The 243,793-nt window shown below is 38.3% G+C and overlaps 3 protein-coding genes and 2 long non-coding RNA genes across 7 annotated transcripts; 3 read left to right on the top strand and 2 right to left on the bottom strand.

The window, feature by feature from the left end:
* The first annotated feature begins 19,312 nt into the window (after nucleotides 1-19,312).
* Nucleotides 19,313-197,856, top strand: thsd7ba (thrombospondin, type I, domain containing 7Ba). Its single transcript, XM_068330228.1, has 29 exons — nucleotides 19,313-19,431; nucleotides 69,628-69,963; nucleotides 73,477-73,653; nucleotides 102,819-103,686; nucleotides 105,464-105,712; nucleotides 106,592-106,761; nucleotides 110,545-110,697; nucleotides 117,748-117,948; nucleotides 131,622-131,813; nucleotides 135,011-135,242; nucleotides 140,586-140,701; nucleotides 142,482-142,614; nucleotides 143,296-143,399; nucleotides 152,342-152,533; nucleotides 162,830-163,096; nucleotides 164,273-164,451; nucleotides 176,782-176,915; nucleotides 177,991-178,147; nucleotides 181,905-182,049; nucleotides 182,276-182,391; nucleotides 183,284-183,401; nucleotides 184,901-185,046; nucleotides 186,355-186,523; nucleotides 190,952-191,125; nucleotides 192,301-192,396; nucleotides 193,846-193,928; nucleotides 195,010-195,205; nucleotides 195,478-195,565; nucleotides 195,867-197,856. The coding sequence occupies exons 3-29, from the start codon at nucleotides 73,494-73,496 to the stop codon at nucleotides 195,946-195,948; spliced, it is 4,920 nt and encodes a 1,639-aa protein (XP_068186329.1). The 5' UTR covers nucleotides 19,313-19,431; nucleotides 69,628-69,963; nucleotides 73,477-73,493; the 3' UTR covers nucleotides 195,949-197,856.
* LOC137605508 (uncharacterized) lies at nucleotides 189,898-192,447 on the bottom strand. Its single transcript, XR_011037752.1, has 3 exons — nucleotides 192,321-192,447; nucleotides 191,904-192,017; nucleotides 189,898-191,117 (listed from the first exon to the last, which is right to left on the bottom strand). It is a non-coding gene; the product is annotated as an uncharacterized lncRNA (long non-coding RNA).
* Nucleotides 197,857-205,396: 7,540 nt separating the features above from the next.
* Nucleotides 205,397-208,339, bottom strand: LOC137605022 (uncharacterized). The gene is made up of 3 exons (XR_011037685.1): nucleotides 207,870-208,339; nucleotides 207,187-207,291; nucleotides 205,397-205,452 (listed from the first exon to the last, which is right to left on the bottom strand). It is a non-coding gene; the product is annotated as an uncharacterized lncRNA (long non-coding RNA).
* On the top strand, nucleotides 207,860-213,241 carry LOC137605020 (histamine N-methyltransferase-like). Of its 3 annotated transcripts, none has more exons than XM_068329341.1 (7): nucleotides 207,896-207,957; nucleotides 208,527-208,673; nucleotides 210,299-210,351; nucleotides 211,323-211,430; nucleotides 211,607-211,737; nucleotides 211,909-212,002; nucleotides 212,321-213,240. In XM_068329341.1, the coding sequence occupies exons 2-7, from the start codon at nucleotides 208,537-208,539 to the stop codon at nucleotides 212,680-212,682; spliced, it is 885 nt and encodes a 294-aa protein (XP_068185442.1). In that variant the 5' UTR covers nucleotides 207,896-207,957; nucleotides 208,527-208,536; the 3' UTR covers nucleotides 212,683-213,240. The 3 variants fall into 3 exon arrangements, with proteins under 3 accessions (XP_068185444.1, XP_068185442.1, XP_068185443.1); XM_068329342.1 differs by lacking the exon at nucleotides 207,896-207,957 and adding an exon at nucleotides 208,427-208,445; XM_068329343.1 differs by lacking the exon at nucleotides 208,527-208,673 and having other exon boundaries at nucleotides 207,860-207,957; nucleotides 212,321-213,241.
* A 2,236-nt stretch (nucleotides 213,242-215,477) lies between these two features.
* LOC137605446 (histamine N-methyltransferase-like) lies at nucleotides 215,478-219,118 on the top strand. Its single transcript, XM_068330149.1, has 6 exons — nucleotides 215,478-215,688; nucleotides 216,262-216,314; nucleotides 216,853-216,960; nucleotides 217,667-217,797; nucleotides 217,948-218,041; nucleotides 218,223-219,118. Exons 1-6 carry the CDS (start codon nucleotides 215,558-215,560, stop codon nucleotides 218,573-218,575), a joined length of 870 nt encoding a protein of 289 aa, XP_068186250.1. The 5' UTR covers nucleotides 215,478-215,557; the 3' UTR covers nucleotides 218,576-219,118.
* The last annotated feature ends 24,675 nt before the right edge of the window (nucleotides 219,119-243,793 follow it).

Below are 243,793 nucleotides of genomic sequence, written 5' to 3'. Positions count from 1 at the left end.
TGTGTGTGTGTGTGTGTGGCTATGCGTGTGTGCATATGTGCATGTCCAAGCATGTCTCCATACAGCAGCTGGCTTCTGGAAATGAACAGGCCATAAAAAATATTCCTTTGCTGTAATTACTCTGTCCTTCATGGTCAAATTGTGCAAAGAGTCATATCTGACACAATCAGATATTGGTTCCATCTTCAGATGTTATTTTACATTTGATGTGTTTACAGGACGCTTGGTTCTTTCTCACTCTTATATGATCGTACCTTGTGAGTTGATTATGTTTCCCTTCAATGGGGGGCTCTCTCCTCACATGGAATCACAAAGCAGTCCACATTTGTCTGGCCCAGCACCACTTTAAATGTGAAATTGACTGTCATGTGACTGTTTTCCTGGCATAGGAGGAGATGAAGAGACGACATAGTGGGACAGTCACCCAGAAACTGCCAGAGGAAAGAGAGAACAAGAATTGGCTGATCTGACCAAATTTCTTTTGGGAAATTGAATTTTTTTTTTTTCGTCAGATGGAGAATTGCTGAGAGTACGATAAAATATATTCAATGGAGATATCCCAAATATGGGAAAATCTTGCTCTCAACTCTACTCACCTCACCATTTCTGAGTTTTCATGAGAGAAAAATTACCTGATACCTGGGGCTCTTTTTCTTCTATTCCCTCTATTGCAGAACCACACTATGCTTCCAGACCACTGATTGGTCAGAAAGAATAGTGTCTGCATCATTGCATCACCAATGCTTGGCACACGTAAAATATCCTGCACAGCACAAATCAATAATGCTTGCCACACATACTGGTACTGGTATCATTAATAAATACATATAAGCATTGCTTAAAATTATTTTAGCAGACTGCCATTCTTTTTTTGCAGTTGATTGTTTTTATGTACTGTAGAGAATGAAAGTTCCTGAATGAATTTCATGTGCTATTTACCTGTCAAAGGTCTACTTTTTAACTTACTTAGCTAATAAGCAAATATTGTGGACTGATTCAGCTAGCTAACCACTTATATTGAGGAGATGCAGAAATGTTTCTGATGCCAACCTGAGCTGAGGAGAGCTGGTACTACAGTATGTATTGGAAATGCAGATAGTATCTTCCAGTAGAAAATAAACATTGCTGTACTTTTTCCTGTGATGGTCTTTATCCATTTAATTTTCCGTATATCAGCTTTAAAAATGTCTTTATTCTCTTTGAAAATACTGGTACTTACTGTCTGTCCTCAAAGTGCCCAAACACTCTGAAACAGAAGAAGTCCTGTGGATTATATTGACTAACTGGGTCATGATTTCAGGAAGGACATGTTGCTGTTGAATTTTTTTTTCAAATGTATTTTTGTGCTTTGAACCAAACAGTAAAATGCCTTTCTATTACAGTATATCTGAGAGAAGGTAGAAAGGTAATATCTCCCAAACCGAGGAAATGCTCACCAAAACATTTGAAAAGGATAAGCTGCAGGTGAGAGGAAATATATATTTTTGATTTTGGGGTGAACTTTTCCCTTCAATTGTTAATAAAGGTTCTGATATTGCAGAGTGAGACATGTTGTATCATTTCGATCAAAGTTCATCCATCCTGTAACGTTCTCCCACAGACCGCTCTGGCACCATGGTAGGAAAGAAAGCTGTGTGGCCCTTCCTTAGTAACAATCTGATGACCCGCATCCTCAATTTACTTTTAAGAGCAACACACATGATACATCACTTTGAATATACAGGCAGGTTTTGATGTTTCTACATTATGAATAAAACAGTGGTTGAATAGGATGTTCATGCAGAAATATGATTTCAATTTATTTTAGCTTCAATCATTTTTAGACATTCTTTCAAACCTAATTTTTATCTGTAGATTTTATCTTTCTTTGATACTCTTAGATATTTCATACATTATTTTGGTGTGTGACCCTGTATGACTGTTATTGTGGTTAAATTGCTGCAAAAAAACACAACAGCGGTAATTAACAATAATGTCTCCCTTTTTGTTTTTACAGATTTCTTTTTATACAGTTGTCTCTTTGTTTCAAACTAATGATTCTCGAGAAAATAAAACAAACAGAATGTGGAAAGACAGAATGACAGAATTTATACTCAGCATTATTATCATGCATACTCAGAGTAAAAATTAGTATTCAATTAGCGCTGTCGCCTCACAACACGGCGGGTCCGGGTTCAAGTCCCGCTGTGTGCGGAGTTTGCATGCTCTCCCCGTGTCTGCATGGGTTCTCTCCGGGTTCTCAGGCTTCCTCCCACCTCCAAAAGCATGTGCTTCAGGTTGATTGGCCGGTCCCAGATTGCCCGTAGGAATGAGTGTGTGTGTGTGTACGTGTTTGTATGTCTTTGTATGTGGCTCCGCGGTGCACTGGAGTCGTGCCCGGAGTGTCCCCCGCCTCACGCCCTATGCTAGCTGGGATAGGCTCCAGCTCCCCGTGACCCACTACAGCGGATACAGCGGCGGTACATAACAATGAATGAATGAATGGAAGTTCAATGCTGTTTTGTCTTTGGCTGTTTCAGTGTGAAGTTTTGAATAATGCCTCACAGACACAAAGACTTGTATATTTTGGTTTTTCAACCCATGATTCCTTGAGATTGAACACTTTAATCACTACACCCGTAGGTTCTGAGAGACCCAGACCTCAGTGTACAAAAGGAATACCAATGCTCCGCAGAACAAACAAGATGAGTTTCTGATTCAGGAGCATCCAGGGATAGAAGACAGTGCAGTTGTTTAATAAAAGTCACTTTCTGGTACATTGAAGTACAGTAATTGGAATGGCTACAGTACATTTCCTGTAAATGCATTCATATGCATGCTGTGGTCATTCATGAAATGAATTGGTGGTCGATGTGTTTTACTAATTACAGCTCACTGACACAGAGCTTAGATCCAAGTTATTCTCCAATAACCAACTGCAAAAATATTTTAAATAAGAAAATACATCAAGGATGATACTTGGATTTCAATCTCTATCTGTATCGCAACCCCCCCCCCCCACAATTGAGCATTTGCATCTCTAAGGATGCATGGACGAACAGACTGACAGGCGGAGAGATTGTTGGTGGGTGGGTAGGTATGAGATATACAATATCCTTTTTATGCATATGTGTGCCGCTATAGAAAGGTTGAAGTTGGAAAAACGACTTCAACCACACATAAATCAGCTCTCCCACCAGTCATTGTATTCATGTCTTAGATACATGATGAGTCACAAATGGCTTTAGAGAATAAGATAATTTGTGAATGCTTCCCCTCAATTTAATGGATTAGGCAATAGGTACAATTCAAGTAAAATTGCAGTCATTATGTTCAATTCCTTAAACTCTAAATGTATACAGACGGACAGTATAATTGCTTTTCTTTAAATGACCTTTCAGAATCAGAGCTAATAATTATATACTGAAGTCTTCAATGTTCAAAGAGTGCAAACCTGCACAAAGGCAGCTCAGTTTCCCATTATGTCATTATACATAAAAAACATTGTTTCAACAATGGTTGTTTTTATCAGGATTTCTACAAAGTTGTATCTATCAGTTTATATCCACTTACATGATAATCCATCAAGAATTATATGTAGGCAGAACTGGAAAAACCATACCTAATAAGAAAGAAAGAAGAAAAATATTTCTGACTCCACCTCTATGTTTAGATCCACTTTTCCATGTTGTGGATTCATGTCATATGCCCAGCTATGATAATATCCTCTGCACTGTCTGCTTGTGTGTCGCCTGCATTGGAGGTGGGTGTGTCAGCGGGTCCTGAGTAAGGTGGCAACACCTGGGTTAATCAGCAGCGCTCGCAACACCTGGGACCTGATTTCCAGAGGTCCTCTAACTAACCCCTCTCTCCATCCATCCATCCATCCATCCATCCATCCATTTTCTTGTCGATGACTCTATCGCAGTCATCTTGCTTACAGTCGCTTATCCACCTTGCGGGTCATAGGTACCATCCAACCAAGTTTCGTTAATATCCATGTGGTGGTATTTGTGCGAACCTGTTAAAAGAGAGATGAATGGGCACAAACAGAAGCTAAGACAGATGTTTCATGACTGCATATTTAAATTTGAGACAGCTACCTACTGCTAGATGGAAACAACATTATGAGAGTGAACCCAACCTTTGAAACTCTTGAAAATCAAAAAGATAAAACATTGAGAGGACACACCTCATTATGCTGAAGTGTTCTGGTCTCAAATAACAAAAGAGGCAAAAGTCAGTATAATTAGTGAGGAAACAGAGTAATAAAATTACTGCGATTCATTTAAATAGGCTGGGAATGGAGTAGTTTTGTTAGCATAGCAGTGGAAAACATGCATTTTTGAAATACATCTTTCTGTTAGAGCTGGTAACAGAGAAAAGCCCTCTAGAGCAACAGTATCAAGTCATTCTTCCTACTGTGTTGTGGTACTCTTTGTCCTATATGTATGTGACAAATATGAACTTAAAGTGCAATGTACTGTAAATGTACTGTTAATCCAATACACTGTATTTACACTGTTAGTTCTTTCACATAAAATCAAAGAAAGGAAAACCTAGTAAACAGCTCTTATAGGCTTAAATAAGCTTACAGTCACTTCAAATGGAAACACAATCATGCAGCGGCACTGTCGCATGATTAAATTTCCATCAATTTCTGTTGTGAATTCTTGAAAGAGGTGATGCTGATGAGATGAGGATTTGTTAAATGCTGTCAATAAGCTTCATGGTCTCTTATGATCCTCTGTCATCCATTTCATTAGAAAAGACAAGGACAAGGGCAAGGTCATTAATGACAAATGCAAAGAAACGTGTACCATTTTTATTATATCTTGGAGCCAGAGCAAGTTATTCAAAATATATAATTGTAGGTCACCCTGACTTTACAGGAATTTAGGATGTTTGCACATACTTTTTGAAATCAGAATATAATACACACTTTTTAACAGAAGAAGCCATCTCAAAACAGGTATGATGTGAATGTTCTGGTATTAGAGTAATGAAAAAATGGTTCAATCCATAGGAACAAATTAGACTGATTACAGAATTAAACGATATTTAAATTTAAAGCAGGCAACAGAATGGCTGCTGGGAGCTGGTTATGAAAGGTTATTCTAAGTGTTCACTAAGTGTTCAAATTTAAGTCCAAATGTAGCTCTCCTTTGTTGCACATAATCTTGACTCATGTATGCCATTTGTCTGCTATTCGTTTATTCATCAAAACTAAATTATTGAAATTCTTCCATCCATTTTCGTAGCAATCTACCAAATATTTTGAGAATGCCGTCTTGCAATCCTGTATCCAAGCAGATAAAGTATTGGAACAGGTCACTTAACCCCCGTAATGGAGATGGAGAGATGCTTTATCATCCAGTCAAAAGTGTTTGCCCTTTGTATTTTCCACTAAATATAAAACTGGCAAAGGAGCATCATAATGAAACCTGAGGCACAATAGCGAAAAGGAAGCATGCTGCTGGAGTTACAGAATAATCTGATCGCTCATATGTCTGCTAAGTGGAATTTATCTTGATTTGATTAAAATTCTAATTATTATTATGGATGACCTGATAAAAAGGGTAAGTTATAATAATGAATTACGTTCAATATCACAACATTCTAACACACCAAGCTGCTTAAAATACACTTGTATTTATAGGTAATAAGAGAAACCAGTAATGTGCAGGAGTTTTTTGCTCCCACTGACACCACTGCCAACATGTACTGTCCTGAACATTGGCTCATCGGTTACATGACTTTACCCGTCAGCAACGGATTAAAGGAGTGTTAACCCTGTCATGAGGTAAAGGGGTTTGGCAAGTAAGAGGGACTTGTCTTAATGTACAGTAAATAGGAACAACACTCCTGGATGAGTTTACGCACCTCCTAGTCCACTCATCTGTAATTGTAACTCCACTAAGCCTGAAATTACTCACCGTCTCTCACAGGCTATGCTTTCATTACGTCTTTTAGAATGAGTACCATTAAAAGAGAAAAAAAATAGATAAAAAATAGAATGACTTCTGCTTACCGCAATGTTTTGATGACCCTGATGAATATCTCAGCTACATCCTTGACTTTAACCCAGTGGTTGATTGATACCTCTGGTATGCTGGATTAATTAATGTTAAAAAGATAATTTATTTATTAAATCAGAACTATTCAATTTGAAATTTTTAAAAAATATATCTGTGCACAAATGAAAAATAGCATATAATTAAATATATTGAACATGTTAGCTAAAACAGAAACTGTAGCTACAAGTTTAAATGGAATTAAATTATACTAAAAAAGAATAAAATCCAAATTCCAGACAGCAAAATGAGTATTTTCAGGGATCTGTCAGAGTAAGTGAACAAAATACAATGACTCCTTTGTCTGGATCAAATCTCAATTAAACAGTTTTTACATATCCCCTACATTCCATTAAACTTATTGGTTTATAATGAATGAAAAAATCTGAAAACAGCAAACATTCTTGAATTTCCCTTTTTGTTTGGATCCATAATAATAATTTCTTTCATTGAACATCCATCTCTACTTTAAACACAGATTACATTTTGCAACATTAAAAAAGAAAACAAGAAAAACATAAACCCTGATTCGATCTGTATTCAGGGTCGCTCAGCAGTTAATCCTTTTACTCTTTTTTTTTTTTTTGTGTGATCCTTCAGACAACCAAACTCCCTTCAAATGTAATTACAGACATTTTGATAATGGCAAATTTTGAGTTAAGTTTGGGAAACCTCTGATTGTTGATGTATTTTCTTAGTAGTAACATTTCATGAATTTAGTCTGGAAAGTGTTGTGCCTTCAGCTTGTGTATTTAAATGTTCATGACATGTGAATTTGTTAATTTGTGCTCATCTGAACTCAAGTTACTGCATCTTACGATAAATTAAAAAAAAAGAAGCATTTCTTATACTATCTTTATTTGTTTGTCTCAAACTGCAAGCTGTATGTTTTTCTTCTTCCTCTCCTTCAATTTTATTCAGGCTCCTCTCTGTAAGACCACCAGCATCTGGGGATTCTCTGTCTGTCTCTCTCTCTCGGCTGTCATTTCTGGACATTGTGAGAGAAAGTCAATCTGTGCGTAAGATGTTGAGGCACTGTTAAGATGTCTATAAATTTAATGTATAAGAAATCACTTTGCTAATTACTATTGCATTACTATCAATCCTTGTCACAGGAAAATAGCAATAAATAAGTGATTAAAGAGAGGTCTTCATTTATTTATAATCTGATAATGTGTTGACTTTAAATAAACAAGCTTATCTGCCATTATAGTTCATCTTTGTATTATCACAGCATTACACACCTATGGATTGAAATAGGCATACCTCCGAAGAGATCTGCCTAAATTAGTTTCTTTTATCTCTCTTGCCTTGAGGACAGTTTACTAAAATTCACTGTTTGCTGAGAATCTAAATTTAACTGCACAGTACTACCATCAGAGTAACTCACACTTTTGTACACCAAATTTTAATTCAACCTGCTTTGTGCAATGACATGGCTTTCCTCAGTTGTGAATGCATCAATTAAGCATAGGTTAACTACATAACCCAACCTTAAACTATTGAATACATGGAGCATGGAGCTCAAAAATGTCACAATTGTAAGGCCAAAATACAGTATCAAAGGACAAAGGACTGCATAAGAAAAGAGATACCGTACAGTGTACACAATCGACAGTAGAATGCAAGTGAAATCAATCAGGGAACAGCCTACACAGGAAGCACAAAGAAGAGACAGTGAGACAGTTAAAAGAAAAACAAGAAAACCATGACACTATCCCACTTTACTTAGACATAGAATCAGGCTCACAATAAACATATATCTGTGTTTTTGCCATCAAAGGATTATAATATTCTGAAAATGTTCTTGTTTATCTTTCCCCCCCATGGAGAAGATACCATGTGTGAAGGATTTTTCCCCCTTGTACTATACAAACCTTAAAGATGACAATAAATATTTATTGCGAAAGGGTAAAGGTGACTTCCTATCAGTGGGAAATCTGAGCCTGGGAGGAAGCACATAACTGCCCTCTTATGACAGGGATGGATGAGAGGCAGACATTGTCTTGAAATATTATATTTATTGTGTGGTCATCCCTGATCTTTGCCAGGTGCTCTTGTGCCAGCAATGGAAAATGGTTTGAGCTCAAGGGTCACAAACACAGTCAAACTCTGCAAAAAATAAAATATGGTTATCAAATCTTTCATTGAGAGTTTTCAGACGCTGGGAGATGAGGTCAGAAAGTGTGCTGACTTTAAACCTAAAGTCAGGCACCATTGAAAAACTTAATGTTATGATGTGGATGCTAATGAGGTGCCACCAATACTATAAAGGAAAGGAGTAGAGGGGGTATATTTTCCCCACAAGCTAATAATATCTCCTGCATAGATGCTGCACAGACTTCCAGTACAGACAACCACATCCAGAGAAACCCAAGAGGAGAGCGGGAAGAAGTTGAAGGTTGCATCGGTATCTGTCAAGATGCTAACATTACGGGAAAGACCAAGATAAGGGGATGATATCCATCATCCTCATCTTACAGCAAAAGGTCACAGGACTGAGCAGACTCCTTCACAACCCGGTTTAAACTCATACATGTAGCATTATACTTTTGTCCATGGGTTAGGTGCCATCATAAACCTATTTGCTTTCTCAAAATTGTTGACAGGACTGTGCCTTAATTGTAGGAAATATTTTTATATAATTTGGTGGAACAATAGGCCAGAGAGCAAGAGAGACGTCACTGCATTTTAGTGAAGATCTCAGTAAAGAAATAGGTCTGATAGGACATTTACAACGCACTTGTTAAATTCTTATGGAATAATGAACAGATCTGAGTTCTCAGAGCCAACCATAACCTTTTATGCTGTTCACATATGAGTAGTGATGTTTTATGTTGCAACTGATATGTAGACCTCACCTAGTAGGAGGTGAATATGGTGCCTGAATATATACACATATTATGTATTCTAGGAATTGCTTCCTTTGTAGGTCTGACTTGCTAAGTTGTACCTTTCAGATGCTAAGAACATTATGTTGAGGAGGTCCAAAGCACTGCTTACTGTCTACTGACTCACTCAACTACCTTGTGCACTGACAACTTCTGACTGCTATGATAGCCCACAGGGGGCAGTCATCTTGATTTTTGTTCTCTGAGTTGCAATTCTTGCAGTATTTGCTTCCTGCAATGCAGAGTATTCCTTCTAGTTTTCACTCTCATCTGATGGTGCTAATAGTATGTGTGCAGTATCTCTTTGCAAGCTGAAAAAAAAAAGAGAAGCGCTCTCCTCCAGCAAATTTCAAAGAAGTAAAAACATCCACTGCCCAGTCACCCATTGTTTAGTGAGACATAGCAGAATGATGGTTTGAAATTAGCATACAAGTAATGCCTCACATTTTACCTCAGAGAATAATATGTTACAGTAATATAACTACCTCCAAAGAAGCTATGACAGTCTGCTTCTTAGTTACATAGGAGGGTATTTCAGAAAGGTTGCAATGGACTTCAGTGACCATTTGTGCTGAGGAAGCTCGTTGCTACCTCAACAGAGAAAAAAAAAATCCTACCTGGAAATCTGTGATAATGTAGAAAACTATATGCATGTTTCCAAGGTCAGGAAAGATGTAGTCATACAGTGATGTGTTTAGAAGCATTCGGTGGTGAGTAGCTACGCCGTGTCATATTCAAGATGACATTTCAGTGAAGATGTGAGCAGAAGACACCCTCGAGGTCTGGCTTGTATATGAGAGAGATAAATTTAACCAATATTCTTCCAAAGGCTCAGCTGCTATCTTTCCTGAAAGGTGTTAAACTAAAGTTTCAAGTACATCTATATTGTAATGAGGACTATTTCTTATTTATGAAAAACTTTTTTTGGGTAAAATTATATTTTATTTTATTTCCTTTACATCAATGTTCAATGGAGCAGGAGACTTGAAATCTGATGTAGACAGATTAATCAGAATGCAGGACATTAATGTCTAGCTCTTTCATTCTGATTATGTAAGCTCCCAGACTCCCACTGGATATGTGTCCTCTTGGCAAGGGGGTCACTGTTGAGGTGTCATCCTATTTTTGTCTGAATCTGGCAGCACTTATCACTATTAATTAGTGCGATATAATTTCATCAGGAAAGTCTGACAAGCTCATGTAAAATCCACTATTCATCAGTGAAAGTAACCCATGACACTTCCATATCCATCACTGGCTTAGCAACCTAAAAACCCACAGGACATTGGTTATAATACCTATGTATGAATGGGGAGTTACAGTACAAATTTATAATAATAATAATAATAATAATAATAATAATAATAATAATAATAATAATAATAATAATAATAATAATTCAAATTGATTCAAAAACATTCTGACTCATTTGACTTCTGCCGGAGAAAAGGTTACTTTACCAGAACAAGTGAAAATACCTGTGTGGGTGTATAGAAGCTTTAAAAAATCCTTAGAGTACTATGAACAACAACCAAAAGCACCCAACAGAATTTATGTTAGCCAGCTGCAATTTCACTATAAAATATTGGCTGCAGCATATTTTATAACCTCAGATGGAAGCACAATATTTTCACACAGCTTCTCGTGACACTTTTATAAACATTTGATTAAATTAGCAGCTTTTGCAATTAAAAACACTGAACTGATATTTGAAAATATAATTTCAGTTAAAAAGCTGTTAATGAAAACACACAATGATGACAAAACAACCAATTACACCAACTCCTTCCTTCAAAAAAAGGATTAATGAAAAGGCCAGGTTAAGCTTTACATGTTTTCAGAATCATATATGCGCTCAGCAATGTGATTTCCCTTTGTCACTGTTTAGTATCCTAAGCAATGCTTATTATGTAATGTATTGGAAGTGTTTACTGTGTATTGACCAACAATTTTGAGCAAAGTCATGTAGCATACAAAAGTCTATAAGAGAAGGAGAAGAGAAGGATTGAATCTGTGAAAAACAGCAGAAAGATGGAAAACAATTGGGTATTTTTGTACAGTATTTTCTCAAAACAGGAAGTGAACTACTTTACATTGACATATAACACACAAATATACCTGTATACTTCAGCAACAATCTAAATCATGACTATCTTTCATAACATGTTGCTTGCATGACCGCTGAAGAAATTTGACCTCTGCAGGGTTCCATCGGTTCATTTTACATAAATGAATCAATCATCATCATCTCCCTGTCTCTTTAGTTCAAGGATAAATATAGCGCATCATTCAGAGGGTAGAATTAATCTGCTGTCAATTGATTCCCTACATCATTTGCTGTTAAACCACACTAGTGGTCTCGCTCAATCACCCCCACCTCACAGCAGGATGATAGGATGCTTGTTCTGGTCCTCATGATAGATGTGGCACTATTGCTTATTTGAAGATTGTTTAACAACAACTACCATGGGCCAAGTGTTTTACAAATGAAATTTAGCTAAACAGTTTTTGGCTACCATAGATATCAGTGGATAATGACGGGCATTAATACCCTAATTTAAGAAGCGTTTAAAATCATTTAATTTATGCACCTGTGCCAAGCAAGTAGTGGTCAGTTTCAACTAAGGCTAAGTTATGGAAATGTACTGTAGCTCACAGGTTTCTGTTTATTACAGGTATTTTAATTCTGACTAACTTCATGTTACGTCACAGCCCAGAAGGGGCCACAGCAAACCACATTCCTCCATCAGTGATAAATTATCCGAGTCAGCTGTTGAGTTTACCTGGCTATACCCCACTCTTCCACCAAGGTTCATAGAAATTATTATCTTTTTTTTTTCCAGTGGAGATAAGCAAGGGAACATCAGAATGATTCATGAATGTTTTGCTGCATAATTTAGCTGTTTAATCCAATATGCTGCTGAAAGTCTACGAACCGCCGAGTGCAACCTTCAAGGTGGAATGCCTTTTCTTTTTATTACCTCTAATGCTTTAGTGGTAGATCTTCAAGTGCATAAAATGTATATTGATTTCAAACGGATCATGCAAACTGCACTTATTTCATTACCTATAACTGCTGGAGTGTCATTCCACTGCACTCTGGAAGCACTGTACCTACGGCCACGTTCATCAGGCACATCCAATAAACTTACAGACCAAAGCAGCAACAAAGACTGTCCACATATCACATCAATCACATTAGGATCTCCTCTTTAGTCAGCTAAAAAAATTGATGGCATTATGAAAACAAACACATTAACAACAACAAATATAAATATTTCCATACATTTCCATTGTGTTGGGACAGAATATTTATTAACATTATATAAAAAAAACCTACCCACCCATATAATTTGAAATCACATTCAGCAGATGTTAAGCACTGCTGAAGGAAATGACATCTAAATATAGCTCTAGAAAAATAAAGTATGCAGACCTTCTACATGATTGTTTCTTAGCACTTGTCATTTCTCAAAATTAATTAAAAAAAAAACAACTGCAAATGAAATTGAAATAATTTCTAATCAATCCTACCATACATGATTACATGTTTTATTTTCACTAAAATAACTCTTAAAATCACAGCAATTGAGCATTTTAATAATGGCTGATATACTGTATTTTGAAGAAGCATAAAAAGAGATCATATATAAAATAATTCTTTATCACACAGTTTTTACTTAATGTGAAATTATTTCTAATTTTGTCCTTTGTTATTTTCATGTCAATCCAATGCTGCTAGAACAGCTTCTAAATGTTTATCTCAAACTCCACTCATGCCATTTGTGATCCATTGTTCATTTAACATGATTTGTGGCTGTACAAAATAACAGATTTGTTGTGACATGTTCTGATCTTGTTTCCCTCATTTGAGTTTAATTAGTCAGAGTCTGAGGTCAGGTGATGTGTAGCTGTAGATAGTATAAGTATAATCTATAATAAGTATATGATAAGCTCTCTTCACAGCAGCTGGGTGTAACTGAAGAGAAATTCCATGGCCTGCAAGAGCTGATAGCAATGAATTTTAAGAGTTCTTAATATGATAAATGAATTTTAACACAATCATTTCAAGATATGGCTTCAGCTTGCCTGTGGCTGACATTGACAAGTGAAGCTAAATGCTTTAAAGGCAAACAGACAGGACCTGATAGAAAGTCTGATTAGTACTCAGAAAGAACAGCTTTAAATAAAACGCATAATCAGATAACAAACTGCAGGAATCCAGCCGTAGTACGGAACTGTACAGTAGTGCCATTACATGGATGGAAAAGAGCATCAGCTATCGGCCCCTGCAGCATCGTGTGATTTGAATTTACTGTCAGGATTAATGCCATCCAAAGATTTCTGTGTCATCACTCTGTGACTGATTATTCAGAGACTGTTTACCCATCTGTGTATCTGTGGAGAATACTATCGGAATGTTCTTGTGGCCCTTTTGTTGGGGAAGACCTTAAAAAAAAGGAATTTTTTGCCTGTGCACCACACAGTACAGCCTTGTTGGGTGTGAATGTCAAATTCTTGGTGATAAAAAATATATATCTGCTTCAGTTGAAAGCTTTCTCTAATGTTTTCTCTTTTCGCTATATGAATTAACAAACTTGCTTTTTTTGGAAAATGATCAAATATTAAATCTGAAGTTAAGCCTGACTTGCTGTCAGATTAATAAATGTTAGTCCTCCTAAATTTTATTTGGAAGGGAGGCAGTGCACACATCACTACTCGAATGATCAACTGGTCTTGGTTTTTGTCAAAGAAAAAGTTTCTGATTTTGCAAATCAACTAATTGACAAATAGTGAAGAAAGAGCAAGAAATCCAATTATCCTAGGTTATTTCATTTCGGATACAAATGTGGAGTGGCAGAAGGATGTCAGGGTGGAATGGCAAGGACTCGGGGGGGATATCACTAGCTCAGCCAATTAACCCACACTATGTAAGAGAAAAGTAAGGGTCAAACAAAAGGAGTCCATGAAAAATGCAATTACAGAGGACACAAAGCTACTAACAGATAAGTCTGTGTTCTAACAATTAAATATTCAGACTGTACAGCTGATACAGGAAGAGGGCAATGGTGATGCTTCAGCCTCAGCAATAAGTATTATGTATTGCAAAATATGAAGTTAAGATAGAGGAGAGCCAGCTTTAGGAAATGAAAGGAAAAGAATGACAAACACAAAAGACGGTAATGTTTTCATCAGTATGGCTAATGGCAACAGTGCGACCTTTTGCTTGCAAGGACTTTCTATTGATTTTAAACATCAAGATCAATTTATACACAATTTTTGAAGCAGTAACAACTCAACTGGAATGATGTCTTCTGTGGTGCTTTTGAGCTTTGTCAGAATTTTCATTTTTAATAATGTCATGTTGATGTCATCAAGGTTATCACAATCATGTTTAAAAAAAAAGACAAACTTGGGTACAGAACTTTTTTCCAAAAACATACAAAATTGGATGCGTTTCAAACATTTAGATGTCACGGAAAATCTGAATGTGATAGTTTTTATTTTGGAAAGAATACAATTCATTGTTTCAATGCTATACTAGGGCCATAGTGAGAAAAATATATATCTGTGTATCTGAAGAAAATAAAATCAAAGATCCAAGAGCAAGTTAGAATATTACAAAGATCAAATCAATTAATTATGCAATCAAAATGTGATTGACTCATTGTTAGCATTTCAACTATATGGGGAAGAAAAAATCCTCAGAATCATGTGTGTATTATTCAAGACCTCCAGGGAGAGCCGTTGAGGTAGAGGTACTTCAGTGATCAGGATTGATCAGAGGCTTGCACTTCAAAGCGAGGTTTGTGGCTGAGAGGTAACTTCAGGGTTAGGTCATGCTGCAAGAACATGCTATGAAGCAGATTATGATTGAGGTAAGAGATCAAGCGTAAAGCACCGCCTACTGACCAATCATTTCTATGAAAAATGTAATTATCATTCACAGAAGATCAGAGCTCAGAGCAACTAGAGGTGTACTTTTGTATAAGAGGGCTGCACTCCAACGTCAAAGCCATTTCACTGCATTCACATATTGAGTCTGCAACAGAGACTGACTGAAGCTCTAAAACCATGTATATTTTAGTGATGACATATGAATGAATCATTTTCAACCAGCCTGCAATTACAGCCTGTAGTTACATCTAATTTGCCCGAGTCTGATAAAAATAAAAACGTGAAATAGAAAGAGTTTTCTCAAAGGTAGCCCATATCCTATAACTTTCAACGTGACCCGAACTGTCGGCAGTCTCAATTTTCATAAATGTCCCCATGCACTTGGTGGGTTTGTTCCCTGCTCAGCAGTCCACAGATTTATGCATAAAAGAAGGAAGAAACACTACAGATGACGTGTCGACAGGAAAGTTGAAAAGGCTATATGAAGTCAGACACCAGAGCAAAATGTTCACTTAGTCTTAAATTTACTCAGTTATTTTGACATGATGTGAAATCTTGATCTATGGGAAGTTAGGGTTGCCATCTTCCACATTGTGGGTGGTACAGAACAGCAAATGTTTCTTGTCTCAATGAGTGCTCAACCGTTTTAAGGCTAATAAGATGTACATTAACCTAAAAAAAAATCAGCCTGTTGATTGCTTTATTTTTTCACGATAAAAAAACAACTTCCCCTCACTATTTTTTGACAAACTGCATCCTGCTAATAACCAAGACCTTAATGTGATGGAATATACAATTTAAATTATGGTCAGTGATATTATGAGCAACATTTCCCAATCTGTCAAACACTTTGCCACTACAACAGTGCTGCTTTTCACCTACATCATTGTGTGTTAAGCTTCTCGACTCATACTTGTGATCTGTCGTACACTGCAAACACTGTTTAAATTATTAGTGTATTTGTTAGGGATGATGTGAAAAGCAAACAAAAGAAAGCAAAACAAATAAACAACAATACCGATGATAAATATGTTGTGGATAGGATTTCGAGCCAAAGCTTACTTTCTATTTAAAAATGACCACAACAAAATATCATGAAATGCCGCAGAAGTGATGAAAAGGATTACAGGAATGATGTGACAACCCAAGTATGTGTGTATGGTCCTGACAGTTGAAGTTTCCGATGTGACTGTGAACTTGTCATTAAATTGCTGTGATGAGAATGTGTGAGAACATAACACTGACTTATTATCGCCTCAAAGAGTTGAAGGGGCTTAAAATGTACCAAACACATCTCATGTGCACATGCTGAATTCTCAGTGTCAACATTTACTGTGAGCCATTTTTCTGGGGACTAATTTTAACTCTTTTTTTGAGTGTCCAAACGGTTTGATAAGGTTTGAGCATACTTGGCTAATTTATGCTTTACTGCCTCAACTTATTTGTCTTTCTTGCTGCACAATAAATGTCACATACAATGCACATGTACCTGTGATTTAATATAATGTAGAATTTGATGAGTATCATAAAAGAAAAGCAAGAAGGGAATTCTTTTCAATATTCTTATCTATAAGTGACAACTAGAAGCAAATTATTATAAGCTGCTTACCATTTTCACATTAAAAATGTGCAGTTGAGAAAGTTTGCTCTTTAAGTTTCATTGCATTTAATTTTGTAAACACCAACTTGCCCTCCCCCTCATTCCATAAGCTTGGAACAAAGTTCCACCGTTAGAGTTCAATTTGTGTAAATTTCTATTACACCCTCTCAACTGTAATCTTACCAACCTTTTAAATTTGGTAACTACAGGTTGATTCACTACATTTATGTTTCTCACATTAGCCAACAGCATTCTGTAGTCTATGCTGGGTGAGCACATCTCCCATGCTGAATCTTCTTCTGTCAGGGAGGTCAGTAGAAAGGTGCTGTGGGCAGTAATTACCACAACACAAACTGATGGATTTTCAATAGGAACCTAGCACCTCCCTCTTCAAAGCTGTTGGGTGTTTCCATCTTCATCGTTACTTATTTCTGCAACACCGTAAAAAAAAACAACAAAAAACATTCATCTATCCATTTTTTCATCGATGATATAATCACAATCACCTTGTCTACGGCCGCTATTCACCTTGCGGGTCATAGATTTGCTGGAGCCTGTCTAAACTAGCAGTGATTGAAAGCTCATGCCAGCTCATCGCAGGGCCACACATAGACAACCATTTATGCTCACACTTACATCAATTGACAATTTGGTGTAGACTATTTCATCTCAGCTGCATGGTTTTGGAGGTGGGAGGAAGCCGGAGAATCCAAAGAGAGCCCATACAGACACGGGGAGAACATATAAACTCTGTACAGAAAGGAATTGAACCTGGAACCTTTTTGTTGTGAGGTGACAGCACACTGTGCAGGTTTGAGTACTGTAATTGTCAAACAGACAGATGCACTAACTTCTTTTCAGGAGGGGTAATAAACAAACAAACAAACAAACAAACAATCAAATAAATAAATAGGAGCTACTGGTCACTACATCTGTAAGGACCACCGTTGCCATGGTAAATATTAGTGCAGCTATGAAGCTCTTAAAGGGACAGTAAAGTTAATTTTAAGTGACATATATGTTATTCATCATTATGAAAAATAGAAGAAAAAATAAATGTTATATGTGTAGCATCATCCGTTTGGTCAAAAAGCTTAAAATCTGCGCTGCAGCAGCTTCCGCGTTCAGTGGTCACGTGGGCGTCATACGTCACTGGCGCCCAAACTAGCTTAGCAGCCATAAGAAACAATGCAATTCTAGACGCGATTAACTCCAAAACTATCATGGTTATCTGCGCGGTGAACGGTTGTGTCAACAGATCAGCAAGAAGACACAAAGACATGGACCTGTCGTTCTTTAGAATAACTTCTGAGAAGCTAGGAAGGAGATGGAGAGCACGGATAAACCGGGTCAAAATGACCCAGGATCCGAGGATCTTCATGAACACTTTACCTCGGAGGATTTCAGAGAGATTTGAAGGTAAGATCGTTTTCAGACAACCCATAGTATTTATTCTGAATTCACAAGATTTAGTGGATAATTAATTAATGTCTGGAGCTACTGTATAAATGTTGTTATTACCAGATTAGCATGTGATTCTGGCACTCAAAAAAAATACTGTAAACAATTTCAAACGTGATAGACAGAGAAATGATGGGGTTTGTTTATTACTGTTGGACTGTGTGGAATTAATAACAACTCTAGTTTAACCTTTACAGTAAATTTATTTGAAAGTCTATCTCTCTTCCATAGAAAGTAGAGTTTATTACCAGGAAATAGTGACAAAATATAATAAATATTGCCATAAATAATGCCATTTTCAGAAATGTTTTCTCCCCTTTATCACGATACACCCCATCCATCACATAGTCAAAGCCTCATTATTTTTAGTAAAAAATGTCAAAAAGCACATTTTTACCATTGACTGGATAATTATTCACTTTCGTCAATGACAAGACTTGAAAATTTTCGTTAATTTGTATTCATAACCAGCTTTTGATTAATTGTACCTCCAACTGAAGTAAAATAAATTAAAACAGTGCAGAAAATAGGTTGATTATTACAGTGCAATTTGCATAATAGGATAGATTTCTAGAAAATGTTTAATTTGTCTTAATCATGGTTAAAAAAATCTTATGATTGCCAATATTGTAAACTCATATATTTTTTATCATTCTTACAAGATTGCTGAAAGTGACCAGTGCCTTCAAATGGGGATGACTGGTCCATGCTATAACTGGCATTAAGCTCCTGAAGTAGATTCCTTATTGGTAGTTTGAAAATGACATACTTTTAAAGAGTAGTTGAAATATTATACAGCACGGAGATTGAAAAGCCAATGATTGTTTGTGGTTCTCTAAGGCTTTTGGAAAGGCTGGAAATATCCAATCAAAGAAAGAACAGTCAGGAGGTAATGCAATTTAGAATTTCAAGAAAACAATTCCTGCAACAATTATGAAAAATAGACTACATATAATAAAGAACCTGAGAGAAGACAGACATACGAAAGTACTCAGTGAGAGAATGTCAAGAAGAGAGAGAAAAAAACCCCAGCCATGACAAAGATAATCTTCGGAAGCTTCACATTAAAAGAATATCTTTGCATATCTTTGAGTATATAGGTATGTGTGTGCATACATGTGGATATGCATGAGCAGTGGAGAAGCAGGGGAGGCGTGTTCACTTGGAGACAGCGGGGATGGCTTATTAGGAAATCATCCCTCTTAGCCAATGGTTTTTAGGAGTGAGGTAGATGTCATTTGACTGAGAAGCACCACCTCCCACAGACGTACATCCCCTCCAGTGTGAGGCAGAGCTCTGTGAGAGCACAACTGTCACTGCTCTCTCCTCTCTGTCTGTGCCTCTCTCACCGTCCACACACACTTTCGCACCTCCTCTCTCATTCTATTCCCTGCATCTGCGCTTGTGGTCCTCGCCCTCCTCCCCTCTCTCTCTCTGCTTCTTCCCCTTTTTCTCCTTCTCTCTGACTCCGTCCCACAGGCTCAGAAAGGATCTGTTACAGACAGCATCAGCCTCACCATAATACCAGGTAAGACCTTTTTTTTAAATTCATTATTCACTATGCACTGAAGACAGACAACCTTGCTCACTCTTCAGTATGCACAAATTGATTTCTCTATATTTTGTAGTTTTTCTTTGAGCTGTTCCAGGATGAATTTGAAATGAAGAGCTGATTGTGTTCAGAGAGAGACAGTGGGATGCTAAGTTGTTTCATACCTTAGTCAGACACTAAAAGATGGTTTTATAAATGTATTTATTGTTGGTAAACTGTGTCAATATCAACTTCTGTAATTTGGCTTCTATTCAAATATGCCTGATGACACATACACAGCTTTACAATCAAAGATAGGTATCATACTTTTACAAAGACATGGGAATAGGCAGATGCACTTTGAAATATAAAGTGGCGGAATAAGGCAGGTACAAATGGTTTCTCACTCATCTAAGCTGGCGGTAGGAAGTGAAATAAGTGTTGCAGACTCATGAGCTCAGGTGTTGGTTCACAGCAGCTGACGAGTGGACTCTATTGATCTGAAGCCGGTATCCTCCCAGGACTAAACCAAGGCTAAATCCGGTGAAGGCGAATTGAGGGATGGTCTGTTTGGTACAGTTATTGAGTGTTTGGATGGGACCTCATATAATGTGAGGAAAACCTGCTGGGGAGTGTTTTTGTCTCTATGGTGCAGGAATAAAGGATCCTGGGCAGTTTCCCTACTGCAAACTCTCTGTAAATGTGTGGTTTTATTTTTGAATGTATTTCCTTCACTGACTGACTCAAACTGAAATGTGTGTGCATGGTACATTAACTCTTAATGGACTGGAAACTTTGAAAGATGATCATTAGTCTCAGCTCACTGATGGGTGGTACAGGAAATGCTAGTTCACTGTAGAGATTATATAGTGATTAGTATTCAGTGATGATTAAAAATTAAAATAGTTACTTTTTCGAAGTGTGAGTGAATGTGTGAGTGTGCATAAGTGACAGGGATAGCCCTTTTTCATGTTTGTCTCATTTTCTGAGATGCACATATTAAGATTGCCCTTAAGCTGTTCAGCCTGTTACGACATAATGAAAATTTTAAATTCAACAGGGCAACACATTAGTGTCACTTGAATCATGTCTCATCTTGGGTTTGTCCACTGTTTGCTCTTGCCTTTTAAATAATTTAAAGGCACATACAAAGAAGATGTTTTACATTATGACTAATGTTATTGCTTATTTGAAAGGTGGTCTTTGCTGATAAGGTATCTCAGAAATTCATCTTTAGCTTGTATTTTCTCAGGGATTGATGTCCTCTTGCTTGTGGTTGAAGAATGAAAATATTAACCACGCTGATGAATGTAAATGAAGTCTGAAAATAGACCAGGGCAGAGTTCTGTTACATCTCGTAACACTTTAGTGGTGCTGTTTGTTTGACATTGTTCTGCTGTGCTTTCTTGGACTTTGGAGAGTAGTAAGATAGTGATATGAAAAGAAACAGCAGCCTCATTAAAGTCTTAAAGACAAATGTTGAAAATTGTTCATTTTAACGACAGCCTACAACTACTGAGCCACAGTGCATCAGCTTTATAGCAGGCATGCCCTTTTGTGAGAACTACGAACAACACTGTGCACGCTGCTGAGAAGGAATCCCCTGGTTTAATCATGAAAAAACTGTTTCGGAAATGTTAATGACACATAGCACAATTTCAGTTAGACAAGATGTGTAACACTACCAAAGTGTTGCGTACGATACACATTGACTGTCTAGTGTAACATACCTTGATAGAAAATAATGTGATCGTGTTATCTGGAGCAAAAAGAAGCTGCCTCAGCTTCATGCCAGGCACAGCCTCTGTCATTAACCTACCACTCAGACAGAGACCCACAAAAATATCCACATTTTCTGGGAATTAGAATCAGAGAAATTGGGGAAGCTGGTTCCCTTTCAGTCCACTGAGGGTTCTCTGCTGACAGCTGCACTTCGTCTTTTTTTTTCTTTTTTTCTTCTGGTTGGTTGTGAGCTGCCCCAGGTGTGACAGGCAGCCGGAGTAATGGGGGACGTTTGACAGATGCATATTTCCAGCCTTGAATGCTTCATATAAAGAAGATAGACGGCATGGTTTCAGGCTGAGCGGGGACAAACTGTCGGGCTGTGAATCACCCCAATGAGTGTGTCGCTTCCTTGCTCGATTGATCTGTCACGTGGTTCTCACAACCATTCCAAGTTACTAATTGTATGCCATCCTGATTATTGATTAAAATATGAGCGTGAGATATTGGCTTTAGGCAGGCAGTGTGTTGTATCCACGGAAGGATGGAAGTCAAGTTTCTGGCTGCATAATTGCAACTATGAGCAACTGATGATTTGACTTCAGAGAACAAAACCTTTTGATTGCAAAACATAATGCCTCTGTGCATTGTGCATGTATGTGTGTGCTAAATTAATTCCTACAAAATAATTTTGGAATTTGTACTATTGTTGCCAATTTTTTGTGATAATTAATCTTTTATAAGCCTATCAGGGCATAAAAACATTTGGCCAAGGCATTACATTACAATTTGTACAGTAGAGCAAAGTGTTTCTTGGCAAACAGGATTCAGCTCGCAGCCAATCTGTTGAGACAAGAGCCAGAGTAGGGATAAACTCGCCCGGATACTATGTATTTGTCCCTTGTGGGCTCCTATGTAATTTGACTTGTACAGTGCCATGTCAATGAAATTAGCATTAAGAGTTTTGCTAATTTTATTACTTTGTAATAAAAAATAAAATTCTTCAAGAGCCAAGATTCAAAAAGCTGCGCTGCGAGGCTCACCTGCATATGCTAATATAGCATGTCAAATAATTTACAATACATACATTGTAATCAAGTTCATAATCCTGGTTGCTACTTAACACCAAGATCAGCTGTGAGTGGTATGAATTTCATGACTTCAGCAAACTTTTAAAAAGTGTTGAACAGTTTAAAAGTGTGACCTAGGGAAAGCAGCACAGGGGAGGTCTGGGAAAAATAAATAAATTCTGTGCCAACTCAATATGTAGAGATATTTCAAGAGACTTCCTACTGCATAATATTTTGGTCTGGCAGTGGAGCTGAAAAAATGTGTGACAGCACTCGCCCTGCCGATAATATATCTAAAAAATAGATATTATTTATTGTGACATTAATCAATCACCTGATGTTTTGTACATGGAAATGATATGAGATATAAGATAGATTTTCTATTTGATAATTTCTAAAAACACAAACTGTATATAGACTTAGACTTAGACTTCCTTTTATTGTCATTGAGACTCAGAACAGTGAATCTGGTAATGAAATGTCGTTGCTTGGTAACCGGAGTACACAGCATTTGTTCGCATCGCTATTTCTATAGTGTTAGGAAACATATAAACCATGTGAGGATAGACATAGACAGTTTTAAGTGTTATTAACAGTATGAGTCTTATAAATAAACTTTAATAAATAAATACATAATATTGCACGGAGCCTAAGGCCTGGCATGTAAACTTGAAATGTTGAAAATTATGTATGGATTATAGATATATTATAGATAGATCATATTATATAATTTATAGTATAATATACAGTATGTATATAATATATATATATATATATATATACAATAATAAGAATAATACAATATATTATATAATTAAGTACTATAATTATTATTGATGATATTATATTATTATTGATTATTATAATAATTATTATGTATTATTATTGATTATATTATATGATTATGTATATGGTCTTGCAATATTTTTTTTTAACTAGATATGACAGGACCAACAAGACCTTTAAAAATTAATTATAAGGCATGATATTTGGAAAGAAATAGAGATAATATTTTTCTTGTTAACATTGAATATTTTTTTATTTTTGTGAGACTATCTGTTAAGCAAGGCTACTGAATATCAGTGAACTCACTTTTCACCACTGCAGCTAACACAAGAATTCATGCAGGACACCCCTATGGTTTCAAGATAAATGGCAACTGGGGTTTTCTAAATAACTACAGAAATTGAAACAATCACTTGAAGCAGGAGCATTTTACCACATTCAACCTGAATGGTACAATCATTACACTCTCCCACCCCCCCACCCCCAAATACCCATGTCCACCTTATTTAGCTTTATTTAGCTTTATTTAGTGTTATTTAACCTAATCCAATGCCCGCTATTTGCTTTTTAATATTTGGACAAACAGAGCATTCCATTCATTAAAAGTATCTTTCACAAAGTATTTATCTCACCAATAGCCTAGAAATCACCTTTACACCAACGCCCCCAAACCGCCCCCCCCCCAAAAAAAACCCCAAAACAAAACATTTTTTCATCTTCCTACCCGCTTCCTTCGCTTGCACGGGTCACTGGGAGCTGGAGCCTATCCCAGCTGGTATTGGGTGTGTGGTGGGGGCAAACTCTGGGCGCGTCGCCATTGCACAGAGCTACAGAGACATACAAATACTCACAAACACATCCCAAAACAAAACAACAACAACAACAACAATAATAATAATAATAATAATAATAATAATAATAATAATAATAATAATAAATTAAATTCATTTTTTATTTCTTTTATCCTTATGTTCAGCACTCAATGCCTTTTCTCACTGATTCTGTGATTTTATGAATGTTAACTTTAAAACCATTAATATAACTATCAAACATACTTTCAGTGATTAAAAGATGCCATTGAATCTTTGAATGATCAAATGGCATTTCCATTAATAGAACTATGTTTATATGTGAAATCCATGTTATATCACCACACTTTTTAGAGCACTAGAGCACCTACATTTGGTGGCCACTTGAAAAAACCAAAGTGCTTTGTTGCTACAATAAATTTCAAACAATAAGCCTTGAGTAAATATGTTGTACAAGTACATGAAAGTTAGGCAAAGTAAATCAAAAACTTTTCCCTTTGTTTATGAGAACTTGTTTGTTACTAAAAAATAAACAGAGATAAAAAATTAAGTGTATGCATATTTAGCAGAAATGTTTTCCAAATTGAAATTTATCTTTCTCTAATTAGAAGCAGTAAAAGATTAAATAGGTCTTGAAAAAATGCGTAAAAGAATCACTTGCATAAATACAGTGGTACCTCTACTTACGAAATTAATTGGTTCTGGAAGAAATTAGAAAATTTTGTAAGTAGAGATGTGTTTTCCATGCAAATGCCCTAATCCGTTCCAAGCCCCCCAAAATTCAGACATAAATGTTTTATGAAGCATAAAAATACATCAAAACATGTAACAAATACATGTTACAATTAGATTGTTACACAATAAATGAGAGTTGTGCATAACGTAAAAAACAAAGAATTTCCCCGTGCCTTTGGAGAATAAATAATCCATTGATGGAATAACCTGGTCATTCAGTATATTCAGGTAATCAGCTGATCTCATTGTTTGAACACACACTGTTGCTGAACCTAGACCTGACCTGAACAGGCATATTCCAAGATGACAATGTCAAGATTGATTGGGCTAAAATTATGAGGGAGGGGTTCAGGGAGCACGAGACATCATTTTCATACATGGATTAGCCACCACAGAGTCCAGACCATAAACTCGTTGAGATTCTTTGAAAGAAGAATATCATTGAGTGCTGGAGATGGATTTACATAGTGGTCAGACCCCATCATCATAAATGCAAGATCTTGATGAAAAATATGGACAAATATCACATCACTGGATGGAAATAACTCATCAAAACAATATCCCAGTTAATGCATGCTGTAATCAAAACTAAATGCAGTCCAACAAAATATGAGAGGGTTGTGACATTTTTTTTGGCCAGGCAGTGTATCTACACACATAGACACATACGGTCGAGGTCCCTCTTAGCAAATGGGATGCCAGGATGCTAGATAATAGCCAATGGCAGAGCAGCTATAAGAATTTTGCATTCAGGAAACTTTGGGAGCTTCGAGTAGCAGCCCATACTTTATTTTAACCTTTTGTATCCTGAAATTTTTTTCGTAACAAGAGGCAATATATTCCTGTTGAGGTGTTTCGTAACTTGAAAATTTCATATGAAGAGATGTTCGTAAGTAGAGGTACCACTGTACTTAGTAACATGTAGACATGGAGAATACAGAGGGGATTTGGACACATTAAGTGTGAAATTACATTCTTCAGCAGTAACATGTATAATTTATCATATTGTTTAGCATTGCAAGATAAAGCCTTGATGTCAGTCAGTATCAGATTATGATGGAGAAACATCAGTCTTTCAGTGAAAATACAAATTCATTCATTCATTCATTTTCTTGAAGAAGAGATGATCGAAATTTGCTTCATCTCAAGCCGCTTATCTGAATCTAGGTCACGGGTTTAAGCTCCAGCCTATTCTAGCTGACATCGGGTGGGAGGCAGGCTATGCCATGGAAAAGCTCCCAATTTATTGCAGGGCCATGGAAAGACAAATGTATTATACAAATGTATAAATCATTTTCAACTTTCTTATATTAATTGCATGCATAAAAGACTGAAGTATTATGCCCCATATCACAATATGAATTGTAATAGCTTTGTAATGCTGATAAATAGTGTACTGTTATATTAACACTAGCGGGAACCCTTGAAAATTCCACGATAAAACAATAATATCAGACTTCTTTTTTAAAATCTTTTTTTCTTTGCTGTCACAAGAAAACAAACCGACAAAGCCGTAACGGCTCCATTTGTGTGGGATGGACGAACGCGATGACGAAGGCCGTTTTGGCGTTAGGTCCGGCCATCCGGGTAGACGCCGGCTTTGTGAATTCGGTATTGGTGAATAAAGCATCAGGGTTCCCCACACGACAACGTGAGGTCTGTTACAATCAAAGATTATAAACCGCTATATTTGATAAAGCCAAAACGGCTCCATAAGAGAGAGACATGGACAAATGCGAAGACCGGAGCTAACTCAGCTAGCCGCCTGAACTTCCGGGTAGACGCCGGCCAAAACTGTACACATGAAAACCTTTGTTATCTTGTGTACAGTGTATTTGCATTATATGTCAATGAAAATGAAAATAGAGCATTTTTTTTGCCGTGACAGCTGTTTATTTAATTTCACGATGCTCTCAGGAGCTCTTGTTCACATGATTCCTTCTGGCAAATGCGTCGTGATTGGTTGGGTACTTGATTGACAAGTAGTGGGTGGGGTTAAAAAGCATGACAGCGTGAGGCTTTCAAGTGAGCTTATTCAAATATATAAGTACTTAGGTCTAACAAAAGTGAACCAATGACCCACTGTTTCACTATTAGTTTGAGTCTACTTTTTACTTGTAAATCAATATTATTATTGGCTACTAGATTGAAACCTGAATTACACAACAAAAATATGTAAGTGTTGCTAAGCACACCCTAATGTTTTATCAAAGTTGGTTTTTTTTGGGACCTACAGATAAACGCTGAACCCTTCACAGCTTGGATTACTGATTCCAACACCTAATAGAGATAAACTACACACTGGAGATCACATAAGACCACAGAAATGGAAATACAATAATTTCACTTCCGTCATGGACAATGCCAAATATGCCCTTTAGAAATATGCTCATTTGGGACATAAAATGAGATGTATTTACACGCCTTTTTTTATTTTCGCCTTCATATGTGTGCAAAAATTAATCTTCTTTCGGGGATTACAAGATAATTAAGATTTGCATGCCAGATGTAAAGCTTTACTATCCAGAAAATATAAGGTGTCACACATTTTCGCTGCAGAAACATTTCGCCAGGTATCTATTATGCCCATCTCATCTTTAGCATGAACACAATTTGAAATTCAAAAGCAGTTTAAACCAACAGGAGCACTTTAGAGATGTACTGAATTTATATATATATATATATATATATATATATATATATATATATATATATATATATATATATATATATATATATATATACTGTATATGCAGCATGCTGTGGCATGCAGTCATATCATTGAGCTGTCGGATGGCACTTTTTTGTTTAGTAGATGTGTTGTGGGTACTTTAAAGCTGTACTGTTCATCTCGAATACATTTTATTATCAAGCGTTTACAAGGCTAGTAAAGTAATAGTCACACTAAAATTGCTGTAGTGAATAGTGGCAAAATTCTCTGAGTCCAACTAAATCCATTTCGTTCCATATTATTACAGCCTCGCCTACTGCTTCTCCTTTTTTTTTTTTTTTGTAGAAACTGAACTGCTGTTATTAGTATGCATTTCAGTTCAGGCCTAAAACCTAGAACTTAAGATTTTAGGCTCCTGCTTTGTTTGGATCACAATTCATTTTTCCAAGTTAAAGTACACATGTAAAAATGAATTTACTGTGGGCAGGTTTCAGCTGCAAGTAGGGAACATTGTAGCATCACGTGAAGATCTTTAAAAAACTGAATGCATAGAATATGATTAATAACATCAAATTTACCAAGAATCACATCCATTCAATGAATATCATGCATTGTGATCAGGTGAATGTTTGACATGATGAAATACAAAGAAATGCTGCATCAACTCTATTTTAACTGTTCTAATGGTCACATTCATTTGTCCTCATGATATTGAATTCCAGCAGGCATTTTACCATATGGCTTCATGACTGATAATCTTTAGAACTGCGATGACTGACAAAAGTGGCAGAATTGTTGTCAGTAGAATAATGTATTCATTTCAGTCACATAATTTGTTCATTTCAAAGTGAATTTCTAGTATGCAGTTGTGGTTGTGTTTGTATCTGTGAGGGATTTTCTGATCTCATAACCCGTACCGACAGGGCAGCAACAGAGATGAAGTTCAATGTCATCCTAGCAGACCTTTAGTAATGCTCGCTATAGAGAAGCACAACTTTTTATGCATTCTCCAGGCTTCATTCATTCTTATCTATTGTAATTTGGAGGACGACGGTGATACATTGTCAATATCATATCTCAGTTACGGCAATGACATTTGAACTTGTTTTTTCACTGTGGATTAAAAAAGTCTCTTTTGACACATTTAACATTGATGATTTCTCCCTTTGGTGTGAATTCACATCAATCTGACAGAGGCGATGATAATATTTGGTATAGTTAGCTAAACCATTGCTGCTAAAAAGGTACAAAATGCCTTTTCCCTAGTCCTGCTGAGTTTTCTGAACCCCCACACCTCAACGTTTTTCAATTGCATATGCCCCCACACCCCACTCCAATAAGAATACAAATGTAGGAACTTGATCTCAGTGGTCTTTGTCAAGCAACCAGCTTATTTGTCTAAAGCTCTTTCCAAATGACCGCACAGGTTATGCTTTGGGCACCACGCAAGTGTGAGTTGAAGAAAGCTGTCACAAAACCTGATCTGCCTCTTCATGGCCTACTGGTTTCAGCCCGGATGTCATGCTTCTGTCACCCCTGATATGTTTGGATCACTAGGCATATTCACGTAATCGTCCTTTCAAGATTGTAATTAGTGCACCGATACACTTGTTCCCCAGCGGTCAAATGAGCCTCATGTATGGTTCCACTTGACAGTATGTTTTTTTTTTTTTTTTTTGTTATTATTCTCCAGCTGTCTTTGAGGTGTCACCACTAATTACAGCTAATGAAAAGGAAAAGAGTCGCTCACCTGAAGAGAACACATGACCTCTGAAAACAAGCTGTTCCTTCTATCGCTGTAATGGAAATGTGAGGCTGCAGTCAGTTGGATTTTATGTGACTCTGCTTTGAAATTCAGAGGTTAGGGGTGGTTTTGAATTCAAACACCCTTTTGTGTCCTGTGACTTAAAAAAGAGGTGATACTTCACATGAGTGGATCTCAGAAGTAATGATGAGCAAATGGAAGATAGGTACTACTTTACCAATGAGAACTACAGACTTAAACTGGAGAGGTGAGAGCCTGGAATGATCCCACTGGAGCTGCTTAGGAAGAATGTCTTTTCTTCACAGTCTCTCTTTAAAGCCACTGTTGCATCTTGACTGATTAGAAGAAGATAAGAAGCAGCCTGCCTGTGGATATTATTAGAAATAAGCAAGCACTTATGCTGAAATCTTGAAGGCTACATCACTGAATGTTACCAGAGATGAAAATGATTCCTGTTGGGAACATGTCACTGTTTTGTGTTGTGGCATTTGCAAGACTTAGAGAAAACAACATCTAACATGAAATGTGACAACACAGTCAAGCTGAGATAATTGAATATTAAAACCCAATTTCTATTTTATATGTTACATATTTTCTCCTTATGCTGCCTGGATGAGTTGGTTGAACACAACTCAGAATCACTTTTCAGTGGACAAAAGATGCCTTCATTGGCGATACAGTTATCCTCCAGCCTGGGAAATCCAGCATTAAGACCTAAGTTGCCTCAATTATATCCATGTAAACCCTTCCATGAAATAATTGCCAGAAAAAAAATAATGGAAAACATAAATTTGATCGAAATTTGCACATAAAATACTTTTTTTTTTTTTTACGTTTTTTTGTTTTATGATAGAACATTTTATATCACAACTTACTTACTAAATAACAACTAACCTCCATCTGTATATTTTTTGAAATATTTAATCAATATTTTGAAATTATGATGTTTGTGTCAGTTTGGTCACTCCAGGCCCTTCTTTTAGGACGTTAATCATCTCCTGATGTTTGTGTTTCCTCCCTGTATAAATCTTAGCTTGGCTCACATTATCAAACGCTCTCTGTTTCTTCATCTTCTCTCTTCATTTCATCTCATTTAAATACTAAACAACAGACAAGTACAAACTTTAAAAAATGCAATAAGCACTTACGTACAATCTTGTTATAACACTTTTGTGTCCATTTATTGATCTGCAATGAATGAAAATTTGACAACGTATGAGCTTTTTTATTAGCTACACATTGCGATATACATGGTGATATATATATATATATATATATATATATATATATATATATATATATATATATATATATATATATATATATATATATATATATATAATATATATATATATATATATATATATATATATATATATATATATATATATATATATATATATAAATATATATATAAATGTCCCACTCACCCTTTTGGGGTGGTATCTGTGTGTCATCCTCAAGCTCGAGTCCTCTACCAGAGCCCTGGGAGTCTGAGGGTTCTGCGCAGTATCTTAGCTGTACCTAGGACTGCGCTCTTCTGGACTGAGGCTTCAGATGTTGTTCCAGGAATCTGCTGGAGCCACTCTTCCAGTTTGGGGGTCACTGCCCCAAGTGCTCCTACTACCACGGGGACCACATTAACCTTAACCTTCCACATCTGTTCCAGCTGTTCTTTCAACCCTTGAAATTTCTCAATCTTTTCGTGTTCCTTCTTCCTGATGTTGGTGTCAGCTGGAATCGCCAGATCTATCACCACTGCTCTCTTCTGCTCTTTGTCCATCACCACTATGTCCGGTTTGTTAGCCAGTAGCTGTTTGTCGGTCTGGAAGCTGTAGTCCCACAGGATCTTAGCCTTGCCGTTCTCAACCACCTTCGGTGGTATGTCCCATTGGGATTTGGGTACTTCTAGTCCATACTGGGTACAGATGTTCCTGTACACTATCACAGCTACTTGGTTGTGCCTTTCCATGTATGCTGAGCTGGTGAGCATCTTACACCCTGCTACCACATGCTGGACAGACTCTGGGACTTCTTTACATAGCCTGCACCTTTGGTTAGATTTACTGTGGTAGATATTGGCCTCTATTGCCCTTGTACTTAGGGCCTGTTCTTGTGCTGCCATGATCAGTGCCTCTGTGCTGTCTGTCAGTCCAGCTTTATTCAGCCATTGGTAGGTCTTCTTGATATCAGCCACTTACTCTATCTGATGGTGGTACATGCCGTGTAGGGGCTTGTCCCTCCATGTTGTCTCCTCCTCCTCCTCTTCCTCCTCAGGTTTCTGCTGTCTAAGGCATTCACTGAGCAGTTCATCTATTGGGGCCATCTTCCTGATGTACTCTTGGATTTTTGATGTCTCATCCTGGACAGTGGCCCTGATGCTCACTAGTCCTCGGCCTCCCTCTTTCCGCTTAGTGTACAGCCTCAGGATGCTGGACTTGGGGTGAAACCCTCCATGCATGGTGAGGAGCTTTCTCGTCTTGATGTCTGTGGCTTCTATCTCCTCCTTTGGCCAGCTTATGATCCCAGCGGGGTATCTGATGACAGGCAGTGCATACATGTTGATGGCTCAGACCTTGTTCTTGCCATTCAGCTGACTTCTCAGGACTTGCCTTACTCTCTGGAGGTATTTGGCTGTGAATGACTTCCTTGCAGCCTCCTCGTGGTTGCCATTAGCCTGTGGGATTCCAAGGTATTTGTAGCTGTCCTTCTATCCTGCCCCCTGGTAGGTTGACCCCTTCAGTTCTGATCATCTTGCCTCTTCTTGATACCACCCAGCCACATTTGTCTAATCCGAATGACATCCCTATGTCGTCGCTGTAGATCCTGGTTGTGTGGATCAGTGAGTCAATTTCTTGCTCATTCCTGGCATACAGCTTGATGTCATCCATGTAGAGGAGATGGCTGATTGTTGCCCCGCTTCGGAATTGGTATTCGTAGCCACTCTTTGTGATGATATGACTGAGGGGGTTCAGGCCTGTGCAGAACAGCAGTGGTGATAGTGCATCCCCTTGGTATATGCCGCACTTGATGTTAACTTGGGCAATTGGCTTGGAGTTCCAGGGTTGTCTTCCACTTCCCCATTGAGTTCTTGATGAAGGCTCTTAGTGTCCTGTTGATCTTGTACAGTTCCAGACATTCCAGTATCCACGTGTGTGGCATTGAGTCGTAGACTTTCTGGTAGTCAATCCAGGCGGTGCACAAGTCGGTCTGCCTATTCTTACAGTCTCTGTGTACTGCTCTGTCCACCAGTAGCTGGTGCTTGGCTCCCCTGGTGTTACTACCAACTCCTTTCTGTGCCCCGCTCATATATTGATCCATGTGCCTACTCATCTTAGCTGCCATGATGCCTGACAGGAGCTTCCATGTTGTACTGAGACAGGTTATTGGCCGGTAGTTGGATGGGGTAGATTCCTTCTGTGGGTCTTTCATGATCAGGACTGTCCTGCCTTCAGTCAACCATTCTGGGTGCATCCCATCCCTTAGCAGCTGGTTCCTCTGTGCTGCTAGACGCTCGTGGAGTGCTGTCAGCTTTTTTAGCCAGTATGTATGGATCATATCCGGGCCCAGTGCTGACCAACTCTTCATCTTTGACACTCTTTCTTGGATGTCTGCCATTGAGATGGTTACTGGTTCTTGTTCTGAGAGCCAGCTGTGGTCAGTCCTCAGGTCCACTGACACTGGGCATCGGTGTTGTGTGATGCTTCTCTTTCCCATATGCCCTTCCAGTATTTCTCCACCTCAGCTCTTGGTGGGTCTGGCCGGATGCTATTTCCCTGCCTGAGAGTGAGAGTACACCTTTGCTTTCACATCATTCACATCTTCTAGCAGATCTTCTGAAGGTACTTGACAACTTAGCTTCGGTATTTGTCGGAGACGATCTTCCTTCTCAGGTCAGCAGCTCTTGTATTGAGGCTGTGTATGTCTGTTGGGGCTTGGTACCCAATCTCGGATTGTGGGGGGGGTGATATCCCCCCGCTGACCTGGCGTCCTGGCTCCCCTTTGCCGTAGCATTGTTGTAGTATTTCATCGATCTCTAGTTGTGACAGCAGTTTTTGGTTACGGATGTTGGAACACTGGGCTAACAGCTGTTTCTTTGTTAGCCTTGATTGTGGGTTTCGAAGCATCCATTGGTCCCACATCCACCCCATATATCCCCTCTCTCTGGGATTACTTGTGTAGTAGCATTCCAACAACTCCGTATTCCCCACCCTTGTCCATGTGTGTCTTGTTCCAGTTGCCCATTTCTGAAATTCATGCTTGATCAGTGATTATTCTTCCTCTCATGCCCTACCCTGTGAGGAATGCATCCTCATGTTTGTATTTGCAGTTACTTTTCTGGGTTGATATTTTTTTCTTAAATTAGTTGATCAACAGCTGTGAGAATCAATTATAAAAGATAACATTTCGCCATGGATTGCAAAGGTCAGTGTTGTGGGTCTTTTGTGCTGAACTTTTGTTCTACGCTGCAGTTGCTTTATTCAAAAGGCCACCTGTTGATGAACTTTACTCTGCTCTGGAAAATTTTGCATGGCAGTTCATTATTTTTTTCTCTAACCTGCAGCAGCCTGTGTCATGTATTTGTCTATCCTCATTTGCAGTACTACGAGAGACAGTTTCTCTGTGCTTTTGCATCTAATTAGGACAGACTGTGTCCCTCCAAACAAAGGGATAATGACTGGCACTGGCTGGTTTCTTGTGCTGTTGCTGAGTGCCTCCTGCCTGAGTGCCAGAGCCTTGGAAAGGGAATCACTTCTTACACAAATGTGGCACATTTACCATTGCCAGGGCCTGCTGGTGATTATTGGTTATCCAAATAACCTCCTGGACTCTGGATGGACTTTACATTAGTTGGTGCTTTAACTTGATTTTTTTTATTTCATGAATATTCTGGGAGAAAATTAGATTAGGGGCACAATGAATTGTTGCATGCTTTGTACACAGTTGTCTAGCAGTGAAATACAGCTTTGAAAAATCATCTTAGAAAAAAGATGGATAGAGACATATTACTACTGAAAGACTGTTGTTTTGAGGCCCAATCAACTGGATGACATAATTTATTTGTTTTTTGTAGAAGTGTTATCATAAAAAAAAAAAAACAACAAAAAACAAATGAAGACCTTTCATGATGCCTTAAAGGAAACAAGCTCTGTCCTTCATGTTTAAGCGTCACATTATCCTGACAGCTCTGACTAGACTGTCCTACTTCCTATTTGGATTTTACAACATGAACTAATGGTCAGTCATCTTCAGATTACCACCGCTGTATCCGCCGCAGCGGGTCATGGGGAGTCGGAGCCTATCTCAGCGGCATAGGGCGTGAGGCGGAGGACACTTCGGGCACGATGCCAGTGCACCACGGAGCCACACACAAAGTAATACAACCATGCACACACACACACACACTCATTCCTACGGGCAATGTGGAACAGCCAATCAACCTGAAGCGCATGCTTTTGAAGGTGGGAGGAAGCCGGAGAACCCGTAGAGAACCCACACAGACACGGGGAGAGCATTCGAACTCTGCACAGAGCGGGACTCGAACCCGGGTCCGCCGTGTTGTGAGGCGGTAGCGCTAACCACTGCGCCAGGGTGAAGTCCGGTGACTTTTACGTGACTTACATTGAAGCGCTTGACTTGCAGTTGCAGCTTGTTTGGGTTAGGGTTATTAACATATTAATAACCCAGACATTAAAGTTACATTTGTTTACTACTATGTTAAAGCAAAAAAACTAGTTTTTATAGTGTACATAGTTAAATACCATGCAGAAGCAAAAAAATATTTTGTGTTGACACATAGCAAAAAACACTAAGATTTTTATTTACAAGATAACTGGTGAGATAAAATGCCTGTACTGTGTACACTTTGTCATTTGATAATAAGGAGACATTAATTCTACAATAAAAGCCACTTGACAAGTTGTGCTACATCATTGAAAATATAACACAAGTTTTTAATTGCAGCATTTGTCAAAAACACAATGACTGAGTCGACGGTATAAGCCCTTGTCTCACTGTCCAGATGTACAGTATCTCATTACAAATATATAAAAACAAAAGACATACTGCACATGCATCTCTTTAGGTTGAAATGTTTCAGCTAAGTAGCACTTAGACACACATCCTCAACTGAGCTCACACTGCATAAATGGATCAAGTCATTTTGATTAATTAAATGTAATTTGGACTTTTAGGAGTTGAATTGGGTCAATAGTGTGTACATTAAATAATGCTTTTTTGAGTGGAAGATAATTTTTTTAATTATAGCAGTTAATATACAAGGTTGTCTTCAAGAAAAAAAAGACAAATAAGACAAAGTCGTTGTTTTTTTAATCTCAGCTCAACGCCATGATGAGCCTTGATAGATAAGATGAGAAGAGTATTGCACTCAAAATACAAGGCCCTGAAAATGTATTTTCGAAAAGCTTTTATCTTCCAGGAGCAGTTTTTGCTCATGTTTTTTTTTTCATGCATTGTTTATTTTTAATCTAATATTTAGATTACTTTGATTTAAACATGGAACCTTGAATATAAAATACATTCCAAATATGAATTACCTGTAAACAAATTTTAATCAATGTTTAGTCCTTTTGAGATATTAAGTACTCAATGAAAAAATCATGACATTTCTACTGTACCTCATAAATGTCAATATACACACACGGACGTACGCACACATGCGCGCGCTCTCTCCCTCTCTCTCTCTCTCTCTCACACACACACATTCACACACACACACACACACACACACACACACACACACACACACACACACACACACACACACACACACACACACACACACACACACACACACACACACTTTTGTGTGTGTTCAGAAAATATTTATTAAAAATGGGTCTGGTTATAAGAGCAACAATTACTGAATATTCATGCAAATAAATGCTCAAATGGTTGAAATGATTTCGTAGCTGAATCGGAAGGATTTTCCATCAGACTGAAGTCATGTTATTTTCATAAAATCTGAACTCATTAAATATATTATTTTATCATTTCACATTTCCAGCAATTTCTCTGCAGTATCCAATTGCAATTACAGTTTGCAGTTCAGACAGATATGGTTCTGAATCATATATCTGACAAAATAAATCTGGAGAAATGCATTTGTGTACTAACTGTTTGATAATTATTTTGTCTTTTAAAAATTCCCTGTGGTGGCACAATGGCGCAGGGAGATGTCCCCGGATAGAAAAAGTTTTGGTTACAGCGTCCACATGACAAAGCAGACCCGGCGTTTTAAAAAACTTCACTTTTGCCGGCGTTTTCGTCCCAGATACTTGTGTTGTCGTGTGGACGAAAGGCGTAACCGCAACAAAAAGCCTCGCTGCAAGACACCTTACGCAATACTGTTCACGTGATTCCATCTGCCAGATGCGCCGTGACTGGTTGGGCAGGTAGTGGGTGGAGTTAAAACGTGAAACCTTGAGGTTTTCAAGTGAGGTATGTATATATATATATATATATATATATATATATATATATATATATATATATATATATATATATATATATATATATATGGAATAGGGGGAGGTTGAGGACTTGTGAGCATAAACAATAGTGAGCATCAGGGCAAGGATGAAACAATGAAAATCCAAGAGTACATCAGGAAGATGACCCCATAAGATCAACTGCTCAGTGAATGCCTCATACAGTAGAAACCTGGTGAGGAGGAGGAGAAAACAACATAGAGGAAAAGACCTTACACAGCATGTACCACCGTCAGATAGAGGAAGTGGCTGGTATCAAGAAGACCTCCCAATCTCTGGACAATCCTGGACTGACAGACAGTGCAGAGGCACTGATCATGGCACCGCAAGAATAGGCTCAAAGTACAAGAGCAATAGAGGCCAGGATGTACCACACTAGATCTGACCCAAGATACAGACTGTGTAAAGAAGACCCAGAGACAGTCCTGCATATAGGCACCGGATCAGCATACATGGAGAGGTACAACCAAGTAGCTGTGATAGTGTACAGGAACATCTGTACCCAGTATGGACTAGAAGTATCCAAATCCCGACGGGACATACCACCGAAGGTAGTTGAGAACAATAAGGCTAAGATCCTGTGGGACTTCAGCTTCCAGACTGACAAACAGCTCCTGGCTAACCAACCAGACATAGTGGTGGTGAAAAAAGAGGAGAAGAAAGTGGTGCGATAGATGTGGCAATACCAGCCGATGCCAACAGAACAAACAGAAAACGATTGAGAAGTATCAAGGATTGAAAGAACAGCTGGAACAGGTGTGAAAGGTCAAAGCCAATGTGGTCTCTGTGATAGGAGCACTTGGGGCAGTGACCTCCTAACTGGGAGAATGGTGATAGCAGATTCCAGGAACAACATCTGAAGCCTCAGTCCAGAAGAGTCCTAGTCCTAGCAGGAGGGTGACACAGATACCACCCTCAGAGGGTGAGAGGGATATGCTATATTTGTGTGTGTGAGTGAGTGTGTGTGTGTGTGTGGTGTGTGTGTGTGTGTGTGTGTGTGTGTGTGTGTGTGTGTGTGTGTGTGTGTGTGTGTGTGTGTGTGAGAGAGTTTAAAAAACTGCTGGCACATAACAGGAAAAAGCAGGCATTTTTTTCTTTGATATTTTTATCATCTGAAGACTCCATTCTACCAAGTTACGGACAATCTCCATGCATATAAAGCAGTGAGGCATCTTCAGTTTGCGACTCTTGTAAAAAATGATAAAACAGTCTTCATCCTAACCAAGCCACACCGAAGAGTTCTCTTTAACAGTAAGAACAGCAGAAAAAGCACTGAATTTTTAAAAGCCACAATACTTATCAAACAGCTAGGACACAACCTTTAAATATATTTAACATCATAAAAAATTTACTGGATAGAACTTAATGTCCTTGACGAGAAAATGAGGGATTTGTCATGCCTTGAAAGATACTGTACGATGTAACAGTGCTGAGAGAAATGAATTAAAGTATTATGAGAGTCAATGCACAGTGGCTATCAAAAATCAGCCACTGTACAGCATTTTAATCACAATCCACTTCTGAGATTAAAAAAAAAAAGTCTTGCTGTGATATCACCATGTTATAGTTACAGGGGCTCAAATTAGTATGTCCTAACTGAAATTTCGATTACACATCAGCATTCTATTGGCTGATGGCATCCGGAAGTGAGCTACGTTCCGAGTGTCTTGGACATCCGTGAGACACAAAAGTCCTTTAAACATTCTATTAGAGTGTGGGAAAAGGTTATACAGACAGTTTAATATCAGTATTGAGAGGGTTCTTAAACAATGTAGCCGCAAGAGGACACAAGCCAGTGTCTTATTGTGCCGGTCCCAAGCCCGGATAAATACAGAGGGTTGCGTCAGGAAGGGCATCCGGCGTAAAACTTTTGCCAAATCAAAGATGCGAATCAAACCTATGACTTCCATACCGGATCGGTCGAGGCCTGGGTTAACAATGACCGCCATCGGCGCTGTTGACCTACAGGGCGCCGGTGGAAATTGGATTACTGTTGGTCGAAGAAGGAGAGGAGGAAAGTGCGTTCGCTCGAAGAAAGAGAAGAGGAACACCAAGAGTATAGGACTAAGAGTAGGGACGTTGAATGTTGGAACTATGACAGGAAAAGGTAGAGAGTTGGTTGACATGATGCAGAGGAAGGTAGACATACTGTGTGTACAGGAGACCAGGTGGAAAGGTAGCAAGGCTAGAAATTTAGGAGCAGGGTTCAAGTTGTTCTATCATGGTATAGATGAGAAGAGAAATGGAGTAGGAGTTATCTTGAAGGAGGAGTTTGTTAGGAATGTCCTGGAGGTAAAAAGAGTGTCAGATAGAGTGATGAGTCTGAAGCTAGAAATAGAAGGTGTGATGTTCAATGTTGTTAGTGGGTATGCTCCACAGGTAGGATGTGAGCTGGAGGAGAAAGAGAAATTCTGGTTGGACCTTGATGAAGTGATGCAGAGCATGCCTAGAAGTGAGAGAGTTGTCATTGGAGCAGACTTCAATGCACATGTCGGTGCAGGAAACAGAGGTGATGAGGAGGTGATGGGCAGGTTTGGTATCCAGGAGAGGTACGCAGAAGGACAGATGGTAGTTGACTTTGCAAAAAGGATAGAAATGGCTGTAGTGAATACTTTCTTCCAGAAGAGGCAGGAGCATAGAGTGACCTATAAGAGTGGCGGTAGGAGCACACAGGTAGACTACATCTTGTGTAGACGGCGTAACCTGAAAGAGATCAGTGACTGCAAAGTAGTGGTGAGAGTGTAGCCAAACAGCATATGATGGTGGTGTGTAGGATGACTCTGGTGGTGAGGAAGATCAAGAGGGCAAAGGCAGAGCAGAAGACGAAATGGTGGAAGCTGAAAAAGGAGGAGTGTTGCATGACTTTTAGGAAGGAGTTAAGACAGGCTCTGGGTGGTCAGGAGGTGCTTCCAGATGACTGGACAACTACAGCTAATGTGATCAGGGAAACAGGTAAGAGAGTACTTGGTGTGTCATCTGGAAGGAAAGTAGATAAGGAGACTTGGTGGTGGAATGAGGAGGTACAGGAGTGTATACAGAGAAAGAGGTTAACCAAGAGGAAGTGGGACACTGAGAGGACTGAGGAGAGTAGACAGGAGTACAGGGAGATGCAGCGTAAAGTGAAGGTAGAGGTAGCAAAGGCCAAACAAGAAGCTTATGATGACTTGTATGCTAGGTTGGACAGTAAGGAGGGAGAGACTGATCTATACTGGTTGGCAAGACAGAGAGATAGAGATGGGAAGGACGTACAGCAGGTTAGGGTGATTAAGGATAGAGATGGAAGTCTATTGACAGGTGCCAGTAGTGTGATGGGAAGATGGAAAGAGTACTTTGAAGAGTTGATGAACGTGGAAAATGAGAAAGAACAAAGACTAGAAGAGGTGACTGTTTTGGACCAGGATGTAGCAAAGATATGTCGGGATGAAGTGAGGAGGGCACTGAAGAGGATGAAGAGTGGAAAGGCAGTCGGTCCTGATTATATACCTGTAGAGGTTTGGAAGTGTCTAGGAGAGGTGGCAGTAGAGTTTCTGACTGGGTTGTTCAACAGGATCTTAGATAGTGAGAAGATGCCTGAGGAATGGAGGAGAAGTGTGCTGGTGCCCATTTTTAAGAACAAGGGAGATGTGCAGAGTTGTGGCAACTACAGAGGAATAAAGCTGATGAGCCATACAATGAAGTTATGGGAGAGAGTAGTGGAAGCTAGACTAAGGGCAGAAGTGAACATTTGTGAGCAGCAGTATGATTTCATGCCAAAAAAGAGTACTACAGATGCAGTATTTGCTTTGAGGATGTTGATAGAGAAGTACAGAGAAGGCCAGAGGGAGCTGCATTGTGTCTTTGTAGATCTGGAGAAAGCTTATGACAGGGTGCCCAGAGAGGAACTGTGGTATTGTATGAGGAAGTCTGGAGTGGCAGAGAAGTAGTTAGAGCGGTGCAGGACATGTATGAGGACTGTAAGACAGTGGTAAGGTGTGCTGTAGGTGTGACAGAGGAGTTCAAGGTAGAGGTGGGACTGCATCAGGGATCAGCTCAGAGCCCCTTCTTGTTCGCTATGGTGATGGACAGGCTGACAGACGAGGTTAGACAGGAATCTCCATGGACTATGATGTTTGCAGATGACATTGTGATCTTTAGCGAGAGCAGGGAACAGGTGGAGGAGAAGCTAGAGAGGTGGAGGTTTGTCCTGGAAAGGAGAGGAATGAAGGTTAGTCGCAGTAAGACAGAGTACATGTGTGTGAATGAGAGGGACCCAAGCAGAATACTGAGGTTACAGGGAGAAGAGATCAAGAAGGTGGAGGATTTTAAGTACTTAGGCTCAACAGTCCAGAGCAATGGAGAGTGTGGAAAAGAGGTGAAGAAGCGTGTACAGGCAGGATGGAACGGGTGGAGGAAAGTGTCAGGTGTGATGTGGGATAGAAGAGTTTCAGCTAAAATGAAAGGTGTACAAAACTGTGGTGAGACCAGCGATGTTGTTTGGTCTAGAGATAGTGTCACTGAAGAAAAGACAGGAGACAGAGCTGGAGGTATCAGAGATGAAGATGCTGAGGTTCTCTCTGGGAGTGACCAGGGAGGATAGGATCAGGAATGAGTACATCAGAGGGACAGCACATGTTAGAGGTTTTGGAGATAAAGTCAGAGAGGCCAGACTGAGATGGTTTGGACATGTCCAGAGGAGAGATAGTGATTATTGGTAGAAGAATGTTTTGAACTGCCAGGCAGGAGGCCTAGAGGAAGACCAAAGAGGAGGTTTATGGATGTAATGAGGGAAGACATGAAGGTAGTTGGTGTGAGAGAAGAGGATTCAAAGGACAGGGCTAGATCGAATAAATTGATTTGCTGTGGCGACCCCTGAAGGGAAAAGCCGAAAGGAAAACAAGAAGAAGATTGAGAGGGTTCTTAAACGTTTAAATTGCCATAAACAATAAGATAAATAGTTTGTCGCTCTATTGCGGAATTTGCTAATCGCATGTGGTTCCTGGAACGCATTAACCGCGAGTAACGAGGGCGCACTGTATATTATAGGTAAGGCAGAAGACTCCTGATCAATGAATAGGTTGATAAGTTTGCTCATTGCAGACTACTACAATCCTGTGTGCACGACCTTTGATTTATGAAAGGAAACAAATTGCTTATCAATAACATTTAAATTAACAGCAAGGAAATAATTTTTAATAATGATATTCAGCACATAAATACATACAGTCACACTCTGTCTCCAAACATAGTCTTGGAAATTATTTCTTCTTCATACTGAGATCTGTTGGAAACAGGGTTAAAATTAAGCCAAATGAACAAAATTTTTTTAAAATTGCTGGCAGTTACAGTCAAGACCAATGCTGGACTCACTCTTGATCAAACAGGTTACCTAAAATTTAAAACTGTCATTATTTGGTTACAGGCATGTAAAGCATATAATAAGCACCCTTACAGTCCTTTGTGCCACTGTTTGATTTATTGTGTTGCCGTGTAGTAAAAATTCAGGTGGATACATGACACAGGTGGTGCTTAAATCTAGATTAGCCTGTTTATTGATTGTGGTTTAAGTTTACTGTAACTGCCAGATGGCAGACCAGCATTTAACCTGATCCACAGACTGCCATCGGGGTAATTTACTATATATTAATATTGACATAATTTATTATCCTTACGCAATGTCTGTAAGTCCTTGTCTTATCATAGCACATGTACTGAGTATGGCAAAAAAATTCATTAAATTAACTGTAATTATTTTTCCCTGTGTACTGTGAATGTTAATCAATCCCCACATATTGTCAGTGAACAAAACAGCGTGATTAAAAAAAACGATGATAATTTTATGATACACTTCACCTTTACTCTTTGGCAAATCCTTACACTGTCTTTCTCTGTATTAAGTGATTAACTTGATTCCACACAGATTAAATAATTTACATAAAATCTTTTTTTTTTCTATTTGGTTCCTATTTCAAATATGAATGAATCACTCGCATAAACACACACAAACACACACACACACACACACACACACACACACACACACACACACACACACACACACACACACACACACACACACACACACACACACATACACACCAAATATTTTTTTCTGTAACAGAGCTCAACAAAAAACAAAAAGTAAAGCATGTCAGACATTTCATGCACACAAAAGCCCTTTCTTTCAGATATTATTCAAACCCAAGTCAGAAAGCACTTATTCTTAGCCAGGACAATTACCAGATATGCATACATGTTGTACAGAAAACCAAGTGGTATCTGGTTTCACTGTCATTTTCGTCATGCAGTGCAGCATATTTCTTCAGCATAGCGCTGATTAAGTGGAAAGCTGGTTCACTTTGATGCAAGATGGAAGTTTCTAGATTTTGGCAGGTTATTACATGTCTGGTGAACGTACAGGTCAAAGAATCAGTGAGAGTTTTTAAGCTTTGAGGAATTAATTCGTTCATTTTCTGCCACTGTATCTGCCGTAGCGGGTCACAGGGAGCTGGAGCCTATCTCAGCTGGCATAGGGCGTGAGGCAGGGGACACTCCGGGCACGACGCCAGTGCACCATGAACAAATTTATATGTTCGTAGTATGCAGTACAAAGTATAAAAGAGTGTAAACGAGTAAATATGGGGTTACTTACGTACATTATTCTAACAACAGTGTAATGTGGGATTGATCTGCGAAGAGAACACAGATGCCATTGAAGTTGAGCATCTGCCCATGCAAGCTTCTCATGGTCAAGAACTGCAGTCGGGTCAGGGGTTGAAGATGATCAGCATGCAGATGATTTTCCTGAGAAGGTTTGAGCAGACAACGGTTTGTTGTGAAAACAACTGTGTCAGCTGTCTGGATGGCTGGTCTCAGATGATAACAAAAATAAAGACGCCAGATGTAGAGGCCCTAGGCTGGTGTGGTTACTCCTGATCTGTGGTTGAGAGGCAGTTTGGCTTTACTGCCAAATTTGCTGAAACAGCATCAGGGATGGCTGATGGTAGTGAAATGAACATTCAGTTCACAGGCAAAAGCTCTGATAGACATTCTGCAGCCGGCATGTCAATTACACACTTCACACACTCAAAACTTGGGCCATCTGTGGCATTATTTTGTGTAGTCAAATTACATGGCTTTTTACAATCATGTTTATACCATACCACAGGTGTAGTATATTATAATGTAACACATATGTTAAGACGTCTTGTGTGCCTTAAATTCCTTTTAATATATACAGTATTTCTCCTATATTTATTCATGTTTTCCGTTTGATGTCTTGGTAAAGCAAACCTTATTGAATGGAGTTTTGACAATTGATTGTTGGGTTTTGGTAACTAAAACGATTCTCAGAAATTGATGTGACTGAGTATTTGGATAAATGCAAGTTTCCTAAAACCACATTAAGCATAAATAACATTGTATGAGCGGCGTTGGTTAGCACTGTCGCCGCACAGCAAGGTAGGTCCGGGTTCGATTCCCACTCTGTGCAAAGTTTGTATGTTCTCTCCGGGTTCTCCGGCTTCCTCCCACCTCCAAAAACATGTGCTTCAGGTTAATGGCTGTTCAATAATTGCCCGTAATGTGTGAGTGTGAGCGTGCATGGTTGTTTATCTCTGTGTGTGGCTCCACAGCGCACTGGCTTTATGCCCGGAGTTTGCCCTGCCTCACGCTGAAGACAGCTGGGATAGGCTGCAGCTTCCCGTGACCCGCTATGGCGGATAAAGCGGTTCAGAAAATGAATGAATGAATGAACCATTGTATGAAATACTAAGCACATTACTTACAATGGACCCATCCAGTCTATTACCAAAGGAGGTAGGCAAATATTAACACTTTGTTGAACCTGGAAAGATAGTTGAATCATTTTATATGAATCCGTATATACTTCAAAATGTATTTATTGTGGCTCTTTACGTCCCTATTGTTTCATAAAGTTTGAAAGAAGACTTCATTTTAACTTTAGGAGTACTCTATTCTCAGCTGAGTGCAATATAAAGCAAAGTCATTGAATGAAAGGCTGTTGCCTGGATTCACTGGTAAAAGTATCAAAAAACATTTTTTGAACATGAACTTTGAACTGCTAGAAGGATAGATTTCATAAAGTACAAACATTCTCGCAGAGCATACCACAGCTAAGACCAACAACCCATTGTTATTCAGCATACAAATCTGCAATTGTAACCATTTTGCAGTGTTGAATATGCTTTCAGTGCCAGTCTGTGGGTAGTGGGCTTTGAACCAGTGAGAGGTTGAACTATTGGATATAAAGTGTTTTTTTAAATGTCGGTTTTTCTCTGATATATCTATTATTGACAGAGAAAGAGGTGGAGTTCAGTGTTTGGTTAACATGCACTTCCGACTGAATTCATACACAAGCCAGGTACCCTCTTCAAAGTTCCGTTGAGGTGTAGTTGTGCTTATTCCCACTTTAAAACATAGCCACTGAGAAGCACTCAGCTCTTAAATAACTTATTAGTTCTCTGATTTACTGCTTTGTCACTGATGGAGATAACTGTACTCACTGAAGTGTCTTGACCACCACCAGATCCATAAACTGGATGAATATGGTGGATAATTTTTATAATGATAACTTGATCTGGACCTACTTTTAAATTTTGTGGCTCATGCCACCTTCCAACTTGAGAGTATTTGTTGAACAATGGTCAATTATTCCTTCTCTCTCCTCTCTATTGATGGAAGATTAGCCTCAGTGGTTTTTGGTGTTGTACCCCTGCCTGGGGTTTTGTCTGGTATAATTATTTTATGAATGTTTTGGTTTGTAGTGTCAATCCAAGGTCAGAAAGTGGATAAATATAGCAAAAGAAAACAAGTTACAAAAAATTTGGCCTTGGTAACTATGTGTTTCAGACTAGAAAGAGACCTTTGTCTTTCAGGTTTATCACGGTCTTCTTCTAGTGATTTTCATTGGCAGTGTTTCCCTTTGGGGCAGCAGTGGCTCAGTGGTAGAGCTGACGTCTTCAAACCAATCCAATCCAATCCAATCCAAACTTTATTTGTTGAGAACTTTACCACAACCGCAGTCGACCAAAGTGCTAACCAGACATTGCCCATTCCCACTCCCGCCGGACATCCAACATCCTCGGAGTGCGAGCTGACTGTGGGAGGTGTCAGCTCCCAGCCACTGCTGAGGCGCCCTTGAGCAAGGCGCCGTCCTCTTACAAGTTGCTCAATTGGGGCGCTACCAGAAGTGGCTGCCCTTCACTCTGCCTCCCCATGTACTGTTGTGTTGTGTTGCACTGACTAACTGCGTACTGGCAGGCCCCTTGTGTGTTTCAGGGGCCTGCACAAATGTATCCTGTATGTAACACAAAATAGTCATGTTTAGAGTGAGAAGAGTAATGTCCCCGTTGATATTCTTCTTCCTTCACTCTCTGTGACAGTCTTAAAACAGCTTTCCAGCAAAACTGAACACAAGTGGTGACTAGTGATGAGTCACTGACTGATTGAGCCTTTCAACATTTAAAACATTTCACTGGATTTGCTACAGTGAGGTCTCTTGCGTTCACAAAGTAGGCCGACCAAGGTCCTTGATGGAGAGTTAGTGTTCTATGAAGTCCTTCTTCCAGACCTCCACATCACTATTCTTTTCTCTTTCCTTTTTTATCCAAGAAGCACAATGAGATAAAAGCTAGAACTGGCTAATAAGATTGAGTGCTAACACTGTGACACCATATGTCAGTGTCTTCCCGTCCAGAAATAGACAGCTCAACAAAAGTTTAAATGTTGGACATTACATTACGATTTTTAAATATTTGTCAATGTGTACTTCAGTCGTAATGGAGTTTTATCCTAGAGTGGCATTTAATTATGATGCAAATTGAATGAAAGGCTACTTGTACTTATATCTCCTCTATTAAGTTTCCAGCTGCTGGCTGAATGTGCATTAATTCAGCCAGTATTTGTCTTATCAGCATATTTCTAAATATAGTGCGCCCTCGTTCCTCGCGGTTAATGTGTTCCAGGAACCACACGCGATTAACAAATTCCATGATAGAGCGTCAAACTATTTATTTTATTATTTACGGTAATTTAAACATTTATGAACCCTCACCAAAATGATATTGAACCACCTTCTATCTATATTACCTTTTCCAACACTCTCATCAACTGTTTAAAGCACTTTCGTGTCTCATGTAAGTCCGAGACTCATGTTCCATGAGTCTCGGACTCATGTTCCGGATGCTGTCAGCCAATAGAATGCGTGTATGGTATCATGTGACTCCTACCAAAAATCCGCGATGAGGTAAAGTTGAGCGTTGATGCGCAAATGCATGAGGGCACACTGTATAGCCTACTTCGGAGCAGAGAGAATTATTCAAAGTGTTATACGTCTTAACTAGAATATTAAAACTACACAAATAACTTGACTGTGCACCAGGGCCTAACTAAAATTTGCACATATTCAGTACAGAAATATAGTGGTTCATTTGGTGTTGAGGGAAGTGTTAGCAATTAATCAAGTTTTACAAATTAATTTTCATTCTGTTACTGTGCAAATTAATTTGGGTAATTAGAGGTAAATGGAGCATTTTCAACTGTTTGGATGAATTCATGTGCTGTCATTGTTCATATTAATGTACACAGAAAAACAGGTGGTTAATATCAAGAGGTTGAACTGAGTTCAAAAGGGCCCAGTTGTTTCTGAATTGCAGACAAGGTTCATGCAAGCTGTAGTTATTTGACCTGTCAGTTGGAGAAATATAAGACAACATATGTCACACAAGGTTATCTGTGTCAGCAGAGACAAACATGGGTTGACATATGAAGTTCAACAAAGGGAGAAAGAGATATTTTTGTCAACATGAGTTGAATCAAAACCACAGTCACATACAATTTCACTGATGAGAACTGAAAATATGATGCTTGCTCTGTAAATAATACAACATATATAATGTAGTAAATTATAGTCTATTTAAACAGTATATATACTCTAATAATAAATACTGCATGTTCCTCGTGTTTGATTCTGTTTGAAAGAGCTGATATTTCACCAAGATGTAAACAACTAATCTGGGTTTTATGAACCATACAGCAGAGTTATTCTTAGAGATGCTCATGTTTAATGAATGTCAGCTACTCTCTCTGTTTAATTGCATGATTATACAGCTCTGTCATTCGGATACCATCATGCACAGATCCTCCAATGTTTTGCTTAACTGAAGCTAATCTTTATTTTTGAAATCTTCGAAAGAGCATATTGCTTTGCCTTTGGTGGCAGAACAACTGCAGTCTTGAGGGCTGTATTTCTTTGTGGAGCTTGTCACAAATATCAGTGCATTGGAGTATACAAACTAATAACCAAATAAAAGAGTAACTAAAAAGATTAAGAAAAAAAATAAAAAAATATATATATACGTGGCCAGAAAGATGGAAACTGAGTTGAATAAATTAAGCTCTTACTGCCCTTTTTATGATTTAAAATGAAGGAACAGAATTTAAAATCAAATGTATCCGCATAAAATAAGGTATTTTACTGGTGTGTTACATTCAAAGACATACAGCTGCATACATATTGAAGTTTATACGTTATTTTTTGTTTTTTTTTAACCAACTTTCCACATAAGATAGTATGTATGACACTGAGGTGTGTATATGCTATGATTTACATTAAGTCCATGAATAAAAGAAAGCACAAATACAACTAAATGGTGTTATGCAATCTTCTTTTCCTTTCGCCTTTTCCCTTCAGGGGTCGCCACAGAGAATCAATTGCCTCCATCTAACCCTGTCCTTTGCATCCTCTTCTCTCACACCAACTACTTTCATGTTCTCCCTCATTACATCCATAAACCTCCTCTTTGGTGTTCCTCTAGGCCTCCAACCTGGCAGTTCAAAACTCAGCATCCTTCTACCAATACAGTATATTCACTATCTCTCCTCTGGATGTGTCCAAACCATCTCAGTCTGGCCTCTCTGACTTTATCTCCAAAACCTCTAACATGTGCTGTCCCTCTGATGTACTCATTCCTGATCCTATCCTTCCTGATCACTCCCAGAGAGAACCTCAGGATCTTCATCTCTGCTACCTCCAGCTATGTCTCCTGTCTTTTCCTCAGTGACACTGTCTCTAGACCAAACAACATCGCTGGTCTCACCACAGTTTTGTAAACCTTTCCTTTCATTTTAGCTGAAACTCTTCTATCACACATCACACCTGACACTTTTCTCCACCTGTTCCATCCTGCCTGTACATGCTTCTTCACCTCTTTTCCACACTCTCCATTGCTCTGGACTGTTGAGCCTAAGTACTTAAAATCCTCCACCTTCTTGATCTCTTCTCCCTGTAACCTCACTCTTCCACTTGTGTCCCTCTCATTCACATACATGTACTCTGTCTTACTGCGACTAACATTCATTCCTCTCCTTTCCAGGACAAACCTCCACCTCTCTAGCTTCTCCTCCACCTGTTCCCTGCTCTCACTGCAGATCACAATGTCATCTGCAAACATCATAGTCCATGGAGATTCCTGTCTAACCTCGTCTGTCAGCCTGTCCATCACCATAGCGAACAAGAAGGGGCTCTGAGCTGATCCCTGATGCAGTCCCACCTCCACCTTGAACTCCTCTGTCACACCTACAGCACACCTTACCACTGTCTTATGTCCTCATACATGTCCTGCACCGCTCTAAAATACTTCTCTGTCACTCCAGACTTCCTCATACAATACCACAGTTCCTCTCTGGGCACCCTGTCATAAGCTTTCTCCAGATCTACAAAAGCACAATGCAGCTCCCTCTGGCCTTCTCTGTACTTCTCTATCAACATCCTCAAAGCAAATACTGCATCTGTAGTACTCTTTTTTGGCATGAAACCATACTGCTGCTCACAAATGTTCACTTCTGCCCTTAGTCTAGCTTCCACTACTCTTTCCCATAATTTCATTGTATGGCACATCAGCTTTATTCCTCTGTAGTTGCCACAACTCTGCACATCTCCCTTGTTCTTAAAAATGGGCGCCAGCACACTCCTCCATTACTCAGGCATCTTCTCACTATCTAAGATCCTGTTGAACAACCCAGTCAGAAACTCTACTGCCACTTCTCCTAGACGCTAGACACCAAACCTCTACAGGTATATAATCAGGACCGACTGCCTTTCCACTCTTCATCCTCTACAGTGCCCTCCTCACTTCATCCCGACATATCTTTGCCACATCCTGGTCCACAACAGTCACCTCTTTTAGTCGTTGTTCTCTCTCATTTTCCACATTCATAAACTCTTCAAAGTACTCTTTCCATCTTCCCATCACATTACTGGCACCTGTCAAAAGGCCTCCTTCCTTATCCTTAATCACTCTGAACTGCTTCACGTCCTTCCCATCTCTGTCTCTCTGTCTTGCCAACCTGTAGAGATCAGTCTCCCCCTCCTTACTGTCCACCCTAGCATACAAGTCATCATACGCTTCTTGTTTGGCCTTTGCTACCTCTACCTTCACTTTACGCTGCATCTCCCTGTACTCCTGTCTACTCTCCTCAGTCCTCTCAGTGTCCCACTTCCTCTTGGTTAACCTCTTTCTCTGTATACACTCCTGTACCTCCTCATTCCACCACCAAGTCTCCTTATCTACTTTCTTTCCAGATGACACACCAAGTGCTTTCCTACCTGTTTCCCTGATCACATTAGCTGTGGTTTTCCAGTCATCTGGAAGTACCTCCTGGCCTCCCAGAGCCTGTCATAACTCCTTCCTAAAAGTCATGCAACACTCTTCCTTTTTTAGCTTCCACCATTTCGTCTTCTGCTCTGCCTTTGCCCTCTTGATCTTCCTCACCACCAGAGTCATCCTACACACCACCATCATATGCTGTTTGGCTACGCTCTCGCCTACCACTACTTTGCAGTCACTGATCTCCTTCAGATTACACCGTCTACACAAGATGTAGTCTACCTGTGTGCTCCTACCACCACTCTTATAGGTCACCCTATGTTCCTTCCTCTTCTGGAAGAAAGTATTCACTATAGCCATTTCCATCCTTTTTGCAAAGTCAACTACCATCTGTCCTTCTGCATTCTTCTCCTGGATACCAAACCTGCCCATCACCTCCTCATCACCTCTGTTTCCTGCACCAACATGTCCATTGAAGTCTGCACCAATGACAACTCTCTCACTTCTAGGTATGCTCTGCATCACTTCATCAAAGTCCAGCCAGAATTTCTCCTTCTCCTCCAGCTCACATCCTACCTGTGGAGCATACCCACTAACAACATTGAATATCACAACTTCTATTTCTAGCTTCAGACTCATCACTTTATCTGGCACTCTTTGTACCTCCAGGACATTCCTAACAAACTCCTCCAAGATAACCCCTACTCCATTTCTCTTCCCATCTATACCATGATAGAACAACTTGAACCCTGCTCCTAAACTTCTAGCCTTGCTACTTTTCCACCTGGTCTCCTGGACACACAGTATGTCTACCTTCCTCCTCTGCATCATGTCAACCAACTCTCTACCTTTTCCTGTCATAGTTCCAACATTCAACGTCCCTACACTCAGTCCTATACTCTTGGTGTTCCTCTTCTCTCTGTTCTTACGGTCACACTTTCCTCCTCTCCTTCTTCGACCAACAGTAGTCCAATTTCCACCGGCGCCCTGTAGGTCAACAGCGCCGATGGCGGTCTTTGTTAACCCGGGCCTCGACCGATCCGGTATGGAAGTCATAGGTTTGATTCACATCTTTGATTTGGCAAAGGTTTTACGCCGGATGCCCTTCCTGATGCAACCCTCTGTATTTATCCGGGCTTGGGACCGGCACAATAAGACACTGGCTTGTGTCCTCTTGTGGCTACATTAAATGGTGTTATGCAATAAATGCAGTAAATAAGGAACATCTGCTTTAATGTAAACATTACTGACATGTTTACTAAATAATATTACACATAAAAATGTTATTACATTATTATTGCTTAAAAAATACCGCATTGAAAATAATATTCTTTCAGTGACTATCAAGCTTGAATTCTGGACCAGCCTCTTTTATATGGCCCATTCCCATGCAGAAGAGAAAGGGTCAGCTGTACTGTGTTCCATACAACAATTCCCCTGAGAACTGTCCTACCCTTAAACCAATAGAACTGGAGTCTCTCCGTTCCCGTGGTCGATCATGTAGCAGACACGTGTTGCAACTCCCATGAGTCTGCAGATAGGTGTGCTTGAGTTGATGCCAATACATTTGTGTGAAATAATGTATCTGTCTGTCCTACAGTGCAGACTACAGCTGAATGCATTTCTTGTAATGGCACAACATGTGCTCATTTATATACACCTTCAAAGTTTAGATAAATTGGAAGAGTATCAGAATTATAATGCAAGCTAACCCAACCAGCAGTCAGAGTCTCTCCCTTGCGTGAAAAAACTTCAAACAAATATAAAACTTCATATTTTTCTTACAAAATTATATCTTATTTCATGCTGTTTTCTTTAATAAATAGATGCATGGTCACAGTAAACACATTTTAAAGGTAAGTTTTGTCATTTCCACATACTTAATTTCAGTGATATTTTTACACCGACTACATTAAATAAATACAAACTATTCTTTGGGGTGAAAAATAAGAAATCACTGCTGAAAAAGATTTTGTCCGATGTGGAAAATGGAAGACTTTTGGTTCAGATACCAAAGGCCTGATCAAGTCCAGGGATTGAAATGAGTGACAGGTGTGGAGACGAGACTCCGCCCAAAAGTTTGGCCTCTCCTCCTGCCATACCCCAGCACAGCAGAGCAGCAACACTGAACCGTGATATTAACCTTGCACAACAAAACTAGAAAAAACTAACCTCACTTTTTATAGACATGGAAGTTAGTTAAAAACATACACTTCATGACTGTTTATTTTTGTGTGCTGTAACTACTGTAGAGAGTCATCTTTTCCGATAGTCTTCTTTTACCAGATGAGTTTGGTAAAAATTGGATAAAGGTGCAACATAAAACATCCCACGTAAGAACAGGAGATTGTTGCTATGTTGAGAAATGAGAATAAAATCTGAGCCAACTGAAAGAAATAATAATATGAACAATTAATGTGGCCACTACACACCTATTAAATATCTAAATAAATTCAGTACAAGATAGGATCATGAATTGCTGTCATGTAAGTGCAAATGTTTGTTACAGTATAAAATTACAGATCTTTTGATTTCCAAATGCTGAATTCAGAATATTTTTGCCTCAACGGGAGCTGTCCTGCAGGTAAAAATGTAACACTAAAACTACAATTTAATGATTCATGCATCAACCCACTGTCATGAATGCCTGCCTGTAAAGTACTGCACAGCAAATTAGTTCTGTTGAAATCCCCATTGACTTGCTGTCTGTCAGCTCTCCGAGTTAGCTAGTTATCCCGAAGCTCAGGCTTCAGCTGACTCCAACTCCTCGTTGCAGCTCCCAATACTTCACACATGCTTCAAACGATATCAAAACAATTCAAAAACTTTGTAAGTGACTCGCCACCTTCTTTGGATCCAAATTACATTCACTGGAGGAAGGGAAATGTCAAAGACTCCTTGGTTGGACAAATTTAGCATGACAGTATTTGACGACTAACTTTTCTAACTCTCTCCTGTCAGTTGACTGCACCTCCACCACTTCCCCATGGGACTCAATTCATAATCTACAGTGCGTGTTACCTTAGCAATTCACTACCACAGTGTTCCTCTTCACTGTCACTTAATTAAATAGTGGCAGTCTCTTTGTGCCCAAAGCCATTTTGCTCATTTAACAGTCTTGAATGGAAAATAATTTTGATGTTAAAGATCCCATCCACATTTATTTATATATACATTAGAATTTTTGCATCTCACTTTTTTTTTTTCATAAATTACTTAAATACAAGTAACAAACATTGAATACAGGGAGACAATAACTTCCTATTGGTTAAATATCCCGTCCATATATGGACATGGACATTGGGCAAGAAATTCTTTCCATACTATTTATGATTTCACAGATCATGTTCACAGGCATAAAGTTAAACTGTGTACAGATAAGTCTAAAATGTTCAAATAAGTCGAAAATGTTCAAATAAGTCAAATATCAACATGCATATTTTTCACTGGAGGATGGCTTTAAACAACAACAAAGAAATCAGGAAACAAATAAATGTATGGTTTTTGCATTTAACGAAAATAGCAAACAAAGAATGCATGCTTTAGTCCCACTGGTTTTGTCTGTTACAAAGATAAAATCAATTGTGTCAGTGCAAAAGGCACAAAGCGTTGATTGTGTCTTTGTCTGCACATTATTGGATTTATGTAACTCTTTCTTCTTGGGACCACTCCAGAGATCAATTGACAGCCTCTAGGTTGAAGAAAGAATAGCTCAGATTTTCATTGTATGTAGAATATGTTGCATAGTTTCCACAGCTTGCATTGTCCTCACTGGTGTGCATCAGTTAAGTCAGCTTTTATAGTATCAGAGACATAGTCTGCCTGACACTTTACTTTCTGCCCTCATATTTCTATCTGCAGTCTGAGATGAGTTAAAGTCTTGTTGTTCACCTCCACCTGAGCCATGCTGGAGGCACAGGGCAAGGGGCATTTTGGCAGGGCTTCAAAGTTTGGCAGGGAAGCAATTCAAACACCCTTCATATATAACATCTGAAAGGCTTATTTTGTTCAATAATTTGGGAGCATGGCAGACACTTTCACCTGTTTTTTTTCTGCAAGTCACTGTCTTTTTAATTGAACATGCCATCAGGTTTGCCCTTATAGATGATTCAAAGTCGCAAATGACCATATAGCTTTTTTTTTAAACCATTTTTTCAATTTCTCAAGTGTTAATGTGAAAGTGAGATTAGTGTTGTCTGTCAAGTTGAAGATCATGTAATTCACAGTGCTAACCTCTCCCTAGTTTCTCATATTGAGTGGCATTTTCCACTACAGCAGGTATTGGTTGGTCACTGTTGATCCAGTCATCAACCAATGTGCTGGACTCAAGGAGAATTAAAAAGTTCCAATTATGTATTATAAATTTTGAAAGACAGAGAAGTGATAGGTTGGTAAAACCACAGAGTATCAACATGTATCTCAAAAAACAAGGGACTCCTATCCTAACACTGACAGGATGACATTTTCCAGAGAGTAATTATTTGTTTCATACCACCCCTGAAGAAAGATACTGATCAAAGACATACGATAACAACAGATAGTCATGGTGAAAATACCATTGGTATTTCTTCATTGGACACATACTATTTAATACACTGTAATGCTTACATAGATCACTCTTCCAAGACATTGCATCAACTGCCCAGTTCATCTTCGTGCCCTTTAGTGTCTGAGTACTCTTGCCACAAAACATTTATGACACAGTTTTAACACAAAAGACCAGTTTTGTTGTCAATACGTAATTGTGTTCATGGAAAGTTCTGTATTTTGTGTTCCCTTTCACACCAGACTGGAATTCTGAAAGTCATTCAACCCGCCACCAAACCTCCAACCTTATCCCTCCTGGGACAATGTACTTTGTGCAGTCTCTTAGATTGTATCATATCGAAGCAGATGCATTGAGTCGGCTTATCCAGATGTAGAAGGCTTTTGTGTGCTGCTTTGGCACATCCTTCAGCTTTATTTAGTTAATTTATCTGAGCCATGCTCAGAATGTATGGGATTCAAAGTCAGTTTGAATTACTGTTCCATAAACCGAAATAAATAAACGACTTTTCAAAGAGTAGGGCACTCTCTTCTTCATTTGTACTCGTGTTGAGAGTAATAGAAATCAGAGCATTTATTCACTTAAGCCTGCTTTACTTGAAAAGCTTTTCATCTAACAGCAGCTTTGATGATGTATTGTTTTTTCCCGAGGATAAATACATGGATTTGCAGTTGATTTTTCATTTATACTATTAAAAAAACCCAAAAAACTTCAAGTAAGATGTCCTGGTACCACTTTCTTTCATGGTAATTTTGGTAGCTCTGAAAATATGAATGCAAGCAGGGACAAATAAGTGTAAAAGTACACTGAAGAACTATATTTTTCACAGGACACCTATATGTAGGACAACACCGATAACATTTCTGCATCTGTCTGCACACGTTCTGCTGATACCACATTCAAAAAGTTCCTCATTAATAACTGTCTTGAAGGATAGTGCCTCTGTAGAATGGTCCAATATATTCTTTGCAACAATAAAACTGCCAGTAGAGAGTGGATAGTTGTTTCCAGCTCTAATGGGATCAGGACACTTTTATCTCAAGTATATATCAGTTGATTAACTAATGCATTGTTCCTTGTAGAGACGTTGTTTCTGTTACATCAGGTTGAAGAGGTCAAATCAAGGTGAGATTCAATCCGACCAACTGCACTGTCTCAGGCTGGTAAGTCCCAGTGTAATTAGGCTTTCCAAGACTCCTGGTGTAGCTACAGATAAAGTGTAGGCATTGTTAGAGGCCTTTGGGAAACGTGATCTACACAAACACATTGTGTCACATTTTTCATGTTAATTGCATTGTCAGGACTTGGTGTTGCTTTGCATCATAGGCACAAACTTTGAAGGTGACTCTTTCACACTAAATGTTGATGCTATAAAATAAAAACTCCAGATTTTTTTATGTTGGTCATTTAAAAAAAAAAACCCACCTTGTTTTGATAAACGATTCTTATCTCCTATTCATGACTCTCTTGCATAGATCACTGCTAGTATGACTGAGGGAATCCTCAGTTTTGAGGTAATGTACAGAAACAGTACTTAGACAATTGCTTATACTGTATGTTTTTGCACACAAATTGTAGTTGATGTTGAAAATCCTAATTAAAATCCCAATTTGTTCTTGTTTAGAGATTTCAAATTTTTAGAGATGTATCCACATATTCTAATTATTTGTTATTTTTTTCTATAACCTCTCATCTTGTGGGGTCATGGGGAGCTGCAGGATATCCTAGATCGATTTTTGGTGGCAAGTGTGATACATCCAATTGCCAGTTAATTGTAGAGAAACAAGCAACAACATTCACATTCACACATATAATCAATTTATATTTACCAATTCACTTCTTCTTCGTGTTTTTGGTGCTGAAACAAGCAGAAGAACCCAGGGGGATCGCACACAGACAAGGACAAGACAAGTCCCTTGTTCTCAGCTAGATTTGAGCCCAAGACGTCCTTGCTGTGAGGTAACTGTCTTACCCCCTCTGCAACTATAACCGTAACCCTCACCTGCTTTCAAGGTGCAAAGTAGCATATTAGACATACACTGAATATTTTCTCTAAGCATTAACATTATTGATAATAATAACCCTATATTCTTATAGCAGGCATACATCTGACTTTGTCAGTACATGCTATTTCGGTAAGAAAAAAAGACTGTAGAACAGGGTACTCAGAATATGAGACCATTATCACATATTTAAATGCTTCAAAAAACAAAACAAAAATCCCCATATTGGTTTCACATAAACTCTTGTGTATCCATTAGCACAGAGCATAGCCGCTAATCAAATTTTTTTTGTCGCAGTTGAGATTAAATTACCCATATGGCAAGGCTCAGCGATTTCTTCCTGGCAGCATGTGTGAGCCTCGTGGTCTCCAGGTCACGGTTCCCACTCCTCAAGACCCAATACAGCAGAGGAAATTTGTATCCCCTCATGCATCAGTGTGTCTGATTGGTGGATCAAGTTTCGTATCCCTGTGGTCTCATTGAATTACCACCACGTGGGTCCAGCAGCTGTTCCTTCTGGTCACAGCAGGCCTCAGTCATTAATTGAAGCATAATGGGCTCAACAGCAGGAAAGGTCAAAAAGAGAGTTCTGGTGATGCGCAGCTCTGTCAGAGCTTATAGAGCACACCTAGAAACTTTTCAACATCGCTACTTCATATCATTCAGTCACTTTCATCTGTTTCTGCGGAGGCATGAAACATAAATGCAAATACAGAAAATGATCGGTAAATAGGATCAAAAGCAGAACTTATTATTAGAAATGACAAAGCAGATAAATAACAGGGTGCCATACAGACGAACTTCAGCTTTTATTTGCATGAGCTGGCTTGTTGAAATACCCTGTCCTCAGCTCCTTCTTTCTTTTGTTAAAACCATTCCAACAGCTATGTAAAATACAAAAAAAAAGCCCAAAAAACATTTGAATAATGATTTGCCACCTTATTATAACAGCAACAGCCAAAACTTGATCAATTCTTGGTCATTATTAAGATTAACTGAGACAGATGATTTAATTGTTTCACCTTCATTATTCTTGCAGTATATTCATAATATTCTGTGTTAAATCTAGAGCTATTGTATGACCTTATAGGAATTGAGGAAAAAATTTATTCCACAACACCATGAGGTATGTGATTTTTAGCAAAGTGCACACACACAAAAAAAAAATGTCGGTCAGAATCTATTACAAGAAAGTCAGCACTGGCAAAGAAACCAGCTCTTGGTGAGACACATCTGGGTATGACAAGCAAAGTGCTACAAATCTTTCATACAATTAGTAACAAAATAGTGCTTAAGTTAAACTAAGTAAGCAAAAAGAAAGAAAGAAAAACGAATAAAAGATCAGTCGAATAGTATGAACAAAATTTATTTCAGAATGAATACACAGACAGGTTTTCCATGGCCATTTCTTTATTTCTTTTTAATTGCACATTTCATATTAAGCAGTCAGTTGATGGAAACTGAAAGATAAGCAGAAGCATACTTTAGAAAATAAAATTAACCCAAACTAGGTTGCGTCAAGTAGACGAGTAAAGTTAAAGATGGGGACATGTGGAGTGCCTCTAGAATTTTCAATTTCAATGTCTTTGTTTTTCCCTCTCATCATGTGTCGAAGATGTAAATGTCACAATGTGGCTACTCATGTTGGTGCTCACAGCTCAAAGCACTGTGAATTATTCTCCTAGCTCCACCTATGCTGAGGATTCAGAAATATTTCATGGATCGTTGGTGCAAGAGATGATTGAGCTTTGTGACTTAGAGAATCACAATGGCGTAGATGGTGGCACAGTTATTGCAGACATTGTTTAACAGTGCACTGGTGATGTGCCCGGAGTGTCCCCTGACTCACGCCCTGTGCTAGCTGAGATAGGCTCCAGCTCCATGTGACCCGCTATGGCGGATGAAGCGGCAGAAAATGAATGAATGAATAAATGAATGTTTAGCCATCTATCCTTGACTGTACACTGGCATTGGCATATTTTTTGTACAATATCAATTGTACAACAGGCGGAAGACGTTGTGGGTTGTAATGCAAAGCAGGAGTTTTATGCTATTTGGAGAACTCTAGGTGACTTCATTTGGATATAAACAGAGGTTACCGGTATTTCATATTGAGGTTTTGACACTTGACACATTGATGCCATTGTCAAAATGCTTTGAGCATCTAAGATGAATAAAAAACACAGTCCAGTTTGTAACTGGAAGCACCAGAAATTTGTCATTTGCCATTGACCATTTGGCCCTCTGCTTCAAAAATAATACATATACGCATATGTCCTTGTATTACAAGTATTACATTTATATTTGTTGAGTGTAATTTAAATGCAATTTGGTGGAGTGATTCATAACCATATGTGTAAACAAGAAGGCACTATTGAATTACAAAAACCCTTTGTGGATGTGTTATTCCAATCATTTCCATACTTCACCCACATTTATTCACCTATCTAAAAAATTACAAATGCATTTGGTTAGCCATTTTGTGTGTCATATTTCTAAACTGGAAACCTGATTTTCAGTGGTGTTCTATTTTTATTGTGCATGTTCCGACTCAGTAGTGAAACACATTAACTCTGTAGGAGACGAATCCATTTGTGAATCTTTTCACTTGGCACATGTTATAAAAGTAAATACAGTGGTTCCTCTACTTACAAAATTAATTGGTTCTGGAGGAAATTTCGGAAGTAGAAAATTTCGTAAGTAGAGACGCGTTTTTCCATGCAAATGCCCTAATCCGTTCCAAGCCCCCCAAAATTCAGACATAATGTTTTAAAAGCCTGAAAATGCATCAAAACATGTAAAAAAATACATGTTACAATTAGATTATTACACAACAAGTGAGAGTTGTGCATAATGTAAAAAAGAACATTATGGTTTTGTTTCTACACCAAAACCATGGTATTTTACCGTATCTCTTTAAAGGCTGCTAATTTTATTTTCATTCATTCATTCATTTATTCATTCATCTTCCGAACTGCTTTATCTGCCGTAGCGGGTCACAAAGAGCCAGAGCCTAACCCAGCTGTCTTATGGCATGAGGTGGGGCAAACTCAGGGTGCCACGCCAGTACACCATGGGGCCACACAAAGACAAACAACCATGCACATTCACACTCACACACTACAGGCAATTTGGGCCAATTGACCTGAAGTGCGTGTTTTTGGAGGTGGGAGGAGGCCAGAGAACCTAGAGAGAACCCATGCAGACACAGGGAGAACATGCAAACTCCGCACAGAGCGGAATCGAAACCTGGAAACGCCTTGCTGTGCGGCAACAGCGTTACCCGCCGCGCCACCGTACCGTCCTAATTTTATATTGTTTCATTATTATAAAGATGTGCTTGAAACACTGTCATTCTATACTCATTTTAAAAGTGGAATTGCCCTGCTATAGATTATCCATAATTTTCTATATCTGTCTTCCTGTAGTCAAATGTTCCTAGTGCACTTTCCATCACGTAGTGAGAAAATTCACACATTGTATAATTAGCACATCATCTTGTAATAGTCCAAAAATATATACAGTGCATCTGGAAAGTATTCACAGCAGTACTTAATTGCATATTTTTTTTTGTCAAACTTCTTGTCATAATACCTTGTAATGATAAAGTAAAAAAGGTCATTTGAATTTTGTTGGTAATTTATGAAAAATTAACAATGAAAATATAACATGGACAGAAGAATTCACATCCTTTGCTCTATATTTTATTGAAGCAGACTTGGCAGCCATTATAGCCTCAAGTCTTGATTATGATACTACACATTTTCCACACCTGTTGGACCATTCCTGTTTGAAGGACCTCTCAAGTATCATCAGGTTGGATGGGGAACATCATTAGACAGTCATTTTTTAGATCTATCCAGAGATGTTAAGTTGGGCTCTGGCTGGGACATTCACCAATGTCCCAAAGCCACTCCTTTGTTTTATTTGTTTTATTAGCTGTGTGTTTGACTCATTGTCCTTTTGGAATCTTGGGCTTTGTGAGCTCTAAAGACAATTCCTTAGACTTTGAGGTTTTCTTCATGGTCTGAAAAATAAGCTGACAGCTGCCCGTCAGGCTCTTGTACTTCACTCATTGCTACTGCCACAGGATTGGACTGGTCTAGAGTACAGAGAGCTCAACCTGCTTGTGAGCTTCTTTCCAATAGGTATTTCTGTATATGTTTGTTGTGCTGTCATTCTTTCTGTATAATTGAGATATTTCCTTCTAAGCTAAATTGGTATTCACTACTTAAAAACCTCCATGCTCCACATATTAAGTCGTGTATTTTGTGATGCACTGGTTTCTGTTCCAGGCTCTTCCAACTCTATCTGCTTAAGCTTTTTACAAAACATTGAGGGTTCATCTGATTCGTACTGAGTTCCATGTAACAATTGATATTTTGTAACATGGTGTTCATCAACAATCCAACTATTGAACTGCCTTTTATATTCAGTACTGTGTTCTGGGTCTTATGAACACCGGTTTCTTCTGCTGCTATGCTTACAGAACATGCCAAGTGAGGCATAGAAGCGCACATCAGAAGTTTCTAGACACAAATGAATTTTATCAAACACAGCATTACCCATTGTGAAAAAAGTTACTGCAAAACTATTAACATTTAATACAATATCCAATATAGCATTTATTCAATCTGCCCAACAAAGAAACAAAGCAAAATGTGACCATACAATATATTTATAGCGATGAAATAGGTGGACCACAGTAGGGGAGGAGAGTGTTTTTTAGAATGCAGTACCTCTTCTAATTGAATATACCTGACATAGAGGGCATGTGTACTAATGCCACTATAGTACTGGAACACACCTCCTTAGTTAGATTGAGGAAAGGCTTGCTCCAAAATGTATTCCTTTACCAGAGGACACAGCAAAAACTGTAGTAAAACAAAGATTTAGCTTCTTAAAAACGGTTGGCTATGACACCGATCCATTTAATGTAACAATTACCCAGGGGACCATGGACACATAGTGACATGGCCCCAATTCCATGTAGCAAGGAATTGGGTTTCCTGGCATTCATTTGTAACTGATTTCAATATCAGAGAAATACACAAACCAAAACTTGAAGGTGAACAAAATCACTGCCACATGGTCAGATTTGATGATTTGCTGGTTTAACCAGCAGGACAACTTTTTGAAGACTGAGAAGGATGGTCTGAGCTACGATGACCTAATTCACAAATATGAAACACTCACAGCACCTGCTTTAAATTTAGGAAAGATTCAAGAATTTTTTTTTAATTCTTAACAGATTGTAAAAAGGGTCTGATTTCCTGTTGAATGAATTTGCAAAGATGTGCTTTTTGGAGTGTTTTCATGCCATTCAGTGCTCAATAAGAGCATTTTACCACTACAGTAGGTATAACTGTAGTGTGTCTGATAGCATATTTGCACATTAGTCAATGACTTTTTAGAAAAGTTTATTTCTAGTTTAAAGCAGTGACGTAGAAATAGTTAAACAGACTGAGCCATAATGCTATGTAATTACAGGGAAAGTAGTCAATAAAGATGATTTTTGTTACTTACCAAGCAAAATACAACCACTAGAATACAGCAGAAGACGATTTAATAGTAAAAAAAAAAAAAAAAAAGCCCTTTGAGCACTTCCTCAATGAGTTTTACACTAAAACGTTATATTTTGGCTGCAGACTCCAAATAAATCTACTAACAGAAGTGTGAAAACAGAAAGAGCAGCAAACATCATGGCCACAAAGCATAAACAAATAAAGTTTGAAGAGTTTGCATTTGTACATTGATTTTGCTCTTTCTGTGACTTTCTACACTAAAACCATTAGGAAGGAACAGCAAAGGCAGTGATCACAAAAATGATCTAAGTATTCATGTCGCCCTTTGTCATTTTGTCTCCATCATTCACCGATGAATCTTCACAAATTATTTTGTGTTCTTTTAAAGGCTGAAGGGAGTGAAGTCAATTCTAATTAAGTACTCACACTCTTTGCCAAGAGTGTAGTCGTAGCTGCCAGCACACTCTCTGTGTACTTGATACTGGAGTAGGCACTCATTTTTGTTCATGCTACATCCTTTGAGTGACTGAGCCACAATAGCGCTCTATCATCTCCATTTTCTTCTCATCAAGCTTTTGTGTCACAAACATTTGAAAGTGGCTTTAGTAATGTTACTGTAAAGCTATCATTACTGCATTGCTTGCATCCTACATGGTTACCTGTCAGACATATTTTGTGTAAAAAATACATTGCATTGCTGAACCTAACAGGAAATGATCACAGCAGTGCCACAGTTTGGTCAAAGATATTAAAACAAGATAATTTTCAGCTACTGTTAAGATTTTTTATGCAAGCCAACAGTAAATAGGCCCTTAAGCACTAACAATTAAAATTAAGAAACCAGTAAGCGGAAATGTAACAGCTGTTTTGAGACTTGGCCATTCCCCTGAATCCACACACAAAGTGATCTGAATCAATATAAATTTAAGATTTAACCCTTGAAACACCCGTGGATCAATACAGGAAGTCACTCGTTTGAGCGGCTTTCCTCCACACGGACCTGTAACTCCCATTAACAGATGCCAGGCCAGCCTCTTCTCATCTTCCCGCTCTCCTCCTTCCATCCACCACTGCACTGTGATAATCCAGACAGCTACGGGCTCAGCATCCGGTCTCTCAGGCAACCTTTCTTTATTGTCCTGAGCCCTTATCTCTCATAACAATACTGGTGCTTCCTTCAAGTACAAAGCACCAACTTGTTTTCAACCCCTCAAAATGTGAACTTTGAGCTCTTGCAGTGGAGCTTAGACTCTTCTCATTTTACGGAAAAAACTCCTTGGTAGGTTTAGCTTTCAATCTCTCTTTCTTTGTGTGTTTGTGCGTGTGTGTGTGTGTAGGTGTGTGTGTGTAGGTGTGTCTGTGTGTACGTGCGTGCGTGTATGCATGTGCTGCCTTTGCCACCTAGGATGTCTTTGTTTTTTGTTTTGATATTGAATCTGTGTTTGATGGAAGGAAGAACCTTATTTTTTTACTTGTGCCCAGGGGTGGGTGCTGTAAATGTTTACTTCGATAAACCAGAGAAATAAACAGTTGTAAACGTCTGTGCATTGCAGACCTCTGACAATCAGTCTTCTCATTAAAGTGCAAGACGACCTGGGTCATGGGCACCTTCTCACTTTTTGTCTCCCCATAGGTATACATTTATTGTGTCACACGCACTAGTCATCTTTTTAAACAGTAGTTGATTGCATAGCAATCAGCTCATTGTTTCAAACATGTAGATAGCACAGCATCAGACAGAGACATAGAAGTGCATATCTGGGTTATTAGTGCTGGCCGTGTTGATGGATTTGGAAAGGTCGGCAAACAATGTGAACGTAATATACTGACATTTAGAGCTAAGAGGCAGGAAAATTTTCACAATAATATTTTTGATGGCTGAAATACAAAACTGATGCCTCCAGCATGAACCAAGGTCTTGTCTTAAAATATTTAAAATATTTAGCCACAAGTTAAAATTCCCAAATTATTTTGTTTTGACATTCTGTGCCTCATTTTGACTTGATATTGCCTTTCTGTTTTCAAACGTTTGAACGTTTAAATTTTTCCTTGATCCAAAAATAAGCATTTCTGCTTTAAGACCAAAATCACAGAGGTTGCAAAGCTGTTTTTGTTGCGTAGAGTAATGAAGATTTACAGTAATTTTCTTAGATCTGTTATTGCCACATTGCAAGACATACTAGCTATTGCCTATGGAATCGTGCTGTAATGTAATTTGTGTGTTATTTATAGAAAATAAAATCAGTGAAGCCAATTTGTTAAATATTCCATTGACTTTTTCTTTTTTTCTACAAAATAAAAAAAAAGCTGTCACACAGTTTTGCATCAAACAACACTACATTTATCACTTCTCCTTCAAACCCCTGTCCTTTTCCAACAACTTGGAACATTTTGACACAACCCAAGATAACAACTTTTTGTAGTGAACACTTTCACATTTCTGTCACTTATCACAAGAAACAGGCTTTTAATTTCACCCATGGTTCCCCTCTCCACATTTCCCCCTCCATGTAATTGACTGCACGTTTCAGCCATCTCTGGACAGCTTCTGCAGGCTAGGCAGGTGGCAACCCATCCTAAACCCTGAAAAGATACCCACACACACACACACACACACACACACACACACACACACACACACACACACACACACACACACACACACACACACACACACACACACACACACACACACACACACACAGATAAATATACACAGCCCTCACTACATTAATGGTTATTTTCCAGAGAGACACTCGTGGCTTCAGGGTCCAGGTGTCTCTGCAACTGCTGACCCATGTTATCAGCCTGCCTCAGCAGCCAGGCCTCCTCAGAATTAATCCTGGCACAGTCACACCACCCCCCACACACAATAATGGTTCTCTCTCTATGGGTGACAATTCCCTCTGGACCCCTTGGGGCTCAGACATGGTCACCTGCATACCCCAGACCCACGAGACTGTCCTCTCAATTGAAAAGAGGAGATGAAGTGACCAGGATTATAGCCAGTGTTGCTTTAATTGCAGTGTTGCTTTTTTTTAACGAAGGGGAGGTAGAGACAGGGAGGCCAGGTGGAACGACCACACAAAACAAATCCGATTATCCAGGACTGGTTTGTGTCTCTTTCAAGCTCTCAATTGCTATCATTCTGTCTTTTGTGGAATAATTTCTCAGCTCCGCTTCAGCAAGCACAGACATTTGTTTTTTGCTGTCTGTTTCTCATCCAAATCCTTTTTCTCCTCTGTTTAACATATGCTGTAGCTGTCTTTCAAAGGTGTGTAATTACTGTATTTTCATTGATGACAACCTATTTGAAGCATAAACAAGTAAAATTGTGCCCAAAGAATATGGAGATGTTCTTTCACCTAATGTATCATTGCAAGCATGACCCCACGATAAATAGTAAAATGTTCATTGCTTTTGATTCTGCTATTTTTCTTCTGTAATGTGACATTGTCTGAATCCTGTTATGTGTCTCTGATGAAATATTTATAGTGTGATGAAAACATTCAGTAAAAATTATCTGCCTACCAAGACAATGCTTTGCGGGCACCACATCAATGAGTATCATGTTACACTAAAGGCTGATTTGCTTTGAATGGAAAATGTTTGAATATCTAACACTGCAATTGAAAACCTTTAATATTTTCGAGCACTGTCAATGTATGAAGGAGTTATCTGTTAATCAGGGTCTGCAAACAGCTTGAACATCGGCCTATCTTTTTAAACGCATGTCTGCATGTCTCTGACTGACAGATTGTTTTTTTTTTGATAAGCATATGAGAATCACACTGTCCGCTGATTCATATTCTGCAGTTAAAATTTGATTTTGAGAAAAATACTCGGATTATGTTAGCCCAGCTGTGGACTACATCTTTGCCTTGTTTCGTTTCCCTCTCATTGGATGATAATCACTCACAGACAAATGGTATAATTGAGATCATTAAGGAATTTTCTGATTGTGGTTTAAATTAAATAATATACTGAAATTAAGATTCCTGTTCTCTAGTAATATTTGATATAATTTAATTAAGACCTTCAGTGCAGCTCTTCCATATTAAAAAATTCTGGTCCTTTCAAATTTGCTGTCTGATCACATTTACTTTATAATTAATCAATATAATCCAGCAATCTTCTTTAAACTCACGCACTTTCAAGGTAGCAAAATCAGTGATTGAATTCAGAAACTAACCAAAAGCCATTCATTTAGCATTTAGAAATGACAAAAAGGGAATGCAAGATAGCAGCCTGAATAAACCCACAGTGTCAGAATTACATAAAGTATAATATATAATTTAAAAATCTTATCCTTCCTTTTTTTGTTGTGTTATGTAATACCATTGAAATTACATTTCTAGTGTACCATTTTCAGTTTGAATGTCATAGAGCAATGAATGTCAAATGCAAAAGGATTGAGAAATTCTGCATGGAACAGTTCAATGTTGGATAGGTCTAACAAACACAACAGTCCCACTTATACAAGAAATCTAGTCCTATATGTGGGAAAAACTCATCCCTGACCCAACTTACATCTGTAAATAAAGAAAAGTAAAATGGAGCAATTACAAAAGGTATTTCAGGAATACTGCTCCATTGTGTATGTGGGTTACAGCTTATCCTCATCCCCAGAACACAGTTTCCCAGATTCACTAATTTTATCATTTCATCTGCCTCTTCAGGGTCAGTCTCAGCAGAGTCAACGGCCACAACCACCACCTCCACCCATGGTGGCCTCCTAAATGACTTGATTTGTGTCTCTGCTCCTCCACTTGGGTTACAATCTCCTTAGAGTCTTTCTGACAGGCTAATTATGACATTCAATTATCACATTATCATTAACTGCATTTAACATGTCTTTATTTCGTTCACTTGTTTCTCCTGAATTAAGTCATATTAATCCAACTCATGATCATTTCCTGAACATAGCCCGGATATTGATTAAAAATATTGAGGACATTAAATGACATGCAAGATGTTTAAAATGCATGATATAGCAATAAAATTTTAAAAGCTGCATGCACATCCTAGAAGTCACATTGCAACAGAGATGCCAAAGATTCTTACCAAACTATATCCAGCTAAATAACTGCATCAAACTAAATCCAAAACCCCATTAGGTAAAAAAAAAGAAAATAAAAAAAACTTTGAAGGAGATAGTATCATTTAACAAATCTCTGTGTGAAGGGGCTGGGTGACCAAAGTTGACTTATCAGTACTGTGACCCTGTCAGCTTGCTTAACCAGCCACCACCACACCTATAGTACTTGGAGGCAGGCAGACAGAGGCATAGTTTGTTTGGTGCCACAGCAATAAACATGCAGCTGATTGAGTTCACAACCCTGGCTTCAGAAGCAGCAGCCTGGGCTGCTTGTGGTAGAAGTAGGCAGACTACAGATACCCTTCTCTTTCAGGTACAGCCACATACAACATTTCAGCTGTTAAGATTCTAATTGGATAGCTGGGGAATTTCAAAAACTAGGTGTGTGGTTAAGAATTACTGATGTGGCTGTTGGCAAATCTCCACATTTAAGTTTGATGTGGGGATATTAAGGAATATAAGCAAAGAGTTTCAATTTAAAGACACTTTTTAAAAAATTTTCATTAATAATGGTTTAGAATTCATAATCAAGGTCTTAACTCCAAAATATTTTTAGGTGAACAATGATGTCTCAGAAAGACAAGTAGAAATTTGACAGATGATAATACTCCGTAAATGGTCAAGTTCAACAACCACCTACATGACAGAATGCTTCCACAATTTGATTTGACAACATATAACTATCCTACACTGATATCAGGAAAATATCTAGGTCTTGATCTGCATAAATTATTCAGGTAAAACACTGCAAGAAACTCATTTTTAAGTAATCATACAGATTACCAATCGTTAATCCACAAACTGGGAGGGTTTTGCACTGTGTATATCCCAAGTTGAACTATCTTGCAGTCTTTGCTGCTTATGGCATAGATGAGTTAACACAGCATAATTTAGCATATTAATGGATTTATTTTAAAATATAGTCAGATGCCAGATTATCATGTAAACCTCTGTAGTCAAAAACAGAAACCCTATGAATAATTCCTACCACCAAGGTTATGATGTTTTGTGCCTGTCAAAAGGCCTTTAGAGAGGAGTTGATTCAAATTCACAATCGGATATACAACCGTACATTTTTTTAATGACAACAATATTAATTTTGAATGGTGAATCCTATTTGTCAACAGTGATGTGAGACTGTGTCAACCTCCATCTAACCTTTATTTTGAGTGTCTATTGTAAGAATAGTGGTAAAAAGTATTTTCTCTGATACATTTTCTCTCTCATCTTTGCGTATGTATCACTTCCTCTGCTGTTGTATACAGTCTGCTTAGTAATTTAACATTTATTTGTGGTTATTTATTGTTGAAATCACCAATCCCACACAAATTTAACACCAGACATTCTTAGATTCCCAACAATACATTCACTAAAGTGGAAAGTAGAGCAGTGGTTCTCAAAATATTCAGAGGGTATACACACAAATGAAAGAGACATGAGTGTTTATAGTTTGGTATGCTTAGATAAGTAATTATCTTCTCTACATTGATAACCTGTATTCAGACAATTAATTTTGTTTTCTCAGACATTGTTTATGTAATTACTTTCATTCAAAAATTCCAGAGGTGTGAGAAAACAGTAGGGTTTTCTACTATTTTCTACTGTTCTACACAAACACTTCTCAAAACCAGTCCTAATTTCTGAGTAAATAAAATTTACATTTTTTTCCCCATATTGAAACTCCTTTCATTCATTCTAGTTGTTGGTTATCATTTAGTTAGTCATCTTCTACCAGAGAAGGAGATGTGCAGCTACCTACACAAAGCTCATTTTAAAGATGGTGGAATGGCAAGGCAAAGTCCTTCAAAGCCTTAGGAAATAAGCTCTGGGTTACTGGATTGTGGGGTTTTCCGGAGCTTGGCCAAGAAGGTCAATAAGGAAGCTGAGATAAGAGTTAGGAAAGCATTGGGGCCAGATGGGTGACAAGTACAGGAAGTCTTGTTAGAATTAGTTTTCTCTAGATTAGATCTCAGAGCACAGTCGACCGAAGGGTTGACATGTAATCACTGAATGACATAGGAGAGCAAAAACCCAAGCTCTTTGTCTGAACTTTTGTCTTTGATACACTATCACAATATGACAACGGAAATGACAAATTACCACTGCCACCCTTACGATTTGTTGTGAAATTCTCCAAAAAACCAACTCTAACTCTATTGACTCTACCTGTTATGTTAAAATGTGATGTTGCCCATCCACTCTATGAATTTTCACTTGGAATAAGGCTCTAAATTGCAGGTGACGCTTGCTGCCCAGTGCACGACTGTAATGACTGTAATGAAAGATAGCTTTTGATACATGATGTGAAAAAAAAAAAAAAGTAATCTTGTTTCTTGTATCTCCCTCAGACACTCAACCAGAGAGACTGTCGTGCCAATCCCAGTAGGAACATCCATTGGTGGGAGTTGACAGCGCCAGCACCAGGGAGCTAAAACCACTCTGTTGCCAGAGGTGTGACACAGTCCTAGCCTCTACACATTGATTCACACAGGATTAAGCCACTGCACGATGCTTCAGGCAGGAGAGCGGGTGCAGCTGATTTACCTTCCTTGTCAGACTTAACATCTTTCGAGGCCTCCTCTGACCCTGCTACTTTCCTCTGTGGGGAAAAAAACTATTAAAAAGCATCTGCCGCTGAACCAACCAGATCACCAAAAGAGATGTCTCAAAGCCATCTTGCTCAGGTACGAATCTTGTAATCACGCTTTCCCAGATACAGAGTATTTGTAGTGATGTGAAAAAGTTGGACCTGCTGATGATATCCTTTATTTTTGTATTTCTGAAACTTAACAATTTCAGATTGCCAAACAATATTCAGTAAAAAAAAAAGACAAAACAAATATACACAAAATCAAATCTTTCTATATGAGGCAAAAAAGGTTATACAGTACTTGAATCAAACTATGAAAAGTTATTGCTACCTTTACCAAAAACAACTGCAATCAAATAACGGAGATATGGAGATCAGACACTGCTGTGGTGGAACCAACATGAGTTTTAAGGTTGGTTTACCACAGCCAAGTCATGTTTTGTATTGTTAGACACCTTGTTGTTATTTGTCATTGCAGTCAATAATCAGGCAAATGCTTTAAGTGGATGATGGGATGACAGTTCAGTCTTCTGCATGAAAGACAAACTTGCTAGACCCCCAAACACCACAACAACCAGAAATAAGCAAAAACAACTCACACTACTCTTTTTGAGAAATAATTATTGGTGTTTTATGTCAGACTTGCACTGATAATTTGTCCAATATTAATATAATGTCTAGTGTGCAAAGTCTTTGATGGTGACAAGTCAGAGAATGTTCACAGATGTAACGTGTTCCTCATGTCCACAACAGAACTGATTGTCTGACAAAATGTGTCAAAGGAAATTAGGAATAACATGGGATGGACAGGAATGTTCTCAAATATCTGTCCATATGGAGACGGATAAATGAAGCTGCTGTATATGTGTGATCTAAGGAAAACAAAGAAATGTGATGTGCGGAGCATTTGTGATTCTAAGCAGTCATTTCTGACATAGACATTATTTCCAAAAATTGGCTTTTTTGGATGAGGCTAGATTTCTGTTTTTGCATTGCCAAGCCCAATTAAAAACAATAACAAACACCACAGCCTGGTCAAAATACTTGCAGCTGTGTTAACCTGAATACACTGGATGTAGAACACAAGGATGAGCTAAGGATAATGACAGGAATTTAAGCTGAGAATATGAGGGAAGAATGAGCTGGCTGGTAACACGATTGTGAGGAAATCTAAGTAGGAGGGTGGCATATCTAGTTAACATAGTACGATGCCTTTGTTTCTGCTCCAGACAAAACTGACTGTTTGGCTTGATTAAAGAGATGTTGGCAATCACATGGTGACTGTTCAGAACCTGGGCATATCAAATTAGCCTTTGCCATTCATTTGAAAAGACCAAATCAAACATTAATTATTGTGACCACCTGTGAAGAGAAAGCTGTGGAGTGTTGCTGGTCTGTTCCCTTATGATGGCTGCAGGGTATTTATTGTCTGAATCCAGTAAGTGAGTCCTGATCAAAGACTATAGGTAAAAGAAGCACATTGCATTCCTTCAGATTGTGGGGTATCTAATAGGATGCACAAGAGCATCTGAGTCACACTGCAGTTTGTCAGGTTTTCAGAGACCACTGAGAGTCTGGCGTGATTTCTTTGACCCAGATATTTAGCAGCTTCAGGGCTTTTCCTTTAAAAAGATTTTCAGGATAGCAAGTATTCCTTCTGTACTGGCAGACACAGGCTGGATGAGCGCAAGATGTCTCTCTAACATTGTGGTAAATTAAAATGGCTTCAAAATACAAACATATTCAACTCTATTTCTTTTCATTTTGTCGCTGTAGTTTTTTTTTTTTTCTTCAAGACTAAGTTTTGCAATTGGTTGTGACATATTCTGTCAGCCTATAGAGAGTTCCATTTTTCCCATGAATAGTCAAATTAAACTGGCTGGAGGGAGGATGTAATCTGAGTGCAGTCAGGTATGGATTCCAGACCAGTGCAGCAGGAGAAGTTGGCTAGTAATCAGGAAGCAGAGGTTTCTAATTGGCACATGGTTGTGCAAGTGTCAGACCAGCGCTCATTCATCCAAATAGAATAAATCCCCTTGGCACAAAAATGTGAAACAAAGACAGCTTTGATAGATAAGAATTGTACACATTCCATATAAGGTAGATCTTCAAATAACAGAACAATTAACTCTGTCTTGAAATTATGTCTGAGAGATTATCACCGTTCAGAGCTGTTGAACTGCTACACCCTGGATTTGTATTTGAGTTTAAGACCTTCTGACATAAAAAGACCAAAACATTTTAGATGATTATGAAATAATCAAACTCAGAGGAAAAGTGGACAGTCCATTTAAAGCTGGGCATCTGACAGCTTACTTCTGGGCATCGAGCCATCTCTCCCCTGTGAGTCTTTCTTATTTTAAAAATTCTGCTACCACACAGCTGAAACAAAGTACAAAACCAATCTAATTTCCCTGAATTAATTCAAGCACAAATAATCTAGCACCTACTGTTTTATGAGGCAAACCATGCTGAAATAATCCTAAATCTCCATGCCTGCTGGTTTGTTAATCTACCATCAGATACTCTTTATGATACTTAGCTTAGTTAAATGCAAACCCACTGTGTTGCAGTGTTCTGCAAACATGAATTAGATTAAAAATTAATCTTTCATATCATCATGATACACTTCTTAACTTTGTTTCTACTGTGTACTTCAGGTTTTTTGGTTTATTCCAAATTGCCAAGTACAACAATTACAAGTTTTGTTGTGAAGCAAATAGTTCTTTAAATTTCAGTAAAAAACAAACAAAACTAAAACAAATAAAAAAAACCTTGCATTTAGTGTACTATGGGATGATAGCAAAAAATATGAAAATACTCAAGATATGTTTTTGGAATGTCAATCACCATAGACATCTATTAATCCCTTCATCTTCTTGAGGACAAGATGACCATAATCCTAGCCGGTTTCCTGCCTTGTGAGTTGTGAGTGACATTGGAGATTATTCCAGCCGGCCATGGGTGAAAGGCGAGGTACACCCCTGGTGCATCGCCAGCAAAGCACCATAGTCACGAAAACCATAATGTCATTTTCTCAGAGCACCAGGTGTTACAGAATCAGTCCCTTATTCATTAAATCTGTTGTTGGAACAACACAATTAGTGAATCCAGGACTAATCCCTAACACTCCCAGGACATGAATCACAGCAGCAAGAGATGAGCATAAATGAGCCGTAATAAAAAGGTACTAATACCATGTACTATTCCAGGCTTAAAATCCCTTTCATTCAATATACATTTTCCACTTCCTACTACCATGGGAGGCTGCAATGCTCAAGCCTCTTCGATTGATTATATTTGGTCCATGTAGGAGGAGAAGCGAGTGTGTTCTCACCCTCATATGCAGAATTTAAAATAATGAACCTATATGATTCACATGTGAGAGAGTGTCATGAACTTCAGAAGGTGACACAGAATGTCGTATTTCTGAGCTGGAGGTTTCACTGGAGTATTTTTCAGTGCAGCTGCCTCAGAGTGTCTGAGACTTGCTGCACTTCCCCCATTTAAAAAGACCTATTGCAATCTCTTCCTCTGTTTCTTCCAGCCCACTTTTCTTCTGAGGTCTGTGAGTGAGATACTGATGAATTTCATGTTCTTCCCACAGGAGTAAGAGAGGAAGCAATGGGCTGGACTATGACTCTAAAAGATGACTTTAGGGTCATTGCATGGACATGGCGAGTGGGGAACTACCTCAGCCTCTTCTTCCTCTTGTCTCTCTGTTCTTTTTCAGTCCAGTCAGACATTGTGTCTGCTCAGGACCATCATTTCTCATGGAAAACAGGTAGCATGTCTAATTCTTCTTCTGTGCTACACATATTATAAACATTGACCTTTTATTTCACTATTCAGATTAAGTCATAGAGTTCAAATGTTTTTTTTCCTGTCTGGACCGTAACCGTCAGATGCCACTCATACACAACTACACTTATTTGCTCTTCAATGACTTCTATACTCTATCAAATATATTTATTTTTCTTTTCATTCAAGTGAATAAATCTGACCATTCTCCAAAACTCTGTTGCCTGCAAAACGCAACGTAGCTTAGACACTTTTGAATCAAAAGCTATGGCTTTCCTCAACAAAGAACAATTTCAATGCAGCCCATTTTATGGTCATGGAAATATAGTGTTTTGGCTGTATAAACCCCACACCCCCCGGCTTGACTTGGCCAATGTGAAGCTGTTGGACCCCTGCCCTTGGGATTTCAGTATAATAATACCTTCTTTCTGACAGGCTTTTCTTCCAACCCCTTGGTGACAAGTTCCAAAATGATGTGTATGCTGTTGTAATATAACAGAGATAATGAGACACTGGTGCACACAAAATAATCATGCCTTGGTGTGAGGACTTGTGGCCTCAGTCAGTGAACAGTATGCTGCATGCATTACATTAAGCAGTATTGAGTCTGAATGTATTGACTTAATAATTTCTTACAACTGAAATACCATTTGTAAGATACTGTACATGCAATAATATTTTTACACATTTCTCAGATGTGCGATTAAATCAGTTTAAAGCTGCATCAAAGGTTCATGTCTACTCTGCGATTCTAGAAAAGGGAATCGGCAGCAAGCTCCAGATTCATTTTTCACTCATTTTACAAATTCAATTGAAACTGCATTTCCAAAGCAGCTTGAGGAGGAAAACTTGGCCTTCCCACACAAAAGCCCCACTTGCTGTGTGATTAGCACTTTCATTTCTCACTCTGTGGTTGGGTAATGACACAGCCAAAGTGATAAAGAGATTGATTAATTTCACTTGAAAGGACATTCGTTCAAAGGGGATGTAACCAGAACACCAAGTGTGAGGATTTGACATCCTTGCATAGCTAAGATGGCTTATGAGTTGTTGCTTAACTGGAAATGGAAATGACTTTTGAAACAAGAATGGAAATCTCAAACATAATACGTTTCACCTCGGAATACGTTTGGTATTTGGCTTCTGGGAAAGCTTGGGCACTGTAACAATCAATAGCACAATGCTTTGAAGTGAAATCGCACAAGGGAGTTAAAGCTGAAGATTAGTTTTCAATAAAACATGTTGAGTTCGTATAAGGATGTTTTAGGTGTAGTTTGGCTTAGAATAAGCAAATACTCCTAAGGGTCTGTCTCTCACTGCAGCAGTTTCAGGATGTGTATAACAACAGCTATAATGTTCATTTAGTTAAATATTGATTTGACTTCCCCATGTCCACCACAGACATAACAGTAATCTGAAAAGAGGCTGATAAGCTCTCCTTTAATTTTGGACAATGCATAAATATGCTTTAAATTATGCAGAGCCACCCTATTGTATTTTTGGTGAGTCTATCTAGGCCAGCAGCAGCATTGTGGGCTAAGTCTTTTGTTTAAGCCAGTTCCCAACGTTGTGGCTAAGCTTGGACTCTGTGACTCAAACGGAGAATTGGACCTACAGTATTTATATTTGACCTTCATCTGTGTGTTCTAGAGTGGAGCAGCAAAACTTAGCAGATAATCGGACAATTATTAAATTTTCTAAAGTGAATTAAGACACAATTTTTGTTAACAGAGAGGTACAGACTGACTACCAGCTCAGAGCACACTTAAAATCCATTAGCTCATCGCAACTGATAAAACTTGTAAGGTTTTATGATCAATCAGTTATCTCTGTTTGCACTAATCAAATACTCTATGAGGAAAAGAAAGATAACAGGAAATACCAGGAGGATTGAAAAACCTCAAAATACAATGAGTGCCACAGAGTGTTTGTTTAACTTCAGTACATTAGGTTTGTTGTGCCCCAGATTGCATATAATTAGTTTTTGTGGAGGAAATAGATTTTATTTTATAATGACAGAAGATTGATATTGTCTGCAAATTTTTGCAGCTCTTAAATGTTGATTTTGAATTTCCATCAATCATATATAGCCCTGTCAGCTTCAAGTTACTTAAATCCTCCACCACATAGTGTTTAAATTGGATTTACTTTGAGTTCAATAACGGTTTGAATTTAAACATGACAGCAAGACACCATGCTCATCCTGCGCCTGCTTTAGTTTACTGAAGCAGTCAGATCTTCTCACGTTAGTTGTCTTTGACGTGTGTCTTAAATTTTCCCTGTAGTGTCTCACTGATCAGACGTTATTTATTTTATTTTTACAGCCAGTCTAAGATATGTTTAAGAGCTCATGGCAGCTGGGACTGTATTCTCATCAAAGCCTTTTTTTTTGTAACTCAAGAAATAAACAATTTAATTGTTTTGTTTTTTCACTTGGGAATCCAACTGGCTTAGTCTGGTATCTTTATTTCTGAGATGAAAATTGCAATGTCCCAAGACATTTTAACAATTGATTGGATACTGTGTTCAGTACAGAGCAGTTTTATTTGAATAAATTATTTCTTCTCATCTTAAGTGCTTATATGGTTTTTGTGTAATTGTCAGCTATAAAACTAAATTTGATGTGTTGTTACTGAATACAGCAGGATTCTCTTGAGGACTAAATAATTAAACATTAAGCTATCATTTAAAATGTGTGGAAATTTTGAGTCATTAAGACTCACCAGACAGGAAATGATTTTTTTCAAACATTGAGAAATCAATAAAAGGCTTACCTTAATGAGCAGGATCTCAGTTGCTGCTGTATTATTTATGGGGCTTTCAGGGCCGAAATCCAGGACCCTGGTCTTTCCTGGGGCCCTGTGATGGTAAGAACATATAAACCCAAAGAGTACAGGGGTACATTCTGTAACATTAACATTTCATTTCAGGGTCGGGGTAAATGTATTTGCAATTTCACTACACAGTTGCGCCATTGAAGCCTAAATCAAACATGAGTGCTGCAGCGAGCTTCTGATGTGTTTGAAAAAGTCTGCTCAAAGCAGGCAGACAGTGAGCTGGGATAGTTTCTACCAGAAATTCATATTCAATCAAATGGCATTGAATATTTACATCGGAGAAATGATTTTCTTAGCCACTTAGCATGACTTGATATCCTGTGGACAATATCCCATTAAAAATTCAAAGCTACCTCTTGTAACACAACCGAACCACTCTTTCTGTCTTAATCAATATCACATTGTTGATGACTGTTGTGGAGTAAAAGCATCCTGACTAGCAGTGCTGGATTAAAATCAAGAGCTCTCCTGAACCAACAGGTTCATCCCTGAGAGCACAATGATACATAGAGATTGTTTTGCACAGAAATGGCCAGGAGGTTTGCTTGTATGAGAATTGAGACAACTGACAGAGAGTAACACAAACTTATTCAAATCCCATTTGATCAGTGCTCTTGGCATAGACTCACTTCAAACAACCAATCAGCATGTAAATATTAAATGACATGCTGAATATAAATAAAACAGGTTCCATCCATCTATTTTCTTGTAGACAAAACAATCGCTCATCTTCAGCTGCTTATCCTTGCAGATCTCAGAGATGGGGTATACTCTTTATAAGACACCAGCTCATCATGAGGCCACATGAAAGACAAACACACACACTCATACTGACAATTTGGTCTGACTAATTCACCTGAAGTCAATGTTTTTGGAGGTAGGAGCAAAACTGAGAACCCTAAGAAAACCCATGCAAACATGGGAAAAGCACAAAAACTCTGCTCGGAGAGGAATCAGACCTAGAATCTTGCTGTGAGTTAACAGCGCTACCGTTCCACCCTTGAAAACAGATTGTCATATAAAATTAGAGACTGTGCTAACATGTGTGCCACAGTCAGTGAATACAATCTGTGTCTGGCATTCCCAAGTCTTTATGTGATATGTGTATTTCAGTATGAATGAGTCAACTATGAATACCTTCATTCTTATTCGTTTTAATCATTTTGGTCAAAGAGTTTAGTTGAAATCCTTGTAAGTAATAAATTATGTTTTTGTTTTTTTCATCTCAATGCACTGCAGTACGAGGAGCCATGCACTGAGCTTTGTTATGGAAATGTCCAAAGTAAAGTCTGACTTTATTTACTGGCACGTCTTTTCTTCACTATTTCAATCTTCAGTTCACACCAAGAAAACTGTTGACAAACAACTTTTCTGAAAGTCTGGAGTCGATTTGAAAATGTTTCTCTCACTTTGAAATGCTATAAGGGGGGAATTTAGCTTTTCCACTGTACCAAGCATAATGCAAATGCTTTCTTGTACCAAACCTTTGTTTTTATTCAAACTCCACACAGAGCGGGACTTAAACCCAGACCCACCTTGTTGTGCGCCGACAGCGCTACCCACTGTGCCACCGTGGCGCCCAGATATTATTTAGTGGAATAATAATATGGCCTTCATGGTTTGTGGTTTGTCCTGTGTTATGAAAATCTGTAATCTTTTCAGTGAGTCTAATATTGTCTGTGTAAATCTTATGTTAAAGAATTAGCAAGTATATTGCACAAGGGATTTACCAAAGGGGCAGTTTTGGCTTTCACTCTGTTTACATTTGATTTTCTATTTGACATTGAAAAAAAATGTAAAAATGTTACAACAGAAAAAAAAAGTTTTTAGCTAGGTTGATTTTAGGTTGATTTATTGAATTTCAGTATTTCATTGAAGATAACTGCAATTATGTCTGTATTTCAGGTTTTTTTTTAATAATTGTGTTGTGGCATGAAGCATTATTACTGGATATCAACTCTCAGATGCAACTGGAACAGCCGAGCTTAATATGAGAAAAATTTTTTTTTAAAAGATAGAATTGAACATTACGTTATTTATGAAGAGTTGTAAAGGACTTTGGCCTTTAGGTCATGTTATGAAGCAGCTCACTTTCAGTCCTTCTCTTTCTGATAGGCACAGTTCACCTTGGGAGCCTAGACACCGGTAGTGATGATGAAGAATAAGTTAAGATGGAAGAATGAAAGAGAAACCTTTGATTGAAATATTTGATTTGAAATAGTTATGTGTCCATGGCTTAGGTGTTGATTAGCAATTTTTTATGGTATTGCATATAACAGCAAAGTCAGACAGCACCTCTAAAGGTTACAAGTGATGGGCTAAAGGATGTGGTAGTCACAGGGACACTTTGTAATGATATGAAGAGTTGAGTTTGTTGTGAATGAGCTGGTGAAGGTTGAAGATAGACTTTAATGAATACATGCACATTTGCCAAGCCTCATGAAATTGACTGGTATTGACTCTGTACAACAGATTTACACCACAGTCAAACTGATTTGCCCTTTTTGACTGCAGTTCACTGGTGAAAGACAAAGTTTGTTAACTTTCTAGAATCCCCATTCTCGTTTCTTTCATACCAAAAAGAAACAATGACTTCTGCCGTTTGAGATGTCTCGTAGGACTTAGACTTGTGTTGTCAACAGATTGTGTATCCCTGTCAAAATGATGTTCTTCTGCTTCAAAGGGTAACATAAAGACTTACACAGTAAAGGAATCTTGTGCTGTTGCACTGCTCTCCAAGCTCCACAACTTCTTCAAGGATGTCAAAGAACACCATGTTGTGAACACTTAAAAGAGAAAATAACGAAACATGATAAGATACTTCTGGCTTTCATCGAGAGCAGACACATTCCTTCTGTCTTCTGTTCTCCTTCTTTAAGTCTCTCTAAAATCCAATCCAATCCAATTTTTATTTGTTAAGCTGACAAGAGGAAAAGGAAAAGCAGATGAGTTTGATTCTATAATGAAAAAAGGAAAAGAAAAAGGGGAGAAGTTTGATTAGATATCTATAGTTAAGATAACAGAGAAGTCAAAGAATGAGGAAGGTCTTGGAGGAAGTGAAGCAATTTCGGAAAGGTATGTAAGAGTAGGACCAATGCATTGTTGCCTTGGAACAGAGTGGATGGTTTTGGAACAGAACACTCACATTAATGATGTGATCATCATTGGCATCAAAATTAAGCCACATGTACATGTAAAGGCTGTAGCCAGGGGAAGTGGAGAGTCCACCGAGCACAACGCTGATACTGACACAGTGGAGCAACGGGTGATTTCTCAGCTCAGAGATCTGGAAATAACCTTAAATCCGAAGCACATCCAAAGCTGTTATTCACTGCCATCCAGGGGTAGGACACCACCTGCAGTGTTAATAAAATTCGACAACTGTGAGCACAAGATTGCTCTTCTGAAACAAGGCTTCAAAATGAAAGGAAAAAAATGGCTACATCAACGAGAATCTCCCTAAAAAGAATACTTATGTTACCACAAAGGCTCGTCAACTGAAGAAGAATGCGTTGATTGGCATTACCTGGATGAACAACTGCAGGATCTTCATCAAAACAGAGGTGCTTTCGCTGGCAGATGAAAACAATGATGATCAGGAGTGCCAAGGAGCTGCCGAAATATGATCAATAAGGTAGCCATAAGTATAACCTCTAACTACAACACAGCAAAAAATAGTCATGTCTGATATGTTTGTGGATTATGCCGTGACTGACTTAAATGGAATTATTGACCCTGACAAGTTCTGCAATCACAGGATGGACAAGAGTTGTTATAACACCAAAGTTTAGTATAACAGAATCACTTGATTAGTAGGAGCCTCTATACCAATGTGGACACATTAAGGATTACATAGAACAGTTGAAAAACCATTCAACATCATCACAGTGTCAGAGACATGGATTAATGAAAACAAAGACATGGATTTATGCTTGAAGGGATAATATTTAGTTTCAGACTTTGAAGAGTATGTTGATATCTGTTGACAATATAATGTGTGATGTGTAACTGTTTAAGTGTCTGTGACATATTCACAGACACTTGGATAAATAATTCTTGGATAAATACTGTATGTCTGCTAAGGGAGGTTAAAAGGATCATTATATTCTTGTTGAGAACACTGGCAAGGTCAACTTCTTGTTTTGATGTTAATAAACATTGCTGTTCCTAAAAAAGAATGTACACATAGTTATTCTCTCCATTATCTATGTGACAAAGGCTAATATCTGGAATTGCAGAACATTGATGTAATGATGTTATGACTACACTGACAAGGGAATGAACGATTGAGACAACAACGTCCCATAATGAGTGTCAAAATTCACTGTATGAACTGGTTGAAGAATTTTAATATCTGAAATGGTTGACAACATGTTGTAATGAGAGAGGTGTTTGTTAATTCTGGGGAACGGGAATTTCAAAAACCAAATGGCTTCTACCCGTCAGCCATTTTTTTCAGATGTTGATGTTGTCAAAATGATGGTATGAAGTCTGTTGTAATAACATGTCTGAAAGTAAATAAATAATTAAATAAATATTAGTTTGGCTTCAAAATTAACATAGCGATATTAGCATTGGTTTTGGAAATGAAAGAGGATCAACATGCTTTAAGGACTCCAATCACACATTTAATCAGCTCATTGTTGCTGAATTATCATAAATGATTTATGTCATTAGCGAACAGAAAAGAATTAAAGATGCCACAGTGATGGTATAGCAGCAATTGTACCTCCTGGACCTTTGAAAACTGAAACCAGGAGAAATAGCAAGTTTTTTTCAATGACAATCAAGAAAAGATTCATCAAATCATGTGCATCATAGTGTTGTATAGTTTATCTTAAATATTCTGAACCAAGACAAAAGGTTCAACATAAATACAGGATGGGGGGCTTCATAAAAGTCTTTCATACAACTTATTTCTCACACAAGCATTTGATGTGACACACATATGATTTAATTTCCTCCCTGCTTTTTGTAAACACTGTAAAGCTTTCAGGATGTTTCCCTTGTCCTTGCCATATAATATAAATTATGCAACGTGGCATTACAATCCAGTGAATCCCTGCAAATGTGCACAAATGCTGTCTCATTAAAATTTGAAATAAAGAATTGTGGCTTGTTATTCGCCTCCACACATATCTCTCTTGGGCCGTCTGAATCTAGTACACCAAGTCAGACAGATTAAGATCAAGGTGAGAATATTTCAAAGTTGACTATTGATCTGAGGCTGAGAGAAGCCGCTCCTTTTAGATATTATATAACTGAAGCTTCTTCTTTAAAAAAAAGAAAAAAAAGAAATACTCTTATCCTCCATTCACTTAACAAAGAATGCCTTGGGCAACCAGTTGACAGAAAGCATTCACAATAAAGTGACAAACAGATGCTGTGATTTTGTTTTAATGTGAATTTGATCAGCATTATATTTGTAAAGCTAAATTGTATCCTAGCCATCAAAGCAACCTTGAAAGCATTTGACAAATCTCCTCACAAAGCTCCTTACATTGATTACACAACTGAGATCTCATTTTGAACTTGTTCCTCCCTCCAGGGAACTGATCAAGGTAGTCATAAAAGCTGACGGCTAATCTCATGGGAGCCACAAGGCAAGAGATTCTCAGTCAGACCCTTAATCCAATGAGAATATCATCACATCGAAGTTAGTTTTCATTGCAGCACTTCTGTCAGATATCCCCTTCAGGCAGCATGGGGCTCCACCTCGCCTAAATTCAAAATGTTACAATCCTGGTCAGATTCAGGGATTCTATTTTTCCATTACAGACTTGAAGATGGAATTGGGACACGCAGTTATGTAGTTTGTAACCAGGGACGGAAGTAATTATAAAGAACTCCTGTGGCTACTGGAAATAATCAGCCTGGAGTGCCACTGTTAAAATCGTGGGAATCAGAGACAAAAGCTTATCTCATTACTGAAAAGCTCCTCTAGCTTCAATTAATACTAATATTAAGATAAACAAAAGGAATCTTTTTAAATTTTTGCTTGATAAAGTCTTCTGTGTGCTGAATGGTCTCCTTAATGCATTCTCCCCTGATTTATATTGGGAAACCCTTTGAATTAGTTCACTTTTACTGAAGGAAGTAGTTCAGATGCTGGCAGCATCTACCTGGGTGTACATCACTGACCATACAGCCGACTGCAAATGTCGAACCCATCGAGATTTAACAGATCTAATGATTTCTAATAGGATTTAAGGTCTGATGAAAACAAAACAACTAAATGAGTTATTACATTACAGACAAAAGTCACAATATTGTACTGTGATTATTCAACAACTTAACCTCTATTAATATCAGTGAGGTAAAACTGCTGATAGAAGGTTCTCCAAACTGTTGTAAAAGCAAAGATTTTGAAAGCAACGGGAACAGGAGAAGATCCTGTCCTTTGATGCCTTTACCAGAGGCGTTTTGAGTTCTGCGGCAGATGTCAATGACCTTCAGATTTCCACGGTGTACCTGGTTTTGCGAAGGTCAAAATCATACTGCCTACAAAAGTGATTTGTCACTCCATGAAATGAAGGAATGAATCATCTAATATATGTTATTCCTGGGCCAAATAAATAAAGTCTCAGTCTCACGTTGCTTCACCAAATCTACTTCTCGTTTTTATCAAAGCGGTTAATATAATGCGCAAATATTGTCTTTGGCGAGGAAGCTGCAATGGAATCCATCTGATACAATGGTGCTTTGTCAAAATCTGTAAATAATTCTGTTGCTGTTAAAGTAGTAAATAACTGCTCCTCAGCTTTACTAGAACAGTCTGAAGGTTTGACTGACTCACTATAAAATGCCGCAAGAGATAAAACCTAACAGCTAAAAAAAGAAAAGAAAAAAAGCCTCTAATAAAAACTTCTTTTGCAATACATTTTCTCCATAATTGTTTCTGTGACAAGCTTTTCTCCAGGTTGCTTCCATTGCATGTCTATGACTACATACTATTTTGTTTGATAATTAATGATGTGTTTCCTAGAATCAATGCTCTTTCACTTGACTTAAAATGTCTCAAAGTAGTGGAGGAAAGGGACCTCTTACTGGTGCACTGCAAAAGAAAAATACAAATGCTAATAATGTTCTCCACTTTAGAACAGCATCCTCTACAGAGACCTGTTAAAATAGTCTACTTTGTTTACTGTGTATTTGACCCAGTGGGGAACAAACTGTAAGGTGAAACCAATGGATTGTATTCCAACCTGAGAGAAATTCCCTTATGAGGCATTTCCTGATTCCAGAGCTCTTGTCTAGTGAGAATGCTTGTTTCATTTCTGCCTTTGATCAACTGCTATTCTGAAACAGACCTGTCAGAACAGAGTGTACACAGGGAAAGAGTGGAAAGAGCAGAAAGACTGTGAGGATGGGGTTGAAGTGGAGTCACAATTAGGCCCCTAAAAAGCCTATACAGAATATATGTATCTAAATTCATATGCATTATGCTAATCTAACAGAAATATTAGGTGGAAAATGAATATAAAAGATGTTCCAAGAAGCAGATGTGTGGGGTTATCTGAATAACTTTGCTAAGCAGCACTGTGCCAATACCTTCCCATTGAAATGACTGATTTACAACAGCAAATTCATTTTAGATGAAGCATAATCCTCCATGGATTGAGTTTTTTTGAAAATATGAAGGGGAAATTGGAGGGAAAAAACGTCATATTGATACAGAACATATCAGTAAAATGTAAAAGACTTCTGCTTTCACTAAAATCAATCAATCATCAAGACCTCAAAAGCATGGGTTTATATTTAGTCCCACAATTAAACACAAACTCCAAAGAGTTTGCTTCACTGAATCTAATTCAGGTAACCTGTCTTCCTGCCACAGTTCAAAAAACTTTCATGACTCTAAATTAGGTGTGAATTGTAACATACTTAAAGAAATAGATCACGTGTCATGCTGACACATGACCAACTTCAGCAGGGATAGGGTCCAGCAATTGTATTTTATGTTTTCTGTGATTTTAATTTTATTTAGTTGTAAGTTGAATAGACTGAAAATGCCACATTTTGTACTTGGAAATACTTAGGAATTTTTTTGTGACTGTTATACAAAAAAAGTCAAAGAAACTATTTGAGGACTGAATAATTACAAAGCTTCTTACTGCTATAGCTAATGATATTAAACACTGCTTTTTAATTTTTCATCTAGAAGCAACAAAAATAAGTATCACTGACAATTGAAAGAACTTGAAATATTTTTAAATCTAGCGACTGACGGTATTTTCAGTTGTTAGTATTGGCCCTTATTTTTAATGCTGTCTTATTTTTGAATTTTGGATACTAGTGTTTTATAATTTACTTGACATTCAGTCTCCTTTTTTGGCATGGCTATTGAATAACTTGAGACTGACTTCTTTATCATGGCATATCAAAGGGTTAGCCTTTTTCATCTTGTAAATTCACAGCTGAAAACAGCTGAAGCATCATATTCACCTTGACTGAACTTTGCATGTATTATTTATAGAGAGCATTAGATAGAAGAGGAGAATAGAGAGTGGGGATGAATGAGTATTTTTAATAACAGGAAAATAGTCTTTGTCTCTCTGTTGTCTTTTTTCAATTGTCCATTCAATGTAGGTATGTCAAACTTCACATAAATGGTAGATGGAACCCTAAAGCAAACATTAGAGTAGGCCGATGCAGAAATGAAGGTCATATTTAATTCAAAGCAGAGTTCAGAATACCAGGTAATCAGTCTAAATAGGCAAACAAATCTGACAAAGACCAGGCAAAAGGGTGAGTCCAGGGATCAATTCAAAGAAGTCAGGCAGCAAACAGGAATGTTGGAAAGTTGGATATACTTTAACAATCTGGCAGGGAACTGAGAGCTGAGCAGAGTATATGTAGTATGGAGATTGATTGGAACATGGGCTGCAGGTGACTAAGGAAACAGCTGTGAAGAGCTTGATTTAGTGCCTGGAGGTGGACAAAGCTCTGAAATGACAGGTGATATTATTGCAGGGGAAACTATGAAGGAAATTTTTTTTTTTTTAAGTATTGACAGAAGTCATGACAGTGTCAATGGGAAGACATGGTTTCTTTCTCAAGAGACATTTACAGCAAAAGAAGCAAAGAATTTGACAAATTAACCTGAGGATTCCACCCATCCATCCATTGTCTTACACATGAGATGACTGCACCTTCTACAGCCGCTTTTTCCACTTTGTAGGTGATGGGTTACGCTACAGCCTATCGTGGAGCCACACAAAAGACGAATAACCACTTACGCACGCGCACCTCCGGTCAATTCAGAATGATCAACTCACGTAAATTGCATATTTTTGGAGGTGTGAGGAAGTCAGAGAACCCAAAGAGAATGTAACCACCACCCCCGAAAATTTCATGAGCAAAGAAATCATAAGTTGATCATAATACACCTATTGCAATTCAGTCTGATTTAGGCACAGTCGATATCAAAACCATTTCGTAATACCATAACTGCCAACCAGGGTTATTGACAGAATATAATACATACTGTATATAAAAGTGATCACATTGAGGTTTGTTGGTCACCTCAAGTAACTGGTCATGATTTCTGGAGAGACAGTGCTGTTGAGTATTTAAATTTATTTTATTTTTTTGCATTACATTATATAAGCTAACTGTCATCTAATTCAACAATGACAGAGGATCCAACCTCTCAACTACGCCTTCAATACTCCCCAAAGTAATGGACATAGATGAATAAAAGTAACTGAAAAAACAGATCTCTCTACCACAGAATTTGAAGTTGAGGTTAAATAATGCCTCACTTTTGTTCTTTACAAGCCTTGTCAATGTCTTGAGGGAGGGAAAGTGCAAACTGTTTTATAAATATTTGTTCCAGCAAAGTGATTTGAGTTCAGAACTGCACATCCTCAGTCTTCGAACAATGGACTCGCTTGAAAAAAAAAGTATTGAATTTCACAAACCTGTGGTTGTATTGTTGAACTTCTCGAACTCAAATGGGAGTGCAGTTCATAGAAATTTAAATGAGGCACTCACAATGTTGAATTTCAATAAGATGTAACTAGGGGGAGAGAACACTGGTAATGATAAACAGACAACGATGGGAAAAGGGTGCTGGTGGGTTTTGCTGTAGGGATGCTTCGGGGGCTTCCCTTGATCAGGGATCATGCTCTCAGACTAGATGATTTGGCAGCATGAGGCCTGAGCCACAGAATGGCATTAGCAACTTAGTGACAAAGTCAAAATATCTAAAGAAGCTACACATCACAAGTGAACTGAGGTCTGAAAAGCTAGTTCATGCAGAAAGTCAAATGTTGCTTCAACTATACATCTGTCTAATGCCTCATCTGAGCTTGTGTACTGCTGTCACTCGTGGTAAGGATGTTTAAAGTGTTGCAGATAGAATCAGACATTTGTTCTGTGACTGGAAAAGTCCTGTTAAGCAGTATTTTACGACAGCTGTGGAACGACAACCTACAACTCCATTTACAAATGGAGGTTCTATCTCATCTGCATGGAAAACAATGAGAAGATGGATAGACAGATTTCACGTTCAAACAGATTTAGAGATTTAGAGGTAGCTTAAAAAATGACTTTCCGAGACTGAAAATTGTGCTCTGCTTTGTCTCTGCAGAGAAAAGCACATCACAGTTCGATATATGGGATTCAATCAGATAAAAATCCTTAGCTGACCATGTAGTTGCTACAGGGTATGAACCTGTGAACCTGAACTCATTACGGAACTTGAAACAGACTCGCCAGTGGTGGTGGGTTAATTTGCCTCCAACAGTTATTGTTTTTGCACATAAAAGGAAAAAATGGCAACAGTTAAGACAGCCAATGTTACAACAAAAAAATTAAGAATTCTGGGACTGTTACTCATGCTTATGTTATTCAAGGGATATTAAATTGAAGGATTTAAGGAATAAAAATTCTGTTTCTCTCAAATTTTAAGTGAACTAAAATAGAGACATTATTTTTTTTAAGATGTCTTGTGGTACTCCACCAATCATAATATTTAAATGTGTCTACCGCCATCCCGTAAAGAAGCCTCAGGTATTAGTTGCAGATGTCATACGTGAAAATAGGTGCTTACAAGACACCTTTCTAACAGACTACTTCTAAATCAGTGATCTTTTTTACCTTGCTGTATGAATTTATGTTTAGGTATAATGATAAAACATTTAACAAAAAAGAAAAGGGGGGTTGTCAGGAAAGTACAAATGAATCAAAAACATTGAAGCTGCTCAGACTGGACAGAGACCAAGGATAGCCAGGTAAAAATCTTTCAAAAAAAAAAAAAAAAGGAAAGGAACCTAGCAACTGGAACAGGAGGGAGATAAATGGACCTGAGGCAGAAAAGATGAGGATCCAGATCAAACAGCATGCATACAAAAATCACTATCAAACTGTAGCAGAAGTCTAAGTCACTTCTGTGGTGTACAATGGGCAATTTGATGAATACTGGTTGAAGAGCCAGGATTTGAGTACTGTGGAGACCTGGTGAATCTGATTAGGTGATTGGCAGCAGGCGATGTGGAGAGGAGGAGGCAGGAACCAGCTGAATCAGCAGACCTGCCAGCCAGGCTCGGGAGACATGCAGGAACAATAGGAAAAGGGGAGGAAAAGTGGATACACAGAGTAGAAGAGGAAGAGGAGCTTCTGATCCCAGCAATCATCTTTGAATGAATTGAAATATAGTGAGGATTTAGTTATTACGTGGTATATTTCCGTTGACATTGGTTTTTATTGAGATGACGAAAAGCAAAGCAAAACATATGTTCTATAGAAATTAGAAATCCTCCAAACTAATCACATTACTCACATCACAACCGAATGGTTCTTCTAATAACTTGAGATTACTGTACTCTTTGACGTGTCTGTGGCCCACTACTCTTGGTAGTACTGCTTTAGTCCAGTCATTTTTAAGGGTTTACCTGCCCTGCCACAGCATCTCAGTGGGTTCACGTCTGGGCTTTCACTTTACCACATCAAAAGTTCTAGGATGCTATTTCCCTTGAGTCTTTCGGTATTGCTTTGAGTCATTCGGTACTGGACTTAGTCTTATGAAGATTTTCTGATATTCTCCTTCTGAATTTTCTGGTAAAGAGCAGAATGAATTTTCTATCAATTCCAGTAAGTTTTCCTGACCTTGAATGAGCAATCAATTTATATAACATCATGCTCCCACCTTATTGAAATTTTATTTTTGTTTGATTTATAAGATAATTCAGCAAGGTAGTATAGTATATCACCCAAAAGCTTTGTCATCAAAGTGTGTTGTACCACCCATGGATGTCATTTTTACCCAGTGTCTTTGGAATAGTGGAGCCATTGGTGCCACTGTGCCGCCCCTGGTCGATTTTAATCGGACGGAATCACGCAGATGAGTCTCGTGACGAGAAACTTGTGCAAGATTAAACACAATGGTAATTTCTGGGTTCAAAATTTAAGTGGAGAAATGGATAAACTGTGATCATTTTTGTTGAATGGAAGTGCATTTAAAGCTTGCGTCCCAGGGATGTATGCTGTCTGACGATTGTGCGTCCCTGTAGAAAATGTGCGTCAAAGACACAAGGACACAAGCAAAAAAGATTATTGCACTTCACAGTATGAACAGCTGATAGAAATCTGGGTGATGGAAATTCTGTGCTTGATATAAAAATATATTCTTTAGAATGTTCTTTATGAAAAATAAGCAGAGACCACTGAGAACAATCTAGTGCTATGTGCTGGTTTTGATATGGCTGTCCATATATTCCAGTCAGTGAGCTTGAAAAGTTGACTGGTGTTAAACTGGTATGAAACTTATATAAAAGAAATTATTACATCAGTTGTGGAGATTATATGTTTGTGAAACCTCACATCTAAGACAAAATTGGAAAAGACAGCTGCCTTGGTGCATAGTCAGTATGTGGATGACATGCACATTCCACTGCCATCTATACTTTTGAAATAAATAAATGGATGAGCAGTAATTGTTTTAACGATATATGAGCATAGAACTAATTTCATGCTTGTTGATGAGAAATTTTGCCCTTTTCCTGTGTCTGAAAGTATTCGGGCACAGACAAATAGGGAATCCATTGGTACTGGACCCAAATGCAGATCACAGAGGGAGAAATGGAAAGGATTAGATGCTTGACACACAAAGTACAACATGAACTGGCATGAACTAAGATGGGAACAGAACAACTGAATACTCATGGAAGGGAAGTCTACCGGGTGAAACTAATCAACAGTCACAAAAGTGGGGAAAAAATAAAAGCAAGAAGTGTACAGCAATGATGACAAATAAAGGGAGGACTAATAAAATAATGGATCAGATCTTTTTAGACATTGCGTTGAAGTGTGTGGCTGCACCTTGAAGGAACTTGCATTTCAATTTTATATCCTACATTTTATGTGTGTGACAGTGATGATGAATTGGCCTTTGAAAATTGACCTCTATCTAGCACTCTTCTTAAATGTATCCTGTGGAGGATTTAAGGTGCTCCTATGCTACCAAACACACTGCTTTCACTATGTGTGAATGTGTAGATCCTGGACACATTGGATAAAAAAGAACTTCTAAGTTAGTTAGGGCTTCGATGTACAGCCAATGCAGAAAAAGCTGAGGTTTTTGTGCTAACATGGCTACAATGGCAGGATTCAATGATCTCTACTTACAGCTTAGCCCTTAAAGAAAAAAAAAAAAGTGACAGCTTTCTCTGCTGCTGCAGTGAGTTCTCTCAGATAGGAAACTTTGATGTCGAAATGCTAACAGCCTTTATTAAAAACAAAACTTTATTTCAACACAGGCACAACAATGGGTCTACGCAAGCTTCCCAGCTCATAACACACATCTTTCTTGTTTCCAGTAAATGGATTCCTTTCAGTGCTATTAAACAACTGATGGAAAACAAGAGAGTGAAAACAGCTCAACACAAAACACTTGTTACAATCAACACTCTCTCTTGACCTGACCCCCCTCCCCTGAACCACACCACCACTCTCTCTTACCTGATACTCAGAACAAACTGCATGGCCATCACCACAATCATTTTAGCTTTTACCTGAATGAAAGTCCCAGAAATGGACAGATTAGAATTTTGACCAAGTGAAGTCCTTCATAAATTCATCAAGAATCAGGCTCACACAATTTTTTCTGATGGGAATATTGAGTTCAGTATGAAAAGGTAATGTGTGAAACATCAACATATGTGCACAAACATGTTGTAAGCAGTTGGTTTGCAGCTTCATGTGCATAAATGAGAGTGAGGGAACTGGCAACAAGTGAGTAAGGCTGTGCTTAATACTAAACTTGGAGGACAATGAATAATATAAACTCTCAATAACAAATATTTTTGTCTCGATAAGGATGTTCCGTTCACAATTGAAATGGTGGACCGATGGATGGTATGTGTGACCAACACTCTGGCCTAAAATAATAAAATAATTAATGTCATTTATAAATTCCCACACTAAAATGGACATGGGTTTATTTGTGGGGCCATAGCTGTCTTCTGTTTTATCTAAGGGAGATAAAGGAACATACACCTCCGACTATCAGAACTCCCAAACTATCCATTAGTTTTCCGTCCTTTTCAATAAATCTCCCAGAGGAATGGGTCCTGAAGTGTCTGCACATCTCTAATGCACTCAGTGATAAGAACTGCTATGACTTTGCGATGGCTGATGGCTTTGTTTAGATCCTGATAAAAACAGACTGGATTGTGTATTTTGGCTGAGGGGATCAAGTAGGTATCAATGTTCAGCAGCAATAAAATAGCCTTACAGAGTATGCCTAGAGACGTCACTTGCGCATTTGAGAGCGAACTGTTTTCCTTATGTGTTGTACATTAACCATGAGATTCAAAATTTAAAAAAGAAGATCCGATACGGAATAATCGACAGAACTGATTATGTCTTCTCAATCTCTTTTCTGTTGAAATCGTGGAAATAGGTCATGGCAGATGTTTTCAAGAGACTTCAGAACTGATGAAGCCAATTAGAAATCTAATTTTACAGATCAGTTATGAAGGCGCTTGTAAATGTAATTCTGTCCAGTTTTTATATGACCTCCCACAGATGACTATAAAATTAGGGAGTGTCTAATAACTGAAGGACAAAGGAAAAACAAGTGACAAATGGAGGTTGGGTTAACCATTTAGCCTCTGCTGGTGATAATCTGTGGGCTGACCTAGACAATCATTTTTTGTGTCAGATTAAACAAGCCAATAAAATTGAAATAGAAGACAGCGTTTTCATGAGTTTCTTTTTATTCACACTGATTCGGAGGTCAGGAACAACTCAATAGTTCCTGACTGATTAATATCAATAGTCACATTGTTGTTATAATTAAAAATAGCAAATTAAGTAAAATTACAGGAACAATAACTGTATTTAACTCCATAAATAGGTTATGGCACACAGACACATAAAAGGGTGATTTAATGGTATAAGCACAATTTCAAGATCTTCTCTGCTCTGATGAACACAAAGCATGTGCTACTTATTTTAACTTAGTTAATTAGCTGGTTAAATTACTAATTTGGAAGATAATTTGGCTCAAGTCTCAAGACAGTTGATCACAAGATAGATTCAGCGACATTTGGAATTCCAAAAGGTGTATTTTATCTACATTGATTGTCAATGCCTGAACAACACAAGCAAAACAAGAAAGGGACAAAAAACTATTCTAAAATTAAACTAACCTTTAACTCGGTACTAAGGCACATGTTCACAACAGGAAATCCTCACCTGCTCTCTCCAGAGCCTGAAATGTAATCTTTTTTTTTAAATATAGGCTATTCAATTCACACCTCAGATTCCATCATCTGATACCATACTGAAAATGTAGACATGTTATAAAAAAGAAGCTAAAGCAATTTACATTACAAAATGTCACTTAAAATCCCCACGTACAGTATATATGTGAATGAGCTAACTTTAAAAAGTCTCACGCTGTCATGCTGTCACCAACTCCACCCACTACCTGTCAATCAAGTGCCCAATCAATCACGGTGCCCAACCAATCACGGCGCATCTGCCGGAGAAGGAATCACGTGAACAATATGGCGTAAGGCATCTGCGATGTAAGGAGAAGAAATAACTATACATGGACTTCAGTTAAGCAAGTTTCATGTTTTTGAGCAGAGTCCAAACAGCAGGAACGACACAGAAAACGGCAACAATTTCTGAGTAAAACTATCTGGCTAGCACAAACAGTCTGTCCAGCTATGGTTTCTGTTTGGAATGGGACAATCGATGTAGTATCCAAAATGGTCCTCGGGCATCTGACTAAACTGACTACATACAGTTCTGTTCATGTAGTCAGCAAACAGAAAAATCACTTCTCTAAAATTTCTTTTCCACTTGCTCTATTGACGGGTGCCTTTTCCTTTAACGTTCGCTCCTTTCCCAACCTCATGATTAGTTAGTTGTCTTTCTCCAGTTAGCTGACTAACATTCATCTACGGCTTTGCAATGCCCGCCCAGCGCAATCCATGATTTGCCAACACAAAGTCATTACGTCACCACGTTGATTTTTGACTATGTTGGGTGTGTTTGGTTTATAATACCAATACATTTGTTTGGTATGAAGTCTGATATTATTGTTTTATCCTTCGAATTTTCACAGGTTCCCGCTAGTTTAATATATTGAATAATTGTCAGAGATTATTTTACCATGTTTCAGTCAATTGAATTGAACAGGGGCGCCTTGGTAGTGCTCCGGAGGTGAGCTGACACCTCCCACCGTCAGCTCACACTCCAGGTGTTTTTTGGTGGGAGAAGGAATCGAACCAACTATCTTGGAACATTGGATGATCTGCTCTACCCCCCGCTCTACCATTGAGCAACTGCTGCCCACTGCCGCCCACTACTACTCTAAACAATTTTAATTCGAAATGTAAATTAGTGAGGGGTGTGGGGCGAGTAGAAATGAGGTCTCACACACTTTTTGACATGATTTCACTCAATGCTTTTAGGATGAATGAAATAATGCCCACAACATCTTACAAAAAAGTGGAAAAATAAAATAGTGGAAAAATAGTGCAACAAGTTCAGAACACATATGTTGGTAGCAGATTTTACAGTAAATATTTAGAATGTCACACAACAAAGGTGACTTAATAGCAACTCAGATTCATGAAGTGTTATAAACTGATACTGAATCAACATGAACATCTTTGGTATCTCCATACTCATGCAAACAATGTGAACTATGTACCATTTTTACGGTACATAGCGCTATGGTAAGCGTACATAGTGCTACACTTATTCTATTTCACATTTTTCTGTAAAAGTAGAAGTCTGTTTGTAGGGAATATGGTATAAATATTGTGAAAGTGAGGATGAGGAGGTCAGGAACAACTCAGTCTTGGAGTTTGACAGAGGATCCCTCAGCCCAACTCCAGTTTGAAGTGTTATGTTGAAATATCTTATAGCAGCACAACATAGTCTGGGTTTGGCATCTAGTTTCTGATTTCACTCCCCACAGATGTTTACATAAAAATACTGGGGAGTGATGACCAAACTTCTTGAACCCCTTAACTGGAGCATGCGGGTGGAGGCTGGAGGTGCAGCAGAGCAGCAGCAGCATTGACAGGAAGACAGGCAGATTGGGCATTGTTGCATTACATACATTCCACCAAACTAGGAGGGTGTTTTGGATGCAGCTATTGGATTGGTCAGAAATGAACGAGGTAATTACACGTTAGTTCGTCACTACTGAGTGATTCATTTCTATTATATGAATAATATATGAATCATTTATATGGTTATATGAACTGTTTAATAGGGGAAAAAATGAGATCATGCTGGGTCACATTAAAAACTATTTTTGTTTAGATATGAACACTTGCTGGAAGAACTGAGTTTACATTGTTTTGGGAGATGAAACCTACCGGCCTCAGTTTGAAGTGCTGTCACCTCATACTTGAGCAGAAATACGGCAGCACTTCAGGAATTGCTTCTCTATTTGAGGGCAGCTCAAGGAAAACCTCTGGGGTGCATCAGCAATCACTGCTCAAATGAAGTTTGAGCAGATAGTCAACCATGAAGGAAACCTTGTCAGTGCTTCCCTCCTACAGGTACAGGACTATTGCTTTATAGCCCTCTGTGAAGTTAGACTGGACCCAACTGAAGTAACCAGTTGTTCTCTTTTTCCCCAGTCATTTTATCCAGACTTCATCACTCATTGTCATCCACAGATTAAATCTATTGCTTGGATAAATATCAAACGACCCTTAGTTGTACAAGATTTAATTTGTTGTGTTGGAGTTCAATTGATAAATGTTTCCCAAAATTGCAAAACTGAGACCATCCTTTTTGTTTGAGAATAATTAGGAGATCAAAATTGTGCTGCATTGCCAGTTGCACAAATCACAGTTTATTTCAGTACTGTTATGGCCCTTGTCACCTGCATTATCAAACCACTATAGTCTATCCGTAGGTTTTGCCTGTAGATATGCCATTAGTTCTGCTCCTGTGCTTAAGAAGAGAAATCCCTGGTCAGTAGAAGACAGTGAGACAGAGGAGTGAATGACATCCTATCCAATTACCTGTCACCTCTACACAATCTGGTGCAGAGACCTGAGGAGACCACATGAGACAGGCAATTACAGGGAAAAAGATTCTGATCACTGCGGAGGTAAAACACACCTCTGGCTGGCCCTTGCTGTAGTCTTAATGTCTTGAAGTGATAGCAACTAAAGTGCTGTGGCATTTATAAGTGTAAACACATTTATTCTCATAGAAACCCCCCAGAAGGGTTTTTCAACTTAAAATCAAAGTGAGATCTATATGTATCAACGAGATCTTAGAAGAAATACAATATCTGCTTTGGAGATGAACTGGTTGATCTCCCATTGCAAGATAATAGAACAGCCGAACATTGATTTCAGGAAGAAGTCCTGGCCCCATCTTGTCATTGAGCAAATTTAACAAGACAGTGAGACATGCCATGATCACTGCTGGGGAAGAAATGAAATGTTACTGCAATGGGACATAGTGTCAAATAAGAATATAGAAAAACCAGTACCCCACTGTGTTGTGCTGACAGGACATCACACCTAATGGAAAACCACTAGTCAGCTATTTATTTACTACACTTGCATATAGGAAGCAACAAGGGCAATCAGCCATGTTTTATACAATATATCAATGCAGCAATAACGTATTTTCTAAATACTTCATTTTATTAGTAGAGTGTAGCAGTGTCCCCAGGTATCAGAAATTTGATTTGAAAGTAAAGTGCTATCTAAACTGCACAAAATAACACCAATTTTCCACTAAAACTTGCTCATTCACCAGATCTAGTAAGCCCATAATGGCATAGTTTAAAATGACACCCAAGTATAAAAAATAAAATAAAAAAAAATATCCACCCACCTCTTGGTGATTTAACTGAAAGGAACCTGTGCAATAATAATAGCACCTATTTCAAACCCTGACAGCCCAGTGCTGTGGGCAGTTATACAGAAAGAAAAGAAAGACAAATGTGACTCAGAAAAAAGATCAGCAGAACAGGCAGAAATGAAGGCAAGCATATTTTTCATCTGTACTTGTATGTAGTCAGTTTCTAGCTATCATTGAACAAAGGTTTTACTGCAGCAGGGTATGGGTATGCTTCCAGATCTATGGTTTTGCCCTATCTTATTCAGTTTCACTCTAAATACACATACAGTATGTCAATATAGTTACTTACATAAAAATCTAAATAAAAGAAACTGAAAATTTACAACATAGACAGAAGCAGAGCACAGAAATATAAAAATCCCCCCCCAGTTTAAGAATGGGTTTAAACTGGGTGATTTTTTTGGAACAAATGTTAACCCCCTGTGTGTCATGTCTTCAGAGATGTAAAGTTTGGACCCATGGAATGTTTCTTGATTTACAAAACAGAGGAACAAATTACTTCAGCTATATTTATAAACAAACAAACAAACAAACAAATATTGGCATAATTATTTAGACTTGGTGGACTTACACTTGCTTTATCAACACTGAATATAAATTATATTGCATTATAAGTCCTTTTTTAAAATTTTGTTAAGTTGTGTTTAGTCTTCAAATTTGTTTCTCCAATTCTCTATTTACAGTCAGAGCCGAGTGACTTGAGTTCACTGAAAAATTACAGTGATTTTTTTTTTCTTTTTTCAATTTTCTCTGGCTGAAAAGAGATATAGTACAGAATGAGGAAAAAAAGAAATTGAATTCATCAGATATAATATACTTTAGATATATCATTCCTTCCCTGTGGCTTCTGTTGTTTGTTTTGGGTACACCTTTTAATGTTGTCTCACTGCTGCACAATTTAAACACCGTCCTTGTATCACAATATGATAACTGCTTCAATGAATCATACTAATACTGACTTAAGATGATTGGTTATTCACTTAAAGGTCTTCATGCTGGTTTGAAAGTGACCCTCCATGATTTACTACAGTATCGATTTGAGATAAATCAATTTCAGTTTTTAAAGTACAAACTGTGAGATTGACTCTTTAAACCATCATTCCTAGTGAAATGGGGCCAGAGATGCTGGATCAGTTCCAGCCTGTGTTCACCATATTTTCATAAATGAAAGGAACAAAATCTCATTGCAACACTTTGATATTTTATAATTGCATTGTGTTGCCAAAGAGGGGTTTGCATTACAGCGTTTTATTTTTTGGTTAGTCACTGATTGTCCCAAATAGGGATTACGTCCCCCAATGGAGATATGCGTTAGCTTTGTCTTGTTTGTACTGCTGGCCAATCAGTTAGTGAATAGGCATTCAAGTAGGTCTGATGCTCATGCTGTAGGGCTGAAAGCTAAATTATATCAAAAACCCATTGGGGCTATGTGTATAGTTTTGGAGCCCAGGGTACATAATTCATTAGTGTGGGATATTGTTTCTGCATTTTATGCTTTGCCTCAGGATAATGCAAGCTACAATAAGTACCTCATTATCAAGCCAAAACACAAATACTATAAAGCATCTGCATTTATGAAAATGTATTATATTTGAGCAGCAAGGTCAGACTTGTCAGAACAGCAACTTGTTCTCTTTCATATCGCTCATCACTTTTAGCTGTGGGTGATGGGTGTTTCATGTAACTGGATTTTCTCATGAATTTACCTTAAGTAATGTTTTTTTTACTAATTTCATCACATTTCACAAATTTCCTTGTAACCCTTCCAAACATGTAAAAATGAGCTGATTCAGACCTTCTGGAGATTGATTGACTGCCTGATTAAAATCTGATGAATTTCTGCACATTCAAATGTTGTAATTGAGGATGCACCTCACTGCTCATAAGTTACAAGTGATGGAAGTTTGATAGGAGGATACATAATGAGGCTCAGTGGCACAGGTATCATTTAATTAAAAAATGGCGTGACAAAAGATGCATGCATCCAAACAGTCAAACTTTTCTCAGGAGGTGACACTGAAGATGGATGGTGAATAAACTCAGCAAATGTTTGTAGGGAAAATGCACCAAAAAAAATATTGCAGCTTATATATATATATATATATATATATATATATATATATATATATATATATATATATATATATATATATATATATATATAAAGGGCTGCCTGTTTGTCTGATTTCAGTAAATCATCAGCTGAATCTCACGATGTAAAGCATGTTACACTGGGTGTGATGCTGATCTTCTGGTTTATGTTTGAGCAAAAATGGCAGTTGAAATCAGTGTTTTATGCAACTCAAACTGAGTTAAGCATCTAGGATGGGAGAAAAAAACAGTAATACCATCAATAAATGTTAGAAACAATTTTACATTATTTTTGTGATTCTCTTAATGCACAGCATGCATAGCCAAAAAATGTCATCCTTTCATTTAGAAGCAGCTTCGAGCTGAGTACAATCCAGCTGTGTTTGTTTTAAAGGTTAAAGCCATACTGGTAAACATTGTGCATTAACAGCTCTGAAAAACTGGCATGAACTCGGAAAGGTCAGCATCAAGAAATCTTTCACTGATTTTACTCAAGGATACATTTTCAAAATGTAATTAAAGGCAACAAAGAAAGAAAACATTTAAGATTATTGAAGCTGTGAGTGAGTTTTCTGGAAGGAGTTCTGCTGCTTAAATGACAGTATGCCGTGTTGCTGTTTGCATCTTCTTCATCTCTGTCTCATTTTGCTGCATAGTGAAGATAGCTTTTGCTGCGTTGCTTGTTGTTGTCGCACTGCTTTGCTATAATTTGTCGAACTTAAGAGTTCAACTGAAGACCACTGAAAGAGTATTCAGTCACGCTAAGCAAGTGAAATTAATTTCTGTCTTCTCTTCTATTTGTTGTTAAGTTTAGTCAGCTTTGCACCAAGTCTTTTTTTTTCTGATACCAACACACAAATGGAATAGTAAATATAGCAGAGGCCCCTTAGGGGACTTAAGCCCCCTGGAGGTGTGAGCAAGGCAACTAAGTGCGACAGCAATGAAGGAGCTGTTGGTGACTGGTTCCTCCTCAGGGGCTGACAGATGCTGATGCTGACAGATCGAGAGAGTGATTATTCAGAGCTTTGGAGATGAACTAGTGCTTGTGTTAGCTGGCTCCCCTGGCAGTCGAATCACTCCCAATCAGGCCTCCATAAATCACGCACACATGTCCTGGCACAGTGTGAAAACAGCACCGTTGAGCAAAGGTGGTCATGCTGTTGAAAGAGTGGTTATTAGAAAGAGTACCATCAGTGACTACAGGAGCAGAGAAATCAGCTACTCCATCTCAGCACTAAAAGTGTGAATCGCTGCTCACCTCTGATTCTTGTGGAGTTTTTTTTTTAATGTCTTTTTGGACTATGTTTTTCGTTCTGTCAGCTTTGATTAAATTTATTGTATTTCATTAATTACTTTACAGAGTAGGAATGTTACAAGTAGAGCTGTAGCTACACTTTTTGAATAAAATTAGTCTTACTTCTTTACAGCAAGTATCTGATAAAAATGATTTCATATAGCAGAACATTGACAGAACATTTTCACAGCTGTGAGTGATTTTGTATAACTTCCAATCTCCTCCAACAGAAGAGTGTCATGTCTCTCCTGTTCAAAGCGCTTTAAGTGTCCTTGAAGTTCTAAACAAATAACCCAGCGGTTCAAATGAGTTCAAGTCAAGCTCAGATCATTAAAATGAAAAGGATCATGTTACTTCAGCATGCCACCAATTGAACTAAATAAAGGGATGAATCAAAATGTTCAGGCAATTGCTTAATAAATCTGCTGCTATTTTTGTTGAACTTCACATTTTGAAGTCCAAGAATTTGGCAATGAAAATGTCATATAACTCAAATCCCCTTTAAACTGAATTAATTTATTTAGTCATTTTAAGTGTTTTCATTTGCTACAGGCCATTTTCATTTCAACACATAATGATTATCCAGCTTGATTTTTAAATGAACTATTGTTTATATTATATTGCTTAATTTCAGCGAATGCGGAGTTTTTTCTGTTCTTAAGCGTTCGCAATTTTTACGTCTCAGTAGAGCTTTTTCCACCCGTGTTTGTGTGTGTGTGTGTGTGTGTGTGTGTGTGTGTGTGTGTGTGTGTGTGTGTGTGTGTGTGGACTACATACAAGGCCATATACAATCATTCTCAATTTAGCATCACTGAAAAACTGTAGGTTAAATGGCTCAGTATAAATCACGTATAGGTCATATCATTATGCAGTGATCTGTGTGATCTAGATTAGACTTGCCACTTGTTCTCGCGTCTTGTGAGTAAAGATGTCTTACTGTGTAAACATCCAGTTGCAGCTCCAGTAATTGTTGTGACAGTCTATATCAACATGTCGGACCCACAGATAGCTACATTGTATTTTATGTTGTGTTTGAGAATAGATGTACATACTGTATTCTTGCTACTACAAAACATTTGTCTGTTTCCGCAGAGTTTCTAAACCAATGGATGACTCTTTCATCTAATTTTCAGTTTAAAAATAATTATTTTTGAATCAAGCTAAAGAAATAGCATATAATAATGCTTTCTTGAGTCCATTTTCTTTTATCAAATGACAAAAGATCATATGAACGTAATGCTGTTAGTCACACTGTAACTCCTCATTAACATTGCAAAGCCAATATAAATAAACTTAATGATATGCTTTGATGAGCTATGAAATAATTCACCGTTTTGAAATATTGCTCCTTTAAGCCAAAAGCAACAGCACCAAAGCAGCATTGTAAAATCAACGATTGAGGAGAGAGCAAAGTGTTAACAGTGGATCTCTCTGGCGCTAAACGGGATAAAACAATTTCAGTGACTTGTCATTCAAAAGCAATTTACAAAGCAGTAGGATCTCATTATTACATCAATTTGATTCCAATTAGAAGAAATTAATCAAATTATCCTTTCCATAGCATGTGGCAGAATAACTTGATGGGAACCGAATGTGACAGACATAAATAAGAACATCGTATCAGCAAATTGATTTCCTTTTTCATTTGTTCTGTTCATGTCTACTCCTTTTGAAAATGATAACAAAAGATGGGAACCTAAATTAACAGGACACAAATTTGTTTGTTTATTTTTGTTAAATTTTTAATGGATCACAAAGTGCAATTTCATTTCCCTCTTTGACAACTGCAACACAGGAATTCTCCAGAAATTAACAACATGGATCACACACATTATCCTGATCGACTCTGATGAGGTTTTAATGACATATTCAAATCAAATCCATGTGTATGAGGGAGTGTGGTGGAATGTTTGTGTGCTAACTACTCTACCCTCTATTTATGTCTCCTTCCAGTTTGACAAATTCCTTTTCATGTGTGAATAAAACACCCAGGTTTTTTTTTCATAGATCAACTGAAATCTAAATTCTCTTACTGTGTATCAGATGATCTGAAGACATGAAGATGGCTGTGAAAAGTTTGTAGCTTCATTCTTTAGAGAAAAGGAGGCTGTGGTCAGTTTCATTTCTTATGAGCGTTTCATTTTATGCTACAATCTGATGTGCTTGCAAGATTTCACAATGAGGAAAAAGTTATCAGCATTTCTCTCTTCCACCACAGAGTCCTTCTACCTTTCAATGTTTTTCTGAATAGAAAATTACAGCCTTTTTTTTTTATCCTTTTAATGTCAGCAGCAGTCGCTGATAAGTGAGTTTTTGTTTTAAACAGCAGGGATCGACCACATCATCACTCAAATATGACAGTGAATATGCGAAAACGAAGTTGGGTATCTTTTACAACTTAACTCGGTTTGAAATGTTCCATTTTAGGAGTAAAAAATGATTTTGCACTTTTGTGAGTGGAGAAAGCACTACTTAGTTATTTAAAAACCAGCATGGTCCTACAAATTAACAACATGACTCATCATAATGTTCTCATTATTTTGTGTCTACTATATTAATGCTTCATTTGTTGAAGATAACCAGAGAGATCATTATATTTAATAATAGTTAATATATTTTTTAGAATACTGGTTTGTATTCCAGAAGTGCCTGAAAGATTGACTGATCCTTTCAATTAGACTATTAATCATCACAGCAAACAGACCGGGCACTAACTGAAGTCAGTGTACTGTATACTGTATACAGTATAGTCAAGCCGACTGCTTGCTGTTGTTGCTATTGGTTCCTGAACCTTTCAAATTTTAAAATAAAATTATGTTTCTCTCTCTTTTGCTTTGTGTACTGAAAATGTATGACATATATAAGACATATACTTTTTATTTATTCCAAGCAGAAAAGTCAATGGATATGAAGATGCTTCAAGCAGAATCAAACAACAGCGAGATGACAAACATCATTTTTAAAAAGTAAAAATCTACAATTCAAAAGGTCTTTAGAAAAAGTCTAAGCGACTATGTTTGTGGTACTTTGATACCACAGTCCATAGTGAACAAAGCAAATTAAAATCATGATTCATATAAAACATGAACTTAATGGCAATAATAAGTAATTAGAAGGTTTTTATGGGAAGGTTCTTACTTAAGGAAATGTAGTTGCAATATATTAATAAAATATGTGGTTAGAATTTTAAATAAGAGCAGAAACAGTTAAAAAGGACAATAAATTGTGAGCTTAATCATCATGCAATAAGTGCTATTTAATTGTTCAAATTTAAAAGAAAATACTTTTAAGTCACATTCTCATGTTTTGCTCTAGTCTCTGGTGAGTCTTTTGTGATTAAAAAAATCAGGTGTTATTTTACTCTAAATTCATGTCTACTTGTGGTTTTGTTACTTTATGTTTCTTTCTTCATTCATTTATTAATAAAGCAGTTATGGACGTAAGTAAATGCCCTTGAATTTTATTTGATAGCAAGCTCCAAGATGGCTGTGATTTTAATGATGTTTTTTCTGTACTCAGATTTTAATGAAAATGCCCTCTCTGCTTGTCTTGTGTTGGTTGCAGGCCAGTGGGGCCACTGTATTGGGGAGGAGTGTGGCTCCGATGGGGTCCAGAAAAGGACATTATGGTGTGTCCACATGGAAGGCTGGACTTCCCATCATGCCCAATGTCAGCACATGGCCAAGCCAGAAAGTCAACGGCACTGCTTTAAGGTCTGCAACTGGCACCAGAATCTCTTTCAGTGGGAGTTGTCAGAATGGGGGGGCTGCGTTCTCATCCCGTTCTTTGCCAATGAACTCACAATGAGGACAGCTGACTGCATTACAGCACAACATGGCATCCAGAGGCGGGAGGTACACTGTGTGCGCACCTCAAACCGCACCACAGTGTCCTCACGGATATGTGAGTTTTTTTCCCAGAAGCCACCTGTGGAGCAGGCATGCCTCATCCCTTGCCCCCAGGACTGTGTAGTGTCAGATTTCACCTCTTGGTCAAGCTGCAGCAAAACCTGTGGCACTGGCCTGCAGCATCGGACTCGACATGTCCTTGCTACACCTATGTATGGAGGTGCAAAATGCCCCAACCTAACAGAAACCAGGACTTGCTCTAACAGTGCTGACTGTCCTGTTGGAGAGAGTGAGTACCAGTACAGCCTTAAGGTAGGGGCTTGGAGTCAATGCCGATTACTGCATCACAAAGATACCCTTTTGAATGGTAGGACCACAGTGGACATCAGCACCAGCTCCAATGAGAACAATACAGTCACAATGCACACATTGGCCTCTGAGCACCACTCCTATCACCATCACCACAGCCATCAGCACCACCCTCATGCACATAACAAGTACCCCATGGCATGGGAACTAGACGTGGGATACCAGACGAGACAAGTGCGATGCACACGGAGCGACGGCAAGAATGCGATGTTGAGGTAAGCCAATCACACATGGTGCAATTTGTTGTCCGTATTGTACAAAAAAAAATAAATAAATAAATAAAGCTGGCTGGCTCTCTAAACAGAGGTGGTTAATAGTTCTCAAGGAAACAGACCCATTCAGATAAATGGATTGGTTTTACATCAGTCTCTTCTACCTCTAATGGCGCATATGAGCTAAGTTGTAAAACAGCTCTGTCACTGAACGTGGCTGAAATAATCCTAATGGAGCTGCTTGTTTCCATGTTTCTTCTGCAGTGCGTTAATAGTGTTCCATCACATGACAACGAAGTGATCAATGATCATCCCCCTCATGATTCCAGTGGGTTGTAGGTTTCATGGAGAGGTGCACTCATGGAAACCAAATGCTATTTACAGACGGTTGTTATTTATTCAATTATATCTCAGTGATGTGAGAGCAGCTGTTCCTGGAGCACATTAATATGTTGGTGAAGCATTTTTGAGGTAAATGTCAAGTGCTGCTACCACCTCATCCCTGCAGTTTAAGCTAATCCTGGTATTTGGATTTGATCAGGATAGATTTTTCTACCCAAGCACAATAGGAAATTACACACACACACACACACACACACACACACACACACACACACACACAGTCATATTGTACATCTACAGCAACACATTGGGAGATAATCATCTCAGTGTGATTTCTTTCCAGGATTAAAAAAAGTTGCATCGCATATTGACAGAATATCAAATTGTAGTCTGCCCAGTGTAAACTATTGGTTGCCAGCCGTGGAAGATATGCTAACCACTTTGGTGTAGAATCCATTTAGAATCAGTTCAATTTTGATTAAGAAAATAGGGATCTGAAAATATGAATTGCATTTTTGTTTCCAAAGAAAAACTTTTTTTATGTCTACGGAAGGAGTTGTGTTTCTGCAAAAAAAAATTATTTAAAAAAAGCTGGATGTAATCTGTACACTGTCCTTGAAATGTATTTGTAATTAATGCGGTAAATAACAGTTAAACAGTGATATCTTGCTGGATTTAACTCTAGCATGGATGAAGATTTCTGGTTTGATTCCTTTATTCATTCATTCACAAAGGAATGAATGACATTGAAAGAGACTATCTTTTTTAACTTTCCCATGTCATTATCCTCAACAATGTACTCAAGGTTCACAGCATTATGGCTTCAGTGTGAAGGGAACATTTACACTACAGTGTCTAATTAGCATGGTATTTACTAAGACATTTTTGAGTAAAGATTTCCCATATGAGTTCTGCCTCATTCTCTTCTTCTAATTACAACTTGATTATAAAGTAAAATTCTAAGAGAACATTGCACTCACATCTTAATAACCCAATTAAATTGTCCAAATTAAACAATGGGAGGTGTAATTGCTTGACTAATGCAATTGTTCCATACTCTTATGTGAGCTTAAGTGACAGGCCTTTTCTAGCATGAATGTAAAGCCTGTACCTCATGTCTGAGGCCTTTTGCATTATGTCGAATAACATACTGGAATAGTTCAAGTTGAAGTTGAACATGCAATGTCATTTATCCATGAGAAAACCAAACAACAAATCAATGTTCTAGGAGAATGGTTTATTTCTTGTTATTGATGTAATTTTGACCTTGTATCAACAGTATCTCTATGAATATAAATCCCAAGAACTCAATCTTATAGCAACTTTATTTACAAACTGTTAGAGTTGTAAGGATTTTCTACCTTGTACAACCTTTTTTTTGTTTTGTTTCTCAACTTCAGAATATGTTCTTCCAATGTTTTGTTTCTTTATCCTCCAGTCTCTGCACCGAGGACAACTCCCCCCTAATGTTCCAGGTATGTGGGATGCCAAAAGACTGTCAGACATCCGACTGGTCATCATGGAGTCCCTGTTCCAAAACCTGTCGTTCCACTGACCTGTCTCCTGGTTATCGCCTCCGGTCACGGATCATGACACAGGTCCCGGTCGGAGGGGGCAAACAATGTCCTGCCCTTGAGGAAAAAGAAGCTTGCAACATCATAGGAGATTTACTCCCTAACTGCCCGAGGTAGATTCTCAGAGTAATGATCTCATTTTGAGTTTATAGTCTTCATAAACAAAAGCTCTGTGAACATGTAATCTCCTGATTTAGCGGATTATGCAGAAAAGTCTAAAAAAACAAATGATGAATTTTTCATCTTGTCCCTATGAGCTTCTTTACCTGATTAATTATTGTGAGAGAAAGCTTGCAAATATTTATGATTTCATAGTTGAATTACTCTGCAAATGTTGTGACGTTTATTACAGCAATCTCGTGTCCAGTTTGAAGTTCCTTTAATGGGTGTGTTTTAAATGATATGGGTGTGTTTTAGGATTGTTTGAGAGAGAAAGAGAAAAAAAATCTGTTACAAATTACATTTGCTGAACAAAGTATAAGTAGAAAATTATTTACACTGTTGGTAGTTTGTTTGATTTTCTACATGAAGCGCCTGAGAGCAGAATATTTCAATGATTAGGAAAAACTCATTACAAAAATTAAGCATTTGATAGATTACCAGAGGCTGTTGTTCTGGTAAACTCATCCAATAATAAGGCTTCATGCACCGATGCATTTTTCATAGTTAAAACCAAACATTTGTTTGGAAAGTTGTTGAAATCAAAATAATCTTTCTTCTCTCCTTGTGGAACACAGTAGGGCATGATCTCACCTCAGACAGACCTTTGTAACTTTTCTTTTCCTTTTTGTGGCTTTTGACTCCCCTGCGTGTTTTCCGATACTGATAACATCATCAAATCAATTTATCGATTCTAACTTTGTTTCCATAAACACACAAACATGACTCCTGTATTATCCTGAAGGCACATCAAACAGTAACTCCAGCAGTGATTAATTGCCATTTGCTTGTTTGCTTTGTGAGTCTAAAGAGTGTGCTGTCTGCTGTTTCAGTTTCGCGTGGAGGACCACTGATTGGGGAGACTGTCACATCTTCCCTTTACTGAGCCAGCAGGACCGCTGGCGAGTTAACATTAGCATTTTGTGTGGAGGAGGGATCCAGACCAGGACTACATACTGTGTTCAAGTCCCTGATGACTCTACCTCACATCACAGAAAAGAGGGTAAGAGTATCTGCCTTCATCATTGTTGACCCAGGGTGACTCAGGAGATATAACATAAATGCATTCCAAATAAACTTGGCAGTGGTTTCTGACGTGAGCTGCGAGCTTAAATTATTAAAGGAACAGGAACAGGAGAAAAAAACAAACCTAAGTAAAAGTGTTGCTGCAGCTAAAAGTGTTCAAAGCAAGGTGACAGTATGAATTACCATTTAATTTTGAGTGCCATTCCCTGACTCTTTAAACAGCATGGGCCCACTGCTCTGCATGGGAAATAGCTAATTTTTCTCATAAAAGTTTTTTTTTTTTTTTTTGGTTTTTGGTTTTTTTATTTGAAAGACTTCATTTGTAAATGCTTGCTTACTGAAATTATACAGAACAAAAACTATGTTGTTCTTCAGGAATTTATTTTACAATGCATGTGTCACACCTCTTTCCCATCGCCTATTTTTACATGGTTTGAAATTTTGGGAAATACCCATATTTGTTTTCCTCCCAAGAAATGAAAAGATTGATACAACTCTCATGTCTGTATGGTAAAAATCAGCTGACCAGCAGGCTTGACCAGACTTGATTGAATCAGAACACTAAATGGAAACAATACAAAACACATAGGGCGGCACGGTGGCACACTGGGTAGCGCTCTCGGTGCAAAGCAAGGCGATTCCAGGTTTGCTTCCCGCTCTGTGCGGAGTTCTCCCCGTGTCTGCATGGGTTCTCTCTGGGTTCTCCGGCTTCCTCCCACCTTCAAAAAACATGCGCTTCAGGGTAATTGGCCGTTCCAAATTGCCCGTATTGCATGAGCGTGCGTCCTTGTCTGTGTCTCTGTGTGGCTCTGCGGTGCACTGGTGTCACGCCCGGAGTCTCCCACGCCTCACACACAGCTGGGATAGGCTCCAGCTCCCCGCAACCTGCCACAGCCGATGAAGCGGTAAACAATGACTGAAATAATAAAACACTCAACCTTTGAGAGGTTTGTCAGAAAACCCGAAGAGATATCGAGTCGTTACTGTTCATCTGTAGCCATGCTGAGCAATTGACGTTTACAGTTACACCTTTAAATCCTGTATTACTATATATCATGTATATATTACAGAGAAATAACAATTTACCTTTGATATTACAGTGTTTTTTAAATGTAAATGAGTTCATATGTTTTTCATTTACAGTACTTATGTGAAAATGCCCTTTCTGAAATGCCCAGCAGGATACATTTCTTGAAAACAATTTGAATAAGACCAATAATTATTATTGGTTTCTGCCCCTGTTGGCATGTGTGTGTATTTTCTTGTATTTATACTGTAAGTCCAAACAAAGCATCCACTTGTGCACATCAGGAAAAAGAGGACCAACAGCTGCCTGCAGGGATTTGGTCGTCAGCAGCAAATTGCTTGGCTCAAGATTTCACGAGATTCCTAGTTGAGACAGGGTGGAAAATTCCAGTAGACTCAGTAGCCAGAAAGCATCTGCCATCGTAATAACACATTAATAATACAAAGTACACACTATGATGGTTATGAGCCAAAGTGTATGTTACAGTGGGAATTATTACCAACTCAATCACTTTAATGTGGGAGTGTGTACACTAGCTAACACCCAGGCTGCATAATGCACAAGAATCACTGAACTTCCCCTGGATTCCAGCAGAAATGGAAATTTTTAGAAGGCAAGTTAATTTATTTATTTAAATTTTTTTTAATGAGGACTTGCAAGAAGATTAAATGTAAAGCGGAGCCTGCTCATTCAGTGAATTATGGTTATTAAAAAAAGCAATATGTTCAGATAAGGTGGATTTAACAATCTAATAAACTACAAACAGGTGGCTTATGATAATGAAGTTAGTGAATGTAGAATTTCGGGATTCGAAGACTGTCATGGTGCAGACATCATACAATAAAGTTTCCCTTATTTACATGAAACTAGGTAACTGTCTTATACAGTGGCATGTTGCTATGGGTTGTAGTACTTTGGCAAATAAAAAATACACACGTGTGTGTGTGTGTGTGTGTGTGTGTGTGTGTGTGTGTGTGTGTGTGTGTGTGTGTGTGTGTGTGTGTGTGTGTGTGTGTGTGTGTGTGTGTGTGCGTGTCTTTTGCCAGAAGAAAAGTCACTTTTTTTTTTGTTTTGTGTTTCGAAAAGTCAGAAGACATTAAGATATAAAAAAAAATCTGATGGGTTTGCTAAAGGTTGAATGACACTTTTTGGTGCTGAGCAATATCATAGACTATATTTACCAAATAGGTCTAGTATGATCATCTGTACAAATACCTCAACAGATGAACCAGGTGTTATGTGACGCCAACATCAATTACATTCAGTGTATGCAACAATAAGAATAGTGACAAGAAAAGAAGAAAAATCTTGTTTGTGTCATATTCATCATGCAATCAGTGTTACCTTCACTGTTTAGGGACCCAAATGGCTGTGCGTGATAAGAATTCTATTGTCTATATCTTCCAAATCAGACAGAAACTAGATGAAAGTTTAGTGCTCAAGAAAGCAATGTCTAGAAGAAAAAAACAAAGCAGTATTACACATGTACCAAAGCGTTCATTCATTTTTTAAAATCAGATCCAAGGAGTAGCTTTAATGGCTGTTCTTCCCATTTAAACCTTTATTTAATATTCACTTATTATGGATGGCAAAAAATAACCCTCATGCCTGTCTACTGAAAACTGATTAGCTTCATTTTGTAGCTGGGGTGTTTTGGTAGTTGCAGAGGAATGTCCCTTAAATTCACTCTGGATAGTATGGACAGAAAATATGTTAGCTGGATATAGAATATCAATGTGGGCAGCTCTTCAAACCAATGGATTTGAGCGACAGAGATCAATACTTAAGCAGTTCTGTTTACCTTGACGTGATCTGCACAGCTTCAGCTAATTTAAACGGATTTTGGCTGTGTGCTTTCAGTGTGGAGACCTACTTTGCCTGACAGTGTGGAGAACAATATTCTCCTTTTGCATTTCAACTGTGGTAATGCATTTTGTGAATACAAGAATCTGTTTCATGGATCAAAGCAAAAAAGAAAAGGTCTGTGCACAGTGTATTTTATGACTGTTTGAGCAGGCATCTTTTTTTTTTTAAACTTTTTTTTTTTAAACCAAGGAGATCAAACACTGTGTGAATTACTTTCAGTAAGATGACAAAATGTAAAATGGATGTTTAGTGAATTCTTCTTTGCGCTCTCATTTAAATGGAAATTTGCTATTCAGTTTTGTACAGGGGTGCATCAAAATGGAATATTAGATTAAATGAAATCCTGAGTTGCGGACAGGAAATATACCATCTCATTTGAGTGGGAGACTAAGGTCAGAGCCCATTACAGGTGGTTGAGCTTTCTGTGATCCTCAAGTGATGCTAACCATGCTTAGTGGTAAATTGGTTGTACCACGTTTCGCCTCAATACATCCAAAGTAAGCTACTGTTTAGGTTCTTTATATACTGTATAACATTCTGTGAAATATGAGGAGCATCTCTTCCTATATATTATTTCTTATGTTGTCTTTATTTGTGAGTTCACCCTAAGTGATGTTAAATCTGCTCTGCTTGTCGCTATGGTGAAGCTACTGCATCAACCAGTAAAAAAACCAAAGCTAAATTTGCAATTTTCTTCTAAAACTAAGGCTTCATCAGTTTTTTTCATTTTGCATTCCAATTGCACACATATCATTAGCATTCAAACTCATACACTCCACTACAACCAGTGAATGTTTGAATTTAAATATAGTATATATTTCCTTGTGATCACATCTATTTTCCTTCTTTTTTCTTTACGTTGGTCAGTGTCCAGGCCAGTAAATTCCTGGCTGTGCTCTGGTGAGCCCCCCTCTGCTGTCCAGCACTGCACCATCCCTTGCCAGCACCACTGCCTGCTCTCCCAGTGGTCACCCTGGGGTGCCTGCATACATGATTGCAAAGAACCACAAGGGAAGAAAGGTACATTCACACTGTCTTAAAATATATGTTTAAATAGCACAAATTTTTTTCCCCAACATGATAAGTTTCAATGAAGCCCATTTCCTTCAACACCCATGTATTATAACTATTCTTGTAACTTTCAGTTGTTTTAAGTGTAATCAAGCTATGAAGGAAATGTGTGCACTTGTCGGTTGTCACGTAGTCCAATTTGTGGTTGAAGTCAGGAAAGTACACCTCACTATGGGAGATGAGTCATGACAACTGTGTATTACTGCCACATAATTAGGCATCATTCCAACTTTCAAAAGACTCGACTGTCTGAAATTTCATGCAGAGGACTAAAAACAAAGCAAACCAACATAAAACATTAAACTTGTGCCACTCACCACATTTAGTGCTGGTTATCACCAGCTGGTATATATACAAAGTGGATAACAGCATGATTGGCCCTTTGACAAAATGAGAAAAATCCTGCAGAATAGTAGATCAGAGTATCCTTTCAAGTGACATGGACGTATCATTTTTCCAACTTCCTTTAAAAAACTGTCAGAGAGAGTTGGACACACCCAACAACTGAAAAATATTACAGATAATGCATGAACAAGCTGATATGTTTTAAAAGTGATGCTGATGCACAGATGGAGTTTTGATTAAATAATAAGCACTCAACCAAAAACAATTAACTGTTAACAATTTTATTACTGAGAGCCATGTAGCACATTTACAATAACAGCTACTGTTACTTAAGAGCTGAGGACAATCAACATGGTCAACAAGGGACTTTACATTAACCTCCTTTGTTCTTTCCATGTTTTTAATTTAGCATAGCACCATGCTTTGCATTTCGAAACAGACTATGGCAACGTAGACACTGAAGGAGTGGGAGACAGAGCTGCTGAGTATGATGGGGGGTGAGGAAGAGAATGAAAATAAGTGCAAGAGTCCAATATTATCAGAGCAGCGAAGAGAAAGGGTGTATGCTCAAGCCATAAATTGCTTGCTGATAAGGTACGGGCTGAGAGATGCATGATCTGGATGATGACCCATATACCCATATATGTATATAAACCACAGCATACAAAAGAGAGAATGAGAACACACTTGTAGTTCAGTTGTCTCTCCTTGGTAGGGGAAGCAATGGTGCTGTGCTTCCTGCCTGTGTGTGTGTGTGTGTGTGTGTGTGTGTGTGTGTGTGTGTGTGTGTGTGTGTGTGTGTGTGTGTGTGTGTGTGTGTGTGTGTGTGTGTGTGTGTGTGTGTGTGTGTGTGTGTGTGTGTGTGTGCATAGAAGTGTTCAACATTGTCATGCTGTCTAAACATTCTTCGCTATTCTCGCAGGTGCACATATGTTTTCTCTGACAGCTTGTAGAAGCTGCGTGCGTATGTGTGTACGTAGAAGCTGCGTGCGTATGTGTGAACGTGTGTGTAGTATGCGTTTCAGTCAGTGTGCCACAATGGCAGAGCAGCAGTGTGTTAGCTCTAAGCTAAAAGGGTGGCGTGACCTCGCCCCTTCCGTGAGTAAACGTGCATGAAAGCCCCCTGGAGAGCAAATGAAGTGTGGATTGTTCAGGTCAGTAACCACAATCTCCAACATAGATCTCTATGGGTCTCACCAACTCCTCTGACAGACAGAGTCATTAATATATTCCAAGGGTAGGGGAGCAGCACATGTTTTTTTTTTTTTGCACAGGGCTCTCTTGCGAAATAGCCTTCTGTCTTTTGATGGCATTCATAAAGCCCCACAGTTTACACCGAGTTATTTGTTGCAAAGGAATGAACAGTTATGAAGTTGTAGACATTGTTATGATCCGAGTCCTTTGCCTGTGGTCCTTGAGATGTAAAGAATTTCTTGCTCCTTGCTGAATGCACACTTGGCCTTTATGTTTCACAGCATCAGAATTAACTGTGATCCATCTCTACCCAAGAGGCCCATGGGATTGTAACATCAAAAGAGCCAGCTAGTAGAGATGCTTACTCGACTCTGGCTTTGCTGTCTGGAAAATTACAAATTCAAATTGCCTCACAACAGCTTTATGCGCTTTCTGATTGTTTCATGATATTGTGGCCATTCGCATTTTGCAGTTATTTTGCGAAATGAACAGAACATAAGTGGTTATACTATGAAATTGTAGTAATAGCTTCACTCGAAGTCACAGTCTTGAAAAATGTGGTATTTCTGAATAACAACGTGCTGAAAATCCCTGGATAGCTATTGCTTCCCTGGAATGAACCTGGTATGACTAGGAAATCTTTCAATTATTAATATCCATGGGGGGAAGCCCATGCCAAACATTTTTTTTGTGGTTTGAATGTGAAAAGCAGTTGCTGCTCTGGGCAATACTGCTATCAATTCACAGTGTCTTTGCTCTCAGAGAGCACTCTCTGGCAGCACCACAGATCAGACTCCTGAACTGGTGCCTGGCATCCGTAGCCGGTCAGGGGATGTAATTTGTTGAGTGGGTATCCTGGGGTAAGACAGGTCCACCTGTGGAAGAAAAGACTGTGGTACCTTTCTGCCAAGTTTCAGAGCTGTGGTGAAATGGCTCCAAAAAATTGCCGCTGCAGCTCGAGTGTTGTGTACATTGGCTGGATGAGGTGCAGGAGCGGAGAAAAAGCATCATCATGCTGCCATTTCTCATCTACCAACCCATTCTTTTATGACATCAGGGAATTGGAAGAGCCTAGCAGTCGATAGAGACTGTAGATTAGAGGATGATGTGTCGAGTAAGAACCTTTTCACAAAGAAATATTTCATGAACCATCTAGCTTTGAAAGACTCAGAAAAGGGATATGGGCCAGTTCGCTAATTGATGTAGCGAGTTGTTTTGAGCAAAATGATTGTGTGAAAATACAGTGGTACCTCTACTTACGAAATTAATTGGTTCCAGAAGAAATTACGTAAGTAGAAAATTATGTAAGTAGAGACGCGTTTTCCATGGAAATGCCCTAATCCGTTCCAAGCCCCAAAGAATTCCAACATAAATGTTTTATAAAGCATAAAAATGCATCAAAACATGTAACAAATACATATTACCATTAGATTATTGCAAAATAAATGAGAGTTGTGCATAACGTAAAAAACAAAGAATAAAGAATAATAATGACGGTCATTTACCTTTTAACTGCTGTCCCCATTGTTTTTTGCCCTCTTTGGCCAGTCCTCCTTTTGAACTTCTCCAACCACCCACGCGATGCCTTTAACTCCTTAAGCTTCCTTTAGTTCTAATAAAGTGGTGAATGTAGATGCATTTCGGCCATATTCTTTGGCGAGATCAACCAAACTCATTCCTTTTTCACGCTTTTCTATTATCTCTTGCTTTGTTTGTATGGACAAAAAACTCTTTTCTACGTCTTTTTTTTTTCTCCGTCACTTTCTTGGGGTCCATAGCGAATACTCTAAAAGTTAATACAGTATATTTGCACAAAACTATCAGAACACCTCACGGGTCGAGAGCCGAATGACGAGGACATTGCATAAACACCGATCTAGCTCCACACACAGGTTGAGTGGCATCCCTCTTAGCCAATGGGATGCCAGGAAGTTACTAGGTAATAGCCAATGGCAGAGCAGCTTTGAGAATGTTGCGTTCAGGAACCTGTGGGAGCTGCGAGTATCAGCCGACACTGTATTTTTACCTTACGTAAGTCGAAATTTATTTTGTAACTAGAGGCAATATTTTCCTGCTGAGAAATTTCGTAAGTAGAACATTTCGTAAGTAGACATTCGTTAGTAGAGGTACCACTGTATTAATCATGTTATTGGGCAATTTATATACACACATATTTAATATTCAAAGCGTTTTTTACATCCCACGAAGTGGTGATGTATTGTAATTATCAGTGTTTGTGTGTTTGTCCTCCCGTCCGTCCGTCCGTCCACCACAATATCTTCACGACGGTTGCAGATATAAAGATGAAACAAAAAGCACATTACTCGAGCGGCAAAGGGGATGAAAATTAGATGATGACCTTGGCCTTGAAAAACTAGGTCAAGGTCAAATTTCAACTTTTGCACTCATTGCAGATTTTTGGAAGGCAGTCACGTTATACCATATACGCAGTCTTTTGGCTGACAGCATCCGGAAGTGAGCTATGCTCTGTGAGTCTCGGACTTCTGTGAGACACAAAAGTGCTTTAAACAGTCAATAAAAGTGCGGGAAATGGTAATACAGATAGAAGGTGGTTTAATGTCAGGATGGCGAGGGTTCATAAAAGTTTATAGTACCGTAAATTATATGATAAATAGTTTGTCGCACTATCGTAGAATTGACAACGAGGAACGACGTATACCTTTTTAAGTACATATGTCTGTAACCTGATGAGATATAATCACAAAAGAAAAAGCAATATTTTCAGGAAGGCAGAGCCACAAAAATGTGTAGGTCAGGCTAAAATGTTGAATTCAGTGGTGCCGCGGGATGTTGCAGTCTCTGACTGCCTTGCTTCTTGTTGTTGTTGAATGTGAATTCTCCTTCCATATCTCCTGTATCTTTCATATTTTTTTTTTACATGATCAAGCATATCAGCAAAAAAAACCGACTAGACTAACTGTATATTTAACAATAATTATATTAAACCATGTTGTATGCATATAGTTAAATTGTTAGTGATTGAAATGCAGGTGATAAGGAAATCCAGGGATCCAAAAATCCAGACATTTCATGGAGAATGCTATAGCCTGTATGGTCAATTGCTCATGCTTCTTGTTTAGAATAGATGGGTCTTACAAAGGTTAAGTACAAGACAAGTGGTAGAGCTTAGAAACAAATTACACAATGCTAATAGGTTGTTTTACAGGAGGTCAATTCAAGGTCACAGATCAGAGTCAAACAACACAACAGAATGTAATTATTCACATATCTCACCAACTGTTCGCTTCTTCAATAATTATTCTTAGTTTTAATGATCACCAATTATATTGAGAATCTTCTGCACATCTGCAGATGTGCGTTAAAGATTTTTTTTTTTTGTACTATAGTGATCCCCTTAGGGAAATTATTTTTCTACTCTTATATGTTCACTCCAGCAACCAGTTCATACTCCACACTTTTTGGTAAGCTCTGGTCTTTGCAGTAGCTCAGTACACTGGGTCTTCGACTGGGGACCTGAGGGTGACAGGCTCAAGTCCTGTGTGGACCAAAAATTTTGGAGTGTGAACTGGCAGTAGAAGGGTGTCAGTTCACTGCCGAGGTGCCCTTGAGCAAGGCTTGCAAACTGCTTATTGAAGCACAACATGGTGCTGCCTGCTGCTCCACCTCTCACTATTTGGATACTGTTACAGGCCCCTTGTGTGTGTGTGTTCAACGTGTGACTATTGAGTGTGAAAAAAAGAATTTACACAAGGGGATTAATAAAAGATTTTCCTTCGTCTTCTTTTTTAGGCAAAAAAGTTTTGTTTTTTTAAATCAACAAGATTTTAAACAACCTTTTGACAAATTGAGGATGATTCATGTTAACATTTTTGATTACGCCATCTTGGTTACATCAGTCCAATAAATGAAGATAGCATGTACTTAACTTTATTGTGTTTTCTGCTTTGTAATCGTGTTAACTGGTTTTCTGTTGTGAATTTGTTAGCTTTTGTCATTGTTTCCTTTTTATTGTTGTTATAAAGGGCGGCACGGTGGCACAGTAGGTAACGCTGTCGCCGCACAGCAAGGCGGATCCGGGTTCACGTCCCACTCATTGCGGAGTTTGAATGTTCTCCCTGTGTCTGTGTGGGTTTTCTCTGGGTTCTCTGACTTCCACCCACCTCCAAAAACATGCACTTCGGGTGAATCGGCCATCCCAAATTACCTGTAGATATGAGTGTGTGAGTGCGTGGTTGTATGTGTCTCTGTGTGGCTCCTCGGTGCACTGGTATCTCAGCAGGAGTTTCCCCCGCCTCATGCCCCAAGCCAGCTGGGATAGGCTCCAGCTCCCCGTGACCAGTGACAGCGGATAAAGCAGTGAAAGGAAGATGGATGGATGGGTGGATGTTGTTATAAACACAGCAAATGACCATTATCAGTAAAACTAAGTATAAATGCAGCAGCAGCAGGATAAAAATAACATATGGTAATTGGACAGGTGTCATTGTAAGGTGTCAAGTCTGCTGCCATTGTAACTTCACCTGAATCACTCAGATTTTCACCTCCTCATAGATCGTGTCAGAGGCCTCATTATTTCCCTTACTTTGTCCTTTATAGCTCCAGAAAGTCTTTCACACTCACTGAATGTGTTGGTTTTGAATTCAAAAACAAGATAGTAATTATTTTTCAAAAAGAGCAGTTACATTTGTTGTTTTTAAATACCTGGCATTGTTTACATAGTGTTGTACTACTTGAAAGAGTAATGAAGTTTGCACGAGTGTGGTGGATAAAGAACAGGTATTGGTCAATTTCTTGAATCCATGGCTATTTAAAGTAAATCAAATGAGAGGGTCACAAGTCAGCACGACCTGATGTTTGTTTTTGGTGTCCTAAAAATTAAACTGCATTTTATATAGGTTTAACGTAATGCATGTTGACATATTTTGAATGAACAGTCCATTGATTTATAATCCCATACTTAATACTTTCCTTGTGGAGAGCAGAGTGTTTGATCGTATTTTTGCAGCTCCTGTTGTCAAAGCTGAATCTAATAAATAAATGTTACTCTCCTAATCCCTCCATTACAAATAATTTCATTCACTGCTACCTCATGAATAACAGAACCTTTAATTCACTTCATGCTTTCATGAAGCATGAATTGAATTCTAGCAAATTCTAGTTCCTAAAGTGTTCGTAAAGTTTTTGTAGAGAATTTCAGCAAAGTGATACAGATCTTTTTGTTGTAAAGATGCCATAATGATAGACCAAGCAGAGAGTTTCCCAGCTTCTTTCAAACCCATGTCTGTTACTGTGACCCTCTCATGATTATCAATGAGATGTCAGGTTTTGTTGGAAGGTGCTGCTTTTGACAAAAAGTGCAGTTGATGTAAGATCAAACTGATGGCCTACAAAGAAAATAACTAGTGAAATCCACATCTGAACATAGTAATGATGACTTGGACTAAACAAAAAAATATTGCAATAACCTTTCTGTGTTAGGTTTCAGACACCGGAGGAGAGAAGTGTTGTGGGAGTCCAGCAGTCCTCAGGACATCTGCCCTCATGTGGTAGAGTTTGTCTCTTGTGAAGATCCTGCATGCTACACGTGGCAAGTCCAACAAGGAGAACAATGTATCCCCACTAATGGCCTGTGTGGTCCTGGAACTGCAGTCCAGCATGCAAACTGTGTCAATGCTGAAGGTAATATTCTCAACTTGCTTCACAAACAATCAGTTTGCTTCATGGAGTTTAATACATCAACTCAACACAAGGGGATTAAGGTATTCTTCCATTCAAAATGTCTTCACGACAATATTTTTGGAACATTTAGGAACTTCCCCTGAGTTACATCAAGATAATCTTTTCTTGTGACATTTGTTCTTATTATTGTAGGACAGATAACTCTTTGCTGTGGCTTCAAACATGCATCTGTTGCTCAGCAAAATGATGAGTGAAGTTGTGTGGCAAAATATCCATCAAATAATGTGAAATTTTTTAACAAATCACAATCAAGAAAAGAAGCTTAGCATTGTAAATCTGTTCTGATTTTACTGTATCTGCGACCATTCAGTATAATTATTGTCTTCATGATTTCAAATCAATCCAACTCAATCAGTATGTGGCTATAAAAAAAAGTCATTGAGGTCATGGAAGAGGCATCAATGCTGTGGTTCAAACATGAAATGCTATCAATAATATTGTGACACGTGAACCATCAGGTATAATGTGAAGTCTGTGATGAGCCATTTCGTCACATTGGGCGATCAGAATATTAGAGTTAACAAAGCATGCGTTATTCATGAGGGTCCATCATGGAGTTTATGCGCACAGAAAACATTGGCCTGATTAAAATCAAGAATCACAGCTTCCTTTCAGGAATTAATTGCTCATCTGCATAGATTTTAAACATAATTGCATACTTTGCCTGTGCCTTATTATTCGATCACAATAAATCATGTGTATTTTTATCAGGGAGATAGTGGCGGGTCCAAATATAATAACAAGCAAGAGAATCACTGTTGACAGGACAACTAAGAATTTGAGCTCTGCTGAGTTTGACGAAAAGTCTCATGAAATTATCCATGGAAGATTTATTGTCTGCAAATTTTGACAAGTTGTTCACTATTCCTCTCTTAATTGGCATATCAGACTCATATTTCTTTCACAACAGTGTCAAGTTGTTCTGTAATGCAAAGTCCAGTAGGGAGCTATTTTTTCCACATACTTGTTGTAGCCTGCGCAGAAGAGATAACTAGAGTGCATCCCTGCACTTAACACTGAAAGTTACAGTTTCATAGGTAATAGGACTTGACTGAAAAGGCAAATGAAAACACGACAAGACATCTTATTCCATTTAAGGAATGTGCTGAATATTTTTAAGTGGAACTGGGCAAAGCCAAACTGGTGATATAAAGCCTTAGAATTGATATGTGAAATTTGTGTTGGAAATTCTTCTGATAAAGCAAAAAATAACTAATTTAATTAAAAGATCTGTTTGGCAGAAAGGCAATGATTGTGTCAAGGACATTACAGTAGTGTTGTCCATTAAGTAGACGTTTTTATTCACTTTAATAAAATAAAAACGTTTTTGCATGTTTTGTTTAATGACTTTAACAGTGCATAGAAGGGAACAGAATTAGGTGGACAGAATATGAAATAAAAAGTATAAGTTGCAACATGTTTTTAATACATCTTTTTATGTAAACAGCTCAATAATCTCCCTTTACAGTGACCATGTTTTTCTCAAAACAGAATATGCATTTAGTTACTTTCCTATTATGCTCGGCATTTGTATTTTTGTAGACCTTGGAGAAAGCAGACACTAATTGCCAGTGTGTCTGTACTTTCAGACTCACCACATCCAATTTGTCCTTCGTAGCTACAAGTAAAGATGAGAGACACGTTTTGTGTGTCTTTGTCTGTGTCTAGTATTTAATGCCGGCCAGTCTGAATTAATTCAGATCAGTCAGTCTAGAGCTTTTTTTCATCTGTGAAAAAGATGTTTTGAGAGAAGAAAATCAATGATTTATGAATTCTCCATAATATGGCAAGTATTCAAAAAAGACCAAAAACAATATATCATCTAAATCTTTTAGGATATTGTACATATACTATACATGCATACATTGGTTCCTTTCATTCTAGCACAAGTTCTTTGTTGCGTTATTTTTCTTAATTAATGTACGAGTCTTTAAAGTGTTTTGTTCATTCATTCATCTTCAAACCCATTCATCTTCTTCTGCCGTCGCGGGTCGCCAGGTGTATCCCAGTTGACTGGGGGTGTGAGGCAAGGAACACTCTGGACATGACACTAGTGCACCGCAGAGCCACGTGTAGAAACACACACACACTCACACCTATGAACAATTTGGAAAGCTCAATCCACCTGAACATGTTTCTTGGAGGTGGTAGGAAGCCGGAGAACCCGAAGAGAACCCATACAGACACGGGTATAACATTCAAACTCCACACAGACCAGGACTCAAACCGGGAACCGTCTTGCTGTGCGACGACAGCGCTACCCACTGCGGGACCATGCCACCCTAAAGTGTTTCAGAACTTGCAAAACAGAATCTCATAATTTACAAACAGGAAGTATCTGGTGGGTTAGCACTGCTCAGTTCAAGAAATGTGTTGATTTCACTTCTGACCTTTGTGTAAATTTCCCATGTTCTCCCCCATGTGAAATGGTGAGCTGGACATTTCAGCTGTAATGAAATGCGATGAGCTGATGACCTGTTGGAGGTGTAACCCTCTTGCCTGAAAGTCAGCTGCAAGGGGCACTGTTCCCTCTGTGGTCAGGCACGTGTGAAGCAGTTATAGACTATTTCAATTCAATTTTCCCATTTCACAGGTGCTTCAATCAGATTAAGTTAAATCCAGGCCTGAAGGTGAATTGTCACTAATGTTATCTGCATCATCTCTGGAATGCATTGGTGTGATTCCTGTGATGAGCTTCCAGTATTAACTCGTGGTTTTTTACATCTCTGTGGATAGAGGGTGTGGAGATGCTGCCAGACAAATGTTTAGGCTGGACATTTTAATACCTCCAGTTATTGTTCCAATAATTTTAGGTTTTTCTAAGGCTTGTAAAATATTTGACTGGAGAGGAGGACAAGAGATAAAAATGAGTGAATCATCTAAAGACGAGATAACTGTTAAAAATATGATATTGTAAAAAACAGGAAGCATGTCTGGATGGACTCATCTTTAAATAACAGTAAGTTGCCTTCGATCGTAATGAATAAGTCTTGGGTAAATTAAACAGGTGTTACTGCATTCATACAGGAAGTGCTATGAAGTCTGTATGTTGGTCTCCTATATGTAGGAACAATTTAAATCAATGTTCATCCATCCATCCATCATCCATCCATCCATCCATCCATCCATCCATCCATCCATCCATCCATCCATCCATCCATCTATCCATCCATCCATCCACCCAATGTGTGGTACACAAAATAACTGCAATAAGCTCTACAGCCAATTATTTATTTTGTGGTTCAAGGGTCTGCTGGAGCCTGTCTGATTTGGCTATGAGCGAAAGGTGGGGTACATCCCAGACAAGATGGCAGCTCATTGTGGGGCTGGCATTATACTGTATGTCAAGCAAAAGGAAGCAACTATGTCCAAAACGTATTTGAAAATGTTAATTACCGAGTAAAATAATTGTAATATAAAGCAATATTACAATTGGATTGACAAATTAAACTTGCATTTAAAGTTTACATTTAAATTCTGTCTTAATTTTTATTTTTTGTTAAGTTCAATAAGAATCAAATGATTTTTGATAATTAGTCTGTTGGAGCCTTTACAACCTTCAGAGAAATTATGATCCAGACACTGGTGAGGATGGCAGCTGCTGACTGCTAATGCTGATCAGGCTGATGATGAATGATAAAGGTGCACATGTTGGTGAGTCTCTGAAGTTGGTTTATTGAGAGGTGGAGGGGGCACATAACAACAACGTGAATGAAATAGACAGCAGCAAAATGATAGACCAACAATAAAGTTTTATCACTGTGCTATTGGATCTTTATAACAGGTTGATGAGAACAGCCGGTGTCTCAACTGACAGCCCCCAACAATGACAGCAGGAAATTGAGATTGAGTATTCATGAAAGGTGTGAATGACAGGATGGTATGAGACATAAACGGCATACAAAGAAATGTCCTGACTGAAGTCATGCTAGAGTTTCCTTTGATGTTTCATCGAAAAACACATCAAAATGTCACCTTATAATAGTAGTATCTTCTCACAGTAGTGTTTGTGAAAGGAGTTGAGACTTATTTAGCAGAATTCCTTAAAAGACATTTGGCTGTCCATTATCCCATAATCCAACAGTGCAAACAAATATCCCACTCACAACTCTCACTGATTGCTGGCTAAATGTCAGTTATGGCCAGCCGGCTTCGGCTGACAGGTTTGTTGATCATCAACATGTATCAAATTTTTCTTCCAGAAAATGGAGTGCTGAGATTTTTTTTCAATCACAATTTGTGAACTGCATCTAAGATGCTAAATACAATGATTTAAAAAGCATTATTTAGCACATAAACAAATTCAAGCTAATAACATTTTCTATCCCCTTATTTAAAACTTTCCAAAATGCCTGCTAGTTGCCTAGCATTCGTATTTTAAATAGTGTTTCAGTTGTACAACAGCCCAGTCTTCATTTTCTGTGTAAATGCTACCTTTTCAATAGAAGATAGGTTGAGACTGCAGACAAAAAGCCTGCAGTGTAAAGACCTTTTTTTTTTTCAAAGTCACACCAGAGAATTTCTATAGAGCGAGCTAGACCAGAACTCAGAATTTCCTACGTAGTTTAAAATGAATGGGTTCCATAGAGTCAAAGAACATTCTGCAAATTTTCTACATATTTTTCATAGACTACATAGTAACAATAACATACATTTCTTTTTCCTAATAGAATGAAACAATAACTGCACATACTGTATGTAATGCGTTTTGGTTTATTTTCTTTCTTCCTGGTAGTGATACATTTAAACTGTATCTTCTTCCATTATATCTGGAATGCAGAATAAATACAAAAAATACCTCAAACTCATAAGTAGTTTCTTTTCATGTCTATATTCATGCATCATGTAGCCAGGAACACGGTACTCAAACCAATTTAACATCACCAATAATGGTTACCAACTATTAGTTTAGCCAACTAAATCTGGATATCAAAAAAAGGATCCTCCTGGTCCTTTAGTTATTCATTCAGTTTCACTCCAAAGAAACTCAAATCCTCTGGCAAAAACTGTCAGCAGTCATTAATACTGAAATAATATTTTCACCAAGTGGTGATTCTTGTGTCTTATTTGCCGGTGAGCATTTCGAGGACATCTGTTAATTTTATTTATTTATTTATTTATTTATTTTAATTTTATATACTGTTATAATCCCCGAAGGGAAATTAAGAATGCACACTCTAGTTATACCTGTAGAACGCAGTGATCATGTGTTTTTAAGCTGTCCATGTCATCCCCATGCTTTTACTGCCCCTGTCCCCTTTTTTTTTTTTTTCATTTTAAGTGTAGTGACCTCACTTAAGAATAAAAACTTATTTACAGATATTAAAATGATGGGGTAAAATACATCTCACTCTCAAAACTTCATTATGTTTTGTTTTTCCCATGTAAATCGTTGACTTTATCTTGTTTGGATTGTTGGTAATGTAAAAAATGAAAACCTTACTAAATGAGGTGGCACTGTGGTGCCGTGGGTAGCTCTGCCACAGCACAGTTTGAGTCCTGCTCTGTGCGGACCTTGCATGTTCTGTCAATGTCTGCGTGGGTTCCTCCCACCTCCAAAAAAGCCTTTCAGGCGAATTTTCTGGTCTCAAATTGCCATTGTGAGTGTTTGTGTGTGTGTTTGTCTGTCTGCATGTGGCTCCGCGGTGCACTGGCATCACACCTGGAGTGTACCCTACCTCACAGCCCTAGTCGGCTGGGATAGACTCCAGCATCCTGCGACAGTGGAAGAAACAGGTTTAGAAAATGAATAAATGAATGAATGAATGGATGAATGACTAATAGAAAGTAAAATTAAATGATTTATTCAGTTTATTTCCTGACAAACACATTTATTTCCCAAATTACAGCATAACAAAATGAAACAACAACAAAAATTACACTCTAGTCTTGAAGAGTAAGGACAGTGCCATACCTGTTGAGATCAAGAGGAAGCACTTTCCTTCATTATTTAACAGTGGGTTAAAATTATTTTGCTGTTCCCGCAATAAGAAAGCACTTACGACGACATAAGCACCAAGTTTATCGATTAAAGCATACCTGAGGTAATTTCTGAAAGCACTTATGCATGGAATACATAATGAAATTGACAAACTCAGTGTTTAAGAACATTTCATCATCTGGGTGATCTGCCTACCCAAGTCTTTGTGCATAAAGCACAAGTACATCAATCTGATGTATCAGTGTGGACACACTTTAACTATATTTACCTTTCTCCTCCTAATTAATAATTTTTTGCTGACGGTGATCGCAGCTGTCAGATCACAGCTCAGCAACTTATGATAACAAATGCAAAAAGACATTATAGGTAGCAATCTCAAACAACTTCAAAAATTTGAAATAGAAAAAAAGAAAACAAAATGCAAAACATTTGGAGCAAATACATATGTTGAAGAATGTTTCTGTGTATTCAGTGACCATGATACATTTATTTTAGTGTTGTACACCACCCCCCTCTTATGCTCAACAATATTTATTTTCCTGGGGATGAACAAGTGTGCTCTACATATGAGTGTCTGGTCTGATTGCCTAACACAACTATGACCAAGAGGCATGCCTCTTCTAACCAAAGGAAAAACTTAAACAACCCTAAGCTGAGCAGGGTGGTTCGTTCTGTTCCCCACGCCAGAGTACTTGGTACTTACTTGGTGTAAGTACTGAGCATCTTCATGTGCATGAGTAACAAATGGTAGTGTGTCCCAAGACAGGGTGTTGTTCTCTGTATTTGCAGTGCATTTCCATAATCTGTTGTGTCCAGTTTCATTGGCATTCCCAAATGCTGCACATATGTTGTCACACTGAAGGTGTTTTTTCTTTGTCTTTTTTCACCATTATTTGTTTTGGGTTTGTCTGGTCAAATTTGGGTTTGGTTGCTGTGTGCTGAGCTCTTTTGGTCCCCTTTCTTTTTTCAGATTAAGAACAACCCAGACATACTAAAGAAATCAGTGACATTTCATTGTAATAAATGTAATAGACTTTGACTTTAATGTACTATTTATGACTTTTTACTTATTAATATGTGATGATTGAGAGCAATATTGGCTGATAGCACTGGTGTTCATTAATCACACAGTCATTATGCAACCATTTGACATTTCTGGCCCTCTGTTAATTAGACTGTCTGACTGTTTGATATGTCCACTACCACAGGGAGTTGCATTTGAATGTCACAGCACTTTATTTATTTATTTATTTATTTATTTTCCATTTCGTAGTTGTGCCTTTTGAATCTGTTTTCTTTTTAATCCATTGTTGCTTGTGACACACTTGTTTTACTTGTTTTTGCTGCTATGATGAATTAAATTTTCACACTGTGGGATGGATAAAGGGTTATCTTAACTTTTATAATCTCATTTTATCTTATCTCCTACTGTAATTATGTTATGAGTTAAATATTTCAGATTTTGCTACTTGATATTGCTAAATGCAGTTATTCCATGAAGGATGGATCTGAAGCATTTGGTCTCGTGTCTGAACACGTTCCACTTCCCATCCAAGAGGCTCCTTCAGTCTTCAGTGACTCGTGGGGGAGTGCAGATAGTTTAACTCTCATGTTCCTAACACAAAGACAGTCATTAGGATCTTGCTTGTCCAGTTGAGTCAAATGCACTGTTATTATTGACTCCCATACTTTTTGAAGACACAAGTGCTTGCATGATAGGGAATTATGTCATTTGCATTATTATCAGCTTAACTTGAAAGTGTGAATGTTGTTGAAACTGGGTGCTGTAGACCTCCACCTCTATTTAGAGTTGGCCATTATAGTTTGACACATGTCTCTGTTACTCTCCTTGCAAACTATCTTTTCTCTCTGTCCCAAATTTTGTCCTTGTCATCAGAAAAGCTTGTCATGTGTCCTTGTGTGTTGGTGGGCTACTGAGTCCTGGTCAGCAAAGCTGGCTCCAGTGTGTTAGGCTGTGTCTTTGTGGAATGCTTGCTTGGTTTCCCTTATTTCCCCTTGGATCTCATATACAACATTGCTGATAATGTGTTTGGTTTTTTTGTACTCCAAGTCAACCAGTTTTTGCCTAAAGGTCTAACTGGGTTACTGAGTACTTCAGATTCAACATTCAAGGATTAGCAGGACCCACATAAATGAGAATCTACAAACTGATATATTGCCAATTTTACCATTAAAAGAATTTATTAACATAAATAAATTTAAACACTTCTTCCAAATAGTAATTATTCTCTAAAGAAGAAAGAGTGGGCGGCACGGTGGCGCAGTGGGTAGCGCTGTCGCCGGACAACACGGTGGGTCTGCACCAATGACAACTCTCTCACTTCTACGTTTGCTCTGCATCACTTCATCAAAGTCCAACCAGAATTTTTCTTTCAACTCCAGCTCACATCCTACCTGTGGAGCATACCCATGAACAACAATGAACATTACACCTTCTATTTCTAGCTTCAGACTCATCACTCTATCTGACACTCTTTTTACCTCCAGGACATTCCCAACACACTCTTTCAAGATAAGTCCTACTCCATCTCTTTTCCTATCTACACCATGATAGAACAACTTGAACCCTGCTCCTATACTTCTAGCCTTGCTACCTTTCCACCTGGTCTCCTGGACACACAGTATGTCTACCTTCCTTCTCCGCATCATGTCAAACTCTCTACCTTTTCCTGTCATAGTTCCAACATTCAACGTTCCTACTCTCAGCCCTATACTCTTGACGTTCCTCTTCTCTCTCTTCCTATGGGCACACTTTCCTCCTCTCCTTCTTCGACCAAGAGTAGTCCAATTTCCACCGGCACCCTGTAGGTCATGTCATCTTCAGAGTGCCACCGCTGTATCGGGTCACAGGGAGCCGGAGCCTATCTCGGCGTGAGGCGGGGGACACTCCGGGCATGATGCCAGTGCACCACAGACCCACACACAAAGGCATAAAACCATGCACACACACTCATTCATTCATTCCTACGGGCAATTTGGAACTGTCAATCAACCTAAGCGCATGCTTTTGGAGGTTCGCATGCTCTCCCCGCAGACACGGGGAGAGCATGCGAGCTCCGCACAGAGCGGGACTCGAACCCGGGTCCTTCGTGTTGTGAGGCTGCAATGCTAACCACTGCGCCACCGTGCCGCCCCTCACCCTGTAGGTGAACAGCACTAATGGCAGTCTTTGTTAACCCGGGCCTCAACCGATCCGGTATGGAAGACATAGATTTGATTTGCATGTTTGATTTGGCAAAAGTTTTACGTTGGATGCCCTTCCTGACACAACCCTCTGTATTTATCCGGGCTTGGGACACAATAAGACACTGGCTTGTATCCTCTTGCGGCTACATTAATGATTTGACACATCGAGAGATTATTTATTGATCCAGGTTGGTTTGCCTGAACCCATTTTTAGTATTCACAGTCATATTCTCTAATATTGTTGTGTTTTCTTACTAGATTTGTCTTAAATGCTGCCTGAAAATCTAAGTTTTACTCACTCTTAAGTTTTATCTATCTGAATAATACCAATGAAGCATATAAATTGGGGAGTGGGCAAAGAGAAGAGGAAAAAAATGTTGAAATTGTGTGCAGAAGGCTGGGATATTATGTCTGAGTAAAAGCCTCAACAACAGAACCCTTTTTTAATAATGCAAGAGGACCCCCAGGGCAGCCATCTATTTGCAGAGATGCCATCATCCTGTCTCATACATACACACACGCACATATGTGACTATCATGTCATCATGGCATCTTTTTGCAAAGTAGAATATACAAACTGGTAAAACGGTTCAAGTATTTTCTTGGTTTTTTCAGGTAAAATATTCATTGTGATTTTTAGCAGAACAGCTGTTGGAATATGAGTGATTTCTATACTGTTGTGAAAACTGGAAAATAATTAAGCTTCACTTCCTACACGACCTATGCTATTTATGCAATTAAAAAACCCTGTGCTCCTAGCAGTCTTTCAGTTATATTTAATCCTATTTCAGACTCACAAGAGGGTCCATTGTAATAAAGAAAGAATAGAATTTATCAGATTTAAAATGAACTCCACAGGAAAAAAATAATTATTTCTAAAACTGATCTCTTTGATCGACAAACACAATTACAACACTTTTTTGTGTTTGTATGTTATATTATCAGAACTGCAAGCAGTGACACAGCTTTAACGCTTGATGTTACTCATCTTTTCATTTCCTTGCTGTCATTTTGGTCCAAAGACAGGGGCAGTGGTAGTTGCTGTGCATTGGGTCAAACCACTTTAGAAGCTTGGGGGGGTGACAAACCTATTAAAAAGTGATGAGTTGATTTGTTAATTACTGTATTTACCCTTAACTTCATTCATTCATTTATTCATTCATTCATTCATTCACTCATTCATTCATTCATTCATTCATTCATTCATTCATTCATCCATCTGGGAGCTGGTGCCTATCCCAGCTGGCATTGGGCGTGAGGCAGGGGCAAACTCCGGGCGCGACGCCAGTGCTCCACGGAGCTTCACAGAGACATACAAACACTCACACACACACTCACTACTGAGGGCAATTTAAATGGCCAATTAACGTGCAGTGCATTTTTTTGGAGGCTGGAGGAAGCTGGAGAACCCAGAGAGAACCCACACAGACACGAGGAGAACATACAAACTCTGCACAGAGGCCACAAGGCGGGTCTCGAACCCGTACCTGCCTTGTTGTGCGGTGACAGCGCTACCCACTGCGCCCCTGTGCAGCCCTATCTACAGATATACCAAATTTATAATATTGATTTAAAGTTTTTAAGCTTCATCTTGCTATATTTTAATGTCCAGATTTACATTACAAGGACAATATTGGCCTTTTATCTCCAGCATTTACACAGTAGCTATATAAATATATCAGTGTCAGTCAATCTTCTGTGAGGTCACATAGGTCGCCTCACAGAAAATGTGGTGCATAACATTTTCTTTTATGCACATTTATTGTAGTACAGATGCCTGAAGCATGTTTACTTGAGAGGGAAACACAACAAACAAAGACAATGTATTTCTCACCACACACGGATACCCCACCGGTTCAAAACAATTATGTGAAATATTAGCATTTCCTACACACACACACACACACACACACACACACACACACACACACACACACACACACACACACACACACACACACACACACACACACACACACACACACACACACACACACAAAACAAAGCAAAATATGGAAATTAATTATACAATAAACAGTACAAAAACATTACATTAACAACATTAACACCAACAAGGATGCTCACATTAGGGCTCTCGCAAACCACACCAGGTAGAGCTCATAAATGTTTCTTCTCAACCAAAAAATAAAATAAAAAGACATTGTATAAAAATGCTGAGACCTCCAGGGAACTATAGTAGCATTGAATCACATGACAAAGACCAGCATCAGAAACACATAGATTTTGGTGGACAACAAAGGCTTCTTCAAACAAAGTAATTAATTTGAATGAAAAATTCAACCGTGGAAATGAATAATTAAAACACCTATTCCTTGTTTCCCAGAGGTAATTAACTTAAAAGAAAAATAACTGCGCCATACTCTCATCCTAAACCATGTAATATATAATTCACATGTCTTATGTGGCAGGAGTGATTTCAATACTGAGCAGGGAAATGTATTAGTTGCACAAAATGCTTGAGGACGGTTGTCTTTTCATCTTAAGCTGTAGCGCCATACAGTTGCCTGCTGTATCCATTACTATTCAAGAAGCTGAGCTGCTCTCTTCTGCCACGCTGCTGCATACGCATTGATGGTTGGAGATCCCTGATGCGTTCATTTTATGGACTGAAGATTTTCAAACTTCCCAAGGGAGTCTTTCACATCTGTCTGATGAGGCGATGGCTACATTTGCTCTCCCCACCCTCCTCCTCTGCATGGAGGATATTTGCTTGAAAAGAAAACAAAAAGACAAATTGATGGCAACTCTGCCCTGGAGTTGTTAGTGTACAGCCATATTCCATGAGAGAGTGAATGATGTCGACTTCCAGCAACTTAATGATATTGTGTGTGAACATATATATCAAAAAAAACAAACAAAAAACAACGCTTTCACTGCTGCTGGCAGTTTGGGAATGAGTGTGGCATCCCTGTTAACTGTTGCTTGGACAAAGAGACACAGAAAAAAAATGGTCCTCTATTAACTCCAACATAAAATTAAAGAGGGTATTATTCAGTTATTAATATTCATGGGACAATGTGTTTGTATGCATGTATTGTTTAATTACACAGTTAAAGAGTCATTGTAATAAGTACAGTAAAAAGAACAGATTCTATTCTGAAAGAAAAGTTAACTGAGAGCTGTGATGAATATTTCATAACTTAACCGCAAGACGACAGCTGAGAGATTTTAAAACGAGTCCAGAATACCAATGGGACGACATAATAATTTTGCTTAGACAAAATGAAATTCTCTTTGTGTTGGACAGAATTTCCAAGGAAGGACAATTAAGAAGGACGCCTGCAAAAATTCAGAGTGAATATTTTATTGAGAAACTTTGCTTCCCCAAAGGATCAAAAACATTTGCATTTATCCAACTTTGAGAATACATAAATTAAATGCTTTGTTTGTTTTTTTAATGTAAAAATAATGACAAAAACATGATCACTGTTCTTTTAAACGTCTCCTTAGGATATGTGTCCATATTCAGAATGCACCTAGATTCAACCTCCGTTTGCACATGACATTAACATGCACAAATATTAAGATCCAGTTGTGATGTACAGCGTGTCCATGAGGACACCTCAACAGGGTCATGTTGCTCTCATCTCTGTCCATCCTTGAAGGAAAAGACAGAACTACTTGTAGTCTTTCTTCCAATGTGATTGGAATAAAAAGCGTTTTCAAATGGACTGTATGTTTTTAATCTATCAAACCAGATGCATAGTTTAATTGTTATTATAGCTATTCCTATTGTACTTTTAGACTTCCTCTGTATTTTTAAATACACTTGCAATTTCAGGCATTTTTTTCTGCAGGGTCGGATTTGCATGTAGCCCCAAAGGTTGTGTAATGTTGTGATTATACTACAAGTCTGAATATCCAGTTCAGATTTGTCGCTTGTATCCCATTCCTCAAGCGTATACATGTGTTTGAACCAAAAATGTTGTGGTTGAAAAAGAAGCAAAGGCAGCGTTGGTTGAAGTGGACACAGACAAGTGTGACAAACGGGTAATGATCAAAGCTATTCTCCAAAACATTCTTAGAGGTGTGCAAATTTTGTCTGCATTTTAAGGCAGAGGAAAGAGAGGACAGCGCTTACTGCAGCCATTACACATACATTTTACAAGATGCACGACTTGCATTGACAGAGAAAAGCCAATCTGTCAAATAAAGCAACAGACGTAAACACACAGATCTGATTCATATCTGATTTATTCCACATCTGAAAGATGCCTGATTCTGATCTGAGATTTCACATGCTTCTTTCCTGCTTACATATTTATAATTCATATTAGATCCCTGCCACATGGGGAAAAAAATTGGGTCAGTTGAACCATGTAGTGTAAAGACTATGAGCATAAATATCCGGTTGCTGTATGATCAGCAGCTAGTTTGCGACTTTTTAAACCCAACAGTTGATGTCTTAGTTTCAATTTTTGTATTTTAAATTGCCATTTTTTAGGAAAAGATGTGCCTGCAGTGTTCTGTGAAGGCAATCCACCCCCCACAGAAGTAGCATGTGAGGTGGCCTGTTCAGCAGACTGTGTGGTCGGCTCTTGGTCTTCCTGGTCAACCTGTTCACACAGCTGTGCCACCAAGAGTGCAGAAGGCCGGCAGAGCAGAAGTCGAACAGTGCTGGCCCTCCCAGGGAAAGGTAAGGCAAGGTTTCTTCTGATTTTTTCACTGATATTTTTCCTGATATCTATGGAGACCTTTTACATTTAAAACACCTACTGTTTCAAAGGTTATTGAAACTGCACTTACTACATACATATCCAAAGGCATTAACTCAAATTAACTTGGCTTGTAGGAAGTTCCTTGAAGATGTTTTCACCTCTCATCCAGTTAAGAACTTCACAACTGAAGAAGCCTTATAGTGGATCCATTATCCATTATCAAGGACTCAGGTTATGTTCAGCAAATTCTGTCAGCCGGCAAAGCCTTGACAGGGATTTACCACAATTAATCCCTGTATCTAAACACGCATCAACAACAACTGACCAATTACGGTTAGATCACTGTCTCAAGGTGGGCGCTTTCTTACCATGTTACTGGGTATCACTTTGCCGGCAGATGTGGTGCATGTGAGAGTGTGTGCAGTTTTTGTTTTCACAAAAAGTGCTTGTAAGTAAGGCTGTGTAGCAGTATACAGGAGCTGTTCCCTACAAAACACAAAAAAGAAGGTTAAGGTGTTTAATTTGCTGTGGTTTAGTTACAAACTCACTCCAGAACTTGACACCATGATCCTACTTTGACTGTGTTTTGCACACATTTGCTGAAATGTTTGTTTTGTGTGTGTGTGTGTGCGTGTGTGTGTGTGTGTGTGTGTGTGTGTGCGTGTGTGTGTGTGTGTGTGTGTGTGTGTGTGTGTGTGTGTGTGTGTGTGTGTGTGTGTGTGTGTGTGTGTGTGTGTAAATATTTGCACAAAACATTACCGCATTTGAGTTAAATGAGCCGGTAGGACTAAAGATAACATAAAGCAGATTTTATTCTTCAGGATTAGTTTCTATTCTGTGCAAATGAAAGATAACTTTATTTCTTTATCTTAATTTTTGATTTCATAATAATAATATGCTTATTTATACAAATTTCCATTTTACTGAATTTTGCAATTGATATTTTCCACACGATGGTAACATTTTAGTCCATCAAAAGCCACAAATTATAAATAATATTGCATATAATGTTTAAATCCATCAAACATAAACCACTCTAATGTAACCGCAAGAGGGTACATGCCAGTGTATTATTGTGTCGGTCCCAAGCCCGGATAAATACAGAGGGTTGTGTCAGGAAGGGCATCCGATGTAAAACTTTTACCAAACAAACATGCGAATCAAATCTATGACTTCCATACCGGATCGGTTGAGGCCCGGGTTAACAACGACCGCCATTAGTGCTGTTCACCTACAGGGTGCCGGTGGAAATTGGACTACTGTTGGTCGAAGAAGGAGAGGAGGAAAGTGTGTTCGGAGGAAGAGAGAAGAGGAACGCCAAGAGAATAGGACTGAGAGTAGGGAGGTTGAATGTTGGAACTATGACAGGAAAAGGTAGAGAGTTGGTTGACATGATAGAGGAGGAAGGTAGACATACTGTGTGTCCAGGAGACCAGGTGGAAAGGTAGCAAGGCTAGAAGTTTAGGAGCAGGGTTCAAGTTGTTCTATCATGGTATAGATAGGAAGAGAAATGGAGTAGGAGTTATCTTGAAGGAGGAGTTTGTTAGGAATGTCCTGGATGTAAAAATAGTGTCGGATAGAGTGATGAGTCTGAAGCTAGAAATAGAAGGTGTGATGTTCAATGTTGTTAGTGGGTATGCTCCACAGGTAGGATGTGAGCTGGAGGAGAAGGAAAAATTCTGGTTGGACTTTGATGAAGTGATGCAGAGCATACCTAGAAGTTGGGGAGTTGTCATTGGTGCAGACTTCAGTGGACATGTTGGTGCAGGAATAGGGGTGATGTGGAGGTGATTGGCAGGTTTGGTATCCAGGAGAGAAATGCATAAGGACAGATGGTGGTTGACTCTACAAAATGGATGGAAATGGCTATAGTGAATACTTTCTTCCAGAAGAGTCAGGAACATAGGGTGACCTATAAGAGTAGAAGTAGGAACACACAGGTAGACTACATCTTGTGTAGACGGTGTAATCCGAAGGAGATCAGTGACTGCAAAGTTGTGGTAGGCGACAGTGTAGCCAGACAGCATTGAATGGTGGCGTGTAGGATGACTCTGGTGGTGGGGAAGATAAAGAGGGCAAAGGCAGAGCTGAAAAAGGAACAGCGTTGCATGACTTTTAGGACAAAGTTAAGACAAGCTCTGTGCGGTCAGGAGGTGCTTCCTGACAGCACAGATCACAGCTAATGATCAGGGAGATCATTAGCTGTGATCAGGAATGAGTACATCAGCACATGTTAGAGGTTTTGGAGATAAAGTCAGAGAGGCCAGACTGAGATGGTTTGGACATGACCAGAGGAGAGATAGTGAATATATTGGTAGATGAATGCTGAGTTTTGAACTGCCAGGCAGGAGGCCTAGAGGAAGACCAAAGAGGAGGTTTATGGATGTAGTGAAAGAGGACATGAAGGTAGTTGGTGTGAGAGAAGAGGATGCAGAAGGCAGATGAAGGCAACTTATTCACTGTGGCGACCCCTGAAGGGAAAAGCCGAAAGAAGAAGATACTTACACCGCCCTTATATATCTGGGATGGCAGTAGCCCAGTCCACCAAGTCTTGGGACTGGGGACCAGATGGTTGCCGGCTAATAAAGTTGATTCCATTTGCAGATGACTATAGATTATTTTTGAATTTCTGATGATATTTTACCCTACTTCAAAAATATTGCTGTTAATATTACTGTCAAATTATCTTACTCACACAATTCCTGAACAGTGTCCAGTAAGTTTGGGCTGACGCTTCATGTCACGGAGGATGTATGTGAAAAACACGGTAAAGTTTGAATACAAATAACGCCTGAATACATGACAGTCATGATTCAGGCTGTATGGGCTGATATTGATTGTTAAGGTGTGGCAATAGGCTGTGTTTTTCTGTGAAATAATTTACTGTGACCCCATTGTGACTTTTCCTTTTGCAATGACAACAAATGTAAATTCTACTCTGCTAAACTAAACAAACACTTGTGTTTTTACAAAGCAGCCGGTGGGCACGGACAATATCATGACTTAGCAATGAACTACAGCTCATACTGAAGGTCAAATTTAGTTTACATTTGTGCAAATAACATGCACCCCGCATAAAAGCTTTGTTTTGCTGGACAGCACTGGGTTTATCTAACTTATCACATCAAAAAGCTGTCTTTGACTCTGAGGTTGCTTCCTGTGTGTTGTACGCCAGAAGGTAAGCGATGTCCAGCTGCGGCAGCCCTGGAGGAGTGGAGAGTCTGCAATGACCACCCATGTATGGTTCTCTACTGGGAAGCCTCAGCCTGGGGTCCCTGCATTGAGGATGCCTTAATAGATGTGAATAGATCCAGCTTCTTGAACGTGACCTCCTCCTGTGCCTTGGGAGTTCAGATCCGCAAAGTGAGCTGTATAAAGATGAACACAGGACCTGTCATCAATAAAAGGTATGTGGTTTGACCAGTCTTGTCTTATGTATATTATTATCACGGTCTTATATAGTGATTACTCAATTCAATATTTTAAGGTTCTTCCCAGTTAGCTCGTCCTCAAATGATGTATAAATTATTTTCTCAATTGTCGTCAAAGGTGGTATAAAGCTTTTTGTCATATTTTTATTACAAAACCACAACTATAGAGTTTGGCAAGCAGTTTCACCAAAATCTGTGTAGTAAAGCATTTGATCGTAAAGACAATAAATGAGTTTTACCTATTCTAAATGTTTAATGAGAAGAATTGTGTCTCATGGCGAGTAATATGTCTACTCTTGAGTCATTATGCAAATTTGTGAAAGGAACTTTGAAGCATAAAATTTTACTGTTTTATAACTATCTGACATTGCCACCATGCTTAGTTATAGACACCGGAAGGGCAAAGAAGTTCCCAAGAGAAACAAATAGAAAATTATGGAGCTGAGGAACAAAGAGTCTTGTAAAACCAGCAGAGGAACTCAGAGGTGATCATGTTTCCTTCACAGAAAAACAAACTAAAGTTCTATGATTCCAGCAGCAACTCCCTTGAAAACATATTGTGTGCTTTTACTTAGTGACAAATGACCCAAAGGACTTGATGCATTGTGAAAATACATCTCCAGAGTTTTGTACTTTGAGCTCTTCTTTTGTGCATTCTGCCGGTGTCTAGGATCTTTTTCTATATCAACCTGAGATTCATTTTGCTTATGCTCCACCATTGTCTACTGCCTTTCCAGGAATACGACACCGAACACTGCACAGCGCTTATGTGCTGTCACTATAATGATGTTATAACCCTCAGCAGGAAGATAGATTTATAAATAATTCAAAAAGTTTACCGTTCTTTACCGCAGTACATTATTGACAGTGCCATAAAGTGGATTATGGAGAGCTTTTTTTTCTTATGAATGTCCTATCTCCCAACACAGAGGCTTTAAAGAATGCTGTCATCCATGCTCCACTAGCAGATCTTACCGGTGCCGTATGCTGTGAATTAAATCCCTTCTTTCCTATTCATATCTAGCAGTGGAGAAACCATCAATAACAACTTACTGAGCCTTCTGCTGTCTCCCAACACTTTCAAAGACATGGTCAGGGTTTGACTGCATTTCCATATAGAATGGCAGAGATTATTACTGGGTACAGTATTTGTATTAGTAACACTTGCTCTGTACTAATAGGAGTCTGCCATTTCCTTAGCTTAAACCCATTTTTCTTTAGATATATTTGAATTTAAGATTGTTCTTATTGTTTCTTAATTATTATCATCTGATTGACAGATACCGTAAAGTTTTTGTTGTTAAGCTGCTTAAGAAAGGTCATTTTATTTAGAAAATATCCAGAAGAGTAGCAAGGAAAATAGGTCTCCCAGACAGACATTGGCTCAGTGAAAGGTCAGTAGGCTTTTTCCTGGTGTCAGTAGAGAGCCCTTAAGGAAAATTGTAGACTAAATTTACTGTGTTTTAATCAGAAATGAAGATAAAGTACTTTTTAATAAACAAAATAAATGTCAATTAAGAGTGTAATAATGTCTATTGTGTAATACGTGGATATTTGTTTTGGTAAATAAGATCAACTTTCAATACCAACAAAGGGACTCAATTTAATATTGCTGTATTATAGAAATCTTCCATCAGAACTCTAAGTACAGTCTCTACAAAAATGCCAAACAACCTCTTGTGTGCCTTCCAAGTAGTAGAAGCAGAAACTTACATACAAACTGTTGATAAATAAATACATGCATTCACATATTGTGACGGCAGAATAAAAGTACACTAGATTGAAGAGAATCTAGGGAATCATTTGGGGAAAAAAATAAAAATTTTAGATGATTTTCAGATGCTATATTTTGTTTCTGTTGAGGAGATAAATGTTCAACAGTGTAGGACTAATTACAGTAGGCGTTGCATTTTGAAGAGATAATCACCAACATCTGAAAGACAATTAATGTTCCTAACCATATTACAGCTGAACATTGGCTTTGATTGGGAGCCTGATCCCTTCATTCTGGGCAAAGTATGCAGTTTTCACCTAGCTGCTCTGTTGCATTGCCATGCCCTCCAGCATGCGTCGCTGCAAAGAGGAAGAGAGAGGGGATAAAGCAAGGGGAGGATGGGTTTTTATGAATTCTTATCCTTTGGCGTACTTTGATCTCATTCCTGTTTGTGCTGACTTTCTGCAGTTGCTGGTATGTGGCCCCATGCTGGGTCTCTAGTGAGACCTGGATCTGTTTCTTGAGTAAAGGAAGTCACTCGCTATTTAAAAGGTGTTAGAATTATGTGTGTGCATGGCTGTTCACGTGTGTTAAAGAAGGGGTTGGCTTCTTCTTGATTAAGACATCAAAGCTCAGACTTACTAGATTTTACATAGCTGCATTAATCTGCACCACTTCAAGGTTGAACAACAAATAAAATGCAACACAGCCAAAGAGTAGATCACATGTTCTACAAGATATGAGGCAGTGATTAAAATTCATTTTCTATTTTAAAACAAAAAAAATTGGTAAAACCCTGTGAAGTGCTCTTTAAAACCTGATAATTGTGTCCTTGGCGTGGCAGGAATGATTCACTGGTAAACAGTTTGCATATCCTCACTTTTCACAGGTCTAATTAGCAGCTGTGTGGTGGACTTTGATTGATTTATTCTTCCTAGAACATTCAATCTCCTTTATCACAACAAAAATCTGTGACTGTTGTGCACATTTCTATGAGATAAATGCTCCACCTTGCTGTTTAAACTTAGTTTTAATATAACTTTTTTTTCTGTTATGTTCTGTGTCAATATTTTTATTAAAATTTTAGTTTCTTGTTATTCATAAATTTCTTAATTTCTAACCTTTTTAGATGTGAAATAAACATATGTCCTGGAATTTACCGGTAGTTAAAATTGAGGGCACACACTAGCCTTCCAAAACAAATTTCTTTCAATCATTTACTGTATCAGGAGTTTTTCATGTGTGTTTAATGGCCTCGTTGTGCCCTAACAAGGTATGTAATGACATCACTGACTTCAGCAAGAGCATTCGAAGAGAAGCTAATGAACTTCAAACAAAATTATATAATGAACCTAACATACTGTGATTTTTCCTCTAGTCTGTTAAATAAAATTTTTTGTAGGAGGAATATGAGGTAGCAACTATATTAAAATGCTCACATATTAAGCTGTTGCTCTCCATAATAGTGGAGGCAATTATTGGCCCTTCTTTTCCTTTATTTCCTCCACTAGCAAGCATTGGAACTGATATTTGAAGTGGTTATGGGTTCTTTGCTTGTTTGTGTGTGTGTGTGTGTGTGTGTGTGTGTGTGTGTGTGTGTGTGTGTGTGTGTGTGTGTGTGTGTGAGCGTGCGTGCGTGCGTGTGTGTGTGTGTGTGTGTGTGTGTATTAGCAGGATAGAACCAGAACCGGAGTGAGTGTGTGTGCGCGTGGTTGTCTGTCTTTGTGTGTGGCTCTGCGACACATTGGCGTTGTGCCCGGAGTATCCCCCGCCTCACACCCTATGCCAGCTGGGATAGGCTCCAGCTCCCCGTGACCCGCTGCCGCGAATACAGCGGCAGAAAATGGATGGATGGAACCAGAACCTTAAAACTGGCCAACCTCTGATTTTAGAAGGCGTGACAATGTATCTCTCTAAAAAGGTGAAAAAATGAATTACGGTAGTAATCTACCATTTTACACCAATCATACTTTCAAACCCCACACTGGGCACACTTTCAATCTATCTTTTTTTTTCATGTGAGTTGTTCACTTGTCCCCTTTTCAGCCATTCCTATTAGAGGTCACCACAGATCATTAATTTCTACTTCACCCTTTCTCTGTCAGCTGCATGTTCTTTAACACGACTTCTATAAAGTTCCTCTTTAGCCTTCTTCTTCTCTTGCCTGGCAGCTCCATCCTAAACATCCTTCACTTGATGTATATTCGTCATGGCATCTTCAATTTGTTTGCCTCACTCTGTAAATTATCTTACTCACACAATTCCTTTAATATGATCATTCCTAATCTTGTTTATTCTCCTGACTCCAAATGAATAACGTAGCATGTTAAACTCCAGATCTCCAACTTAATCTTTTTGTTAATCCCACTGTCTTTAGGCTATACAGCAGTTGGTTCCAAGTATCTGAGCATTGTTGAGCATTGTCATTTTTAATGTCAGAAGACAATTTCCCAAAGAATTGATTCAAATTGGCATATTCTTCTTTTACGTCCCATTGTACAATGCTTAATGTACTCAGGTAGTGCTTCATTGTAAAACGTAACACTGCTACATATTTAATTTATTTTTTACATATTTCCTGTATTAAGAATTGCATCGTTTGGGACATGTATATGAATGAACTTGAAACCTGAAATTGAACTTCCATTCATTTTATCTATGTTTATAGGGAACTTACTGACACATACCATTACAATAATTTGCCCGCTCTGTCTACATGTGTTTTGGAGGGCAGGGTGTCAGAAATCAATACATTTAAGGCATTGACCGATTCAGCTGACTACCACATATTTTCTGGACTTCTCCATCTTGATAATTCCAGCATTTTATCCTTTTTGTAACGAGATCTAGAGAAATTAATGTTTTCTATGGCCTTTCTCACGTTCACGCATTCTTTTCTTATTGATCACTTGTGTTTTCAGTTTTAGTTTTGCCATGATTATCCTAAATTTGAAACAATATTTCATTAAAAAAAATACACAAAAATATTACACATGTTGCATTTACCTTTGTGTTGGCTTTGGTTGAAAATTAAATGCTATGCAAAGGTAACTATGCTACTATGACAACAGAATGAGCAAATATTAATTCCCTAAAATTGATTATATCAATCAAGTCAATTAAATCAATGAACATACTTCTCTATATCACAATTTTGTCTTCCATATGGTAATCGAGTGGTCATGTTTTGAGTTTTTGTCAGGAGATTTAAGCTAAAATGATGACAATTAGGTTTTATGGATAAGAAGCTCAGCACAACCAACTCCAAGACTTACCTTTCTCTCATGATACACAACATACAGGAACTTCTTGTGCATGAATACTGAGAGTGTGATGCCTTTAACATGGCAATATTTGTACCCCAGAATGTAACTGAATGTGTGACAAATCTGTAACTTTTTATATTTGTCCACTTTTGCCTGAGCTTGCCAGCAACCAGGCATCTAATCAACTTTTTTTTTTTTCCTGTGGCGAGATATGTGATGTCAAGGACAGGCCAGCTGTTTCACTGCACTCTCCTGTTACCAGCAAGACTGGGGAAATACATCATTTATCGCCTTGGGGTTGAAGAGAATTTAAGACCACTGTTTGTCTCTGTGTTTTAGGTGTTCAGATCCTGCTCGTCCAGAAATGGTTCGGCCCTGTTTGCTTCCCTGCAAGAAAGACTGCATTGTGACACCCTTCAGTGAATGGACTGCCTGCCCTTCAACTTGTATTCCAGGTAACCCTTCTCATGAATGTGAAATATACATGGAAAAATTATCCTTAAGACACAATACATCAAATGCGGAATACAGTAGTAGTCAAGTTCAGTGATTAACTAGGTTTGAGTAGCTGGATTAACTAGCAATGGTAATAATTAATAGAGTAACACAGCAATAACCACAAATTGACTCACTGGGGTGATGAAGTAAAATGTTTAAACAACTGGATAAAAATAAATCACTGTATTGTTGTGAGGATTTCTGGGATGGAAATGTGCTGTCATCAATCAAAATCTTTTTCAGTAATATTGTTACATTCCACAGTCTCACTGAATGAGTACAGACTAAGAGGCCTGGTACTAGATTTACCTCCCTGCCGTCCAGACCTCCCCAACTTCCCCAACTGAACTGCTGTGGTCCATTATAAAGAACTAAATAGGGACCAAGGCCGTGGACTTCTGAGTCACATATCACAAAAGAGATTCTTAACATTTAAACACTGATGTTATGATTTTTTAAAATGTTTGTTGTTTTTTATGCAGGCATCACAACTTTATGGATATGTTTGGTATGGTCTTGTATTGAAGTTAAATACAATGATTTGCATATATCTTTTTTTTTTGTTTTCAGTTTCATTGAAGGGGTTAGGGTTAAAAAAACAACAACCCTCCACTCTTGTGTGAAGTTGGAGATTTAGGGTCAGACTTAGGTTTAGGCTGTGTCAGGTGGTCTTTTCAGTAGGTAGTGGTTGGTGGTCTATTGTTGGTAAACTTTTATAATTCCTATTAAAGTGATTTTTGTTTTCTATAATAACAATTGAATATCTATTCATTTTAGGCTATTGGTGAAAATGTCAGTATATTTCAGAAAACGTACAATTACGTATTTAACATTGTATTGCTAATGATCAATAAGACCATTTAAAACAAAAAGTGAGCCTCAAATTCAGAATAGGCATATTTTTACATAAAATAAAGGCAATTGATGAAATAAAACACGTTTATAAAATTTAACTACATGACCTAATTGCAACACAAGAAATTCAAATGCAGCTCTAGTTTTATTTTGAGATGTACAAATATATATCCAAAACGCAAGACTACATAATTTTAAAATGTCATGATAGGAGGAATAAGATAAAAACCTTATAAGGCACGAGACACTTAACAATAACATTACCACCAGGGACTCCAGCTTTATAATGTTGCCAGAAAAATGTGCTCTCTCCTTTGGTGTCTCTGGTGTATTCAATGATTACATTTAAGTGTAAATGAGAGTGTTAACTGTCCGTAACATTAAGCTGACACATCACGATGAAAATGGGCATTTAATGGGTTTCAATATGTGTACACTAAGTATCTTGGAAATCAAAAAAGTATGTAATTGTTTTAAAAAGAATTGAGCAGGAATCTCTTCTCTGTAAATATGCTGTAGTCCATTGGGTCCACTGATGATGCAATCACTTTCTTAATTGCACCATTTTCAATGTTTAGTAATTAGTGTTGTGTAATGAGCCTTAGAGCGTGAGCCAAATGAAACCATTGCAGTGTTGTGTGTCCAAAAGCAGACTGCAGTGAAGTGGAAGACGTCACAGCTTCAAACCGTTCTCTGTTGGATGAATTTTGACACTAAATATATAGACTACACTGCTGTGATTGTGCCTATGTTTAATTTGTATACTAGGTCAATCAGCTTGTGTCAGTATTATTTCACTTTGCACCAAGGAAATTACACTGTGCATCAACTGTATCTACTTAGCACTGCATTTATCTGACGTTTGTGTTTCCTCTTCAACAGATAATACGACTGTTGTCACGCAGTCTCGGTATAGAATCATCATTCAGAGGTCCTCAAATGGTGGTCAAGAGTGTCCTGACACGCTGTATGAAGAAAGAGAGTGTGAAATGCTTCCTGTATGTCCAGTGTATAGGTAAAACATAAATTATAATGCTGTTGTCCTCAAAGGATAAGTAACCCTCTGAGCAGTAAAGTAGCACAGCTTGTGAAGTAAATATGTCCAGTTTTTGAAGCGCTACAACAACAACAACAGAAATCCAATGAAATGAAAAGCATTTGCTTTTATGATAGTTTTAACAACAGTCATTACTCATCTCACAACTTTTGACATATAATCTCATTCTGTTTAGGATTATTGAGATTGTCATAAAAAGCTAAGCTTCCTTACTCAAGGAGTCCAATTGTATTGTTAAAACACTGGCATGGGCAAAATACAAATGAGGCATGGTTATATAATTAATTATTTTTTTTATTTATTTAGGTATGTATGTATGCATGTATGTATTTATTTATTTTTGTAGTTTGTATCAACAACCACTCAATTGTTAAGGCTTAAAAAAGAATCACCGTTGGGTTGAAAGATTTTTCTTCCAAACTTTCCTCACTAAATGGACATGGTCAGAAACAAACAGCAAAATTATAGACTTTGAATAATGCAAAAAATCGTATGTGCTGTGAATCTGAAGATTAACAAAATCCCTTGTTCGTTATATTCTTGCATAAATAATGGCTTCACATTGGATTTTGCCTTTGGTCAAGAACAGCAATTACAAAACAAAGAGAATAATCAAGATTTCTTTGTGTTTCCATGTAGGTGGAGGACACACAAGTGGCATAGCTGTACTCTGGTTCCAGATTCTGTACGACGTGGTTTATCAGGACCAGGTGAACCCTGTGGAAATGGGTTAGAAACACGAGGCAAGTGTCTTTTTTCTTTGCTGACATATTTAATGCTGCCACCACATCGTATTTAAGCAGTCCTCTTCCATTTATTTATTTATTTATTTATTTATTTATTTATTCATTATTTAATGAGACCTACTAGCTCACTAAGAATGGCCCCACAAATAAGAAAGGCAGGTAATTTCTCTGATATATTATAAAAATATTCTGTTTCTCAATTAAAAGTGAAAGGAAAAGGAATACAATCATGTAATAATGCAACTTAGTAAAATCGAAATTGTAAAACAGAAATTTTCCCTGAATACATAAATTAAAGTGTTTTCACTGCCTCAAACTCACATCCATAACAAACATTTTCAGGATTATTGTTTCACAAATCATAGAAAAAAAGTCATTAATCTTCCTGTGAAACTATTGCTGTTATGGAAAAATACAATATGTCACATTTAGTTGTTTTTGGATTTATTTTAGTGACTTCATTACTGAATCCGTTCTGGCTAGTATTGTTCATTCAGAATCTGTTTTTACTAAGACAAGGTTTTACTTTGAAAGGGTTTTTTCCTTCCTTAAATATCATCTTCATTAATGTCATTCTACACACTGTTGTGTTTAGTTCATGATGAGGATAGTCTCATTTTTTCTTCTTCTGGAGTTATTATAATGTGATGATCATTATTATCAGTACACCTCTCAGCAGACTTACTTGTTTCGTACTGTGTCCCAATAATTAGCATAAATGATTATGATTAGTGACTGAATGTTCCTGGACTATTTAGATTTTTACATACTGGCTTTTTGAGTTGATCTGAGAATGTTTTGTTTTTTGCTTTTGGCTGCGATGGCCATGAGTTTCTCCGGCGATCGGGGGGTTTTCATCGTGGATGCCAAGGGGATTCATGAAAGTGACTCAGACCACATTATTAAGAAGCAAAGCTCTAAATTTGATAATTTCATATTAATTTCAAGTAAAACAAATGTCCCTATAAAACCTAGAAATGGTCTGTTCTCATTTTGTGACAGGATTCAAATGAAGTTTAAATTTTTTCCTGGCAGCATAATTATGACTGACATTTCTCAAGTGATTTTCTATGACTTTTCCGTGAGGACTGGGAAAGTGTCTGTAGTACTCTCAAGTTAAGAGCAACCTTCATTGACCTTTAACGCTTCCTCTGCGAATATGATTAGAAAATGACTGTTAAATACCTGTGACATTTCAGATCTTAAATATAAGCCTAGAATTTGCAGTCAGTTGATACACGGAATTTAAATTTAAATTTTTGGGAGCAAGAAAGTATTTGGGGTTTCCTTTTAGTCACTGGATAGCTTAAGCATTTTAGTGCAAATGGCATGTAAATGTCAAATTGGGGCACAATTAGAGCAAAAATAATTATGTGTAGAACAATAGTAATGGGCATAAAAACTTTGAATAAAGTATATTAAAGATATATACACACACAAAAAATAGGCACAACACTGTTAATTGGCACACAGAGTTTAAGGATTTATTTGCTTTTTTTTCTTTTCTTGTTCTTTTCCCTTGATAATGAATCTACCAAACAGGATGATTTGATGAGTGATTGTTAGGCTTGTCACAATAATCAGTCAGTCAATAAATGACTAGAATTAACGGTTACCAGTTGCCTTGGCTCAGTTATTCTGTGAAATAGTTGGACATTGGCAGGAACAAGAAAATGCTGCTCACGTCGTGCCAGACCGTGTCATACACAGTGTGTGACATGCGTATTGAGAATACAGGTTGTTTCTTTTGTTTTCTGCCTCCGGTAACTGTGTCCTTACAACATGGGGCCATGCACTATCAAGTTGAAACATGAGGTGATGATAGATGAAAAGCAGGGCAATGGCCTTTAGGATCTTGTTAACGTATCTTGTTTCAGATTTCTACCATCATAATATACTTGTGTTCTTTATTTGTAGCTTCTGTTTTCTTGTACCACGAATTCTATTAAAATGTTAAGAAAACTGCTGGCCCTGTATGAAGCCAAACATTTTATCTCCAATCTGCTTGCCACAATAGAAACTGCAAATTGTCCATGAAGACTCTCTCCTCCAAAGCGTAATTGAAAGTTAGATTTGATCTGCAGGTCAGAATAACAAGCATGACCGTAGTGGCGGCGCACCCGAGGTGCAGCAGCTCTAGACCAACTATCCATCTGGCCTTGAAATTTTGTTGTGCCATCCCTGTGTATAATGATAAATAAAGAAAGTTTGACTTTTGACCCAGTGAAGGTGACAAAGATGCAATGGTTTTCCTAGCATGGTTTCTAATAATTTTTCCTGACATCATTTGCTTGTTCAAGCAAATTATTGCAAGAGCTCTCAGATGGCTGGTTTCAGACAATCAGGCAGGTAAAAAAGAAGGTATGGAGTTCTCTGACTGGCGTGGTTATATGTGATCTGCAGCTGCTACCCTAGTTAGATCTCCTGCCTTGAAACAATATTACAGTAATACAATTGTTCCTTTTTACTATACAGTATTTCTGCCAGGGCATGCTCCCACACAAATCATTTTAGATTTGTCATCAACACTATGCAATAAGCATGTTGGTACAGGCATTGTGATATGCAGCATATGTCGCATGGATGGATTATCATGTTGATGCAGCAGGGGGGTCATGCCCTCAAAACTCCAGGTTCAACCAAATCTGCTTTTATCTGTATTTTTGCTTTGCTTGTGGGACACTTCTTGCTCTTTGTTCCTACTGATTGAACTTGCTTTTTCTCAATAATGTATTCTGATTCTGATTTATACTCACAATATTCACCAGTATTTTACATTGGTAGTCAAGGTATTCAAAGCAGTGGAACGTTTTGGAGAATGAAGATGTAAGTTGTGCAGCCTGATGATGTCAGGCTTCCTTTTACCGCTGCACTTGAAGGTGAGAGCCAGATTCTTTTGAAAAGAATAGGATTCACTGTGACTTTCACTGGTAAACAGCTCTAGATTAGGGTGCAAAATTTTAATTCCTCCACAAGGATTGGCTGTGCCTCCGCCCTCCAGCTGTCTCCTTTAAAGCTTGCTGGCTCTCAGCAGTTGAGTGGCAGCTGTGCCCCTCTAGTCTGGATAGTCTTCAACACATATGGACCTGGAAAGAATTCTGACACATGCAAATTTATTTAAACACTAACGGAATAGCATGTTATAATCTGTATTTAGGAATAAATTAGACAATGATGAGTCACTTCCTTCACTTGAAAATGCCTACTACATGTGTACTGATGATCACTCATAAAGTGAGTGATGCTATATGTCTTAACATCATATTGGCTGTGATTTTTATGTAGCATCAGAAATGTTTTCTACGACACTGACTCATCCATGATGCCTTTAACCACAATCAATTATCTGAAACATGGAGCAAATACCACTGCAGTCATCATTGTCAACCAACACACAATAGCATCAACTGGTATTTTTAGGGCTCATCTAAATTTGCAGTGCAGGAAAAAACAAAACAAATAAAAGACATTATTCAGATAACAATAAACTTACTTCACAGGGATTCTGACCTGTCTCTGGCAATCTAATGTGACATTGTTGTATTTGCTGGATAAGCTTAATATCATTCACTCCTTTGACCTATCTTCCAAAGATGTGAGCATTCAGCATTTAAACTGATGAACTTTGTACTGCAACGAAGTTCACAAACAAATTATACTTCATGTAATGCATAATAGCTTGTGCATGACTAATTAAAACATTTTAATAATTATAATTATATATAAACATATACACTGTACACACACACACACACACACACACACACACACACACACACACACACACACACGCACGCACACACACGTGTCTCACATCACAACCACAACCACCACTGCGTGCTGTTTACAGACATCTGTAAGAACTAGCTGCCAGAACTATGAAAGACAGCTGCTCCTCCTTCACACATCACAATTATTTGTTGTTGCGCACTTTTGGGTAAAAATGTGATGATCGCTGATTTCACTGACAATACTGTATATTTATCGGCTGTGATTTTGCCAAGCTAAAAACAAAGAACAAAAAAAACAAAAATGGAGAAGTTTAATGTGTAAAAACATGTGAAAGGTGTGAGGGTGTGAAATGTGTGTTAATTGTGTTGAATTTCACATTCAGTGTGTGATTGTGGCACCCAATTTGATAAGCAGATAATGGACACTTCTATAAATGCTCATTCGTATGAGACTTTCAGCTAACCATTGCTTCTATTTTTGCAGCTTAGTGCATGTATGCATTTGTTTCCCATTCCTTCCCATTGTCTTTGTACCTATTGCGGATATAAATGTATGAAGAGAGACATTATTATAGATCACCTTTATAATTGGGTTTCAGGGTAAGTGTCAACATGTTTGAAGGTTGCAAACATTGTGGTTGTCAAGTAAGCAATAGGTACAGTGAGGTTGATAGAGGAGGAGACTGTCAGTTTGTGAGAGGGTTTTAAGATGTGATGGAAATTAGACAATCATGAACATGCCAGATTTTGATGACTCTTAAAAGTAGGATACAGAATCATTAAATCAATGCAGAAATGGATGCCAATGGAGTAATAAAAACTAATACATCAGGATATGATCATAGTGTGAACAAGAATGATGGTGGTGTTAGGTGTAAGGAATAGTCAAGTCATTTTTTTGATTTGGGCTTTGTACTGTACATTAACAATGTGAATTTTGAACTCAGTGGACTAGGGGAACTGTTGAATTGTCAATATGGTACTTTATTTGGGCTCAATTTGTCCATGAGAAATAGTTTGGTCTTATCACTGGTGAGTTTCAAATAGTTTTAGGACATCCAAGAATCACTTTCTTAAACACAGTCGGGGGGGATGAGCACAGTTGGGTGGAATTGGTCGAGCTGGATGTGATAATAAATCTGAATAATGTAACTGAAAAGTAGGGAACCTAATATTGCCCTGGCGAACACCATTAGAAATTCAGGGCTTTGGGTGAGATTGCATCATAGGCAGAGCTCAAGCCAAGCAGTGCAAAGATGGTTACTTCACATCAGAGAGCTGCCATAATCAGGCCATTGATGATTTTGTACAAGAATGTCTCTGTGCTGTGAAGTGTAAGAAAACCTGACTGAAATTATTCAATCAGATGATCCATAAGATGAGAGTGGACCTGAGGGGCCTTCCTTTTTTCAAATGTCTTTGACAGGAATGGTAAATTAGAAATAGGACAGTAAATATTCTGTCTGCACCAGGTTAAAGAATAGATGTCAGTGCGGCTGTTTTTGAAGAAGAAGGAACATGGTCAGAACTGAGAAAAGACTTTACGATATCAGGTATTATAGAGAAGAGGGAGGAGAGATCAACTTGGTTGGTCTGAGTCTGTCTATCCTCCCTCTGTGGGGGTCTCAGGATTCACTTTTTCTAATAAAATAGAACATTTGATCCACAGTTGGTAGATTCATTAACTGACCCAGAAAGAGGGTCACACAGAGCAGGAAAAAGATAACTTAAATTACCAGAAGAGGACAATTGGTGGTGAATATTTTCAATTTGGGTGTTAAATAGGTTCAACTGGTTTAACAGTAAAGCAGTGCTCTCAAACATTCAGGCACATTCCAATAAGTGGGGTTGTGAAGAGTCATGATCCCTGCTTTATATATATATATATATATATATATATATATATATATATATATATATATATATATATATATATATATATATATATATATATATATATATATATATATATATAAAGCAGGGATCATATATATATATATATATATATATATATATATATATATATATATATATATATTTTATTTAATTTTTTTTGAGAGGCTATCTAACAGTCAAAATGTTTGCAAGGTTTCAAAGGGCAAAGTTATAGTTGACAACTTGTAGTGTTAGAAGATCCAAAAAAATTCACACCGACAACAACACAATGGGTCCCATTTCTGCAAAACCGTGGTTTGTAACCAGCAGGAGGTGTTGTATCCCTTACTGAGAAAAGCTAGCATTCCGAAAAAAAAAAAAAATCAATAGAAAATTAGTCATGTTGATCTTTTGCTCCAGTAAATATTAGATGTAATGGTTGATAAATTCCATTCATGGGGCCTATCCCCAAGGCACTACACAGAAAAAACAAAAAAACACACTATCAATGTTACAGGTGAATTAGCACAATATTATACCTGATGGGAGTGGTTTTATGTGGATGAAAAACTCCTGTTTTAAAAGTAATGATAGAAAATCAAAACGTTCAAATTGATAAAAGCTACCAATTGATATTTAAATTTATAAAGTGTGAGAATCCTTTTCAAAGCTTTTCCTTTCAACCGGCTCACATAAATGTTCACCTTTATAAGTAACTGTATAATTAAAGACAATCCCTGTCTGTGGCAATGATACGTGACAAAACCTTTGAGAGCATGATGTGAAAGGCCACACAAATGGGTTTGGGCAACCAGAGGCAGAAATTTTAATGTCAAAATGGAAGGCACATAGTTCACAATCATAATGTCAGTACTTGCATTGTAAGGCTCTGCTAATAAAAGAAACCGGATGACAGAATGAGGTTGTAACTGGTGGAGTAGTTTGATAAAAGAGAAGACTATTGGATTTAAAAGGAAAGAACTACTTGTCAACCGGGACGTGAAATTATTCCCACAGTGGTTCTAATTAGGCCAATATTGTTGGGGGGTTTAATGATTTGTTGTTTTTTACACGAGTTTGTCTGAGGGGGGAAATTCTATTCAAGGTCTTTCTTGATATCATCAGTGTACAACCTAAACACACAAAGCTGTGATATTACAATACACAAATATGTACTGTATGTACATATACTACTATGTGTGTGTGTGTATATATATATATATATATATATATATATATATATATATATATATATATATATATATATATATATATATATATATATATATATATATATATATACATATATATGCACACACACATACATATGTGTGAGTCCCCACTTGATGCCTTGGTATGGAAATGTCCAGCCTACACACTCTCTGAAGAAATGCAGAAACCAAACAGTTTTGTCAGAGGGCAGGATTTAAAAGTCAAATAGAAATCGATTAAATAGATTGAAGGCATGTTTGTATATCGGCAAATCCTCAATGACATTGAGGCTTTCGGGAGAGGGGATGTTTCCTTCAATGATTAGATGAGTGGCCAGTGGACAAAATTGTATTTTTCCTGTAGTGTCTATTTTTCTGTTCAAGAAAGCTCCAGTTAAAAAAACTGTTCCTGTCCAAATAGTGGCACCTGACAAAATCCCTCCACCCCTTCTCTTCCTGCATAACAGTGACACGTTTGTTTTATTTTGTTTTCTTTTTCTATATGACTTGTTTCATTTACACAGGTTGTTTTTCTTATTTATTTGTTTGGTTATTCTATTTACCAATTTCTGAGATTTCTTGTTTGCGTTGTTTCTACCAGAGCTCTAACTCTCACAGAATATTTATTCCTTAGAACACCCATGCAAAGTGCCGTGCAGACTGAAATTTTTGGAAATGTGTTTGCCTGGGGAGTGTTTGAATTACTGTAAGTGTGCTACTTGATTCTCAACATTAGATTCACTATTCACGGTCTACAAAAGTGATACAGTTAAATGAACATGTAATCCCCCATAGAATGATGTAGAGGCCAGACCAGTCTGTAGCAAGATGATTTATTGCCTTATGCTTTGTTAAAGTCAAAATGGCTAAATATCCTTCTGGAGGTGGGAATTTGGATATTTTTTCTACCCATTGTCAAGGATCAGCCTTTCATTAGACCAAGCAGGACGATTTATCATAGATGGAGACTCAGTGAAAATAAATTATAACTTTTTTGTCTGCCTTTCTCAGAATAATGCCTGAGTCAAAGACATAGGCAGACTACAATGTCTTATGGATTCTTTTATAATAAAACAAATGTTGAAACAAATGTGTTTCTTAATACAAAGTCTTCTGCACAGCAGGGTTTAGGTTCATATGAGCATTGATAAGAAAATATTTATATTTTGGCTTCAAAAATATTATACCTCAAAGCAAAAAAATAAATAAATAAATACTGTAATGTCATCAGGAACCATCATTGGTATGAAGATTTATGCAGCAAGATGCAGCAACAATCTGTTATGTAGAGCAAAGCTTTGGTTTAAAGAAAATTACAACTGTTATTATTGGGAAACGATATGCCTTTTTTAAAAAATGTGTTTATAATTTGAGCAAAAATAGAGTTTTGATGATGACCTTTTGGAGTAAAATGTTTTTTGTTGTATGTCTTGTAATGTTGTTGGGGTTTATTTCTTCTGTATTGAAATATGTACAGTATGTAAAGTGTCTTTTATTCAGCTTAAATGTATTTCAAACTGTCTTTTCTCACAAAAAGGGCCTCTTTGTTCTTTGATAATTTAGTCAGAGAATAAAGTGTGCCACAGCAGTTGTTCAGTAACTAATTACGTGTCCTGTCTGAGTTTTTATTTTTAGCACAGTTATATATTCCAACTATAGTTCTGGTTTATAATGTCTTAATTCATAATTGATTAGCTTCAAAAATACTCTGTTTACAGACTGTATTCATCATTCAAGTTAATGTGTTATCAGGAATTACTGTTTTTTTGTTGTTGTTGTTTTGGTTAAATAAATCATCATTATTCCAAATGTTGTAGGTGTTGTTATTGAAGGTTAAATTAGCATTTTACAAAATTTTAACATGGAAGATGCACAGGGATATCTTTTATCGTTATTATTTTTGAAAAAGAATGTTTCTATTGATGTATTTCCCTTCCTGTTGATGTTCACTTCAATATAAAGATAATTCATGTGGAGGAACATGAAAATATCTCTATGGAAAATTGAAAAAATTATCACTGCCTGAATTTTATTCACATCAATTGTTTTACTACATGACATACAATCTGTCTTATGTGCGTTGTTCATGTAATTGCAACTGCACTCTGGGCTGTGTTTTCAGGAATCAGTTGTGTTGAAGAGAGCGGAGAGCCAGCCAATATGACAGAGTGCCTGCAGAGGGCTGGCCCGTTGCCCCTGCAGATCAGACAGTGCCGGGTGCCTTGCAAGGATGACTGCACTGTAACTGCATGGTCCAAGTTCTCTGACTGCTCTGGATGTGGCACCTCACGCAGTCGAAAACGATCACTTACAGGTAAAGAGCAGACTTTTATTCACAAACGACAAGCGCATCACTTATCTCTACCTGAGGTAAGAGTCACAGCTCTAGCAGTGTCAAGGGGATTTGGAAATCTCAATTCTCCAAACAATTAGTAAACAGCTCTTAACACTATTTATTGATTGCTCTACATGTTGCTGAACGTCCTATTTCCATCACTGTCAATGTATATATTAGGCATCTTTGACAAACAGGAGGACATTGTTTCATCTTCAGAGTTGTTCTCATTACAAAATATTAATGTTCGAATATAACAGGATCTAGACGAACCTCTTTCCTCATGCTCCTTCTGTTTCTGTAACTGTTTCTATTGTCCCTGTAGCTTTCTATCAGGTCTTAAATAATTTCTCCCCATCTTGTAGTACCTTATTTCATTGCACATGGCAAAAATCTGTACTACATGCTGTGGTTGCAGACTGGGCTGGATTCTATTTGTCTTTATAAATATTTGATCCAGTGCTGGAGGGGTTGTAGTAAACATACCATATATCCCTTTATAATGCTCTTAGAATCCAACAGATGGAATCAGCCCAAGTTTGGTGTGAGCTTTATCCAGGACGAGTGTTTGCTTGTGTTCACGAAGCCACACTGGTCAAAATCAATTGCTATTTTAGCTGTTTCATGCAAGCTTTATTGCAAATTTAACTTCCACTGACATGCACAAGGATAGAAAGTAAATCCAAAGTGGTTTCATTGCTTTGAAATGCAGTTAAGGAAGTTGGGAGCTTACCTTCTGCTTAAAAATATAGCCATTCTGAAATCAATGCTTAAGTCACACTGTAGAAGTGTACAGCATACACATCAAAACTGGAAGACTACAGGTCTGAAAGGCCTGCATTTCCTGAAAGAAAAAAACTTCATACACCGAAGTTTACTGAGTCTATCTGGCCTATCTGCAATTCTCTTTCTCCATCTCTCTCTTTCTCTTACCCTCTACTTATTTTCATTGTAATTCTTTTCCACCCAACTGGTCAAGGTGAATGGCTGCCCAAAGGTGTCTGGTTCCTGCCCGGAGTTTTTTCCCGTCGCTGTCGCTTATGCTTACTCTGGGGGTTCCGTTGGGTTTTTCTGTCTGTTAAAGAGCTTTGAAATGTCTGTTGCCATTTATTAAGCGCTTTATAAATGAAACTTGATTGACTGATTGAAGTCAGGCAATGTAATTAATTGGAAAACATTGACGATTGCAGGTAACATTACAATATAAAAACAGCAATCCTGTTATTGTTACGTGGCAGGACTTATCAAAGAACACCTAGGTTGATTCATGGGTGTACGAAATCCTCATTTGTATTAACATTGGTGTACTGAAGAATTTGGAGAGAGACACTGCGAAGATTCTCAGTCATCCAGGTCATCGTAGATTTCTCTGTGGAATAAATTCAAATGGACTTTCAGGAAAAAATTGAAGATATTCCACATATTTACCCTAGTGGGAGTTGTCAGCATTTTTTTTTTTTTTTTGCCAAGGACTGCAGGCTAAATAGGACTAATACATAAGTTAGAAGGTCTTTAATGGACATTTCTACTGCCATTGTCACATTTCTTTTCTTTTAAATTTACTTCTTCTTTTTTTGTTTTCAGTTCCTATACTGTATTACAGACACTGTTATTAAATCATTATTCTCCTACAAGATAAATTTGAGCCATTTTCCATCTTGTGTACTGCAGGCAGCTTGTTGGCCTGGTGACAGATAGTTTGGAGGTATGTTTTCTGGCTTGTTGCTCAATGCTAACCAGTTTAAATTAGACATGTGACTCCTCTGCAGACAGTGATTTTTTTGGTGGATGTGCAGGCTTCTCAGCCAAAGGGGCAATTAAGGACTATTATGAAGCAGTGAAACACTCTTGCTGCCATGTGTGTGTGTGTTTTCAGCGACGACACTGTGATGATGCTCTGTAGCGGTCTTTAATTTAACATAAACAACATAAATAAATTCAAGTGCAATGTCACAAGCAGAGCCATTCAAGTACAATGTCACACGCAGAGCCATTCAGGTCCATAATGCTCCAGAATGACGGGGAGAGGGCACCCCATCTCCGCATCCCTCCTCATTAAGCTAGGCTGCTGCAACATGTTTCAGACCTTGTCAGATTGTTAGTTTCTTGAAACTAATACCAGTAACACTTTTAATTACAATTTCTTCATATTGCAAATAAACCCATCACTCCTGACAGATCCGAAAAAGAGCTATTTACACAGAGAAAGTGTTTTTTTACTTTAATTATTGTGATGTGACATTAATCAGATAATATGCAATTGAAATTACAAAAGTATGCAAATGCCTCTATTATCAGAATGTGTTTCCTGTCAAAATAGAAAAAGATTTTAACCCAGCTGAAGAAAAAAAAAAAACATTGGCAAAGTGATGCCCACATAAATGTTTCTTTATTGGCAAGTACTGAGACGTAGTTGGGTCCTTTCTCAAGCAGCATGTTATTCATACATTAAGTTCTGAATTCTTCCTGTCACAGATCATAGAGCAGAGTCTGTGTGTATCTAAGGGCTTAACTGCAGATAAATGGTTTAGCTACACTTTCCAGCTTTGTTACTCCACCATTGAAAATTGCTTTGACTGACTTTATTTGTCAGAATAAGCTTTTTAGTACTTTTTGTGTATCATTTTAAGCCAACCTTCTGTAGAAATAATGAAGCATTTATGGGGTTTTTTTTTTTCATGAATTGGATGTTACTGTTGTAGTTTCCTTTATCTTTCAATTTCGGGTTTTTCCTACATTGTCTAAATGACTTAGGTTGTAGTTTAATAATGTTGTTTGAATTTTATTAAATACATTGATATTTCCTAATTTGTAATAACGTTCATACATACTTATACTTTATGTGAAATTTGTCGCAGCAGGACTTTGGGTGAATACACTTAAAATTTAAAGAAAGGTGGAAAAAGATTTTATGAACTGAACATATAAGACAGGAAACTGGAGTAAAATAAATCTAATTCATGGATAATACTTTTCTCATCTTATAAAATTTACTTAAAATGTTGATATTGTAATAAGGACGGCATGACTGCGCAGTGGATAGCTCCCCGTGACCCACTACGGCGGATAAAGCGGAAGAAAATGAATGGATGGATATTATAATAAATAAAGCAAACATAAGAAAATGTGTAACTGCCATTTTTACATTCCGCAAAGCAGTGATGTATTGTAATTGTCAGCATTTGTGTGCTTGTCCGTCCGTCCACTAAATATCTTCACAACCGTTGTAGATAGAAAGATGAAAGAAAAAGCACATTACTCGGGCGGCAAAACGGATGAAAATGAGTTGATGACCTTGAGATAACTAGGTCGAGGTCAATTTCAACTTTGTACAATTTTTTTTGCACATATTTCAGGAACCAGAGAAGATAGAAAGACAAAACAAAAGGCGTTATATTCAGGGAAGCAAGGGGATGAAAATTATATCACCTTGACCTTGAAAAACTAGGTTCAAGCTCAAATTTCCACTTTTATACATTTTTAAGTGCACATCTCTGAAACCTGATGGTATATAATCACAAAACAAAAAACAACATTTTCAAGAAGCCTGAGGCACAAGAATGTGTAGGTCAGGGTAAAATTTTGAATTCAGGGGTGTCGTGGGATGTTGCGGTCTCTGACTGCCTTGTTATCTTCTGTTGTCGCTGTTGGAGTAGTTATTTCTTTCAGTATGTCAGTTTAAGTTTACTTCAAGTCGAGGTTTGATGCCCATGTAATTCACCATGTTAGCATCTACTGCTCTGAAGCTAGACCATTTAGTAAGCAGCATCAAACAATGTGATTTCCACTGCCCACCTTCCTCAGCCTCTGAGTGTTCAGTGGTTATGTTCATTGGGAATACCATGTTCAGACAATCAGATGAAAAGTAGGCCAAGCCAATCAGAGGCATGAGTCAGAGGCATTGCCAAGAAAGCTAACAGAGCCCATAATAACACCATACAGTGAGAAAACAATCCTTGTGCTATTCTTGTCACAAATATCAAATTACAAATCACTTCAGCCTGTTCATAAATGCATCAATCATTTATTGAACATAAAGGTACACACTTAAATACTTCAGTCTCATGACTGTTGGCGGAATACACCACAGCAATTTTTTTAAAATTATGAATAATTCAACTGCATAATGAGAAAATAACGTGTGTAAAGCAGACTTAACTGTGGTGCCTGTAATGCAGTTGTCAAAGGAAAGTAATGTTGCACTTGCGCCTCCTCAATCAAACACCAGCAGTGGCGTAGATTGAACAGATTGTTGCAAGATTATGGTGCAGTGACAGTGAGTTCACACTCTGTGAAGGGATTGTTTGCAATCAGACCCACTTCAGAAACAGATGGGCTCCTCAATGACCAAACAGGACATCACATACACCCAGGATCCATGAAACAAATGGGTACACAAGTGTAGAAGGATTACCCCATTTACATTACAACCCTTTGGCTTTGTCTTGGGCAACTTTTTGGAGTTCAGAAGCACATTAGAGTATTTTGCTCTCTGTTGGAGCTACAATTCATCAAAGTCACAATTAATCATGTCACTTTGGTGTTGATTACCACTTCAGCATTATTTTTTACCAAACAGCAGGCAAGATAATTTCAAAAAAACAAGTTCATGTTTAATTCCTACACAATAAAACTCGATGGAGAGGTTACATTGTTTCAAAAAAGTCTGACAATTACCAGCAGCTCACAATGTTGACAAAAGACAACAGTCTGGCAAAACAACTTGTATTTTGTCATGCTTCAGTTTGTAACAAAAATATTTCAGTTGTTTAATCACGTACAGTATGTAACACAAAAAAGTTAATAATCAGGATGAGATAAAAGCAGTACAAACAATCAAGAAAATGTATGCTTGCATTTGGCTTGCATTTTGGCTTGCATTTGAGTTCACTTTCATTCAAACTGCAAATGCATCTTGTGCCCTTGGAGAAATATACTGGATTTTCACTGGTCAGGCAGCAGACAGTCTCTGGGTGTCCTGATTATCTAGATACTGTTCAAAATGTATTTCTATTCGAGAGTTTAGCAACTGAAAGTTTGACCAAATGCTTTGCAACTTGTGACATATGAATCAAAATCTTCCAAACTCCATTCCAGCCTGCTTGAATTGTCTCCAGCTATTACATGCACTACTTGCTTTATGTAATATGTTGGGGTATTTATGGCTGTTCAGAAATGAACACTATACACTATAGCTGTATAATTTATTACCATGGAATGATGCAAAGTGGGCAATCCATCATTGAAGCTTTTTGAGCAGTGGGATGGCTTGACAGGTAGCATCTGTTACTGGTCCAGATATTAAAAGTGACAGTGTCTAAGACGAACACATGCATCTCAGCCTCTACATTACATCCTATTAATGCCGGTCAATTAATAGTCATCACATGTAATGGACAGGGATAATTATTTAAACCTGGAGTGAAATCTATTTTGTGCTTCATTCTAATGGTTTTAATGGAAAATTTAATTGAGTTCCTCAGCTTGATTTTTCAAAAGATTGGGAAATAAAGAATTTGCTGTTTGAAAGGAAAACTTCACAAAACATGCCTAAGCTCTATTCTTTTAAATATCAATGAACACTGATGGATAATTTTGATATTATTACCAGCTTTGATTTCACAGAAAGATTTAAAAACACATAAATATATAATCACATGGATACCCACAAAACATGTTTAGTTTAGTTTGTGTGTTTTATGCTAAATATAGGTACATGCCCGTTGGCAAATCAGTTAACAATTTTGAAATGTGGGAAATGGATGAAAATAATCAAGTGATATAACAAGAGGTAAGAGCAGTTGAGGAAAAGTAGGTTCACCACACTGAGAATTACAGCATTTAATCATGACACCACTTCTGAGCAAAACATCCTCTGCTAATGATAGAACAGTCTCTGAGCAGATGGGCAGCTTTCCATTGTCTACAATTCCTCCGTTGTTTCAACCATTTTAAATCACATGCTGCCTGTGCATCGTTGTTAATTAATAATAAAGGGAAAGAATAGGGTGCTGGTGTGAAATCATAGATGGAAAAAGAAGCAAGGACTAAATGTTCATCAAAAATCAAAAGGCATGAGATATTTTAAGGAGCTTGTCTCAGTTATCGTGAGTGAGAACAACTGCAGCAATGTTACTACTTCTTCTACACTGTAACACCAAATGTCTGTCTGTCTGTGCATCATATGTGATGCCCGGTGCATTTGCATACAAATGCCATTCAAGAGTTAGATTATGTTTTTCAGTCGAATACAATGCTAACCTTTTTTTCTATTATGCCTGCAGAATTGTTCTTTTTCTATATAAAATAATAACTGAGGTCTGAGTTTCAGAGATTAAAGTTGCAGTAATAATATGAAGTGTGTACAATTCCCACTAGCATTAAAAATTAGAGAAAGATTAAAGTTTAATATGCTTTCAATGATCACTAATCATTCTCTGTGGTCCATTCGAGTGCTCTCTGTGCATATTACATAGAAGAGGACTTCCTGGAGCACTTTAAAGAACAAATTGGCTTTTAATTTATATTAGTTTCCTCTGAAGGAAATGATAAGGAAGAACAGAGCAAGATGATCCATTAAGTAAATCTGTTGCATTCCAGTATCTTAGCAAAAGTTGCATTGCCTAACCAGACATTTACTTAGTGTTATTTATTTGACTGCCTCTGATGGAACTACATGTAGAAAGTGATTAATACATTTATGGTTATGTTTCCTTTCAGAAGCTAAATATAAAAGTAGATAATCGGTGTTTCATTGTCTTTTCATAGTCCTTTCTCTTCTTACATCTTTTTTATTTTGTTTCTTACTGTATATGGTTGAAAGAATTTTAATCCTGACCTGACATGAAGCATGATCTTGCTTGAAAGCTAAAAATTGTAAACATTGTAATACCTTTTCAAAAGGCAATCAGCAAAAAAGTAAGTGTCCTTCAAAAACAAAATATGTTCCTTAATATCAAGACAAATTCATAAATGAAAGTGCTTGCATTATAAACTGAAAGTACATTATTGTGCATGCATTATTCCATGCACAATACTAATATTGTGCATGCACAATAATAATGCAATATTGGGCAAAAATGTGATGCTCACTTGTCTGAAGCTGACATTTAATGGTGTCTCATCTTTCCTATGAGTTCAGAATGTTCAGGGTCAGGTTCTAAACTGAGGAAATCCTCAGGATGGAGTGACGGTTCTTATCAGTCAGACAGCTCCTGTGTGATGTTTTGTTCAGCTTCATCAGAGAGAACAATTGTTCACATAGGTCTGTGCTACAAAAAATAGGGAGCGTCCGAGCAGCTTGGATGCAAAGCTGGGGCATTGTGTCGGGGATGAAATGTGCAAACTAAGCAGAAGACACAAAGGTTTACCTTTTACCTCTCTGAACATACACTCTGACTCCCACTTGGCTTGAAACCCCCTGCTCTCAGCGTCCACCTTCCTTTTATCCATTTTGAAGAGGGGAGGAGCTAAATGCAAAGTCAAAGTCAGCTTTATTGTCAAGTGTGCCATATGTACATGACATACTGCACAGATGAAGTTGCAGTCCTCTCTAACCCACGGCAAACAGGCAGTACCACAGGCAGTACAACACAGACAGTACAACATGCAGGACAACACAGGTAGTACAACACAGGTAGTACAACACAGGCAGGACAACACAGGCTGTACGAAACAGACAGTACAACACAGGCAGGACAACAGGCAGTACAACACAGACAGTACAGCAGAAAGTATAGCACGAAGTATTGGACGAAACAAAAGGGATGGTAAACATCTCTATATACTCTTTAATCCCGTAGGGGATAAAAGAAGTGTATAGAGATGGGGAAGTGATGTGTGCGTACTCCCTGAGTTGATGGGGGGAGAGAGAGATAGGTAGTCAGGTGCTGGGGGGAGGGCAGGGCAGTGTGAGGGTAGAGTTCAAGGCTATGGCAGGGGGCAGAGCAGGGAGAGAGTTGAGCCTCCTGACCGCCTGGTGAAAGAAACTGTCCTTGATCCTGCTGGTTCTGGCCCACAGACTCTGCAGTCTCCTACCTGATGGCAGCAGGCTGAAAAGGCTGCGAGGGGGGGTGGGGTGGGATCACCTGCAATGCTGATGGCTTTGCGGGTGAGGCGGGTGTTGTAAATGTTGTGAGGGAAGGGAGAGAGACACCAGTGATCTTTTCAGCTGCTCTCACGATGCACTGCAGGGTCATACGGCAGGAAACGGTGCGGGTGCCGTACCACCCTGTGATGCAGCTGGTTAAGATGCCCTCAATGGTGCCTCTGTAGTAGGTGAGCATGATGGGGGGTAGGGCTCTTGCTCTCCTCAGTTTGCGAAGGAAGTAGAGGCGCTGTTGGGCTTTTTTGGCCAGCGATGCGGTGTTGTGGTCCCAGGACAGGTCCTCGGAGATGTACATACCCAGGAACTTGGTGCTGCTGACCCTTTCCACTGCAGCACCATCGATGGTTAGTGGAGCATGCTGGGTGCGTGATCTCCTGAACTCCACAACAATGTCCTTCGTCTTATCCACGTTCAGATGGAGATTGGTGTCCTTGCACCACATAGCCAGGAGGCTCACCTCCTTTCTGTAGGCTGTCTCATCGTTGTTGTTGATGAGACCCACCAGAGTTATGTCGTCTGCAAACATGAATAAGAGGTTGGAGCTGGAAGTCGGTGTAAATTCATGGGTTAGCAGAGTGAAGGGGAGGGGGCTCAGAACACATCCTTGGGGGGCTCCCATGTTCAGCGTGACGGTGCTGGAGATGTTGGTGACTCAAACTGCCTGCGGTCTCCCTGTCATGAAGTCCAGCAGCCAGTTGAATGCTGAGCTGAAGTCGATGAACAGCATTCTGGCGTACGAGTCTTAGGTCTCCAGGTGGGTGAGGGTTGAATGTAGGGCAGTGGAGATGGCGTCATCGGTCGAGCGGTTGGACCGATAAGCAAACTGAAAAGGGTCCAGGGTTGAAGGGAGGGCAGATTTGATGCGGTGCATGACTAGCCACTCGAAGCACTTCATGAGGATGGGAGTGAGTGCCACCGGGCGGTAGTCGTTGAAGTCAGATGGGGACGACTTCTTCGGGACTGGGATGATGGTGGTGGCTTTGAGGCAGGTGGGGACAACAGCCTGGCTCAGGGAGATGTTGAAGATGTCTGTGAAGACATCTGTGAGCTCATCAGCACAGTCTCTCAGGACACGACCAGGAATGTTGTCAGGACCTGGAGCTTTTCGGGCATTGGTCCTTCTGAGGACTTGCCTTACACTGTCCAGAGAAAGCGTCAACGCCTGGTCGCCAGAAGGGGGTGGACTCTTCTGTGCCAGGATGTTGTTGTCTGCCTCAAAGCGCGCAAAGAAGTTATTCAGCTGATTCAGCAGAGTGACGGAGCTGTCACAGGACTGCGGAAGGGGCTTTCAGTCCATAATGGACTGAATCCCCCGCCACAGGTTCCTGGTGTCTCTGCTGTCGCTGAAGTGGGTGGCGATCCTCCTGGAGTACTGTCTCTTGGCCACTCGGATGCCTCGTGACAGGGCCAACCTGCCACTGCTCAGCAGCCACTGCTCTGACTCCTACTAAATGTCCATCCATTGTCATGACCGCTTCATCCACTGTCGTGGGTCACAGGAAGCTGGTGCCTATCCCAGCTGGCTTAGGGGGTGAGGCAGGGGGGAAACGCGGAGCCACACAGAGACACAGACAACCACGCACACAATCATCCCTATGGTATATTAACCAGAAGCGTATGTTTTTGGAGGTGGGAGGAAGAGAGAACCCAAGCAGGCATAGGGAGACCATGCAAACTCTGCACAGAGTGGGACTCGAAACCAGAACCGCCTTGCTGTGCGGTGACATCGCTACCCGCTGCGCCACCATGCCGCTCTACTGTTAAACAATGAAACTAAAGCCCGCTTGCTGCGCTGCAGTGACTTCCGCTACCATTGCATTATGTGGAATGTAGGTTTGGGGGTGCAAAACACCAGCGGGCTGATGTGGTCTGCGGGCCTGTTCTAATAGTAATTAAAAATCATCCAGCGGGCAATAAATAATTTGCCACGGGCCAGAGCTGGCCCGCGGGCCTTGACTGTCCAGAGATTAATTTGTCTTTTCATTATGCTGGAGCACAAATGTCAAATATGTGCTCCAGCATAATAAAAAGACAAATGAATTCTACATCTGACATAGGCATTAACATTTTATACAAATGGAAAACTTGTGATAGGTGCTACTGATAATCAAGTTTCATCCACATGGTGTACAGAACATGTTCTATATTCTTGTCCGTGTCCTACTTAGGTCGCAGCAAAAAGAAGGAGCATTGTCTGAATGCAGACTTGTATCCACTGGAGGAGATTGCTGCTTGTCCCTGTGATGAGTTTTTGTCCCAACCCTATGGAAACTGGTCCTCTTGCATCCTCCCTAATCCCTCAGCTCCAGGGTCACTGAAGGGCTGGACGAGCCACCGGGAAATAAAGGAGTGTGGACATGGTCTACGCTATAGAGCCGTAGCCTGCATCGACCAGCAGGGACTTCTGGTTAAGCCCACACTCTGTACAGAAACAGGTAGGAAAGTTGATATGAATAATGATATGATATAATGTATGATAATAATATGACATGACATGACATGACATGACATGACATGACATGACATGACATGACGTGATATGATTGGGACTGGAGGTTGGCCGGCTCAAGACCCATCCCTGGACCAAACTGTTTGGACTGTGAATTGGCAGGGAAGATGTGCACTGCCAAGGTGCCATTGAGCAAGACACCATCCCCTTACAAGTTGCTCATTGGAGCACACCAGAAAGGAACTGCCTGCTGCTCTATCATCATCCCCTCCTCTATTTGTATGCCTACAGACCCTGTGTGTGTGTGTGTGTGTGTGTGTGTGTGTGTGTGTGTGTGTGTGTGTGTGTGTGTGTGTGTGTGTGTGTGTGTGTGTGTGTGTGTGTGTGTGTGTGTGTGTGTGTGTGTGTGTGTGTGTGTAGTGCCTGTACATACACATGGATGAAATATATAGAGTAGAAAAATAATTTCCCTGTGGGGATAGTAAAAGTATGCTTCTTCTTTTTCTCTTTCCCTGATTTAATCCGTTGTTCCTTTACATGCCCCAAACCTACACTTTAGGGATAATGCATTCTAGCTATGCAGTGAGGTGACATCTACATTGTGATTGGACCTGATTGGTCAACAGTTTCACCGCCAAGCTGAAACTTAGAACACTAGAGCAATCACTAAACATTCTTAGATTTCAACGTGGATAGCAATTCAGAACTGGAACTGTTTTATTTTCTTATGCATCATCTGATGAAGATTATATTTCTATTGAAATATATACTTTAAGTCTTCCATCACATATGTTAACTGGACAAAATGACCACCTTGAAGTAGCTAGCATTAGTTTCTATGCAAAGTTGCAGAGACTTCAACCAATTTTCTGCAAAAGTTTGGATAAAGATAGTTAAACAAGGCTTTTCAGTCCTTTAGGGATGATAATTAAATGATAAGCATGGTGCAGTGTGAGACTAAGGTTTACTTTGCCATGTTGGTACAATGTAAGAATGAGACATTCATTAGTCCAGTTGTCAGGTCTTGGTGTTAACAGTGAGCATGACCAAAGTCTGACACAGGACTGACGAGGGCAGCGTCAGTGTGATATTTTCAATGCGATCCTCAGTGTAGATGCTGATCAGGTCTGAATCACATCTCTCCCTCAATATTCAATTTCAGGTTACGTGGTTGAGATTTGCCACGTTGCATGTCCCCTAGACTGTAAACTCAGTGACTGGTCAGCCTGGTCAGCCTGCAGTGCGTCCTGTGGCAGTGGGTTAAAGATCAGGTCCAAGTGGCTAAGGGAGAAAGCTTTCAATGGAGGACGTCCGTGCCCTAGGCTGGATTTGAAAAATCAGGTAAGACGAGCAGCAGCGCTTGTATATTTATATTTCTGTAGAGCACAAGATGGATACAAAATATGGAAGGTGAATGTTTGTCCATCAAAATCCAGTTGCTCATATATACTTTTTGGATAACAGAATAAGACATTTTAGATGTGACTTCATCTTCATTTTCATCATTATCTGCATTTCACTCAAGCCACATCGTCCCAACAGAATTGCTTCCAAGGTTAAATATAGCAGAATTCTCAGAACAACGATCAACAGTCATATATAGTTTATCCGTGTTCATCAGCACAGTACTTGTCATATAAAGGGCTTGATGAATGTGAACTTATTGAGTAACATAAGATGATGTCCACATATTCCATACAGGTTTATTAATGGAAATTTTATAATACTGTGTGTCCCAGTTAGCATCTACACTGTTTTTCACATCTCCATTGTGCTTTTGATATATATAGTTTCCTGCAGCGCTGCTTGTAGCCTAAGGCTGGATAAATACATACTGTGGCTTTTTATATTCAGCTCACATTTCAATGACAAGGTTTATTAACCATCAGTCAATGGGACTCCTGTGTGACCTGTTGATTTTCTGGTGTCTCCACTCAGACGAAATCATTTGCCCTGCACGACATGCCTTTTCCTTGGCATGAAACCAGGGCACTGTTAAATAACAAAAAGGTGTCGGGCACAGAGGGCAGAGTGGACAGATGGGAGCTTTTCATACTCCACAGTTATGCTTTAGCCATAGCTCTGAATATTTTGTGACTGCATATTTCTCATGGGGTTATGGTTTAAAGAGGGGAAGTGTTTTATGAATGCTGTCTGTATGCTTGAATGGGCTTGAAAGGACACTTCAGTTTGTAGAGGTCAGTATGAACAGGAGGCAGCACTGCGTGAAAAATATTCCACTATGTTCTAGTGGAGATTTGTGTACAGATGGTTAAGTACCCACTAACACTGTCTATATGGCCCCTGTAGTTTTGCTCTGTAATAACCTTAATAACATGATCAAATTGGCTGGTTTAAGTGAAGTACATCTGATAGAGGTGTGGATGGTATTATACTTCAATCCAAGGCTGTTACACTGTTAAAAGTTTGACCATTACTAGCACAGTCAGTACATATACACAGTATCTTAGATTTTACTGAAGCAGGACAACCTGCAATTTTTCTGCTGGAAAATAAAGACAATGCTCACATCTACATTAATTTATACACATATTGTGTTTGTGCTGTAAAAATGGAAAATATTTGATGTTGCGGCAGCCTATGCAAATGAAGGAATGCATGAAAAATGCTGTCACATTCTTAATGGACATTCTCCTCTCTTTCCACCACTGTGAACTGCTCTTTTGCAAAAGTCTGGTTTTGCTCCTTCCACGTGTCCCCTGGAGCAACCACCAGGGAATGACTGGCTTGACACCTATGAAATTTACAGAGCATCACCCTCTCATCACATGGTTGAAGGATCAAGAAAGATAGGGAGATACTGAAGGAAACAGACGCTGTCACCATGAAAATAACAAGGAAATATCAACACATTTTAACAGAGTTAAAATGTGCTGCATAGTAGTGTAAAGTAAACTGCATAGTAGTGTAAAGTAAACTGTTGCTATTAATTAGACGGTCTGTAAGGCTTTCTGCATTGGTAACATGATCAAATACAAGTGTCATCAAGATGAATTTTTAATGCAGAATCTCACTGAAAACCTGTAATAATGCCCCTGTAAGAAGCAAGTTGGAAAATAACTATGAATGGAGTGTTTGTTTTGGACTTGGTTTTGATTGATGTTTTTTGCCATACCCTCCATAGAATCATAGCACTGAAATCCTAATCTTCCCAGCAGTGCTATACATTTTCATTTTTCTACATGTCGAAGTAGTGTGCATGCAATAAGATTCATAATTCACATCTACCCTTTCCTACCCAAGTTCACTTTTCAAACCCATCCAGTCTACAAATGCTGTACGTCAGTGAGGAATGTTGGTCAGAGTACTCAAAAAGTATACATGTAGTTTGTTGAGTTATTTTCCTTAATCGTTTAAATTGAACAAAACTTAATTGCAGTAAAGGTACATGACAAGTTTACATGAAAATGCCAGACATAGTTTATCACTGTCTCAGTTATCTATTATCAAACAGAATGGCAGTCAAATTAGAGAGCTTAAAAAGAGCTAAACAGCTAGTTCTGGAAACAGTGAACATACCATCTTTATGCTAAGAAATGTAGTTCAGTCAGGACGGACAAATATCATTGATTAAATCAGATGATTTATGATAATGACGTCAATCAGAAAGTATTTGTCCAAGCAGCAACACGTCAAATCCTACCATCTGCCCTGAGGTGGTGATGGTGGCTGATGACTCTGTAGAGACAGGAAATACTAATGAATTCATATATTGAGTAAATATGTCAAGATAATGACAGAATCAGATTTATAGAGAGAGCAACAACATTTTAGATTGACAGATTATGGACAAAAATAATGTGCTATTGGACATGTGACCAGATGAACAGAGCACCTGATTGACAGTCACAGACAATGATAGCAACAAATTTCATCAAATACATTCAAATAGTCTCAGCCATTCCTTGGCTGTAACAACATAAAAGTGACTTCACATAGAAAGGCTATCATGTTTATGTATAAAACCACACACACACACACACACACACACACACACACACACACACACACACACACACACACACACACACACACACACACACACACACACACACACACACACACACACACAAAATCTCTATATTTTGAAAGCGGAAGATTTATGACTTTGACAGCATGACTAGACCGATCTTATCATAGACTATTTTTAAATAGCAATGTTTTAATATAAATATATTTTTCATCCTTACTGTCAAAATGATATGTCATTTTAAAAATAAGTTATTTCTTGCTGACTTTTTTCCTACTTGCACAGGTTTGAAGCCTAAGTGATCTAACCTGCCCAGTATTTTGATGGGTACAGTCTAAACGAAGACAAAATGGTGCTTCACAGTTTATTATACAGAACAGCTATTTGGAGCCCATTTATGACAGCAAATTTCCCTCAGGGACCCTTAAAGAGAGTTGAAAGATATCAAAGCAGAGCTCATAGAAAAGCACACAAACCGGGTCAATAGTTACAAGATGCACTTTAAATATATTAAAACTCACATATATATTTGTTGCCAAAATCTAAGTAATCAGGTGGTATATGTGCTGGTACAATGTTCAAATTGCTTTCCATTTTTGAGAGAATTTGATTTTTATTATCTTATTTTTTTTCTTATTTTGTTGTTATGGTTAGGGATAACGCATTCATTGATTCTATTAATAATTTCTTGTCACTAGACCAGAATTTGAAGCTTCCTCATGTGCCAAATCCCACTTTAACCCTGCTCAAGGGTTTATGTGTCCCACTCACATCCCAGCAGCACAGAGACACATGCACAATTATTCTAATGAAGACTGAAGGTCTGTGTTGTATTAACAGATAAGTCATTTTCACACACCAGCCTGTTTATTTTTTTTATTCGGATTGCTTTGGGCTCATCAGCAGTTGGAACTTTTAATATATTTCCACCCTCAGAAAACCGACTCCTGCTGTCAACATAAAACCCTTCTGCAGAATCACATCTTCATCTTTGAGGAATATAAAACAATCAACATAGTGAATTTTTTGAGTCCTAGGTGTGTTGATTTGCTCTTTGCAACTCCAAGTCAGATATGAAATATGATGATAACCATGATTTTCTGTCACTGGTCTTTCTCTTCCACTGATTGAGAAAGATGAGATGAGGTAAAATGAGATAAGATTTTTTGAGATTTCAGAAGATAAGATTAGATGAAATAAGGTGAAAATATTACATAAATCAAGATTAATGTTTTTGTAGTAATTTTGTATATTGTGTCTTAAGGCCATCAGAAATAGTTTTTCTGATGATTATACCCCTTAACCGAGAGCCAGAGCGGAGCTCAGCAGAACAAAATTAACTAATAATTACCAGTATGTAACAGTTAAACTTCTTGCTTGCGCAAATACCAGGGAAAACATAATCCTGTATCTTATTTCACATTAATTAGTGACAAACCTATTACACTTTACGTAATAGATTCAAGACATTTTAGTTTTATTTTTTGAATAGTGCAATATCTTGTTGCCTTTTTGTTTTCTTTTGGTCAGCCACAACGACACTACTTTACAGATTAACATGAACATGTGCATGTTCCATGACAAAGACCATTTGATTTGGAGATACAGTATTGACTCTAATGTGTACCTTGTAATGTTTCATGATATTGGTTGAGGCTTTTAAAAAGTTTTTATTGCACAGCAACACTTTATAGATGTACGTACTTTGCATGAAATTCATGTACTCTGCACATACCATTATTCAAATGCATATGGAACACACTTCTTGCCACAGTAGTTGTCACACCTCCACACTGCTCGATGCAGCTGCCCATGCTTTAATTAGCCTGTGATGAGCAGGCTTACATGCCAGCAGTCTGCATGCAAGCTTGTCAATTATTATGTGCGCCTCCTTTCCACTGCTACGGGCAGCATTCAGCAACTTCAAGCAATGACCCATCTAATAATCACGGCTGCCGATAAACACTCACTTCAAGGCACAAGTTCATGTTTTGCTGTCTGTGTTGTTGGAGACACAGGATCATTGCTCTCTCATAAATGGCTTTATTGACTGGGAGCATCACAAGTGTCAACGCCAAGTGTCCAAGCTCAGCACTTCTCAGTGCACACACACACACACTACCATTGAATGTCTTGCCTCACTTCAGCTATAGGTGTTTGTTTTCTTAGCAAATGTCAGTATGCTATGAGGGTGTTGATGCTGCGGGTTGTTATTCTCATTACTTTGAGGTTTGCTGCTCTGCCTGCTTAAAAGAACAGAATGGAAAGCTGATGAATTGTTGATTATAGGCATTCATTTATTGAAGGGTCTGATGGCCGCCCACACAGTTGCTTCTGGTAGATGCCATGCTGTCTGTTGGTATCGTCCTTTCCTCATGTCGGCATTTAATGTCGGCATTTAATTTAAAAGAATTATCATTATTCAGTGTTGTGGTTTCTACAATTGTTACATTGTGATTATCTTCTTGTCTTTTGATGTAAGATCAAAGTTAATATGAGTATATCACTTTATTTAAGAACATGATCCTGAGATCCTTTGCTTAATTTTAAAGCAAATGCAATGAATTTAATGTTGTCGCATCCAGATTGGCTCTACAAATTTTATATCAGCAGGATATGATAGTTATGAAACATCTTGCACTGCTGTTCATACGTATCATAAATCACTACTGAGCAGCAGAGCTATAGTTAAACTTCTCTGGATTAGCTGCTGGACTTTGAGCACACTCAATAAGTTTATGGCCATCTGCTGTTTATCGTTGCTGGTTTCCATAGAGCATATTTTATATGCTCCACGCCAAAACTCTTAAGTTGTAATTTAAATAATTTAATGAATCTTATGCTGCAAAGTTGATGTGTATCAGCATCATGTAGCAAACCAGGTGGATCTGTATCACCTGATGGGACACTATAAGGGAAAGGTTTCACATTGATCACTCTCCAGACCAAACATGAACTCATTAGAGATTTGCCACTTCCTATCTATGGTCCATGAAAGTTAAACCTTTGTACATACAGTTGTTTTGCTTCCAGCATATCCATCAAACTTCACAAATTTAAATAAGAATCTAGCTATGCCATCATCTCCTAGGTTGTGGACTGCTGAGGCACTGATATCTTGTATGGACCAAAATAGCAAACCTAATGAAGGAGGCTGACGCTGACCTTTTCCTTGCTCATTTTTGGACGGTCTCTAAGCCCACTGATAACACCTAATTTGTGCAACAACACGCAATGTGTAAGGATTTTTAATTGCATTGCAGCTCATTAAGTATTGTCATTATGTGCTGTAGTAGCTGCTTTTAAACAATATAAAGTGATTCAATTTATTTTGTTTATTGAAATGATTTTGTGGTTTTACAGTAAAAAAAAAAAAAGTAAAATAAAACTTTTGAATTCTTTGGTCTTTTTAACTTTGTGGCTTTTACTTTACCTTGGTTAGAGGATTGTTTCTTAATTTGACTTAAACCCAATTTTTTCAGTTATCAAGATTATCAATGGAATTTACACTGTGTTTATTCTTTCTGGCAAAAAGTTTGCAAAAGATTTCTGAATAATAGGTTACAGCCTGGGAAAGGTCGACCGTTGACTTGCTCAAGAAACTAGTGATTCATTCTCTACCAAGCATTAATATCTGTGACAAATTTCTTAAAAATCCAATTTTTTAATGTCTCTTTCATCTATCTGCTTGCTCTTCTTCCTCTGGAAAGATCTACAACAGCTCAGAGCAGGCCCAAGGAATGGATGAATCTCACGTCAGAAAAGAAAAATGAAGGAAACAATTTGTTTTTACCAGAGTGCAGCCAGGTGCTTAATTAATTTCTTTCCATTAGAAAGAAATATGTCCTAAAGCAAATAAGGTGTAATTAATGTAGAGCACTGCTAAGGCACGTGTTACTCTGGCATTATACTAACAGCAGTCAAAAAAATTAGGTAGTCTGCACGTCTGCAGTCCACATGGTGAACTACAGTATTTGAGGGACTGTGTGAATGATTATTGCTCATTAAGAACAAGTGGTGTGTATCAATATAGCCTCTGACACTACTGTATGAATGGATGAATGTGTGTTTGTAAGAGGTCGGTCAGAGTCAGAGAGTGCTATAGTAGAGTATGGTGGCCTATTTAACATTTAATTTATTCTATCTTGGTTTAAAGCCTCTGGCTACTGAAACGGCTCTCAGCATTTACTTCATATACAAAGGTTAGTCACAGCTTCTGTCTCGTAATTACTTTGTAGAAAAACTAACTGTATTGTAAATTACGGACTGAACATTAATATGTTCATCATTTCACAGTTAAAATGAATGTTTTAGAGACACAGTTGTTGCATATTTGCTGTGAGCATGTAACATAATAAAAAAGAAAACACTCCTTTTTTCTCTGAATTAGTTCCATAAAAGCCTGTTATTTGTTACTTTTAATTTGACTTTAAGTGCTTCCACAGTATACTGATGGCATATTATCTATTTTAGATGATAAAGTCAATGCTATCATTTTGTTGTACGAATGTCTGTTGGAGAACATCTCAAAGACTAAGTCAAGGCAACACAAAGCAGATATAGATAACAGATTGAAAATTAAAAAGAGAAGTGCCAAAGGGCACCAATGGTGCCTCAAGGTGTAATTAGACTTAATATGACTAACTGCATATTTCCCTTGAAGTGCAAATCACTCTCATGCATCACTCACCTTAGCAATTCCAATGAGACAAATGAGATTATCTGATTGCCCATGTTTATTTTATCTAAAAAAAAAAAAAAGTTGACAATGGAATTTGACGACTGCAACATTTTAGACAGTTAATATTTTTGCTTTTCTATTTCTACCGTTTGCCAGCATCATGTAATATTATGGTAATAAAAAATGTCACTCTATCATTACAAATACTCATGTGTGGACAACCCATGATATTCCACCATTAGGTACAATTATATCCAAATCTGGATCAAATCCAGATATGGTCGAGTCTAAAATGGCTTATTGAATCTGGCGACAGTGCCGTACCAGCGAGGGGTAGCGCAATACCACTGCCACTAATATATAGCTGAAATCACACAGACGCAGTATTTTAAGTTGATTACACACCTGGCAGAGATAAGAAGTTATATCTAGACAAAAAAAATGCATCCATAGGCCATATTAAAGAAATCTTTTTGATGATAATCAATAAACAAATGATAATGAACACATGATTCCAACTGCTAGGAGCAGGTTTCCAGGGTCAAGGAATTAGGTGCTAAATTTTGCATGAAGGACATTGAAGTAAAGCACCTATCACCATGGTGATGAGTGCAGTGATTAATGATCTACTCATGATGATACCAAATTAAATGCACATATTGTGCACCCTCATATGCTCACTAAAATAATTGTTGTGTGATTCTGATTTAACACAAGCGGGATAGTGCTTTCTGATTGCTCCTGTTGTAATGTTAATGTTAAGAGAAGAGAAGAGAAGAGAAGAGAAGAGAAGAGAAGAGAAGAGAAGAGAAGAGAAGAGAAGAGAAGAGAAGAGAAGAGAAGAGAAGAGAAGAGAAGAGAAGAGAAGAGAAAAGAAGAGAGAAGATTGGGTGGCTCTAAGAATAGAGGACCTCCAAACATAATTTTGCATAAGTCTATAAAAAAAGATCTTTGATTATTGATTATTAAAAACTGGTGTAGGGTTAAATACTTGTCAAATGTTTTGCAAATGCTAATGCATACCTGTCTTTTTGAGCTGTGTCCTGCTAATGGATGAAAAACTAAATGAGGACAGGAGATTATTTCAGAGCTGGAAATCGAGCTTAATGGTCAATAATTGGTTTAATTATGCAAAGTCCTTTCATTGTCCTGTAGTGGAGCCAACACAGGCGGGTCCAGGGGGAATATCATGTAAGGCCTTGGTGGTCATTTAAATCTTTTGCAGTAGGAGTTTAAATAAGAATTCAGTTGGGGTAGTGTACTATGAAAAGCTGCTAAATTGTCATCTCACTTGAGGCCATGTGTTCCTGTAATACTATACCTGTAATACTTGTTATATGGATCTCTTGTTGCTCTAGTTTGCAAATGTTTTTGATAATATTTGTGATTCCATTGTACAGTAATTCCATCTTTCAGAATTAGAATGCTTTTTCCAACTCATTTTTTTTCTTTTCTTGGTACAGTGTGCCACTTCCTATGTGTCGTTTTACAACATGATTCAAACTTAATTGCTGCACTGTGTCATAGTTTTGTTTTGTTTTTTATCTCAGAAACATTGGTGTTGTTGCACTGGTATTGCCTTTTAATTTTTTTTTTAAACTATGATATATCATGTGTCACACTCACATAGGGACACATAGTAATGACTGCATCTGTCAGTACATATTCAGCTTGTCATCTCATGCTTATATTTACCGTACATATGAATATATCCCCCAGTGTTTCTCCATCCATCCAACCATCTATCCATCCATCCATCCATCTATCCATCCATCCATCCATCCATCCATCCATCCATCCATCCATCCATCCATCCATCCATCCATCTTCATATGCCCATACTTCCCTCTACCCAGACACCTTTTCCAGCTCTTCCGGGGAATCCCGAGGCATTCCCAAGTCAGCCGAGAGACATAGTCCCTCCAGCTTTTCTCTGTGTTTCTCATCAAATCTATTGTATTAATCCATAGGCTTTCTGACAGTAATAGGAGGGTTTATCATTTTTTGTCAGACAACGACATTTATTCTTCTTTTTAGAATACAGTGTCACCCCTGTGGGAGGGTTAGTAAGCACTCACGTGTCCCGTTGCGTGTCAGATTCAGTAATAGATGATTGAATGTTCTGGATAATTTTCTCAGACAGTTGCAGTATATATTTATGACTGTCTGCATGGGGTTCAAGCTTTCAAAGCTGTGTTTTATATTTCCCTGGCGTAGGTGGAAGCAATAGTCAATATCTCAAACCATAAATGAGAGAGCTCAACAAGAATTTACCTTATTTGCCATGCCATGCACATGGAAAATAAACTGCTGGGTTTTTTTTCTTCCATAAAACATTCAGATTTAAATTAACTAGCCATGAATGATTGCCTCTTTTAAAAAAAACCAAACTGGTTAATCTGATCCATGGCATTTTCTGTTCACATTCACAAATAAATGAAGATGGAGAAAGAGCTTGTTTGGGCTTCCAGGAGGATCTGCAGTATACACACGGACACATGCCCTTGCTTTAACCATTTGTCACTCTATGACACAAACAGTATTTAGCCGATACGTGGATCCTGTGGGGCCAGTAAAAGTCTAGTTCAAAATTATCCATGTTTGTGTTGTCTTGGGTCAGGAGACTATTCGAGCTGTGGAAAATAAATCAGTACAACCTCACTGCTTTTGTTTCAAATGCACAACAGTTACTTTTAGTAACCTTGTTTCGAAACGGAGGACACAAAACGTCTCTGAGCATATGCTCATTTACACCAACTTCCTTCTCACCACCTCAGACAAATTAATTTCTCAGAGTCGCCTTCAGCTGCAGGTCTGGCCATTGCACAGCTGTTGCAACCAACCGCAGCGCTTTAAAATTCTCTCAGCAGTATGAATCATTTCATTTTTGGCAGAAGATCCAGCACTGCTAGAGCCACTGTAGATGATGAAGTACTTAATCATCCTTTACCCCATCAATGAAACAGAGAGCAGGATGAAGATGAAAATTAAATACAAGCAAAAACCATACATTTCTGTCACTACAGGGAAAATTTAAACTAATGATCATATCATTGTTCTTCTCTCCCCTGCCCAACTTCTGGCTTGTCATGCACTGCTAATATGGACATCTACGCAGGCTCAGGTCAGTGTTGTTCATTCTGTACATATACTTTTCTTTAGATAATGAAGACAAATTGCATGCCAGATTTGTCCAATTCACATATACTCCTATGACCCTTCTGGTCAGGAGAAAGAACAATAGTGTGATTAGAAGGAGTGTTTCATTGGTGGACGTAATTATGTGAAGTGCATTTGGACCATATTCCATCTGTTTTTTTCTGAAGGGACTCAGACTGACATTTCCAAAAGAACATTAGGACAAAAGTATATTATCTGTAAAAGTTTTTCAGAGTATGCTCAAAGAAAGAGGTGCGGTGGGTAATAATTATTCCCTTGCTTCTCATTTAAAGAATATATATTTGACTTCACAAGTGTCTTATCAAGAACAGCAGAAGATAGAGACTACCTAATAACCAGGGAGAGAATTGGGCCTGCTGGTGATTCTAACTGCTGCTCCATTCCTCTTTCCTCCAGGATGATAGTGCCTTGTAAATGTGACTGACCTAAGATATAACTGGGACCGACTCCAATATTTTTCTTCTCCATGTGTGCATCATAACTTTAAACTGCTTTAGCAACAAGTGTTAAAATATTTATCCGAAACCTTATGTGCAAAGGTCAAGAGATTTTTCACAGAACAAATGGTGTTAGTGAAAGAATGTAGAATAAATACATCCTAGTATACTGCAGAAAGTGATATAAAGTCTTTGTCTGGTGATAAAAATTAACTGTTAAGCTGGAATTGGGTATTTAAAGTTGTAATGGAGAAAGTGGGAGCAGACCAGTTGCCAGTTTACCCAGTAGGGGCATCTGTGGAGACAGATGGAAGATGATGAGAGTGTGTAATGGGCATCTGTGTGGCTCGTAGGGGAGGGAATACTCCAGACTCATTCCCGCTCACTAGTCTGTATGCACACACATACACATACACACACACACACACACACACACACACACACACACACACACACACACACACACACACACACACACACACACACACACACACACACAAACACGCATAAACACCCATTACAGCTTGTCATAGCTTTTCCCACAAAGTGTCCTCTAGAGTATACCTTTTACTGAGGCAGACTGTTACATAGATTGAGAGGGAACATGTGTTTACAGGAGCATTGCACTGGCTGCTCCCTTGGTTATACACAGAAGGGAAAAAGCTCAACATCCACCCAATTACATCTTCAGCTGAAGTGCCTACTGCCATGTCATCGCTGGCTTGTTGTCCTCACCATATCATGCATCCATTTGTCTTTAGTATGAAGAATGAAAATCCAATGCCGTTTCCAACAGTCTTGCCGTATAATGTTTTCATCCCTTAGTGTTGATCTCTTTGGTAAATGTAAATGAATAGAAAATAATCATGATATTAAACTTCCAGCATCTCTGATAGCATGAAACCAATTCTTCCCTTAATTGGGAGTTGTTCAAACTTCAAAACATCCCTGTGAAGCAATGTACAATATACGAAGCAATACATCTGTTACCCCATATTTGATGTTCAAAAAGAAAAAGAAGACAATGTGATCATGTGTTGTGTTCTTCAGCTTGAATCTCGTCATAAAAACGGTCTTTTGACATAAAAAGTTAAGAGAACCTACAATCACAATGAAGCATTGCAGTCTATAAAATCATCCTTCAAAATAAAAGCTACAAGGATTTGATCCTGACATTCCATTTTGTACAAAATAAAACGAGTGTCCAGCAAGTCTAAGTTCTCAACCAGTGTATTCACCTTGTCCTTACAAGATGAAAATGTCTATTTTTTTTTCAGGTTACTCGATTGACTGCTTCCTAAAGATAATCCTTTATGTGTTCCTTTCTCCTTGTGTGTTTTTTGTGTGTCTGGTCATATGTGTGTGCACATATACATGTACAGGTTTATGAGGCTGTGCGGTGCCACAGTGAATGCAGCCAATACATGTGGAGGATTGAGCCCTGGTCCATGTGCACCATTAACACAGTAGATGACCTGCCAGCCTGTGGGGAGGGAGTCCAAAGTCGCAAGATCAGGTCAGTGAGCCTGTAGGACTTGGCAGCCTGCTGGCCTGGCACAGCAGTACGCACTGGACAAGTAGATTGGACATAGTCCTCTAACTGGCACTCACACTAGTCCTGGAGCTGCCAATACCAGTGGAAACAAACAGTCAAAACAGCGTCTGCCCTATAATGAGCGTTTAATTTTTTTACAGTGCCTTTTTAGTACTTAAAATAACTGGAGGGGAGAAGTGACGTGCTGACTTTTTCCATGCACCATCAGAAATGGGGAAAAGAAAAATCGGGCTGTGTCTAAAGCTAAATTGATCTCTTTTGGTTTAAGCCTACCTTTAGGTGCAAGTCACAGCCATTGAAATTAAATCTGGCCGCCCATCAACCTCCCAGAAGAGTTTGATGTTTTTGTGGGGTTTTTTACTCTTACTTGCTGTAAGAGTAAAAACTTTCATTTCTGCATTTAAGAAATTTGTATGTAATTTTAGAATTACAATTCCAAATACATATACTGTCTACAATTTCCAGAATTGTTGACATTATATCTCATCAAACTAAGAAATGTGTGTTGAAACAAAACTCCTTGCTAATAATAAAGATTTGGTAGTGCATTACCTTCTATTACAATTGAATGCATATCTTGTCTAATATACTATAAAGGAGACTATAATATGAATGCCATAATGTAACTAGGAAATGGGTAGTTTTTAGATGGGTGTTGGAGACCTGACCCTTTACTATTACAGTCAGATTGCTTTTCAAACCAATAGTCACCCCCTGTTGACCGGGAGAGAAAATGCAGGTTTAATGCGTTTTGTCTGGGCCAAACTTTTCAGACCCAGAAATTCTGTCCACTCATTAGCTGTCTATAACTTGAGCACAAAACCAGGGCTCTCATTTTTATTCAGTAAATACTAATTTATAACCCATGCTCCATTTTTGTACAGTTTAATGTTTACGGAACACTTGGGACAAAGCCTAGAGACTCTTTGAGAGAAATGAGCTGCCTGTGAAAAATGGTATTATCCATTTTAAGTCAGACTTAGAAGTCCCCCTGAGACTAGTTATACACCTACCGGTACATATACTGCTCTGGCAGATGTGTGAAGAAGGGAACAACAAGTGGAGAAACCAGCAGTGTGGAGGACAGTCTATGTGATCAGGAGGAAATGCCACCCAGAGCCCAGGTTTGCTTCCTATCGTGCTCCAATGACTGTGTGACGACACCCTGGGGACCATGGAGTAGCTGCCCTCTGGTAAGTAGAAATGAGCGAACAACAATTTTCTGGTTTGGATGACAAGTTGTGTGCTCCCTCTAGAAGTTTGTCCAAAGTAATGTGTCATTTTTTAATGAACTTTTCAAATAATGCAAATATAGACAGAAGACGGGGCAGCGTGGTGGTGCAGTGGGTAGTGCTGCCCCACAGTACAAAAGTTTGATTCCTTTCTGTGTGGAGTTTGTATGTTCTTACTGTGTCAGTGTGGGTTCTCTATGGGTTCACCAGCTTCCTCCCACTTCCAAAAGGGAGCGCTATTTTAAACTGTGGAAGCTGGTTTGACCTTTATTGTGACATTAGTGGTCATTAACTTACATTAGTAGTTAAAGAACTATTTTATTGCATAATTTTCAGTCTACTGTTAGGGAGAGTTGAAGTGGCCTAGTACACCTCACTGGTAGACAGTGCAAATTTAATTTACCCACGAGAATCAATAAAGTTCCATCTCATCTCATCTCATCTATGTCATTTTCTCAACTGTTTCTTTGAATTTATCCCTTTTCCTGTGTTTTCGATTACCGGTATATTTTTTTGTTTATTGTTTTATTTACATTTCCTTCTACCTTCTAAGCTGCCCATATTTACTTTGTCTGCTAAATCATGTTAATGTTTTCAAATATTCAATGGTGCATTCATTAACAGTATTAATAATAGTAATAGTAGTTATTCTATTATTTGTAATTTCATTTTCCAACAAAGGTTAATCCACAACCTAATGTACTCTTTCTAACCTGTGTTCCTCACACAGGCTACAGGTCACACATGACTGTGTCCATGTTATAGATTTCCTGTCTAACATAGCAGTTCATTGGACTGGAACATGGAATTAGAAAGAGAACAAGGTTGAAAAAACACAATACAGATTTTACGTAATCACCCAAGGGTTTTTCAATTACCCTTTTCCATATTTCTTTCAACAGTTAATTCAACTCTGAAATAGTTAACACATGTAGCACAGTAGAGATATTTATATTTGATTGCTGCCCATTACAAAGCATTAAACCCATTTACACTGTTTAATGCAATAATAAAAGAGCCATATCCTTATTTGATAAAAATCTCTATAGGATCACACTTTCTAACATCATCATGTATGTTTGGAGTCAAGCAAAATATCATACAGTAGTAATATAAAGAGTGTAATCAGGTAGTGGATGTTGGCATGGTTTGGCAAACCAGCACATCTCAACCCGGTATGAAATTCTTGGTAGGAAAGACCACTATCATCATCATCATCACTTTGTTTGAATACCACTCAGACAGATAAAGCAAATCCCCTGTGACCCATCCCAGATCCTGCTCTCTCAGTATGAGCTGCTACCACCAAACAGAGTTCAGAGATGTCAACTGAGTTGCTTTATGAACTCCATCATGGCTTTGACAGTGGGTATTTCAAAATAGTAGCCTAAAGTAGGATAATAGGGCTACAGAAAAGGATAAATGGCCATATCATTTTTTTCTTTATTTACTAATTGATTTACTTTGTACTACTCATGATTGTGTCTGTTCTCCATCTGTTATGTGTCATCTGTTATGGTGTTGTGTGTCCAATATGTGTTGACTATTTAATTTAGCTCTTACTATATTTAACCTCCAGCAACGAACTGGCATCTCATCCAGGGTGTACCATTCCTCCCACTCATAGTCAGCTGGTATAGGGTTAGGGTTAGGGTTAGGGTTAGGGCTCCAAAGTTAGGGTTAGGGTTAGGGTTAGGGTTAGGGTTAGACTTACATGTGACAAGGATTTGGACAAGCAGGTGAAGATAAGATAATTATGACCATGTTGTCCTCAAGAACATGAATGAATTAATGAATCTTACAATTCTCAAAAATTTCACAATATTCTCAAATACAAAATGTCTGGTTGCTTACAGATTTCAATATAAAGCATACTTTTACTTGTTCTCTAGGAATAAACACTCTGCCAAACAGTGTTCATTTTCAATAGTGTATCAATTCAAAACTGCTTCCATCAGCCACATGGGGTGGATTTTAGTTGGATGTGAGATGGTCAGAATGAGAATCAACACTGTGAAGTCAGAGGCCACTTTGGAGCTCCCTGTGGAAATAGATAATTGTTCCCTCCAGGAGATTTAGACAGAAAGGAGCATAACACAAACAAGAAAACTGGTGCAACTATGTTAATGGTACTCAATTATTATTTCTCTGAATTTTAGGGATTGAGTATTGCTAACTTCTCATTCTATTCGTTTAGCACACCTTGTGACAATTGTTTTTATTGCTGCTTGTGAGAAATCTTTGGGTTTTCTGCCAGTCTACGCACATATACTTATTTTAACTCCAGTCAGGAATGCAGCATTGATTCCAGTTATAGATAATGAACAGCACTGGAAAAGAATCCCCAGTTCTGTATTGCAAGGAAAGTGTAAATGTGAGGCAATTTGTGTAATAGAGTCAATGCTATATTTCTTTCATACTTAGTGTCTTAAAATTCATGGCAACCTTTAATAATTGTAAGCAAACAGTATTATTTAGATTTTTCTGTGTGCTTTAAATGGTGTGCAAAATGTTCTTTATTTGTCAACAACCAAAAAAACAATTGAGCCTGCAGATTATAGAGACTTGTGTCTATTACAATATGTGTTGCGGTTAGTACGAAAGCATTCTGGATACAGTGACTGCAGGACCTTCAGGAACAATGTGCAGAAGCCCCTCATTAGGAGGAGATGGTGATTGAAGTGCAAGACCCAATGCATCAGGAGCAGACACAGTTGCAGCTCAGTTTGAAGACCTTTACGATTAGAATCTTTCTTCTTACCCAGGAACACAGATGACAGTTCCTCCACATGTTTTCCCTCATGCTTTGCACCTCTCTTCATTAATGAGGGTGGGTTAAGTGATTTACTCCCACTATCACTGTCCCCAGGTAGATAATTGGTAATCCTACTCTTACAGTTCTCATAATTTTCCTGTCAATTATATTCTACACATTCAACCACATCCAACAAAAGTAAATACTGTACTAAATTCTATTTCTCCCAGTTAACCCACTTTGCAGAATTACTCTGACATTCAGCCTGACAACACAGTATTTATAGCACACAAGATGCCGTAGTTAATTTAGATATGTCAAATAATTCTACACAACAGGTGTCCCAGTTTTTTTGTGCCTTTGCTGAGGGGTTATAAGATGTAAATTTGCTTCTACGGTTATGCTCTGGCTGTTCACACCAACGCATATTGTCAAACCACCTATTCTTCACCACAAAAAATGCCACCTCGAATTCCAGTGTGTAATTCAGAGATACTGCATCTAACTGTGTTAATTTTTTTTAAGCATTAGTGGAACAATTCATAAACAACCAATTGGATATCAAAAGAAAATACTAGTAATTTTGGAGACTCCGTTTTTATTCTACTCACTATTAGACACATAATAGACACATAATGATATGAAGGATTTGAGTTATCAAATGTCTGGATCTAATTTATTAAATGAATAAACTGGGCTAATATTAGTGGCAGCTTGACTCACCTGAAGTCAAATCTTCATTCTATATAAATACAAATTTTACATTCTTGAAAGTTACAACATTATCATTGATGACACTTCATAATATGTTAACCAGCACATAATGAGCATGACCTTGAATGCCTTTACTCTGCTGAGAGATGCCTTGAAATCAGCTGTCTACATCCAAGCCTCCCTTATATTTGACACAGCCTTCATGCTTGACAATGATATGCTAGTCAATGCTTTCTCGTTGTTGTGCAGCAATGTGATCAATTAGCAATGAGGAACAGGAGCAGATCTGTTCTCCGACTCCCAGCTTCGGAAAGTCCGGCATGTCCAGAGCTTTTCCAGTCGGAGCCCTGCATTGTCAACACCACCTGCTTTACCTACCAGTACAGACTCTCAGGTAGGATGATCAGCACAGCAAGCCTGAAGTTCCAGAGTGAGGAATTAAGACAGGGTAGTACCCAGTGGCTCATACCATAGACCGATTTTTAATCCCAATGCAATTTATTACCCTGAATTAATGTGAAGCTAAGTGTGTGTGTTTTGTGTGTGTGTGTGTGTGTGTGTGTGTGTGTGTGTGTGTGTGTGTGTGTGTGCGTGCGTGCGTGCGTGCGTGTGTGTTGCAGACTGGAGTACATGTCATCTGAGTGAACATGCCATCTGTGGTCAGGGCTCACGTTTGCGTCTCTTGGACTGCGTTCGCAGTGATGGCAAGATTGTGGAGTTACAAAAGTGCAAGCAGGTAATCATTTTGTGATCTGAACTTAAATTCACAATGGCTTCTCTAATGCTGCTTCTCTTTGTCCAGGGGAATATATAGTAAATGAAGGAGTACAGGTAGTCCACAACATACAAACACAATTGGTTCCGAGAGGTTGCTCATAAGTTGAAATGTTCTTATGTTGTTATTTATTAAATTTAAATCTATACAGTAATTGCTATTTCAGGTCATTTAAATGCCATTACTACTCTAAATACAGAAGTACTTTTCCTTAAGACTTATTACCAAAAATTACATTAAAACAACACCTAACAAAACAACAACACAAGGAGACGAGTGTTGGAGATGTGGGAACGCAGCGCAACTGCTCGGCAGGGGTTGTGTTAGAAAGGGGAACTGCAGTACAGTAGTCAAATATGACGGCGGACGTTTGTTCATATCTCTGAATGTCCGTAAGTCAAATGTTTGTAAGTTGAGGACTATCTGTATTTAGGTCAAATTGAGGGATGAAACAAAATGTTTTGAGAGAAAGTGAAAATAATGTGAGAAAACATATCTTCAGAGTAAAGTTTAAATTTCACAATAGTCATATGATAAGAATAAAAGTGTTACCAATGTTAAAATGAGGAATGTGAAGCATCTTGTCAAGATGTACTTGTAAAAGGACCTTGATGATGTTGTTCCTCTGTGTAACTGTAATTCCTGTTAATAATGTGATTTCCTTTCATAAAATGTCAAAGAATAAACAAACACAGCTCAATAACATCTAAAGTACACTTAATATTTAATTGCTCTGTCTCCCCTGTCCGGAGACAAACTGTGACCCATACTTTGAAATATCAGCGCTCTCTTTATCTTTTTTCTGGAAATAATTAACTAGGCCTTTTCACAGCTCTGCTATTGCTCTCTGCAGTTTGGTCTGATAAACAAGTCGAGGCTGTCAGAGAGCTGCGTGGTCGACTGTCCTGTGAGCTGCATTCTCTCTGATTGGTCACCGTGGGCAGAATGCTCACACACCTGCGGCAGCCAAGGTAAACATTAACACAAACAAACACAATTTAAACCAATGGGAACACCACTCTGAGGAACAAACACAAAGCCCACCGCAAGTGCCTCATTATACCGTCGACTCAGGCATTCACCAAAATGTTGAATTGTGCATGAATACATTTAAATCCATTAATATTTACTAGTATAAGGGGATCCAAAGCCTCATTATGCAGTGAATGGTGTGTTTTTCCAGTTATTTATATATGAATATATTTCCACTTAATAATCATTCTTTGTCTCACCCCATCTTTTCATAAATATAGTCGACTTTGTCATACAAGGTTGTATTTTAAGTTTTGTCAACCTAGATTTTATACGACTGACCTTTCTGTATGTCATAAATTATTTAGTGTTCCCAAATAAAATATACATCTTCCTCTGCAATGTTTCAAATAAGCAACCGGTAATTACCGACCGCTTGGCATCACGTTGAGAAAGTCATGTCATAACCCTTACACAACATACAAAGTTGATGATTTGACCCGGATGCCTACATTGTTTCTCAGGCCTCCAGAAGTCAATATGGACTCCTCTTATTTTATTAATTAGAGACTACACAGTTAATTCTTAAGTTCATTAATTTTAATTTGTCACTGGCTGTCTGCCTCTTCCTAGTTAACAACCTTATTTGAATAAACTCACACCTACACAGGCTTTCAGGCATTCTAACTGTAGCAGTGACTCTATTTCTGCCACTCACTCACTTCCCTCTCACACACAAGGAAGAACAGTTTGCTGGTTCGGTGATGGATGTGCAGTGTGAATGTCATGTTTTGTCAGGATTTCATAGGAGTGTTGATGCCTTTTCTTTTTTTTTTTAGACGGCAAAACAGAATGCTGTTTTCCAATACATTTCCACCATTGTAGCGCAACATTGAAGTTCTGATGGAGTCTATGGATTTGCTTGAGCCTCACACATTTGCCATTACTGCTTTGCAAGGCTGCGCTATAGGCAGCTATTTTTACTGTTCCCATTTACAAAACTTTTTCTTTCACACATGATTAATGACTCACTTGAACAAAGCACTTAGTGTAGGAAACTGTTAGATGTGAGCATAAAGTGGCACAGTGACACAGATGTATGGTTCAGTCGCACTAATTCCTCTTTGTCATGAGGGAAATATTTCACAGGCTGAAGAGAAGGCGCAGCCTCTTCTCACTCCCAAACGTATGATCATCTTTCATTTCTGTCACTCATTTTATTAACTCTTATTTTATGGAGCTTAATGTTTGTGCATTGATGCATTTTTCCCATGTCTAGCACAGTCATGGGGTATGAATACCCCTTTTCCTTTTGTTCTTTATTCATTTAAAATTTCCAATATTAACCATGACCATGGAGATATGCACTTCATCTTGATAATTACAGTTCTATAAATGTAGATTCTCATCTGAGCTCTACATAGAAGACCTAATTACATTTACGTTTATACATACATGCATCTATTCTTACATATGTGTTGTCTTTGATGCTCTGCAGGTCAGTCTGTTCGTACCCGCCGGATCCTGCAAGAGGCTCATGAAGAGGGTCGGCCTTGTCCCAACCAGCTCATCCAGATCAAGCCATGTCCCATCAGGCCGTGTTACACTTGGCTGCTGAGTGACTGGTCTTCATGCATTGTAGAGGTATTACCTATATTATGAATGGAGGTCATGTTTTCAGGTTTAATGTTATGCTTGTCTGACTGTCAGCAGGATTAGAGAAAATCTATTGCCGTTATTTTCACGAGTGAAGCATGAGCCACAGAAGAGCCCGGCAATTTTGGAGCAAATCTGAATGATAGGGTGGATATAAAATAATTTTTCCATTTTCACAAATGAGTAGGTCACTGAATTGAATCCTGGCCGCCCACTCCCCAGCCCTAATAGCAACAGTGAGAATGCAAGCTAGACAGTGAACGGAGAGAGGAAGCACGACGACCAAGCAGTAAATCAGAGAAATAAAAAATAAGTGATTGTTTAACAGCAGTGGAATGCTAAAGCACTAATTAATTGCAAAACACTGCTGCTCAACCCTGCGGGATCCTGCCACATCTCTGGACTTTGTTATAATTCACCAAAATGCATACCTGCAGTTTTTTTTACACATCCATGATATGGACAAAGCAGATGAGAGAGAAAGAGACAGAGTCAGCAATTTAACCCCCCCGGTTGGGGGTTACACAGCAATATTCCAGCACAGCGAAAATAATGATAATACCCATATTTTATCATAACTCTAAATTTTGCACAAAATCCATAGATAGATTTGCATATCGCAAAAGAGTTGACTTTGGGTGGAGGTATTTTTGTCCTCCATTCTTCTGGTTTTCTGGTTTGTCACATTTCTTAACTTTTTCCTGTGGAGGTTTAGGTCACTAGTAGTTCTATGACAGAAAACTTTAAAACAATGGGTCACCATTTTGTTTGCACATATGCTTACAAGCATGCATGTGGGTCATACAATACACTTTCTCACCAGTAGTTTCACACCAATTGCTTGACATGCATGTGGAAATAACACACCAACACATTAACACTGATGGAAAAACACATGGGAATCAAAATAATGGCTTTTCAAATGTTTTATGAAGAATGATGCATTTAGATATTAAATTATGCCTCAATTTAATTCTGCCTCTTTCATGTAAACTTCAATGGGTGCCTTTTGGGGCTCAGAGTGTGTCAAAAACTGAAAATAAATGTGTGTTCTAGTCTATATCATGTCCTTTCTTGAGGTTTATTAGTTTAGTTATGCTGTAATTTGGTCATATTCCCATAATCCCAAATCTTTATAAAAACAATCGTATAGTGAACATTCAGTATTATGGACACGTGTGTGTGTGTGTGTGTGTGTGTGTGTGTGTGTGTGTGTGTGTGTGTGTGTGTGTGTGTGTGTGTGTGTGTGTGTGTGTGTGTGTGTGTGTGCGCGTGTGTGTGTGTGTGTGTGTGCAGGGTGCAGAGTGTGGTGACGGCCTTCAGAGACGAAACCTGTCATGTGTCGTCCACTGGGGAGACTGGCCTGAGTCGCCTCCTCAACCAGTGGAAGACAATCTCTGTGGAGACAAATTGAAGAGGATGATCCAACAAGAGATGAAGCAACCCTGTTTTGTTCCCTGTCCAGGTAAAACTGCATTGTAGACAATGTTAACTGGCTTCTTCTCAATTATTTAATACATTATTTTCTAATTGATAATAAAAAAAAAATCTGAACACTAATTCTAGATTCAGAATATCAATAATTTTGTGTCATTTCATTTTATAATAAGTAATTTGAATACAAACTCATTTGCAAGGATCAGTGAAAAAAAGACTACTACTCTTCTGTCATTCACATGTTCAGATGCTAAACTATAGTTAAAAAGTCAGTAAAATCATAGACTAACTGATGATCCTATCAGCTGTGCATTGTGAGGTCTGAATGTCACATTCATTATTAACTAAGTTAGAAAGTCACAAGGTTCGTATTCTAAGTGCTGCAAAGCACATTCATGAGCAACTGGAAACAAACTACAATAAAGACCAATTTTGCAATAGATTTCTAGAAACACTATTGATTTCTTACACTCTATTATTAACACTGAAAGAATGTGTAAAAAAGCATCCGGTGTGAACTGGAACAATTAACCACAGTGATCACACTGCTGAAAGAAATCAATCTGCTTATAACAACCACACACAAAAAACTGCTACAAGACCTATGAATGGTGAGACCTTCTGGGCTAGAAGTAGCGATTTATCCACAATCAATAATACAATAGAATGAAATTAGTTTTAAAGAAGAGCTGCTTTAATTATAACTATTGTTTAAAGATTGTTGAAAGCAGTAAAACAACATATTAGACATTCATTGTCACTCTTCTCATTGTTTTTATATTAAAATGATAAATCACAATGATAATTTTACACAGTGATGACAGCAACATATTATCCACAGCATTAAGTATGGCCATGTGGGCAGCCAGTAAAAACTGTGGTTTCATCTAAGGACTTACGTTAGAGGTACTTGAAAATAATGAGCTCTCCCTCTTTCAGACAAAGAACCTCCTGAAGTCATGAACCTCATCACACTTTATTTTAGATGTGTAAAATGACCTCCACTTGGATCACGCGGGCTACAAAAATCCTAGTTGTGTCTGAGTCTAAGAGAGCAAACTGTGGGACAGCATGTATATTTTATATTCTGGCAAAATGTTTCATTTGAAAGCTAATTTAATACGACAGTTACTATTATACAGTCACACAGTTAAAGACTGCAATGATGAAGGACAGGAATAGTGCAGACACAATTATTCAAAAGTGTGTTCTGATTGTTGCATGACATGAAAAAAAAAGATTCTCTAATTTTAACCAAAGTACTTTTGTTGCACTTTTAAACCTGAGACAGCAATTGAACCCTGGATTCTAGCCCTGGAAGTCTAATTGTTGTGTGGCCTGACTATCCACCTTGACCACATTTCTACCACTATAATAATATTCATTCATTCATTCATCGTCTACCAATTGTTTCGTTCATGATGGGTCGCTGGGGTCGCTGGGGTCGCTGGGGTCGCTGGAGCTTATCCCAGCGGACTTGCAGGTGGGGGACACTCCGGTTACGACACCAGTGCACTGCTGAGCCACATTAAAGACAAACAACCGCTCACCCAAAGGCATTTTGGACACAATCAATTCACCTAAGGTGCATGTTTTGGGAGATGGTAGGAAGCCGAAGAACCCGAGGAGAACCCACGCGGACAAGGGGAGAACATGCAAACTCCGCTCATAGTGGGACTCAAACCCGGAACATTCATGCTGTGAGGTGACGGCTACCAACTGCATCATTGTGATACCCACTATAATAATATAATAATTAAAATAGAAATTATTGGTTTGTATAGTTCAAAATGCACCAGAAAATTTAGCACATAAGTCCTTGCACAGACAGACAGACATCTATTGAATCACAGCAACAGCAATGTGTTGTTTATTTCATTCTCCTCCTGCTGCTACTCCCCCGATTAAAGACCACAACACTTGAACCAATAATATTTTAGGTCCCTTATTTAACAAGCAAATAAAAACTAGCCTAAACTGAAATTCTGCCCACTGTATCACCTTGTCATGAACGCAGCAGGGGATGTGCTGGAATCCATTATTAAGGACGACTGCAGGGAAAAAGAAAACAAAATGCAGTTTAAAAATAGCAACGTATTGTGAAACATTCTCTAAAGGACAAATAATTTCATTAAATTCACATTTTAAACGTATGATAATCCTATCTTTCAAGTGACCTGTTAGTAGTCAAAATATATCCCATCACACAACACATAATATTGTGTTTGATTCAGCTTCTGTTCTGTCTTTCTGTTACAGAGGCAACAGTTGCTTTGAGACAGACACATCTATCTGTTAGTAATTGCTCTGTTAATGGGGTGCTAATTACAGAGGTGCTACTGTAATGAGAAATCACTGAAAAGTCTTTTCAGCTGCTGGTGATGTGCATCTGAGGCCCCGTCCACACGATGACGGATTTTTTTGAAAACGCAACTTTTTGAAAACGCATCGAAAACAATTTGCGTCCATACGACAGCGTTTTCAAAAAAATCTCCATCCACACGTAAACGCATCAGTGCGTTTTCAAAGATGGCTATAAGCATGCCAAAACATGTGGTGGCAGTATTGAGTCAAATTTGATCCAATAGGAATCCTCCGTGTTTTGTTGTCACAACACACGGGCCCATAAATATGACGTAACAGAGGTTTTCGTAGCAGGCAAGACGTCAGCGTTTTAAAAATGTTGCGGAAACACCGTCCACACGACAACGCAGACCCAGCGTTTTTTTAAAAATCCACCTAGGCCAGTGTTTTCAAAAAGTTGCGTTTCCGTTCCGGATATCTGCGTTGTCATGTGGCCTGAAGGCGTAAACGCGACAAAAAAGTTGCGTTTTCAAAAAGTTCTGGCATCGTGTGGACGGGGCCTGAATGGAGGTCAAGCCAACTTACTCCCCTTACAGTTTTAAAGGTGTTACCTCATTTACTTCTGACTTGCCTACACCACATGTGGCAGCCTGTTTTCTGATTGTAGCAATAACATTGCACTAGTTTTTGTCGTGTGCAGACAGAACTGCTTTTTAAATATAAAGAACAGAATTATAGTAATAATATAATGCCCAACGCACCCAGCAATGAGCTGGCATCTCATTGGGGGTGTACCCTGCCTTTTCCCATGACCCACAAGGTGGATGGGTAGCTGTACAAGACAATTGTGATGAATGGATGGATGGATGGATGGATGGATGGATGGATGGAAAGACTGATTGATGCCAAATGCACAACTTATTTTAACTGTGATCATTCTTTTAAAGATTGTGATTATTCAGAAAAACGAAAAGAAATACCACAGCATTATTTCAGAGAGTATTTTTAATATCAGATCCATTATCAGGTCACATTGAGAGTAGAAAAGTCGGCTTTAAAAAGAGAGCTTCTGGCTATCAGTGACCTAAGGCATTTTAAAGATTCATTATAAGTTTTCAGTATGAAAAGCCAAAGGCTTGCTTGCAAGTAACATCGTATATCTTTCACATTCTTTTTGTCATTTTCTAAAGAAAAGTATGGTCATCATTATCTGATAAAAGGGTCGCTGTGATCTCCTTTGGCATTGTTCTCTTGTTAGGGTTTCCTATGAAGAGGCACCATCTTGCAGTGCTCATCAGGCTCTGACTTGCCTCTGATCCACGCCTTGATTCATCACTCAGCTTGCCCTAGCTGTGAGCCTTGGCTCTAGATCAGAAGAGCTTGGCCGGGGCAGTTGTATGCATTTGTTTGTGCTTATGTGTCTGATGGTGCTGCTTGGTGCCAGGAGGGACTGTAGACATGTATGTGATGTACAGGCACGCACAGGTATTGCCATCAGCTGAGTGAGTTTTTCTCCTCACAGCGTGTTTTCACAACCGTAGCAGCATGAGGGAAGAGCTGATTGATTGGACCTGTATAAAGATGAAAGATAATGAGATGTGCCAATCCAAAGCCAGTCATGAGGATCCAGGGTAATGCTGTTCCAGCTGAGGAGCTGATATTATCACTAGAAGCTGACTCTATCAAGGATTTCATAGAATATTTTTGCTTAACCAGGAAGGTTGTGGTGTGTTATTTGTACAGTTAAAGGACACATCAGCTAGTTTTTATCCTCTAAAAAGATGTTCCAAATTAGATTTGCTTCTTCTAGGGGACCAGCTTCAGTATTGGGTGTTGCCTTTACAGTTGAGCTCAGATTTCTTGCTTGTATTGTATAATTTATAAGTCTAGTTGGTCTATTACTTCTGAATACCCACTGGGCTGTCTGAGTAATTTGTTGTGCGTTTGGTATATTATCAGCCACTGATGTGTGCTGAAGTTGTTTTCGGTGTCTTTTAAAATGTTTCAGGAGCTTGCCGGGGAGCCAGTAAAATGAGCCACAAAATAATGTTCACAAGCTGCATATAAACTAGTCTGAAAGAAGAATATCTGAAAAGAAGACAGTTATCGATCGAGTTGAACCTAATAGCATTGTTTTGTTATTTGTCCTCAGGAGACTGCCATTTGACTGTGTGGTCATCTTGGAGCTCTTGCCAGCTGACCTGCCTGGAGGGACGAAGCTTTGAAACCACCGGACGGCAGGCTCGCTCAAGAGCTGTGATTATCCAGGTCATGGAGAACCAGGGAAGCTGCCCACATCAGGTCTTTGAGACCCAGCCCTGCAAAGGTAATACAGAAACCATGTCAGAATGCTCTGTTTCATTGACAGCAGTGAGAGTGGTTGTAACACAACCTGATTTAAAAACCTGACTGAGGCAACCAAAGATATATATGTCAAACCTGAGGCACAGGACTTTTTTCATATATATTAAAATATAAATAAATACGTGTTACACACTACCACGAGACAAGTATCTTCAGACAGTAATATAAAGAAAATCATATTTCACAGTAAACCAATGTTTTAAAATACCGTTCAGTCATTTGTGTTGACTCCACTGCTGTGGAAGTAATATGTAGAGTCAAACAGCAAAGATTGATAGAGCTGAAAAGGAATGGAGGGAGTGGGCTGCAATATCGTACAAACAATTTTGTCCACAAAAGTGTATTATATAGTGGCAAGCAGAAAAAAGTACACTTGGAAACTTGATGAGACAAAGCAAACCTCTTTTTTTTTAACCTAATAAATTTATTTTAAGAGCCAACTCATCACCAAACAGCAGACATACAACATTAACCACTAGTTTAATAAAAGGTAAACAATCGGGAGCTGAAGAGCAAAAATAAATGGAGTTCAAAAGTTGATCTCAAGACCAAACTGTGATTAATGGATGAACTGCATTGCTTTTTGGTAAACTGAAATAAGAAATTTAATATAACACTTGACAGGTTGAAAACATGTCAGAGTAGTAACAGAAGCTTGCCTCTAACAGCGAGTCCAAAATGACCCTTAAGGAGGTTTAAGAGGTAACTTATCCTGAGCTGAAAAGCATTGCATTACTGACCTCTTGTAGCTGAGGGTTCTTACAACTTCTCCCGCACTCAGCTGTGATGTAACTGTGCATTGTAAACACTGACTGCAATTCTGCAGCGCCGTAGCCAGATGACAATCTCAACCTCTGAGAACAACAAAGAAATAGGTTATATCTGGTGCTAAGATGACTTTTAATTTCATGTGATAGTAACACATCGCAAAGAACACTGTTTCTTTTTCTTTCCCGCTATTACATTGCGAGTTATGTCCTTTAAATTAAAACACTGGGTTATCTCCAAATACGCTTTGGATACACAAAGACAATATTTCCTTTCCACTACAGACATTATGTATTATAATAAAGTTCATGGAAGCATAGCAGAATACTCAGAGCAAACAACGACAGAACATCTCTGTCATTTATACAGGAGGGATGTGTCACACTTACCAGTGGAGGACAGGAGGATGGAGCAACAACGAGAGAGCGGTGTGGTGCGAACGCTCAGACGGTGTCAATGTCACAGGTGAGCGACTGTCGACACAGACACACATTCTGCTACAAATAGGAATATCGGTGTCTGTCTGGCTTAATGCTGACAGCTGCTCCACTTCTGTCTTTGTTCTCCTGCGATGAATTGAATGAGTGCAAACAGCAAAGACTCACGTCAGATTATTTGATTGCTCCAAAACAAATTTGGAGAATTTGGAGAAAGCTGTCAAACAGGTAATTTTGCAGACAAATTTGGAATGGATGTTGGCTCAGAAGATAATTGAAACATTGTGGAAACAAGTGCGAGGTGCAAATGCAAAGAAACAAATGCTTTCTTCGGCAGTTTCACTTACAATATTGTCTTACTTCATGTGGCCTATGTTTTACAAGCTATGTGATCGGTGACTTTACCCCATGCAGAAAAAAAATCCTCTAAAGATTGGCTACAACGTGGATTTTCTCCCTTAAGTGCATGCAGATGTGCCTACGTACAAACACAACAAATTATTTTAGCACAGTGTCCCAGTTAAATTTAACATCTTGTTTGATCTGCCCAGTCTTAGTGCAGCCCATATTGATTTCTCCTCTGCCTCTTAACAAAAGCAATCAATAGGCCAGACTCTGAGCTGGGAGGCTTTCAATCCATATAAATATAATCACGCATTTGTATTTGTAGGAAGTAAAGCAGGCATAGAGAAAAAGAACAAAGGCGTTGGTGCTGTGGGAATGAAACATTTATGTATGTTTGATATGCTGTAAATAGCAAGTGAATGTGATCTTATCACTGTAGGGAAACGTTTATGGCAAATATGAGCCCAGAAGGAATAACCTGTCTCCACAGAGAGGGTTACTCTTTAATAATCTGTTATGCAATTTTCCATGTTGAAATGCTCACAGATTGATCAGGAGCTGTGAAAAGGCACCTAAGCCCATTAATCAGGTGTGACAGTGCATTAATTTAGTGATCAATACATAGAGAAACATATCTCGGGCACATATGTCAACGTGAAGGCCCGCGGGCGAGAACTGGCCCGTGACGAAATATTTATGGCCCGCCGGATGATTTTTAATTACTATTACAACAGGCCCGCAGGGCCACATCGGCCCGCTGTTGTTTTGTATGCATCAAACTATATTCCCCACAATGCAACGGTAGTGGAAGTCACTGCTGCGCAGCAAACCAGCTTTGGTTTCATTGTTTATCAGCAGTCAGAACGGAGGTTGAATTTAGCTACTCCCCTCCTCAAAAATGACTAAAAGGAAGGTGGACGCTGAGAGCAGGGGGTTTCTAGCCAGGTGGGAGTCAGACTACATGTTGACTACATATTATCATTAAATAATATACACTGTGTTAGCTCTTGGTTCAGTAGGCTGTGTTAATTTCAGTATGTTTTAATGAACATTGAACCAGTCCGTCCCTCGGTTTGTAGAAAATTTGTTTTTGTGGCCCTCCGTGTATTTGACTCTGACACCCCTGCTCCAGGGGGTTGTTTTCCACAGAAAAGGCCAACCACGGTCAGACACTGCCATCCTCCGTGCACCAAACCCTTCTCACACTGCACACCGGTAAGATCATGCTACTTGGATGAGGCAGCTGTGATCTCTGCATACTCACAATAAGTCTTTCTATTTCCTCACGTCATAGCTGAGGAGTTAACTTGATTTTAACAGAGGACATTTTTAATTACCAAAAGGGGATGTTAGTGGATATGGACTCAAATAGGAGGAAACTTCAAAGAAGTGCTCATAAAAATATGAAAGGAAAAATGATTTATGTTTGATGTTACTGCCCCTCTGAGTATCCACTGTGTAATTGCGCCTGAAATCAGAAGCAACATATCAAAGATACCCTTAAGAAATATTCTATTAGCCCCCGGCGTTATTTAGAACATCCCTGAGCAAGAGCATTTTGTCATCCCAGCTGACTTCCTGCTTTGGTTACATGAGCTGTAGGTTTGAGACTATGAACACTGGAAGTCTCCGTAGCATGCGTTTGGCAACCCATAATATTTTACAGTATTTCCAAGTCCAATCAGAGCCTTTAGCTTCAAAACACACACAAGCACACACACACACACACACACAGACACACACACACACACACACACACACACACACACGTGAGTGGTGTGCGTATATATATATATATATATATATATATATATATATATATATATATATATATATATATATATATATATATATATATATATATAGTATATACACACACTCTGTATACACACTCTTTATACATATTTAATAATGAAGAGCACAAAATACTTTGTGATTTTCTTTGTGTGTGATTTATTTGTTATTGTTTCACCAGAGAACAATAAGAATATATCCTATCCATAATATTCTATAAATATTTTTGAAAAATGTTACTTGAATAATTTCCCATGCCTAATACCAATGGAGTTCCTGGGAAGGGTCAGTGTAATATCCATCGTGGATAGAATTGTTTAATGTCAGGGTTAGAATAAATCAGCCTGAAAGTCTGTTGAAAGCATGAAATAAAGCTGAGTCACCCTTTCACATGGCAGACTGTTTTGTCAGCAATGTGTTGTATCAATGGGAAAGTAATGATCACTGTTGTCTTGTCTTGACTGTAAATGATATACCTCTGCCCTTGTTCCTCCCCATACAGAGTGGAGTATGTGGGTGTGAGAGGGGTTATACTGAAGTGATGACCATGCATGGCTTCTTGGACTACTGCACTAGAACCCCGGGGGTGGACAACAACAAGAAAGCTGATGTGAAAACCAACTCGGGGAGATTAAAACCAGGACTGTCGCCAGCTCAGGACCTCTTCAAAGAGTGGACCTTACGACCTGTTGGCCCAGGTACATAAATGAAAATCATCTTTACAACTCAACCAGCATGCCTAAGATCATTCTTGCCTTTCAACTAGTCTCTGTAGTTTCAGAACCCATTCTCAGTCAATGTCTAGATTCTTACGCTAAACAAAACTCAGTGTTAAAATATTGGAGTTGCCCTCCTGTGTTAGGTTTAAAAAGAGAAATAAATAATATTTTCAATTGTCAAAAACACCATACAGAGGCTTTAATAAGCGTATGTTGAAACCTTTGGAGTAAGAGAGCTTTCAATCACACAGATGGAAGAGTAAAGCTGTGGGTCTATGCTGTGATTGCTGTTGGATTCATCTTTATACTCTTCATTATTGCATTATCATTCCTGGTCTGGTATGTACCTTCTCACTTTCTTATAAGTTTCCCCACCATGCACTTTGCAATTTATTTGAGATCGCACACATTGTAGATGAGAACACTCAGAAGCAAAAGCAAATTCCCAGCCGTCCGCTTTCCCCAAAATGAACCTTGTCAAGTGTGAGTTACACTCCTTGCAATATTTCCTGTTCTGTATGCTCCTGCTATCAGATAATTGGATTCTTTGTAAAGACTGAGATCAAGTCGAGCCGCTCCGTGCTACTCAGTCAGACACGCTGTCAGCTTCTCGTTCTTGTCTGCTTTTTTTTTTTTCCAGTAAGCCAGCCAAAACCACAAAGACGTCTGCCCCTCCACAGAAGCCCTTGACCCTAGCCTACGATGGTGACATGGATATGTAACCAGGCTATACCTCACAAGGACGCCACTGGCCTTGGATAGACCTCAGATTGTTAGAAAGCACGTTGATCTCTTACCACTGATTGTTGGCCAGTTTGAACTGGGTGAATACTTTCTGTGTTTTACAACACAAAGGCAATGGACAAGTAACGATACTCGTTCATTATTTGCTGCTGAAGGGCAATGGAGTCCAGAATTGACTATAGCCAACTTTTCTCCCCGAAAAAGAGAAATCACAGCTAACTGCAGTACAAATGGGATGAAAGGCCTCTTGAAACAGGAAATAAGTGAACTTCTGATTTTGTTTTTTTGACCACCTGCAAAGTGAACAAAGGCAAGTTATTGTTTCCGGTACACAAGATTCCTGAAAGACAAAGACTAAGTGGATCCACAGAGGATGATTTTGGACTTTTAATTGTATTTATAGGGGACCAATTGGGCATTTGTCTCATACTTATGGTACGAGAGAAAAACATCTTGATTCAGCAGCCACTCATGATGTTTGAAGATGGAACAGCAGAACATTTGTCTCATCAGTGCTGGATGTTTGTGAGAGCAAATGTCACAAACCCTTTGGGGTAAACAGCCTTTTTTGAATTTTTGAGAATAGCATCCTCTATGCACTACGTTAGTGCTGATTCACTTTTTTTCTTTCAAATGACTTTTCTAGTGTTTTAATTGTAATTCAAAGTTGTTGCTGTCAGATTGTGTCCTGTTAATAATGCCATATGTTGTGTATATGTGGAACCAAAAGCAGACTTGCCTTGAGTTTAACAAAATATTGATACAGTGATTTCATTATAATCAGTAATAAGAATTTGTGGATTAAAATAGGAAACAACCTAAAATTGTGCAATTTGTGATAAAACATGGCAGACTGCTTCAGGAACAACAGACTGTAAAATAAACCATCAAATACCAGCATGATAAAGGTCATATCTCATATACATGCAGAACCAAAAAAAAAAAATACTGTTCACCAAAACAAATGTTGAATTATCTACTAGAATAAATACCTTCACTTTTGGCCACAGGGAGATCATGCTTCATTACCTTTTTTAGTCCGTCAGACATATTTTGCAGAAAGAATGGTCCTTGCACAGAAATATATGTTGTTGTTTTTTCAATTTCTGTTGCAGATGGTAAAAACTACATATTGGTATATTGATGCGAACCATCTTTTATTTCTCTTTCTCTACCTCATACAGCCAATAAATGTCTTTTATTCTGTCTGAAAATTTGAAATTCATGATTTTTGAACATTATCCCAAAGCATCTTAATAGACTATAAACACATTTGTGTCATCAGACTTGAATCCTTTAGTGTATTATTCCTATGACCCAGAATCCAGTTCCTCGGACTTTGGTTGAATTTGGCAGTGAGCAGAGTTTATGCTGCTTCTCTTTCTGCCTCCTCAAACTGAAGATTTGGTCTTGTGTTATTTGACCTTTTTCTGAATGTATTACCAGTAAATCTATAATCTTATTGGTTGTGTAAATATGGCTGTTACATCTTGTAACAACTGTATTTCAACAGTTGACTGTATGTAGGCATGCTTTACCCATTTTGGCTGAAAATGCTCCAAGTGGCCTTGCACAGATTCTGTTTTACAAGTTGCCAAATATTTTAGAGTAGTTTCATTTTGGCAGTGTTTCTAAAAAATTGGCCAACAAAGAGTCATGTGATAAATGTTGGGTTAATGTGAAATCCAGTTGTGAAATGCTGATAATTTCTAATTGACGATTATCTGAACACACTCTGATTGTAAAAAAGGAACGTGTTTAAAGAATTTTATTCGGTTTGGGTCTGAGAAAATCCTAAAGTATGTTCACTTATTATTTCAGTATCATGCTATTTGTGTTACTATTGTGTGTACATGGAGAGTTGGACAGAAATGCAAATAAATTGTGGAACCATGTCAAAATGCAGCATTGAAATATTTTTTCTTTGGTGGAAAGTCTGTTGAACAAAAAGGCTCAAATACTTTGGAGAGAGGTGGTTAACTTCAGTGATTTCCCTTTACTCATTAAGTCTCAAGTCTTGACAAATTACAATTACTGATAACTCTCTAAGGTAGAGCCCAGAACATGAGTATCTTGTCCTCACTCAGATTCCCAATCTGATCCCAGGTTCAATGTCTGTTGTGATGGAAATAGTGTTTAAATCCTTTGTCTCATCTGATTTGATTTAAGGCTGTCACTTTTGTTTAAGAGGAGGTTGAATTTGACTGTTTTTGTCATGGTCATCTTATCAGCTGCAAAGATGAAACCTGATCTTGTCATATTAATTCACTTAATTTTAATAGCTCTGGAGAATGTTCAAGGCTCAGTGAAGATTTGTGATTAGTTTGACAATGTCTGGTTTTAATGAGGTATCGTCTAACACTGCAAGCTGGACTGGATCATTCTAGTAAAACACGGCACATTTGTTGAGTCATGGCAAAGCAAGAGTATGAAGATTTGAATTTTTATTTACAATAGCATGTTAAATTATAAACATTTTAGATATTGTGTTCTCATCAAAATAAAACAAAACTTTAGTGCACTAAGGAGTCATGCCAGCATGGAGTCTAACACAGTGAAGTTGAGCGTAGTTCCGTTATCAATCGGTTCAGAGTACAAACGTGTAAGTAGTAACTCACAGTGTGACTGCGGCCTCATTAACTATCACCTCGTCATGCACAGCTTTATTTCAAGAGTACATTTGGGTGTGCATAAGGTGAGACCTAATGAACAATGAGTTGGGAAACATAAGAAAGCACAACCTCATATAAACCGATAACAACTTATATATAATATATATATATATATATATATATATATATATATATATATATATATATATATATATATATATATAGATAGATAGATAGATAGATAGATAGATAGATAGATAGATGGTGTTGGAGGAAATCGCGACTTCTTCCTCCGCGTGTTTGTTTGATTTCGGGTAGTGAGAATGTTGGAGGTTTGAAAAAAGGCTGGAAAGGATGAACAGTCCTTCAAAGGTTTATTACAGAATATTCTGGGCACAGGGAACTTACAGAAAGAGCTACAGCGGTGCACATGTGCAAAGATAAGACAGGATCACACATCATTTATACCCTAAAAGGCAGGATTGTGGGCGGTGAATCTATGGTTTAACCTCGAAATATCTGCTCTAAACCGGTTTCAGTTGGTACATCATGATCTCTAGGTGTTAACACAAAATGTCAAGTCAACAGTTTCACAAAATTATCTGAGAATACAGCATTATTAATCACGCAGACCCAGTGAGAACAAATCTATTGCAGACAAAAATTGTTCACAGATATCGACATTTATGCAAGCATTTCCAAATATGATTAAACTGTAGATTATTTCCATACAGAACCTTCATGACATCAGACAGCCTGGTGCTATCCTCAGGAGCGCTGAATGATTTGACAAACACACACACACACACACACACACACACACACACACACACACACACACACACACACACACACACACACACACACACACAGAGCCTTCAATAGATAGATAGATAGATAAAGTATATTATAGATACACACATATACTGTATAAGATATCAAAAGTTCTTATCAAAAGCTTTAGAGAACATGGTGGCTCCTGAGCTTTTATTTCTCTTTTATTTCTTTATCCATCATAAATTTCAGCCTGGTTTTGGGGCCTCACACAACACACAAACTGCACTCCTGTACTTGCTTTAACATATAACATCTGTCTTTCATTCTTTTAGTCTTTGGACTTTTATGACATTACCTTCTAAGTTTTGTCTTTTGAAAAACAAAATCTTTTACGTTTAATAGCTATTAGATTAATTTTAAATTCATTAAATAACAAACATTGACCACAGGAGGGGCATTGTTCCACCAAAATTAAAGTAATTGTCACTGAAGATGTCCAATACTCCTAAATCCCCTGAAAACCACGGCAGCATACAAAATAGATGGTGGGAACAAGTGAGGGAATTGGGAACAAGTGGGGGAATTGGGATTGGCCCAACTTCCTTCATATTTAATGCGTGTTTGACAGAAATTCATATTTTCAAAGTCTTACTTTTCATCTGTCTGGAATAAACCTTGTGACTGTATGTGTTTTCATGACCCAAAGGTGCTTTCTCATTGGTTTGATTCCTCTCAGATTTTTTATTTCTACCACCTTCCTGAAAGACAAGGCTGTGGGAGAGTTTTATTTTAGACTGATGATCTCTCTGGAACCACATCTGCTCCTACCTGTAAGTAAAAAGCATGTTTCATCTCAATCAGTCTGCAGCTATTAATATTGTAATGTCTTGTTAGTTTTCAGTCCCTGATCAGCTTTAACATTTTGAGGGTTTACAGCCTTCAAGCTGCTTCTGTTATTCTTCCTCTAGATGGGGTTGGACTAAAACAATTATTCATAAGAGTTTTTAAGCAATTTTATATGTACCTTGTAACTTTCCACACCAGTAACAGCAATGTTTGAATTGGCATATGCTGCACTAGAAAGCAAAAACTGATGTGAGGACAGATCAATCAAAGTCACTTTACAAGGCTTACCAGACCATTTGCATCATAGTTGAGAATGTTTTTACCAATTTTGCTATTACTGGGAATTCTGCGAGGCAATGTAACATTGGTTTCATAAAATAAGTGAAATGTGATTGGGTGGAAGTGAAACTTCAGAAAAATCACTGTTTAGGCTGGAAAAAAAGTAAAGAGAATTTTTTTTTTACAGATTATAGTTCTGACCATTTTTACTGTTGATCAAAATGTTTGCAATTTTTACCAGAAAACCAGTGATGACATCTCAACTGAGGAGTTTGATTAGTGATTATAGCAGGTACGGGTACTTGAGAGGCCCCAGGATTTTCCTAGAGTGTTCCTTTCAGTACCGGTCTGTGCAGGAAAACATCCACAATGAGCTACGCGCAATACTGGCAAGGTAATCATCATCCTCACTTTATAATGAGCCACATATCCATGTCACTGGATAGAGAATCATAAACTGGTGATGCCCTGGGCAAGAAAAACCTCATTGTATCCCTATGCATGAAAAATGGATTCCGTATTTTCAGTCACTTGTGAGGCCTCCACCCACCAGGATGCAGCAACATATTTCAGTCATTCCATGCAAATAAACAACTCCAATTCGAGTAGGGAAAATAAATAAAATGCAAACAAATCACCTCTGCTGGATGAGCAGAGGTGAGGAAAAATTATAATCTGAGGGACAAAACTTAAAAAATAGATGTGGCAACAGGGTCCTTCTAACTAGTTCCTTAGTCCACTTACAAGAGACTCTCTTTATTATGTTACGTTTGAACAGTAATTAAAGAAAACCCATGATCTTTAATGTAATCAATAATTAACCTTTAATTAGTTGTCTGACACTTCTTGCTCACATGTGCTCTACAGGTATAATGGGGATGTTAATGCTTCCATTAATTCTCAGGTCTAGCGACAACCAACAAATAAGCTATTTATCATGGAGTCATTTCAAAGACACACAAGTCAACTACTTATCTTAGTCTGCCATTCATTTACATTTACTACCACCTGTCCTGATTTTTAAGAGTATGAAACTGAGAACAGACAGCACTTGTTTAATTTGTCATCTGGGCGATTACCAGAAGTGGCAAAGCATGAAAGTAGGCAAAAAGATCTGCCCATTGCACACATAAACTCTTGATCTGTAAGAAGTCAATGCCACATTGAAAAAATGTCCTTATCAGTCTCTCTCTTTATGTAAATATTTGTGAGAAATCATGAGATTGGCGCTTCAATGTCAAACCCAAACTTTTATATATTCTGCGGTTGTAATTAACAACAAACAAGTTTTCAAACATGTGGATTATATGAACAAAACCCAATTTACAGCTGCCTGTGTGAAGAACAAGTAGATCAGACAGGAATCCGAAGAGGGGTGATTGACAGGTGAACTAAAAAGTGTAATGGTGTTCTTAAAAAGCAGATGATGGGTGACAGAACATGTCATAGCAACAACCAATGCTTTTGTGTTGGAGATGTTTCAGATCAGAGTGCCTCGGAGCCCCGAGCTCAAGGCACAGTTGTAAGCTATCATTACAGTTTCACTCAGTCTACAGCTGTGACACATATTCAGGATGAAGAGTGTCAATTTGCCGGTTCTGAAAACTCAAAAGATTTTCTTTCTTCCCTCAGCATTGGATATGGACAGACCCATCTAAAAGTGATTGGAGTTGGAAGTGAATCTGGTATACACATAGTCTGTGGGACACATTCAGTATTGACTTAATATTGTGTGCTAAGTGCTCTGACAGACAGGGAGGATGAGACGGTGTTGTTGTAACATCCTCTATGACTTTTCCAACTGAACTGTGCTGTCATTTCTGTCTGCCGCAGTGAACCTTATGATGACTGTCAGAGTTTTGTATCTTAAAGTCAGAGACAAAGTGACCTCACCCCCCCTGGTTTTATTGAATATTCTTATCATTGTGATGAAACAAAGTCGCATCGCTTCTGACGCAATCCAACAACTTACTCATGAGTGCTATTAACCTTCTTTTAGAGAAAAAGTTATACACCTGGTAGGTTACAGATAATCCAACAGTAAATCAAGTATATATGGCAAGTATATATGGGTGTCGAACTGAAGTGAAGTGAAAGTAAAGAAATCATCATACATTGTCTCAACCAACTGTAAGGACTAACACTGGATAACACAATGGTTATACAAGCAATAACAAGGTTTCACAAAGAGCGTAGTATTGCTCACCTGCTATGCTATGCACAGTATGTTTCGTGGTGCTCTCATTTCGACTAGACTTTCAAAAATATTCACTCATTCATCACCGTAGCCGCTTCTTCCGCTTTTGCAGGTTAGTAGCTAGGGCCTATCCCAGTGGACTTACAGGTGGGAGACGGGGGGACACTCTGGGTGTGACGCTGGTGCACTGCAGCCTTTAAAAACACTATGCATTATATTTATTATCTAATCCTTATTAGAGAATGGGTTGGCAGTGGCTCAGTCCACTTGGTCTTTAAGTGAACCGGAGGGTGGGTGGCTCAAGGCAAACGTGGACTAAAATGCTTGGAGTGCGAACTGGCATTGGAGAGGTGCCAGTTCACCTCATGAACACTGCCGTGGTGCTCTTGAGCAAGGCAGCATCCCTTTACAAGTTGCGTATTGGGGCGCACCAACTGCCTGTTGCTCTCTCATCATCTGCATTGTGTGTGTGTGTGTGTGTGTGTGTGTGTGTGTGTGTGTGTGTGTGTGTGTGTGTGTGTGTGTGCTTGTGTGTGTGTGTATATATATATGTACATATACACTGTATATATATATATATATATATATATATATATATATATATATATATATATAGATATACAAAATAATATTTAATAGTAAATGGAGCAGCAGGAATCTGTCCAGCCCTCCACCTTTAGGGTTTGGTTGCGGAAGTTCATGAACTTTTTTCATAAGGATCTGATATCTCTGTGTACACATATTTACAGGGAGTGATTAAATTGAATCCAGGGTAACAAAACAAATCGTATTCTGCTGCTGCAATAAGCTGTTCAGCGAGATGTTAGTCGGATTTTACACTTGAGCATGACATTACAGAAAATAGTGAGCACCAAGTCTAATGAATGAATAATTGAATGAATGAATCTTAATTTTCACTTCTCATAAAATTAGGGTTCCATGGACAACAAGATGAGGACTACGACCCTCTGGATCATCTTCTCTGCCTCTGTGCAGCTGACGAACCACATGCAGATGCAGTATAAGAAGATTCTCTCGATATAGCAGCGGTAGAAGGACACCAGCAGTTCCTCTGTGAACTGATTTTTGTTCAGTACTCTCAGGATGTGCAGTCTTTGGTTAGCCTTCTTGATGACAGCATCTGTGTTGGTGCTCCAGGACAGGTCATCGTCCAGGTAGACCCCAAGAAAATGGAAGTCAGACGCTGTCAACATGCGGTCCCCATTGATGACCACAGGCTGGGTGTCTGTTTTCTTTCTCCTGAAGTTAATGACCAGCTCCTTGGTCTTGGAGATGTTAAGAACCAGATTGTTCATTCTGCACCACTCTGATAGCTTCTCCACCTCATCCCGGTACGCGGACTGGTGCCCCTCAGAGAGAAGCCCCACCACAGTGGTATCGTCAGTGAACTTGATGACGGAGTTGCTGGGATAGGCAGTGGTGAAGTCGAAGGTGCAGAGTGAATACAGAAGGGGTCATAGAATACAGCCCTGTGGAGAACCGGTACTGAGGTTTAGGCTTGTTGAGACGTGGGGCCCATCTTCACCCTCTGGGGGCAGTCCGACATGAAATCTTTTATCCACATGCAGATGGACTGTGATATTACAAGGTTTAGCAATTTGAACACCAGTCTGTTAGGGATGATTGTATTAAAACCTGTGCTGTACTTCACAAAATGCATCTTTGCGTTGCTCCTCTGCTTATCGAAGTGGCTCAGGAGGGAGTGTAAAAATCATCAAATAACCATTAATAACCATCAAAACAATGTATTGTGTGTATGTATTGAGCAAAATACAATTTGAAACCCCTGTGATATTTTCCTCCTATATGTTTACTTCTCTCCTAGAGGTCTAATGTGGAATATTTCACAGCAACATGGACACTTTGTGTCTATCGAATTGTGACAAACCACCAAGGTCTTGTCTTCGACTATTCATCCAATCTATTCTGGCTGCTCATTCATCTCTAACTTTGAATGATCAGTAATTGAAATTCATCAGAACATCTTGTCACATCACTGCCTGCTAAAGTGGGCTTTCAGCATCTGCTTGGGCGCCATCACTGGGAGTCCTTGCTGGGACCCCTCCCATCCACAAAGGGTCAGACAGACATACTCAACCTCAAGACAATATGTACTGCTAATGCGCGTACACCGGTATATCTTGCCTTATGTATTTTCAAGTCATGTCATTCTTAATTATGTGTTGGTTCAAAAAAAATAAGAGAAAAATAAAAATTACATTGTTTTCCTTGACTGATAAATAGGAATAATTCCTGTATTTGTTTTTTAATTGTAAAAAGGAATTTTATTCCATTATTAATTCATAAATTACGTGCCTGCAGTGTATGGTAAATGTCACCCAATTGTATTCGTAAATTTTGATATTTCTCTTTACTATATTAAAAAAAAAACATTATTTGTTTGTATTAACCATGTACTGGTGATGCCTGTGTAGGATCTTATTTATCCTGGTCATGGTTAACAAAGGTTGTTTAAATCACTGGACTTCAAGAAAGTTTCTTGAAGACGCTTCACCTCTCATCCAAGAGGCTTCTTCAGTTCTGGTGGTTGGTCCTGTCGCACCCTGTGAGGTGTGGTCTCGCTGTCTGGCTCCTCAACGATGGTCAACGGTAGTGCCAGGGGGTATCAAAGGAGAGTTGTTAAAATGCAAGTTTCACCGAGCCTTTAGATACTAATAGAGGTCATTAGCTTGAGCCACTTCACCTGAGTCAATCTGCCGAGTAGTTCTTTTAGGGCATTCCAAAAGAACCTGATTGTAAATCAGAGAAAGATGATATTGCTGAACCCCTTCTGTTCAGAGATGACTTCTCCACTTTAACATGAATAGCTTCTTTCACTCCTCTCTCAAACCATCTGTCATACCTCTCCAAAATCTGAGCATTAGTGTCCCGAAATGAGTGTCATTTTTATTACAATCATCTTTAACATTTCCACAAATGTTATAATTTGTAATTATTTTATCATAGTTATCAACATCAATATTATTGCTGTTGTGAATCTCTCTCTCTCTCTCTCTCTCTCTCTCTGTCTCTCTCTCTCTTTCTCTTTCTCTCTCTCTCTCTCTCTGCCTCTTCTCTCTCTCTCTCTCTCTCTCTCTCTCTCTCTGTCTTTCTCTCTCTCTCTCTCTCTCTCTCTCTCTCTCTCTCTGCCTCTTCTCTCTCCGTCCACAATGGTTCTTTTTCATTAGAGGTATAGGCGAAGTTAATAATTACTTTTTATCCTATTTGTCTTACAGTCTTTTGCTCTGCATTTTCTAGAGATAACAAATGGACCTTGTGGATTCACATTGACGTGGTTGGGTCATTCTGCTGAAACTGGTTTCTTCTAGTGTAATCAGAACATATTTACTAGCAATAACCAACTTCTACAACTTTATGAATTCATAATTTAAGTTTGTTTATTTTTATATATTTCCCAAAAAGATGTCTTCCTTTTTTAGAATATATATTTTGTATATATTTTCATAATTTTTGTAATATATCAAGCTCATCAAGTCTCTCTCTCGTTTCCATCTCTCTCTATATATGTGTATAACTCACACACATGCTCAAGACAGAAAGATAAATTTGCTATGTACAGTAAATAAACAGAAATTAAAATCTTTCTCCTAAGCAACAAAGCACTTCAAAGTCAGATATTCTCTCCATATAGATTAAAGTTTTGATGAACAAATAATTGTCACGCCTAGAACGGGAATTCTGTCTGGCGCTTCATACCAATACAATCATCATTATTTGGTATTCTTAACATTATTAATAATAATATGATCACAACTACGACAACAATCTCTCTGTTTTCTGGGTGGATTGCTTATCATTTGAAACAAGGGTTGAGTTAATAATGAACTTATTTGTGGCTATCACGTCTTACGTTGTAGTTTCTTGTAGTGACACACTCACAAGATCACTCTATGTCTTTCCATTTGGACCTCTCGTCATATTTTTGCACTTTTACATATTGGTGGTCTGTACATTTCACTTTGGGTCAAAAGGTGGGCCTCACAGAACCTGTACATCTGGAGACTGAATGACCAAAAGGTAGGACATTTTGATTCCTATCACATATAAATAACATAATGCAGTTCCCAGTGGTGACCAAGTGTCCCAGCATTATAAGATCTATGTGACTTAATTGCCCACTATAAGGACTAAATAGTTTTAAAAAAGAACAATGTGCCTCATTACCTGAAGTCAGCAAGACCACTGACCATTCCAGACACAGGATAGAGTTAGCTCAACATTTATTGTTACGCCACAAAGCTTTAATATATATTATAGACATGACAAAGACGATAACTAATAACCAGCAGCACAGCGGTGCACTGGGTAGCGCTGGTGCCTCACAGCAAGTTTGTGGGGTTTGACCCTGTTCCTGCGTGGTTTTTGTCTGTGATCTCTGGCTTCCCCCCACCCCTAAAAGCATGCAGTTTAGATGAATTGCTCACACCAATTAGTCAGTAGGTGTGAGTGTGTTTGTTTCTTACTTGTAACCCTGCGATGAAACGGGCTTCTCATCCAAGGTGTACCCTGCTTGTAGCCATCTGGAACACGCCCCAGCAGCCCCGTGACCCTTAGCAGCATGCAAATGGCTGTGGATAAGACGATTGAGATTGTATTGTCAGCAAGAAAATGAATGATTGCTAAAAAAAAACAGATATATTATGGGGAATCTAAAATGAATTATTTTGCCTGATTGTTCTGTTGCATACAGCAAATCAAAAGCAGCATCAGCTCCCTGAGATGAAATACTGAAATGTTTACAAGTTTAGCACACGCCAGTACGGTATTTCATTATTCTATTGACTGATGTGTGGGTGAGTTTATTTTGTGTGCCAGGGTGGTGCTGCCAATTTTCAGCACATCTAATATATATTAGAGCATATCTCTGGTTGTCTTTGGAGTAGACACACAATATTAATATGTTTGGGAGGGCTAAAAAATGTCTTCCCAAAAAGCATCTAAAACCAACTATGATTTAGACTTGGCAATTGTTTGCTATTGCAGTGTTTAACAGTAGTCTAATGTCCCCAGGTCAAACCTTTAAATCCTACTCAAATATTCTTCATCTAAAAGTTCCTACTGCCTCTTTCTTCAAGTGTTTACAAGTGACTTAGAGAATGAGCTTTTCTCATTGGTTAGATTTTTCCTCCTGTATTTGTTGTTCTACCTCATATGGCCCTCCTTCAATCGAAGCTGTGGGGAGGATTTATTCCAGGCTGCAGATCTCGCGGAATTACCCTGTGCTGCTCCTTCGAGTAAGTAAAACACGTTCAGCTTCATCTCAGTCTGTCGGCGTTGTGGATATAATGTGGCGCTATGTTGCTCGTTTTCACGCCCCATTCAGCTGTAATCGCGTCGATGGATGCAATATTATTTGTCCTCACGGGGTTGTTTCTGTTGCGTTTGGAAACAGTTATCCAAATAAAGCGTCGCGTTGTCACGATTGTAAAAAAAAAAGAAAAAAAAAGTGACTTGCTGCGGCTGGAGACGCACCAGAAAAGCGCTTTTATGAACGATGATCATAACGCACCGTTACATCAACAGACTAATATGGCGGAAGAGGATGAATGGGCGTAATCATCGGGAGCAGGAGACCGAGTACAGCTAATAGGATGCTATTAAGAAGAAAAATTTAAAATTTAAGACAGATTTTAATTTGTCATGTGATATGCGTTTGTGTGTGCGTGTGTGACACAGAGAAGAAGAAGAAGAGGAAATGAGGGATAAACACACACAGCCACAAGTACACTCACACTTTTTTTTTTTTTTGCAGATTACACTTATTTTTACTTTTAATGAAAGCAATCTTTCCTTTCATTGCCAGATAAGTAGCCATGACATCTTCAATGAAGAGCCTGGTTAGTGATGATGCCAGGTACCTAAAAAGCTTTGAGCTCTTTCTGGAGCGTTCCTCTGAGCATCAGTGCATGCAGAACTTCATCCACAGTGAGCTACCAGAAATTCTGCAGAGGTAAACTGTCACAGTTTTATGAGTTGTTTATAGAATGTAAACTAGAATACATCAGATAGCAGATGAAATTCATCAATTCAAATTGAATGGTTTAGTGCTTCAGCATTTCAAGACAAAAGATGAGAAATGTAGCACAAAACACAATGAAGGTGATGCATGTCAATGTGTGCTAATTTTTCCATAGTCTTCAATTATTTATTGAGTATTTAGAAAAATAATCAAAAACAATTGAAGAATATTGAAAAAGGAAAGCATTTAAACAATATAACTAGAACAGAGAACTTACAGCATACACATATAGAGTATTTCTAAGTTATAGAAATCGGAATATGATGATGGGATATGTTGCTGACATTCATGCTTCCATTAAGCTGACATGTGTTGATGATCAGTACCGCCTAGAATAAAGTATTCTAAAATGCATTCACAGCAATCAAATCTGCAAACCAAATTATATCGAGAGATCCATATGAAATGCTTTTGTAACACAACATCTTCCCCCTCTGTTGTAGCTCTCATCGGCATTTCCTCTAAATCAGATGTGAGGGTTAGTCGTGAGTCAGGAATGGAAATGCATTGAGTCATTTTCTGTGAAGTGGATCAGAGTAATTTGTGTGTGCAACACAGCATCCAGCAAACAAGTGACAAGTTAACTGTCATTGTACCTATTTACTTCTACGTAGTGTATCCAGTTGTGTTGCTTGTAAGTTAAGTATTTAACAGGAAGAGATTTTGCATCAACTACAGTAACAATCAAGGAGCACCTCTTAACTGTGTTATGATGTAATTCCAACATCATAACACAGGACTATACACAGTATTATGTCTTAGCATGCTTACCACTGACTAAAGTGGTGCTGTTTTCAGCAAAATTTAAAATTAAATGGGCAATTGAGGATTTAAGTGCTTAATTAATTCCATTTAATTCTTTCAATCCATTTTAGTGTCTGTTTTTGAAAGCAAGTGAGAGTTGTTCAGGCTAGCGTTTTGAATGAATAAAATCCTTTATTCCGCAGTCAGTGAAACATTCTCTCACAATTCTTCTTCTCTTTTTGGCTTTTCCCTTCAGGGGTCGCCACAGCGAATGAGTTGCCTCCATCTAACCCTGTCTTCTGCATCCTCTTCTCTCACACAAACTACCTTCATGTATTATCCGCAATGCAGTGACAAAAAGTTTCACAGTCACGTTGGCAAAGTCTGTTCCAAGGGGAATCAATTAAAAGGTTGACCAGGATGAAAAAAAATCTTCCTGAACTTGAAAGCTGAAAAATCTGATAGTAACATCAGAAGCTGAAATTGGATGTTGGGGAGCACAACAAAAATTCAATTCAGTGCTCCCTGTTTTTGACTGAGAACCATATCTGATAGGAATCTGAAGAGGTTTGACTGGCAAGTGAACTGAAAAGTGTAATGTTGTTCTTACAAATCAGCTCATGAGTGACAGAACATGTCGTAACAACAACCACAGCTTCTGTGCTGGAGATGTTTCAGATCAGAACTTTACGGCCAAATTGTCAGTTATCACTTTCACTCAGTCCACAAATGTGACACATATCTGACAGCTTGTGAATCTCCAGATTCTGACTGTTCTGAAGACTAAAATACTTTTTTTGCTTGTCTCTCAGCATTGGTAATGGAGCATCCCATCTAAATGTCATTGGAGTTGGAAGCGGATCTGGTATGAACATGCTCTATTTATAGGACACATTTAGGACTGAACTTATCTCCTGTCGTATTTACTGTGGCAGGTACAAAAGATAAGGGGACACTGCAACAGCCCGACACAACTGTTGTTATTGTGCTGTCATGCTTTTATTTAGGGCTGCAGCAGTGCACTGTTGAGCCTTTCAAACCATCTAGGTTTACTTACTGTACAACTTTGAACCAATACCACCCTTTCTGTCCGTGGACTGACGCACATTGTTTTGACTGCTGATAACTAAACTAAGATTTATCACCTGCTGACTACAATAATTTCTCAGTCGAGGTTATGGATTTGATTTTCCTAAGACATAATTCATAATAGTAAGATTCTTTTGTCAGTCTTGTCAGTCCTTATTAAATTATAACTTTCATACATTATAACTTTTACATACCTTTCATAATGCATGATTTAAACTTTAGTATTTGTACAGTGTTTTTCTTATGGGATGTGTTATAATTTGTATATCAGTGGTCTTATTCACCTGCCAAGTAACAAGTAGCTAAATCTGCTACAAACCATTCATTCTCTTCTGTGAGAATAACATAGTTCAGCTTGGTCCCCAACATAGTTAAGATTAAATTAGTCTCTATAAATAGCAATTTACTAACTTTATTAAGAACCTAACCAGAAAAATAACAATAAATCAATTTCTAAATAAGATTCAAAGGACTGTCACAGACACACATTACATATAGCATTGTCTTTCAGGCTCACAATTTTATTTGATATAGTTGTAACATATCATGTTTAATTTCCTGCTAAACTGGCAAGTGGAGTGAGTTATTTCTTGCTAATCTACTGCACAATGAGATGATATGGTGATTAACTAATTGTAATTCTTTTTGTAGTTGTGCTGATTTATGTTTTGGAGATAGCAGTACAGTATACATTTTATCTCCAAGAGGTAAAGAAGGTCATTTTTTGAACTATTTTTGCGCCTGTAGGGGAGATTGACCTTGAGATGTTGTCTGAGCTCCACTTGAAGCACCCGGGTGCTACAGTGGATAATGAGGTGGTGGAGCCCAACCCTGGGCAGCTACATCACTACAAAGGTACCCACAGTTCCTAGACAGACACTAAGATATCAGAGTTTAGTTATATGTACCCTGTTATCACAAAGCACACTGGAGGAGTAATAAAACAGGTTCTGATATGAGACATGTTAACATTATTGCTAAAATATATTGTTGTTGCATCATTTAAACTGTTGTTGTGTCTGTTGCTTCAGATTTGGTGTCAAAAACTCCTGGTTTAGATTACGTCAAATTTAATTGGAACAAGATGACTTCTGAAGAATTCGAAGATGAATGGAAAGAGAAAAAGATGACGAAAATGGCTGACTTCATTCACATGTTCCAGGTTGGTGTTGCCATCGTAGTCACAGACTGTATTTATGACACATCTGGGTCATGTTTATTTGATGGTGCTTGACACCAGTTAATTCCATTTGAGCATTGATCTTGCTTTGCCTTATTAAAAGCACTGCTATGATTTGAAATATCAGCTCATTATCTTTGATTAAACTGACAGATGCTGTATTATGTGAAGGATCCTGAAGCCACCATCAGCTTCTTCCGTAGTCTTCTCAACAAGAATGGGAAGCTCCTCATCTGTCTAGTGTCTGGTAATAGGATAAATGACATTTATTGTTTTGCACATTGACATTCCGTTTTGTTTTTGTGTTACACACAGTTAGTTCATGTGTTTGTACGCTGATGAATCTGGTTGTTACTTCTGCATTAACGTCACCATGTGTTGGAAGTTTGTGGTTTTTAGTCAAGTTTATGCTTACAGAAAGTAATGCCATAAAATCTGATTCACTCAGTCATATCTATTAGAATAAAATAATATTTAAATTTTAAAATAATTTTACTGTAAATAAGGTTCTCATCTGTCATTAAGTCAAAAATCAAAGTACTGCCTTTAATGTCATCCATTTCAGGGAAGAGTGGTTGGAGAAAGCTGTGGCAGAGCTACATGGGCCAGCTCGGTCACAAAAGAATAAATCAATATGTGACCACTGGACATATCAAATCCTTGCTGGACTCCAAGGGAGTGAGCTATCAGAGCTACGAGCTGCAATCTCAAATGGATATCACTGAGTGTTTCATTGAAGGAGATGAGAAGGGAGAGCTGCTGCTTGATTTTCTCACTGAAGTGCTGCATTTCAGTAAGACAGCCCCTCCTGAGCTGAAGGCTGGAGTCATGGAGTTACTTCACCATCCAGAGTGCAGCACGGATTTTGAGAACAAAGTTATGTTCAACAACAACATTGAAGTGATAGTAATTGATGAGTGTTTGTAAAATTACACAATTAACAAACATATTGTGGTAACCTACTGTATATTATTTGGATTCTGTACTTAGAGTTATAGACTGTTTGATATTATTTTAACCAGTATGCAGTCACAAAAAATAATCAACCACTGCATGTGCAGGGTGAAATTACTGTAAATTGATTGCTATATGAGGACAGTCTATTCTCTATTTTAGGTGAACCACAGTAACATTGTTTACAGTAACTGTTTAATTACATGAAATAAAAGAAACATATTGTGAATGCACAGTAACTTACAGCCAGAGCCATGACTAGTTTAATTCTAAATTATTGATCGGAAGTGGTAAAAACTGTGCTTTGAATTTTAGTAACAGTTAATTCCTGTAAATTTGCAGTGGATTTTGCAGTAAAGTTAAATATTTCATATGTAGAGGGTTTCCATTCCAAAGTGAAAGCTCTTCCTGGCACGCAGCATTTTTGTATGCAAGTGGAGTGCATTCTCCGATTTTCACGTATTCGAAATGCACGGTTTGTACCAGTATTATGTAAAGACTGACCATGAGCGGCATTCAAGTTCAATTATCTTTTTTTAAATTTCTTTATTCTTCTGGGGTTGATTATTTGGGCATTGAATTTATTTATTTATTTATTTTGCATCCTACATTTCAGCAAAGGTGTCACTGATATAAAACATTTGACATGCCAAATTTCATATTCAAATTTATGGCATTTAATCTTGTTTATATGGGATATAAAATGGAAAAAACAAAGAGCAGCCCCTAATTTCTATGTGACTGTGGATGTGACTACATTGAGAATATTTTGCGCAGTTGACTGGATGACTTAACAATCACTCAAATCAGAAAAGGGGAGTCAGTCACTACTTGAGGAGATGGTAAGGACTGATGAGGAGCATGAACAACATCAACCTCTATGGAATAACCTGCAAACTGATACTCCCCTTGAAGAGTACTTCAGGGCTTTGCATACAAGAGAGTTGCTGCAATTCCGCGAGTCAGCAAAACCAAAGGTAGCAGGAGTAGCAGTCACAAGTTCACAACTGACAGGAAATGGAGAACTGAGGCAGCAGTTCTAGGTGGGAACAGTGGCCAGAAGAAGGGCTGGAGTAGAAACCAGTATATCCTATTTTACACTTGCCTTAACTGTAGTTGTATAATATAATTATAGTATTTTATATCATATGACATAGTATATTATATTAACTACTGTTAGAGTTTAACATACACACCAGTGACTGTTGCAGTGCCAGAAGCCACAGTAGAGTTTATTAATATTTGCATGATAAAATAGATTTGTCCTAGCAGATTAATGACTGTAATGATTCTGGGCTCCAGGGTGGTGGATGAATATATAATACTGTACCAACACACTGAGGCAAATAGGCTTCAACCGGGTTCTTATACAAAGTGAAAAAGCTTGAATATTTTCATTCATTCATTCATCTTAAGAACCGCTTTGTCCGCCATAGCGGGTCATGGGAAGCTGGAGCCTATCCCAGTTGGTTATGACCTGAGGCGGGGGAAACTCCGGGCGCGACGCCAGTGCGCTTGAGGAGCAACACAAATACAGACAGCTGTGCACGCTCACACTCACACACTACTGGCAATTTGGAACGGCCGGCATGTTTTTGGAGGTGGGAGGAAGCCGGAGTACCCGGAGAGAACCCATGCAGACACGGGGAGAACATGCAAACTCCGCACTGAGCGGAACTCGAACCCGAAACCGCCTTGCTGTGCGGCACCGGCAACAGCGCTGCCCACTGCGCCACCGTGCCGCCCCTGCCTGGATGTGTACACTCTAAAAACATGTATATTCAAATTTACATTCTGGAAATGTAAATTGATACATACATATACTGTATGAGTTTATTGATAATTAACCACAGCGACAATAGCCAATGTTACAAATGTTTGTCCTCAAACGAAACAAATGCTGATAGATGAAGTACCAGCGCCATCTTGAGGACAGTATTGGTAACTACCTGTACAACATCTACAACCTGTGATACATTACTTTGCAGGATCATGAGGGGGCTGGAGCCTATCCCAGATGACAATAGGTAAAAGGTGGGTTCAATCTCAAGTCCATCACAGGACAAACAAATAGAAAGACAAACAACAGATTCACATCCAATTCTTCGTTGTTTTTTATTTGTTTTTGAATAACATCTTTAGAAGGAATGTCTAGCCTCTGTGTAATCATGTGGCCTTTTACTGGTTTGCAGAATCACATGTTGTTGTTTTTCTGACGTTTAATGAAGCAACACTGAACTGAAAAAGTCTCATCTGTGATGCTACGTTTGCTGCACAGGCAACATTGTGGTACTAAATGACGCGTAGCGTACATAACAGAAGCATATCTCGTCGTTGAAGATTAATAGTATAGTTTGGCCGATAAAATACAGTCATAAAAAAGACCGTCCCGTAGCTGAACTGTGGGCTGATAGAATGGATTCACTGCAGGAAGCAGAGTGCAGGAGCGAGGGGCGTTCAAGGACCTAAATTTTTAAAAAGTAGTTTTAAGACCGTAAAAAAAAAACCATTAAAACAATCAAGTGGGCGATTGCCTAATTCGAATTTAGTACATACTCAATAAATACAAGGCAAATACTAATTGTAAGTAGAACCATTAAACTCGTTCTACTTAAATATGACAATGAAGATTAGAATATGTCATGAAGTTGCATGAGAGTTGGTTTGTCCAAGAGTCCCTGGAGTATCGCCGCTGACAAGAGGGACTGCCGCCAGGATGGGAGGGGTGGACAGTAACTGGGATATAAAAGCGTGGGAGGACAATCATATGACCTCTCTTTCTAACAGTGGTTTATCCTAACATTGCGATTACTTTATAACCACTGAGTTTGCTTTGCAGGAATCAGCCATGTCTTCAGAAGCGCAACAGGCGTCTGACAGCAGTGATGTCCAAAACTTGGAGTTCTACCTTCAGCATTCAGAGGAGCAAGAAGCTGTTCTCGGGGGTGTTCAGGACGTCCTGCCCGGACAATTCAAAAGGTACAAGAGAAAAGGCTGCGAATGCTACACTGCATTTATTTCCCTTAATGTATAAAATGATGATTTCACTGCACAACTACACCCAGTAGACAATGTCAATATACAGTAGTATATTTTAGTAGTTTTTTTTAATGCAAATTCATTTCTTGAAAGAATTCTCAGTCAAAAGTTAGAGGATGGGTTTTTTTTTTTCAGATCCCTGATTATTTTAATTGGGAACATTCCTGACATTAGAGCGACATTAAGACAGCCATAATTAACTCTCTGAACTTCAATTTGCTCCCATTTCCTATGGCAGAACCACCCTGATAACACTGATGTGGAGACAAGAAACTGGTTTTGTGCTGTTTTGTTGGCATGTTTGAACTCATGACTTTTGATTTAAATTGTGACAGAATGGAGGAATATGTTGCGCATAAGTACAAGAAACATATATTACAGACAGTGCATATAATACGTATGTTAAAAATAACATTAAACGAGTTGAGTGTTTCTTATTTTTAGAAGTTGGTATTGTTGGTTCTATTCACCATTCTAGTGTGAATGTTTTTCACCCAAATTTTGTTGATATAGAATTGCAGCCGGTAAAAGCAGCCTGGATGTCCTCGGTGTCAGAAGCGGTGGAGGTGAGTGATGACACGCAGCAGGTATAAAATTGATTGACACGCATGATGGTCCAACCTCGTGGTAAACACACTCTACTGTAATCTGATCATATTTTAGAACTTTAGCTGCTTTTGAACTGCTCATCTTGTGCATTAGTAATGGTCCGGTAAAGAGAACCCATGATGAAAGATCATGCAGTATCTTGTGGGTGGGGTGGGTGTGTGGGAGCTTTGATAGGTTAAAGAGGGACAACTCAGCAGTGGCTGCTGCAAGTCACTAATACTGTGGGTCAAATGAGGACATCGGTTACAAAATTATTACACAGTCTTCAAGGGAAAGTTCATGGCTCCTGTCCAAAATGAAGACTGTGAGGAAAACTCTCTCACACCTCACACAGGATGTGTCTGGAACGCTGACTTGAGATTACTTTGGAACGTTTTAGACATATTTGAACTACGCGTAACCTCTTTTTAGTTGTTATTTTTTTGATTGTGGAGGGTGGCGCATTGTTTTACAAACTGATGCAGTATTACACAGAGGCGTGATGGTTTATTCCAGGGAAGATGGACGCCCATATGCTCACTCTGCTGCAGTCTGCATTCCCTGCTGTTCCAATCACTGCTGACATTGTCGAGGGCAGATCTCAGCTTACCGACAACTTCAAAGGTATTGAACATTCAAAAGCACCATCAGTGGAACAGTTAGAGTTATAATGAGTGGATAGGGATTTTCTTTCCTCTGTCTCTTTGTTTTCATGATTCCTTCTTTTGAAGCTTTTGTGAAACAAAATCATTATCAGAATTTCATGGAAAAGTAGGTTAGTGCAGACTGTGTGTGTGTGTGTTTGCGTGCGTGTGTGTGTGTGTGTGTTAATAAGTGACACTCACTCATGCCAGACATATATCCTCAGCTGCTGCTGAAGCTTGCGTCCATGAAACACATTGCAGAAAACACGATTTGATCCTAAATTATTCCTTCCTGTAAAATCAGTCCTTCTTCAGTGTATCCCACGCATCTGAACAATAGCTGCTAACGATGCAAAATAAAGGGTCTAAAATCATTTGATTTGCAATCAGATTTGAACAATAGGACAAATGTGTCTTGTCATTATGGCATCATGGGTTCTATTATCATCTCTGCTCGCGCCAACTCTATAATGAATATCTGCTTCTTATTGTCCATCTGAATTTGTGTTTGATCATAACTTATAACTAGTTTTTGTGCCTCAACTGTAGAACCTTACATCTAAAAATGGATTTTGAGCAGCTTAACTGTGAATTTTATGTTTAATGATTTTTTGATGGTTTTTGTAGGATAATAGTGTCCTATACGATTATCTACTCTCTTGATTTTTTTCGTGACCAACTCATAGCGTTAATAGCAAAGACCCCTAACCTTCAGAAGATCCCATTTGTCTGGCATTCGATGAGCAGTGAGGACTACGAGAAGCAAGTCAAAGCAAAGGGCGATGTCAAAAAATTTGACTTCATACACATGATTCAGGTACAATGATTTTGTCTGAAAGACCCTCAGTCTTTTTAGTCATGTTTTACCCCCTGACACAAGTCTTTACCGCACGAAAAAACACTGTATATCGTGTGGTTTGTGTCCAAAGTTCCAAAGAAAGGTTCACCACAATTCTCTCCTTGACAGATGCTCTATTTTGTGGATAACCTCGCCAATTCAATCAAGTTCTTCCACAGCCTTCTGAATAACAATGGCATGCTTATGATTGTTATTGAAACCGGTAAGTTGATTTTTCTTCCAATATGAACAAAGAAATGTTACAATTGGTATGTTGCCTCATTTATTTATTTTTTATTTTCTGTGAAAAATAATATCTTCTTGATTGAAAAAAGTAAAGATAATGATTACATGACTAAGAATTTTTTTTTTTTAAATGTAATTGTTCATCTGGAACCACCCAGCTCATGATGGCTGGGACACCCTCTGGAAGACGTACAGCAAGGAGCTCTGTGGTGACTCCATCTCAGAGTACCGCTCATCAGCAGAGGTCATCACATGCCTGAAGAGCCAAGGCCTCAAGTATGAGGAGTACGACGTTCCCAACACCTTTGACATCACAGAGTGCTTCAATCCAGCCAGCGAGACTGGGCAACGTATTCTGAATTATATGACAGCTAAAGACGACTTCTCCCAGTTCTCCACCCCAGAGACCAGAGCTGGCATCTTAGACCTCCTCAAGAACAAGTGCAGCGTTAAAAAAGGCGACAGGGTGATGTTCAAGGCTAAAATGAGCTGCATAATCGTTCATGCTTAACTTTATGCTATGGGAACATAATTCATAAACTCATTTCTCTGTACACAACCATTTGACCCAGAGTACCACATTATGTACATTTCAGTATCTGTAGTCTGTTCCCTTTATTGATACTGTATACTAAAATGATCAATAAAAAAAAATTAAGTTTCAGCTCGTGATTAAAATCAATGCCACCAAATGCCCTTGTCAAAGAAACTTTTTTTTTTAGGAAAATAACTATGTAGAGTTGTTTGAGTTGTGATTTGATTTTATCAGTCCTGGTTTGGAATTCTCTCTAAAGTGAAGAAGTTAAATATAAAATTATAAGCTTTTATAGCAAAGCAGCTATGATAGTGTATTAACATGCAATCCTAGTCTTATTTTTGTGTGATGTGGTTACTCAGAATAGTGAAGAATCCAAGTACAGATACTTAGAGACTCTCTCTTCAGATGTTCAGCTCTTGTTTGACACTCTTGTATTTCACTCTCATGTCTCCTTTTTAGTCCCAGAACCAGCTGTATTCACCTGAAACTGACGAGAAATAAAAATTACAAAGCACATTTTGTCTACAACAATGACAAATGTTTTCCAATACAGTCACGTCAGAATTAATTATTTATCTCAAATACAAGGTACTCCTCTGTTATCGCCTTTGACACCACCAGGTGACAAGCAACAACAATAAGAGTCAAACAAAAAAGCTAGAGATCTGAAGAATTCTACTGGGCCTGAGCATCAATCAGAACCTATTCTGTTCTCATCCCATGAATGGTATTAAATGTTGCGGCTGAAATGACTACTTACTGTCTGCTGAAGACTTTAGGACTACAGTACTGCTATTGCATACATGAGGTAAATGAGGTGATCTCTGCTCTCTGACGTTGGGTCCTTTTTGCTGCGTGTTTGTAATGTACTTGCTTTTCACTTGCAACTACAGTGTTGGTTATTGTTTTTTTTTTTTTTAAAAAGGACTCAAAATCATCTCAACCTCTGCAAGCTGTTGTTTCAGTGTCGGCATCAGCCCGATGGTTTGTAATTAGCATAAACAAGGTACCTCCTATTTTAGGTTGGAGGCCAGTAACTAAATTATTTCAACAATATCACCTCATGTTAAAAGGATCAACAGTGTCCTAATGTTGTCATGTCCTAAAAGTGTGTTTTGGCAGGGAAAGCTGCATAATTTTGTATCCAGCAGGACGTGATCATACCTGACAATAATCACATGACTCTGAGGTTGTACGTTTTTAAAAAAAAATGTTTTTACAGCCATCTTTTTAGTCCAACGCTGCCAAAAAAACAAACAAACAAACAAACAAAAAAAAGCAGCCTCCTGGTACAGTTAGAACCCACTGTGAATAGACAACAGTATTACCTCTGTCATGTGTGTCCCTGTTTGGACTACTGTGACAAAAAAACACATCAAACTGCACACATGGATGGATATCAGCTCCAGTCCCTAATAAACATCCCCATGTCTTGATTATACGTTATAATTTATCTCTATTTTAGTTTTACAACATGGTGTCAATGATTTATGTCTTTCTTCTGTCTTCTATTGTGGCACTCATGATTGTTGATCTAGAGGTTATCAATATAAATGATTTCTATTCATAACTACCAAATAGCAGCCTTCTTGAATAGCTGGTGAACGTAGCGGAGCACCTACTTTGGTTATTACAGAGCCAGATATTTCCCTCAAGAGTTAGAGGAGCCTGGAATGGGCTTCACGTCAAGTGAACATCAGACAAATTCACTTCGAATCAATTCTTATTTTGCTCTGGATCTGCTGCATGTGTAGATAGATGACTGTAAAGTCAACATAAAAGGTTGTGTAAGTCTAGCAGTTGACACACTGCTAGAATTACAGGGTCAGATCATACTGGAGTAGGAAACTTGAGATCACTTACCTAAGATCATTTGATTACAGTCTTTTGATATTTAATTAAAATTTAATCTAAATCGATCTGTCTGCCCTGCAGCAGGGGCATGGTGATCAGGGCACAAGACGTATGTTTACAAGACCAAACCAAATATTAATAGAGGAATGAGTAAAAAAAAAAAAAACGTTTATCTGTAGCTGATAAGATTATACATATTACAAAAATAACCCTAACCCTAACTCATGAGATGATGAAATAAATAGAGTTTTGCAGAGATCACTCTCTGGTCTTTGATCCTTTGAAAGTTCTCTCCATGTTGTCCTTGATTCCCCCCAAATGATTCATCTGTAAACTAGAAAATCGCTGTCTTACTCTGTGTAAGCTAGAAGATTTATATAAGTTTCCCCACTAAGCCTCCTGGTACAGTTAGAACCCACTAGGAATAGACTACAGTATTACCTCTGTCATGTGTGTCCCTGTTTGGACTACTGTGACAAAAAAAAAACCACATCAAACTGCATGCATGAATAGATATCAGCTCCAGTCCCTAATAAACTCCTCAGACATCAAATTGCTGTATGGTGACTGCAAAGATTGTGCTTATTTTATGTAGCGGCGAACAGCTGTTTCGTCAGCTGACGTGCGTGTGCGTCACCATGGCGGTGTAGCAGCGCGCACGATCAACCAGATCTTAGCTGTGAATACTGTGTTTTCATTATAGTGTAGCCGGCAGAGCACGTCTGCACCCGTGTTCACCTGGGTGGTCCCGGGTGAGGTCGGTGTGTAATTCGGGAGAGTTCGGCCATTCGTTTTGCACATTTGAAGTAGTTTGCGTGTATGGGGGTGTGATTGGAGCGATGGGCGCTCCCGGCTCTTCACCTGGGGTGTGAGCGTGTGGATTACTCACCTGTGTCAAGTCAAGCAGAGAGAAGAGGCGCCACAATGGAGCAGAGAAGTTAAGTTTCCCCACAGAGCGCGAAAAACATACTAACAAAGAGCTGAACGGACCGCCGGTAAGAATACTTTAGTTTTATGTGTGGATGCGAGGTATCTGAAGTGTGGGTGAAGTTATCTGTAGCGCCCGGTGCTGTGTGTAAATGTTGACTGGTAGTGAGGGCATGGGATAAACGGGTCTTATGTTTTCTCTATATGCAGACGGCGTGTTTAAGGCTGCTATAAATGTGACTTACTGAAAAAAAAAAGTAATTTTATAGTGGATATGGGATTTAAATGTGTGTCTAAACCTGGTGGGAAATTGTGTGTTGATTTAGTTATTAATTTATATGTTGGTTTAGTAAAATGCTTAATTCATTGGTTTTATGGGTTAAAAGAAAAAAACAAAAGTGTATTTTATCTATTTTTGATGAATTTACATTGAAATTACTTACATCTGTTTTAACTCAAAGGGAAAAAATTAAATCTCTTTTCATGCACTTGGTTAATGGTTAATGTGAAAGGGTTTGATAATTGATCAATATTAATTTGTATTATAATTATGGGTCTGATAATTTTTTAATTTATTAAAACCTGTTTTTCATAATGATAATCATGTGATGTTTAAGGTTTTTCACCTACTACTACTTTGAAGACTATTGGAGAAAAAGGTTGTAAAGAAAAAGAAATTTCCCTACTTTTTAAAGAATCTTTTAACTGCTACACGACATAACTCACAAGCAAGATCAATGATGATTATTCCTAAACAAAAAAATATGCCTGGGGATAATCTTTGTCAGTGGTCTCCAAACTAAGGCCCGCGGGCTGGATGCGGCCCACCTCCACTTTTGGCATGGCTCCCTGAACGGTACCAGAAAAATGTTCCCACACCCTGAACCCCCAACAAAAAGGTCCAAGAGCTGATCGATCCAGAATGGTAAATGGCACATTTTTAACAGATGTGACAGAAATACTTAATAGCCTTAACTTGGAGCTATAAGGCCAGGGGAAACTCATTTGCGACATGTATTCCCACATAAAAGCATCTGAGGTGAAACTAGTGCTGGTTTTGGAACAAGTGAAAAAGCACAACTTCATCCATCTCCCTGATACCCAAAACCTCTATGCAGAAAATCTAGCAGCCAACAGCAATGAAGCCCAGCCTTCTGATCAGTTTGAGTTGGCAGAGTTACAGAACTGTGATGTTCTGAAAGACGTGTTCAAGCCCGACAGTCTCATTGTCACGCATAAACACTGACATGAAAATACACGCAATGGCCACACTTTATGGCAGCATGTATTGCTGCAAACCTTTTCATACATGAATCTCCTGAAAACTCACATAGCCAGTTTGAGACTGGATGTGACTCGCATGGAACCAGACCTTCAATTTCTCACCAGCCAGATGCAGGCCCACGGTCGGTCGGTCGGTGGGTCGGTCGGTACAACAGAAAGTAAAGTCCTTTTTTTTCTGTGAAGATGCCAGAGAGGGTTATTTGGTTATTATCTATTTCATTAATAGTTATTAGTTATTTCATGACTTTTTTCTGTTAAGATCCCGGAAAGGATTATTCATATTTGGTAATATTCTTTCTGGAAGAAAATATATGCGTATATCTAGGCACCCCTGTGATTTCTGTTACAAATTGACCCCGGCCCACCGTCAGAGAAGAGAAAAGTTATGTGGCCCTAACAAGAAGTTTGGAGACCCCTGATCGATGTCATAAAAGGACCACTAACAGTGTTCATCTTTCTGCCAGCAGATGGCAACAGAACATAAATTGTTTTCTTCATGTGCATCAGTTTAGTATCTCCAGCAGAGGGCGCAATGATCTCTCATGTGGACACAGCAATACAGACAAAAGGGCACCAACTTTAAACAGACATCAAAAATAATCTGTAATGTGTGAAATGTAATTAAAAATCCATCTGATACTTCCCTTCTATATGTTCCTTCCTAGAGATCTATTGTGCAACATTTCTAACAGTCGCATTAAAACATTTTTCCTATCAAAGATGCTCAAAATCATGTCAAACCACCAAGGTCTTGTCTCAAGCTATCTTGCAAATGTATTCTGGCTGCTCATTTACTTCATTAGCTTTAATTTATCAGTAATTGAAATTCATCAGAAATTCTTGTCAGCGCACTCCCTGCTGATGTCAGTGGGCTTTCAGCACCTGCTCAGGCTCCATTACCGGGGGTCCTCGCTGGGCCCCCTCTCATCCCACAGAGTGACAGAGCATTAGTCACTGAGATAATCAACCTCAAGACACTGTTTGCCGCTAATGCTCTTCAAGAACTATTTACTTCACATGCCAGTTGGTGTCTTATCATAGAGGAAGTTCTCTGCTGGATAAATGCTCACAGATTGCCTTGTTTCTGAGATGATTGATTACACTCAGAAGTGCTTTACAACTGGATATTGTTACGTTGTTAGCTCCACACTGCTTTTATTTGTTATCCAACAATTGCACAGAAACTAATGGAATAAGGCATGAAATATCTCTCTCGAGTGCCTGGTGTACATTTGCATATGAATCTCACCTACTACAGTATGCAGCATGCAGGCAATGCCATAAAAATAGTGGACTGAAGATGAAACACTGAATCCATAAATACTTCTTTGGCACTGTGCAAAGATCAGACATTGCAGCTTTACAAAAATGCTGACATGGTTGAGGAGAAGCATCGAGGTAAAGAAAATTCTTTGGTCCATAACCAGCTATCAGAGCTGAACCTCCAGGCTCTACAGCACTCATTGATTTGCACTCCCTAATGTTGGGTGTAATGAGGCCGTGTTTAAAGTGTTAATATTTTAATTGTTACTATGATCATGTTTAGACCTGAGATTGCATGCCATTTTTTAAATTTTGTTATTGAATAACAGTAAGTTGTCCCACATGTGTTGAATGTGCAATGTGTCAGGTGTTTGCATGCCTAAATAAAAAGTTTGGTTTATGATGTATGACTTTCTGAGAGCAGCAGGTGAGATAAGATTTTGCATGCAGTCGACTCCATGCCAGTCAGTGCTGAGGCTTAGTGCTGAGATAATACTTGACTTCAGGTAAGCTTACATTGCCCTAATTCACCTGGAAGAAATTTGACGAAACAAACAACATTTGCCAAGATCTTAACTCCAACTGAAACCCTGATGCCCACTGCATCACCAAGATCATTTTGTAGATGGCAAATTCATAGCTAATGGTTTGAGACAGAATCAATGATTAATTGGTGCCCTTAGTATGATTAATAGCAGCAGTAAAGTTGAATCCATGTCTTTTATTTTCCGTGCATTTCCCTGCTCACATTACTTACTATTTACCTCTCATTGTTTAAGAAAATTTAAAAAAAAAAAAACGCTTGGCAAGATTGATTCTTCAGATGTCTAACCTCTCTAATCTGCTCCCCTCTTTAAGAGAGGCATTTTGACCTCCCCCATCTTCCATCAGCTATGTCCAGACCTCGGTGGGACCTGTGCAAGACAATCAGTGTCCCTAAAATATATCACACTATTTAATGGGCGAAGCCTGCATCCGGGCATGGAAATACAGCTGTGATTCCAGTCCTGTAAATGGCTGACGTCGGCACGCTTTTCATTCTCGAAAACCAGTCCTGTTTATCAGCTGCTCACTATGAATGGTCAGCAGCTGACCATTCATGGTCATTATCAAATTGGTAGAATAAACCAATTTGACAAGATTTTTTTTTTCGTTATCGATTTTTCAATGGGTAAATTTATTTTTCCCCCCACTATCTATTTTTTATATAGAGTAAAACACACACACACACACACACACACACACACACACACAGCTATAGACATGCAAATGATGAGTGATGGGTAGCTACAAGGCAGAGCACTGGGAACAGTTAGGGGTTCAGTATCTTGCTCAAGGGCACCTCTCCCATATACACACAAAACTGCGGACCACGCTGGTCTTAAACCTGCCACCCTCCGGCTCCCAACCCATGTCCCTGTGGACTGATCTCCTGCCTAATGTGCAAATTCCAGTTACATCCTTTTCCTGTCGCTGAAGCTGAATTGCTTGGAAGTTCTCCTAAAGCAGGGGTGTTAAACCGAGGGCCATATCAATTTAACGGTTGTCCTCAAAGGGCTGGGTATAACTTAAAAATGTAACTTGGTGTAATGCAAAAATAAATGTAACTACTGCTTAATGTGACATAACTGTGAATTTATTACTTACTCAAAAATTACAGTTGCACATAAAAAATATGTCTGTTTTTTTGTTGCTCTGTTATAAGGATCAAACTACCCAAGTGAATAAAGAAAAATTACATCAAACACAAGTCGGGACATTATCTTTGTTCAAAATGTTTTTGTCAATGTTAAAATGGGCTTAATTACTGCATTGGGGGAGATATAGACACTCTGACCTTTTTATGCTACATTTGGCCCCCTGGCCTTGCGTTTAACATATGTGTCCTAAAGGCTTAAATCAATCCAAGGCGATAATTCACTAATCAGAAAGGGTGCAACAGACTGACTCTGGTCTAATCAAGTTCACCTTTGTCTGTCTCATTAATCTAGTAATTTGAGGCCTTGTAGTCAGATTTTCAGGACCGCTCCTGTGGGTACAAATATGGAGGATTGCCACAGATAAGAAATGGCATCATATTTATTCTGGATGCCACATATTGTACAAGCAGTGCGAGATAAACCAGGCCAAAAAGGCGACTAATTGGCCCCTTCTGTTCAAATTTTGATCAATTACAGATAAGAAAGCACATTCAGAACATTTATAAATTATATATTCTAGTTTATGCCTTTTGTTTTTGTGCAGCAGCTGTGAAACTTCACCCGATGAGAGGAAAAGTTCAAGTGAAAAACTAGGCTACTTCTAAAGAAATTTATGAGTGTCTGACAAATGGTGATAACAATTTTGAGAAACAACTTCATACTGACTCTAAGCCATGCTCTTTAAGCCCATATTTACTCATTTGATAAAAGTGACAGCTCACTTTGTCAACTGAGACTTCCTGAGGGTGATATCCTCCTTAATTACACCGAGTGACGTTTACCCTCACTAAACACCCCAATTTCCCCTCGCATGGTGCAGTCTTTGGGGCTGTGCTTGTCACTGACTGTTGTGGGGGTTGATCAAAAAGACAGAGTCAGTTGTTTTTCTCATCCTAAAAGGACTGAGGTTAGATTGATATATTGGTTTTCAGCAATACAACAGCTCTTTTATTAATCATTCTTACCTTCCATATACTAGTTGAGCTTCCTCTAAAGATATATTATTTCTGAACAATAACTAAAATAGTATAAAGCAAAAAATATATATAATGAATGCTAATATAATTGCACACCAATTCCATTTGATCTTGTATGCCTGAGTTTATTGCTGCTTTGGTGATTTGGTCAATCTGCTTCAAAGAGCTGTTTGTGCAACAAGGATGTAATTAGTCTGGGATTCAAAGGAAAATAAGTAAGTTAATATTTAGCAATTAAATGGTACTGTGAAATGTGGAAATATCTGAAAAAGAAAATAATCAAACTAAAAGTGTTGTATAGAACTAAAGTGGCAAGCTGATGTCTTGGCAGAAGCCTCTTAAATCCTTATCGGTCAGACCGTACCGATGGTATCTGCTGTGTTTTATCACCGTCATTACTGGAGATGCATTTGTTTCTCTCCTGCAGCAACGTTACTGACCAAATAGGGGACTTGAATTAAAAACTGATCATGGCATGTACCAGTCCTGCCACAAGTTAATACTAGTAGTGAGGATATTTGTACTTAATCTCTGTCATGAGCAAAGGAGAATTAGACCTTACATTTCCCTGAAGATCAACTATGCCTGTATTATTCTTCAGTGCATTAATCAACTAGTATCTCATCCTTCACTATTATTAATGCCATTTCTGGTTCACATCCATTCTTTGTATCTTAAATATCCTCCCTCTCATGGGTGTGGGTTTGATTTTGCATAGGAAATGAAATTGGAAACTTTGGAGCTCTATTTAAAGTGCAGGTCCCTGGAGTGACCGTTCTGTCTTAATAACTCACGATCACAATCCCTTGGTCCTCACGCTTTATTTCTCCTTGCCGGGTGTTCACAGATAAACCCATTCTAATGAAATGTTCTGCTAAATTGTCAAACACTTCTGTTTTCCATTAATAAGGAGGTGTTTACAACTCTACTGAGGATCACCACACGATAAAAATGGCTGTTTAACTTGGTGACTCACAGTGCAGGTGAATGGGGAAATTTTCTAACTCACTCAGTAGCTATGAGTCACTCTCAAACCAATTCATCTCTAAAAGCCATCGGGTCATTTTGAGGTGTAACACTAGCTACTGTCGGGAATCAGTACAAGCTACAAATGGTATTTTATTTTATTTTAAAATGACTACAGCACAATTTATGTATGGACAAGGTTTTTGGAGAAAAAAAATGTAAAAATGTGTCTCCAACTCTGAACTTTGCAAGAATTCAGTAGAATGGCCAGTGTGTGTGTGTGTGTGTGTGTGTGTGTGTGTGTGTGTGTGTGTGTGTGTGTGAAGCATTTTTTCCATCTCAGTTCTCACAAGGTTCAATTCTACGAGCAAATCAATACAGCTATTGATGGGCGTCAGATAAAAACCATTATGGCAACCAGCTCTAATTCTTCAGCTAAATTGATTTCATTTTAAATGATCCATGTACATCCAGTGGAGCACGCGAACGCTGTGAGTGTGTTTTACCTTGACTTCATGAGAGAGAGACGTTATTCATCACAGAGAGAATGTCCCTTCTTCTCCACACCCCAATAAAAAGCAGAGTAATGAAGCTTCTGTGGGCGCTGTCACCCCAACACTGCTTTATAAAGGATGGCACAATTATATTTTACCAGCTCACCAAAAATGCTGACAAGTCCTGGTTCAATAAAACGCAATCTGTGCCGAGAGGAGCATGCAGGCTCCTCTGCTCTGGAGTCATAGCTCATGAACTGCAGGGTGCTGTTGCCTTGGGATGCTTCACAAGAAACGTTTTCTCATCACAATTAAGCCAGAAAAAAATGGAGGCAGGGACATCTTGTAAAGAGTGATATATCTATTTAGTTTTAAAGAGCTTGTGTGTTTTGTTTTTGTCATGCTTTCTTGCATCCAGAACAATGTATGACTTGTCGCAAATTGTGTCTCCCAGGTCTTGTCACAGGCAACTTTAAACTCCACAATTTCTTCTTCTCAGAAATGGATAAACAGGCACGGCTTTTGCCTCAGAGCAGACGGAGGCTAATGCTGCATTACCGTCAATCAGTTAACTCGGTAAAGGTTTGTTTAAGTATGACGGATGGGGTGTCAACAACACCAAAGAGCGACCAGTTCCTAAACCTGAAATCTTGCATATTCAGAGACAGCCGGTGTGATGCTCCAAACAAGCAACCCGCCAACACCCCGCTGCTTGATGCTTGCCATCACTGGAATGTTGCTGCTTTTTGGCGGACTGAGTGTTTTTTTTTCTTCCTTGGAGAGAAGACACATCTGGCCTTGGATAATCTCTCCTTAATCTTCCCCTGTGTAATACATGCAAAGCTCTGCTCCATGTTATTCCCCGACTGCTCAGTTATTTTCCACTCTGAAAAGAGGAAAAAGTCAAGTTGCATGATTTGAATGTCTTTAATCTACTTTGCTAGTGTCTACACATTGTCCATATACAGGCAACTTTAGCTCACATGTTAGACACGGACGAGAAAGTTCTTTTGTTTTTGATACAATTTTCTGATTATCATAAAGCCAATACAAATAAATACAAATGTGCACCAGTGAGCAACAGTTAACGGCACCCAGAATGTGTACATGTATGCTTAATCATTAGCATTGTTGATTGTTGTCCAAGTAATCCATAAAAATGTCATAACTCTGCTTTGTGAAAGGAAATTGTGGCAAAACCGAGTCTGAACATCATGCAATGTTAATGGTAATGAAATGCGCATTGGATAGCTGGACGCCTGGAGCAATAGGAATATAATGTGTACTAGCAGTGTCTCACTTGTTTGTTTATTAACAGAGGAATTGTCTGCTTCACTTCCTGTCATCGAGGCTTGACAGCTGCAGCGTCCAGGTGATGCATGAGCCAATATGTGGATGGGAGAGGGCTCAACGTCGCACATCAATATGAAAATCAGTTTCTGGCAGAAATACCCCAAGGCAGTACATTCAGCCCTAAAAAGTGACTAATCTCAGGGTCATAAATGCTCTGGTCTTGCCTTGGGTCTTTCTGAAAGAGAATTCAGAAAATGATATCATTTTCCATTCCCCAAGTAAAAAACCCTACCCCATGCATTAGCAGATTTCTTTTAATAGTGTGTGAAATGGTGAGGTTACCAGAAATAAGCACTAGCAAATAAAAAAGAGCGAGAGGGACAGTGAAAGGTGACTTTAGTCTCTGAAATGGCAGATTAAAAACTTGAAATGCTCAGCCAGAGGCTCTCCTAAAGAAAGAAAAAGACCACGGGCGCAATGTAGATTGAGGTAGCTGCCAAATATCATCTTCTTACAGAGAGGGATTATGAATTTCACAAGGGAACGGTCGTCCCATTGGTGAGCCTATTACTTTGCATATTGTTCTCCAGATCTGCACTGCTCCTGAGCCACTTAGCAGGGTGATTACATCAAGTTTGATATTTTGAAATAGCCAAGTTGTAGGCCTCCATAAATCCTTTTTGGTTTGCTTTATTTTTATCATAACAAAAGTCAAGATAATTATGTTGCTGTAAATGAAAAGACAGCATGCTCCTTTTGTTATACTTACACGCTAATGTTTGTAAGTAATACTGGCAAAAGAAATTATATATATCAGACAAAATGAATAACTATAACCGTGTTAAACATTTACTTTGGAAATGGAATGATAGTGTTTCATAATGACCATATTTCAAATTGTTTTCAAGGAGGAATTGCAGAATCCTGGTCGTGAAGAAATGTCATTGTCTCCCGCACACAGCTATGTATCAGAATGAGTGGACATTATAGGTGAACAGGCAGCACTTGCCAGTCCCTTCAGTGGTTTGATAATAGCTTAGCTTTCTTAATTACAGACTCTCAGAAAAAAATAGAAAGAACACGATTTTACACATGAGGAAAGGGAAACAATGGCTCTCAGGATCCTTGAATGGATTTTCATCTCAAAGCTCTTGCCAGAGACAGTTTGAACCGTAGCAGTGGCGAGTGCTTTAATTACTGTTCAGTGACTATACTCCTTGAGTCCTTGACCCAGTTTAGATTCCTTATCAAAAAAACAGCCATGCTCTGAGAAAAAGATTAGGTTTTAAACTTTGGGAAGAGGGGAGAGCAGACGCAAAACAAGTTCATAATATGGCACAAATACATGGAAGGGGACACAGCCCTGAGCCATTTTAAAGCAATAGCCCATTCCAAGATGTTGCATCGGGCTGGCACCCGTACAGCTCTTAAATTCCTTTTCTTGAACCAGATGGCTATGGAATTACACATTTTTTAATCTAACGCAAGAACCACTCTAGGCTTGAGCAAATCTTCTTGCGATAGCCATTCTGGATTTATTTGTAGAAGAGAAACTCTCTTGCCCCAGGGTATGGTAAATATGAAGTTTGACATTGAATGTCCACTCGGTTGAACGCTGAGAGATAAATCTAATTCCCAAACTATTTTTGTTATCAGGCATACAAACATATTTTTATGTTTATATACTCAAATAATATATAAACACCCTGTATTCTTATTAACCACTGATCAACAAGCCCATATGTACACATAATGACATAATGTTGACCAGCTGACTGATTTATTTCTATGTAATGTTTTCAGCTGTTATTTTTTCTAATGAGCAAAGCTACACTGATGCCTGTGGCCTGACAGATATACTTCCACTCAATGCTCTCACTCTCTTAAATAACAAATGCAATTAGGGTTTGTGACCTCTATGAGTCCCTTAAACTCTAGATCAATACTGCATTGTTGCCCCTGGGGATAATACTGAGATGACATATTGCAATTTGCACACACCAAAAGTAAATAATAGAGGCTTGACACACATTGACCAAGACATACAGCCAAGTCTAAATGGATTTCCTACATTTAGGAAGACATTGTTGATTGGAATAAAGGAAAAGTTCACAAGAGGCTCAGCCGTCGTCACTGTGAATGCGACACATTGCCATGCATTTAAAGGTTAATTAGAAAAATTATCTATTGAGCTGAAAACAAATGGTACCACGGAGTCCCCCTGCTGGCAGACGAGTTAATCTGTGGCAGGTTCTTTCGCTGGTCCACCTGCGATCTGTCTCTGTCACTCTGCTGACAGTCCCTGCAGGCCCCTGAGAGGATGCGCTCCATCGCACCGCTGTGACCAGCCTGCTAATGAATACAGAGGATCTCAGGACGATCAGACGCCCACAAAACGGCTGGGAAGACTTCTACCGCTTCTCAGTTCATTCTATGGCCGGATGTCGGCTCAAATGAAGCGTAACACGGCTGCTAGAGTGAGAGTGTGAAGAGAATGCCATTCAACACAAGCAGTGATTGCCCTGATGTTTTGAGGGTCATTCAGTGAACCTCAATAGAGCCCTCAGGGTGAGAGAATGGGTTATGGTCTGTGGTAAATCTGATACAATAGTTCAATATATGGATTCAGCTTATACTGTGAGAAAGGCAATGCAGAGAACCGTTATGGAAACAACTTACAGTGGAGTTTAAGGTGAAAATGATCATATTTGAAGGCACATCAAAATTTCATATCAGGGTTTTTAGAAAGTGGAAAAGATATTAAGAGTAATAGAAAATGTTTACAATATAGTGCAGGACCCATTTCTAAACCACCTCAGAATTAACCATGTTGTGTGAAGTTAGTAAAAATTGCATATACACACACGTGAACTTCTGATAATAGATGGATAATATAGTCAAACGGCTCCACGGGCAATGTATGTTTCCTGGGCGTAACAAGTTTAGCCATTCCTCAAGACTCTGTCACATAGTTGAGAGCCGAATATACCGAATATCAATGAGGTAATGTGTACAAATTGCAATGATCCTGTTAGTTGACTTTTACTTGATTGGAAAGCATGCCTGTCTGGGTGCAGTGTCACAGCTTAATTTATTGTCTGTGCTGACATTCACAGCAAACCATTAGAGAGCTAGCTGCATTCATCGTTTCATTAGCAAAATAAGTAACACCAGCATTCCTGACCTACTGTATCATCGACACAGGAAGAAAAGTGACAGATGGACGAAGTCTGTGACTCAGCACAACATTTATTTTAACATTTAAGTGCTTCAATGACTTCTGGCAGAATTTGTCATTCAAAAAAATGAACATTTCTGCTTATACATTTATTTATTAAAAAAATATCCCACCGTGTTTGTCAAATTGTTGTATGATTCCACACCAGAACTTCTGCGGTATTTGCATGAGTTAGTAATCTTCCTGCATCTGTGTAGTCAAGCTGGTCTCTTCCCAGAGTCCAAATACATTAATGTAGGTGAGTCATGACTGTAAATTAAAGAACGAATACTAACATGACTGTTTTTTTCTCTCTGCTTTAATTATTTCTCTCCATCATAATGTGTTTCCAGCAATTTGCGTAATCCTGCAAACAGAGACAAACAAACCAACAAAAACAAAGTTCTTACCATCTTGCTGGAGGTATAAACTCATAAATTAATGTTGAGCCGGTGTCTGCATATATTTGAGTTTCCATTTCTGTTCTATCTCACACAGATGTCTTTTAGCCTCTGTGCTAACTAAGAAATAGCACAACCTACATACTGACATTGAATGCAGTAGGTATATGTGTTAGATGAGCTCAACTGGTGTTCTAAACTGTCCCTGGAACACCATTATCATTGTCCTTTAAGTGACAACAGCCTCTTCATTTATTTTTACATTGACTATAATGGGGCTCATCCACCGCGAACCTCAAACGACGTTATATTATGAGCAAAGCTGCCATGTCTTATGTGTGACAGCACAGAGTATAAAATCATGTCCCTTTTCATCAAAAGAGTTATGATCAGTCAGGTTGTGCTCGTAACAAATAGCAGGCTTTGCGCTTTTATCAGCAATTCCGTGACCCTCAACGCTGTGACCTCATCATTAATATGGGAAGGCCGGATGATAGATCAAAGCATGGTTCAGTGGAGCATCCCTGGGTCAGAGCCGGCCTTGAGTCGTTCATCACACCATTCCTGTGGGGAGTTTATGAGGGTCCAGGAGGAAAGGATGCTCTCGGGGCTGTCACATTTGTTTTACTGCTTTTGATAATGGCTCCTTTTTAAAGGATGTTATGCACAGAAATTTCTTATTGACACATGGCTGTGATTTCTAGATGTGATGGCGCACTCATATGTTAATAAAGTAAAAGTAAAAATACTTTTTGTGTCTTTGTTTTACTTCGTTACAGAATGTTTTTCTTGAGAAGGTTGGTTGTGAAAATTAAAAACTTAAACTTTCAAGAGCTGACAGGGCGCATAGTTCTGGTGATAGTTGTTTACCTGACAATAAACTGGACATGTTGAGTGCTGTAACCTGACACAGGATAAACAGTAACAGTAACAGGTAGTTTCCTGTTCTTAAAATGAAATGTGGTCAAACGATGAAGCAATTTTTTTTTTTTAAATCCTATATGTTTGTGACTTTAAAAAAGTCTTTTAAAACTTGTAATTAATGCAAAATCACCTAAATCTAATTTCTTATTCAGAAAGATGTTTACTGCGATGAGCTGGTGCAAGAGGTTTTTGATACTTTTGTCCTGCTAATAAGGGAGAAACAAATGACTTGGTTTCATAACACTTTTCTGAACTAATATATTATTTTCACATTACTTCAAACTAAATTTTGTTTTAGTTTCTTTAAAAACAACATTGAATTCAAGCAGGAATTCATGAGTAGTCCTTAATGTTAATTACACCTATATGTGGAATAAGTAGATAAATATCCTCATATCAATCAAAACATTTCCCTTGTGTGATTTTTAACAAACACTAGTGAGCATGTTAGCTTTGATGAGACAAACTTGATTTTGATCTTGCTCCAATGGCAACACATCCATGTCCATATGAGACAATAACAGCAAAGCATGCTGGTTAGAGGACTAGTGGATTTGCACAACGATGTATCTTTGGCCAATATTCTGCAAACCAAACTTCTCCCAAAAATGTGAATGAATGTGAATATTTTCTGATGAGCCGGAGATTTATTAAGTGGTGTCCTTTGCTTCTGCATACACACAAAGAGACTGTTACTGTACTCCAGCAGACTTTTCAGGAATTCATTGCTTACTTCAGCATTTATTTTTCTGACAGCACCAACTAACTTTTTCCAAACAGACTTGTTCATATTGTGGATTATTTTTCCTGTTCTTACGTCAACATAAAAGGAAGGGACAGCAATAGGTCCATGATGCACACAGCAGATAAAGCAAGACAACAGATGTAAAACACTTAAGAAGAGAGGTGAGAATAAGACACAAGAAGCTCAACTCAACACCTGTGGATACAATTGAATATATGTGTGTGTTAATGGGTGAATGCTGGCTTTTGTTAGAAAGACGATACGGTAGATGTGAATGTAGTCCATTTAAATGCACCATGTATTTTAGATAGTGAAAAAGGTGTGGTGTGGTCAGGTCTGATTGGGATTCACACACTTTTTTTGACCCAACAGATAGTTGTTTGTGTTCCAAACCCTTCCCAAACCCAACCACATCAATTTTGCACCTGCATTTCAACCAACTCATTTCCTCTTCAGCACATACGATACGTTGTTTTGGAAAGGAATTGTGTATCATCCATCGATGGGAAAGTGAACGTTGTGCATTTGGATTGGAGACACAAGGCTTCATTATGATATATCTGTTGACATGCAAATGTGTTAATGTTGGAGGCAAAACTTATTTCGCACAGGTAGGTATGAGAATTGTCTTCCTTGTCTTCTGTCTCACAACTGATTTGACTGTTCACGTTTCTAATATCATCTGTAAATTTAAGCTCATTTAGTCAATTATGTTATTAACCTGTTTTGTTCTGTTGTTGTTTTTGCTGCACACAACCTTCACATGTAGACCATTCAATCTCCCTCCCTTGCTTTTTGTGTTTTTTTTAAAAACTACATCATATTTCTTCAGGGAGTGCAGTTAGTGATGACGTGGGCTCGAGCTCCTACAGACAGAGCTTAGCCTCAATGCCTGTTTTATTGCTGAGATTTCCAACAAGCAGAGTGAACAAGCTAAAATGTTATATTTTTATAACATTCATTTTAGCAAACAATGAACTAAACAGAAAACTGTGATTTTTGACTTACCAGAGGAAGGCCACTTCCCCAGGGGGCACCAGATGTTTTTGAAGGATCTACAGGGGATGGAATTGAACATATTTTACAGGTCTTATTGCATTGGCTTATTACAAGAAGATCATATGAAATAGCTTAAATGTAGTGGAATTGGTTAAGAAGATGTTCCTAGGGTTCTAAACAAGTAAATGGTGTCATAAAGGGGACTCTGAACAAACTGTTTACTCCAATAAATGGTTCTTCCTAAGGTAAAATATGGGTGCGCTTGCTTGTATGTGTAATGCACTGGCATAAATATACACCACTGCATTTGAGCAAAATAAAGTGAAATTCACCCACTGACATCAAAGCTATGCTTAAAAGATGAAAAAAGAAGACAAAAAAGCAACTGGAAGCATTGTTAAAATGTACTTGACTGACAATACTCTATTCACATATATATAAGGCATCGATTTGTTAAAAGAAAACACATTTTCACGTGAATATTGCTGGAGCTTTAGTCTGTGTCCTTTTGTGGAGTCTTTATCCAATGTTCATGGAGAAACAGTCTCTCAGTGTATAAGCTTCAATGTCATGCACAAACACTGATATCTTGTAATATACTAACATCATCAAATAGAAAATCAGTTTTTACACCATTTACATAATTAGGGAAGATTTACTCACATTTTCAAAGCTTCAGAACAAAGCAATGCCAAGAGTCCACTCTACTCTCATGTTACATCACATTTAATTAGCTGTCATTGCAGTGTTCCCAGCCATAATCGACAAAGGCAATCATTAAGCCTCTTCATATATTCATGTGAAATGTTTCTGCCACAGAATAAGGAAGTCATTACGAACATAAAAACAGCCAATGGATACTAACAGTAAAACAACAAGAACAGGAATTGGTGTAAGGCACTTTGATTGAACATTCAGAACATCCCAAGAAATGGCAAACTTTAACAAATGTGTAGTGAAGTAGCAACAAATTGAAATTATGTCATTTTTTGTGTGGTTTCAGCTGTTGTTACATCTTCATTTTTGAGTGAGAGTGAGGACAACAATGTGAGTACAACACGATCAACAAAATGCAAGGACGCTTTAAAAGATATAGTGGGGTTTTTTTTTTATGTAAGATCAACTGGAAGAAATTGATGAATGTGATTCAACTGTAACAACATCATAAATAATACAACATTTTATCTTTCAAGGAGTGTGTGTAGTTGCGGCCTACATATGTTCTCATATTAAACGCTCCCTTTAACTCCCTCTCTAGGCAATATTTTTGCCCTGAAAAACCAACTGACCATTATTTGCCTGGTACCAAAATACAGGCAAAGAAACAAAGCAGGAGATGAACTCTCTGCTACATCTAGCAGCTACACATACAGATATATCTTCATGGAGTGGAGACCAACATGTAGCTACAAAGTAAAACTTGGTTGTATTTTACTGACAGGAACAACCAGATAGATTTAAATATTTCTAGCATAATAATTTCTGCGAACCTGTGTAGGTTCTCAGTCATCAAGGTCGAGGTAAATCAAGGAGAGCAAAAATAATCAACTGGAATTGCTTAAGGTAGGTCGAACACATTTCATCTCTTATCCATGAGGCTTCTTCGGTGCTTCTTCAGAAATAAAGAAGCCTCTTGGATGAGAGGTAAAATGCCTTCAACCAACCTTAAGCAAGTCAAAAAAAAATTTTTTTGCTCTTCTTCAGTATCTGCAAGCTTGAAACTAAGTGTTAAAATTTTGTTTCAAGTAAAGTTTGAAACAGAGTTTCCTTCAACTTTTTATACACTGATTGAAACATTAAAACCCTAGATGCATCATTGTATGCCTGTGTAATTTCATCAGCCTTCAGCTCTCTTTTGCATCAATTTATGTGCATTATCACATCCCACCTGACGTACTTAGCATACTAAAAATAAAATTCTCTCTTCAGTAATCTCCATGACATATTAATTATCATAAACTCTTTCACAAATTGCTCTGTCAAGTGTTTAAATAAGTTTCAATAAGAGCTGCTTGTCTGTAATGGTGCTCAACTCAGTTTTATGAGCTAATGAGTTAAGCAAGTTTGTAACAAAATTTCCCATGAAGCACACATGATATATTTTACACTACTTTTAAAATCAAGTGTAAAAGTCACCAACATCTCATCCTACTGACCTATGTGACTTTGTGCTTTGTTCAAGTCCAGCCAGCTGTATCCCACAGGCTGCTTCTTACCAACAATCAGAGGGACAGTTTCTTTCAGTATAGACAGACATAACTCAACTCTACAGGTAGCAGCTGACATGACTATTAGTCTTTCTTCTGGTAGTTGCAGGTGTCAGACTTGCTGGTGCTCACTTGTCAGAGCTGCTCTGTGTGCTGTCTGAGGTGATTCATCTTCTTGCCAGCATCATTAACTTCCTTGTGAAAGGACTGGTAGAAGGAGACTCAAAGCCGGGCGCCAAAGAGTTTATGTGCCTTGTCAGGAGCCGCTTTCCCTTCTCTGGAATCTGATCTAAACTTTTTTTTTTTTAGATGTACTTTTTGTTGGTTTTAATTATTTCTTTTACTCTGTCATATCTCAGGATGGAAGATAGTGTCCTGCAAGTTACAGTTATTTAATTGTGAAAAATGTTTCCTGAGTAAATTATTCTCCTCCACATACCATTCAATAATACAAAAAATGTTGCAATTAAGATTACTGACTTAAAAACTGAAGTCAAGTAACAAAGTGTGTTCGTATTATTAATGGAGTCATATTTGTTATCAGCAAAAACAAACAAATGGACAACACCAAAAAAAACACCCTCGGCCTTATCCTATTTTGCAATTTCCCCATTAAACTAATGGGTTTCTGTCTTTCATCACTAATTGCTTCATTTCAGTGGTGCACATGTTTATTTCAGCAATAATATGTATTTGTGGATTGCTTGCTTTATTTAGGCTCCAAAATGAAACCACTTAATTAGTAGAGTGAAATGTAAAGACCTGTCAAATTAGTCCATTTTCCAGTACATTACATTTCGACATTAAAACAAAATGAATCCTAGGACAAGCACAAAATATTAGTATATAGGTCACATTTGAAACAAATGATTGATGGGTTGATGAAGCTCTCAAAAACAGTACAGCGTTCCAAGATGTCATGGTGCGCTCCTGTGCGTGAAAGCAATGGCCCGCAGCAACAATGATATATAAAGCACATCGCCTGCTTTATTAAATGTAGCGTAACACTAAGGGGCTTATGAGTATTATTGAACCTACAGTATATTCTATTACAATTCTATTAAGGTCACATATTTTTGTCTTCTTTTATTGTTTTGAGAAATTCATTGTCTTAAAACCCCTTTAAAACTTTTTCTTTTCTTAAAGAAAAGCAAATCAGATGTGTTAGATCTCTGAGATTGTTTTCCTCAAGGAAAAAATAAAACAGAGCTGACCTCTTGACCCTTTTCTCCAAAATATACCTCTTTTTCAGCTCCTTGATAACAAGTTATTATCCAATATGGCAGCCTTTTGAGAGCTAGTGAAAAGTGGTGGCGGGTCTGTGCCGCAGTGTTATTAAGCTGGTGTATGGACTCTCAGGGACTGTCCTTCAACCTCCAAGTGTTTTATTATGAAACCACAAACCTTCAAATCCAGTTTGAGTCTTGTCCCTTTTTACAGTGATATTTTGCAGAAAGCCTTTCAACATACTTCTTCAGCTTGCTGTCTAAAGATCAAAATTTTATTCATGTATCATCATTTCATTTTTTCCATTATTTCCAATGGCTTTATTTGCATCGTCACATAATAACACAGGGGAGTACATGGATTCTTTTGATCCTATGCATCTGCAGATAAAAATTCTCATTCTTACAGAACCCAACGCATTTTATTTTAATGGAGCTGTCACCAATAATAGCTATAAGTGCATTATGTGTAACACTATTCAAGCTCTACACAGAACTGTGAGACCAGTGTTACTCGGATCTTGATGATGAAATTGTTCCTTATCGTTAAATACTGCAGAGACAGAACACTCCCAAGAGGATTCTCACTCCTTGTTCAATATTACCGCTCAGAAAGAATACACACCCATTTGTTTAGGATCATTGTTTGCTCTGTGTATGTTGCAGACAATTGAGCCAGCAGACCTCCTCTTGAATTTACAGCATTTCTTAATAGGGTTAGAGGAGGGGAGCAAGAAAAAGAGAGAGGGAGAGAGAGCTAATCGGAAAAATACTGAATACAGGGGGAGTTTCATCTCTTGTGTCTCCACTTGATTAGTTTAACAGCTACTTTGATCTTTTGCTGTGATTGAAGTGTTTAAATGGAACATGGGGGGCAACGGCAGAGCCAGAGAGCAGGCGCAGAGTAATGTGCCACTACATGCCTATGAGGCACAACACCTTAATGTCAGGGGGAAATTAAAACACTTTTCCATTACCAAGGCCCTTGAATCTTAATTCATTTGTCCACACACAATACAAACTGGGTGACAAGGTCAGTAAACATTCATTGAATACGACGCGAATGTTGACCTTTGAGTACAGGCAGCAATGAGAAAAATATATATTATATATATATATAAATATATATATACATATATATAATTTTTTAAAATAATTTTTTTATATACACACACACACACACACACACACACACACACACACACTTCCATAATATATTGATCTTTGATGGTAAATATGCTGGTGATGAGCTAAATATGTGGCTTGCAAACTGTTCCTGTTCTCATGTATGCTTGCAAACAAAAACCTTTTCTTTTTTTTTCTGCCTTGTGACCCTTCCAGGTACGCTTCTCAGCCCTGACATTGTCTGAAGCTTTAAAAGTCACAAGGCTGGGTTATCTCTGAGACACTCTTCACAGCACAAACAAATTGGTACTGTAATGTTACGTCAATACCCCTCGACATAAGACAGATGTTGTTATTATTTTGTCATTTCAACATTTCATACGAGTTGAAAAACCAGACAGAGATCCTGTTGCCCTACACCAGAATGTCAACTAATGACCGGACAGTCGGTGAAGAACAGCAAATTTGTTACCACTGACAGGAAGCTGTGATGGATTCTAGAGCTGCTGAACATACGAAATACAGCAAGCTGCGGTCAATGATGCACCGCCGATGCACATCAAAGATATAAATAAATGCCAAAGAATATAATAACAGAAATAAAAAGTCACACTAAATGTTAAAGGAGTTCTTATATTGTCATGAGGATTTTTTTGTTCTCTAAAAACTATTGAGGGCTCCCCGTCGCTGTTGCCAGTGGATTTCCTTGATGATTGATACAATCAGCGAAAAAACCACTCTGCTCTCCTGGCATTTATACGGCGTCTTCATCTCTTCCATCACTCAATGATTCACTCAAAGTCTTCTACTATCTGTAATCGCTGCTGTTTTATAGCAAATGTCAAGTTACACATTTCAGTTGAATTGTAAATGCCTTTAATGTTATATGAAAAGAAATCCTCTGCCTGAATGTCGTGTATAAATAAGTGAATTGTGGCTTAATCATCTATATTTATCAATTATAGATAAATATAAACTCAGATATGTAAAACTGTGGTGATAATTTTGTGTATTGGGGTCATTCTGTGGAATAGAGAATGTTTTTTTTTTTTTTGTTAATTTGTTCATCAAGCTAAGCTGAGAACAAAAAAAAAAGTCCTCACTTTTTCATTCTGAGTCGCATGTGACTGGCCGTAACTTGTGATTTCCACCAGAAAATGTTTACCATCCTTGTTCCTGCTATCAAGAAGAGTAAGACGTTCCACCACCCACCTTCTAAATTGCATATTGCAACCAAAGTGTTCAATACTGGGTATATCCAGGGTTTTGTAGAAATGTTTTTTTCTATTTTGTATTGGTGGGCAAAGCCTTAATAATGGGTGGATAATGAAATGGATTAAAATTATTTCATTGTAGCCCCAGAGTACTTGGCATAGCTTGGTCAAACTCTGATTTTTGTGGATTTATACAATAGTCCACACTGTGCTACCTCTTGTTAAGATTGTTGTTTGCGTTAGCATAAGCTTAAATCAGGAGAGATTATCAAATGATTTTTGTTAGGACTTCAATCCCTCCAATTACATTTGCTCCAAAAAGACTTTTCCCAGTCATCCGGCCAGGGATTTCTTTTGCCATCAATTAGAAACGTCGCTTCTAATCTGAGCTGGCTTCCCGGACACTGGTCATTTCCCATTAGAGTCATTTTCCACAGGATCCCGTGGAGCGATAGACATCTCCGCAGCTCAATAGAGGAGACGTTGAGGGGACCATAATTAAAGAGCTGGCATTTACTCTCAGTCAGACCTTCTCAGAGATCTGAATCTGCAATTACCTTCCAGAAAATAGCGTTGTCAGGACAGGACCCACGTTAATAATGGCCCACATCTCTGGGGCAAGCCACAGAATGCAATCATTTCCACTGAAGCCGCACTTTGATTGTTTATCGCTTTACCCAGGGTTATCAGCCACTCTACTGTAGTGAATGTATACGGAAGGAAATAATCCTGTGGACACTAGCTGGTTTACTGGAGTATTTGCTGAGTGGCGACTCCCCTCAGAAAGGGTAACTGACAGTCTACTCATAAAGGGTTTGATATTATGATAGGACACCAACCAACACTGACTCATTGTCCAGAAACTCATCTCTCTTCTCCCTTCTTCTCTCACCCCATATACATTTTTCTATCACTTTCCAACATACTGCATGTGCACAGACTCCACAAAGCCTCTGACAACCCGTGCCTAACTTTGCTGATACTTTATCAAGTGCATAAGGACCATTTGCACAGAAGGCAATTAAAAGCTTTAGTGGTTCCTGCAGGCAGAGGGGTCGTTTTGGAGCCCCAGTCGACACATGAGCCAGCACCTTATTGGAGAGGGCTGACTTTGTGCAGTGAAATGGTTTCAGTAATTTATACCAAATAGACTGCAGGTAAGGTATGAGAGCCAAGAGGAACGCATCTGCATTAATCAATATGAAATTATCCCAGACGTAATTTGTGGAAGACAGCCATGCACCTGCTAGAAATGTGATTGGGGGATGCCTGCAGATAAATAAGTAACTAAACACGTCTGAAAATCTGGTGGCTAGAACAAGAAAAAAGGTCTATAATCAGACCCAAATGTCTGACAAATACAAGGATGACAAAAGGCTTAATATAAAATCCTATTGAAATTTATTCATAAAACTGACTGGTTGCTTCTAATATATATTTGCAAGTATGTACCGGTATTTAAATCTCATTTTACTGAGCATTTGGACAGTTTTCAGAAATGCTATACCAGTTAATTACTAAAATATTTGAAAATAGATTGTAAAGGGCTCTAAGGAAATAAATCTATTTGGATAGTGAACTTGTGTTCCCGAGATAAGCATGTCCTTAAAATGACCATATGCAAAGGTACCGATAGTGGGGGGTGTCCAGGGGATTATCGCGTTTGCATATCTTCTAATCAATCCACTTGTGGTGTTTCTGTTTAAAGGCCAAGATCACCGTGTCACAATTTTGAGACAGTCTGGTGTTTGGTCTTGTTTTTTGGTGTTTATTTAGATCAATCTGCATTTTCCTTCATCCTAAACAGTTCAGTCCTTTGCAGCATATTTTCAATGTTGAAAGTGCAAATAAATAGTGGAGAAGGTGAGGACATTGCAGAGATGGTCTGGTCGCTCTTTGGCAGCTGGTGACCTTCCTGGTCTATGTGTTCCATGACTCTCTCCAGTCTCTTTTTTCAGGTTCCAGACAGCACGGCTCTCCTTATCTCTCGCCTCGATCAGCAATTGCTCACCGACGTCTTGCAGTAATGCATCCATTCTAGGTATCTCCTTGGAGCACAGCCATGTGCTTTGCAAATGAAACACACTAGAATGAATAAAGAAAGAGAGAGAGCAGAGTAAAGGGAGTTTCATGTATTTCAAGGACCATCCTATGGAGGAGATTTTTTAACTTAAAAAAAAATGTTTTCAAAATTGCATTTTCACATTCATTCGGATGCTTTTAGCAAAATAACAGGAAAGTATAAAGTAAAAGAGACGGCCCAAATAGAAGAAGTCATATTGACATACAACATGCTGGGCTGCCGTAATGTCCATGACTGAAAGCAAGATTTGTATGTAATGATACATGTGTATGCCTGACTAACATGCTTATAG

Source organism: Antennarius striatus, chromosome 12, assembly GCF_040054535.1.
Source record: "Antennarius striatus isolate MH-2024 chromosome 12, ASM4005453v1, whole genome shotgun sequence".
Lineage (NCBI taxonomy): Eukaryota > Metazoa > Chordata > Actinopteri > Lophiiformes > Antennariidae > Antennarius > Antennarius striatus.
This window is presented reverse-complemented; position numbering and strand designations above follow the sequence as displayed.

Coding starts and splice junctions, on each gene's coding strand:
- thsd7ba (XM_068330228.1), top strand. CDS start 73,494: ATGGGCTGGACTATGACTCTAAAAGATGACTTTAGGGTCATTGCATGG. Junction 140,702..142,481: donor CCCTTCAACTTGTATTCCAG/GTAACCCTTCTC, acceptor CCTCTTCAACAG/ATAATACGACTGTTGTCACG. Junction 185,047..186,354: donor GGTCTTCATGCATTGTAGAG/GTATTACCTATA, acceptor GTGTGTGTGCAG/GGTGCAGAGTGTGGTGACGG.
- LOC137605020 (XM_068329341.1), top strand. CDS start 208,537: ATGACATCTTCAATGAAGAGCCTGGTTAGTGATGATGCCAGGTACCTA. Junction 208,674..210,298: donor CTACCAGAAATTCTGCAGAG/GTAAACTGTCAC, acceptor CTTGTCTCTCAG/CATTGGTAATGGAGCATCCC. Junction 212,003..212,320: donor CCTCATCTGTCTAGTGTCTG/GTAATAGGATAA, acceptor CATCCATTTCAG/GGAAGAGTGGTTGGAGAAAG.
- LOC137605446 (XM_068330149.1), top strand. CDS start 215,558: ATGTCTTCAGAAGCGCAACAGGCGTCTGACAGCAGTGATGTCCAAAAC. Junction 215,689..216,261: donor CTGCCCGGACAATTCAAAAG/GTACAAGAGAAA, acceptor TTGTTGATATAG/AATTGCAGCCGGTAAAAGCA. Junction 216,961..217,666: donor GCTTACCGACAACTTCAAAG/GTATTGAACATT, acceptor ACCAACTCATAG/CGTTAATAGCAAAGACCCCT.